The 252,575-nt window shown below is 45.5% G+C and overlaps 13 protein-coding genes, 1 long non-coding RNA gene and 1 pseudogene across 17 annotated transcripts; 8 read left to right on the forward strand and 7 right to left on the reverse strand.

The window, feature by feature from the left end:
• The first annotated feature begins 24,106 nt into the window (after window positions 1–24,106).
• TOMM40 (translocase of outer mitochondrial membrane 40) lies at window positions 24,107–41,633 on the forward strand. The gene is made up of 10 exons (XM_039352231.1): window positions 24,107–24,263; window positions 28,111–28,311; window positions 30,380–30,447; window positions 31,532–31,624; window positions 33,615–33,716; window positions 36,616–36,721; window positions 36,890–37,012; window positions 38,812–38,888; window positions 38,991–39,093; window positions 40,404–41,633. The coding sequence occupies exons 2-10, from the start codon at window positions 28,119–28,121 to the stop codon at window positions 40,541–40,543; spliced, it is 1,005 nt and encodes a 334-aa protein (XP_039208165.1). The 5' UTR covers window positions 24,107–24,263; window positions 28,111–28,118; the 3' UTR covers window positions 40,544–41,633.
• A 29,113-nt stretch (window positions 41,634–70,746) lies between these two features.
• Window positions 70,747–76,312, forward strand: APOE (apolipoprotein E). Its single transcript, XM_039352232.1, has 4 exons — window positions 70,747–70,847; window positions 71,650–71,707; window positions 74,349–74,499; window positions 75,195–76,312. The coding sequence occupies exons 2-4, from the start codon at window positions 71,665–71,667 to the stop codon at window positions 75,820–75,822; spliced, it is 822 nt and encodes a 273-aa protein (XP_039208166.1). The 5' UTR covers window positions 70,747–70,847; window positions 71,650–71,664; the 3' UTR covers window positions 75,823–76,312.
• A 10,806-nt stretch (window positions 76,313–87,118) lies between these two features.
• On the forward strand, window positions 87,119–93,547 carry LOC120312032 (apolipoprotein C-I-like). Its single transcript, XM_039352233.1, has 4 exons — window positions 87,119–87,265; window positions 89,085–89,153; window positions 90,180–90,330; window positions 93,259–93,547. The coding sequence occupies exons 2-4, from the start codon at window positions 89,096–89,098 to the stop codon at window positions 93,332–93,334; spliced, it is 285 nt and encodes a 94-aa protein (XP_039208167.1). The 5' UTR covers window positions 87,119–87,265; window positions 89,085–89,095; the 3' UTR covers window positions 93,335–93,547.
• A 2,785-nt stretch (window positions 93,548–96,332) lies between these two features.
• Window positions 96,333–100,693, forward strand: LOC120312033 (apolipoprotein C-II-like). Of its 3 annotated transcripts, none has more exons than XM_039352235.1 (4): window positions 96,333–96,450; window positions 97,724–97,792; window positions 98,659–98,815; window positions 100,442–100,693. In XM_039352235.1, the coding sequence occupies exons 1-4, from the start codon at window positions 96,432–96,434 to the stop codon at window positions 100,524–100,526; spliced, it is 330 nt and encodes a 109-aa protein (XP_039208169.1). In that variant the 5' UTR covers window positions 96,333–96,431; the 3' UTR covers window positions 100,527–100,693. The 3 variants fall into 3 exon arrangements, with proteins under 3 accessions (XP_039208169.1, XP_039208171.1, XP_039208168.1); XM_039352237.1 differs by lacking the exon at window positions 96,333–96,450 and adding an exon at window positions 96,457–96,583; XM_039352234.1 differs by lacking the exon at window positions 96,333–96,450 and adding an exon at window positions 96,606–96,651.
• A 2,156-nt stretch (window positions 100,694–102,849) lies between these two features.
• On the reverse strand, window positions 102,850–105,673 carry LOC120312051 (C-X-C chemokine receptor type 3-2-like). The gene is made up of 2 exons (XM_039352254.1): window positions 104,896–105,673; window positions 102,850–104,049 (listed from the first exon to the last, which is right to left on the reverse strand). Exons 1-2 carry the CDS (start codon window positions 104,959–104,961, stop codon window positions 103,024–103,026), a joined length of 1,092 nt encoding a protein of 363 aa, XP_039208188.1. The 5' UTR covers window positions 104,962–105,673; the 3' UTR covers window positions 102,850–103,023.
• A 370-nt stretch (window positions 105,674–106,043) lies between these two features.
• Window positions 106,044–119,148, reverse strand: CXCR3 (C-X-C motif chemokine receptor 3). The gene is made up of 2 exons (XM_039352238.1): window positions 118,876–119,148; window positions 106,044–108,676 (listed from the first exon to the last, which is right to left on the reverse strand). Exons 1-2 carry the CDS (start codon window positions 118,876–118,878, stop codon window positions 107,588–107,590), a joined length of 1,092 nt encoding a protein of 363 aa, XP_039208172.1. The 5' UTR covers window positions 118,879–119,148; the 3' UTR covers window positions 106,044–107,587.
• Window positions 119,149–124,130: 4,982 nt separating this feature from the next.
• Window positions 124,131–127,351, forward strand: BLOC1S3 (biogenesis of lysosomal organelles complex 1 subunit 3). Of its 2 annotated transcripts, none has more exons than XM_039352240.1 (2): window positions 124,131–124,207; window positions 126,195–127,351. In XM_039352240.1, the coding sequence occupies exon 2, from the start codon at window positions 126,206–126,208 to the stop codon at window positions 126,785–126,787; it is 582 nt and encodes a 193-aa protein (XP_039208174.1). In that variant the 5' UTR covers window positions 124,131–124,207; window positions 126,195–126,205; the 3' UTR covers window positions 126,788–127,351. The 2 variants fall into 2 exon arrangements, with proteins under 2 accessions (XP_039208174.1, XP_039208173.1); XM_039352239.1 differs by lacking the exon at window positions 124,131–124,207 and adding an exon at window positions 124,467–124,915.
• A 2,070-nt stretch (window positions 127,352–129,421) lies between these two features.
• Window positions 129,422–141,980, reverse strand: LOC120312036 (galectin-9-like). The gene is made up of 9 exons (XM_039352241.1): window positions 141,838–141,980; window positions 139,048–139,136; window positions 137,676–137,871; window positions 135,610–135,729; window positions 135,054–135,104; window positions 133,722–133,751; window positions 131,565–131,653; window positions 130,644–130,809; window positions 129,422–129,757 (listed from the first exon to the last, which is right to left on the reverse strand). The coding sequence occupies exons 1-9, from the start codon at window positions 141,865–141,867 to the stop codon at window positions 129,614–129,616; spliced, it is 915 nt and encodes a 304-aa protein (XP_039208175.1). The 5' UTR covers window positions 141,868–141,980; the 3' UTR covers window positions 129,422–129,613.
• Window positions 139,252–140,116, reverse strand: LOC120312037 (annotated as a pseudogene).
• Window positions 141,981–146,053: 4,073 nt separating the features above from the next.
• On the reverse strand, window positions 146,054–150,901 carry LOC120312039. The gene is made up of 3 exons (XR_005557777.1): window positions 150,337–150,901; window positions 148,430–148,586; window positions 146,054–146,693 (listed from the first exon to the last, which is right to left on the reverse strand). It is a non-coding gene; the product is annotated as an uncharacterized LOC120312039 (long non-coding RNA).
• Window positions 150,902–150,932: 31 nt separating this feature from the next.
• On the forward strand, window positions 150,933–166,438 carry NKPD1 (NTPase KAP family P-loop domain containing 1). The gene is made up of 4 exons (XM_039352242.1): window positions 150,933–151,813; window positions 156,639–156,789; window positions 161,678–161,809; window positions 162,569–166,438. Exons 2-4 carry the CDS (start codon window positions 156,690–156,692, stop codon window positions 164,221–164,223), a joined length of 1,887 nt encoding a protein of 628 aa, XP_039208176.1. The 5' UTR covers window positions 150,933–151,813; window positions 156,639–156,689; the 3' UTR covers window positions 164,224–166,438.
• Window positions 166,439–169,713: 3,275 nt separating this feature from the next.
• On the forward strand, window positions 169,714–175,198 carry LOC120312046 (NTPase KAP family P-loop domain-containing protein 1-like). Its single transcript, XM_039352250.1, has 3 exons — window positions 169,714–169,831; window positions 172,510–172,641; window positions 173,559–175,198. The coding sequence occupies exons 1-3, from the start codon at window positions 169,714–169,716 to the stop codon at window positions 175,169–175,171; spliced, it is 1,863 nt and encodes a 620-aa protein (XP_039208184.1). The 3' UTR covers window positions 175,172–175,198.
• Window positions 175,199–182,784: 7,586 nt separating this feature from the next.
• On the forward strand, window positions 182,785–190,446 carry LOC120312047 (NTPase KAP family P-loop domain-containing protein 1-like). Its single transcript, XM_039352251.1, has 3 exons — window positions 182,785–182,902; window positions 187,890–188,021; window positions 188,582–190,446. Exons 1-3 carry the CDS (start codon window positions 182,785–182,787, stop codon window positions 190,216–190,218), a joined length of 1,887 nt encoding a protein of 628 aa, XP_039208185.1. The 3' UTR covers window positions 190,219–190,446.
• A 6,702-nt stretch (window positions 190,447–197,148) lies between these two features.
• PPP1R37 (protein phosphatase 1 regulatory subunit 37) lies at window positions 197,149–241,940 on the reverse strand. Its single transcript, XM_039352244.1, has 13 exons — window positions 239,822–241,940; window positions 218,900–218,997; window positions 217,467–217,512; window positions 215,398–215,498; window positions 214,162–214,281; window positions 212,064–212,214; window positions 207,507–207,662; window positions 205,796–205,908; window positions 204,316–204,457; window positions 204,058–204,224; window positions 202,377–203,352; window positions 200,918–201,008; window positions 197,149–200,278 (listed from the first exon to the last, which is right to left on the reverse strand). Exons 1-12 carry the CDS (start codon window positions 240,570–240,572, stop codon window positions 200,926–200,928), a joined length of 2,904 nt encoding a protein of 967 aa, XP_039208178.1. The 5' UTR covers window positions 240,573–241,940; the 3' UTR covers window positions 197,149–200,278; window positions 200,918–200,925.
• A 2,552-nt stretch (window positions 241,941–244,492) lies between these two features.
• Window positions 244,493–250,990, reverse strand: LOC120312041 (bone morphogenetic protein 2-like). The gene is made up of 3 exons (XM_039352245.1): window positions 248,307–250,990; window positions 246,828–247,162; window positions 244,493–245,464 (listed from the first exon to the last, which is right to left on the reverse strand). The coding sequence occupies exons 2-3, from the start codon at window positions 247,153–247,155 to the stop codon at window positions 244,584–244,586; spliced, it is 1,209 nt and encodes a 402-aa protein (XP_039208179.1). The 5' UTR covers window positions 247,156–247,162; window positions 248,307–250,990; the 3' UTR covers window positions 244,493–244,583.
• Window positions 250,991–252,575: the final 1,585 nt, after the last annotated feature.

The raw sequence follows: 252,575 nt of genomic DNA on the forward strand, positions 1-252,575 counted from the left end.
CACTGCTCTAAAAGGTTCGCCATCACTGGCCTATATAATATAACTGGTAAAGTGGATGTGTCTTTTGCAGCCTCGCCCTATTAATCCTGGCCAGTGGCCTTTTCAACACCCTCACCATGAAAGGAGTTGTGGGTTTGCCTCCTTTACTCAGCCTGTTCTGCGACTCGGTGGCAGCTTTGGGAATTGCTGTTTTTTTCCTTCCTTTCCTAATTTTCTCCAACTTTCATGTTAAACCAGGATGATGACTTGCCTGTGATTATAATCCACGGTGTCTGGGGTATAGCTAGGACGGTGCCAAAACTGGCAACCAGTCTCCTCCTTGTGGCACAGCAAAAGGGCTCTTTCTGCTCTGCATTTGAGGGGAACAAAGGAAGAAAAACGGAAAGGTTGCACTATAAAGATGGGCCTTCCGGTCCTCGATTTGCGATCGCAAGGCAGCCCAAAATTTCTGTCATTAAGCGAGGCATTTGCTAAGTGATTTTTGCCCCGTTTTACGACACTGCTTGCCACCGTTGCTAAGTTGCTAAGCTGCCGTTGTTAAGGGAGTAACACAGTTGTTAAGTGAATCTGGCTTCACCATGGACTTTGCTTGTCCGAAGATCGCAAAAGGAAAATCCCGTGACCCCGGGGGACGCTGCGACCGTCGTAAAGGTGAAACGATTGTCGAGCGGCCCAATTTTGATCGGGTCACCGTGGGAACTCTGCGACGGTCGTCAGTGTGAGAAATGGACATAAGTCACATTTTCCGGTGCCATTGTACCTTTGAGCAGTTGCTAAGTGAATGACCGTAAGTTGAGGACTACCAGTAGCCTGAACTTATGACCACAAGGGAGCCCAAAATTTCTGTTGGTTAAGCGAGACATTTGTTAAGTGCGTTTTGCCCCATTTTACGACCTTGCTTGCCACAGTCGCTAAGTGACTCAATAGATTAGTAGCCCGGTTGTTAACTGAATCCAGCTTCCCCCCATGGACTTTGCTTGTCAAAAGGGGAATCACGTGACCTTGGGACCCATCAATGATCGTAAGCACGAAGCAGTGGCCAAACGTCTGAATTTTGCTCCCACGATTATGGGGCTGCCACAAAGCTTGTAACTCTGAAAAACGGCCTCAAGTCTCCTTTTTTTTTGTTCCAGTGCTGTTATACCTTTGAACTGTTGTAAAGCGAGGACTCTCTGTACTGTTCTGTCACTAGCTCTCTCCACACCTTCCTGTCCTGGACAACTGTTCTTTGTTCTTCTGCTTTGCAGCCTCGCCTCCCCCGTGATTCAAAGAAATAATCTGCAGCTTGGTTCTTTACATCCCTGTTTATTTATTTCTCAAGTTTTATCAGCCGCCCCGGTCAGCCAAACTTTGGGTGGTGCCACAAAAACTTGAGATGGGAACGTGAGAATTCTCCCGCAAGGTTTTGGACGGCTTGCAGTTTAGGAGGGGGAAAAAAAAACCTTTTTAGATTCTCGGTGGATTATTTTGCATCTGATCTCGATCCAGTTTGTCTTAAATATCCGTTTTAAGCCATTTGCCACCCAGGAAAAAAAGCTCCGTAAAATTTAGCATAATTGCCTGCCAACGAAATGCATCCATCTTATGAAGGGTTTGGCTAATGTGATATGCGTGTGGTCAAGCTGCTGTTTCTTGGCCAGCTGTTTGACGACTCTTTTCACATCAGGGGCCCATCTAAGCCTTGCTGTGAATGGTGAATAGTGAATCCCTCCACAGATTTTGGATGTGCTGTTGAAATCCACAACCAATGGTTTTCACCCTTCGGCCCATCCAGGCTGTGGTCTGGGAAGGCCTGCTTAACAGCTGTTCCTACTTAAACAGCCATGAAAATGGTCTAGAGTGCTAAATTTTGGAGAGGGGTTGAAACAAGGTCAAGGCCTGACTCTATACCCTTCTGCTACGCAAATTCAAATATTTGCATCTTAAAAAACTCTATGAAAGGGATCTAGAATTTACAATATTTAGAACAGATCGATGGAAAACCCCTATAACTCTTCATCGTGAAAAAAGTTGCAGTTGTTTAGTGGGCATTACTAACTTTGACTCCAATTCATGTGGCCAGCAAAAGGTCTTACGCTTTTCCACAAGCAGTATCAAATCACAAATTGACTCTGGATATAGCCCAAAAAATCAAAAAGAAAGATTTAAGAAAGGAATTACTTGTGATGTCATTAATAAATTGGTGAATAACTGACATGAAAATATAAGACAGGTCTCGGCCTCTTTCTCCATAAACACTTCACAAACATTTACTTATTAAGATCTTATTAAGATGATATCCATAATGTCCTCATAAATTGCTTGGTCTGCTGGTGCATAATCATAATTAACCCTAGATCAGGGATATCCAACTTTGGCAAGACCTGTAGAGTCTTAACTTCCAGAACAGCCAGCAGATCTTAAAATTGCCCTAGACTGAAAAAAACACAACATGCTAGGCCAAAAATTGATTAATTGATTTGTGGATTCACGTCTTCTGTCAACCCAACGCACGACTAGTTCATGGAGTTGTGTGGATGCAAACAACTGAGTTGATTAAAACCACTCAGATCCAGCCACGCGTGGATAATATAACTGATCTTGGTTTACATAGTCTTTGAACCCTGTGAAAAATAAGAAAGACGTATCAGTGAAGGGAAATACCTGTGTCCCTAGAACAGTGGTTCTCAACCTTTTTAATGCCGCGACCCCCCAACCGGTCGTAAGTCAAGGACTACTCAACTGGTGCAGCACTGTTTGCAGAATGGGACTTTTGGCGGGCTCAGCAGGGCAGAGACAGCCTGGACAATTCCTATTGGCTTTTGAAAGCCAATAGAATTAGAGTTTATTCAAGAGTCTATTCTATTGGCTTTCAAAAGCCAATAGAGTAAAAGGGAGTAGCACAGCTAAGGAAAAGGGGGAAAAAATGGCGGACTGCATTGTTTGGCGACTCCCGTGAAATGGTCGTTCGACCCCAAATGGGGTCCCGACCCACAGATTGAGAACCACTGCCCTAGAAGATAATTCGGTGAAAATAGATTGTGCTGGCTGCAGTCGGAGTAGGAGACCCCACACAGAAGGAAGTTATGAGGTCCTTGGTCGTTTTCTGGCAGACGTTTCATGACCCAACTAGCTAACATCATCAGTGCTAGAAGGGAGTGAGGTGGCAGGAGGAGGAGGAGTCTGTGAAGTCACCCACTGTGATTTATAAAGCTTGGTGCATCATTTAGTAGTGTGTGGAAACCCGAACCAGTGAATAAATCTGATCAACCAACAGTAACTTAGTGTGAAACGTAAACCCAGCCAATTATTATTGTTATTTTTAAATTCCACGATTTTCGCAAGCAAAATTTGAGTTGGTTATGTCTCTGGAGGAAAAGTTGAAATCTTAGGGACGTGCCCTCTCGCCAGCAGCAGAATTTACCCACCAGGAAACTGACAAGCCAGATTCGTGGCTGGCTCAGCATGCAAATACCATAGATGAGTAATAAATACTTGCAGCTAGCGGTGTTTCATTGGGTATCATGTGGTGACCATTTACAAGAAATCAGCCTCTTCCTTCAAAACAGGGCACAGTTCTTGGAATCTTAAAAACCAAACCAGGAGGGCGTTTATAATTAGCCCGGTGTCATTGCAAAGCTGGCAACAGGTTAATGTTGGAGATTTTGCAAACACAGCCTTTCTAGGAATCTCGTCCCTTAGTCCAGCTTGGGGCAAAAAAAAACTCCTGATGTTTACGTGGATTTCTGACATGGGCAGAGCAAAGCCAGGATGACAATTTTAGGGTGGTGCTCTTAAGATGAGTCATTGCTGTAAGCGTGCAGTCCTTTGTCGTCCACCACCGCAGAAAGGACCACAATTTCCTCAGATTGTTTCCCAATGCCTTTTGCATTGTTTCAAATTCTTAATTTTGAGGCCTACACGGCCGGCTGTGCTGAAAGAATTGAGGGCTGCGGTCAAGGTTTTTATCCGTTTTCTGGACGTGGAAGTTAAATTGCAAGCTTCCCAACGTTCCCAAAATATTTATCTGTTGGACTTTCACCTCCCGTGTCCCCCTCCCATCCAGTAATTGTCTTAAAGAGATGTATTTACATAACCAGAGTGGTTTGGACAAAGTGCACAAACTCAGCCGTTGTGGTCTGTAGATTAAGACTGTAGATTAAGGCTTAAAGCCATGTTTTTCAACCTTGGCAAGTTTAAGGCTTGCACAATTCTGAGAGTTGAAGTCCCCCTGCCTCAAACGTGAACCAGGTTGAGAGAAACACTGGTTTAAAAGCATATCTTATTTATTTATTTTTATTTTTTTAACCAACAACACAAAACAAAACAAAGCAAAACATAACACACATACACACACAATATATACTTCTCTCTTTTTTTTAACAGCAATTGCGTAACGGTAATCTTCTATTATTTACATTTCCCCCCTTATTCTTCTTTAGAATATTTGTCCTTATAGCCCCGTTATTTCTTATTTACATTTTTCTTCCTTCATGTTCTACTTCTTACTAAGAATAATTCATATTATTATTATACATTATAATACACATATTTTCACTTTTGACCTTTCCATATTTATTCTCCTCTATTATTTCTAGTCTCCAACAAGACATACCACTTGTTCCATGTTATATAATACTCTGTGTCTTCCTTTTCTTTTATCTCTTTTGTTAATTTGTCCATCTCAGCACAGTCCAGGATTTTTCTTATTACTTCTTCCTCTGATGGTATATTCTCATTTTTCCAGCACTGTGCATATGTTAAAAGCATATCTTAGCTGCCCGGTGAACGAAAACCTTTTTGAAGAGTAGCCTAAACATTATGCTAAGGAATTGGCTGTCGTAAACGTCTCCCAGCAGAACTAAGAAGAAATGTCTTGACACTTAAAACAATTCACCAGTGGAAGGACTTGCCTCCAGAAGTTGTGGGTGCTCCATTACTGGAGGTTTTTAAGAAGAGATTGGACAGCCATTTGTCTGGAATGGGATAGGGCAGTGATGGCGAACCTTTTAGAGACTGAGTGCCCAAAAACTGCCCCCCCCACCCCCGTCCCTGCTCCGCCCTGCCTACTGGGCCACCCACCACCTCCACGGCCCGCCATAGATCACCCAGGCAGCTCAGCAGCGCCATGGCGGCCATGCCCTCCGCCCGTGCCCCGCAGCATTATCTGCGCGCAATGGGGCGCAAGGGTGGAGTCCTGTCCCCGCTGCCCAGCTACCATGTCCTTGGCTCCGCTGCTTTGTGTGGGTCATGCCCAGGGGCAACTCTCTGGGGGGGTTGCTGGTAAGGAGGGGGCCATGGGAGGAGGCAGGGCTGGGGACACGGTGCATGTGCCCACAGAGAGGGCTCCGAGTGCCACCTCTGGCACCCATGCCATAGGTTTGCCACCACAGGTATAGAGTCTCCTGCTTGAGCAAGGGGTTGGATAGATGACCTCCAAGGTCCCTCCAACTCTTGTTATTCAGAAATTCTGCAAAGCATGGCATTTTCCTTTGGTTCTCCCCTTCAGCTTAAAACCCCAGTGGTTATATGTACCAGCATATTTCGGGGGAAATTTGGAAGGGGAAAAAAAAACAAGATAGCACAAAGTTAATTTTTAATCCTGTCCTTTGCAAACGTAGTCTCTGTTGATGCGGGGTTTAGGAAGGTAAGATTGCAAGGTGAAACTGTTGGGATTAAAAAAATAAATAAATCCTGATTTTACAAAAAAAAAAATCCCAAAAGTTTCACCTTGCAATCCACCTTCTTAAATTAAAAAAAAAAAAAAACCATCCTAGCCCTGAAAATTTTGGAGACAGCTGAACTGGTGAGAACCAGCAGCCTTAACATGTATGTTGGTTTTTCTCTGAAAGGTGACGAATAGGCCAAGCAGGATATTTTTCCTCTCTTGCCTAGTGACAGTCAACTTATTTTTGTCCCTGCGCTGTTTCCAAAGAGCTCGGATCAAGATCTCCCGATCCCATTATGAGTTGAGTGCTTCTTTCTGATTATTTTCCCAAGCCGCATTCAGGTTAAAAGGGATTCTCTCGGCATGACAAAACCAGGAATGAAGTATGCATCCGCTTTCCTTTTTCTCTCTCTCTCTCTCTCTCCCTCCCCTGCTTGTGGCTTAGCTATTGAAGGGGATAATACAGCCCTTCCGAGAAAATTCTGCACCCAGTAACAACCCCCCCCAAAAAAGCCACATTAAACAATGCAAAGCCTGTAACGTTTTGGATCACCCCATCTATCAGGGGTTGGAAATATTTCTCCTATCGGCTTTGCCGGGGTAAGGAGCAGACAGGATTGTCCTTTGCAACAGCAACAAAGTAAAATAAAATAAAAATACTCTCTGAGATTTGCAAGGGGGGGGGAAGCCCAATGGGGACTTTTCAAGTTGGCTCTTCTGCTTTCAATTCAGTTCTTGGGTTCAATTGTTGCCCTTTACTCCAGGGGTGGCCACATCAGCTCATTATTTCCACACACACACACCCCACCAGGCCGAAAGTACAACCCGTTTCTTTCCCTCTTTTGTCTAGTTTCATGTAAACACGGCAAAGACATTCCCGAGGGAGGGGCTGAAACTCTGGAAGAAAAGGCATCTGGGAGCCGTTTTATTTGGCAAAGAGTAATTCTCCCGAAGGAGGGTTGGCATCCTTGGGGTTTGGCATGAATTAGGTGTGTGTGTGTGTGTGTGTGTGTGTGTGTGTGTTAGATGAGGAACAAGGTGCAGCGTTTGCCCCTTCCCTAACCTGATCCCTTCCCATGCTTTAGGCCAGGGGTAGGCAACCTTGGCTCTTTTATGACTCGTGGACTTCAACTCCCAGAATTCCTGAGCCAGCCATGCTGAGGGGAAAGGGAGAGGTTTCCAAGCTGAGCCATGCTGGCTCAGGAATTCTGGGAGTTGAAGTCCACGAGTCATGAGGGGGCCATAGTTCCCCCATGCTGGCTCTGGAATTCTGGGAGTTGAAGTTCGCAAGTCATGAGGGGGCCATAGTTTCCCCTTGCTGGCTCAGGAATTCTGGGAGTTGAAGTCCACGAGTCATAAAAGAGCCAAGGTTGCCTACCCCTGCTTTAGGATGTCACTCTCATCAGTCTCTCAAAGAGCAACCTTAGGGGTGGGGGTGATCTGGGAGGAAGGGAGCCAGTTTGTCTAGCGAAGGCACAAGGTGAGAAACTGGGAGACTGTGAGTTCTAGTCCCGCCAGGCATGAAAGCCAGCTGGTGACCTTGGGCCAATCCTCAAGAGACAGTGAGTTGGAGTCTCGGCTTAGTCATGAAAGCCAGCTGGATGACTTTGGGCCGATTACTAGGAGACTGTGAGTTCTAGTTCTGCCTTAGGCATGAAAGCCAGTTAGGTGAGCTTGGTCGAATCACTAGGAGACAATGAGTTCTAGTCTCACCTTAGTCATGAAAGCCAGCTGGGTGACCTTGGCACAATCACCAGGAGACAGTGAGTTCTAGTCTTGCCTTAGTCATGAAAGCCAGCTGGGTGACTTTGGACCGATTACTAGGACACTGTGAGTTCTAGTTCTGCCTTAGCCATGAAAGCCAGTTGGGTGACCTTGGCGCAATCACCAGGAGACAGTGAGTTCTAGTCTTGCCTTAGTCATGAAAGCCAGCTGGGTGACTTTGGACTGATTACTAGGAGACTGTGAGTTCTAGTTCTGCCTTAGCCATGAAAGCCAGTTGGGTGACCATGGGCCAGTCACTCGGAGATTGTGAGTTCTAGTTCTGCCTTAGCTACGAAAGCCAGCTGGGTGACCTTCTCCCAATCACCAGGAGACGGTGAGTTCTAGTTCTTTCTTAGCCAGCTGGGTGACATTGAGCCAACCCCCCCCTCCTCTCTCTCATCCTGCACCACCCCACAGGATGGTTGTTGTGGACAAAGTAGAAGACACTTTGAGCACGTTCAGCACCTTGAGTTGTTTGTAAAACATAAGGAAGGCAGGATACAAATCAAGAAAACGAAAGAATTTGGCAGGTGCCACGTTGGGAGCACTGCCAGACATCTGGGGGTGGGGGGCATGCAGCAAAACAGTAAACTAAAGCATGCACATTCTCTCCCCCTCCCCTTTCCCGTTAGTGCCCAGTTTGGGGCGTGGGTGGGCGTCTGCATAACTTTCCAGCACACGCATGTTGTCATCCTTGGAGAATTTGAGCTGGCTGCCTCTCGGAAATGGACCTGGCATTCTCATTTTTCTTTCTTTTCTTCTGCCCACCTCCCAAACGCCCCCACCCACCCCCATCTCTTCCCAGATCCGTCAGGTTTCACCACCAAGTTTCACTCCCTTCGTTCCCCTTCCCTTCCCTTCCCTCCCACCCCACCCCACCCCTCTGACTCACCCATCTGTTGGCTTCTCCATGCCCCGAGTCCCTCCTGACTCTACCTCCCCAAAGCGTGTTTCATAGGAGCCACCTGACAAGAGTGGATTATCCAGGCAGATAAAGTGGATTACCAGCTCCGGTCTGGCCTGTTTAGCCACGGCGGCTTTTCTTCTGCAGCCAGAGGCTTCGGCTCACCAACGGCTCCACTGGGCAAGGACCCGGTTTGCCAAACGCTCGGCCACGGGGAGGCAAAGAGGAGAACGGAGTAGCCCTCCGGATGGGCTGCCAACGCTGGCAGACGGGAGAGGGCCCCCAGTGTATTTTGATTTTACGCCTGTAAAATAAGGCGTGACTGATTTAATGACCCCCCTGGCTTAGGGTGGAAGTTTTGTTCTCAGTGTCATTAAGTCGAGGTCAAACTATAGCAGGTAGGCAACCTTAGCCCTTTTATGACTGGTGGACTTCAACTCCCAGAATTCCTCAGCCAGGCACGCTGGCTGAGGAATTCTGGGAGTTGAAGTCCACAAGTCATGAAGGGGCCATAGTTCCCCCATGTTGGCTGAGGGATTCTGGGAGTTGAAGTCCGCAAGTCATGAAGGGGCCATAGTGCCCCCATGTTGGCTGAGGAATTCTGGGAGTTGAAGTCCACAAATCATGAAGGGACCATAGTTCCCCCCATGCTGGCTCAGGAATCCTGGGAGTATTTATTTCATTTTATTAAAAGTATCTTATATATAAGAATGTAAAAAGAATGTATGTTAACATCTGATAAATATCACGGTATATATATGGGGGAGAGTTTGGAAAAATTAAAAAAAAAAGAAAAGAAATTAAAGCCAGCTGGGTGACCATGAGCCAATCACTAGGAAACTGTGAGTTCTAGTTCTGCCTTAGATATGAAAGCCAGTTAGGTGACCTTGGGCCAATCGCTAGGAGACTGTGAGTTCTGGTTCTGCCTTAGTTATGAAAGCCAGCTGGATGATCATGAGCCAATCATCAGGAGACTGTGAGTTCTAATTCTGCCTTAACTATGAAAGCCAGCTGGGTGACCATGAGCCAATCGCTAGAAGAGTGTGAGTTCTAGTTCTGCCTTAGATATGAACACCAGCTGGGTGACCTTGGGCCAATCACTAGGAGACTGTGAGTTCTAGTTCTGCCTTAGTTATGAAAGCCAGCTGGGTGACCATGAGTCAATCACTAGGAGACTGTGAGTTCTAGTTCTGCCTTAGTTATGAAAACCAGCTGGGTGACCTTGGGCCAATCGCTAGGAGACTGTGAGTTCTAGTCCCGCCCTAAGCATGAAAGAAGTGTCATTCCAGGCAGATGTTGCCTCCTGGCATTTGGTGGCCCCTTTGCCACTGACCAGCTCATCTCTCTCTTCCCCCAGGTTGGTCCGGGAAGCTAAACCCCCAGCATTCCTCAGCCTGACCTTGCTTCTTCCTGCAGGCCCCGAGCATATCAGTCAAGTCTGACGCATGAGCTCACGTCCTCCCAGATGGCCTTTGAGCTGGCTGAGTCACCTGCACCAGCCTTGCCCTTTCATCCCTCCTCCCTCCCTCCCTCCCTCCCTCTCTCCTTCCCTTCCCTTTCTTCCTTTCCTCTGCCCAGCCGGATGGACGCCATGCTAGGTGGGGCAGGTGAAAATGGATGATGATAGAGCAAGGAAGGGAGGAGAAATGACATCACCACCGCTGCAGGTGTGCACCCACATATCCTTTGGGACCAGTTTGCTGGGGAGAACCAACTGGGAGAGATGCTGAAAGGTTTTGCTTTGCTGCGTGACCGGCTGGGGAATTCTGGGAGGTGGAAATCCACCCATCTTCCAAGTTGGTGGAATTCTGGGAGTTGAAGTCCACACATGTTGAAAAACCCCAGCGTAGAGCTATTTTTAGTGCTCAGCTCGGTGTCCAGTGCCGTCTTCGTCTACTTTTACTCAGGCTTGGGGGAGAACGCTCCATCTCCAGCCCCTTTGACACCCCACTTATTTCACATACACCCCATAGCATCCTCCAAAATGCCCCCCCCATACTTAACTCATAACCTAGAAATTCTCATTTGCTCCGGCTCACCCAGAGCGCCCTTCCTATCTGAGTTGGCTTCATAGGACACCAAGCACTGATGTCTCATAAAAGCTATGATTTTTTTCCCCCATTTTATTGTATTTCATGGATTAAATTTAGCTGACCATGCCGTCTCATGAGAGCATCACCACCCAAAACGATGTAGATGAAATCACGTGAGCATGTTGCAATGGTCGTAAGTGTGAGAAACGATCGTTTTTTCCACTGCCCTTGTAACTTTGAACGGTCACTAAGAGAATCGTGGCAGGGCGAGGACCACCTGTGACAGGGACTGGGTGTTTACCTGGCCTAGATAGATGTGCTATATGAAGACATCATAGGTGGATCAGTGAAGCCCCTCAACCTGTAGGCCAGGGGTGGGCAACCTTGGGTCTTTTATGACTGTGGACTTCAACTCCCAGAATTCCTGAGCCAGCCATGCTGAGGGGAAAGGGAGAGGTTTCCAAGCTGAGCCATGCTGGCTCAGGAATTCTGGAAGTTGAAGTCCACCAGTCATAAGGGGGGCAAAGTTTCCCTCATGCTGGCTCAGGAATTCTGGGAGTTGAAGTCCACCAGTCATAAAAGAACCCAGGTTGCCCACCCCTGCCCTAGGCCACTTTATGACTGGTGAACATCAACTCCCAGAATTTCTGAGCCAGCCATGCTGAGGGGAAAGGGAGAGGTTTCCAAGCTCAGCCATGCTGGCTCAGGAATTCTGGGAGTTGAAGTCCACAAATCATAAAGCAGCCTAGGCCTAGGCCAGAGGTAGGCCACCTTGGCTCTTTTATGACTGGTGGACTTCAACTCCCAGAATTCCTGAGCCAGCCATGCTGAGGGGAAAGGGAGAGGTTTCCAAGCTGAGCCATGCTGGCTCAGGAATTCTGGGAATTGAAGTCCACAAGTCATGAGGGGGCCATAGTTCCCCCATGCTGGCTCAGGAATTCTGGGAGTTGAAGTTCGCAAGTCATGAGGGGACCATAGTTCCCCCATGCTGGCTCAGGAATTCTGGGAGTTGAAGTCCATGAGTCATAAAAGAGCCAATCAAGGTTGCCTACCCCTGCTGTAGGGCAATTCCTCCGATCTTGCAGCTTCCTAGTCCAGTGGCCAGCCTGGAAAAAGAGAGGCTAATGATCCTTCTCTACCAAGGGAAGCAATTATCTCTCCTCCTGCCTTCCCACGGACGCTCACCTTCCCCCTTTCTCTCCTTGCTCTTGCCTTCTCCTCCGGATTCGGTATTCCTAACTGGCCCAGCTTCTTGGCAACCGAATTCAAAAGAATTCCACCGGAAACCTTCCTCTCTGATCTAAAAATGAGAATTCTGAGCTGCTGCAGAAGAGGCTGGTAGCCGCCACTTGCTCCCAGCTCCTCCATGCATAATGCATGGGGCTGTGTGTAATTATGGCTTTTCCCTGGAGAGCTGTAAGGGGGGGACGAGAAATGTGGGGGGGGATGAACATGCCAAGCTGGCAGCCATCGGATGGCTCAAGAAAGGCTGGGTTTCAGCTTCTAGGTGTGCCAGGTGAGTGTTTCTGAAACTGTTTGCACGCCAAAGGGGTTGTTGGGGTGGACCTTAGGAGAAAGAGGGAGTCCTGACACCGTCCTTCCCCTTCATTTGTTCTCTGGTGCCTGGATGAGTGACAGGAAGTGGGACATGGAAGAGTAATCGTTCTGTTAGTTAGCGCTTAGGGTTGTTTCATGGCTATTCGTTCCTGCACCTGGCTGAGTGGTTAAGGCACCAGGTTGAAAGCGGGAGAGGGTGAGTCCTAGTCCCGCCTTGGGCATGAAGCTGGCTGGGTGACTTTGGGCCGATGAGCAGGCGACAGTGAGTTCTAGTCCCGCCTTAGCCATGAAAGCCGACTGGGTGACTTTGGGCCAATCACCAGGCGACAGTAAGTTCTAGTCCCGCCTTAGCCATGAAAGCCGGCTGGGTGACTTTGGGCCAATCATCAGGAGACAGTGAGTTCTAGTTCCACTTAGGCATGAAAGCCGGCTGGGTGACTTTGGGCCAATCACCAGGCGACTGTGAGCTCTAGTCCCACCTTAGCCATGAAAGCTGGCTGGGTGACTTTGGGCCAATCATCAGGAGATGGTGAGTTCTAGTCCCGCCTTGGGCATGAAGCTGGCTGGGTGACTTTGGGCCAATGACCAGGAGATGGTGAGTTCTAGTTTCACCTGAGTGACTTTGGGCCAATCATCAGGAGACAGTGAGTTCTAGTTCCACTTAGGCATGAAAGCCGGCTGGGTGACTTTGGGCCAATCACCAGGCGACGGTGAGCTCTAGTCCCGCCTTAGCCATGAAAGCCAGCTAGGTGATTTTGAGCCAATCACACTCTCTCTCAGTCTAACCCATCTTGGGGAAAATAAGAGGAGGAAGCTATGTCAGATAGGTTCACCTCCTTGAGTTATTTGTAAAAATAATAAAGGTAGGAGGCAGATCATAAATAAAGCAAACAACATCCTGTTCTATAGGTATTGCTCACTGTACATGAAGCTCTTATGAAAAGCACAGGTGGGCCGTTCAGGCAAGGTCCTTCCTCCAACGTAGTGCCTTATTTCAGAGTATATCTGTGGATTGGAACTATTTCTAAAATCGTTCCTTTTAAGACAGAGAAGGATCGAGGTCCTTATTGCAAATGCTAAGAATGGGGAAAGTTAAGTTGATTTTATGGAAGGCAGCTTTCTCCAAGCTGGGTCCCTCCAGATGCAGTCCAGTGGTGAGGGTTGCATGTCCGGAGGTGAACAAATCGGACCCGGCTGTTTTTTCTAGGCTAGGCTGGCAAGCTGCAGATCTTGGCGAGGAAGAAGCAGCCCCTAGGGCAGTGGTTCTCTACCTGTGGGTCGCGACACCATTTGGGGTCGAACGACCATTTCACGGGGGTCGCCAAACAACGCAGTCCGCCATTTTTCCCCCCCTTTTCCTTAGCTGTGCTACTCCCTTTTATTCTATTGGCTTTTGAAAGCCAATAGAATAGACTCTCTTGAATAGAATCTAATCCTATTGGCTTTCAAAAGCCCATAGGAATTGCCCAGGCTGTCTCTGCCCTGCTGAGCCCGCCAAAAGTCCCATTCTGCAAACGGTGCTGCACCAATTGAGTAGTCCTCGACTTACAACCGGTTGAGTACTCCTCAACTCATGACCGGTTGAGTAGTCCTCGACTTACGACCGGTTGGGGGTCGCGGCATTAAAAAGGTTGAGAACCACTGCCCTAGGGTGTGGCAGAGAGATCAAAAGGTGAAATCCTTCTCAGGGTTGCATCTTTACCCACTTCCTGCTTAGAAATGAAAACTCAAAGAAAAGCTGATCATTATAATTTGCGTTCCTTCCGTTTTTGTATATGCCTCTACTGTGTGTAAGACTGTACATTCCATCCCTGCCCTTCTTAGAAAAAGGCAGAAAACTAAACGTGAAACCCCATTTTCTCATGCCTGGGGAGCCGATCTGTGCTATCTGAGTATGCCTCCGTTGCTGATGTGTACCTTAAGGACTAGAAACTTTATTTCAATAAAGAAAAAAAAAAGCAAGTTTAGGATTTGGGTTTTTTTTTTTTTAATTGCATGTTAACCTCTATGTCCAGCACCAACTCTTGACTCGTGCATGGTATGGTTGCTTAGAAACTAGGAAACTGATTACCCCTGAATACCCAGAGTGCCTTTGGCTGTCTTATCCCAGAATGGTATCCGTATTGACTTAGAGAATTCCCATCCTCACTGCCAGCCCTGGTCACCCAGATGTTCCCAAGGCCCAACAGCTGAAGATGTGAGAGGATGCAGGCAATAAAAATGTACCTCCCTGCTTTGTCCGCTCTCTTCTGCAAAGTCGTGAATAATAGACAATTTGATATATATTCCAGACAGGTTCCACCAGCACTCCGCTGCTTAACCAAGCTGAATGGTTGCCAGGCAGAGCTGAAGCGCCATCTAGTGGCTGAAAGTGTAAAAGGCAAGCCAGATCACAGGGTTTCTCAACCTTGGGCCACTTTAAAAGAGGGGTGGGCTTCAACTCCCAACATTCCCCAGCCAGCTTCAGCCTAGCTCTGCTGGCTGGGGAATTCTAGGTGTTGAAGTCCACCCCTCTGAAAGTGGCCCAAGGTTGAGAAACACTAGCTTAAATTATAGTGTCACTGGAGGTTTTTAAGAAGAGATTGGGTGGTCATTTGCCTGAAATAGTATAGAGCAGTGATGGCGAACCTTTTAGAGCAGGGGTTCTCAACCTTGGCAATTTTAAGACTTGTGGACTTCAACTCCCAGAATTTCTCATTCTGGCTGAGGAATTCTAGGAGTTAAAGTCCACAAGTCTTAAAGTTGCCAAAGTTGAGAACCCCTGTTTTAGAGACTGAGTGCCCAAACTGCAACCCAAAACCCACTTATGCATCGTCGAATGCCAGGTGAGTGTGGCCCATTGGCTGGGTGTGACCAATTGGGTGGGCGTGGCCCATTGGGTGGGCGTGGCTGCAGTGGTAAAGCAGACTGGGTGGGACTAAAAAGTTCAATCAATCAATTCCAACTTTGCAAGATCTTTTTTTTCCCGCGAGAAGTTGAAATTGACTGAACTTTTTTTTTTTTTTTTTGCACATGGCGGCAGAGGCCTAAAGCGAAAAGGTTTTATAAAACCCAGCTGAAGGCCTAGGACTGGGGCGACAGCGCGCGTGCCCACAGAGAGGGCTCTGAGTGCCGCCTTTGGCACCTGTGCCATAGGTTCGCCACCACTGGTATAGAGCAGGGGTAGGCAACCTTGGTTCTTTTATGACTTGCGGACTTCAACTCCCAGAATTCCTGAGCCAGCATGGCTCAGTATGGAAACCTCTCCATTTCCCCTCAGCATGGCTGGCTCAGGAATTCTGGGAGTTGAAGTCCACCAGTCATAAAAGAGCCAAGGTTGCCTACCCCGGTATAGAGCAGGGGGTTGGAGTAGAACAGGGGTCCCCAACCCACGGTCCGTGGACCAGTACCGGGCTGCAGCATACCAGCAACCGAGCCACACAAACAAGCAAAGCCCCATCCATGGGATGCAGGCAGCACACAAAACCACGCCCCCTCTGGTCCGTGGAAAAACCTCTGTCCACAGAACTGGTCCCTAGTGCCCAAAAGATTGGGGACCTCTGGACTAGAAGATCTTTAAGGCCCCTTCCAACTCTTGTTATTCTGAGATGCCAGAGGATCTGAGATTACACAACATCTTTAGCTATGAATCAAACACGCTTTGTTAGGGCTGAACCCAGCCCCAGTGAAGAAACGGCAGGAAATATTTTGCATGACAGTTGAATAGTTGAAGGAAAGAATTAGCTAATTAAATTAAGAGAAGACTCCCAGTTTAATTGATTCTGGCCGAGACAACACATAAGCAATCCAGAGCAAGATGTGAAACCCTTGGAACACGTATAATAAAAAGTCCAGGATTCTGGGAAACTGAGGCAGACTCGATTTAACAGACAGCAAAGGTGGGACAATGTGAATCCCCCGGGGGTGGGGGGGAGCCATTCTGACAGGGAGGCCCCACGACCAAGGCGGTTTGTATAGGGACCAACATTAGAACAGCACTGAAACAAAACGAGCTGCGATCATTTTTCACACGGCTCTCGCAGCATCTCAATAGTCACGTGATTAAAATTCGCCCGCTTGGCGACTGACTCATATTTATGACGGTTGGAGTGTCGCTAGGTCACGTGATCCCCTTTCAACAGGCAAAGTCAGCCTGTATCGTGCAGTGTCGAGGTCCCAGGCTCCCTGTTGTGGGAATGTTGGATTAGCTTCGAGCAGAATTTGGTGGTCTTACTAAGCTTATGTTTTCATTCCCTTCTCCAGAGAAGCCCAACAGGGTCGGCGCAGCCACGACTGGGGGCATTATTGGAGGGCTCATAGCCACCATCGTGGCCTTGGCGGTGATCGCCACCGGCATCCTGATCTGCCGACAGCAGCAAAAGAACCGGATGGATCCCGAGGAGGACGAGTAAGTGGGCCGGTTGGCTCTGGGAAGGCAGGCAGAAAAGGGGGTAGTGGGGGGTCGGGGGAGAGGACACCCCACCCACCCAGAACAGTGCAGGAACAGGCCTCATTCAGTCAAGATGGCACTGCTTTGAGTATAAAGTCAGGGGACTTTGGCAACTTTACGAGCTGTGGACTTCAACTCCCAGAATTCCTGAGCCAGCCGTGCTGGCTCAGGAATTCTGGGGGTTGAAGTCCACAGCTCGTAAAGTTGCCAGTTGCCCATCCTTGGTATAAACCATGGAGCTGTGTGGCGTGAGTGGGTGGGGCTTCAGCTGTAAGCAGGAGGGGGGGGGCAGAAGGAGGCGGAGCAAATCTTGTGCCCTTCAATCAAGAGCCAGATTGAAAGTGTGGAACCATGGCCTCCTTTATGACTTGTGGACTTCAACTCCCAGAATGCCTGAGCCAGCAGGGGTCACTCAAGAATTCTGGGAGTTGAAGTCTACCAGTCACCAAGGAGGCCATCGTTTCCCACTTCTGCCTAGAACAGTGGTTCTCAACCTGTGGGTCGGGACCCCATTTGGGGTCGAACGACCATTTCACGGGGGTCGCCAAACAATGCAGTCCGCCATTTTTTTCCCCCTTTTCCTTAGCTGTGCGACTCCCTTTTATTCTATTGGCTTTTGAAAGCCAATAGAATAGACTCTCTTGAATAGAGTCTAATTCTATTGGCTTTCAAAAGCCAATAGGAATTGTCCAGGCTGTCTCTGCCCTGCTGAGCCCGCCAAAAGTCCCATTCTGCAAACGGTGCTGCACCAGTTGAGTAGTCCTCGACTTATGACCTGTTGAGTAGTCCTCGACTTACGACCGGTTGGGGGTCACGGCATTAAAAAGGTTGAGAACCACTGGCCTAGAATGAATCTGCTAGGATCGAATAAGTAGGGGGAGATCTGGGATTCCCCAGTTCTCACATCCCTTCTTTTTTCTCAATTAAAGACAGAGCCATCTCTGAATAATCTAGTGTGCTGAAGGCAGTTTAAACTGTCACCAAGGAGACCCTGTTTCTCGGTCACAAAAGCCCCCTGGGTGAGCCAGGCACGCTCTCCTCTCCTCTCATCCTACCTCACAAGGTTGTTGTGAAGAAAAACAGGAGGAAAGACCCCACTGAAGCTCCTGAACGAAAGGCAGAACACACACACACACAAAATCTAAAACACAAATGGATGACGGTGAGGCTGCCCAGATATTGCTTCTCCTGCTGATACCTCCATGCTTTCTGGAAGTATGGTGGTGTTGGAATCTGACAACATCTGGGCAGCCTCGGCGCCCACACACACACACACAGGTGTGTGAAACCAAACACTCCAATCTCAACCCCACCGTTTCGGTTGGCACCGTGCATAAATGCAAAACAGATTGCTAAACGTCTTTGCTTCTTGCTTTGCCTGCAGTTTGGAAGGACCCCCAGCGTACAAGCCGCCCCCTCCTTGCCAACTGTCAGAAGAAACAGAGTCAGTAAGTATCAAACTCTGCTCCCGGGAGGGTCTGCAGGCATCGGCTTTCAGAAGAACAATGGGAAGGGACCTTGGAGGTCATCCAGTCCACCCCCCACCCCCCTGCTCAGGCAGGAAACCCTATCCCATTTCAGACAAATGGCTGTCCAGTCTCTTCTTAAAAACTTCCAGTGTTGGAGCATTCACAACTTCTGGAGGCAGGTGGTTCCACTGGTTAATTGTTCTAACTGTCAGGAAATTCCTCCTTAGTTCCAGGTTGCTTCTCTCCTTGGTTATCCGTTGCTTCTTGTCCTGCCTTCGGGCGCTTTGGAGAACAGCTTGACCCCTCTCTTCTTTGGGGCAGCCCTTCAAATACTGGAACACTGCTGCCATGTCCCCCCCCCCCACCAGTCCTTTTTTCCAGACTAGCCAAACCCAATTCCTGCAACCGTGTCTAAAACCGTGTTTTAGACTCCTGGGGCCAAAGAGTTGGGAAATGCTGCATTAAAGGGAAGCGCAGACTGAACAAAATCCTACTTGGGAAGAGGACACCGGGGGGGGGGGGGAGAGGCAGAATCTTCTGCAGACTCCGACTCTCCATGGCAAACCGGGATCCTGGCAGCGTAGGCCCCAGCCTGTCTTCACCACCTTGCTGGTTTATTCCAGGTTGCTAATCCCTCTGGGGCTGAAAGTCTCCCGTTCAAAGCTCCGTACTACGAACCCAACGCCACAGACGAGCTCTTTGGAGGGGTCAGTACCGCCACAAAAGAGGTGAGGGGGAACTGCTGGAGAAATCTTTCCGAAACAGGTTTAATGCGGACAATTCGATAAGAGAATCTTTACATCGCACGCTATATAAACACGGCCCTCCCAAATTTCATCGTGCGCATCAGAAATCAGACCTCAAAGTGTGGCGGTCAAGGGATGCGCCTGTAAGAATTTGGAGACTCCTGGCCGTCTTTCTTTCCTTCAGTGACGCATGTTTCTAGTCCTTATGACCGGGGGAAAGAAGATATATCTCTCTATCAAGTATGTAGAGCAGTGATTCTCAACCTGTGGGTCGGGACCCCATTTGGGGTCAAACGACCATTTCACGGGGGTCGCCAAACAAGGCTGTCTGCCATTTTGTTCCCCCTTTTCTTTGGCCACGCCCCTGGCACCCGGTAATGTATAAGTGGTTGGGGGTCACCACAACATGGAGAACTGTATTATGGGGTCGCGGCATTAGAAAGGTTGAGAACCACTGATGTAGAGGATGGGGGAGGCAGTTTCTGTGTTTTCCCTCTGTAGATATGATACAATTGGTCTCACAAATGTTACAACCTTAATTAGTCACATCTTTAACTCAGGATAATTTTGCCTTCTGCAGTTTGGGCCTGGCCACTGGCTGGGTTCACACAACACACTATAATTGGATATCTTGTGGTTCAGCAGTGGTGACACCTCTGCCATTGTCTTAGGACAGTGGTTCTCAACCTTTTTAATGCCGCGACCCCCAACCGGTCGTAAGTCGAGGACTACTCAACCGGTCGTAAGTCGAGGACTACTCAACTGGTGCAGCACCGTTTACAGAATGGGACTTTTGGCGGGCTCAGCAGAGCAGAGACAGCCTGGACAATTCCTGTTGGCTTTTGAAAGCCAATAGAATTAGACTCTATTCAAGAGAGTCTATTCTATTGGCTTTCTAAAGCCAATAGAAGAAAAGGGAGGAGCACAGCTAAGGAAAAGGAGGGGAAAATGGCGGACTGCGTTGTTTGGCGACCCCCGTGAAATGGTCGTTCGACCCCAAATGGGGTCCCGACCCACAGGTTGAGAACCGCTGTCTTAGGAGGTTGTGTGAACCAGGCCAAGTACAGTCAGGTTGGACATAGGGTCTTCTGGGAGTTGGGGAAGGTGCTGGCCTGGAAACCAGGTGCCGGTGAGTTCTAGTCCCACCTTAGGCCTGAAAGCCAGCTGTGGGTGACTTTGGGCCAATCACCAGGAGACGATGAAGTCTAGTCCTTCTTTAGGAATGAAAACCAACCGGGTGTTTTTGGGACAATCACCAGGAGGCTGTGAGTTCTAGCTCTGTCTTACCCATCAAAGCTGGCTAGGGGGACAGTCCCTCTGCCTCAGCCCAACCACCTCACAGGGCTGTTATTGTGAGGGGGGGAAAGGAGAAGGAAAAAAGGGGTGTTTGGTATTTCCGTCGCCTTGAGTTACTTATAAAATCATAAAGGTGAGATTCAAAAAAAAAAATCTTAAGAAATAAATAAATGTAAGGTCAGGTAATATTGTGTGAACGCAGCCTCTGCGCACTTCAGCTTCGGAGCGCTACCAAAAGCAAGCCTGCTCTGCAGCCCGTCGTTAGCGGGACTGCATTAAAGTCCCAGTTAATGAATGCCTCCCCCCCCTCTCTCTGTGCCCATACTCTGCCCCTTCCGCAGGAGATGCCACGATACCACGAACTCCCGACGCTGGAGGAACGAGAGACGGCAGGCGAGGCAGGCCCTAGTCTGGAAGATGAATATTTGGACCAGATCAACCCCATTTACGACGCTCTGTCTTTTGCGGCTACGGAAGACGAGGAGGCTTTGGCGTCCCTCCCCACCGATAAGGCCTTTGTGATGTCCAGAGCTATGTATGTCTAAACCTACAGGCTAAACTCACAATCACAGTCCAAAAAAAAAAAAAGGGATGCTGCTAAAACGATATCCTGGAGAGAAGCTGCTTCTTTTCAATCATAGGTACACAGCTCCATTTCCTGGACCTTTCACAAGTGCCTTAGGTGGCCAAGACCACATCTTGCTCAAAGGGTCTCACCACTTTGTGCCTTCCACTTCAATCCAGCCAAAACCCAGTATTTCTTCCTCAGCCATCGGCTTTCCAGTCGTTTGCCAAATCTGCGCTCTTGACTTCTTGGACTTTCAGCTCCAGATCTTTCTTCAGAGGGCTTCAATGCCAAGATCTAGTAGATCTTCCAACCGGCCTGTGCTGCTTCTGAAGCCACAAGGGTATTGCCCTCCGGGGAATGTAATTGAATGCTTGTGAATCTGTTTACAGTGAAGTGGAAGCTCTCTCCCTCTCTCTCTCCCTCTCTCCCTCTCTTCCTGTGTCTCTCTCTGTCTCTCTTCCTCTTCCTCTCTCTCTCTCTTCCTCTCTCTCTCCCTCTCTCTCTCTTCCTCTGTGTCTCTCTGTCTCTCTTCCTCTCTCTCTCTCCCTCTGTCTGTCTCTCTTCCTCTCTTTCTCTTCCTATCTCTCTTCCTCTCTCTCTCTCTTTCCCTCTCTCTTCCTCTCTTTCTCTTCCTCTCCCTCTCTCTCTTCCTCTCTCTCTCTTCCTCTGTGTCTCTCTGTCTCTCTTCCTCTCTTTCTCTTCCTCTCCCTCTCTCTCTTCCTCTCTCTCTCTTCCTCTCTCTCTCTCTGTCTCTCTCTCTCACACCTTCACCTCCATGTGGGTCTCCCCTCTTCCCCAGAATTTATCTCCTACCGTGATGCTTGAGGCAATCTTGTTGAAAGATTCACGTCAGCCAGTCTAAATTATTTTTGGACTGTGATGCTCTGATATAGTTGAGAGCAAAGCATATTTAAAACTTGCAGTGATGCTATGGGCATGATGTTTTTTTTTGCCCTCCATCTGTGTAAAAGATGGCTCAATTGAACCTAACTCTTCAACCCTTCAAAAAATATTTTTTTAAAAAAAAAATCATATGCAGAAAGCCCATCTAGGGCCAGGTACAAAGATTGGGCTAAAATTCGCCTTTCCAGCTTCAAACTAACTAGGGAAACAGATGCCTTGATGGCATTCTGAAATGAATCATGCAGAAATTGTTTTATAAGACCCCTTATTAACCCTGTCCCCAATTCCTCTGCATTGCACGGAGAGGTTTGGCTTGTGAATAGGCTAAAGGCACGAGAAAACTCTGCTTACCTCAAAGATGCAGCTTTGAAAAAGGAGGCACCAGCATATACACTCCCCAGATCTTTGGGAATTAACCAGGTAGTAAAGTTGCCTGTATATTGCACAAACACTCCCCCAAAATCATGGGATTTTGTACTCGGACACTTGTGAGTTGGGGACTCTGGCTTGGATGCTCCCTCACTGCAGTTCCCTATCCAGAGGGGAGCCTTCCAAATTTCTAAACGAAGAGCTTTGCTCTTGGAGGAGTAAAATTGGTGTGCCAAATTGCTCCTGCCTTTGTTCTTTTCTTTTCTTAGCATTCTGACACAGGCTCCGATTGTTACTTGAATTGTGATTTTGTGATCTTGGTTCTGTTCCGTTTAGGGTCCATTAGTACCCTAATACTTTTGGGCTCTTGACCTGAAAATGTGAAAGGTTTTTTCCCCCCCCCCCATTGCTGTTCTTCACTTGGGTGTTTTCAAAACTACGTTGTTACTTAAACGAATTGATTTAGCATTCCAAGGCAAAGTCTTCTTACGCTCTGCCACTGCTGCTGTTTTTTTTTTCCAGATGCGGGTACCAATTGGCACTGGGATTTTTTTTTTAATTGTGTTTATGATTATGTTGTCATAGCTGTTCCTCACCTATCCTGCTAACAAGACCTGAATCTGAGTCAACAGGAGGGCACAATTGTCGCACACAAGCACACTATGCCTTCCCCCCCCCCCTGCTATCTTTTATGTGCCTCGATCTGACACACCTGAGGGGTTTAATTTCAGCAGGGACACAGAGGGAAAATTTTATACTCTGGATGGATGTTTGTTTAAAAAAATTAATAAATTTTTCTAAATCTATGTGGCTGCCACAGTGTGTTCTGTCGATGGGGAAAGGCAACACAATGACCACTTGTTAGGTTTGTAAGTCTTTCCAAACTTCATGCCTTCCAGATCTGGGATCCCAATTCCACAATGCTCATTGTATTTGTAATCTGATACTTTAGGAGGATTTAGGAAAAACCTCAGAGAAAGAATAGCAGAATAAATGCGAATATGTTCTAAGCTTGGGGAAATTATTATATTGCAAACCCACAAATGCAAGAAACAATGTCAGAAGTAGGTGCATATTTTGGAACAGGAACTCATGTGCACAATAACAGAATAAAAGAGTTGGAAGGGACCTTGGAGGTCATCTAGTCCAACCCTCTGCTCAGGCCGGAGGCCCTATAGCATTTCAGACAAATGGTTGCCCACTCTCTTCTTAAAAGTTGTTCCACTGGTTAATTGTTCTGTCAGAAAATTTCTCCTTAGTTCTAGGTTGCTTCTCTCCTTGATTAGTTTCCATACGTTGTTTCTTGTCCTGCCTTCCGGCACTTTGGAGAATAGCTTGACTCCCTCTTCTTTGGGGCAGCCCCTCAAATACTGAAACACTGCTGTCATGTCGCCCCTAGTCCTTCCTTTCACTAGACTAGAGACAAACCCAGTTTGCAAGAAAACGTGGCTGGTCGATCTTCCAACACTTTGCAAAGGAGAGGCTTCAAATTTTTGCATCTTCTTGCAAGCCCATTTTGGTTCCTATGGCCCAAGGAACCAGAATATCACATTTCAGCTTTTAAGAGTGCAACCTTTCCTGTCCAGATGCTTTCCCAGCATGCTGGGACAGCTAGTTCTAAAGATCAGGTTGGTTGAGAGTGATGGGAGTTGTAGTCCTCCTAGAGAAGACCAGCATGAGGATGGCTTGAGAGTGATGGCTTTACCCCCAGGATAGGGTGCACTAGATAAGATTTTCCCCTCTCCCAAAGGGGGGGGGCTTAGAAACCATCATTTTCTGGGGTGCAGTGAAAATAGCGTGGAAGGACCCCGTGAAAGTCCCATGCTGCACGTGTGGTTGCAAATCTGAGAGCTGCTGCAATCAAATTGACGGGAGAGAAATTATTCCCTAAAGAAAAGCATATTTAGCCTGGATACTCCTCCAAAGGACTCCCTGGAGGAGCCTAGAAACAGTCTAATTGGGTTTCCATGGAAACCGTTGGGGGCGGGGCCGGAAGGGTGATCAACCCACCTCTCTATGGTTTCCGCGGGCGCCTCTAGACCAGAAACTCAGTGTTGGCCGCGCTGCATCTCGGGATAGCCACCTGACCTTGCGCCCGCTCTTCACCGCTGACCTTGTTTCTTCAGCCCCGCCCTCTTTCCGAGGCGAAGCTCCGAATGGCGCCCCAAATTCCCCTCCGTGTGTGAAGCGACCAATGAAAACGCAGCCCAGGGGCCTCCAGGAAGAAAACGGCGCGACCAATCCTCGGAGCGGAACCAGATTTATTCCACCACCTGCCCAATCGAGACAGCCTCGCGGCGCGTGACGCCCCAACAGGCAGCCAATAGGAAGCCCGCGTCGGGGGAAAGGAAACGGTGGGACATCGGAGAGGCCTAACCTCCATGAGGGCTGCATGGTCCCGGGAAAGGGGCGCGGCTGGACGGGAGGCCAGCCAGTAGCGTCGATTCCAGGCTGGGCAGGGGCGGGGCTGGGAGCCTCCCGGGCCAATGGCGGCGCCAGAGGGGCGGCGCCTGAGAGCAAGCGTGTTCGGGTGTCTCCCGGCTCCAGCCCTCGTTGCCGCTGCTCCCGCCGCCGCCGCGTGAGTGGGGAAGCACCGGGAGGGAGGGAGGGAGGGAGGCCCGGGCGGGCGAGCCTGCGGGGAGGGCCCGGCCTGGACGGGGGAGGGCGGAGGACCGGGGACGGTCGGGCGGGGGGCCGAGGAGCCCGCAGGACCGGGCGGAGCGGCGGGCGGAGGAAGCCAAAATGAGCCCCGGGGCCGGGAAGGGAGCAGGAAGCGCCTCGGGCAGCAGGGAGGAGCCGACCGAGCCGGGCGGGAAAGCCTTGGTTCCTCCTGCTTGAGCCCGCCCCGCAGCCGGGGGTCAGCAACTGGCGGCCTCTGCGCAGAATCCGGCCGGGAAATCCGCTCTTCTCCTTTTGGCCCACCGAGCCTGGGCATCGCCTCCCTCCGCCTGGTCCGTGGAGCCCTTCGCTCGCCCAGGCGGAGGCTGCTCTTCCCCGCCGCCCTTTGCGCAATCCGTGGGAGCGGAGCAGGAAATCTGCTTTTTTAAAAAGCTTTTGAAGGAATAGAATAGAATATAGACCCTTTCTTCGGCCCAGGGCGAGGATGAGGCCCACAAGGAGTTGGTCTCCGGGGCAGAAGCCCCCAATATGCATGCAAAGCAAAGGAGGGATCGTCAATCAGAATAGAGCTGGGGGGGGGACCTCGGAGGTCTTCTAGTCCAGCCCCCTGCTCAGACAGGACACCCTAGACCATTTCAGTCAATCAGGATAGAGCTGGAGGGGACCTCGGAGGTCTTCTAGTCCAGCCCCCTGCTCAGACAGGACACCCTAGACCATTTCAGTCAATCAGGATAAGAGCTGGAAGGGACCTCGGAGGTCTTCTAGTCCAGCCCCCTGCTCAGACAGGACACCCTAGACCATTTCAGTCAATCAGGAGAGAGCTGGAGGGGACCTCGGAGGTCTTCTAGTCCAGCCCCCTGCTCAGTCAGCAGACCCGCCTAGACCATTTCAGTCAATCAGGATAGAGCTGGAGGGGACCTCGGAGGTCTTCTAGTCCAGCCCCCTGCTCAGTCAGCAGACCCTAGACCATTTCAGTCAATCAGGATAGAGCTGGAGGGGACCTCGGAGGTCTTCTAGTCCAGCCCCCTGCTCAGTCAGCAGACCCTAGACCATTTCAGTCAATCAGGATAGAGCTGGAAGGGACCTCGGAGGTCTTCTAGTCCAGCCCCCTGCTCAAGCAGGAGACTAACCAGTGATGGCGAACCTTTTAGAGACCAAGTGCCCAAACCGCAACCCAAAACCCACTTATTTATCGCAAAGTGCCAGAGTCACATCAGCATTGTGGTGCCTTCATGGGGGGGGGCAAGGAGTCACCTCTGAGCGCCGCCTCTGGCACGCAAAAACCGGGGATGCAAAAATGGGCCACCGTGCTGCAAGGCGCTGCACCACGCAAGAATGGGGCAGGGCTAGTGAGTATCATGCAGGCACCTCTACTCCAGCTTGCTAGTCAGCCACTTCGCCTCCTTTGTGCTGGGTGGGGCTCCTGCTCCGGGCGACAGTGGTGGCCCGATGCACCCGCTGCTGGTGAGGGTGGCGAGTGTGCCAACAGAGAAGGCTCTGAGTGCCACCTCTGGCACACGTGCTATAGGTTCGCCACCACTGCCCTAGACCATTTCAGCCAGAATAGAGCTGGAAGGGACCTTGGAGGTCTTCTAGTCCAGCCCCCTGCTCAGGCAGGACACTCTAAACCAGTGGTTCTCAACCTGTGGGTCGGGACCCCATTTGGGGTCGAACGACCATTTCACGGGGGTCGCCAAACAACGCAGTCCACCATTTCCCCCCCCCCCTTTTCCTTAGCTGTGCTACTCCCTTTTATTCTATTGGCTTTTGAAAGCCAATAGAATAGACTCTCTTGAATAGAGTCTAATTCTATTGGCTTTCAAAAGCCAATAGGAATTGTCCAGGCTGTCTCTGCCCTGCTGAGCCCGCCAAAAGTCCCATTCTGCAAACGGTGCTGCACCAGTTGAGTAGTCCTCGACTTACGACCGGTTGAGTAGTCCTCGACTTATGACCGGTTGGTGTCGCGGCATTAAAATGGTTGAGAACCACTGCCCTAGACCCTTTCAGACAGGTGCTTGTTCAATCTCTTCTTAAAAACCTCCAGTGATGGAGCAACTAACCTATCCTGTTTTGAGTTTGTGATCCTTCATGCCAGAGATGCTGTTTGTTCCTTCATCTTTATTTCTGGGTAAATGTGTGTGTGTGCGCGCGCATGCGTGCGTGCATGTGCGTGCAGAGTGATATCAATTAATCAAAGTGCTTGGACTCTGTGAAAAAGCTGCAAATTACTGACTAGCAGCCGAACTGCAATAAAGGGCAAGACCCAAACTGGGAGCCTAATCGTAATTTACAGAATAGCAGAGTTGGAAGGGACCTTGGAGGTCATCTAGTCCAATCCCTATATTATTTCAGACGGATGTCTGTCCAGTCTTGTCTTAAAAACCTCCAGTGATGAAGCACCCACCACTTCTGAAGGCAACGCCCTTCCACTGCTTAATTGTCCTAACGGTTAGGACATTAATTCTTTAATTCCAGGTTGCTTCTCTCCTACCCACAGAAACAAAGTTGAAAGAACAAGCAGCCTCCCTGGCATGAAGGATCTCAAACTCATAAGAAGATAAGTTAGGTGACTGACAGCCCTGTCTGAATTGGCAGCCCCGTTTCTTCTGAATGTTCAGTAGAAGCAACCCCCCCCCCTTTTTTTTTTTTTTTTGCTGGGTTGATGCAAAATTGGGAATAGTGCAGCATCCTGTCTCTTAGTCCAGGACTTTTCAACCAGTGGTACGGGTACCACCCTTGGTACATTGGCACCTGGCAGGTGGTATACGATCATCCTAGAAAAGTGGTAGTGGGGGGGGGGAATGAGCTGAACTGATGGCAGCACCGCACAAGGCTGAGCGAGAGATGGTTGGAGCTGCAGGGCTGTCAGGGCTCAGCGGAAGCACCACGATCAGTGCCGCTTTCCAGCTGATCGGCATTTCTGGGCTGTCAGGGCTCAGTGGAAGCGCCAGGATCAGCGCCAGGCTCCAGCTGGAGCTCAGTGCTGATCCTGGTGCTTCTGCTGAGCCCTGAAGAAGCACCAATCAGCTGGAAAGCAGCACTGATCCTGGCGCTCCTGCTGAGCCCAGAAGAAGCGCCGATCAGCTGGATTGTTGCAGCATCTCCATGGTCTTGTGATTTACATTCAGATGCTTGGCAACTGATTCATATTTATGACGGTCACAGTGTCCCAGGGTCATGTGAAGTGGCCAAAACCTGCTGCAACCACCCAGCAGACGGGGGGGAATAAAAACCAAACACCCCCCACCCCACCCCCACTGCCAATCCTCAACAGAAATGGTCACAACAATGAAAACCTCGGACAGGAGGAAGAGCGCTGCCGGGCGGGCAGGCAGGTGTCTTGCTCGGCTGTGGCTCGGGGGGCACTTTTTTCAGTGCCATTGTAACTTCAAACAGTCACTAAGCGAACTGTTGTAAGTCGAGGACTACCTGTACTTTATCACTTTTTTCCTTTTTTTTTTTTTGTTTGATCATCAAGTTTTTGACACCTTGCTAGGTGACTGGTGGTCCTCGGATGTTGCCGTATCCTAAAAGTGGTACAATGGGTGAAAAGGTTGAAAAGCCCTGTCTTAGTAGAAAGACAGGAGCGTTGCAATTTGCTTTGCACGCAAGAGTGAAGGAAGGGACGGTCTTGAAATGCTTTCTGTTCGCCAGCCAGTCTGTGCTCCGTTGTTTTGCACGAAGCGTTTGAGCCGAAAAAGGACTGCCGTTTGAGACCCTCCCATTGTTGTGGAAGGCGCGAAGTGGCACTTCTGAAGGCTTGAACCCTCTGCCGTGTAATAAGCAGCTCTTTTCCTGCTGTCTAGTTTGCACCATGGGCAACGTCCTGGCTGCCAGCTCTCCGGTACCCCCTCCGACAGTGCCAGGCTTAGTAGCGGTGCCACCGGGTTTCTCCATGCCTCCTGTCACCGGACTGCCCCCCCCTGTGCAAGATCGCAGCGCAGAAGAAAAATGCGACCAGCTTCCTAACCCTGGCACTTTTGAGGAATGTCATCGTAAATGCAAAGGTAAGTTGCATTCCTGCCTCGTGCAGTGCGACCGCTGCATCAACGTCCCAAAGGTGCTTTTTTCTTCAGGAGGCAACTGGACTTTCTTATTTTTCTTTGAAGACATTTTATTTCTCATCCAAGAAGCTTCTTCAGCTCTGACTGGATAGTGAGGAATGGAAGGATTTTATATTCCTTGCAGACAGCTGGTCATTTGCATCCTTTTAGAGAGTCGTTGAGGCCACTTGGAGGTTTGTCTGTGTCCTCAAGGTCACTCTTTGGAAGACAGCAAAGTTCCCATTTTGGACAGAGAGGACAGAGGGTCAAAGAGGCTGTTTGTGTCAAAGTTGAACAGCCCTCTTTCAAGAAAGGGGGAGGGATCCGACACCATTTATCTCCAGTCTATAACACAGTCCTTTCAGAAGCCTTCACACCCATTTGCACTACTCAGGTGACACACCTGAGGACACACACACACACCTCCAGGTGGCCTCAACAACTCTTTAAAGCAGTGATGGTGAACCTTTTAGAGACTGAGTGCCCAAAAACTGCCCCGCCCCCAGCCTGCCCCCGCTTCACCCTCCCACCCCCGCCCTGCTCCACCCTCACCCTGCCCGCTCTCAGGGGCCATCCACGGCTTGCCGCAGATCACCCAGGTGGCCCTGCAGCGCCATGGTGGCCACGCCCTCCTCCTGCACCCCACAGCATCAACTGCCCAGCTGTCATGTGTTTGGCTGCGCTGCTCTGCCCGGGCGGCACCCGGGGGTGACTCTCCTCTGGGGGGGGCTGCTGATGAGAAAGGGGCTGAGGGGGGAGGCAGGGCTGGGGCGATGGCATGTGTGCCCACAGAGAGGGCTCCGAGTGCCGCCTCTGGCACCCGTGCCATAGATTCGCCACCACTGCTTTGAAGTATGCAAATATCTAGCTGTCTGCAAGGAATATAAATCCTTCCGTTCCCCACCATCCAGTCAGAGCTGAAGAAGCTTCTTGGATGAGAAGCCAGAAAAATAAGAAAGTCCAGTTGTCTCCAGTTGGGACAATCGTGATCTGGAGGACTGAGAATCTCCGTAGACCGACTGTATCAGCCACAACCTCGCTTACTTCATCCAGATGTATGGATCTCTACTCCCAGAGTTCTCGGCAGTGGCAACCGTGATTAAGAAGTAGGGGAGTTGATGTCCACACATCTGAAGAGCAGAAGGTTGATCTGCTTTGTGAAGTTCTTAACACTTCTTACAAAGCTGGAGAAGAAAACCACAGTCTTTTGAGGTCACCCAGGTGAGGAAACGGATACTCCGAGGACTACTGGACCCTGCTTGATTGTTAATAGAATTTAAGAACAGAGTGTTGAAAGGTTCCAGATTTTCAGCTGGAATCTCAGCCAACTTAAGAGGGGTGGACTCCAACTCCCAGACTCCTGCCTGCCTTAGGAACAGAAATTCTGGTTCCAGTTGTTGTTGTAAGTTGAGGACTATCTCTATATAGTGTAGGGCAGGGGAAGGCAACCTTGGCTCTTTTATGACTCGAGGACTTCAACTCCCAGAATTCCTGAGCCAGCCGTGCTGAGGGCAAAGGGAGAGGTTTCCACGCTGGCTCAGGAATTCTGGGAGTTGAAGTCCACAAGTCATGAAGGGGCCAGTTTTCCCCATGCTGACTCGGGAATTCTGGGAGTTGAAGTCCACGAGTCATAAAAGAGCCAAGTTTGAAGACCCCTGGTTTAAATATTTAAATGCTTTTTCCTCACGGTCACGTGATCAAAATTCAGGCATTTGGGCAGGGGTAGGCCACCTTGGCTCTTTTATGACTCATGGACTTCAACTCCCAGAATTCCTGAGCCAGCCACGCTGAGGGGAAAGGGAGAGGTTTCCAAGCTGAGCCATGCTGGCTCAGGAATTCTGGGAGTTGAAGTCCACCAGTCATAAAAGAGCCAAGGTAGCCTACCCCTGGTGTAGGCAATTCATCAATTCTCCAGTTTCCACTAATCCTCCTTTTCTCTGGTTTTAACCAATACCTGGTTTTGTGGAAGGAAAGGGGCTCAGCAGGAGACACCACTGACAGCAGTCTCCCTCTTCATTCCTTTCCGTTGCAGAATTGTTTCCGATCCAAATGGAGGGGGTGAAATTAACAGTAAACAAAGGTCTCAGCAACCATTTTCAGGTAAGAGTGACTGGGCCGCTTCGCTGGCTTGGCAAGTCAGCTCTAGAGTGGGCCAGCTGTAGCCCTCCAGATGCTCAGTTCTGCCGCCCAGCAATCCAATGGCTTGGCAGATGTTGCAAAGATCTGGAGGGGCGTGGATCCCATGCTTGGAGGAAAGACTAAATTATTTCCATTATATTCATTCGGCTTTTTTAATGGCTTGCTTTCCTTGACAATTGTCTGCCGGCAATCGACAATCCCAACAAAAATGCCGCATTCTTAATTGTCATCAAAATTCCCTGCTTCCTCCTCAGTACTTCCCTTCCATCCAGGCTTTTGGCCTTCAGTTCATTAATCAGTAACTTTTATTCCATGAACGGCCAGCAAAATTCAAAAGAACAAAAACAGAGCGAGGCAAATAAAGGTTAATATATTAACCGCCGGTTGGTATATTCATTCATTCAGCGCCAGCTGGTATATTATTTTTACCTCTTATCAGCTCTATAGCCAGCACGAGCAGGGGAGGGGGATGATAGGCTTTGTAGTCCACCTCTGGAGGGCCATGCATTGCCCGTTTCTGCTTTCAGGGTTCCACTTTTTCACTGCACAACGGGGAATAACGTGCAGGTGGGCTCCTGTGCACGTTTTACTGGAAAACCAGTGAGTTTAGGGTGGCTTACTCTGAAGTAAGTATTCCCACGTCACCAGTGAGTTCAAAATAGAGGTGAGGGTCTATTCAGTCTCAGATGGCAGACACTCCCTGTCTCTCCCCCCCCCCCCTATTTTAACTTATTTTACACTTCACCGCTTTTTTGGGGATACAAGTCACAAAGGAATGGGCCAGCTCTGATGTAGACACTGCTACGTCTCTGTGGTGACGCTGATGGAGCGAGTCTCATTTTTCCAGTATGTTTCTCCAGGGTCTTCTATGCTGCTCCTTTTGGGTGCCTTAGCTTAGTTCACAAGCACGCTTAGTTTTCAAGGATCTTGCTGTGTGATCACCTGGTGGTGTTTCTTTCTCGCCTTGGCTAGTGCATGTCTGCCTGGACACCTGCTTCTAGATGTCCTTTTCTGACCTGAAGATTCGCCCTGTTTCTTTCTTCAGGTCAACCATACAGTGGCGCTCAGCACAGTCGGCGATTCCAATTACCACTTTGGGGCTACGTATGTCGGGACAAAGCAGCTAAGCCCCACAGAGGTAGGTTTATACAGTACCTACAGCAGTGGCCAAAATTGTGGAAACCTTTTGGGAAAAAGTGTATTTTTGAGGCTGGATGGCTAATAACACCACTTTTTTTTTGGAGTAGTACCATAAAGGTATATATCAATGGAAAGATAATTTAATCAAGAACGTAATGCAACAAAGTTTGTTCAATTATCTGTACTGTATTCTATGAAAAGTTATAGTCAAATAACCAGAAAAAGGAAGCACAACTTGCTTAGGTTGAGATCAGGTAGCTTTCCTTTATCTGATTGTAGCCAATAAGCATGAGTGTTTAGAGAGCCAATCGGGTGTCATCTTGTTTTGGCCATGAGCCAATCAGATCACGGTAGGATTCAGTTATTGATGTCCTGTATTGAAGCTGAGAGCAAGACATTTGTCAGTGCGTTATGGGATGGCTATCAAGTTGGTTAGGTTTTTTGATGTTCTTTCATTGAGTGAGCTTGTAAAACGTAATAAAATTAAAGTCATGGTGCAAAGAGTTGACTGGTTGCCCAGAAAGCGATGTAAAATAGTATTATTAAGTGAACAAGGCTACAGTTATAAAGAAATTAGAAGTAAAATGGGTGGAAACTTAACCAAAGGTGGCATTTCTGCTGTACACTTTTCCCAAAAGGTTTCCACAATTTTGGTCACTACTGTAATCAGGATGGGACTTATGCTGCTTAGATACCTCTTGAATAGTATCTTAGTTGGATGTCTGTTTCCCCTTGTGCTAAGATCTCTCTTTTTTTCCAGTGTGAGCTGTTCATTTGTGGTTTTAGAACACTGTTTCTCAACCATGGACACTTTAAGAGGGGTAGACTTCAACTGGCTGGGGAATTCTGGGAGTTAAAGTCCACACCTCTTAAAGTGGTCATGGTTGAGAAATACTGCTAGGGGGCTAGGTGGGTCATTAGCCAAACAACAAACAGCCTTAGCAGACCCTGCACTGAGTATCTGGTTGAGCTAGATGACCTCTGAGTTCCCTTCTGACAGTCTGTGAAACTTTAGAGCAGTGGTTCTCAACCTTTTTAATGCCGCGACCCCCAACCAGTCGTAAGTCGAGGACTACTCAACCGGTCGTAAGTCAAGGACTACTCAACTGGTGCAGCACCGTTTGCAGAATGGGACTTTTGGCGTGCTCAGCAGGGCAGAGACAGCCTGGACAATTCCTATTGGCTTTTGAAAGCCAATAGAATTAGACTCTATTCAAGAGAGTCTATTCTATTGGCTTTCAAAAGCCAATAGAATAAAAGGGAGTAACACAGCTAAGGAAAAGGGGGAAAAAATGGCAGACTGCATTGTTTGGCGACCCCCGTGAAATGGTCGTTTGACCCCAAATGGGGTCCCGACCCACAGGTTGAGAACCGCTGCTTTAGAGGCAGTATCAGATTGTATGGCAATCTTCCACAGATCCTTTTTACATAAAAGAGCACGCAGGTAAAGTACAAATGGTAAAATACAGAGACAGCCTGGAAGAGGCTTCATAGGTCACGGAGGTGATCATTTCCCAATATATTATTACTTAATGAAATTATAAAACAAATGCGTAACTCATGTGCTTTTGAGGCACAGGTTGTCCTTGACTTGCAGCCACAGTTGGGATCAGACCTTTCATTGCTAAGCGAGCCGGTCGTTCAGCGAATCGCATGGTTTTTAAGCGAAACCAGCTTCCCCCATGGACTTTGCTTGCTTGTGGCGGGCAGGCTGGGAAGCTCCCAAACGGCGATCATGTGACAAGACACGCCATTTGCCAGCCGCCTGAATTTTGGTCCCGCGACTGTGGGAATGCTTGTGTTGGTTGTGAGTCCCTTTTTTTTCCGTGCTATTGTAACGTCAAACAGTTGGTTGCAAGTTGAGAACTATCTACAGATGCTTTCGGATTACAAAAAAATATCAATATAAGATGGGGACCTTGAGGACTAGAAGACTGCTGAGGTCCTTTCTAATTCTACTGTTCAAATACGCTGCTTCTTTCTCTCAGGCCTTCCCAGTGCTGGTCGGTGACATGGACAACAGCGGCAGCCTTAATGCACAGATTATCCACCAGCTCACAAATAAAATTCGGTCAAAGGTGGCTTTTCAGGTATGTGTCTTTGAGGCTGACACCAGTTCCCCCCCCCTCCCCTGACAGTTAGAACAATTAACCAGTGGAACAACCTGTCTCCAGAAGTTGTGAATGCTCCAACATTGGACTTTTTAAAGAAGAGACTGGATACCCATTTGTCTGAAATGGAATATGTTCTCCTGCCTGAGCAGGGGGTTAGACTAGAAGACCTCCAAGGTCCCTTCCAACTATTCTATTCTAATTCTAATTCTATTCTATTCTTCTACTCCATTCCATTATTCTATTCTATTTTCTATTCTATTCTTCAATCCATTATATTCTATTCTTCAATTCATTATTCTATTCTATTCTATATTCTATTCTGTTTTCTATTCTATTTTCTTTTCTTTTCTATTCTATTCTATTCTATTCCTCCATTCCATTATTCTATTCCATTCCATTCCATCCTATTCTTATTCTATTCTATTCTTCCATTCCATTATTCTATTCTATTCTATTCTATTCTATTCTATTCTATTCTATTCTTCAATCCATTATATTCTATTCTTCAACCCACTATTCTATTCTATATTCTATTCTGTTTTGTATTCTATTTTCTATTCTATTTTCTATTCTGTTCTGTTCTATTCCTATTCCTATTCTATTCTATTCTATTCTTCAATCCATTATTCTATTCCATTCCATTCCATTCCACTATTCTATTCCACTTCATTCCCTGTAAAATTTAGCCACAGTTGTTTCTTCCAGATATGCTGACTTAACATTGAATCTGTCCCTTCTAAGTCACAGGGAGTGGATTGTGTATTGCTTTGAGTTGTAGACAGGTGCCACCTTCCATTTCCAAAACACTTTTGGGAATAGCAGTGTACATTTGTAATTGTGTCTAAATATTTATTGGAAGATATCTAATTGGCGCCCCCTGCTGGTCAATTCTGAGTGTCTTCCAAATAAGGATGTTTAACGTTTATCCGGAGTTGGTGTGTCAGTACTTGATATTTGCCTTGTCTTTGCCTTTGATTACATGGTTGCATTTTGATGGCACTTTTAAAAAAATCTCTAGCTGTTTGCCATTTTGAATATTCCCCTGAATGCAAAGCTAGCTGTGAAGCCTACTAAATTTATTCATTTGCACGTTTGAGCTAAATATGTTAGAATTTTTTTCTGAAGCCGCAAACGTTTTTCCTCTGCATGCTTCTTGAATTGGAGACGGGTGGGGTAGCAGTTTTATGGCAGGGCTTCAGCCCAGGCTGAATTATATGCTTCTGTCAGGTGGATTCTCCTTCCTTAACAATGGGGTGCCACCTTTTGGTACAGGGGACCCCCTTTGCTAGATCCCCAGTTGCAACAAGCTTAAAAACAAGTATTAAAATGTGAGCCTCTTGGTGCTCTCTGAGCTGGGTTGTTTTCTTGCAGACGTTTCATTACCCAGCTAGCTAACATCATAAGTGCTAGAAGGGAGGAGGGGGAGGAGGAAGACTGGGGTCCTTGGTGTTCTCTGAGTTTGGTGGTTTTCTTGCAGACGTTTCATTACCCAGCTAGCTAACATCATCAGTACTAGAAGGGAATGGCGCTTGCGAAGGAGGAAGAAAGGGGGGGGTTGTTGGGTCCTTGGTGCTCTCTGAGCTTGGTTGTTTTCTTGCAGACATTTCATGGCCCAACTAGTTAACATCATCAGTGCTAGGAGGGAATGGTGTTTTTCCTCTGTTTATATACTAGTGGTTTGCCCTGTGGGGGAAGTTTTCTTGGTGTTTCCTTGGTTCCTCCGTTGTCTACTCTTTGATTGTTTGAGTTAGTCATTCCTTGATTGGATTATTGTTTACTGCTTGACGGTTGGCTTAGTATTAACCTTGGTATTAATCTCTGCTTATCTGGGTGTTGATTGCTGGCCAGGAGGTGTTGTGGTCTTTTTGCTTCCTTTGGGGCTTTTTTTTGATGGTTTCTTTTGAATGGTATGTAAATGTTGTTTACAAAAGACCGACAGTCACGCCGTAAACAATACCCCAATCGAAGAACTACCAAACTTCCTCTCCCTTCTAGAAATTATAATGTTACCTAGTTGGGTCATGAAACGTCTGCAAGAAAGCAGCGAAGCTCAGAGAGCGCCAGGGACCCCAACATCCTCCTCCGCCTTGTCCTCTTCCTTTAAAAACCCCACTCCCCTCTAGCACTGATGCTACAACTTAGTTTGGCCAAGAAACATCTGCAAGAAAACAACCAAGTTCAGAAAACGTCAAGGATCCCGTTGTCGTGGTCACATCATCGTCTTCCTCCACTCCACAAACCCCCCTCCCTTCTAGCACTGATGATGTTACCTAGTTGGGTCATGAAAGGTCTGCAAGAAAATACCAAGCTCAGAGAGTATTAAGGAGCCCACAGTTCTCCTCCTCTTTGCAAACCCCCCTCCCTTCTAGCACTGATGATGTTCCCTAGTTGGGTCATGAAAGGTCTGCAAGAAAACCGCCAAGCTCAGAGAGCACCAAGGACCCCACCATCCTCCTCCTCCCGTTCTTCCTGTGCAAACCCACTCCCTTCTAGCATTGATGATGTTACCTAGCTGGGTCATGAAACGTCTGCAAGAAGACCACCCAGCTCAGAGAGCAGCAAGGACCCCACAGTTGTCCTCCTCCCATCCTCCTCCTCCTCCTCCCTTTTAGCACTGATGATGTTACCTAGCTGGGTCATGAAACATCTGCAAGGAAACCACCCAGCTCAGAGAGCAGCAAGGACCCCACAGTTCTCCTCCTCCTCCCTTCTAGCACTGATGATGTTACCTAGCTGGGTCATGAAACGTCTGCAGGAAAACCACTCAGCTCAAAGAGCAGCCAGGACCCCACCGCTCAACCCCAAAGCTACGAATATTCTCTGCAAATATTCGAAGGCGGACGAGTCCTCGCTTACCCTCTCCTTTGTCTTCCAGACGCAGCAAGCCAAGTTTGTGAACTGGCAAGTGGACGGCGAATACCGGGGCACAGATTTCACCGCGGCCGCCACGCTAGGGAACCCCGATATCGTAGTAGGCTCAGGTGAGCAAACTCCATCCTCGGTTCTTCCTCTTGTCATTCCAGAAGCCTCTTTGTTCAGCCTGGACTCTGGCTTAATCCCTGGCCTTTCCTGGCAGGGCTGCCCAGTGGGGAGGCTGGGGGTTTCCACATAAACGGTGCTAAACAGCCCCCCCCATCTGCATTCCACAGGGATCCTAGTGGCACATTATCTGCAGAGCATCACGCCATGCCTGGCGCTGGGCGGGGAACTGGTGTACCATCGGCGAGCAGGGGAAGAGGGAACCGTCATATCTCTCGCTGGGAAGTACACAGGTAATCCTCAGCATCCTTTGGTGTTTATTATTATTATTATTATTATTATTATTATTATTAACTGCTTCCATCCTGCAACGATATCTATAATATCATCAAACATCCACATCTGCCTATCCCAGGTCCTGGGTAAGGAACTCGATAGGTAGACAAAATGCCAAATCCAGTCTGAACATCTGGCTGACTGTGCGATGATCCATAATAATAATAAAATTGGAAGGGACCTTGGAGGTCAACCGCCTGCTCAGGCAGGAAACCCTACACCATGCTGAGGGGAAAGGGAGAGATTTCCATGCTTGCTCAGGAATTCTGGGAGTTGAAGTCCACCAGTCATAAAAGAGCCAAGGTTGCCTACCCCTAGTCTAGAGCATTTCGGACAAATGGCTGTCCGGTCTCAAAAACTTCCAGTGTTGGAGCCTCGCCGGTTCTGGAGGCAGGTTGTTCCACTGGTGAATTGTTCTCACTGTCAGGAAGTTTCTCCTTAGTTCTAGATTGCTTCTCTCTTTGGTTAGTTTCCATCCGTTGCTTCTTGTCCTGCCTTCAGATGCTTTGGAGAACAGCTTGACTCCCTCTTCTTTGGGGCAGCCCCACAAAGGGACCCGTTTGAAGGGACCCGGCCATTTGGGAACTTTGGGGGTTCAGTCAAGCCTGGATACATTTGTGGTTTAATGGCAAAGTAGAACTTGGAAGATGGATTAATGTCTGTGAGAGTCTAGGACAGGGATCCCCAACCCCGTGGGCCAGTGGTTCTCCACCTGTGGGTCGGGACCCCATTTGGGGTCGAACGACCATTTCACGGGGGTCGCCAAACAACGCAGTCAGCCATTTTTTTCCCCTTTTCCTTAGCTGTGCTACTCCCTTTTATTCTATTGGCTTTTGAAAGCCAATAGAATAGACTCTCTTGAATAGAGTCTAATTCTATTGGCTTTCAAAAGCCAATAGGAATTCTCCAGGTTGTCTCTGCCCTGCTGAGCCCGCCAAAAGTCCCATTCTGCAAACGGTGCTGCACGAGTTGAGTAGTCCTCGACTTACGACCGGTTGGGGGTCGCGGCATTAAAAAGGTTGAGAACCACTGCCCTGGGCCATAGACCAGCACTTGTCCGCAGCATGGCAGCAACCCTGCACAAACAAGCAAAGCCCCATCCACGAGATGCAGGCAGCACACAACAAACCACACAACCTCCAGTCCACAGAAAAACCTCTCCGCGGAACCGGTCCCTGGTGCCCAAAAGGTTGGGTACCTCTGCCAACTGGCCACGGAATTCAATTCAACTCTGCATTAACCATTTCAGTTATTTTTATTATTGCCAAAATTATTGTAACTTGTATTTCTGAATGGACTTTATTTTATTGTCGGCCATGGTTCCGCTCAAATTAATTCAACTTTTATGTCCCGCGGCGAAGTGGTTCTGGTGAGTTGGCCACAGTGAGTTGTCCCATTCTGCAAGGAGGGGTCAGATGGGTGGGGGGGTAAGCATAGGCCTTCTTAGCCAAAGGAACCCCCCTCCCCAATTGACTCTAGGCCAGCTTAGTCTCCCTAAGAGGGTTGATGTTCCAGGGAGCAATCTGTACCCCACTCTGAGCTCTGAACAAAAGTAGGATAGAAACGTCATGTGTCAATAAGATCACACAATACTTCACCTAATGAACAAAAAAATGCATGGTTCCCTATTGTGGTCGTAAGCCGAGAACTACCTGTGGTGGTGATGCCACTCAGCCTGGGGCAGGGTTCTGCATGGGGGCTCAAGGCAGATCTTGGTCCCCCAAGGAAGACCGTCTCCCTTTTCCATCCTCCACAGCACCAAACTGGATTGCGACGCTGACAATAGGACAGGCTGGCGCACACGCCACGTATTACCACAAGGCCAGCGACCAGGTGAGTTGCCTTTGGGAGACGACACGGTGGGGCAGGGCTGCAGTGGGGCCCAGGTGCCATGGGGCCTGCCTCTCATGCCTTCTCTCTGGTCTGGCTCTCCAGTTGCAGGTGGGGGTGGAATTCGAAGCCAGCACCCGCATGCAAGACACCAGCGCAACCTTTGGATACCAGCTGGATCTCCCCAAAGCCAACCTCCTTTTCAAAGGTATGGCGCTCTTGAGTTTATTTCTTGGGGGTGGGCTAAGGGGGTCGTTTCTTCAGTAAAGCGAAACAAAACGATGCCTGCAGGCGGTCCTCGACTTAACGACAGTTCGTTTAGTGACTTTCAAAGTTACGACGGCCCAGTCCTCGCATTTAGGACTGTTGCGGTTCACACGGTCACAATCTGGGCGTTGGCAACCGGCTCACCTTTGCAACAGTTGCAGCATCCAACGGTCACCTGGCTGGCCCGTTCCGACCTTTAAAGTTGGGCTCAGACGAGAGCAGAGTCAGCGGGGTGGGTGGCGCTGCCTTCATTTCCTGGCTGCGCGATTCGCTTAACGGCACCGACTTAACAACGCCTGGCTAAAAAAAAGGTCGTAAAATCAGAAGCCGACTCATTTAACAGCCCCACAGAAAGTCTACTCCCAGTTGTGGACGTAAGGTTGAAGCCTACCTGTGCTGGGTTGGGCCCTAATAGGGAGTGCTCAAATTTGGACAAGTGGATCAATCGATTTATCTCTTTTTGTCTGTCCATCTCTGTCTGTCTCTTATCTATCTGCCTATCCATTTATGCCTCCATCCATCTATATCTATCTATCCATGCATCTATGTCTGTCTGTCTAGCTATCTAATCCATCTATATACCTACCCGTCTATCTATCTCTTTCTTTCTGTCTGCCTATCTATCTAGCTATCTATGCATCCATTTATCCATTTATCTCTTTCTGTCTATCCATCTGTCTGTCTCCTGTTTACCTGACTATATACCCATCTCTGTGTCTGTCTGTCTCTCTATTTCTGTCTGTCTGTCTCTGTCTACCTACCTACCTATCTAATTATGCATCCATCTATCCATTTATCTCTTTCTGTCTATCCATCTGTCTCCTGTTTACCTGACTATATATCCATCTCTCTGTCTCTGTCTACCTACCTACCTATCTAATTATGCATCCATCTACCCATTTATCTCTGTCTATCCATCTCTGTCTGTCTCCTGTTTACCTGACTATATATCCATCTGTCTGTCTGTCTATCTATCTATCTGTCTATCTATCTATCTCTCTCTCTGTTTTTCTGTCTTATCCATCTATCTCTGTCAGCCTGCCTATCTACCTATTCATCCATCCATCTATCCATTTATCAATTTATGTATTTATCCCTCTGTCTGCCTATCTAATCTAGTCTCCCTATCTCCTGCCTTTATTATTATATAATTATACACTTATTGCAATTATTTCTGTAATTATTTATTTATTCCTTTTGCGAGGGGCCGTCTCCCCGCATTTTTTGACTCTGATTCCCCTCCCTCCCCAGGCTCCATTGACAGCAACTGGATCGTGGGGGCCGCCTTGGAAAAGAAGCTGATCCCGTTGCCCCTGACGCTCGCCATGGGCGCCTTCCTCAATCACCGCAAGAACAAATTCCAGTGCGGCTTCGGCCTCACCATCGGTTAAGCTTCCCCTCTCCTCCTTCCTTCTCCTCCTCCTCCACCTCCTTCTCCTCACCACCTTCAGTGCAGTTCATGGCCCCGTTTTCCTCCTTGTCTGGCCCTCGGTGACCCAGGGGTCGTCTGGGGGTGGAGAGCAGGAAGGGGGCCTTCTGCCTCCCAGCCACAAGGAGCAGCTGGTGGTGGACCTGTAGGTTGGGGACGCCAGACCTTTGGCCCAAAATACGGTTCACGAGATCCACGGGGCACTGCTTCGCTGCCTCCTGCCACCAGGGGGCACTCTAGCCTTGGGAACGGGGAAAGGCTTCCTTTTTCCAGAGATTGGGGCTGCCAGAGGTCTGGAATTGAGGGAGCTTGCCCCCCCCCCACTCTCCCACCCATCACCCCCCCCTTTGCCCCCCATTTCCTTCCATTTTTCCCTCCATCCGGGAAGGAGAGAGCCAACTTTGACGGTTTTCCAAAGAGAAAAAAATCCATAGGACCTGCCTTTAGGGGGGGCGGGGAAAAAGCCTCTCTTCTCGTAACGCAGGAGCTACCCTCGTCTTTGTTTATTGGGGAGATTTATTTTTATTTTTATTTTTTTTTCGTTTGGTTTGGGTTTGCCCAAAAGGCACAACGGCAATCGTGGTTTTCTCGGGCCCGTTTCGGGGGCCTCCAGTTGCACCCGCCCTTCCCCTCCTTGCCGCCTCTGCCCTCAAGTTGGGCGGGAAGCTCTCTCTGCATTGGCTGGATGTACGAAAACAGTGTTTCTCTGATCTCCCCCCCTGGCTCCCCCCAATGCAGACACCCCTCTTCAATGGAAGCCGCCTGTCCTGTGCATGAAAAAGCTTCATCAGAGCGAGAGAGACACACACAGAGAGAGCTGCCTTGCTTGCTATCACTCCGGGGTCATACAGAATTTGTGGGGGAATATCTGCACTGCCCTTCCCTCCTGCCACCAGAGACTGTGTGTAAATCATGTTTATAAGTTATGGGAGGGGAGGGGGGGCAAAAAAAAGGATCTTTTACAAATGGAAAACGAAGCAACCTCAACAGAGGAGTCGCCTTCCTCTGCAAAGTTCAGAATATCTGGTTTCAATAAAACCCATCTACAAATGCTTCCCGTCTGGGCTTTCCCCTCGTTTTGATTTTCGGGGACCCTCGGTGGCAGTTGAGGGGCTGAAGGAGGTCATCCAGGGCACGGTTGTCCCCCCCCCCCAAAGGTGCTTTTTCCAAAGGCCACTGGGCTTTTTTTGGTTTTTGGTTTTTCCTTGAAGACTTCTCGCTTCTCATCCCAAGAAGCTTCTTCCGTTCTGGCCGAGTTTCTGACTGACCTGACGTCTTCCGTCAGAACGGAAGAAGCTTCTTGGGATGAGAAGCGAAATGTCTTCAAGGAAAAAACAAGTCCAGTTGCTTTTGGGGGAAAAAGCACCTTTGGGCTAAGGCAGGGGTAGGCAACTTTGCCTCTTTTATGACTGGCAGACTTTAACTCCCAGAATTCCTGAGCCAGCATGGCTCAGCTTGGAAACCTCTCCCTTTCCCCTCAGCATGGCTGGCTCAGGAATTCTGGGAGTTGAAGTCCACGAGTCATAAAAGCCAAGGTGGCCTACCCCTGGCCTAGGCCTGTATTTCTCAACCTTGGCCACTCGGAGATGGGTGGACTTCAACTCCCAGAATTCCTGAGCCAGCAGGGCTCAGTTTGGAAACCTCCCTTTCCCCTCAGCATGGCTGGCTCAGGAATTCTGGGAATTGAAATCCAGGAACCATGAAAGGGCCAAGGTTGCCTACCCCTGGGCTAAGGAGAAGGGTTTGGATGAAAGAAGACCCCAAGTCCTATGCTATGCCCCCTCCCAAAAGTCCCTATTCAGATTTGGCTGAGAGAACAGTAGGAAGGGAGAAGCAAGATTGTGGGTTATGGGCCAACCTTAGGTTGACTTGTATTCCTATCCCACTGAAAACAGATCCTGGTTTAATTTCTGGCTTAGATTGTGTCAATGGTTAGGAGGAAACAGTCAGTTGAAACTGGATTAGAAAGGCTATTTTTCAAGCAGGTCATCTGTCTGTGTTCCAAAGGTGATAATCTATGATTTCATTGATGGACTCATGAAGTAATATGACTCTTCCACTCCAATTTTCAAAACGTTTGGTCCTCAACTTCAAAGGTACAATGTGAAACCTGAGAGGGAAGCCAGGCAGGTGATAAGCTAAGTAAACGAAGTCAACTTGGTCCAGAAGACAAAACGGTCAAAATCCCAGTTGCTCGGAATTCTTGTATGGTCAATGTACAATGTCTATGTACACATCAGGGTCTACGTTCGACAAAGCCTGCAAAGACAGGGTTGGCTTCAGTCCTTGAGGCCACAACACCGCAAAAACGTGTTGTATGAGGGCGAGTTAATCTGATTGATTGATGGGTCAGGCGTCCCGAAAACGGGACTAATTATATTACTAACCAGTGGATTGGAGTAACCACCTGGTAAAGCATCTCTAGAGAGAAGCAACCTCAATTGTGAGAACAATTCATCAGTGGAACAACTTGCCTCCAGAAGTTGTGGGTGCTCCAACACTGGAGGTTTTTAAGAAGAGATTGGACTGAAATGGTATATGGGGTTTCCTGCTTGAGCAGGCAGTCGGACTAGAACAAGGCTTTTCAACCAGTGGTACGGTACCACCTGTGGTACATTGGCATCTGGCAGGTGGTACGCGACCATCCTAGAAAAGTGGTAGCAGGGGAGGGGAATGAGCTGAACCGGTGGCAGCACCGCACAAGCCTGAGCAAGAGACGGCTGGAGCTGCAGGGCTGTCAGGGCTCAGCGGAAGCGCCAGGATCATTTCTGCTTTCCAGCTGATCGGGGCTGTCAGGGCTCAGTGGAAGCGCCAGGCTCCAGCTGGAGCTCGGCGCTGATCCTGGTGCTTCTGCTGAGCTCAGAAGAAGCACCGATCAGCTGGAATGTTGCAGCATCTCCAAGGTCTTGTGATTTACATTCAGATGCTTGGCAACTGATTCATATTTATGACGGTCACAGTGTCCCAGGGTCATGGGAAGTGACCAAAACCTGCTGCAACCACCCAGCAGACGGGGGGAATAAAAACCAAACACCCCCCCACCCCACCCCCACTGCCAATCCTCAACAGAAATGCTCACAACAATGAAAACCTCAGACAGGAGGAAGAGTGCCACCGGGTGGGCAGGCAGGTGTCTTGCTTGGCTGTGGCTTGGGGGGCACTTTTTTCAGTGCCATTGTAACTTCGAACAGTCATTAAGCAAACTGTTGTAAGATGAGGACTACCTGTACTTTATCACTTTTTTCCTTTTTTTTTTGGTCAAGTTTTTGACACCTTGCTAGGCAACTGGTGGTCCTCGGATGTTGCCATATCCTAAAAGTGGTACAATGGGTGAAAAGGTTGAAAAGCCCTGGTCTAGATGACCTCTGAGGTCCCTCCCGACACGGTTATTCTGTTAGAGCACATTTCTAGATCAGTCCAAAGGTCACTAAGCAAAACTTGTAAGTTGAGGACTACCTGTCCCTAAACTGGATTTAGCAAGGTCTGGGTGGCACCGATACACCTTTTATAGGCAGTCCTTGGCTTAACCACCATTTGGGGTTTTTTTTGCCTCTCTGAGGGAGTTTCACCATGGAGTACGCTGGTTGTGTGGATGCATCAGACTTGACCCCATTGTTGCGGGGTGGTGAGGACAGTCTCCATCAAGGTTAAAAACAATTCAGGTCCTTAGGTTGCGTATTCTCTAGGAGAGTGTTCTTCAATCCTGGCCATTTTAAGATGGATGGACTTCATCAGTGCTAGGAGAGAATGGGGTTTGCTTCTATCCTAGTGTATAAAATGAGGGCACACCCCTTTCCCTTCCGGCACTGATGACATTACCTAGTTGGGTCATGAAAGGTCTGCAAGAAAATAAGCTCAGAGAGTACCAAGGACTGCACAGTCCTCCTCCTTCTCCTCCTTTCCACCAACCCCTCTCCCTTCTAGCACTGATGATGTTACCTAGTTGGGTCATGAAATGTCTCCAAGGAAACCACCAAGCTCAGAGAACACCAAGGACCCCACAGTCGTCCTCCTCCTCCTCTCTGCAAACCCCACTCCCTTCTAGCAGTTGATGGTGTTGCCTAGTTGGGTCATGAAAAATCTGTCGGATCACAATCAAGCTCAGAAAGAACCAAGGACCCCACAGTCCTCCTTGTCGTCGTCCTTTCTCCTCCTCTTCCTCCTCCTCCTTCTCCTTTCCACCAACCCCTCTCCCTTCTAGCACCGATGATGTTGGCTAGTTGGGTCATGAAATGTCTCCAAGGAAACCACCATGCTCAGAGAACACCCAGGACCCCCACAAGGCAGCCCTGAGCTACAGAGATTCTCTTCCACCAGTAGCATAAGATGTGCAGTCTTAGAGGGGTTTTTAAAAAACTGAAACAAAACTCTTTCGATATCGAAGGCTTCGTGTGGCTGTTTTTTCCGAGAATTAATGACGGTATGTGTGTTTATACATCTCGGGTTACGAAACCACGATCTGGCGAGCAAGAGGTAGGGAAATGGCTCGAAAGAAAGGTGGTTGTCCCACGACTCTGGAGCCCAGGTTAATAAATTACAGCGCAGGACGGTCACCTCGCCCTACAATCCATAAATAGATCCTGGATTCTCGGGCAGGCAGTTCTTTCTCCCATTCTTTACAAGAACCCGGGCTGATCCCACCATGAAATCTATTGCAATTTTCCTTACCTTGGCCTTCCTCACAGGTAAGTCTTCTCAGGTGCCGTCTCATCTCTTACCTGCAGTCGGAGGAGGAGAACCAGGTTAGTTTATGGTAGCCCAAGATCACATTATTGTGATCCACCTTGCTCAATCCTACAGATCAACCCTTGAAATCCTGTTCCAGCTCTTAAATCTTAAACTCCAATTCTGTTTTAAAAAAACCTCATAGAGACGTGCCACTATTTTTCCAGGCGCTGGGTTCGGGAAAACCTGGCACCTGTTGTATTTCAGCCTGCTACCTTGGATACCAAAGATTGGGCTAGAGGTTCATCCAGGGCTGTAATTGGTATAGTTTTTTTTATTTACATCGTCAAACTGGGCTTACTCCCTTGAGTCGGTAAAGAATGGATCCACCTGCGATTGTTTAATAATATAGCGTCTGAACTGAAGGAGCCAGTTCTGAGGATCTGTAAAGTAAACTTTGTTTGGATAATTTGGTCAGCGGAGGAGAAAAGAAAGGAGAGAAGCAACCTAGAACAAAGGAGAAACTTCCTGACAGTGAGAACAATTAACCAGTGGAACAACCCGCCTCCAGAAGCGGTGAATGCTCCAACACTGGAAGTTTTTAAGGAAAGATTGGACAGCCATTTGTCTGAAATGGTATAGGGTTTCCTGCCTGAGCAGGGGGTGGACTAGATGACCTCCAAGGTCCCTTCCAACTTTATTATTGTTGTTGTTGTTATTATTATTATTATTATTATTATTATTATTATTATTATTATCGATCATTGCACAGTCAGCCAGATGTTCAGACTGGATTTGGCATTTTGTCTACCTATCGAGTCCTTACCCAGGACCTGGGATAGGCAGATGTGGATGTTTGATGGTATTACAGATATCGTCGCAGGATGGAAGCAGTTCCTACTAAGGCCGCCTTTTGCAACTGACTAATAGCGAATTTGTCAATGCCAATTGTGTTCAAGTGGTGCTCCAGTTGTTTTGGGATTGCACCCAAGGAGCCTATGACTATTGGTACTACCCTTGCTTGCTTTTGCCACAGTCTTTCTATTTCTATTTCTATTTGTAGGTTATCTTCTCCAGTTCTTTCTTTTCTATTCTGCTATCTCCAGGCATCATCATCATCATCATCATCATTATTATTGTTGTTGTTGTTGTTGTTGTTATTACTTAGCTACATTTGCTTGCAAGGCGTCTTGGAAGGAAAAGAAATCTGGCTGTTTTTATTTCACTTATGGCGGGTTGGGTTCAATTAGTAATAGGATGTTTTCCAAGTGTTCGTAGAACATTTCTCAGCTTTGTTCTACCAACACAGGCAGTCCTTGACTTATGCACACCATTGGGATCAAGACAGTTATTAAGTGAATTGAGTCACACCTGACTTTATGGCTTTTGTTTGCCATGGTCGCTAAGCAATTCACTGCAGTTTAGTGGATCAGGTGGACGTTAAGCGAAGCTGGCTTCCCCCAGTAATGATGCATGTCAGAAACCAGCTGGGAAGGTCAGAAAGGGTGGTCACATGACTCCGGGACAGTACAACTGGTATAAGTACATGCCAGTTGCCAAATGCCTGAATTTTGACCACGTGACGAGACGCCAAAATGGTTGCAAGCGTGAAAAAGGGCCGTAAGTCATTTTTTCCCCAGTCCTGTTGTAACTTATCATGGTCACTAAATGGTGAACCACCAGTTCTCTGTGTGGATGCCGCTTCCGGAAGTCCGTTCTGGGCCTGAGCAACAAAAAATTAGCTACCGGTTCTGCTGAAGTGGTGCAAACTGCCTGAATCCCACCACAGGAAGGAAGGAAGGAAGGAAGGAAGGAAGGAAGGAAGGAAGGAAGGAAGGAAGGAAGGAAGGAAGGAAGGAGTGGTGGGATTCAAATAGGTGAATAACCGGTTCTCTGCGTGGATGCCACTTCCGGAAGTCTGTTCTGGGCCGGGGCAACAAAAAAATTAGCTACCAGTTCTGCCGAAGTGGTGGGAACTGGCTGAATCCCACCACAGGAAGGAAGGAGGGAAAGAGGGAAGAAGTGGTGGCTAATTTTTTGTTGCCCAGGCCCAGAATGGACTTCCGGAAGCGGCATCCACGCAGAGAATCGGTTGTTCACCTATTTGAATCCCACCACTCCTTCCTTCCTTCCTTCCTTCCTTCCTTCCTTCCTTCCTTCCTTCCTTCCTTCCTTCCTTCCTTCCTTCCTTCCTTCCTTCCTTCCTTCCTTCCTGTGGTGGGATTCAGCAGTTCACCCACTTCGGCAGAACCGGTAGCTAATTTTTGGTTGCCCAGGCCCAGAATGGACTTCCGGAAGCGGCATCCATGCAGAGAATCGGTTGTTCACCTATTTGAATCCCACCACTCCTTCCTTCCTTCCTTCCTTCCTTCCTTCCTTCCTTCCTTCCTTCCTTCCTTCCTTCCTTCCTTCCTTCCTTCCTTCCTTCCTTCCTTCCTTCCTGTGGTGGGATTCAGCAGTTCACCCACTTCGGCAGAACCGGTAGCTAATTTTTGGTTGCCCAGGCCCAGAATGGACTTCCAGAAGCGGCATCCACGCAGAGAACCGGTTGTTCACTTATTTGAATCCCACCACTGGCTCTGTTGTGGTTGTAAGTCAAGGATCGTCTGCATAGGTTACTTTCAGACAGTCAAAAGGGCTCTCTTTTTTGACCTCATCCATGCTTTCGTTTCCACCCTAGGTTTTCAAGCAGCTGTTCTCAGCGATGAGCCTCCAGCCCAAACAACCCCGGAGCCGACAGTTCTGGAGCAGCTGCAAGACCACTTTGGGAAAATTTCCACCCAGCTCACCGATAACGTCCACGAAGGCCTGAGCGTGGTGAAGTGAGTCAGCAAACATCTGCCCCGGGATGGTGCAAGAGTTTCCCTCTTATCTGTCCCCCTCTGGGTGTCACAGGTTGTTCTGACCCAGAGTGAATTTGGCATCGCTGGAAAGCTGCGATGACCTTGATAACAATATAATTAGCTTCCAAAGGGGGAGGGGGGCTTTGATCCACCCCCTTCTCCTGTCTCATGACCCTCCCATTCACGTTTGGAAAGTTTGGGAGTCCACCAAATCAAATGTAAAAAAGATGTTGAGACTCTAGAAAGAGGGCAGAGAAGAGCAACAAAGAGGATTGGAGGACTGGAGGCTAAAACGTATAAGGAACGGTTGCTGGAATTGGGTATGTCTAGTCTAATGAAGAGAAGGACGAGGGGGGACAGGATAGCAGTATTCCAATATCTCAGGGGCTGCCCCAAAGAAGAGGGAGTCAAGCTATTCTCCAAGGCGCCTGAAGGCAGGACAAGAAGCAACGGGTGGAAACTGATCAAGGAGAGAAGCAACCCAGAACTAAGGAGAAACTGACAGTTAGAACAATTAACCAGTAGAACAACCTGCCTCCAGAAGCTCCAACACTGGAAGTTTTTAAGAAGAGACTGGACAGCCCTTTGTCTGAAATGATATAGTGTTTTCTGCCTGAGCAGGGGGTTGGACTAGATGACCTCCAAGGTCCCTTCCAAATTACGGCCCTGAAAAAAGGGACTTAGAACCATTTTTCACACTTGACCGTTGCAGCATCCCCTACCGTCACATGATCAAAATTCAGACGTTTGGCAACCGACTCTAATTTATGATGGTCATAGCATCCTCGGGTGTGTGTGTGTGTGTGTGTGTGTGTGTGTGTGTGTGATGCGATCCCCCTTTGGCAGCTTTTGACAAGCAAAGTCAAGGGGGAACCCGATTCGCTTAAAACCCTGTTACTCACTTAACGACTGTTAGCAATTTTATTTATTTATTTATTTATTTATTAACAAAATTTATATTCTGTCCAATCCCTAGGGACTCAGGGCGGCATACAAAATTAAAACAACAAGTATAACAATTAAAAAATGAATACATTCACACAGCATGTCCCAATCGAATCCCGCCCCCCCCCCCCGGGGACATCAACCCCAGGCCTGCTGGAACAGGAGAGTTTTAATAGCTTTCTTGAAGGCTGGCAAGGTGGGAGTAGTTCGAATCTCTGGAGGAAGTTGATTCCACCACGTCGGAGCCACCACAGAAAAGGCCCTTCCCCGAGGGCCTGCCAGCCGACATTGTCTGGCCGACGGGACCTGAAGGAGGCCCAATCTGTGGGACCTCACTGGTCTCTGGGAACTATGCGGCAGTATGCGGTCCTGTAAGTAACCTGGTCCTAAGCCATGAAGGGCTTTAAAGGTGACAACCAACACCTTGAATTGTGTCCGGAGACCCACAGGAAGCCAGTGCAGCTCGCGGAGGATAAGTGACACGTGCATGTATTCCCTTGACAAATGTGGCAAGAAAAGTCGTAAAACGGGGCAAAACTCATTTCACCGCTGTCTCGCTTAGCGACAAAAATTTTGGGTTCAGTTGTGGCCGTAGGTCAAGGACTTCCCGCACAATGGGAAACTTGAGATGGAAGCCAGCCAAGGTAAGAAGCTAAATAAATAAAATCAGCTTGGCCCAAAAGACAAAAGGGTCAAAATCCCAGATGCCCGGAGTTATTATATGTCAGTTATTGTACAATGCCTCTGTACACATCGGTGTCTACTTTCAACAAAGCCTGCAAGACTTGGTTGGCTTCAGTCCGTGAGGCTACAACACGGCAAACATGTGCTGTCTGAAGGCCAGTTAGTCTGGTTAAAACAGGCGAAGAACGGTTGCAGGAACTGGGTATGTCTAGTTTAATGAAAAGAAGGAGTAGGGGAGACATGATAGCAGTGTTGGAAGGGATCTTGGAGGTCTTCTAGTCCAACCCCCTGCACAAGCGACAGACCCTATACAATTTCAGAGAGGTGGCTGTCCAGTCTCTTCTTAAAAACCTCGAGTGTTGGAGCATGCACAACTTCTGAAGGGAAGTCCTTTATGATTAATTGTTCTCACTGCCAGGAAATTTCTCCTTAGTTCCAGGTTGAAAAAAGAACAACTATAAAATTTATGATCGTAGAGAATTTTAGATCTTGATCAGGATGGCGTAATCAACTCAAGATAATAATAATAATAATAAAGTTGGAAGGGACCTTGGAAGTCATCTAGTCCAACCCCTGCTCAGACAGGAAATCCTATACCATATCAGTCAAATGGCTGTTCAGTCTCTTCTTAAAAACTTCCAGTGTTCGAGCATTCACCGCTTCTGGAGGCAGGTGGTTCCACTGGTTAATTGTTCTCACTGTCAGGAAGTTTCTCCTTAGTTCTAGGTTGCTTCTCTCTTTGGTTAGTATCCATCCGTTGCGTCTTATCCTGCCTTCAGGGGCTTTGGAGAAGAGCTTGACTCCCTCTTTTTTGGGGCAGCCCCTAAGATATTGGAACACTGCTATCATGTCCCCCCTCATCCTTCTCTTCATTAGACTAGACATACCCAATTCCAGCAACTGTTCCTTATATGTTTTACCCTCCAGTCCCCTGATCATCTTTGTTGCTCTTCTCTGAACTCTTTCTAGAGTCCCAACCTCTTTTTCATATCGTGGCGGCCAAAACTGGATAACTTACGACCATAATGGACCATAAGTCCATTATGACTTATGACCATAATGGACTGCCTACCTAAAGTGGTACTAACACTTCATGTGATCTTGAAGGGACATTGAGATACTCTCCAGACCAGTGGCCCCCAACCTATAAGCCACAGCCAGCTACTGGGCCGTGGCCTACTGGCCACTGGGCCGCAGGACAAGCTGGTCAGTGCGCACACACGCACCCACTCGCATTAGCACCCACAGACCTGTTTGTATACGTGTGTGGTGCTAGCGGCGGCAGCTAGCTCCTGTGTACCTGTGCAAATGGGGCCATTAGTACGCATGCGGGTTACACAGCCCATTTGTGCATATGTGCGGGGCTGGCGGCAGTGGCTAGTGCCTGCATGCCCTCACAAACAGGGCTGCTAGTCCCTGTGTGGGTGCATGCCGCCCTGTTTCCAACACATGTGCACACAAATCTATCTATCTATCTATCTATCTATCTATCTATCTATCTATCTATCTATCATCTATCTGCCTTCCTCTCCACAGAGGACGTGCCTCTGAAGTTTTGGCCTACGCCCAGGAGGTGGGCAAGAAATACACGCCGACCAAGATACCCAACCGCAAATTCCAATATTTGTTCAAGGATGCCCAACAGTACGGCCAGTCCGTCTACAATCAGGGCAGGGAGCTGGTGAAGGAGCAATACAACAAAGCGGTGGAGATGGTTGAGGAGATGAAGAAGCACCCAGCTGTGACGACCCTGAATGAGGAGGTGATAACGCCTTTCGTTGGCAAAGCCCAGAAAGCTTACAACTGGGCAGCTGACCAAAGCTTTGCCAGCCTTTACAATCTGATACAGAAGAGGATGAGCTTCTGAAGTTTCTCATGGATGCCCACAGCTCCCCGAGAACATGGGCGAAGGGCACGGTCAACTTAGAACCGAGTAGGAGGCTTGGGGGAAGTACCTTGGCACGGCTCTGCTGATCAGGGCCTGCACCTCATTGTAACCATTATCCACTTCCTGGAACAATAAACACAGCGTTGCATGAACAGGACTGGTCTCGGTGTCCTCTTTGTTGTGTGAAGTTCCATTGCCCCTGAATTCCTGCAAATGGCACGTTCTTCAAGTTGAGGGTCACTGTGTCGAAGCAGTACAATGCTCTGGCAAGGGGCATTTTGATAACGTTTGTCAGTCTACGGCAGCGGTCTCCAAACTTGGCAACTTTAAGATGGGTGGACTTCAACTCCCAGAATCCCTCAGCCAGGTGGCTGAGGATTTCTGGGAGCTGAAGTCTACCTGCCTTAAAGTTGCCAAGTTAGGAGATCCCAGGTCTATGGAGCTCACAGCTGGTGAGTCATTGCCTTTCCGAGCTAAGAAATATCAACTAATCTGTGTTTTATTGCTGATGTGGCAAGATCATTAGTACTGACTAGCAATAGTTGGACCCAGTGGAGAAAAAACACACTAGAGAGAATTGGGGAGTTAGGAATGGATTTCCCCAAGGAAATATTCTTTCAGGCTGGAATGATACAAAACACCAAAGACACGGAATTATTCAGAAAGTCATATGTTGTACAGTTAGCTTACTGTACGCTCTTTTCAGGGCTGAGTGACCCAACAGAGGTGCATAAAAACCTGCTGGTTTGAAGGTACAATGGACTCTGAGCTTGTGAAGGCTCCAAAGAAGATAAACTAAGTCTTTTCCATGCCTCCCTTCTGTCAATCATTAATACAGGGTGATGTGGACGGCTTTCGTTACCATCTCCTCGTTAGGAGGTTCATGGCCACATTGCCCCAAATGGCCAACTCAGTTGACACCGGAGGCAACGGCGCAGCAGTTTGCCAAATCTTGTGACGTAGGCATTCATTGGCAACGATCCTTGGCTGTTCTGGGAAAGGACAGTGAATGGTTCCAACGCCCCCCAGCGTAGAATGATGAACACCTCTATATCTGTCTATCTGTCTATCATCTATCATTTATCTATCTATCCATCCATCCACTCATTCATTTATCTGTCATTTATGTATCTATTCATCTATCCATCCATCTATCCATCCATCTATCCATCCACTCATTCATCTGTCTGTCTATATCTATCTATCTATCTATCTATCTATCTATCTATCTATCTATCATCTATCTATCATCTACCTTCCCTATCTATCTATCTATCTATCTAATCTATCATCTATCATCATCTATCATTTATGTATATCTATCCATCCACTCAACCAAATATCTATCTATCTATCTATCTATCTATCTATCTATCTATCTATCTATCTATCTATCTATCTATCTATCTATCTATCTATCTAATCTATCATCATCTGTAATTTATGTATATTTATCCATCCACTCAACCAAATATCTATCTATCTATCTATCTATCTATCTATCTATCTATCTATCTATCTATCTATCTAATCTATCATCTGTAATTTATGTATATCTATCCATCCACTCAACCAAATATCTATCTATCTATCTATCTATCTATCTATCTATCTATCTATCTATCTATCTATCTATCTATCTATCTATCTATCTTTATACATTTATATCCAAAGACAAAAAACTTCTGCAAAAACTACATATAACAGTCCGAAGAAGAGAAAAGTTAGCCTATGTATTATATGGAAAACACTTGGAGGCAAAATATAGAAAACAGAGGAAAAAGTTAGAGCAATCTTTTCCAAGCTGGTGTCCTCCAGAAGCAGAGGTTTGGGGAGTTGTGGTCCTAACACATCTGGGAGGAGGCAGCAGGGGGAGGAAACCCTGGTCTGTGGTCTAATGTTGCTCCAGTTTGTTTAGGTGTCTCCTTCACTACTCAGTAACAGCTGTTGTCATCATGGGATAAGGAACATGACTTTTGTAAGCAAAGCACCAAGTTTGTCATCTCTGGAAATAATTCCTTTACCGTATGGCCTGAAAAAGTGGGAAATTACAAGCAGCCCTCATCAAAATGATCATACGTGCACATTTTATTATCTCCTGACTTCTCAGTCGAAATCAATCAAGATGCTGCTTGTAGACTCATAAAAATCATCCTCTTTGGGAGCCCACCACTTAAATTCCATGTATTTTTTAAGGGAATCAAGAATTGGAACGATGTACGCCTGCAACTGCTGGCTGATTCCCTCCGCGCCTTCCTTCACCTTCTCGTGGACGTGGTTGGCAGCTGGTTCTAAGGAAGCCTTGAATTCTTGCAATTCGTTCTGGAGGGTTTGGACTAACTCCGCCAACTCTTTGCTCAGCTTTTCCACTCGCGTCTTTAGCCTCTCGCTTAGCCTGGGGTTGAGTCCCTCAACTCGGGTGCTGAGGGCCTGGCGCAGGGCCTCGGAGTAGGGCCCCACCTTCTCCAGGACCATGTTGGCAAAGGGAGCCACGATGGAGTACAGGGAATCGGCCACCTTGTCTGTGACGGGGGTCACGTGCTTCTTGAAGTCATTTAAGGTATTGATGCCTTTCTCCACCAAGCCCATGGACATCGCAATGGCCAGATGATAGCTTCACAGGACACCGGGAGGCAATTTAGACTCCAAGTAGTTCAAGCGCTCGCGGATTGTTAAGGAGGCGTTGTGAAGCCGGTCTCTGCAAGAAAGGGGAAAGGAAGAAATATAACTATCCAGTGGTTTTTTTTGTAAAAAAAAAAAAAAAAGTGCCGGAACTCACACACGTTATACAACCCGCCTTGCCTATCCTGCAAGGTTCCATCCCAAAAAAGTGCCAGAACTCCGTTCTGGGCGTTCTATGATAAAAAAAAGCCCTGTATCCATCTATCTCCATCCCTATCTATCTATCTCTCTATCTATCTATCTCTATCTTTCTATCTATCTATATTTCTATCTCTATCTATTTTATATATATATATATATATATATATATATATATATATATATATATATATAGAGAGAGAGAGAGAGAGAGAGAGAGAGAGAGAGAGAGAGAGAGAGATGGAGAGAGAGATATAAATAAACAAAGATAGACATAATGTGGATGGTGGGTGGTTGACAGCTAGATGATAGAGATATGTGATAGATAGATATAGAGATAATGTGGATGGATTGATGGAAAGATAAAATGATAGATAATGTGGATGATAGAGATAGATGATGGATGATAGATAGATAGATAGATAGATAGATAGATAGATAGATAGATAGATAGATAGACAGACAGATAGACAGACAGATAGATAGGATAGATAGATAATATGGATAGATGGATGGAAGATGATAAATGATAAGTAGATAGATGATAGAGATAGATAATTAGATGATAGATGGATAGATAGACAGATAGATAGATAGATAGAGGATAGATAGATAGAGGAAATAAACAAGGAAGGAAGAAAGGAAGAAAGAAAGAAAGAAAGAAAGAAAGAAAGAAAGAAAGAAAGAAAGAAAGAAAGAAAGAAAGAAAGGAAATAGGACCAAAAGGAAGGAGCTTTCATTATACCTTTGTCAGAGAAAAAGTCAGCAGCAAGCTGCAACAGCCCTACCCATAGCCAATAGTTGGCAATTGCCAGCAGAAAACCAGATGCTGGCCTGTTTTTTGCTGCCAAGCAAGGAATAAGATATGCTTTCCCTTATGTCTCTCCCTCCCCCCCCCCCCAAATAGTATGGTACCATCGGCTTTCTTACAGCACTAATTGGCTAAGCTCCAGGCTTTGGATATAGTCAATTTTTTCATCCACAATCCCGGTGATATTCTGCAGGTATTCTAGGAGCTCACGGTTTAATTTAGCCAGGTGAGGATACGGCTCATCTCGGAGAACATAAGCTTGGGATCCTGTGTGAGAAAAAAATAATAATGAATTAATGAATCAAATGAATGGAGAATTAATGAATGTAGTCTTGTTTCTATTGCAAAACAGTAGGGGGCTTGGGAGCAGGTATTACGCCTCTGTCGGATTTATGTTTGTTGAAATGAAATTGATTAATTAATTGAGAGGGTGTATATATTTCAATAAATTTAATTTTAAACATTGTTGAAATATAGACACAACCTCATTAGACTTTATGCCAGAGTTTCTCAACCTTGGCAACTTTCAGATCTGTGGACTTCAACTCCCAGAATTCCCCAGCCAGCCCTACTTCGGATAGTTCAACAGTGTTATTATTCTTAATTTTTTTAATCCCTGTTCCTACTGTGATTGGATTTTTACAACAAACCGACTGCCATCTACAACACAGCACAGAACAACTGAAAATAAAAGAGGACTTTTGATAGATATAGCAATATCTGGCGATAGTCAAATCAAAGAAGAAGAGTGGGAAGAAATGATAACCTACGGATATCTACCGTAATTATCAAAATGGGCAGATTATTTGTAATGTCTTCAAAGTCATCCCTACAGCTCTGGGTGCATTAGAGGGACGAAGAGAGATTAAACCCACTTTTGCAAGCATGAAACTTTTCAGCTATATTAATTGCGTGAACTCCTAAGGCAGTGATGGCGAACCTTTTAGAGACCGAGTGCCCAAACTGCAACCCAAAACCCACTTATGCATCGTCAGGTGCCAGGTGGGTGTGGCCCATTGGGTGGGCATGGCTGCAGTGATAACGGCAGATTGGGTGGGACTAAAAAGTTCAATCAATCAATTCCAACTTTGCAAGATCTTTTTTTTCCCCCACGAGAAGTTGAAATTGATTGAACCTTTTTTTTTATTTTGCACACGGCGGCGGAGGCCTAAAGCGAAAAGGTTTTATAAAACCCAGCTGAAGGCCTAGGACTGGGGCGACGGCGCGCGTGCCCACAGAAAGGGCTCTGAGTGCCGCCTCTGGCACCCGTGCCATAGGTTCACCACCACTGTCCTAAGGGGAGATCCAGGAAAGGAGATTGTCAACCCCACCAAAAGAAGTTTCAGCCTTTCGGCCTCAGCCAGATCCTCCACTCACCTGAAAAGATGACAAAAGCCAGAATGAAGAACTTCATGGTGGCTCCTGGAACTTCTTGAGAACCTACCAAGAGGAAAGCAGATATTGTATGAGTAGCAGGAGCGCCAAGAGGGGGGGGCTTAAATGAACGCTTCCATCTCTGCTTCCTGTCATTCATTAACAAGGCAAGGATTTGGGTGTCTCTGGATGAGGGAGACTTTACTTAGAACAATTGGAATACAAAAGAGGATGCAGCAAACAAGAAGAATTTTTGATAAGGAGCCTAAGGAGGACATCAAAGAAGCTGGATTTCAATGTCTCCGATCTATCTCCACCGAGCGATAACCTTGGAGGTATCAAGCATCAGCCTTGTGAGTCAATCTTTGCACATACCAACATGGGTTATAGCAGTGGTTCTTAACCTGGGCAATATTGCCCCCCAGGGGGCGATTTCATTTTTCAGGGGGGCGAAGGAATGAAAAGGGGGCGATATGGGGGCGATGGAGCGAGAAGTTTTGGGGACACTTTTGAGACTTTTTCGTACAGTGAATCGCTGTATATCTGTCGTACAAAAACATCAGATCGCTCGTTATTAGTGGACTGAATTGTGTTTTTAAATGTTCCTCCAGCTCGCTTCAGTACAGAACGCCGTACATATGTGAAGACGCATCGCTTATCTTCATGCGCGTTGCGCAGCAGCCTCTGCCCATACAGTGGCGCGCCATTGGCCAGAATATGGGAGATACGGGGAAAAAACTGGAAATAAATGATTTGCATCGATATGTCCTGATGACAATTTTAAAGAAAACAAAAAAAGTGTTTTCATAAATCAAAGAATTATTTCCTAGGTTGTGTTTGAGAGGTTATGTTGGGGGAGGGGGGCGATGACAACTTCCTCATTTGGCTCAAGGGGGTGATTTGTTCAAAAAGGTTGAGAACCACTGGGTTATAGGATTCCTTAACTCTGGAACTCCATTCCACCAAACACGTCTTCCACACAGCTTCACCACCACTGATCTTCTGACAGCCACCAGTGCTGACCAAGCCGCCCCCCCATTACAAAACGGCCACTCTGTTCAACAGACAGGGATGGGGAAATTGGTGTGTGATCTAATGGCACAAGAGAGACCCATTTGTATCACAGTTAAACCCCGTGGTCACGTGATCAAAATTCGGACCCTTGGCAAGGGGTTCATATTTATGACGGTTGCAGTATTCCGGGGTCTTTTGAACACTGTTTGAGACCTTCCAAAAAGCAAAGGGGAAGCCAGCTTAATTTAACAGTTGCAGTGGTTCACTTAACAACTGTGGCAAGAAAGGTCGTAAAATGGGACAAAACTCACTTAACAAATGTCTAACTCAACAGCAGAAATGTTTGGGCTCAACGGTGAAGGCAAGTGGAGGACTTACCTGCGTTGAAAACAGGAGAACTTCTAAAAATTGTTTAAATAAATTGAATGTTAATCTAAGCTATCCGCCATTAGAGGGCGCTAAAGATCGAGTTCATCCTTCCTCTGGGGAGGAAAGCTATAGCAAATCTAGACAGCATATTAAAAAGCAGAGACATCACCCTGCCAACAAAAGTGCGCATAGTCAAGGCCATGGTTTTCCCAGTTGCAATGTATGGCTGTGAAAGTTGGACCATAAGAAAGGCTGAGCGCCAAAGAATGGAGGCCTTTGAACTATGGTGCTGGAGAAGACTCCTGCGAGTCCCTTGGACTGCAAGGCGTTCAAACTGGTCAGTCCTAGAAAAGATCAACCCCGACTGCTCTTTAGAAGGCTGGATCCTGAAGTTGAAACTCAAGTACTTTGGCCACCTAATGAGAAGGAAGGACTCACTGGAGAAGGCCTAATGCTGGGAAAGATGGAGGGCAAGAGAAGAAGGGGACGACAGAGAAGGAGGTGGCTGGATGGAGTCACTGAAGCAGTAAGTGTGAACTTAAATGGACTCCAGAAGATGGTAGAGGACAGGAAGACCTGGAGGAACATTGTCCATGGGGTCGCGATGGGTCGGACACGACTTCGCAATTAACAACAACAACAACAACATCCTTCCTCAATATACCATATGCCTACCATTTTCTTATTAGTCTTCTATACCAGGGCTTTTCAACCTTTTCACCCATTGTACCACTTTTAGGATATGGCAACATCCAAGTACCACCAGCAAGGTGTGAAAAACTTTATGAGCCCCCCCAAAAAAGTGAATCAGTTGCCAAGCATTTGAATGTAAATCACAAGACCCTGGAGATGTTGCAACATTCCAGCTGATCGGCGCGTCTTCTGAGCTTAGCAGAAGTGCCAGGATCAGTGCTGCTTTTCAGCTGATTGGTGCTTCTTCAGGGCTCAGCAGAAACGCCAGGATCAGTGCTGAGCTCCAGCTGGAAAGCAGCACTGATCCTGGCGCTTCCACTGAGCCCTGACAGCCCTGCAGCTCCAGCCATCTTTCGCTCAGGCTTGTGCGGTGCTGCTACCGGTTCAGCTCATTCCCCTTTCCCACTACCACTTTTCTAGGATGGTCGCGTATCACCTGCCAGGTGCCAATGTACCACAGGTGGTACCCGTACCACTGGTTGAAAAGCCCTGTTCTATACACATTTTATTTCTATTTATTTCAAAAATATTTAAACCCCCCCCAAACCCCAAAGTGGTTGTGACTGCATGGAATAAAAGTGGGTCAACTCTATATCTATGTTTCTCAACCTCTGGCCATTTTAAGATTTGTGAACTCCAACTCCCAGAATTCCTCAGCCAGGATGCTGATGGGCGGAATTTTGGGAATTAAGTCCGCGCGTCTTCAAATGATTGCAGTTGAGAAAAACTGGATTATATGCTGCGAGAGTTAATTCCATACTGCCTGGATGGACCCAGTTCAGTCCAAGGAAAGAGATATGGAAGCTGCTTTGGAAACTTCAGATGGCATTTGAAATAGTCTCATTGTCGGGGTGAAAAAATGAAGATGGTAGCTGAGTAGCACAACTAAAGTCACATACTGGCTAGGGAATTCTGGGAGTTGAAGTCCATGCATGCTGGCTGGAGAATTCTGGGAGCTGAAGTCCAAGCATCTTAAAGTTGCCAAGACTGGAAAACCTTGCTGTTGAATGAAAAATCTTCATCAGGGTCCAGTCCAAGCCGGGAATAAACAACATGGCAACTGCTTTAGAAAGAAGGTTGCAGTTTATTGAAGAGGAGAGCCAGACAGAAAGATGGCTCTGGAAGGAAAAAAAAAGAGAGAGAGAGAGCCCACATGTAGTAGGAAGTGGGTTTTTATACCTTCTTGCGCTTTTGTTTGGAGTTGTTTCCTGTTCCTGTTTGAGGCTTTGTATTTCCTGTTTCATGTACTTTGATCTGAATCTGAATGTGCCCCTTTAGAATCTGTGGATTAATCCTATTAGGTCCTGTCCTAGAGTTTGGGTGGGATATGTAGATTTTAGGTGTCTTTGTTTTCCTAAGCTTCTAACTGGAGGGCTGTAATCTTCCTGAATGGATTATCACATCTGCATTTCTACAGATGGTTTCTGCTTGGGGGAGGGAAACTTGGGGCTATTAAGAAAAACTGGGCATGCTTTTCTGCCTCTTTAAGATCCTTTGAGGAAATATAATATTCTGCCCTTTTAATATTTCCTTTTCTGGGGTGGGGGGGCTGACTTCCCACATTGCCATAAGCAAAACTGCATGCAATTGCCCAAAACTGCACTAAGCTACATGGATGGCAGAGATTTAGATATTAAATACAATGGAACCCCCCCCCCCCAAAATAGAAAATTCACAATTTTTTAAAACAAAACAATTGTAAATGTATGAAATCTTTGACATCTTTCTAAACACCTCAAACATTTTGCACTGATCTTCCAGTTCTGCTTTTGAAGATCCCTGATCACCCATCACCACCCTCTCAGCTGAAAATGAGCAACAAAACTTATTCACAATGGCAATACAACAGTCACCACAACGCAAAATAATCTGGTTTTTGCTTAGTCAAATATTCTGGTTTCCCCCCTACCACGTCTTCTTTTAGTCCTGTTGCAAGGCAGAGACTACCTAACACTATTGTCTTGTTTCTTTCTGTGGTTTCTTCTCTGTCTGGCAGGAAGTTTCACCATCTATTCTAGAAAGATCTACCAGCTGTCAGCTGATAACTAAAAATCTGTTCAGAACAGCTATGAATCACTCCTTCTATTGACTTGTTTACCAGGAGTCTTATCTTGATTAGAATTTTGATTTTATAAGGCTTTTTTGTTATAGAAAACATAGGTGCTGCACCAGCAATCTGGGGACTCATCCAGAAATGAGATTGCCAAATAAAACAATGGATAAGCTACTGAGTAATTCTGTTCCACAGGCCAAGGTTTGTGTGTTTGGACACTTATAGAGCAAAACAAATCTTAAATCCTGGGGATTTTTTAGAACAGGCCTGTTTTTTCAACCTAACAACCTTAAGATGTCTGGGCTTCAACTCCCAGAATTCCGCAGTCAGCATGGAAATTTGGGGAGCTGAAGTCCACACTTAGAATAGAATACAGCTGGAAGGGACCTTGGAGGTCTTCTAGTCCAGCCCCCTGCTTCCATTAGACCTTATGCCGATGTGTTTCTCAATCTCGGCCTCTTTAAGCCGTGTGGATGTCAACTCCCAGAATTCTCCAGCCAGCATTGTTTTAGATCAGGGGTAGGCAATCTTGGCCCTTTTATGACTCGTGGACTTCAGCTCCCAGAATTCCTGAGCCAGCATGGCTCAGCATGGAAACCTCTCCCTTTCCCCTCAGCATGGCTGGCTCAGGAATTCTGGGAGTTGAAATCCACGAGTCATAAAAAGAGCCAAGGTTGCCTACCCCTGGCCTAGGCCTGTATTTCTCAACCTTGGCCACTCGGAGATGGGTGGACTTCAACTCCCAGAATTCCTGAGCCAGTATGGCTCAGCATAGAAACCTCTCCCTTTCTCCTCAGCATGGCTGACTCGGGAATTCTGGGAGTTGAAGTCCACGAGTTATAAAAGAGCCAAGCTTGCCTATCCCTGGCCTAGGCCTGTATGTCTCAACCTTGGCCACTCGGAGATGGGTGGACTTCAACTCCCAGAATTCCCGAGCCAGCATGGGGGAACTATGGCCCCTTCATGACTCGTGGATTTCAACTCCCAGAATTCCTGAGCCAGCACGGCTCAGCATGGAAACCTCTCCCTTTCCCCTCAGCATGGCTGGCTCAGGAATTCTGGGAGTTGAAGTCCACGAGTCATAAAAGAGATAAGGTTGCTGTTTTAGACAGCTCACCAAAGTTATTATTCTTAATATTATTATCCCCATGGCTACTACGATTAGATTTTCACATACAAATCAACTATCATCCAGAACACGACACACTCGGTAGAACTATAAATGAAAAGAGTAGTTTTCGTAGATGTAGCAAAATCAGGGTAATAGCAAAAGCAAAGAGGAAGAATTGGAAGAAATGATAAAATACAGGTATCAACTGTAACTCTGTCCAGCAGGCCAGGTTTGTGTGCCTGGGCATTTATGCAGCAAAGCAACTCTTAAGAAAGCTTGCAGATTATTTAGAATAGGCCAGTATTTTTAACCTTGGTCACTTTAAGATATGTGGACTACAACTCCCAGAATTCCCCAGTCAGCCATGCTGGCTAGGGAATTCTGGCAGTTGAAGTCCAAACATCTACAAGCTGCCAAGAGTTTAAGAACATTGGGGTGAAGCATAGGTAACTTGTATTAAAAAATCATATCCTTCTTGTAAAACCCTACAAAATGCATCTATAATGCTTTCTGTTCACATGGAGAACTTGGTCCCAGTCCTGCCTGATCTATTGTGGATTTTCCTCTTTCAGTCCAGTTTTTCTAATCCTGCAATCTCTTTCTGTCCAGCATTACTCAACAGATCTGATTCTGCGGCTGGTCATTGCTTTCATTTTCTCAACCCCTCCTTCCTTCCTTTCACTTTTGACATACATAAAGATTGCTGTTATCGGCTTATTAAGCCACCTTGGAAAGCAAAGGCCTCCAGTTAAACTTGTAATAACCCCTGTGGTTAACGTGGACGGTCACAAGTCCCCGATGGTTCTGCTTTCCAAATTTAGCAATGGCAGTGCGCCCCAGACCTGTTGGGTTGAAAAGAGGAACAGGATTAGATGTGAAAAGTCAGATTTTGTTGTCTTAGTCTGTCTTGGTGTGTTGTTTATATTGGTTTGAAGAAAAAAGAAAGAAAGAAAGAAAGAAAGAAAGAAAGAAAGAAAGAAAGAAAGAAAGAAAGAAAGAAAGAAAGAAAATAGACAGTCAGAAAGGAAGGAAAAGGATAAAATAGTGATAGAAGAAAGAAAGAAAGAAAGAAAGAAAGAAAGAAAGAGTGAAATAGAGACAGACAAAAAAAGAAAAAGAAAGAAAAAATGAAATGAGACAGAAAAAAAGAAAGAGAAAGAATGAAAGTAAAATAGAGTCAAAAGAAAGACAGAGAAAGAAAATGAAAGCCAGAAGGAAAGACAAGAAAGAGTAATATAGTGACAGACTAAAGAAAGAAAGAGAATGAAATAGAGACAGACAAAAAAAGAAAAAAAAGAAATGAAATGAGACAGAAAGAAAGAATGAAAGAAAGTAAAATAGAGACAGTCGAAAGAAAGAAAGAAAAGAAAGAAACCATTTGTCTGAAATGGTGTAGGGTTTCCTGCCTGAGCAGGGGTTGGACTCGATGACCTCCAAGGTCCCTTCCAACTTTATTCTTATTATTAGAAAGAAAGAAAGAAAGAAAGAAAGAAAGAAAGAAAGAAAGAAAGAAAGAAAGAAAGAAAGAAAGAGGGAGGGAGGGAAAATGTTTCCTCTCAGCAAGCTAGAATGCACAGCAGACGCCAAGGCTGAGTCTCAATGGGGGCCTCTCTCTCTCTCTCCCTCCCTCTCTCCCCCCCCCTCTCTCTCACACACACACACTTCTGTAGACCACAGGCCCTCTGGAAGCTTTGAGTATACTTCCCCCCCCCAAAAAAAACCCCTCCAAAAGTCAATCACCAAATTCTCATTTGGAAGCTAATCAGCACCATACAGAGAATCATAGACTCCTGGGGCTGGAAGGGACCTTGAGGGTCTTCTAATCCAGCCCCCTGCCCAAGGCAGGAGCCTGTATACCATCTTGGACAAACGGTGGCGCAATGGTTTCTTGAAAACCTCCAGCGATGGAGCAGCCACCGATCCTGGAGGCAAGCATGTACCTCACGTACATTCAAGTCCTTCTAAAACAGGGGTTCTCAACCTTGGCAACTTTAAGACTTGTGGACTTCAACTCCCAGAATTCCTCAGCCAGCTTTGGAATTCTGAGAGTTGAAGTCCACAAGTCTTAAAGCTGCCAAGGTTGAGAACCCCTGTTCTAAAATATCTCCCAACTTCACACTTTGCTTCGAAATGACCTTAGAACAGGGGTCCCCAAACACCCGATCTGTGGACCGGTACCGAGTTGCAACAGGCCAGCAACCGGTCCGCACAAACAAGCAAAGCCCCATCTGCAGGATGCAGGCAGCACACAAAACACGCACCCTCCGGTCCATGGAAAAACCTCTCTCCATGGAATTGGTCCCTGATGCCCAAAAGGTTGGGGACCTCTGCCTTAGAGCATCCACAACCAGGGCCCCCTCGGCAGGGAGTGAGGGATGTAGGACTCCAAGACCCCCCTCCAGAAGGAGTCGAGAAATGGAGGGGGCGTTCTGAAAGTCCGTACATCATAAAAACTACACTCATTGCTGTGAATGATCTCTTGGTTTGACTTCGAGTCCCCGGTTTCTGTTTTGGGTGAGTAGATATGGAGCGAAAATCCCTTCTGACTCATCCTGTAACCCCCAGCGAGTCGCCGGGTCCTTCTGATGTCCTATAAATGAAACGCCTAACACAATCTTGCCTTGTTCTCCTTCCAGTAACTCTCCCCCCCATCTGGGAGTTTTCCGACCCCCCCAGGTTCAAAGTCCTTTTTGTTCAGCAGGGGAAAAAAAGGATTTTTTTTTCCCTTTTTTCATCTCTGGTTATCTTTTGTCTCCTTTGACTTGCATTCCAGCGGATCGGCTCCATTGCCAAATCAGTTCTGCTTTGGGAAAAAGCACAAAACACGATTCTTTTTTTAGGGGGAATTTTTGGGGGGAGAAGGGATTATAGATGTGAGAGGCAGGCAGGACCAAGAAGGTTTGTCTGAAGTGGGGAGCAATTCTGGAAGAAATGGATGGAAGGAGATGAATTAGGAAGAGAAGTCTCAGATCTGCATTTATGCATCACAGATCCCTGAAACGGCAGCTCTCAACCCTGCTAATTAGGGTTTGGGGCAGTTTTTGTCAAGCTTGGCCACTTTAAGATAGGTGGACTTCAACTCCCAGAATTCCTTAGCCAGCCGTATCAAAGCACGCTGGTTGGGTAATGCTGGGAGTTCAAATTCACACACCTTAAAGTGGCCGAGGTTGAGAAACACTGCTGTAGAGCAAGGCGGAGGTAATCTTGGCAAAGAAATGGAGAATTCTGGGAGTTGAAATCCACACCTTAAACTTGCCAAGATTGGGCGCTCCGACCCTGAAGGTTTTTAAGGAGATTGGGTGATCATTCGTTTAGGTTTCCTGCCTGAGTAAGGGGCTGGACTAGATGACCCCCCCAAGGTCCCTTCCAGCTCTATCCTGAGTAAGAAACACTGTGCCATCGGTTCAGTGAGGATCCTGTTCCAACTCTGCCCTTCCTCACCATCAGCCAAGTTCTCGCTTGAACGGGATCCAAAGCAATTTGCACAACTCCAGTGTCACCAGCTGTAGCTGGCAGCTTCAGAGTTATTATCGCAGCCCCGTTGCCAAGCTTGGCTCAAGCAAGCAGGCCGGGCAAGGGAATTCTGGGAGTTGAAGTCCACCCATTTTAAATCAGGCTGGTTTATCTTTCAAGCACAGTCCTGGGAAAGGATGCAGCTACTTTAATGAGTCAGAGAAAGAGAGGCTGAATTGGTGCTTCTGGACAACCCATGGTTTCCCAGCAGGGCTGAATCCGAAGACCTGCACAGTCATATTTGTCAGGGGTGTAGCTCTGATTGCATGGTTGTATACACTAGGGCAGGGGTAGGCAACCCTGGCTCTTTTATGACTCGTGGACTTCAACTCCCAGAATTCCTGAGGCAGCCGCGCTGAGGGGAAAGGGAGAGGTTTCCAAGCTGAGCCATGCTGGCTCAGGAATTCTGGGAGTTGAAGTCCACGAGTCATGAGGGGGCCATTGTTCCCCCATGCTGGCTCAGGAATTCTGGGAGTTGAAGTCCACAAGTCATGAGGGGGCCATTGTTCCCCCATGCTGGCTCAGGAATTCTGGGAGTTGAAGTCCACGAGTCATAAAAGAGCCAAGGTTGCCTACCCCTGGTATACATACAGACACACATTTCTGAACAAGATCAATTTTGACCTGAGGATCTACCCAGTACAACTCCATCAACCACCCTATGCGTTACATGGCTTACATGACCAATTGCAAATTCGAACCCGGGTCTCCCCAGGGTTGCTCCAACCCCTTCCCTACCGCCCCACATCTTTAATAATGACCCCGTCCTTCTCTACAGGGTTCAAGCTGTTCCTACAACAACTTTTGAAGAGGCACAACTCCTTCACGCATACACACCCATGTTCTTGGGCCACATGTTTTGAACCCCGGACCTGAAAATTGCTGAATGAGAATTGAAACTGGCGAGATAGCTGCCCTCTCTGGATTTCCTTAGCCTGGCATTTTCCAGTTGTAACCACTGCAAATTTGTGGACTCTGCAGCCTTTTCTTGAGATAACAAAAAGTGCCACGTTAGAGCCGGGCAATTGATCATGGTTTATGATGCCTTGAAAGCAGCTCTTAGCTGGAGTTTTCTATTCCTCAGCCAAATTTCTTGAAAACTCCAAGGCAGAAACATCCTATATCAATGCAATTGATAAAGGAAAATAATGCATCTATAAACTTTTGACCTGCACTGATCCTGTCTTCAGCCAGAACGGCCCCAGATCTTAGCTCATTATAAAGGAACTGGTTTGTTTTGTTTTGTTTTGATTTATCTTAGTCCAGGTCAAAAAACATTAGCTTTCCAAGACGTGGAGAATTCTGAATGTATTAGCCAACGCAGCCATTTCTCCAAGGCACAAATCAGGGATTACTCGGAAGTAAACGTTTCATATTTGATGTTCAGGTTGTCTCCAACTTACGACCACAGTTGACCCCAAAATTTCCAGTGCTAAGCGAGATCGCTGTTAAGTGGGGCTCGCCCCATTTTACGACCTTTCTTGCCGCAGTTGTTCAGCGAATCACTGCACTTGTTAAGTTAGCCACACGGTTGTTAAGTGAATCTGGCTTCCCCCATTGATTTGGCTTGTCAGAAGTTCGCAAAAGAGGAATCACATGACCCCGGGGGCAGTGTAACCGTCATAAGGACGAGTCAGTTGCCAAGCCTCTGGGTTTTGATCACGTGACCAGGGAGAGGCTGCAACGGTCCTAAGTTTGAAAAACGGTCGTAAGTCGCTTTTTTCAGGGTTGTTGGAACTTCTGCGGTGATTCGCTTAGCGACTGTGGCAAGAAAGGTCGTAAAACGGGGCAAAACCCGCTTAACAACCGTCCTGCTTTGCAAGATTGGAAAATTGGACTCGGTTGTGTTCATTAAGTCGAGGACTACATGTAATCTTTTGCAGCCTTTCCGGGTGCTTTTCCAAAGTCTTGGAACTATATTTCCCAGGCTGCCTGGGAATTCTGGGGGTTGGAGACCAGCTAAGAAGACTAACCTAAAGGGTACAATTGCATAACCATTTTTTTAAAAAAGGCAGATATGTTATCCTTGTGCTTGGAGGGGAAAGAAAAAAGATGATTTGCTTGGTTTCTCCTTTCCAAAATATTTGCCATTACTTTTTTCAACTCATCCTGGAAGGAGAGGGTTGATTACCCAGGCTTGCGTGGAAGTTTGTAAAACATCAACCCACAAAACAATGATTAAATGCAAGACATGGGAAGCTTCTGTCCTAACAAAGAACTAACTTTGTAGCTGGAGGCAATTCTCAGCCAGAGATGGCCCAACGCCGGCCGGTTTGCTTACCTTCCCTGAAAAATAAACCTCCCAGCTATTTTTTTTTTTCCCCAGATGTCACCCTCAACCTCTGATTAAATCATCCTGAACTTTGGTCGCTGTGTTAAGCCCGGTTACTTTAGGGCAAAGTTTGAAATGAGAAGCAAATTGTTTTCGGAAAAATCAAGGACCGCAAACAATCCCGTCCTTAGGGAGAACATTTTTTAAAACGCCTTCCTGTGATCCCGAATTAATTGCCACCCATGGATGAATGAAACTTGTTTTAATTAGCTGGACAGCCGTGGCTTTGCCAGCATTGGAAAGTCAGCTGTGAACCTTTGCCTTGAAATCTCTGAGTTGTTTTTATTTTATTGAAAAGCTTTGTGGTGGCCTCTCATTTCAAAACAGAATTCCGGGCAGCTCTTTTCGTTTTCGCTCACTTATAGACAATCCCCTATAACTTTTTTTTTTAATGGCCTAAAGAAAATGTCATATTATTATATCTGGCAGCCTTGGACACTCCAGCAAATGAGGGCTGGAAAGAAAAAACAAAAAGTTGGTCAACAAAAACTAGTTACCAAAATTTGCAGGCAGTTGCTATAGTCCTGGTTTAATCAACTAGTACTCGACTTACAGCTATAATTGAGCACAAAATTTCCATGGCTAAAGCAAGACAGTTGTTAAGTGAGCCTGCCCCATTTTACGACCTTTCCTGCAGCTGTTAAGTTGGTAACACCGTTGTTAATTGAATCGGCTTCCTCCATTGGCTTTGCTTGCCAGACGGTCGTAAAAGGGGATCACGTGGCTCCGGGAACGCTGCGACCGTCGTAAATACGAGTCAGTTGCCACGCATCCGAATTTTAATCACGTGACCCTGGGGATGCTGCAACGGCCGTTAAGTGTGAAAAAGGCTCCTCAGTCACTTTTTTCAGTGCTGTTGCAACTTTGAACGGTCACTAAAGGAATTGTTGTAAATTGAGGACTACCTGAAGCCCCTTGATGGGCACCAGGTGTTTACCTCCATTTTATGGAAGCAAATATCCCCCTTTGTGCGGATTGGCACAAGAGCAGAGGCGGCTGTTTGGTGGTCAGCTGACAGCCTTGAACGATGGAGCTAATCGATGTTACAGGTAGTCCTCAATTTAGTTCCTTTAGTGACTGTTCAGAGTTATAACGGCATTGAAACAAAGGGACCTATGAGCAATCCTCACACTTAACAACCATCACAGCATCCCCAGGCTTACATGTTCAGAATTCAGGCATGTAGCAACCAGGATGTATTTACGATGGTCGCAGCGTCCAATCGTCCCGTGATGCGTCCTGCAGAATTTGAAAATTCCTGCATAGCTAGGAAGATCTCGGTGCCGACCCTACAATTAGCTAAAGTGCTGAGCTTGTTACCTCATATGAAATAAAGGTTGTGTTTGTGTGTCCGTGTGTGTGTGTGTGCGCGCGTGCAACAGTCAAGCACAGCTGGATGTAAAACAACAACTGCCTCAGCTAAATCAGTGCCCCCTCCCTCTCTTACATGATAACCCAATTAGGAATTTTGGTGGGTTTTTTTGCCGCTTCGGTGAAAGGAGCTCATCAGATGCCTTGGGGGGGGGGGGAACTGTGTGCTAATTGTGTTGGGTTTTTGCAAACCAAAGTAGTGTGTTAACTTGGCAGCCTGCCTGAAGGGATCTTAGAAAATCCCTGCTATGGGCAGTGAGTCAGAGTCACAAACACTGAAAGGCAGTGATCCTCGAGATTCTGCTTTGGTTGACCCCCCCCCCCCGAGAGATTCTGCTTTGGGTGACACACACACACCCGTTCAAGAGTAACATTTGACCAACTCAAAGTCTAATCTGTCTTCTTGGGCAATTTGGCCAAGTAGAATCATGTCCCCCCCCCTTTCTTTTTCAGATTTAAAACTTAAAAAAACACACGTACACAATCACATTCGTGTTCTATACGACGGTTTTCCAAACTTTGAGCTGTGTGGACTTCAACTCCCAGAATTCTCTAGCCAGCAAGCTTTCAGATGTGTGGACTTGCTGGCTGGGGAATTCTGGGAGTTGAAGTCTACACATCTGAAAGCATGCTGGCTGGGGAATTCTGGGAGTACTAGAACTCACAAGCTCCTGGCGATTGGCCCAAAGTCACCCAGCTGGCTTTCATGTCTAAGTGGGTACTAGAACTCACAGTCTCCTGGTGATTGGCCCCAAATCACCCAATCTTGTTTTGGTAATTAGTTGAGACTAGAACTCACTATCTCCAGTGACTGGTTTTCATGTCTAAGTGGGTACTAGAACTCACAGTCACCTGGTGATTGGCCCCAAATCACCCAACCTTCTTTTGTTCATTAATTGGGACTAGAACTCACTATCTCCCGGTGACTGGCTTTCATGCCTAAGGCGGGACCTGTCTCCTGGTGGTTGGCCCCAAGTCACCCAGCTGGATTTCATAGCTAAGGTGGGACTAGAAATCCCAGTCTCCCAGTTTTTAGCCTGGTGCCTTTACCACCAGACCAAGCTGACTCTCAATTTTGTTGGCTCGTTTTTAGTCAGGCGTTGGGCAGTGTACCAGTTGAACAACTACGTATAATAAATAAATAAATACAGGTGAACAAAATAACAACCTGGCACACCCAACATCACAGGTAGGAGAAGAAGAATAGATGCCCAGATATGTCTGTCTCCCGACATCTCCTTTCCCAGCTGTGCCAGGAGCTTTGTGCCAAAGAAACTGCCTCTTTTTCCAGCTGTGCCAAGAGCTTTGTGCGCACAGAACCGGCCTCTTTTTCCAGCTGTGCCAAGAGCTTTGTGTGCACCGAAACTGCCTCCTTTTCCAGATGTGCCAAGAGCTTTGTGCGCATAGAACCGGCCTCTTTTTCCAGCTGTGCCAAGAGCTTTGTGTGCACCGAAACTGCCTCCTTTTCCAGATGTGCCAATGAGTTGTTATTTCTCTCCCTGTTTGTATGTTCTGGAGATGTTAGGGTTAAGCCTGCGTGTTCAAGTGGTGATGGAGATTAAACTTTGGCCCCAATGCCACCATGGCAAGCTTTTTTTTTTTTTTGCTCTTCCAGCTGCTGACTCTGCCAGGGCCGCCCCTTGTCTCCACCCCCACCCCCCCACCCCCCCAGGCTGAGCTGGGTATTTAAAAGTCTGCTGAGGAGCCGGGCTGACAGGACAAACTTCCCAGAGTCGGCAGAAAGGGAGACGAAAGATCAAGAAAACTCATCAGCGACTCGGTGGGTTCTTGTTTTGGATCTTTTTTCTTTTCTTTTCAAAAAGTTTCCTTGATTTTTCTATTATTGCATTTGATTAGTGCTTAATGAACATGGTGTGGTCTGGGTTAATTTGTTTGATTAATAACACATCCTTAGTCTCTACCCCTTTTTTCCAGCCAGAGATAAAATAAATTCCACGTTTGAAAATATCCTGTATCTTCTTTCTCTTTGATCCTCAATGTTAAGCCTGTCCATTTTGGCACAGCCCAATATCTTCTGGATTATCTCTTCGCCTAGTGGCGTTTCTTCCTTCTTCCAGTGCTGAGCAAATAACAATCCTTGCTGCTGTTAGTACATGCAATGTTAAATATGCACTTTGCTTATCATTTTTTTTCTGGTATTATATCTAATAAGAAAAGATCAGGTTTAAAAGTCTACAGGTAGATGCAACAATTGGTTTTGGATCTTTGCAACGTTTTCATCGGGGATGGTGGCCAGTTGCTAGCTGGGTTAGTAACAGGGGAAATCATGGAGATGGTGGGTCTGCTGGTGACAGCAATGCCAAAAACTTGCAACAGGTTGAGATTTCAAGGTGTTGCTTGGACGTTGAACTGGCAACGGGAATTTAACAGTGCAGTCATTTCCTTTCTGGGTTATAATAGAATAAGGTAGAATAATAGAATAAAAGGAATACTGCTGAGCTGTAACTGATCCTGGGTCGGGGGGGTCTTAGGGTCCTGGGGGTGTGTGAAAAAAATCTCTCATTTCCCCTAAATTCACCTCCTAACCTGATGTGCCTCTCTCTCTTTTTTCCACCCCAAAGGATCAACTGATCACCATGAAGCTCTTTGCTCTCCTTTTCACCGTGGGGCTCTTGAGTGGTAAGTAACCAAACTGGGATGTGCAATTCTACGAAACAGGGAAAACCAAGGGGGGTGGGGTGGGGGTAGAAAAATCAGTAAGCAGTCTGCTTATCAACCCTGTTTTGGTTCTCTTGAACATCGCTGGCATGTAGACGATGCCTCTCCTTCACAGAGGTGGAGCTTCCATGTACAGTGGCAATGTACCTCTGAATTCTCTACTGGGAGGGAGGCGACATTGTAGCCAGTGGTAAGCAAGGAATAAAACTTAGGGTCTCTGGGCAGACTGGGACGCCAGAAAGATGGACTGGCTGAACTCTTGGTTTGATCCAGAGAGACTGAGGTTTCCATAATACGTTAGATGAGCACTGATGATGTTACCTAATTGGGTCATGAAACGTCTGCAAGAAATCAGCCAAGCTCAGAGAGCACCAAGGACCCTATAGTCCTCTTCCTCCTCTCCTCCTTCTCCTCCTCCTGCTCCTCCTCCATGCCGCAAGCCCACTCCTTTCTTACACTGATGATGTTACCTAGTTGGGTCATGAAATGTCTGCAAGAAAACAGGCAAGCTCAGAGAACACCAAGGACCCTCTTTTCAATCTTGAGCTACAAATATTCTCCTTTAATGGGGCTGAGTAGATTGTGGGAAGGCAATGAATGAGTGAATTGCATATAGCAGGACATCCTTTTTAATTAAGGATGGCGTTTAGGTAGTCCTTGACTTACATCCCTTCGTTCAAGTTACATCACTGAAAAAAAAAATGACGTACAGGAGTCCTCGTACTTAGGCTGTAGCCGCATCCCTGCAGTCACGCGATCGAACTTCGAACCCTTGGCAACTGGCGTGTACTTACGACAGTTGCAGCATCCCAGGGTCACGTGATCACCACTTGTGACCTCCCCAGCTGGCTTCCGACAAGCCAAGTTAATGGGGGGAAACAGGATTTGAGTCATGCCTGAACCCAGCCCTGCCTAAATGTGGCTTAAGAACGAACGATTTCATCAAAGCTGAGTAAATTACACAGAACTGCATTAGTCTCCGTTCCAGTCTGTTTCCTGTTTCCCGTCTAGCCTCTGGGACTCCCTGCCACAATACAGCGCTCTGAGAGGTGAGGGCATTCTGCATAAGGACAGGAGGCCACTGTAATTAACCACAGTCTTGCGGAAAACGAAAGGACTCTTACGAATTCCAGAGGGTTTCAGCAGAGAGATTTATTGCGCAGGTTCAGAAGCCATAGCCACAAGCAATTCTGAACCCCGAGGGCAGGTTCAGACTTCAGTTTTATACTTTCCTTTTCTCAGGAACAAAGGAATACACATTGAAATACACATTGTAATGCATTAGGTCCATTTCTCACGGGTATACAATGGAGGGTTTGCTACATACATTGTATCCAAGTGCAATGCGCATTAGGTTAGTCACATACTACTAACACAGCACTATTCCAGTAATTATGCAGACATATCATTATTCTAATGATTGTTCATTATTCCACATTAACAGGGGAAGAAAAGAAGGAAGGTTTTTTTGTCTTTCTTGCGGTTTGCCTGCTGATGTCGTCTAACCTGGATGGCTCAGTATATTTTGACTTTTATTCTACCTTGCAGATAAAGGAGCAGGGGCGGTGGAAAGAGATAAAAAAATAAGAAAAGGTTTGAAAAGGCCAACATGCTGGGGGGGGGAGGTCATTGATTTAGGAGGAAGAGAATTTCAGCCAAAGAGATTATCAGTTCCAATAAACGAGAATATTTGTAGCTTATTGGTTGAAATGAGGGCTCCTTGATGATCTCTGAGCTTGGCTGTTTCAATGCAGATGTTTCTTTACCCAACTAGGTAACATCATCAGTGCTAGGACTAGCTGGGCATTATGGGACCTGAAGTCCAGCGTATCTGGAAGGAATCAGCTCAGGGAAGGATTGGTGTAGGGTTTCCTGCCTGAGCAGGGGGTTGGACTAGATGACCTCCAAGGTCCCTTCCAACTTTACTACTACTATTATTATTATTATCTATGGCAACTGATAATCTGAGGGGTCCTTGGTGGTATCTGATCTTGGCTGTTTTCTTGCAAATGTTTCATTGCCCAAGTAGGTAACATCATCAGTGCTAGAAGAGAATGGGGTTTAGGGGGAGGAGGAGGACTGTGGGGTCTTTCCTGCGCTCTCAGCCTGGAGGTTTTCTTGCAGATGTTTCATTACCCGACTAGGTAACATCATCAGTGGTGGGACTAGCCCTCACGATGTTCCCTCATTGGGCTCACGAAACATCTGCAAGAAAACAGCCAAGCTCAGAGACCACCAAGGACCCCTCAAGTTATCAGTTGCTATAGATGCAATGAGTAACGCGAGCCTTCCTTCCCTGTGCTGATTCTTTTCAGAGGTGGTAGAGGTCAGGTCCCATAATGCCCAGCTAATGTGGCCATGATGACTACGGGATTATGGGACCTGGTCCAGTGCATTCTAGAGGGCACCAGTTCAGGGAAGATAGTGGCATTTGTTGACAATCGTAGTCGGACTACCAACAACACCTACTCAAGAACCTACTTTGAAGGGACGGATGCTTTCCAAGGGTGCTTTCCGATTGGCGGGTCCTGAGTTCGAAAGGTTCCCCCCTCGAGACCTCTGGGCTTAGTTTTTTTTTTTCCCCTTTCTCATTTGCATGCAGCCTCCTGGGCCAACCCCTTCTTTCAAGATGAGCCAAAATCCAAATGGGAGGAAACGATGGACGTCTTTTGGGATTACGTCATCAAGGCTGGGAACATGGCCGATGATGTCACTGCCCAGATCAGGAGCTCACAGCTGAGCAGGGAACTGGAGTGAGTGTTTTTCATTTCTTTTTAATCCCGCCTTTCTTGTTTTTATAAATAACTCAAGGCAGCCAACGAAATTAATAATTCTTCCTCTGCCTAATTTTCCCCACAACAGCCCTGGGAGGTGGGTTGGGCTGAGAGGGAAGGACTAGGCCAGGGGTAGGCAATCTTGGCTCTTTTATGACTCATGGACTTCAACTCCCAGAATTCCTGAGCCAGCCACGCTGAGGGGAAAGCGAGAGGTTTCCATGCTGAGCCATGCTGGCTCAGGAATTCTGGGAGTTGAAGTCCAGGAGTCATAAAAGAGCCAAGGTTGCCTACCCCTGGACTAGACCAAAGTCACCCAACTGGCTTTTATACCTAAGGCAGGACTAGAACTCACCAACTCCTGGTGATTGGCCCAAAGTTCCCCAGACAGCTTGCATGTTTAAGGTGGGACTAGAACTCACCAACTCCTGGTGATTGGCCCAAAGTCACCCAGCCGGCTTCCACGCCTAGGGTGGCACTAGAACTCATGGTCTCCTAATGATTGGCCCTTCCAGCCAGCTTTCATACTTAAGGCAGAACTAGAATTCCCTGTCTCCTAGTTTCTAGCCTGGTTCTTCACCATTAGGCCAAACTGGCTCTCCTAGACCAAACATGGATGCCTCTCTGAATATGATGGACACGAGAAAGTGACAATGGCTTCTCTGTCTCCTTAGTGGCCTTATCACCGACACCATCGCTGAGGTAGATCTTTACACCGATGATCTGCGTTCCAAGTTTGGACCCTATACTCAAGAACTTCAGGAGCGCCTGAAGACCGAAGTGTCCACCCTCACCGGGAAGTTGAGAAACGACATGGAGGAGACCAAGAACAAGCTGATACAATATTGCCGCGATACCCGCTTGATGGTGGACCACAACGTGGACAACGTGAGGTCCCAGTTCAACCTGTTGGTGCGCAAGCTCAAGAAACGCCTCACCAAGGACGCTGAGGAACTGCGCCAGAAGCTGGGCACCTATGCCGGAGAGCTGCGAACCAACACCGACGAGAAAGTCAGCGCCATCCGTCAGAACCTGGAGCCCTACCTGTCCAGCATCCAGGAAAAGGGGCAGCAGAGGATCCAGGCCCTGAAACAAGCCATCGGCGAGCAAGGCCAGATGGTCCACCAGCAGCTCCGCAGCCGCGTTCAAGAGCTCCAGAACCAGTTGCAGGAGAAACTCGAGGAGGTGAAAAGCAGCTTTAACCAGGCCGTGGAGAAACTCCGCCAGCTGGTCAACCCCATTTTGGAGGACATGAGCATCCAGGCCGAGACCGGGATGGAGGAGATCAACCAGGAGCCGTGAGATGCAGTTGTCCTGCACCATCAGCAAAGCTCCTGCTTCGTCTCCTTGGAAACCGAGGGGAATCTCAAAGCTTTTGAGGTCTCTTGGTTGAGATGCCTCCTGGCAGGCCAGCCATGTATTAACCGAACCTTCCCAACTGGCTGAGAGCTCTCCAGATGTGTGACATGACGCCCTCCAGAATTGGGCTTGCAAGCCCACACATCTGGAGAGTGTCAGATGGGGGGGGGGAAGACTGCACTAACCTCATGCCGCTTTGCACAAGGCCCATCGTCCCCTGAACGAGAGAGTCTGCCATTCAGCCCTCTTAACCTTCTCTCCCCTTTGCAGTCTTGTATTATTAACCCAAGTCCTGTGTTGCACTTGTGAATTCTTCCTAGATTCCCCCATTCCCCTTCCCATGGTAATATCCCGCATTCCAGATGTTTCAGCACCATTCCTCAGCTTTACTGGTGTTTTGATCTGTAACAATAAAATGTACTTTGGATATGAATTTCTCCTGGTCACGGGCCGTTCTTTCTTCCTGGGATGGTATAGACCTCTCTTGTGGAAAACGAAAGGACTCTTACGAATTCCAGAGGGTTTTAGCAGAGAGATTTATTGCGCAGGTTCAGAAGCAATAGCAATAAGCAATTCTGAACCCCGAGGGCCGGGTTCAGACTTCATTTTTATACTTTCCTTTTTTTTCCCTCAGGAACAAAGGAATACACATTGAAATACACATTGTAATACATTAGGTTTGTTTCTCACATATACAATGGAGAGTTTGCTACATACATTCTATCCAAGTGCAATGCGCATTAGGTTAGTCACATACTACTAACACAGCACTATTCCTGTAATTATGCAGACACATCATTATTCTAATGATTGTTCATTATTCCACATTACCTCAAACTAGAGACATTTTTGCAGAGGGGAAATAAATATTTAGCAGTAGGATATTTATATATATATATATATCTTTAAGCATTCTTTCCATCTTTACAACCTGTAGCAAAAACTTTGGCTGGAAAACTGCAAGGGCTGCAGAGTCAGACAAGAATGAATGGAAGAATTACAGACACACAAAGTGATATTTAAAGAAAGGGGGCGGGGGAAGGAAAGAAAAAAGTGAAGAGAGATAGAAAAAGAAAAGTCTGAGAGAAAACGTCCAAAAGAAATAAAAAGGGCATATAAAGAAACAATTTCTGATCTTTACAGCAGTTGCAAGCAAGCATATACTCACCCATCCCTCTTTAAAAATTTAAAATATCCTTCGCTTCTTCACATGTTCAACTCTTTTTGATCAGCATCTTCATAAATCACCAGATCAAAATAACCTGCTATTGTAATGTTTTGCCCTGCTAACAGATACCCCAGAAGAAGTATTTTATAGGCAAAAGTTTTTGGAGATAAAACCACAAAACCTTTATCTATATTGCCTTATTGAAGGGTGATGCTAGTCCAGTTACATTGATCTTACTTTTTAAAAAAGTTTGGTCTTCATTTAAAAAAGAGAGAATGTAGCAATTATGTTCTGACCCAATTTTGTGTATACCACACACATCTGGAACAGAGTGTTTTAAAAAAAAACACCTACAAAAAGCTCATTGTGTTGATTTCTTTGGGCTAACTCTTTTTGATTTAGTTCCGAATGATGAGCCACAGAAAATAAAATAAGGGCTACTTGCCAAGCACGTCTTTAGTCATCCAAAATGTGATTTTATTTTATCTTCTGAGTGGGTTTGGCAAAACCAGCCTTTCAACGGCTCAGCACAAATTTCCCAAGGAGATTTATTTCACTTTTCAGACAAATTTCTCAACATTGCTAGGGAACAGGACATCAAACCTGTTTTAAACTGATATAAAATTGCAAAATAGGTGTGTTTTAAGGGAGGAACGGGCACAAGCCAGATTGTTAAAAATAGGTTGGTGGAAAAAAGGAGGTTTCCTTTAGATTTTTTCTTTTTTGCTGTTTTAATTTACATATTTGACTGGAGAAAGAGCGATCCATTGGGGACGGGCGTATCGAAACAAGATGCAAATGATAGTTGCCGTTGTGTAATGGAAGACCTGTTTCTGTTTAGCAGCCTTGCACACATGACACACCTAAAAAAGGAACAGGGCTTTGATTGGTTTCATCTTGATTTGTTCAACCCTCCCTAGGTGAGTAGGTACAAGAGTAACAGCATCTGGTATGTTTTATTATCACTTTAATTAATGTCTCTTGAATAACCAAATAGGTGCAGAATCAAATCAGTTCAGAGTTGGAAAGAAGTGACTGGGTTAAGCCCTGTGGTGGTTTACTTGCTTGGGCATCAGAATGTCGTCAAAACCCAGCCTCTGTGATTTGTAAATCATGGTTTATGGCTTAAAAAGTCATCAAGCCAGCCCATTATGGCTGCTTCAACTGATCCTGACTTCATGCTACGTGTGCATCCAACTGAACAGAAAGGAAGGGCTTTCTCGCAAAGAGAGGCAGGGATGGCAAAGAGATACAAAAAAAAATGTCCTTCCAGAGTTTTTCAGATGTGTGGACTTCAATACCAGGAATTCCTCAGCCAGCTAAAATCCACAGATGCTGGCTAAGGAATTCTGCGGGTTGAAGTCCACAGACGAGAGCTAAGAAATTCTGGGAGTTGAAGTCCACAGATGCTGGTTAGGGAATTCTGGGGGTTGAAGTCCACAGACACTAGCTAGGGAATTCTGGGGGTTGAAGTCCACAGATGAGAGCTAAGAAATTCTGGGAGTTGAAATCCACAGATGCTGGCTAGGGAATTCTGGGGGTTGAAGTCCACAGACACTAGCTAGGGAATTCTGGGGGTTGAAGTCCACAGATGAGAGCTACGGAATTCTGGGGGTTGAAGTCCACAGACGCTAACTAGAGAATTCTGGGGGTTGAAGTCCACAGATGCTAGCTAGGAAATTCTGGGAGTTGAAGTCCACAGATGAGAGCTACGGAATTCTGGGGGTTGAAGTCCACAGACGCTAACTAGAGAATTCTGGGGGTTGAAGTCCACAGATGAGAGCTAAGGAATTCTGGAAGTTGGTCCGCAGATTCTGGTTGTGGAATGCCAAGAGCTGAAGACCAGAGATGCTGGCTAGAGAATTCTGGGAGTTGAAGTTCACACATTTTAAAGTTGCCGAGGTTAAGAAATATCACTCTAAACAGAAGGAGGAAAGAGAGAGGGGGAAAAAAAGAAAGAAATCTTCAACATCCTGTCTGCCAGTTCAAATTGGTGTATTTTTCCATCTTATTCCATGGATGAGCCAAGGTTGTGTGGATCCTTGTTCAAGTCCAGGCAAAACCTTTCTTGCACTCTTCCTTTCTTTTCCCACAAGATGTCTAGCTGGCTACAACTGTCTTCTCACTTTCAGCAACCACAACGCTGAGCAACCTTGAAACATTCTCCACACCCAGAGGAGTGTTTGATCCAAGCACTGAGCCAGGATGCAGCCTCAAAAGAGCAGCCCCCATTTAGTAGCTTTCAGCGCTTATTGGACTACGATTCCCAACAACAAACAAACAAACTAATGGACATGATGGCTTAGCGTGTCTCCTGAACCAGATCGAGGGCTGAGTTCGCAGCCGAAAAAGTGATTCTAACTTTGGCTTAGCCTGTCACACAGACTCGCTCCAAAAGTTTTACGATTTGTGCCTTAGCATGTTCAGTGACTCTAATCATAGTTTATCTGGTGAAGAGTGGTTCAGCCAACTGTACTGAGGTGGTGGAAGAGATCTGGAAGGAATGCAGGACCCAATCCCACAAAAGCAATAATTCCTTTTAAAAAAAAACACTGCAGAAACAGCTGAGACAACACCTACTCTATTTGCAAAACAACTCTATCTTTGTTTTGGATTTGACTCCAGTACACATGATTTCTTTGTGGAGGTGGCTGGAAAACGTTTTGGGAGTTGGCCCACAGGATGGAAACAAGATCAAACAAGACGCAGAATAAACAGTTCACATGAATGTCGTATACAATTTCACGAAAGGAAGAGAACCGCATTTCAAATGCTAATTTAGCCAATGTTGCTTTGTAACTCATACACAAACCCAAACCTTTAATACAGTGGTTCTCAACCTTTTTAATGCCGCGACCCCCCCAACCGGTTGTAAGTTGAGGACTACTCAACCGGTCGTAAGTCGAGGACTACTCAACTGATGCAGCACCGTTTGCAAAATGGGACTTTTGGCGGGCTCAGCAGGGCAGAGACAGCCTGGACAATTCCTATTGGCTTTTGAAAGCCAATAGAATTAGACTCTATTCAAGAGAGTCTATTCGATTGGCTTTCAAAAGCCAATAGAATAAAAGGGAGTCGCACAGCTAAGGAAAAGGGGAAAAAAATGGCGGACTGCGTTGTTTGGCGACCCCCGTGAAATGGTCGTTCAAACCCAAATGGGGTCCCGACCCACAGGTGGAGAACCACTGGTTTAATAGCCTTCAAAAGTGACCCTGAAGTTTTGTGGTGCACTTTGCCAATTAAAAACTGGGGATTCAGAGAGAAGACAAAAAGGCAAATCTTGAACAAAACAATGTCGGAAATCCATTGTCCAGATAGTCCCCTATTTACAACTACTTGTTTAGTAACCATTCGAAGTTGAAAAAAATAACTTATGACTGTTTTTCACGCCATCGTTGCAGTATCCCCACGATCACATGATCAAAATTTGGACACTTGCTAATTATCTCATAGTTATGACGTTTGCTGCGTCCTGGGCTCATGAGATTTCTTTCTGGGACCTTTTGACAAGCAAATTTGATGGGGAAGCCAGATTGATTTAACAGCCATGCTGCTAACTTAACAACTGCAGTGATTCATTTAACAACGGTGGCAAGAAAAGTCGTAAAATGGGGCAAAACTTAACTGTCTCACTTAGCAGTGGAAATAAGCTGGTTGTAAGCTGAGAACTATCCGGCCCTAAAACAGCTGACATTACAAAAATCCATGTTTAAGCTGAAATGCTTAAATCTGGACAAAGGAACCACTTAAACGAGAATATCGGCTTTAAACCATCAAGCAGAGCCTGAGGGATTTGCAGAAACAAAAGGCTGAGAGCAACATGAGTGGAACTCAAGTGGGCAAGGACTGGAAATTAGTATATTGCTTGTTACTATCCACTGATGTCAACATTTATTGATTGTGTAGATCAGCATGTCTCAATGTTGGCAACTTTAAGATAGGTGGACTTCAACTCCCAGAATCCCCCAGTCAGCCTTGCTGGTTGTGGAATTCTGGGAGTTGAAGTCCACAAGTCTTAAGGTGGCCAAAGCTGGACCCCCTTGTTCTAAGCCAAGGAGTAGGGCTCTGGTGGAGCTGAGTGCAGAGTCCTAGGAAAGTGTGAGTATTCTCACAGGGCAAAACAAACACTCTTGTGTTGTTGGCTCTTGAGTTGGGACTTTGTTCCCAGAGCAAAGGGGGGGGGGGTCCCTCAGAGATGGACTGAGCATTTTCTGTGCCAGCTGAGCTGCAGGTCTTTTCTAAGGCTGCTCCGTTGCCGGAAAGTGGCTGATAGGGCCTTTTCTGAGGAGTTTTGTTTTGCAGATTTTTCTTTTTCTTTTATGATGGGTGATTCAGCTTGTTCTGCAGGGTGAGCAGAGTGGGAGGAATGGGACAAAAAGTTTCACAACAGAAACAGACAGCTGTGGAGCCAGACTGGGCTGGGTGAGGTGGATGGATAGTGTAGACAGAGAAAAAATAATAATTGGAGACAACTAGGAAGAAATCTGATAATCTGTTTAATGATATGTAGTTTACTCATCTGTTTTACCTATGTACTGTTGTTCTTTCTTTATCTATCTATCATCTATCTATCTATCTGTCTGTCTATCTGTCTGTCTCTCTATCTATCTATCATTTATGTATATCTATCCATCCACTCAACCATCTATCTATCTATCTATCTATCTGTCTGTCTGTCTGTCTGTCTGTCTGTCTCTGTCTGTCTATCTGTCTGTCTGTCTGTCTCTGTGTCTGACTGTCTATCTATCTATCTATCTATCTATCTATCTATCTATCTATCTATCTATCTATCTATCATTTATGTATATCTATCCATCCACTCAACTGTCTATCTATCTATCTATCTATCTATCTATCTATCTATCTATCTATCTATCTATCTATCTATCTATCTATCTATCTATCATTTCAGGAGTCTCCAAACTTGGCAATTTGTAGACTTCAACACCCATAATTCTGAGGAATTCTGGGAGTTGAAGTCCACAAGTCTTAAAGTTACCAAATCTGGTGGACCCCTGATCCATCTATTAAGAAAATTTATATGGCTTCTCAGCTCACTCACAGGCAGCTTACAAAAAGAAAACCCCAATAGAGAAACTAATAAAACTCCACTCTCTCTGGTGACAACCGTTAAATGACAAACTGAATGGGCTCCATTTCAGTCTGGGATCCCCAGGCCCGTTGGCAGAACCACCTCTTCAGGGCTTCTTGAAAGTGGCCTTGTGGAGCTAAGACTGAATGCGTTTCAGCATCGATGGCCACCACAAAATTGTACATTGGCTCCCGGCCGGCCTGGGCCAAGGCCAAGGCAGCGGGGGCCGTTCCCTCACTGTTTCCAGGATGGCTTCGTGGGCCACATGAAACCACTTCGCGGGCCACATCCAGCCCCTGGGCCTTGTGTTTGACATGTCTGGACTAGGGCATGGATGACTATGAGCAGAGATTGTTATCAATAAATGCAAATGTTTCGCATTCATGGACTTCCCAAGAGGTGAAGGGAGAACCCAAATAAATCAGATGGAGGAGATTGCAGGATGGAGACAGTGTATTTTTCCTGGCTAAATTTTATAAGTTTCTACTGGAAGGGGATGAAGCACGAAACCCAGCCTAGACGGGACTGCAGTTTAGTTTAGCAAAGACTTTTAGTGCTTTATAACGTGCGCTTAAGCCTAAAATCTTAAACCCTATTTCTCCCACATTTCTTTTACTGTGGAAAATTTCTTGGTTTTCTTTCAAGAGAAAGAAAGTTTCCACAGATGGAGGGAGGGAGGAAGGAAGGAAGGAAAGAAAGAGGGAGGGAAGGAAAGAAAAAAAGAAAGAAAGAAAGAAAGAAAGAAAGAAAGAAAGAAAGAAAGAAAGAAAGAAGGAAGGAAGGAAGGAAGGGAAGGAAGGAAGGAGGAAAGGAAGGAAGGAAGGAAGGAAGGAAGGAAGAAGAAAGAAAGGAAGGAAGGAAGGAAGAAGGAAAGGAAGGAAGGAAGGAAGGAAGGAAGGAAGAAGAAAGAAAGAAGGAAGGAAGGAAGGAAGGAAGGAAGGAAGGAGGAAAGGAAGGAAGGAAGGAAGGAAGGAAGGAAGAAGAAAGAAAGGAAGGAAGGAAGAAGGAAAGGAAGGAAGGAAGGAAGGAAGAAGAAAGAAAGAAAGAAAGAAAGAAAGAAAGAAAGAAAGAAAGAAAGAAAGAAAGAAAGAAAGATCCACAACACAAAGAGTTGTGGGAGGAAAAAGCGGAATTTCTCAGGGAGAACAAAGGATTTCTTAACCCAGCCTGTTTATCTGGCAGCCCTTCAGATAAAATAAATCCTGCAGGATCCCTCCAGCGATGAGGTTACCAGCGTTCAACCTCAGCCAGTGGAAAGGAGAAATAAAGTAGGCCGAGATCTCGGCACAAATCCTTTGCAATGAACGCAAATAAACTCCCTTGAACACCTCCTTTCCCAACGTGTGTGTGTGTGTGTGTGTGTGTGTGTGTGTGTGTGTGTGCGAGTGTATGTCTGTGTGTCTGTGTGGCCGGGGCACAATCCGAGGAGAAAAGGCGCATTGTGGGATCGGACAGTTTGTTCCCGTGGAGTTTCGTGTGCAGGAAACTCAAGGCCTGCCATTCAATGTGCAGTCCTTGCACAACACCTGTGAAAAAAATGGGGCATGAGCGATTCCCACGTGGGGCCAACATTCACAGTTTCCCAGGAACAGCCAATGCCTTTCCTCGGCTGCAACAAATCAGAGGAAGCTCCCGATTCTAATTCTGCACCCTGGAGCCCACACGACAAGGTCCTTCGCCCCAAGCAAGTACAGTTAGTCTCAACTTACAACAATCCCTTTAGCGACCATTCAAAGTTACAACGGCACTGGAAAAAAGGGATTTACGTCCGTTTTTCACGCTTAACGACCGTTGCAACGTCCCCCAGGGACACGTGATCAAAATTCAAAGGCTTGGCCACCGCTTCATATTTGTGATGGTTGCAGCAGCTCGGTGTCATGTGACCCCAAGTCAGTGGGGATTCACTTAAGAAAGGTTGTAAACTGGGACTGCCCCTGCTTAATGATGGGGCTGGCCCTTCAGAGCTGAAGAGCTCTCTTCAATAGCTAGGCCAGGGGTAGGCCACCTTGGCTCTTTTATGACTGGTGGACTTCAACTCCCAGAATTCCTGAGCCAGCCATGCTGAGGGGAAAGGGAGAGGTTTCCATGCTGAGCCATGCTGGCTCAGGAATTCTGGGAGTTGAAGTCCACGAGACATGAGGGGGCCATAGTTCCCCCATGGTGGCTCAGGAATTCTGGGAGTTGAAGTCCACCAGTCATAAAAGAGCCAAGGTTGCCTACCCCTGAGCTAGGCTTATAGTCAATGCTCACATTTTAGGGTGCTACGAATTTCTTGGGTGGAGCTCTAAGTCTGCTCGAACTACAGCACCCATCACTCACTCCAGAATACTCCAATGACCTTGGAATAAGAGTCCGGCTCTTTTTCTATGGCTTCTTGACTTTTTGGATCCCTCTGCAGATCGCCTAAAGTCTAATAAGTGAGGGGGTCTCCAATCTTGGCAACTTTATGACTTGTGGACTTCGACTCCCAGAATTCCTCAGCCAGCCATGCATGGCTGGCTGAGGAATTCTGGGAGTCGAAGTCCACAAGTCGTAAAGTTGATAAGGTTGGAGACCCCTGTAATAAGTCATTATTATTATTACTCTTCTGAATGAGTCGAGTCCCATGGATTGTGCTTATTATACAATCCAAAACAAGGACCTCAGGAGGAAAGGGAGAAGCTGAAAGAGGAGCAGGAATCCATCTTAGGCTGGAAACTTTTTAAACATGCTGAGTTCTCATGACAGCAGGAACCAAAACCGGTTGGTACAAGTGTGGAAACACTGGAAGAGCTGTCCCATCTTTGGCAACTCTCATCCAACCTGATGGGATACTTCAACATATGGAATTGAATAGTTTCTCCTCATTAAGCAGAGTCCTTACCTTCTGCAATCAGATTTTCCTTTCCCGGAAAATCATGGGGGTGGCGAGATCCTTTTCTCCTCCTTCTCTCTTTTCTCTTATCCCTTTTTTCTCTGTTCTCTTTTCCCTTTTGTTTTCTTGTTCTCGTTCTCCTTCTGCTCCTTCACCTTCTCCCTTCCCCCTTTCCCTTCTCTTTCCTTCCTTTCTTCCTTCCTTTTCTCTTTTCTTCCTTCCTTCTCTTTTCTCCCATCCTTTCTTCCTTTTCTCTTTTCTCCCTCCCTCTTTTCCTTCCTTCCTCCCTCCCTCCCTTCCTTCCTTTCCTCCCTTCCTTTTCTCTTTTCTTCCTTCCTTTTCTCTTTTCTTCCTTCCTTCCTTTTCTCTTTTCTCTTTCCTTCCTTCCTTCTCTCTTCTCTCCTTTCTTTCTTTCCTTCCTTCCCTTCTTTCCTTCCTTTTCTCCCTCCCTCCCTCCCTTTTTATCTTTTCTCCTTCCCTCCCTTCCGTCCTTTCCTTCCTTCCTTTTCTCTTTTCTCCCTCCCTCCCTTTTTCCTTCCTTCCTTCCTTCCTTCCTTCCTTCCTTCCTTCCTTCTTTCTTTCTTTCTTCCTTCTTTCCTTTTCTCTTTTCTTCCTTCCTTCTCTTTTCTCCTGTCTTTTCTTCATTTTCTCTTTTCTCCCTCCCTCCCTTCCTTCCTTTCCTTCCTTCCTTTTCTCTTTTCTTCCTTCCTTTTCTCTTTTCTTCCTTCCTTTTCTCTTTTCTCTTTCCTTCCTTCCTTCTCTCTTTTCTCCTTTCTTTCCTTCCCTTCTTTCCTTCCTTTTCTCCCTCCCTCCCTTTTATCTTTTCTCCCTCCCTCCCTCCCTTCCTTCTTTCCTTTCTTCCTTCCTTCCTTTTCTCTTTTCTCCCTCCCTCCCTTTTTCCTTCCTTCTTTCTTTCTTTCTTTCTTTCTTTCTTTCTTTCTTTCTTTCTTTCTTTCTTTCTTTTTCTCTTAGCTCCATTCCTTCCTTCCTACTTTCCTTCCTTCCTATTTCTGAACCTTGGCCAACCTTTGAGATGGGAGGACATCAACTCCCAGAATTCCCCAGCCAACCAATTCTGGGAGTTGAAGTCCATCTTAAAGAGGCCAGGTTTGAAAAAACACTACTTTATAAGTGTATCCAATGGGAAAATGTTCCACTCTATCAAACAGAGAGGTTTTTCATTGCTCCACTAAGGCCCCCTTTCAAAAAAAGAGAGAAGCTGGTGATACAAAGTTTTGAAATCAGGGTTTTTGGCGGTCAAAATGCCTCTTGAACCCCTTCCAAGATACTCAGCATGCAGAAGCTCGCAGCTTTTACTCGATGCTAACAATAGCTTCGTACTTTACTTTCTCCCAGTTCCCACTTCCCGGTTCTTGGCATAGTTAAGTGGGCTCAGGGATGCATTGCTAATGAATCAGTGCGTCTGTCTTTCCAACGTTCTGTGGAAACCCTTGATAATGAACTAAATGGTATTAAACAAAAAGGAAAACTCAAAGCAAAACAGCCCTGTGTATGCTTATGTTTGGGGGCCATGAGAGAACACAAAAGCATCTGCTTGTTTTAATATATCAAAAGTAAAAAAAATCTGCTTGCTTTTCTAGACATTTAAAAATCACCAACTGGCTGGTATATCTAAGTGGGATGTTAAGATGTTTTATATATTTTTTTTATAATTTATAATTTTTCTTATCATTCAAATTATTCTGTTTGGACATTTAGACCCTGCTTTCAGCTGGATCTGACCCACCAAAATATAAAAATAAGGTATCTCTTTCTTATGATTCACAGTCTATTTTTTTTATTTCTAACAACGGTCAAACTTTCCTATCCCATCGCTTAAAAATCTTTGAAAGGTGGGTGACTTTTACTGACAGATCAAGTGGGAATTTTCACCTTCTCCCTGCTGGAAAGTTGGTCCAGCTGCAAACAACTGGGGAAGTATTATTTCTCCTTTCCTGTTTTTATTCCTTCTTCCTTCCCTCCCCCCCCCCCGCTTCTTTTCCTGCATCAGACAGTCGTCCAAGGAGAAGTTGGATGGCACACATGAAAGAGAGGGGGGGAAAAAAAACAGAATCCAACTCTGCATGAAGTTTCATTTCCTGCAGAAATGAAGCAATCTAATTTGCAAGGAGGAGATTAAAAAGCATCAGCTCAGGTTTTTATCCTTGTGCCGGGGGCTGATGACGGAGGCTGGAGGCAGGTTTATAGGGAGCAAAAACCGGATGGTCCTGCAGAATCCACCCAGGAATAGTGTCTCCACTCACAGCTACAAGTAAGTAAAGAGCAACAAAATGGATTGGGAAGACTTAAAACCAACTTTGGTTAATATATATAGAGAGAAGAATGTTCCCATCAAATCATTCAGCTCAAAAAAAACCCCTTGATTTCTTTTTCATTTTAAAATAACTAGACGTTTCTGGCTTATTAATGCAAAACAAAAATTGGCATGGGGCATTTATGGAAAATATGTTATGGAGGTGACCGTGATTAGTAGATTCCCTCTACGAAGGATGAAGGCTTTTGTTTTTTGACAGTAGCAGTGTCGGTTGCTCAGAAATGTAAAAACAGATTTTCCAATTTTGCTGTGTTTTGTCTTGGGGAAATTTTTCTCTTGGGTTTGACAGCTGGGATTTCTTGCGTTGTCAATTTTTTTTAAATTAGTGAAATAGAACAACCCCCTCTTCTAAAATGCAATGAATTTGAATATTAAAACTCAATTTTAAATTAAATAGAAAATTTAACTCTTCTGTATATATATATATATATATATATATATATATATATCTTCAGCAAAATACTTTTGTTAACAAATTAGATTTAAATTAAAATTTAATTTAAATCTAATTTGTTATCAAAATATGTTCTGCTGATGAGGTAAAAATCTACAGAAACGTGATTAAAGTGATTTTCCTTTTGAAGAGACTGAATTATATCTCCCAAAATATGAATAGGGAACTGGTTCAATCCTTTAATGTATTACTTAATCTGGACCATCTGGATCATCTGTGGCTCCATCGTCTTGTTTTGACGAGACAAAGCCATTTTCAAAATCAATAAAGAATACCATTTATTTTTTTATTCTATGTATTTATCATATTTAAGAACTGCCCATTATCCTTTGTAGAGGGAATCTACTATTTACTATAGTAAAACAATTAAAAACAAGAGTAAGATTATCAAAATTAAAAAAAAAAACATTTCTGGAACCCAAAGAAGAGGGGGTCAGCTTATTCTCCAAAGCGCCTGAAGGCAGGACAAGAAGCAACGGATGGAAACTAATCAAGGAGAGAAGCAACCTGGAATTAAGGAGAAATTTCCTAAAAATGAGGACAATTAACCAGCGGAACAGCTTGCCTCCAGAAGTTGTGAATGCTTCAACACTGGAGGTTTTTCAAGACGAAAAGCTGTGTTAGAAGATTGTTCGCCATATATAGCAGACATATCTGGTGTGGGACTTTCAGATGTTTGGGACTGAAAGTTCCCAGAATGATTTTGGTTGCAAACCTAAAATGAAATTGCAGCCATTAATTGATCTGTCTAATAAGAGGAGCATATGAACCTTGGGAATGTTATTTTCTTCCTGTCCATCAATTCTTCTCTTTCTTCTCTTCTCTTCTCTTCTCTTCTCTTCTCTTCTCTTCTCTTCTCTTCTCTTCTCTTCTCTTCCCTTATTCTATTCTATTCTATTCTATTCTATTCTATTCTATTCTATTCTACTCTACTCTACTCTATTCCATTCCATTCCATTCTATTCTTTTATTCTATTCTATATTCTATTCTATTCTATTCTATTCTATTCTAGTCTACTCTACTCTATTCCATTCTATTCCATTCTATTCTTTTATTCTATTCTATATTCTATTCTATTCTATTCTATTCTATTCTATTCTATTCTATTCTATTCTATTCCCATATTCTATTCTATTCCCATATCCTATCCTATCCTATCCTATCCTATTCCCATATTCTATTCTATTCTATTCTATTCTATTCTATTCTATTCTATTCTATTCTATTCTATTCTATTCTATTCCATTCTATTCTATTCTATTCCATTCTATTCTATTTTTAGTTTATTTTTTTCTCCACAGGAGGTGCAACCATGAAACTGGTCTTGGCTGTTGCAGTCCTCCTGATAACTTTGTCTGCAGTAGTGACAGGTAAGACCTGGGGGAGGAGAGGATTGCTTTCACTGGGGGGAGTAAAAAAAGCCCCCCCTCCCGAGTGATGGATTACTGGCAAGGAACTCTGGGGGATGTAGTCCAACACTTCTGGAAGTCTGATATTAAACCCCGGGTGGGGGCCATTGGATAGTACGTTAGTTTCCTTGCAAGATGCTAGTTCTTTTAATATTTCCCTGATATTTTTTTTCCTCTCTCACTGGGAAATGTGACAGATCCAGAATTCTTGCGAAGAGAGAGCCTAGAACAGGATATTGTATTTCTCCAAGCCTCCCTTTCTTCTCCTTTTTTTCTTAAGTTTCTATAGGTTTTTTTAAAAAAAATCTTTGTAAACTTATTTTCAATTATATATATTTAGCTCGACTTACAATAATTTGTTTAGCAACTGTTGTTGGTTACAATGGCACTGAAATATGGATAGAGATAGATAGATAGATAGATAGATAGATAGATAGATAGATAGATAGATATAGATATAGATATATAGATATATAGATATAGATACAGATAGTCAGACAGGCAGGCAGATGATAGATTATAGAGAGATAGAGAGATAGATAGAGTAGATAAGTAGATATAGATATAGATTGATAGACAGGCAGATGATAGATGATAGATAGATTAGATAGATAGATAGATGATAGACAGACAGATATATAGATAAATAACATACATGATGCAAAAAAATGTGTGCACGCCAACCCAAAATATCCACTGTTCTATGTTCTGAGTGTATTGAACCCTGTGTCAATTTCTCAACACATAGCTGGATTCACACAACATGCCAGACTAGGCTAAACACAATTGGGTAGTTTGCAACCCAGTGTTTTGTGAGGCATCAAGTATGGTTCCAACATGTTCTGTGAACCAGGTTATCCCATTAAGCCCTATCATGGTTTATTTGTTTGGGCATAGTGCCTGTTATATGAACTCAGCATTAAGTGTGGGTTTAGTGTTGAGTGTAAGGAAGTAACATGCTTCTGTTTTCAATGTATTAATCCCAAGACCCCAATGAAGACGGTGGGAAAGAACCCACCGTGGCCCAAAAGTTTGAAAAGTTCCAGAAGGAAGTCCAGACTTTTGTTGACAACCTTGGTGAGAAGACCAAAGCGGCTCTTCATGAATTCCACAACAGTGAATTCAGCAACAAAACCAGGTGAATGTTTTTAGCTCACATTCTTCCAACTGTGACTATTAGGAGGGAAGTAGGATGGGGGGAGGGAGCTTGGGTCAGCCATCTTGGCTGAGAATTCAAAGAGTTGAAGAAGAAGAAGGATTCTCCAGAAGAACCCAACATCTGGAGAACATCATCCAAAAGAAGCCCATCTTAATATTTAGCATGAAATTTCTCCTTTGTAAATCTGGAGATAGTTCCCCAGAGCGTATTTTTACTGTTTCCATGTCCTGGTCTTTTATAATTCAATTTTGCAAGTTTTTCTGCAGTTGTCCTCACTTCTGCCAATTTTGAAACTCTGAAACCCTGGAGCCACCCAATTCTTATCCTCTACTAATTAATCCTTGATCTGTTCCTGCTTCTGCCAGCTATAAATATTGCACTCCCGTCCCATAATAGAAATAAAATTAATAATTAAATGCTTCCTTCCCGTCCATATTGTTAAGGAAGCCACAATGGCCTCCCAAGGGTTACCACATCTTTGTGCAAACAGCGTGAATTATGCCTCGTGGACCAATCCAGCCATGATGCATAGGAAAAGCAGTAGGTGATTTCCACCCATTAGCATAACGAGGTCATGAAGCATGTGACATCCTCTGAGCCTCCCTGCCCAATTTGCAAGAACCCATGACTTACACGTTGGTGTAGATGCCCAATTTGTTGAAAAAAAAATTCCAAGCAATTGATATGGTGGGAAGTTTCCTGTCTGCGAAGCCACCATTCCTTCGTGGAACGGGACATTCTCTGTAATCTCAGTGAGGAAACTCTTTCCATAGTTTGTATAACCATTAATTGGGGGAAATGAAGGGGCCGGTTTTAAATGCATTTATTCTTCCTTTTGATTTAGTATGGCTGTCCAAACAGTTAAGACAACCACAAAATGCCACTGTCTATAGCAGTGGTTCTCAACCTTTCTAATGCCGCGACCCCATAATACAGTTCCCCATGTTGTGGTGACCCCCAACCACTTATACATCACCGGGTGCCAGGGGCAGGGCCAAAGAAAAGGGGGAAAAAATGGAGGATAGCCTTGTTTGGCGACCCCCGTGAAATGGTCGTTCGACCCCAAATGGGGTCCCGACCCACAGGTGGAGAACCACTGGTCTATAGCAATCCATGATCAGCTTAAGGACCTCTGGGTTGAAAGGACAGTATAGTCCTCAACTTACAAGCTTATAATTGGCTAGGATTAAAAATTTCCCTGGGGTTTTGCTTTCCGGAACCGAAGCTTGTTTCTTCCATTAACCAGAAAGTGACAGATCTTTCAGGCACTGAAAGCGGAAAAGGGAATCAGGCACCAAGACTAGCAAAAAAAAAAATCAGAGGAGCCTGGCAGATGCAGCAGCCACCACTAGATGGCGCCACAGAGCAGCTGAGACAGTTCCATTGAGAAGTTCCTATGGGGAAGAAGAAACCCAGAAAGGTTTTATTTTATTTTATTTTATTATTTTATTTTATTTTATTTTAATTTTATTTTATTTTATTATTTTATTATTTTATTTTTATTTTATTTTATTTTATTTTATTATTTTATTTTATTTTTATTTTATTTTATTTTATTATTTTATTTTATTTTATTATTTTATTTTATTTTATTTTTATTTTATTATTTTATTTTATCATTTTATTTTATTATTTTATTTATTTTATTTCATTATTTTATTTTATTTTTATTATTTATTTATTTATTTCTATCTCTGTCTCTCCTTTTCTCTTTCTTTTTTTTCTTTTTTCTTTCTTACATCTGTCTCTCCTTCCTTTTCTTTCTTTCTTTCTTTCTTTCTTTCTATTTGTCTCTCCCTCCTTTTCTTTCTTTTTTTCTTTCTCTCTATCTGGCTCTCCTTTCTTTCTTTCTTTCTTTCTTTCTTTCTTTCTTTCTTTCTTTCTTTCTTTCTTTCTTTCTTTCTTTCTTTCTTTCTCTCTCTCTCTCTCTCTCTCTCTGAGTTTAGTTGTTTTTTTTTGCAGATGTTTCATTTACCCAAACTAGGAAACATCATCGGTGCTAGTCTCCTCTGTTGCCTCTTTGCCCTCTGGAATCCAGCCCCTCCCTGCTGGGAATCCAGGCTGCATTCCACCACACACTGACAATCCTGCCCCTGGCAGGGGGTTGGACTAGAAGACCTCCACGATCCCTTCCAACCCTATGATTCTACGAGAGCCCCTTAGGTGCCCATGGCCTTCTAAATGCCTGTCAATGAATGTCAACCAGCTTTTGGCAAGCGGCCTGATCATCCGGGAGTTTTGCTGGAGGCTCAGCAAAACAGCCAAACAGGTTCCTAAATTAGCATGTCTGTGATTTGGAAAAACTCCCCCAGATGTGTGTCTTAAGCAATATGGACTGTCCATGAATGAGTGTGAAGCTGGAAACCTTGAAGTCCAAGATGCAAAGTAGTTCTGGAAGCAGCAGGCGCAGGGGCAGAACGGGACAATGGAAAGAGCCATGTTTGATAATAGACAGGTAGTCCTTGACTTATAACAATTCATTCAGAGACCGTTGGAAGTTACAACGGCATTGAAAAAAAGTGACTTGTGACCCTTTTTCACAGTTACAACCATTGCAGCATCCCTAGGGTCGTGTGATCAAAATTCGGACGCTTGGCAACTGACTCATACTTATGACCGTTGCTGTGTGTCCAGGGGTCACGTAATCCTCTCTTGGGACCTTCTGACCAGCAAAGTCAATGGAGAAGCCCAATTCACAGTTACTAGCAGTGTTTCGCTTAACAACGGAGGCAAGAAAAGTTGTAAAACGGGGCAAAATTCACTTCCCACTGGGCAGTGGAGAGCTGTGATGTCTGTTATCTGATTGGTTCCCTCAGCAGCCTTTCTTGACCAGGGTCTCCCAAGGTCTTTCCCACATTACAAGAGTTTGGAAGCCAGACCACTGACCATTTCTTTTGTCCCTGATAGGAACTGGCTTTCCAAGACATTCCAGAAGCTGAAGAACAAGTTTGAACCCTTGACCTCCCAAGATGGATCGGACTGAATGGGCCTCCATTCCTTGTGTCCATCAGTGATAGAGAAGATGCTCATACTGGTAGAATCCCAACTGTAAAGAAAACAAAAACAAAAAAAAAACATCTTGAAAGAGGTGGTCCAGAAGCTCCCACCTTTATTTCCTGCTTTCTTTGTCTGCAGCTGTGCGTTTTTACTTCCCATCCATTGTTAGACGTAAATAAAGAGACCAACTTAAGTAGGAGAGAGGGTGTTTTCAATCATTTGTTCCTAAAATTTTATCAATGACTCTCAGGATGGCACAATTAGCATTTTAACCTTTACTCTCTTTACATTTTCAAGTCCCCCCTCCCTGCAATGACCATCTAGGTCAGGGATCTTCAACCTTGGCAACTTTAAGACTTGTGGACTTCAACACCCAGAATTCCTGAGCATGGCTGGCTGAGGAATTCTGGGAGTTGAAGTCCACAAGTTTTAAAGTTGCTGAAGTTGAGGACCCCTGGTATAGAGTGTTCTCTAATCCATTATGGCAACTTTACGACCTCAGGACTTCAACTCCCAGAATTCCTGAGCTGAGAAATTCTGGGAGTCAAAGTCCACAAGTCTTAAAGTTGCCAAGTTGAACAACTGTGACAAGAAAGATCGCAAAATGGGCCAAAACTCAATTCACGACTGTCTCGCTTAGCAACAGAAATGTTGAGCTCCATTGTTGTCATAAGTTGAGGACTGCCTGTAATCTGGAATGTGAACATTTTTGCCCTGGGCTTAGGCTCCTCAACCTTTCCAGGGAGATCTGGGGTCCTACCGCTGATTCCAAGCCTACTTTCTTTCCGAAAATGGAACGGCACCTGGGGCTTTCCGTAACAATTCAAAGAAGTGTTCTTGCTTCAGAAGACATTTCTGAAGGCCTCCTTCGGGTATCATTTGGTTGATCAGTGACCAAGAGCAAATATTGCTTAAGATCTACGCAAACTGTCCTTGTCTCTCTCACTTCTGTCTACTCATCAGGCTGGAGCCTTGAGTAAACACTCCTTTGGACCCGCGGTTGCTACGAAGCTTTGCCGTTGGGGACTATTCCAAAAACGAGGTCCTTCTGAGCTCGGGAGAAATCAGGAAAACATGGAAGAGGCCGGGAAGAAATGGTGTCTACACTACAGTATTAAAGATACTCCTCGACTTATAAGCACAGCTGGAAGCGGGAATTCCATAAATCATTGCGCTCATAAGCCTAGGCCAGGGGTAGGCAACCTTGGCTCTTTTATGACTCGTGGACTTCAACTCCCAGAATTCCTGAGCCAGCATGGGGGAACCATGGCCCCTTCATGACTGGTGGACTTCAACTCCCAGAATTCCTCAGCCAGCATAGCTCAGCATGGAAACCTCTCCCTTTCCCCTCAGCATGGCTGACTCAGGAATTCTGGGAGTTGAAGTCCACGAGTCATAAAAGAGTCAAGGTTGCCTACCCCTGGCCTAGGCTATTACAATATTTAATATTACAACAACAATAATAATGTTCTTTGCGATTACAAAGAAGTGTTAAAAGAGACCATTTCTTCCTGACTTCCATGTTTGCCCGATCTCTCCCGAGTTCATAAGGACCTCCTCTTTGGAAAGTCCCCAACAGCCTCAACTTAGGACCACAACTTACAACCACAATTGGTTGTCCTCAACCTACAACACACAATTGGGACCAGAATTCCAGTCATCAATCATTGCGGTCATAAGTTGAGTCTCCACATCACCAGGCCATCTTTTTATAGCCGTTGTTAAGCAAATCTCACAGTCGTAAGACACAAATGGCCAAATTTTTTTTGCTATTAAACAATTGGTCCTTAGTCCAGGACTATCTATACTGTACATCAGAGTGTCCTCAGGAGGGGAGGGGGTCAAAAAAAATCAAGATGGGAGCTTCAATTACATATAAAAATCCTGTCCCTTTTTTAAGAGTTTCCAATTTTGGGGCCCCTGACTCTCTTTGAGTAGCAATCATAATTAGTTGAGTCTTATTATTTTAACTGCTCTTTCGTTGAGTTTTATTTTGAAGTATATGCTGCCCATATAAAAATTATAATATATAGTCAAAACAAGTTGGTAAATAAAAAAAATAAAATGTGGGACTTGACAGGACATATCCCATACAGGTGACATGGAAGGTAGAACGTTCTAGGTCTTAGTGAATAACGCTGAATAACAGAATAACAGCTGGAAGGGATCTGGGAGATCTTCTAGTCCAACCCCCTGCTCAAGCAGGAAACCCTACACCATTTCAGACAAATGGGTGTCCAGTGTCGCCTTAAAAACCTCCAGTGATGGAGAACCCACAACTTCTGGAGACAAGTCATTCCATTAATTAATAGTTCTCACTGTCAGGAAGTTTCTCCTTAGTTCTAGGTTGGTTTTCTCCTTGATTAGTTTCCATCCCATTGCTTCTTGTCCTGCCTCATCATGGTGAATGCTCATCTAGAAGGTAGAAGGTGGTAGAAGAACTACCTAGAGCAGGGATAGGCCATTTTGGCTCTTTTGTGACTGGTGGACTTCAACTCCCAGAATTCCTGAGCCAGCCATGCTGAGGGGAAAGGGAGAGGTTTCCAAGCTGAGCCATGCTGGCTCAGGAATTCTGGGAGTTGAAGTCCACCCATCTCTGAGTGGCCAAGGTTGAGAAATACAGGCCTAGCCCAGGGGTAGGCAACCTTGGCTCTTTTATTACTCGTGGACTTCAACTCCCAGAATTCCTCAGCCAGCATGGCTCAGCTTGGAAACTCCCCCTTTCTCCTCAGCGTGGCTGGCTCAGGAATTCTGGGAGTTGAAGTCCACCAATTATAAAAGAGCCAAGGTTGCCTACCCATGACCTAGATCTTCTGGGATAGATCTAGACAAGATCTATCTAGGTGGTCTCTAAATGTCAACCGCTTGATGGCAGGCAACCAATCCAATCAAAGGGACTCGTGCCGCTCCTGATGGGTGGCAGTTCCAAAGATGATTTCCCCCCCACCCCGACGAGATCCTTTAATTAGAATTGATAGCCTTCCAGATCCCTTCATCACGCTTCAAAGATCACTGCTAAGTTTCATTTTCCCATGCCATAACAGTCTGATCTTGTTTGCTTAGACTTTGAACAGGAAAGAGGGATGTGCAGTTTGAGAGAAGGTGGGTAATCATTTTGGATGGGACTTAGTTTTTTTTTTTAATTTTAGCAAGACTGCAAACACATATAAATGTCCTGCTTTTCATACAAGCTCCATCTGGATCTGATCTCCTCGCTGTAGCTGGATAAGAGAACGTGAGTGTGATGGAACATCTAAGCGGTTAACTCGGGGATGGTGCAAGAGCCAGTAAAATTGGACTACGGTATTTGGGTGTAGAAACGAGGAATATGATTTGGAGATTCTTTGCCTTATAGTCCTAATTTCTGTGTAATAGACAAACCAGGTGTGGTAGAGATAGTCCCGGGATCCAGCAGGCCCTTTTACTCCAACAGACTAGCATCAAGGTTAGGTGAGCAGACATTAGGAATTAGTCTCTCATCCCAGATGTCACTTTATAGAGACCCTGCTGATTCTAAACCTGGGTGGGTTTTTCCTCCCCTAAAGATCAGAAAGCTATTGTCCTGTTTTCTTTTTTTAATTTTTGTATGTCTGAAAATGCATTTACAAGGGCGAACTGGAAAGAACCACCTTTTGACCATCCTCTGGAATATTCGTAGCTCGGGGTTGAATTGTGGAGTCCTTGGTGCTCTCTGAGCTTGGTTATTTAATTGTCTTGTCTTGCAAGCAGAGGAATCCACTTAACAACGGTGGCAATAAGGTCGTGAAATGGGGGAAAACTCACTTAATAATTGTCTTGCTTAGCCACAGAAAGTTTGGGCTCAACTCTGGCAGTTAAAAACAGCAAATAAGAAGAAAAAAGGAGGAGAGATTAAACCTAGTTTACAATCATGTGGTTGATTAACTAGAACGCTTCACTTCTTTCTGTCTTTGCAAACCACTTTGGTGGAGCTTGCTTGAGAATTAGGTCTGTGGGGTGAATCTCAGTCAATGTACTTCATGGATTATAATAATAATAAAGTTGGAAAGGACCCTGGAGGTCATCTAATCCAACCCCCTGCTCAGGCAGGAAACCATTTCAGACAAATGGCTGTCCAGTCTCTTCTTAAAAAACTCCAGTGTTGGAGCATTCACCGCTTCTGGAAGCAGGCTGTTCCACTGGTTAATTGTTCTAACTGTCAGGAAGTTTCTCTTTAGTTCTAGGTTGCTTCTCTCCTTGATTAGTGGGTGTTTGGTACCCTCTCAGATCTTTGGCTTTTTTTACAAGCGCCACCAATAAATTTACCCACTGAACAGAGATCAACTACGTGGAAAGAGGCATTTGAGCTCTCTCAATGTTTGTTTACCTTGGCCAATTTTTCTCACCCAAATCTTAGGCACAGCTCTTGCAAAAATGAATCTGAAATTGACGGTTGCTTCCATCCTGCTGCTACTCCTCTGCTCAGGTTAGTTTTTAATCCAACTTCTTTTGTCTTAGAATATTTTTATTTTAGTTTTGTTTGTCGCACAACAGTTAGCCAGATGTTTGGGCCAGATGTGGCATTTTTGCCTGCCGATCAAGTCCTTCCCAAAGACCTGTGATAGGCAGATGTTGTCGTCTGATGGCGTTACAAATATCGTCACAGGATGGAAGCTGTTGCAAGTCAAGCTGCATTTTGCAATTGACTGAAGGGGAGTCTGTCAATGCCGATGGGGGTTCAAGTGGTGCTCCGGCTGTTTTGGGATTGCAGGGCCCCTGCTCCTACTTATTTTACGATTTCATTGGATTTTGTTTTTCTTTATTTTATTTTATTTTTTTTAAATTTTATTTTGCTCTCAAAGGTGGGAATTGCAACTAGGGCAGTGGTTCTCAACCTTTTTAATGCCGCGACCCCCCCCCAACCAGTCGTAAGTCGAGGACTACTCAACCGGTCGTAAGTCGAGGACTACTCAACTGGTGCAGCACCATTTGCAGAATGGGACTTTGGGCGGGCTCAGCAGGGCAGAGACAGCCTGGACAATTCCTATTGGCTTTGGAAAGCCAATAGAATTAGACTCTATTCAAGAGAGTCTATTCTATTGGCTTTCAAAAGCCAATAGAATCAAAGGGAGTAGCCCAGCTAAGGAAAAGGGGGAAAAAAATGGCGGACTGCGTTGTTTGGCGACCCCCGTGAAATGGTCGTTCGACCCCAAATGGGGTCCCGACCCACAGGTTGAGAACCGCTGAACTAGGGGGTGTGGAGAAGAAACCCAAGCCAACCTCTTGTCAATGAAACCCGAAGCAATCCAATCTTCGTCCACATTCAGCTCTCTTTGATTTTTTTTTTTGCAGAGGTTCTCAGCTACAGTGTGCAGAAGAGGAATGCTGAGGATAAAACCGTGCTCAGCCAAATTCAGGATGCGGCACGGGGGTATTACGATTACATCTCTGATGTGACTAATTCCTGGGTAGAAAAAGTCAAATCCTATGACATCAGCCAGCGACTTTGGTAAAGAAATGACAGGGGATGATGGGTGATGGTTTTTTCCCCACAAGGGCCTAATATAACTTTCCGATCAATGATAACGTCATGTTTATTGATTTTATTTGATTTTTATCCTGCCCTTATTATGTTATAACTAGCTCGAGGTGCTGAGCATTCTTAATACTCTATCCTATTTCCCCTCAACAACCCTGCGAGGATGGGCTGGGCGGAGAGGGAGTAACTGCCCAAAGTCTCCCAGCTGGCTTTCCTGCCTAAGGCGGGACTAGAAGTCATAGTCTCTTGATTATTGGTCCAAAGTCACCCAACTGGCTTTTATGGCTAAGGCGGAACTAGAACTTACAGTCTCCTGGCGATTGGCTCAAAATCACTCAGCCACCTGGCTTTTGTGCCAAAGGTGGGACTAGAACTCACCGTCTCCTGGTTTCTAGTCTGGTACCTTAAACACTAGACCAGGGTAGGCAACCTTGGCTTTTTTATGACTGGTGGACTTCAACTCCCAGAATTCCTGAGCCAGCATGGCTCAGCTTGGAAACCCCTCCCTTTCCCCTCAGCATGGCTGGCTCAGGAATTAAAGAGCTAAGGTTGCCTACCCCTGCACTAGACTAAACGGGCTCTTAATATACCTTCTTTTCTAAATAATAAAATTTCACAATTTTGCTTTTGAAAGTGAATGAGTGCAAAAGGTCATCTGTGATAGACTACCACCAATCTGGCTGGAATTTCTGTTTTAGAATTTTTTTTTAATTGTACTTTTATTATTTTTATAAATCACTCAAAGTAGCAAACAGAACTAATAACATTCTGGAAGATGGAAACATAACACATTTTGGCCTTGTTCCTTGAAAATAATTACATAGTTTATGTATTAAATCCCTAAGACTGATTCAAGACCCATTTTATCTTCTGTATTCAATAATTACCTTTGGGGTGGGGGGTAAAATTAAAATTATGATCCAAAGATTTCAAGGGGTTGCAACTTGCTTGCTTCCATTCCTTTAGTAACTGTTCGAAGTTATAAAGGTGCTAAAAAAAGTGACTTATGACCGTTTTTGACATCTACGACCATTGCAGCCTTCCCAGGGTCATGTGATCAAAATTCAGGCACTTGGCAACTGGCATGTACTTACGACAGTTGTGGTGTCCTGGGGTCACGTGATCCCCTTTTGTGACGTTCCCCACTGGCTTCCAACAAGCAAAGTCAATGGGGGGAAACCATTTACTTAATGACCTACACCAGGGGTAGGCAAGCTTGGCTCTTTTATGACTCGTGGACTTCAACTCCCAGAATTCCCGAGTCAGCCATGCTGAGGAGAAAGGGAGAGGTTTCTATGCTGAGCCATGCTGGCTCAGGAATTCTGGGAGTTGAAGTCCACGAGTCATAAAAGAGCCAAGGTTGCCTACCCCTGACCTACACGATTCTCTTAACAACTACAGTGATTCACTTAACAACCGTGGCCAAAGTGGTCATAAAATGGGGCACAACTCGCTTAACTGCTGCCTTGCTCTAGCCACAGAAATTGTGGGCTACATTTTGGTTGTAAGTCGAGGATCAGCTGTCGTGAGGAGAAATCTTTTGTCCTTGTGAAGGGGCCGATGATCTGAAAGGTGTCCTCTCCCCTTTATTTCCAGGAGCAACTATAAAAACCTCGTCGAAACTGTGAACACCTATCAAAGCATCCTCACTGATCAAGTTGAACATTGGTGGCAGGACTAAGGAGCCCTGCCGTGTAACCCTCCCTGCACCGTGTCCCAAAATCTTTGTGCCTCAGTTTCCCCAGCAAGTCCCGGTCCGGCTTTCCATATTTTTTTGGGGGGGGTGTACAAGCGATGTCCTTCTGTTTAGCATGTGAATAAAGTTCCTTTCCTAGTAAGGCCTCCGCACAATTCTCTGATTCCTTCTTGGGGATGGATTTCTTTGTGGAGATGCAAGGAAACGACAATGACAACGACAACAAAAATAGAACAAAAAGAAGAGATGGGACTGAAATGGTATGGGGTCTCCTGCTTGTGCAGGGGGCTGGACTAGAAGACCTCCAAGGTCCCTCTCTGAATCTGTAAGGGTCTCCTACTTGAGAAGATCTCCACGGTCACTTCCATCTCTGTTATTCTGACCACCTGCAACCCTTTTTATGAACCGACAGATGCTTCGGCTTCTTCAGTGAGATCCGAGTACCCTATTTTGAAAGTTCAGAAAAGGAGATTGCTTTCAACAGCCATCTAAACCCCATCTAAAAGCCCTCGGGTTAAAACCGAACCACAGGGGGGGAAAAAAATGATCTTCTGAGCAACGGTGGAAGTGCCAGATGAAGTAATTCCCCTCAGCATGAAGCAAGAGGCGAAGTGTGATGTTTTGAAACCACTTTCTATGCCAGATCCTTCCCATTTTGGGGAAAGAGCATAAGGGTTTTATTTTGATTTTTTTTCTTCCCCTAATACTTCTGTGTTCCCCTTCATCACTTCTTGGTAGGGTGTGGAAGGAAGGCAAACAAAAGAGGTTAGAAAGCGTGTTTCTCAATCTTGGCAACTTTAAGTTGGGTGGACTTCAACTCCCAGAATTCCCCAGCCAGCTTGGCTGGCTGAGGAATTCTGGGAATTGAAGTCCACTCCTCTTTAATTTGATTAAATGAAGTTGTTCACATTTGCTATTCATTCAACACCTTTTCTTCCAGCCTTACTAGCCTCTGTTAGAATAAATTAATCCTTCAGATGATATTCATTTTTACGGTCGATATTCTTCCAAGCCAAGGAAGATTGACATTCTTCCATATTCGAATGTCAACCGTTATCTTTTTCCAGATCTGTAAAGAATTCGGTTTGAATAAACCTTTATTGTTTTTCCTCAAGCAAATCTCCAGCTACTTAATTCATTGACTAAGCTCTGCTGTTACTCGCACCTGACTGGCAATAAAATGGCAGGCAAGATTTCACTTCAGAATGTAATTTATTCATTCCTTCGTTTATCTCCTGTCTTTATTATTTTTACAAATCACTCAAGGCAGCAAACACCTCCAACACACTTTCCTCTTCCTCTTTTCCTCACAACAACGACCCTATGAGGTGGGTTGGACTGAGAGAGAGTGATTGACTCAAAGTCAGACAGCCGGCTTTCATGCCTAAGGCAGGACTAGAACTCACCATCTCGTGGTGATTGGCCCAAAGTCAGACTTAGCCTTTCCTACCTAAGGCGGGACTAGAACTCATTGTCTCCTGGTGATTGGCCCAAAGCCACTCAGCTGGATTTCATTGCTAAGACAGGACTCGAACTCATAACCTTCCGATTTCCAGCCTGATGCCTTAAACCACTAAGCCAAATTGGCTAATTGTATACATTTCTGACAGTTGAGAGATAAAGGGGAAACCAACATGTAAAATTCCCCTTTGAAGGCCGGTCTTGGCAAAACAACAACTCCAAGACGTAATTCTTGTAAATCTGAAGCAACGAGGTTTGGGATTTTGTAATTATTATTTTCAAAGCTGTTGCATATCTAAAACCCTTCCGCTCTGGGGTAAGAAGGACCTTTTTTCAACTCAACAATTGCTACAATACAGATAGTCTTCCACTTACGGCCACCATTGAGCCCACTGTCGCTAAGTGAGATGACTGTTAAGTGAATTTTGCCCCCTTTTACGACCTTTCTCACCGCGTTTGTTAAGTGAATCACTGCAGTTGTTAAGTAAGAGTGAATCTGGATTCCCCATTGATTTTGCTTATCAGAAGGTCACAAAAAGGAGATCACATGACCCCGGCACACTGCAACCGTCGTAAATATGAATCAGTTGCCAAGTCTCTCAGTTTTTTTTTTTGTTTCATATATCTAAGTTTTTTATTAATTTTCCAATATTGCATTTACATATTTGAAAAGTAGCATGGCAGTTGAGCATCTTAATTCCATTACATTTAAATATCATCAGAACAAATCTCAAAGTATTACAACAACAAATTCCCTCTCTTTCCCCCATAAGAGCTACTATCATATTCAGATCAATACAGTTCTTATTCTATCAATCAAACAATTTTGATTGCGTGACCACGGGGATGCTGCAACGGCCGTGTGAAAAACAGTCATAAGTTACTTTTTTCAGCACCGTTATAACTTTGAACAGTCACTAAATGAGCTGTCGAAAGTCGGGGACCACCTGTATCTGGTGGGCAATGGTGTGGAGAAGACTTCGTGAAGGGTTCCCGGCACGTGGGGTGGACCACCCGCAGCTCACATCATGATCGAATAATCCAAGCCATGATCGGTGCTCCAGTCAGTAACTTGGCTAATGTCCTCACTGTCCGAATGGCGCCTGGCTTCGCTTCTCCTACAGAAGATTCTGGAAAATTCCCTCTGGAACTTCACCCCTCCAAAAGCGTAGACCAAGGGATTGAGGCAGCAGTGGGTGAGGGCTAAACTCCTGGTGATCAAGAGTCCGGAATCCAACACCTTCTCCCACTCACAGTGCCGCTTCAAATGGCCCAGACGTTGAAAGATGTCCACCAGCATCAAGCAATGAAAAGGGCACCAACAGGCGATGAAGGTGATCCAGATGACCAGCAGGAGACGGAGAGGCAAATGCTTGCTCAGAAGTCCAGCCTGGTGCAGCTTGGTGAAAATCTGACTGTAGCAGTAGACCATTGCTTGGACAGGCCACCAAAAACCCAGAAGGAAGAAGATGGCTTGTAGCCCCAGTTTCCAGGAGTTGGCATCCTGGACCTCAAAGCCCAGCTGGCAGACGAGAGTCATGGCTTCCGGAACATAGCTGACTGTCCGGAAGTGGAGATCCACAATGGCGAACGCGATGCCCATGCCCCAGAAAGAGGCCGAAGTGAGGTAGATGTGAGAACGCTTCAAGAAGAAGTGTGGTGACGTCCCCCGGACCACCACGAAGTAGCGCTCAATGCTGATGTAGGTCAGGAGAAGGATGTTGGTGACCACGTTCATGGTGGAGAGCCCCTCGGTCAGCTTGCAGAGGAATTCTCCAAAGGTCCAGCCGTGGATAAATTGGGCAGCTTCGAAAGGGAGGGTTAAGACCAGAAGGAAATCGGCCACCGCCAGCTGGAAGAGGTAGTGGTCAGCAAAGCGCCAGGACCGGCGATTTTGGCCCAAGATAGCCAGCACCAAGCTGTTGCCCAGCAGCCCCACCACGAACACCACGGAGAAGAACACGGGCACAAAATAGCGAGCGAAGGCGCTCACTTCGGTGGGAAGGCACGGCTGGGCGTTGGGGTTGATCTCGGGCAACGTGCCCAGCTGGGAAGGAGGGAAGGAAGGAAAAAGAGAAAAATTTGGGAAAAAATCTCAGGACATCCCAGATATACAGCCTTACACTCAGGCGCCCACCTCTGCCTCCTTAGGAATTGCGGGTGGTTGGTGGTGTTGTCCAATGGTACTGCTTTTTCTGCTGGCTGGATTGCTAGTGACTAACAGGAGGAGTAAACGAGGAGGGAAGAAGCTGATGGAACGGAGTGGAAAATTATCTGGATCCAATCTTATGGGGAAGGGAGGGGAGGGGAAAGGGGAGGAAGGAAAAAGGGAGGGAGGGAGGGAGGGAGGGAGGGAGGGAGGGAGGGAGGGAGGGAGGGAGGGAAAAGAAAATATCCCATAATATTTAATGCAATGCTGATAATGTGAGAGCAGGACTTTTTTTCCCCTTTCATTCGTTTATTCTTTCATCCTTTTCTCCACCCTTCACTGCTTTCCTTTCTTTTTCTTTCTTTCCTTCTTTCTTTCTTTTTGTCTTTCCTTTCTCTTTTCTTTTTTTCTTCTTGCTCTTTTTCTCTTCCTTCCCTTTTCTTCTCTCTTCTGCTCCTCCTTCTCTTCCCCCCCCTCCTCCTCTTCCTGCGCAATTTCTCTGTTCTCTCCCTTCCCAGTCTCAAGCCATGTTCTGTGAAAACCCCACAGAATCCAAAGCTCCCTCCTCCCTTTAAGGATTGGGTCCTGGTTGTTATCGGCTGGAAGCAAAAGCCGGTGGGGGAAGCCTTTGTGTGCAATCAAACAGGGAGGTCACTTGCACACACAAACAGGATTGGCTCAAGGTATTTTGCTGACCAAAGCAGTAGTAGATAAGACAGCTCCCTCGCTGCATTATACACGCACCAGGCTTGGTCTGGCAGGCCTGGATACTCCTGTCCTGCCTGTGAAGTAGTAGTAGAAGCTGGACATGGTGGATCATGCAACCCTCTCCACGCTCTCGGCAAACCTCCCAGCACCAAATGTCCAACGGGCCAATCCAGTTGGGTTGAGCTTGCAAGTCTACTTTTCAAAGGACAGGCTCAGCTAATCCGCTGGCTACTCAACAGGCTAGCATTTTTTTCCCCTCCACCTGGACCACTTCAAGATAGGTGGACTTCAACTCCCAGAATTCCCCAGCCAGCTAGGCTGGCTGGGGAATTCTGGGAGGTGAAGCCCACACAGCTGAAAGTAGCCAAGGTTAAGAAACACTGGACCAGAGACAGAGAACTGACCTACCTCATAATAGTCCTCATCGTCGTAATTGGTGGATTGATTTAGTTCCATTGTTGCATCCAAAGGTTATCCTTGACTATCCTTCTGTGCTGCCGTTTCCCCAGGGTGGACTCAATAATGTGGGGAAGTCACCAGATCTTCTGGTGGGGAAAAGGAAACCCTCACGTTATGAAAGGTTTCCCAATGGGGAAGTTTAACTGCAACGAGGGCTGGTTGCTTGTTTTTCTTCTCAGCCGCTTTGGCCAAGGAGCAGTTGGAGAATCGTGGCCCCAAACCCATTTCTGAAATTCAATATACCCCCAAGGTCAGGAGTGGGCAACTATGGCCTCTTTATGACCAGTGGACTTCAACTCCCAGAATTCATGGGCCCTTTACAATCTGTGGACATCAACTCCCAGAATTCATAGCCCTTTACCACCTATGGATTTCAACTCCCAGAAGCCATAGCCCCTTTATGACCAGTGGACTTCAACTCCCAGAATTCATGGCCCCTTTACAACCTGTGGACTTCAACTCCCAGAATTCATGGCTCCTTTACAACCTGTGGACTTCAACTCCCAGAATTCATGGCCCCTTTACCACCTATGGACTTCAACTCCCAGAATTCATGGCCCCTTTACCAACTGTGGACTTCAACTCCCAGAATTCATGGCCCCTTTACCACCTATGGACTAACTCCCAGAATTCATGGCTCCTTTACAACCTGTGGACTTCAACTCCCAGAATTCATAGTCCCCTTCTGACCTGTGGGCTTCAATTCACAGGAGGAGGAAGAGGAGGAGAGGAAGAGGAGGAGACTAGGAAAAAGTAACACAATAAAATAAAGAATGCAGAGATCCCAGGTACAGAAAAACACCGAAAACGCTAGACTCACAATTAGTCAGCCTGAACATTTCATTAAAAACACTCTCATCTCATTCAGCATTTATATTTTTTAATTTTAGAATGTTGAATACATATAGAGTTAAGCTCCTTTTTTTTTTTTTTTTGGATATCCTCTCTCCAGTATTAGACATCCAGAAGAATTGAGCAAAAACAACGAGATGATTTTCTTCTCTCATCTGTCCTTATTGGTGTATATTCGGTTCAAAGACTCGCTCAAAACTCTTCTCATTTTACCAGATTTAGATGGAAAACATAATCTTCAGCTATCCGTTTCAGAAGGGCAGTCAAGAGTTTATGATAAGAAAACAAGGACACAACACGAGTCAACACAATGCAACAGCAGATGCCATGAACGAACAACTTGGAGGTTTTGACACGAGCCTTGACACCTTGTGGTTTCTGGCATGGGAAGTTTTCGACCCCAATTTTCAACCTCAGAACGCTGCTCTCTTTGATTAGGAGAAGAAACTGAAAACATGAACAGATAACCTCAAAACCATATTGAGCCACCAGTTTCTTGAGTCAGACATGGAAGCGATAATGTTCAAAAACCGTCAGGATTGCCGGGACCCCCCCTCCTTATCCGAAGAACAATTTTTTCAGAAAGTCTGAATGAAACTTCATTCACAGGGGAATTTCGATGCTCGGTCTTGATGCTAGACACACAGGCAGTCCTCAGCTTCGAATAACAGAATAAGAGAGCTGGAAGGGACCTTGGAGGTCATCTAGTCCAACCTCCTGCTTAAGCAGGAGACCCTATACCACTTCAGACAAATGGCTGTCCAATCTCTTCTTAAAAACCACCTGACTGTTGGGATCAGAATGTCCATTGGTAAACAAAGCGATTGTTAAATGACTCGTACCTGATTTTACCAGTTTTATTTTGCCATGGCTATTAAGCGAATCATGCAGTTCAATGGATCACACGGTCATTAAGCGAAACCAGCTTCCCCCCCCCTCCCGCCATTGGCTTTGCATGTCAGGAGCCAGCTGAGAAGGTCACAAATGGTGATCACACATGACCCCAGAGCAGGAATTTTAATCACATTGACACAATGGTCATAACTGTGAGGACCAGTCATAAATCACTTTTCTCAGTGCTGTTGCAATTTCGAACGGTCGCAAAACAAAGAGTTGTTAAGACGAGGACTAGCTGTACCGACGGAGTGCCATGTTCCCTCTGTTTACAGAGCAGCAAGAGGAGAATTCTGGGATAGCAATGGCGTCCATTCCCCACCATCCAAACAAGGAAAGTTCAGTCAGAACTGAAGAAGTTTCTGATATGGGAAGCGAAACATCTTCAAGGAAAAACAACGAAAGTCCAGTCAGAGCTGAAGAAGTTTCTTGGATGGAAAGTGAAATATCTTCAAAGAAAAACCAGTTGCCTCGTGAAAAAGGCACCTTTGGAACAATGGCGTCCTTACGGCCCCAGATCATTCTAGAAAGCCGCATAGGAGCAATCTGTGCTTTCGGACCAACTTGAATCTCTCTGCTGGCTGAAGGACCTGGAATGCTTCTTCAGGAAGTTCTGATTGATGCAGCCGAATCTCCTCAGCACGGTCAGGAGCTTGTTCCGGAACTTGACGCCGACAAAGGCGTAGAGCAGCGGGTTGAGGCAACAGTGGAAGAAGCCTAAGCTGGTGGTGACGGTATCGGCAATGTCCAAGCTCTCATCCCTCTGGCAATCCTTCTGCAGGAGGTCCAGCTGGAGCAAGGTGTTGAGGAACTGCACCAAATGATAGGGCGACCAGCAGAGGAAAAAGGCCACCACCACCACCAAGATAACCTTGAGGGCCTTGTGTTTTTGGAACCCTCTGGAACGCAAGAGGGTGAGGATGATGTGGACGTAGCAGTAGATCATGGCCATCAGAGGGAGCAAGAAAGCGACCAGTTGGTTGATGATAATCAGGGCGATTCTCCACCTCTTGCTACTATGAGGTGGGAAGGAGAGGACGCAGGAAGTAACGTTCAGACGGCTGTCAAACTCGGCCGTCAGGTAAATGAAGTCGGGCACGGTCAGCAGGAAGCAGACGAGCCACACCAGCAAGGTGGTGTAGACGATCAGGAAGCGCTTGTTCCTGTTGTACATCCGTATGACGTAGACGATGGAGAGGTACCGCTCAAAGCTGATGCAGATGAGGAAGAGGATGCTGGCGTAGAAGTTGATCTTCAGGATGCTGCCGATGACCTTGCAAAGGAAGTCCTTGAAGATCCAGCCCAGCACGGCCTGGGCAGCCCAGAAAGGGAGCGTGAACACCAGAAGAATATCCGCGATGGCCAGGTTGAAGATGAAAATGTCGGTCCCCAGTAAGGAGACTTTGTCCAGGAGCAAGACAGCGATGACCATCATGTTGCCTCCGAGACCCAGCAAGAAAATTAGGGTGTAGAAGGAAGGCAGAAACTGCATGGAAAAGTTCTGATATGGGTTCAGATCGCACGGCTGGGCTAAGCAACAGTCGTAGGAATAACTGTCATTGTAGTCGTCCATCTCTCCACTGTAATTGAAGTACATGATGAGATCTTCCGTCTAAAAGGAGGAAACACGGCAGAGGATTACTTTATTTTATTGTTCAATTTTATAGTTTTTATTTTAACTCTTTTTGCTGGCGGCCTGAGGCTGGAGGCTCAAAAACGCTGTGATAAGGATATAGGCAGGCCTTGACTTACGACCACAAGAATAGAATAGAATAGAATAGAATAGAATAGAATAGAATAGAATAGAATAGAATAGAATAGAAAATAGAATAGAATAGAAAATAGAATAGAATAGAATAGAAAATAGAATAGAAAATAGAATAGAATAGAATAGAAAATAGAATAGAAAATAGAATAGAATAGAAAATAGAATAAAATAGAATAGAAAATAGAATAGAATAGAAAATAGAATAGAATAGAATAGAATAGAATAGAATAGAATAGAATAGAATAGAATAGAATAGAATAGAACAGAACAGAACAGAAAATAGAATAGAAAATGAAATAGAATAGAATAGAATAGAATAGAATGGAATGGAATTGGAATAATTAGAATTAAAATTATTCAAATTAGAATTAGAATAGAACAGAACAGAACAGAATAACAGAGTTGGAAGGGACCTTGGAGGTCATCTAGTCCAACCCCCTGCTCAGGGAGGAGACCCTATATCATTTCAGCCAAATGGTTGTCCACTCTCTTCTTAAAAACTTCCGAGTGTTACAGCATTCACAATTTCACAATTAAGTCAAAATTTTCTGTTGCTAAGTGAGACAGTTACTGAAGGAGTTTTGCCCCATTTTACGACCTTTTTGCCCCAGTTGTTAAGAGAATCATTGCAATAGTTCAGTTAGTTGAGTGAATCTGGCTTCCCCATTGACTTTGCTTGTCGGAAGGGCACAAAAGGAAACCACGTGACCCCAGGGTGCTACCACCGTCATAAATATGAATCAGTTGCCAAGCGTCCAAATTCTGATCATGGGAACGTGGACTCCATTAGTATTACGGAGTAATATTCTTAGTATAGCTACATTAGCATAATGGCTTAGTATAACATTCCTAATCTACCAGTATAATCATCTTAATCTACAACAGTGTTTCTCAAATTGGAGGACTTTTAAGATGTGTGCACTTCAACTCCCAGAATTCCCCAGCCCACAAGAGGAATGCGCTGACTGGCTGGGGAATTCTGGGAGTTGTAGTCCACGCATTTTAAAGTCTCCAAGTCTGAGAAACACTACACGACATACAATCCTCTCTACTCCATCGCTGATCAGCTGAAGGCTGCTGGTACCACCTCAATGGTGCAAACCAGGCTTGTGTTTGTGGGGAGATTGTCGTTGTCTTTTTGCCTTTGCTGCCTGCCCCCCACACCCAACTCTGAGACAAAAAAACTTTTCTTTCAGTGCCCATGATAGAAATAAATTTGTTGATGTGCAGATTCGTTTCCCCAATAGAGCAGGCTATCATCAAGAGAAATTTCCAGTTGAGGTTGGGTTGAGTATCAGGGACGAAATTCTCAAATCTTTGAAGAAAGCCACAGAGTTTCGCTCTAAAAGAAGCCGCAACTTGAGGGCAAAGGAAGAAACCCACCAGGCATGTGAGAGAAAACACAATTCCCCTCAGCACTCTCTCAGTTGCACAGACACTTTCTGTTCCTGAAAGGGACGTTTGCTTTTATTTTAATTTCTCAATTTATGAGCAGAGCGTTTTTTCGGATTTTGTTGAAGGATATGAGATTTAATATCAAGGCACATGGCAACTGAGCTAGTTTTATTCTCCCAGAGAGCAGACTTAAAAAGGAGAAACAAAGAGAAGATCAACCAAAAGGATTAGGAGGCTGGAGGCTAAAACATATGAAGAACAGTTACAGGAATTGGGTATGTCTCGTCCAGAGGTCTGCAACTTTGACAAGTTTAAGACTGGTGGACTTCAGCTCCCAGAATTCCTGAGGAATTCTGGGAGCTGAAGTCCACAAGTCTTAAAGTTGTCAAGGTTGCAGATCCCTGGTCTAGTCTAATGAAAAGGACTAGTGGGGGTGACATGACAGCCGTGTTCCAATATTTGAGGGGCTCCTACAAAGATGAGGGGATCAAACTGTTTTCAAAAGCATCAAAATGCAAGATGAGGAACAATGGATGGAAACTAACCATGGAGAGAAGCAACCTAGAACTGAGAAGACATTTCCTAATGGTAAGAGCAATCCACCAATGGAACAACTTGCTTTCAGAACTTGTGGGTGCTCCATCACCGCAGGCTTTCAAAAAGAGATTGGACAATCATTTATCTGAAATGGTATAGGGTCTCCTGGTTGGGCAGGGGGTTGGACTAGAAGACCTCCAAGGTCCCTTCCAACTCTATTGTTGTTCTATGTACTAAGATTCCTTGGCCTTTACACTTTTGCTACATGCATCCTCTAGTAACAGAGTAGACAGAACCCAAAACCCCAAAAAACTTTGCTTTCTGAATCAGATTTTAGGTTGGAAGCCGTGTTTCTCAACCTCAGCAACTTTTAAGATGGGTGGACTTCAACTCCCAAAATTCTCCAGCCACCGTGCATGGACTGGTGGATTGTGGGAGATGAAGTCCAGGCTTCTTAAAGTGGCCGAGTTTGAAAAACACTGTTGTGAAGAGTCTCTTTTGAGACCAAGCTACACTTCTAGGAATGATATGGATACAAAGACGTAGGTTTTTCTGGGTAGTCTCTTATCCAAATAAAGGCAGGTCCGTAGTTGCTTAGCTTTCTCTGCAAGAACGGCCAAGATTTGCTGGATATCCTCTATTGCTCTGGGGATGGAAATTTTGAAGTTTTTTTTTATGAGATGTAAACATCTTATATGTAGCTCTCCTTCACTGAAGCACCTTTTCGCATGTATCATAATGCATATTAAAAAGGAGAAGCCTTTTTGGTCACACAGGGTGGCTGCCATTTTGACGTGTTGACTCAATATAGCTGGAAAAATTAAATATTTTCTGGATTCGCAGAAAATATTGATTCCTCAGTTGTTGGCTACACCTCTCTTCTTACGCCTAGTGAGATGGGTAAAAAAAGAGATGGAGCTTCAATTATGCAGTTGCAGCCCCCAACTTGACTTTTTCTGCCTGTGTGGACCCTCCTGGAGCAGGTGCCAGGTGCTGGAGGAGGAGGAGGAGGAGGAGGAGGAGGAGGAGGAGGAGGAGGAGGAGGAGGAGAAGAAGAAGAAGAAGAAGAAGAAGAAGAAGAAGAAGAAGAAGAAGAAGAAGAAGAAGAAGAAGAAGAAGAAGAAGAAGAAGAAGAAGAAGAAGAAGAAGAAGAAGAAGAAGAAGAAGAAGAAGAAGAAGAAGAAGAAGATGTCACCATTTTGAAGTTCATTTCTACACCTCTCTACTATTTCTGGAAAAGGTTCGCAGGTTTATTTTTTATTCTTCGAAGTTGCCACATTACACCAGACCTGCGAAAGAGGGGTTTTTGCGTGACGAATGTGCCTAGACAAGACTGGAGATTAGGAGCGGCTTTTCAGAGAATTTGCAGATGGTGCTATAGATGCTCGTGCTCTGCCAGGTACTGTCTAGCCACGAGGGGAAAGTTCTGGATTTGCAGACGTTATTGCCATGCACAGAATTTCTGTCTTTCTCATTCAGCTACGGTTTCCTCTCAGATCCACCCTGGGGCTCATTTGTTCCATTGATTTGGACATTTTGAATTGTAGTTTTGACCGTCATCAATGTCTGGAAACCTATAGCAAACCCTTGCAATGACTAAAAGTCAGAGGAGACGTTTTTTAATACCTGTAAACCCACACGCCCTTTCAAGGGTCTTGCAAATTCTTTTAAACAGCTTTACCTTTTGTTTGTCTTGCTCTTTTTATTTAATCTCTCTCTCTCTTTTTAATGGCATCTTTTTTCCCCTCTGTCCCTCCGCTTCACTTTTTATTCCAATGGCATTTCCTTTTGAAACAGTCTTTTAATATTATTTTTATTACAGTGCAGTAGCAGGAGAGCCATTTCTTAAGGCTGCTCGGATGCCGTCTGATTTCACAAACAAAGCGAAACGATTTTTACAAACAAAACAACCAATGAAATAAAACTAACCCCAACTTCCCTCCATTTCTGGAGTTAAGAACGAGTGTGCTTCTAAACACCGAATGATGTCTCATCATCCCCTAATCTAGCTGTCGATATGCTGTCATTCAGAAGGTAAATTGATTCAGAAATTCTGGCTGGGAAAACGTAGCAGTTGGATTTCCAAAATCTTGGTCCAATCCAGCAGCCAGATTTATTTTAGAAGCTGAATTAATGCGGTCTTTTCCGGGAATTGATCAATGCATGGGAAAAAAAATGTCTCTACATGCAGAGAATCTGAGGCCCAATACCTCATGGGGGATTAGGGGTAAATTAATTTAGTTCTGAGTCTTTGCATTTTCAAGGCAACATTGAACTAAAAGCTAGCGTTCTATATTTTTAATTGCACACCCACCAGAGTTGCTTTATGCGTGAGATGCCAGGTTTCTAAATCTGATAATAAAATATTTTGTATTACAATCTGCCAGAATTTTAAACATGGAAACTTATCCAAGACAGCTATATGCAAAATACATCTATTTATCTGAAAATATATGAACACACATTCTATTACAGAAGTGTGCGCTCATTAGGCAAAACTGCCTTCCCTCCCAAGCACAGAGCCTTTTCTGTGCAAGAAAATACTTTCAAATTTTAGAATAGAACAGAACAGAATAACAGAGTTGGAAGGGACTCTGGAGGTCATCTAGTCCAACCCCCTGCTCAGGCAGGAAACCCTATTCCATTTCAGACAAGTGGCTGTCTCTTCTTAAAGACCCACAACTTCTGGAGGCAGGTTGTTCCACTGATGAATTGTTCTAAATGTCAGGAAATTTCTTGTTAATTCTAGGTTGCTTCTTTCTTTGATTAGTTTCCATCTGTTGTATTTTAGTGTACAGTTTTTTCTTTTCTTTTCAAATAGCTTTACAACTACAATTAATTGCTGGTATGAATGAGAAAACTAAGGCTGACAGCTCCATCCCTCCCCATCACACTCTCTACTTCCCCCTGCAGATAAAATAAAGGATGCAAAATGTATACAGGTAAACCTCGACTTCACAAGAGTTCATTTAGTGACCGTTCTAAGTCACAACGGCACTGAAAAAAGTGACCATTTTTCACACTTATGACCGCTGCTGTATCCCCAGGGTCATGTGATCAAAATTCAGATGTTTGACAACTGACTTGTATTTATGACGGCTGCAACATCCCGCAGTCATGCGACCCCCTTTTGACAAGCAAAGTCAATGGGGAAGCCAGATTCACTTAACAACCTTGTTACTAACTGAGCAATTGTGGCAGGACAGGTTGTAAAATGGGACAACGTTCACTTGACATCTGTCTCGCTTAGCAACAGAACTTTGGGGTTCAACTGTGGTCGTAAATTGAGGACTACCTGTACATGTTTTAAAGGGCATTTAATCTGTGTTAATCTACGGCAGGGGTAGGCAACCTTGGCTCTTTTATGACTGGTGGACTTCAGCTCCCAGAATTCCTGAGCCAGAATGGCTCAGCTTGGAAACCTCTCCCTTTCCCCTCAGCATGGCTGGCTCAGGAATTCTGGGAGTTGAAGTCCTCCCATCGTCAAGTGGCCAAGGATGAGAAACACTAAGTCTAGACCAGGGGTAGACAACCTTGGCTCTTTTATGACTCGTGGACTTCAACTCCCAGAATTCCTGAGCCAGCGTGGCTCAGCATGGAAACCTCTCCCTGTCCCCTCAGCATGGCTGGCTCAGGAATTCTGGGAGTTGGAGTCCACACATCTTAAAGTTGCTAAGGTGGAGAAACAATGGACTAGGCCAGGGATAGGCAACCTTGGCTCTTTTATGACTTGTGGACTTCAACTCCCAGAATTCCTGAGCCAGCATGCTCAGCATGGAAACCTCTCCCTTTCCCTTCAGCATGGCTGGCTCAGGAATTCTGGGAGGTGAAGTCCACGAGTCATAAAAGAGCCAAGGTTGCCTACCCCTGATTTACGGTATACAAAAATCAAAAAGAAATCTGGTAGAAATCTTTACCGTGCAGTTAAAAAAAAAAACATTGAAAAGGCATCAATTTTCCCAATCTGCAGCTCAAAGCATAGCATTGTTAGAAACAACAACGAAATGTTTATTATAATACTTTAGCAACAAAATGTTTATTACAATGTTATTTGGGAAAAAACACACACACAAAAAAACCAAAATTCAACCAAAGTCTGATAGCACCTTTCTCAGTGACTAACACATTTCAAGTTCTGTGAAATGCAGCGGGCTTTATCGGAGGCAACAGAGCAGCTCGTAAAAGCTTGTGCGTTTTAATAAAACGTATTTGTCAACAGAAAAATTCTATTGCAGCCTTGCTGGGGCATTGCAAACGGGCCGTCGTTTTCAGACCAGCAATAATCTATAATCTCTAAGCAAAGCCAAGTCAGCTTAACGTTTAAGGAAAGCAGATAGGTTAGATCTCTGTTATCTCGACTTTTCTACGGGAAGAAGGATTTCTGGATATAAAGATAAGCTCCCCCCCCTTTCTCCCTGAAACCTAACCCAAGATAATTATGGCTTCAAAAATAAAAAGTAAAAAATAAAATCTGCCTGTCTACATCCAGGCACTCAGATAAAAGACCAGGGTTTCATGCTTGTGGTTTATTATATAGGGGCAGCTTTTGACTGATCAGATTTTGCATCTCTTTTCAAAAAAAAAGAAAAAAGAGAAAGATAAAAGTTCCAGAGGAGCAATGGGAGAAGAATAGATTTAATCTGTTAGTACAGGGTTTCTCAATCCCAGCAATCTTAAAATGTGTAAATATAGTTATCTGGGTAGCCCTGTTGCAATCCAAAATACAGGGGTAGCCAGCCTGTCTGATATTTTGTTTTATTATTCTCTTTCTTTAGCTATGTTTGCAGCTGGGATGATGCAATGTTGTAGTTCTCTCTCTGACCCATAAATCTCGCAGTTATTCACACTGCTTGTGTTTCTCAACCTGGGCCACATTTAAGATAAGTGGACTTCAACTCCCAGAATTCCCCAGCTAGTGTGCAACATTATCCCCACCCCCATCCCAAAGTCGGTCAAAATTATAGGATGGGCAGTCTCCAAATTTAATAAATAAAATGCAAACATCTCCATTTTGCTCAGTGTGTTCAACGTGAGTCTTGATGAACACGTGAAGTATTAATACCACTTTATAAGGCCTTGGTAAGGCCATACTTGGAATCCTGCATCCAGTTTTGGTCACCACGATGTAAAAAAAGAGATTGAGACTCTAGAAAGAGTTCAGAGAAGAGCAACAAAGATGATTGGGGGACTGGAGGCTAAAGCATATAAGGAACGGTTGCTGAAATTGGGTATGTCTAGTTTAATGAAAAGAAGGACGAGGGGGGACATGATAGCAGTCTTCCAATATCTCAGGGGCTGCCCCAAAGAAGAGGGAGTCAAGCTCTTCTCCAAAGCACCTGAAGGCAGGACAAGAAGCAATGGATGGAAACTGACCAAGGAGAGAAGCAACCTAGAACTAAGGAGAAACTTCCTGACAGTTAGAACAAATAATCAGTGTAACAACCTGCCTCCAGAAGCGGTGAATGCTCCAAAACTGGAAGCTTTTAAGAAGAGACTGGACAGTCATTTGGTATAGGTTTCCTACCTGAGCAGGGGGTTGGACTAGATGATCTCCAAGGTCCCTTCCAACATCATCATCATCATCATTATTACTATTATCATCATCACCTTGAGTTGATACGCCATCCTGATCAAGATCTAAAATTCTCTATGATCATAAATTTTATAGTTGTTCTTTTTTTAATCATTAATAAGGTTAAATCTCTATGGAGATTCTCAATCATCCATGGTTGTCCCAAAGGTGCTTTTTCAAAGGTAACTGGACTTGTTTTTTTTTCCCCTTGAAGATGTTTCGCTTCTCATCCAAGAAGCATCTTCAGTTCATCAAAACTTGGATGAGAAGCAAAATGTCTTTTTCTTCCTCAAGGAGAAAACGCAGTCCAGTTGCCTTTTGAAAGAGCACCTGTGAAACATTAACACGGTTTTAGCTACTTATTCATTGTTTTAGCTAGGTTGCATGCCGCCCAGAGTCGTTGGTTTTGTGAAATGGGTGCCCTACAGTATATAAATTGGACAAATAAATAAATAAAAGCGGCAGCCTGTTCTGTATTTTGTCTCAGGAATTTCTGCAAAAGATATCTCCTGAGATTTTCCTGGGTTTTTATTTTTTTTTTCCAAGAGTGGGCATCAGATTTTCATTTTTAATGTGCATTTTTCTGTATACATAACTCCGTTCCCCCCCCCCCAGGGTCCTTTAATTCCTTAATTCACGCTAAGGTTGGGGTGACTGGATGGAGCTGAGCATTTAGAAAGAGTACAAAGAGAAACAAAGATGATTAAGGGGCTGGAGGCTAAAGCATATAAGGAATGGCTGCTGGAATTGGGTATGTCTAGTTTAATGAAGGACAAGGGGGGGGACATGATAGCAGGATTCCAATATCTCAGGGGCTGCCCCAAAGAAGAGGGAGTCAAGCTCTTCTCCAAAGCGCCTGAAGGCAGGATAAGGAGCAACAGATGGAAACTGATCAAGGAGAGAAGCAACCTGGAACTAAGGAGAAACTTCCTGACAGAACAATTAACCAGTGGAACAACCTGCCTCCAGAAGCGGTGAAAGCTCCAACACTGGAAGTTTTTAAGAAGAGACTGGACAGCCATCTGTCCGAAATGGTGTAGGGTTTCCTGCCTGAGCAGGGAGTTGGACTAGATGACCTCCAAGGTCTCTTCCAACTTTACTACTATTATTATTTACTGACCCGATGCCCTTCCTGACATCTACGTGGAGTTTGCAGCAGATTTTTTTTTTCTTTGCACCCCAGGAGAGAGAAAAACCATCTGCCCGCTGAACTCCCACCCTTCCAAGTGGCAGGCGAATGCCTTCACCGCTACCGCACCGCTCGCCACGGTATGTACAGAAAAATAACAATAAAGTTTGTCTCGTCTTAATCTTATTATTGGGAGTGATCATAATAGAGTTTCTGATTGGTTATTCTTAGAAAGATGGGAAAGTTAAATGAAAAGGGAAGCAAATGCTAATCAAGCTTATTTAACAGACTGAAAACGTATCACAGAGATCTTCCAAGAAAAGGGGAAATATCGTATCAGTCCCCAACATAATTCTTCTGCTGCAGAATTATTTATTATTATATATAGTTTATTACCTGAATATTTTCTTCTGCCTTATCCATTCAATTAGTATTGTATTCTGTGTTTAGGATGCTCCAGAATAACAGAGAGTCAGTTAGTTATCTGAAATGGTATAGATTCTCCTGTTTTGGCAGTGGGCTGGACTAGAAGACCTCAAAGCTCCCTTCCAGCAATATTCTATTCTATATTAATCCCCCCCACAAGCAGGAGATCCTATACCATACCAGACATTTCTTCTTAAAAACCTCCAGTGTTGGAGCATTCACAGCTTCTGGAGGCAAGGAGTTCCACTGATTAATTGTTCTCACCATTATTTCTCCTGAGTTCTAGGTTGCTTCTCTCCTTGATTAGTTTCCATCCATTGCTCCTTTCATAAATACGTAACAATAATAGCCCGATTGTGACCCACCACTATAGTTTGGAGGTAATGACTCTCTAAAATCTAAGTCTAATCTACACTGCATTTATCTTTAAAGGTACAGGAAAAAAAAATCAGATAAATCTGTGACTATTTTCCTCAAGTTGCATCCGTACACTTCGATTGATTAAGCAAATTGATATACCCATAAACTAAAACTAAATTTGTACTTTATTGTAAACTAATAGATTATAGTTTGTTTAAACTAAAACTAAATTTATTTCATTCGCCCTTCTTCCTTAGGACCAATTACATCTACTTGCATTTGATGGCACAAAAGTCCAAAGAAAAGAATTCCAGGCAAAGTATTCATCATTCCGTTAAACAGAAAAGAATACTTTAGAATATTAATATTCAAGCAATTGTTGTTGTTGTTGTTGTTATTATTATTATTATTGCATCTGAAGGTATTCGGATTTCCCCCCCCCCCAACTTCATCAATTTTAGATCTGTAAGTCCCGTTGCCCATCACAGCTCACAATACTGGATCACTCTCTGATCTTCCAACATCTATATACAGGAATTCATTTTGCAAGCACATTTTAAAATTCCATTCCGCAGTGCAAAATTTCCAAATGTTGACCACGCACGTGGTGGTATCTTAACTCACCATGAATGAAGATGCTCTGAAACCGGGCAAAAGAGAGAAGAAGGCCGTCTGAACAGGAAGTCAAACAGGTGCGTTGATTTTATCTCTGCAGAAGAGAACTTCCCGCCGACAGGTTTGAGGTAGCATGACATGGTTTGAATATTAAAGATCTAAGACACATCGCTCGGGCCAAGGATATTTGTGGGGCCACAAAGCCCTTCTGGAGCCCCCAGTTCCTCTAGGATGGCACTGATGAACTTCAGCCTTGCATTTGCCAGAAATTCCAAACAGGAAACAGATGAAAACTCTAAACTCTCTGAAACGGATGGAAAATGTCCTCCTTGCAACTCAGTTCTGCCTGCATTGTATTATTTTCCAACCTCTACTATTGAGACGCTTCCTCTTTTGAAGGTATGGCGACAATAACGTCCTGGTTTTCCCCCACCCCAAACTTCTTGGGTCTGATTACCCAAATCGAGCAGAATATCCATTTAAAGTGGCCGACACAGCAAGGAAAACGACTACATCTTGTTTTTTCTCAAATTCCTCAATCATCCACAGACTTCTCCTTTGGAAGCCCCTCTGCCTTTCTCATCGCCGGCTTTGGGAAACTCCAGCCAAAGGCCACCTTAGAAAATCAGTCAAGCCACCCTTGCATCAAAATGTCAAAAAGTCTCCAGCCAGCTTTGGACCGTCCAATACCCCAAGAAGACAAAGAATAAGGAGATGGGAAGAACCATTTGCCCACATGACTTGTCTTTCGGCAGTTGTGAGAACCCAACAGTTTTCTTTCGAGAAATCCCATCATTTACCATCAACGGGCAGAATCCATGATGTAAAAACAAGAGAGAAACTCAACATTTTTTTTCACTTTGCATAGTGGTGCTCAGAATGTCATAATGGAACTGCTTCTATCCCTTAAGATGGGGAGAGGAGGGGGAGCAGGGGTGGGGGGCAACTATGGCAATTTTATGACCTGTGGACTTCAGCTCCCAGAATTCCTGAGTCAGCTATGCTCACCCCTGCCTTAAGATGAACTTCGTACATGTATTAAGATGAACTTCATACTTCATGAGCCTTTCAGAAAACATCAGTGGTCAGATCTAACCCTACATACAGCTACAACCACAATAGTAGAGCAGTGTAATTTGTATGGGGCTAAGTTTAAAGACCGATAGGATAGTATTGTGAGTTCAAAGTGCAGAATAACAACAGAATGAGTTGGAAGGGACCTTGGAGGTCATCTAGTCCAACCCCCTGCTCAAGCAGGAGACCCTATTCCATTTCAGACAAATGGCTGTCCAGTCTCTTCTTAAAAACCTCCACAGTGTTGAAGCATCCACAACTTTTGGAGGCAGGCTGTTCCTCTGGTTAATTGTTCTCACTGTCAGGAAATTTCTCCTGAGTTTTATGTTGCTTCTCTCCTTGATTAGTTTCTATCCATTGCTCTTTTCATAAATACATAACAATAATAGTCCAATTGTAACCCGCCACTAAAGTTTGGAGGGAATGAAACTTGAAAATCTAAGACTAATCTACACTGGATTTATCTCTAAAGGTACCAGAAAAATGTCAGGCAAATCTCTATTTTCCTCAAGTTCCATCCATACAGTTTGTTTGATTGATTAAGCAAATGTATATACCCATAAACTAAAACTAAATTTATAGTTCATTATCAGCTAACAGCTTATAGTTTGATTAAACTAAAACTAAATCTAATAATTGTTCCAGCAGGAAATTTCTCCTTAGTTCTAGGTTTTTACTCTCCTTGATTGTTTTCCATCCATTGTTTCTCGTCCTGCCTTCACATGATTTGGAGAATAGATTAACCCCCTCTTCTTTGTGGTGGCCCCTCAAATATTGGAACTCTGCAGCAGCAATAGCAATAGCACTTAGACTTATATACCGCTTCACAGAGCTTTACAGCCCTCTCTAAGCGATTTACAGACTCAGCATATTGCCCCCAACAATTTGGGTTCTCTGCTATCATGTCACCCCTAGTCCTTCTTTTCATTAAACTAGACCAGGGGTAGGCAACTTTGGCTCTTTTATGACTGGTGGACTTCAACTCCCAGAATTCCTGAGCCAGCCATGCTGAGGGGAAAGGGAGAGGTTTCCATGCTGAGCCGTGCTGGCTTAGGAATTCTGGGAGTTGAAGTCCACAAGTCATAAAAGAGCCAAGGTTGCCTACCCCTGTCCTAGGCCTGTATTTCTCAACCTTGGCTCTTTTATGACTGGTGGACTTCAACTCCCAGAATTCCTGAGCCAGCCATGCTGAGGGGAAAGGGAGAGGTTTCCAAGCTGAGCCGTGCTGGCTGAGGAATTCTGGGAATTGAAGTCCACGAGTCATGAAAGAGCCAAGGTTGCCTACCCCTGAACTAGACAGACCCAATTCCTGCAACCGTTCTTTGTATGTTTTAGCCTCCAGTCCCCTGATCATCTTTTTTGCTCTTCTCTGTAGTCTTTCTAAAGTCTCAACATCTTTTTTATATCGCGGTGACCAAAAAGTGTGGTCTTACCAAGGCATTATAAAGTGGCCCATGTTGGCTAGTGGATGTTGCCACAGCAATATGACACCAGTGTAGTTGGTCCTCCTATTTCAGTTATCAGCAAGTATGTGGGTACATTTCAAAGTGTTAGTTTTAATCCATAAATTCTAACAAGGCTTGGTTCTGATTTACCTTCAAAACTATCTCTGAATAGAGTAAATTTGAAAATGCAAGATTAGGCTAATATTGACTATCATGGCTGTAATTTGAAAATGAACCAAGCACCTATGCAGAAAGGACAAAAGCCAGGAATTGCATTAATTTGCAAATTAATGGCTGAAAAATTAAGTTGTTGAGTCAAAAAATAGTCATTAAAAATGGCATCAGATGACAGACAGAAGGGGCTGGGTGCCTAATCCCTAATCTGACATTTCTCAATCTGGGCAACTTTTAAGGTATGTGGACTTCCCAGAATTCCCCAGCCACCATTCCTGGACTTCAACTCCCAGAATTCCCCTGCCAGCGTGTGAACTTCAACTCCCAGAATTCTCCAGACAGCATGTGCAGACTTCAACTCCCAGAATTCCCCTGCCAGCATGTGAACTTCAACTCCCAGAATTCTCCAGACAGCATGTGCAGACTTCAACTCCCAGAATTCCCCTGCCAGCATGTGAACTTCAACTCCCAGAATTCTCCAGACAGCATGTGCAGACTCCAACTCCCAGAATTCCCCTGCCAGCATGTGTGAACTTCAACTCCCAGAATTCCCCAGCCAGTGTGTGAACTACCAGGATTCCCCACCCAGCATGTGTAAACTGCCTGAATTCTCTGGACAGCATGCATGGACTTCAACTCCCAGGATTCTCCATCCTGCATTGCTTGCTGGGGAATTCTGGGAGTTGCTGAGATTGAGAGACGCAGATATGCTGTGTTTGCAAGTGTTTTGCTCTCTTTCCTCTCCGGTTCTAACCACGGTTTCTTAGCACCTGCTGACGCCCTCCTACTACAGCTCGACCTACTCCCGACCACTTCAGAGAAAATACAGGAAGCAGAGTAACACACGGTGGTTTCGTTTTTGCACCTTTTTCAGCACGCTAAGGATAGCGAGTTTTTCATTCTTCCTTCTTCTCTTGCGGTTCCTGATTCTGCACCACACTCTTCACTTGCTGTGTAAACAGGGGGAAGCTGTGTGGTTGAGAAAAGAGCTGGCAGGACGTGGGTTTGCATGAAAAGTCTTCATCAACAGTTCTTCTTCCTATACCGGCATCAATAGCCACTGGCTATTAAAGAGGCTACTGCCCATGGCCATCTTCAACCTTAAACCGGCCTTTCTCACCCTTAGCAACTTTAAGACTTCAGTTCCCAGAATTCCCAAGCCAGAGTGTTTTTAAGCTGGGGTGGATATCCACTTTTAAAGAGAGGCTTGCTGTTGATGCCAGCTGAGCACTGCTATGCCAGGCAGTGAAGGGCTGCCAGAAATGCCCATTTTCGCCAAATATTGAGGCTTTTTCCTTGCTTTAAAAAAAATGGAGGAGAAAAGACATTCCTCTTGAAAGTGGAGGGAACTGTTCTGCTGTATCCAGAGCAGGCCTCTCCTCAAAAGATCTCAGCGTTTCTCAAGTTTTGCAACTTTTTAAGACGGGTGGACTTCAAATCCCAGAATTCTGGGAGAGGCCAAATCCACCTAGCTCAGGGGTAGGCAACCTTGGCTCTTTTATGACTGGTGGACTTCAACTCCCAGAATTCCTGAGCCAGCCATGCTGAGGGGAAATGGAGAGGTTTCCAAGCTGAGCCATGCTGGCTCAGGAATTCTGGGAGTTGAAGTCCACAAGTCATAAAAGAGCCAAGGTTGCCTACCCCTGGCCTAGGCCTGTATTTCTCAACCTTGGCTCTTTTATGACTGCTGGACTTCAACTCCCAGAATTCCTGAGCCACCCATGCTGAGGGGAAATGGAGAGGTTTCCAAGGTGAGTCACACTGGCTCAGGAATTCTGGGAGTTGAAGTCCACCAGTCGTAAAAGAGCCAAGGTTGCCTACCTCTGAGTCCTAGCTTAAAAAGACAACTGTTGGGAATTCTGGGGGTCAAAGTCCACCCATTTTAATACACGCCAGCTGGGGAATTCTAGGGCTCCCAAACCCATCCATCTTAAAACACATTGACTGGGGAATTCTGGGAGTTGAAATCCACCCATCATACACAGCCCAGCGGGAGAATTTTGAGGCTGCCCTTCCAGCTCCTCCCTCCCTCCAAACTTTTAGAAGGTCAGAGGTATTAAAGCTGCCAAGACTGGAAGCCCCTGATCTAGAACACAGCAAAAAGCTGAGTGCGGAATTCTGGGGGTTGAAGTCCACCCAACTGAAAGAGCATGCTAGCTGGGGAATTCTGGGAGTCCAAATCCACCCGTCTTAACACACACCCAGCTGGCTGCACTTCCAGCTCCTCCCTCCCTCCAGATTCTCATCTATGTCAAAACTTGAAGGTTTTTTTTTTTAACGTATTTGCAATTTTGCATTGCTAGCCTCGGAGCGCCACACGCGGCGCCTGCGCACTCGGAAAGGCTCAGCAGCCACGGGACTAGACGAGGGGGGGGAGAGGGGATGGGCCTGTCCTTGGGTGGTAGTGGGGGACGAAGACCCCAGCCTCCATCGCTGGGGCCCAGAGAGCCCCCTCCCCAGGCGGACACCTCGACGCACGCAGACCCCTTTCCCTCCCCAGCGCCTTTCTCTACGCGCAACCCCCGGTTCCCTCTCCAAGCGCATGCGCAGCAGAGATGAACCCCCGCGGGCATGGGTGGGTGGGCGAATGATCACGTGATCTGTCAGGTGATCCGCCAAGAGGAAGCGGCTGTTTCCTGGTTGGAAAGGTGAGTGTCTGGATTGCTGGGTGGGTAATGGTAACAGTAGCAACAGCAGTAACAGTAGCAACTGGAATCCTTTACAGCAATCCCAGCCTAGGCGGGGGGTGGGGTCCAACCTGGCCAACTTTTAAGACTTGGGGGGGCTTCCAACTTCCAGAATCCCCCAGCCAACTCCTTCAACCTCTCCTTCCCGCAGGGGATTCTGGGACTTGCAATCCAACAGGTCTTAAAGTGGCCAAGTTAAGTTAAACTTACAAAGAAGAGCGGCGGGGGGGGGGTGTCAGTTTGTTTTCCAAAGCACCCGAAGGCAAGACAAGAAACAATGCATGGGAAGTAACCAAGGAGAGAAAGCGACTTGGAATTAAGGAGAAATTTCCTGAACGTGAGAATAATTCACCAGTGGGACCGCTTGCCACCAGAAGTTGTGGGTGCTCCAATCCTGGGGGCTTTTAAGAAGAGATTGGACAGTCACTTGTCTGGCATGGTGTATGGTCTCCTGCTTGAGCAGCGGGTTGGACTAGATGACCTCCAAGGTCCCTTCCATCATCATCATCATAACCTCTGAGGTCCCTTCCAGCTCTATTCTGATTGATTGACTGCCAAGGTTGGACATCCCTGACCTAGACTCTTTTGCATGTACACTTGGGAATGGACTCCCTTTGCACACAACGGGGACCCATCCACCCCCTGCAGGAGAGGACATGGAGAAGTCAGGTGGGTCCTTAGCCGAGCCCAGAATTCCCAGCCGCTGTTCCCCTCCCCATTTGTTGAGAAACAATTTCTGAGATTCAAGGTTTCAATGTGGGGTCCTTGGTGCTCTCATAACTTGTTTTTTTTTTCTTGTAGACGTTTTGTGACCCAACTAGGGAATATCATCAGTGTTTGAAGGGAGTGGGGTTTGCGGAGTGGAGGAGGAAAAGCGGAGGAGGGCTGTGGGGTCCTTGCTGCTCTCTCAGCTTGGTGGTTTGTTTGCAGATGTCTCATGATCCGACCGGGTAACGTCATGTCATGCTAAGCCAGGGATAGGCAACCTTGGCTCTTTTATGACTCGTGGACTTCAACTCCCAGAATTCCTGAGCCAGCATAGCTCAGCATGGAAACCTCTCCCTTTCTCCTCAGCATGGCAGGCTCAGGAATTCTGGGAGTTGAAGTCCACAAGTCATAAAAGAGCCAAGCTTGCCCACCCCTGGCCTGGGCCTGTATTTCTCAACCTTGGCAACTTTAAGACTCGTGGACTTCAACTCCCAGAATTCCTGAGCCAGCAGGGCTCAGCTTGGAAACCTCTCCCTTTCTCCTCAGCATGGCTGGCTCAGGAATTCTGGGACTTGACGTCCACAAGTCATAAAAGAGCCAAGGTTGCCTACCCCTGCGCTAAGCCACATCCCAACAAAAGGGATATCCTCAATTTATGACCACAATTGAGCTTAAAATTTCTGTCGCTAAGTGAGACATTGAAGTGAGTTTTTGCCCCATTTTACGACCTTTACCACGGTTGTTAAGAGAATCACTGCAGATGATAACTCTGTAACCTGGTTGTTAAGTTAATCTGGCTTCTCCACTGAGGTTGCAAAAGGAGATCAAATGACCTGGGACAGGTCAACGGTCATAAATAGGAGTCAGTTTCCAAGTCTCTAAATTTTGATCCCATGATCATGGGGAGGCAACAAAGGTGGTAATGGTGCAAAGTGGTCCATGGTTTTTTCAGTGACGTTGCAACTTTGAATGGTCATTAAATGAACTGGTAAGTCGAGGACTACTTGTTCCGTTCTGCACGGACCCGGTCACTATCCTCACAAACAGGGTCCTCATCCCCTGAATCTGCTAGATCCGCGTAGTAGTTTGCTAACACTCATGAACTAATCACGTCTCAAGATCTCCAGGGATTAATCCACTGCAGATATGTTCTATCTGAGGCGTGTATTCCAGAACAGAAAGAGTCTTCCTAGAGGCCTGCCTCTCCAATGCTCAACTCTGCTTCCTTTCCTCTTATAAGGTGATCCAGAAATGATCTCTCCGGGGTACAAAACCGTCATCCAGGGTGAAGCCTCAGAAACCGACTCGGAGGAAGAAATCAATTGTTCCGCCTCCCATCAAGCGGCTTTCGGCAGCCCTTCGGGAGTGCAAGTCGCTGGGGAAGCCTCTGAAACAGACGAGGAAAACGAAGCCCAAAGTCCTGCTGGATCGAAAACCGAGGCTAAATTGATCGCGGCAGATTTGCCTCCTCTGATCGTTTACAAGAACGAAGATTCGGAGTCTCCCACGGCCGTGGAGGAGAAGCCCGCCCTCCACATCAAACACCGGGGCCGATACAGCACCCTGTTGCAGCAGAAGCTGGTGGAGAGCAACGCCCGCTTATACTACGACATCAACGCCACCATCAAGCAAGTCTACCAAACCGCCATCAAGGAGATTGGAGCCATTACTGGACAGCTGAGCAATTCCCAAAATGGCATCATCAACGCTTCACACAACATCCGGCTGGTTCTGGAGGACCTGCGGGCCGTGGCGGACAAGATAGACATTATTAACAGCTGCAGTTTGTTACCTGATATCCAGATAGAGCTGCCTTCTTCAGCACACACTTGACACGCAGACTGCTTCCTGAACACGGCTGTTCAAGGGGGTGAGCTTAGAGGGGATCCTGGTTGTAAGAACTCAGCAGAAAACTGAAATAGGCTGAACTATTTGTCCAGGAAAAAGAAATCTTTGCTTTCTCTTTGCTACTTAAATCACAGTAGGTCCTCTATCGCGCTAAAACACACTAAACACGCTAAAACTGCTTTCACTGTTTTTGGGGAAAGAAGGATGATCCCATTTCAAGAGAGTCGTCTTCTCCTGGCTAATGTTTCCCATAATATCTTAAAAAAATGTAGACTTGGTTGCACAAGGTTGGAGGCACTTAAGGAGCGTGTAAATGTAGAATCGTATCAGATTCGTGGGAGTTTGTCCGAAGATGCTCAGCTGCCTTCATCTATCTATGCACTTAGCTTATTCATTTCGAGGGAATGTATGATTTGAGCAGGACTAAGGAAAATGAAATAATAACTGATTTAATTTCACAGGAGGGATGTAAATCAAGGGAGTGGTGATCTACTATAAATCAATTGTAGCTGATAGTGATTAAAACACAGCAAGGTCAGTGTTTGTGGAGATGGTGTCCTGTTTGTGAGCTATCAACTCTTGGTGACCTCGTAGCTAGACCTTCTCCCATTCTCCATAGGTGATCTTTCCGTTCAGATCTTCACACGGTGCCCCTATTTCTGCTGTCACTCTTTAAATTTAGGGACCTGAATGCTCTTCTATAGGGTTGCTATTGCCAAGAGTGAAGTAGAATGAATTCTGAAAATCTGCACTGCTGGTTCATAAAAACCGAATCCACAGGCCCTGTTTGAAGGTTTTGCTTCGCCCCCTTGTTGATCTAGAACAGGGGTAGGCAACCTTGGCTCTTTTATGACTCGTGGACTTCAACTCCCAGAATTCCTGAGCCAGCATGGGGGAACTATGGCCCCCTTTATGACTTGTGGACTTCAACTCCCAGAATTCCTAAGCCAGCATGGGGGAACTATGGCCCCTTCATGACTCGTGGACTTCAACTCCCAGAATTCCTGAGCCAGCATGGGGGAACTATGGCCCCCTCATGACTTGGGGACTTCAACTCCCAGAATTCCTGAGCCAGCATGGCTCAGCTTGGAAACCTCTCCCTTTCCCCTCAGCATGGCTGGCTCAGGAATTCTGGGAGTTGAAGTCCACAAGTCATAAAAGAGCCCAGGTTGCCTACCCCTGATCTAGAAGCATTGATTGATTGATTGATTTTTAATAAATTGATTCTTTTCAAGGTATAAAATACAAAAGAAAATGAAAATAGTGTGAAGGGGGGAAGAAAAAAGGAAGAGAAAGAAACAAAGGGGAAAGGGAGGGGGAAGAAAAACATTGACTTGCAACTCTTTTTAGTGCAAAAAAATAGATTTTCTGCAGGATGATACATCTCAAACTTGATTCTTCAGTTCTTCCAAGTAATTCATGGGAGGGGGATGAATTGATCCCCCTCTAGTAGGAACTCTACCACTATAATGGAGTCCTTGTACTGTGCTGGTCATCTGCTCTTCCTTTCCACCATTCCCAGCCTCAAAGCTTTCTCCAGAGAAGGGTAACTGAGCAAGAACTGATAATAATAATATTAATAATAATAATAAAAAGTTGGAAGGGACCTTTGAGGCCAACCCCCTCATGGTGTAGGCCAACCCCCTACACCATTTTGGACAAATGGCTGTCCAGTCTCTTAAAAACTTCTAGTGTTGGAGCATTCACTGCTTCCAGAGGCAGGTTGTTCCACTGGTTAATTGTTCTAACTGTCAAGAAGTTTCTCCTTAGTTCCAGGTTGCTCCTCTCCTTGATTAGTTTCCATCTGTTGCTTCTTGTCCTGCCTTCAGGGGCTTTGGAGAACAGCTTGACTCCCTCTTCTTTGGGGCGGCCCCTAAGATATTGGAACACTGCTATCCTGTTCCCCCTCATCCTTCTCTTTGTTAAACTAGACCTACCCAATTCCAGCAGCCGTTCCTTATATATTTTAGCCTCCAGTCCTCTAATCATCTTTGTTGCTCTTCTCTGTACTCTTTCTAGAGTCTCAGCATCTTTTTTACATCGTGGTAAAACCCACTAATTCTTCATGTCTTTGCCTTCTGCTGCTTTATAGGTCTTTTCGTTATGTCTGGTTGGGGAAAAAAAAAAAAGCTTTGACCCAAACAGCACAGCGGACAGGTAGTCCTTGACTTACCACATTTCATTTAGCGACCGTTCAAAATGACGACAATGACAAAAGGGACTTATGACCAGTTTTCCTAGTTAACGACTTTTGCAGCGTCCCCATGATCACGTGCTCCATGTTCAGCTGCTTGGCGACTGGCCCCTATTTATGACCGTCGCTGCGTCCCAAGGTCACGTGATCCCCTTTTGCGACCACCTGACAAAGTGAAGGGGGAAGCCAGATTTGCTTAACGACCGGGTTTTTAACTTTATCAATTTCAGGGATTCAGTAGCAAGAAAGGTGGTTAAAAACGGGGCAAAATCCACTTAACGTCTGTCTCGCTTAGCAAGGGAGAATTTTGGACTTGACTGGGGCTGTTAAGTCGAGGACTATCTGTAGCGCGGAAATTACCCATTGGTTGTGATTCCTGTCTCTTTGCACCTGGGGAGGCCGACATCAAATAATCCACACCTCTCTATGGGGACCACATACTCCAGGCTTCTTTTAATTGATGGGGGAGGGATTTTATTTTGCAAGCATGATGGAAACCTGAGCAGGCACATTGGTCTGGAAGAGGGACATGGGAACGGCAACCTGGGGGATCTTGCTCTCTCTCTCTCCACCAAAACCCAGAGCCGAAACAGGACACGACAGTTCACAGAGGGTGATCAGTACTGCACGCAGGAAAGCTTCACGTCTCCGGCTATTTCCAGTTGATCCACTTGAGAGGCAGGGATCCGATGATAGTATTCAAATTTCAGCTGCCCGTTCACCATCACCTCGTAGCAGTTCTGCAGATAGATGATCTCCAGCTAACGGTCAAAGAAAGCAGGAGACATTTTTATTCTGTTTTTTTTTTTTAATTAATCCACTCATTTGCAAGAAGAGTAGAGTAGCTGGCTTTCATGCCTAAGGTGGGACTAGAACATACCGTCACCTGGGGATTGGCCCAAAATTACCCAGCTGGCTTTCATGCCTAAGATGGGACTAGAATTCACCAGCACCTGGTAATTGGCCCAAAGTTAACCAACTGGCTTTCATGCCTAAGGTGGGACTAGAACTTACCGTCACCTGGGGATTGGCCCAAAATTACCCAGGTGGCTTTCATGCCTAAGATGGGACTAGAATTCACCAGCACCTGGTAATTGGCCCAAAGTTAACCAACTGGCTTTCATGCCTAAGGTGGGACTAGAATTCACCAGCACCTGGTGATTGGTCCAAAGTTGCCCAGCTGGCTTTCATGCCTAAGGAGGGACTAGAATTCACCAGCACCTGGTGATTGGTCCAAAGTTAACTAGCTGGCTTTCATGCCTAAGGTGGGACTAGAATTCACCAGTACCTGGTGATTGGCCCAAAATTAACCAGCTGGCTTTCATGCCTAAGGAGGGACTAGAATTCACCAGCACCTGGTGATTGGTCCAAAGTTAACTAGCTGGCTTTCATGCCTAAGGTGGGACTATAATTCACCAGTACCTGGTGATTGGCCCAAAGTTAACCAACTGGCTTTCATGCCTAAGGAGGGACTAGAATTCACCATCACCTGGTGATTGGCCCAAAGTTGCCCAGCTGGCTTTCATGCCTAAGGAGGGACTAGAATTCCCGATCTCCCATTTTCTTGAAAGTAACCTTGATATAGGTTTTCTGGCCGACCCTGAAATGGCACAAAGCGAATTCTTATCCCAAGGATACTGGTCTTACCTGAAAGGTCTGTCCAAGGCAGAATGGCAGGAAGGCAATATTTCTCTCTTCGCTTCCCCAATAGCCGTTGATGAACGAATTCCGGACCAGGGCTCCCTCTTTGAACCGGGGGTTGACGTGCAGGGCGATGTTGCCCATCAGGATGTTTTTCAGGTTCACGTGAAATCTGGATCCAAGGAAAGCACGTTGGTTACTTCAAGGGACACGCTAAATTGCCCTTGGAAGAAACCCAGGAATCGGAACTGCAAACCCCTTTGCTAAAAATACATCAAATGAATGTGGATGGGTGGTCTTTCCGTCCAGGATCTTCAATTCAGATGTCACTAAACTTTTGATTTCTAGCTAATTTAGCCCCAGGAGGGGCAATTTGGTTTCTTTTTGGGGGGGGGGGTCTTTAAGTTGGTGTAGTTGCCTTTGAAGGACTTCCCCCCCCCTGTAGGCTTTCTAAAAATTGCGGCACAGATTTCTAATATTTTGAGGCAGGGAACATGAGAAAGACTTCAGCAACAGCTGTGTAAGTGGCTAAACACAGAATATTTAGTAAGAAATTGGGAAACAAAAACCAGACAATAACCAAGGTCTTTTTAGAAAGAAGAGAAAATCTTTAAAGGGTTCTTTCCCCCTCTTAATGACCCCGTAATCCCTTGCATCAAGGTGGAGTCGGGGCGACTAAATGGAGTTGAGCATTTACCAGCTGGATGCCCTTCCTGACACCTACGTGGTGTTCACAGCAGATCTTTTCTCATTGCGCCCAGAGAGAGAAATATCTGCTGCTACTTCGATCCTCACACCCTCCTGATGGTGAGGTGGGAGTTCCACCTCTGGACCACCACACCGCTCAAAATCTTGGAAGGTATAAAGGCAGGCTATATTGCGAGTATTATTATCCCCCCCCCGTTCTTTTCCCTCAGGTGCACATACCTGTCTGCTGAATAAGGAATGGTCCCTATAATTGTGATCTTGCAGGAGGGAAAGAAACGCCCCAGAAGAGATCCACAAAATGGGGTGGTCTACAAAAGATCAGGATAAAAAGAAGAGAAGAATTAAGAAAAAGAAGAACGTTCCTAAGATGCGAGTTTCAATCCTGATGATGGACTGGCCTTAAAGAATGGTTTAAAAAAAGTCAAGATGACTGCGCTGCCGCGGCTTGCCATCTTGATTTCTTTGATCATATATGGCAGACACCCATCTGACGATTTGGGGGCATGTTCAGTAATCGTCTTGGTCTTTGCCTCCTTATCCAGGGTCAATAATAATAATAATGTTGGAAGGGATCTTGGAGGTCATCTAGTCCAACCCCCTGCTCAGGCAGGAAACCCTATCCCATTTCGGACAAATGGCTGTCCAGTCTCTTCTTAAAAACTTCCAGTGTTGGCGCATTCACCGCTTCTGGAGGCAGGTTGTTCCACTGGTTAATTGTTCTCACTGTCAGGAAGTTTCTCTTTAGTTCCAGGTTGCTTCTCTCCTTGGTGAGTTTCCCTCCATTGCTTCTTGTCCTGCCTTCAGGCGCTTTCCAACTCTGCTTACTTTTCCAAGGTCTGCCAAGATTGGCTGTTTAAGAGAAAGGAGCTTAATATGGGCAATAGCAATTGGGGCAAGACATTCCATCTCTAAGTAGTAAGGTTGTAAAGCACAACTGCATCATTTAATGACCACAGTGCCTGTAGTCCTGGTTGCCATTATTAACCAAATCCTGCCGGTTCCCGACAGCCAAAGTCATTGGAGAAGCTGGGATAAAATCCCAAGTCTCAGACTGGCAGGCAATAAGTGGCCGTGGCCAGGTGTGAGAAGGGGTAAAAGGCTGTGACGGGGTGCATGACAGGAGCAGGGTGGATCAAGGATGGTGTGCCGGGGTGCAAGGGAAAAGGAGAACAAATGAGGAGGATTTATCCCAGAGACCTGACAAGCTTTCCCACTGGCTTCCCCATTGACCTTCTGGGGAAGCCAGGAGGGAAGGTTGCAAATGGTGATTGTGTGTTCATGGGAAATTCTAACCGGTCGTAAATGCAAGACGATTGCCAAGGGTCCAGATCGCAATCACATGACCGCTGGGGTTCCGGGGCAGTGGGATCCCCAATGACCAGGCATAGTCACGGTTCATTCAGCATTGTCGTAACTCAGAACAGTCGCTAATGAATGGTCATAGGTTGAGGACCATCTGTAGACACTGAAGCTGAGACTATCCAAGGACTACGAAAACCAAGATGGAGATGACCTGATAGCATTTTCTATTTTTCCATGGAGTTGAGCTAGATACATTCCATTTTGGAACTGGTGGTCCAGTCTGGCATTGTCCCCTTCCTTTGTCTAGAGGCAGTAGTAGTACTTAGTTTAATTTTGAAAAGCTAAGTAGGGTCAAACTGAGTTAACAATTAGACTTAGACGGGAGATTATCAGAAGTATAGGCTAGCTAGCAGTTTCAAAAGTACCCAGAAGAGGGCAGTGTTGACTCACTTTGCACTGTAGCCAAGACCAATACATGGATATGTCCATAAAGTCAGTAACAGCCAAGCAAGCCTCACTCATAGGAGGCCTACTAAAAATGAGACTTCAAGGTCACTTTGGAGTACTAAAACTTTCACTTTGCAATCTCCAGGTTCTCAGCAAGTCCATGATAAAGGACTTGCTTAGTTGAGTCCTGAACATGATTACTCATTTTTCCTTTGCTTCCATCTCCATTCGACTCCCCTTGAATTCCACCTGATCTGTCTGTCCACTTCCTTTTGGTTCTTGTGCTTAAACTCTCATGTTCTTATACCAGCTTTTTTCGTAAAGGACCAATAAAATCCAACAGTTGATCATCTCTTGACCAGCTATCCCCATCTCCAAGAGAAGTTAAATTCCAGATGGCTCTTGAAGAAACGTTCAAAGACATTCCATGCAACCAAAGTCCTCCGATCTACTGACTCACTAGACCTTGCAGTAGATGGAAGAACTTGGATTGCAGGGAAGGTCTTTGAATGTTCCTTCAAGAATCATCTGGAATCGGCAGGGGGCTTGCAAAGGTCATTGCAAAGGGAAATCAAGACCAACCCATTTGCTGGGGAATGTCCTAAAAAGAGGAAACAGGTCACATACCGGATTGTACACCGTCATTCCACCGACGTTCTGAGAAAGGAAAGGAAAGGAAAGGACACTTGTTATGGAGATCTAGATAGACTAAGTTGGAGCTAAAAGATCCAGAATTCTCATCAAGGGTGTCCAGCAAGGATGCCCTAGTTCTCAACAAAAGAGGACATTCTCTCCTTGTCTAGAACCATTCATTCATGGTTGAGGCTGGTCCATCAGGGAACTACTCATAATGGTCCAAAGGCTTAAGCCAGTAGTGGCGAACCTATGGCACATGTGCCAGAGGCGGCGCTCAGAGCCCTCTCTGTGGGCACGAGCGCTATGCCCCAGAGATGGCAACCATCCCTCTTCAACCAGCCGCCCACTAACTCGCTGAGGTCCCATGTGGCTGGATGCATCCCAGCACCCATGCGCTCGCTGGCCTCTGTGTGCGGGGGCCAATGGTGTCAGGCAGCAGCCCTGGCCCCTGCCTCACCTTGCCCTGTGACAATGGCACCCCTGCCCTGCCTCGCCTTGCCCCGCCTCACCCCGCAGGACGAGCCTCCTGCCCACAGCCCCACCTGCCAGAGACTCCCTGGATCTCCCCCAACCCTGCCCGGCCCCCACAGGCGTCCCTCCCCATGAGCAAAATCGAGGTGACCATGCCCAGCTTGGCCACACCCACCCAGTCTGCCATGACCACCACAGCCACGCCCACCCAGTGGGCCACACCCACCTGGCACCCGGCGATAAATAAGTGGATTTTGGGTTGCAGTTTGGGCACTCGGTCTCTAAAAGGTTCGCCATCACTGGCTTAAGCAAAGGTGTAAAATACTCAATATATAGACCAGGTAGGCTTTGCTTAATGTTGGTAATGAGACAAGCAACTCTGTCACTAAGCAATGCAGTCTTAAAGTGTGGCATCACATGCTAGCTTACAAGGGCAGTTGTGGCACTTCTGTTTGATGTCATTAAGCAAATCGCATGCTGTCATTAAGCACAAAAGACACTGGAATGTCTTTGTGATTTCCTGCCAGCTTCCCCAGTGACTTTGCCAGCAGTGAAGGTCACAAATGGGGATCACATGACTGTAGGATGCTGTGGCCGTCATAATCGTGAGCTGGTTGCCGAGCACCCCAACCATGATCATGATGGGACTCTACAACGGTTTGCAACTATGATTCACCCATGGTGAATCTCCTCCTCCAGCGCCATTGTAACTTTGAATGGCCACCGCACAAGTGGATGTTAAACGAGGACTGCCTGTATTAATAACCAAGACTGGAAAATTCACAGCCTCAATCTTTTTTTTTCTTTTTTGCAAATGGAACACAAGTAAATAAACACTCAAATGTTACTTACATTCATAGGTGGGTTGGGATTGTAAGGTGGAGGTGCATAAGGAGGTGGAACCTGAAATGCAGAAGGAGCAGCGGTAAGTATGGATCCATGATTGATCCCAAATTCAAGATTGGACAACCTGAGTTAGCAGCATTTTTCCTAATAAGGAAGGACTTTCATTGCCAAGCAAATAATTTTTGGAGGCAGCCCGTGCTTTCCAAACAGAAGATTTATTGTGGGAAAAGGCAGCTGTTTTGACTGTGAGCTTTTCAAAGTGGAAAATGATGGTCCAACTGAAATCAACTCGATGATGTTGTGGACTTCAGCTCCCAGAATTCACCCAGGCAATAAAAACCTCTGTACTGATAGAAGATAATATTTACAGCTCATATTTGAACTGTGGGGTTCTTGGTGCTCTCTGAACTTGGTGGTTTTCTTGCAGATGTCTCATGACCATACTAGGCAACATCATCAGTGCACCAATGCAAACATTTCTTGTTTCCCACAAATGAAGTTACAAAAAAATCCATGCTGGCAAATTGAACTTGGGGGGTTAGATGCTAGTGGCAGTACTCACCAATCCGCCTGTGAAATTGATGCAACTCAAGGAGACATCCCCTTTGATCTGCAAAGTCTGGACCAGATGCACGGGAAGGCGGTGTCGGTAATCTATGAACTGGCTGCTATTGACGGAAACCTAAAGAAGGAAAAAGAACAGAATGAGAAGTGAAATTTTGTGTGTGTGTATGTGTAGAAAGAAACAAACATAGAACGTCTTGATGGGTATTTCTCAGCCATGGAACTTTAGGAAATGTGGACTTCAACTCCCAGAATTCACCCAGCCTGCAGGCTGACTGGATAATTTGGGGAGTTGAGGTCTACACAGCTTCAAGTTGCATGGAATTTGGGGAGCTGAAGCCCACACGTCTTAAAACATGCTGGCTGGTGAGAGAAGCAACCTAGAACTAAGGAGAAACTTCCTGACAGTGAGAACAATTAATCAGTGGAACAGCTTGCCTCCAGAAGCAGTAAATGCTCCAACACTGGAAGTTTTTAAGAAGAGACTGGACAGCCATTTGTCCGAAATGGTTTAGGGTTTCCTGCCTGAGCAGGGGGTTGGACTAGATGACCTCCAAGGTCCCTTCCAACTTTACTATTATTACTATTACTAAAGTCGCTGAGGTTAAGAAACAATGGTCTAGAGTCTAGAGACTCTCTAGAGCCACAGGTCTTCTCTGTGTGACCATTGCAACTTCCTCTCCTAAACATCTGTCTGTTGAGAAGAGCAAAGGGGAAGAGATGAGACTTCAGGTCAGGCATATAAAAAAAAAAAAATTATTTGGAAGCATCCAGAATGCAATTGGTAATAATTCTGCACTAGGGGGGAAGCAAAAATGAATTGATGCACCACCACTAGGGGACAGCAAGGAAAAATCACGACATCGCCTTTTCATATTTGATTTATTAATTAAACAGGACCAAAAATAAAAAAGAAATTGAAATGGGAAGCAAAATAAAAAAAATTGAGATGTCAAAAGGTTGATTTAAGTCCCAGAGTTTTTTATTTACAGCTATACCCCACTCACAATTTGGGGCTCAATTTTAAAAGGAGAGCAGAGAGGGGTGGATTAAATTCAATCTGGTCTAAATTTACCCTTTCCCAATTTAAGGAGCTTCCTCCACAGTGGGCACAATCCCAGATGCCTTTTCAAACCAGGCGCTCTGATGCACTAAACTATAACTCCCATCAGCTGTCCCAGGGCAGCCATCTAACTGTGACCCTAGCCATACTGGTACCCGCCTTCCTGCTGCTTTGAAGACAGCCATCCCTGCATAAACCATGGTCTACAAACCAGAAGTTATGTATTCACACAACATCCTAAGCCAAGAACAAATCACCTGATGGTTTGGCTACAAGGGCAACAGTGAAAAAATTGATGCCACCTGGGGGATATCAAAGGAAGAGAATATTCGTAGCTCAGGGTTGAAATGGGGGTCCTTGGCGCTCTCTGCGCTTAGTGGTTTTTTTTTGCAGAACTTTCCATACCCAATTACAGTAGGTAAGATCATCAATGCTAGAAGGGAGGGGGGATTGTGGAATAGAGGAGGAGGAAGAAGAGGAAGAAGAAGAACAAGAAGAAGAAGAAGAGGAGGAAGAAGAAGAAGAAGAAGAGGAAGAGGAAGAGGAAGAGGAGGAGAAGAAGAAGAAGAAGAAGAAGAAGAAGAAGAAGAAGAAGAAGAAGAAGAAGAAGAAGAAGAAGAAGAAGAAGAAGAAGAAGAAGAAGAAGAAGAAGGGTGGAGGAGGAGGTGGAGGAGGTGGAAGAGGAGGACGACTGTGGGCTCCTTGGTGATCTTTGAGCATGGTAGTTTTCTTGAAGTTGTTTTATTATCCAACTAGGTAACATCATCAGTGCTAGAACAGAGTGGGGTTTGGGAGGAGGAGGAGGAGGAGGAGGAGGAGGAGGAGGAGGAGGAGGAAGAAACTACAATTGTGGGGATCCTGGTACTCTGTGAGCTGAATTTCATTAACATTGTTGGCATGGCCTACCTGGTAATGAAATATCTGCAAGAAAGCTCAGAGAACGCTAAGGACCCTATGAATGTCCAGAGGTCCACAAGAGAGCCTTCTGCTCTTGGCCTTACTTGGTAACCACAGCTCCTGATGTTGATGATCACTTCAAAAGAGACCCCTGGCTGGAAGAGCATTTTGGAAGTCCGTTCCTCAGGTCCCCAGCAGCCTTTTTCTTGCGTGTTGCAGACAATGACATTGCCCTCATCAAATCGTGGGTTGAAATGGAAGGCGATATCTCCATTCGCGCAGACCAGGTTCACGGAGAATCTGGAACACCAAAGGCCCTGTGGCTGAATATATGCCCTTCAAGCTCCACTTTTGACTTCTAAAATGATCTACAGCAGGGGCATTACAGTAATCCAACAGGGGCATCCAACCGTGGCAACTTTAATGCTGGCTGGGGAATTCTGGGAATTGAAGTCTACAGGCCTTAAAGTTGCCAAGGTTGGAAAACCTTGATCTAGATCTGATCTAGAATATAGGAAAACAGCTGGCTGGGGAATTCTGGGAATCAAAGTCTATTCATTTTAAAACAGGCTGGCTGGGAGTTGAAGTCCACCCAACTTAAAGCACGCTGGCTGGGGAATTCTGGGAGTTGAAGTCCACCCAACTTAAAGCACGCTGGCTGGAAAATTCTGGGAGTTGAAGTCCACCCAACTTAAAGCACGCTGGCTGGGGAATTCTGGGAGTTGAAGTCCCCAGTCTTAATAATGTGGAATAATGAACAATCATTAGAATAATGATGTGTCTGCATAATTACTGGAATAGTGCTGTGTTAGTAGTATGTGACTAACCTAATGCGCATTGCACTTGGATAGAATGTATGTAGCAAACCCTCCATTGTATACCCGCGAGAAATGGACCTAATGCATTACAATGTGTATTTCAATGTGTATTCCTTTGTTCCTGAGGGGAAAAAAAGGAAAGTATAAAACTGAAGTCTGAACCCGGCCCTCGGGGTTCAGAATTGCTTATTGCTATGGCTTCTGAACCTGCGCAATAAATCTCTCTGCTAAAACCCTCTGGAATTCGTAAGAGTCCTTTCGTTTTCCACAAGATTAAAGTTGCCAAGGTTAGACATATCTGCCTTAGCTGAGTCTGCAGGAGGCAGGGGTTGGATCTAATAACCTTGCAGGTCAGCAGGATTCTATGATAAGAAACAAAATGCTGGATTCAAATGGACTTTGAGCTGCTCCAGCGAGGTTGTGCATGTGATGTTAACGCTTTCTCTGGGCAACATCGAAACCTCTGGTTCCAAAGCCACTCGGCCCTTGGACTTCAGTCCCTCCTTCCTTACAAGCAGGGACCGTGCAAGCATAAAATGAACGAAACGAAACGCCCTGCAGTGCAGCCAGCCGGGAGAAAGAATAATAGGCTTCAAAGCAGGAGGTGAAACTGGAATAAAAGGAATCGAGATTTAACCGCAATCAAGATTTAACAAACCTTTTTGCAGAGAACAAGACGCAACCTTGAACCACAATCATTTTTCCTTCGCTGAGACCTCCAAAAATAGAGCTGCAAAAGGGAACACACTGCGGGATAAAGAGGAGAGGGGAAAAAAAAATCACCTGTGTCGGAATTCAAATATACTCGGATCTGTGCCCTAAGCCCATTGATCGGTGGTCCTTGACTTACAACTAGAATTTCCAACTCAAATGTATTTTATTTGTTTATTTCTTGCATTTGACGTATTCTCCGATGACATCTTTGGCCTGAGATTTTTTGCCATTTTCTTTAACAACCACACAACTGCAACCCACAACTTTATGAGGTTTTCCTTCTGTGTCGACCTTGCAAGTTTCTTGTTATCATCAACCTTTATTAGATTGATCTGATGTTCAGCCCAAAGAGCTTCAACCAGCTTGACATACTTAGGTTCGTCACAGTTGGATGCAAGAACACAAAGATGGGCTTGACGTTTGTCCAAGGCTTTGGCAGCTTCACGAATTCCACGAGCTAATCCATCACGGATAAGTGCAGTTTTCAACACTTCTTGAAGGGCGGTGTTGACATCCATTATGCCTCCGCCAGTTATGGTTGGTGGTAATGCTCCCCACCAGGAGTTCCTTACAACTTCCACAAGTCGCCGGTCGACTAGAATTTCCATTGCTAAGCAAGACGGTTGTTAAGTAAATCATGTGGTCGTTAAATGAATCCAGCTTCCCCTACTCACCTACTGACTTTATCTGTGGGAGGTTGCAAAGGGCAACCGTCATAAGTACATGCCAGTTGCCAAGTACCTGAATTTTGATCTCGTGACCACCGGGGGGCTGTGAGGGACATCCGTGCCGTTGTAACTTTGAACGGTTGCTAAATGAATTGTAAGTTGTAAGTGGAGGACTCTCTGTACTGCAGCCTCAGTCTCTCTGGCTATGGATATTATCACCCCCTTGAGAACCTTCAGATCTTCCACCTTGATGTTCAAATTCCCCATCAATTTTGGGAGAGCATCTCTAAGACTTTACGTCTAGGAAGCCTACACAATGAAATTAAAAATAATAGCAGAAACTGGAGTCCACCCTCCAGACCAAGTCATAGTACGGGTCGTCCTCGACTTTCAACGGTTCATTTAGTGACTGTTCCAAGTTACAACGGCACTGAAAAAAGTGACTTATGACCATTTTTCACACTTACAACCGTCACAGCATCCCCAGGGTCACATGATCAAAAATTCAGTCGCTTGGCAACTGACTCACAGTTATGACGGTCGCAATATCCTGGGGTCATGTGATCCCTTTTTGCAACTTCTGAGAAGTAAAGTCCACGGGGAAGTCAGATTCACTTAATAACCGTGTGACTGACTTAACAACTAAAGTGATTCACTTTACAACGGTGGCAGAAAAGGTCAACCCTCCCTTAAGAACTGTCTCACTTAGCAACGGACATTTTGGATTGCAGGGTAGTCATAAGTTGAGAACTATCTGTAGTTTGCTTGCTTGGGCAAAGCTCAACCGGGGCGGTGGAGAGGGGACTTAGTCTTAACACGAGCTAGGGAATTCTGGGAAATGAAGTCCACCCATCTTCCAGCAACCCCGCTTGAGCAACATGGGTTGGCCACCTTGGAGACTAACAGGTTTCAGCTGGAATGTGTTTTTGTGGGTCAGAATCGACTTCAGACACCCACTTTCTCCTACGTGGTTGATAGCAAGAAAGCAGGAAATAGCAAAGGGCTTAGAGTAAACCACTCCTAACCGCTTCCCTTGACTTTAAAAAAAGCTACTTTATTCTCCTAAGTTTAGTCTTCATGAACATGGTCTCCGATTCAAGAATGAGGACCCTCCGGATACTTGGAAATAAAATCAGGCTCACAAAAACATTTCTGTCCAGATGCCTTTTCCAAGGACCCTTTTCTGACGGACAGACGGGGTGTGTCTCCAAATGTTTGTCCAGCCAAGGACAGACCAGGTTCAATTCTGCTTAGCCTGAGGCAAAACAGGGTCAATCTGTTGCTACCATTTGCAGGAAACACTTGTAAGAGCTTAGCTTGCCTTCACAGGAAAGACCCCATTGGAACAACTTCCTTCCTTCCTTCCTTTCTCTTTCTCTTTTTCTTTCTTTCTTTTCCTCCCCTCATTTCTTTCTCTTTCTCCTCCCTTCTCTTTTGTTCTTTTTCCTCCCTCCCTCCCTTCCTCTCTTTCTTTCTTCTTTCTTCCTTCCTTCCTTTCTTTCTTTCTTTCTCTTCTTTCTGTCTTTCTTTCCCTCCCCTCTTTTCTTTCTCCTCCCTTCTCTTTCGTTCTTTCTCTTTTCTTCTTTTTCCTCCCTCCCTCCTTCCCTTTCTTTCTTTCTTTCTTTCTCTTTTTTCTATTTCTTTCTTTTTTTCTCCCATTTCTTTCTTCTTTCTTTCTCTTTTGTTCTTTCTCTTTTCTTCTTTTTCCTCCCTCCCTCATTCTTTCTTTCTTTCTTTCTTTCTTTCTTCTTTTTCCTTTTTTCCTTCTCCCTGACTTTCAGACTGAAGGCTGACCAACAGCTGAGGACAATGAAACGTCTCCCATCCTTGACCTCCAGCCTTAGCAATTTGTTTATTCGTATTGATCCTTGTTGAGAGATGGTGCAAGTAAGTGCTGGATGAGCTGCACGTTCTCTCTCTCCTTCTCACAGGCGACCAACCTGAGTCTCAGTGTCTCTAAGTCTCTGCTCTGCATTGCCCATCACCATACATTGGGGGGCAGGGGAAATCTCCCCCCCCCCACACCCAAAAGAAAAATTCCCTGTGGAAATTCTCTCCCTACTCACCGGATTTAAGATGGGCTGTTGCAAAGCCATTTTGGGGTTTGCTGGAGTTGGTGGATTAAAGATGGCTTGCTTCTTATGCCCTCTGGGTAAAAGCAGAACTTTCGAAAAGGTGCCAGGAAATTAAGTTTAATTTCCTTTGAAAGGGGCGTGGTTTGCAACCGCTTGTACTTTACCCTGTAAGTCAACAATCAAAACTTTATAAAAGGGTGTTTCTTAAATCTTGGGATTCAAGGTCGGTATTTCCCCACCACTTCCAATACATATGAGCCCCAATGTCATGTTGCTAAGTGAGACATTTGCATGAGTTTTGTTTGCCCCGTTGTACAATCTCTCTTGCCCCAGTTGTTAAAGTCAATCACTGCAGTTGTTAAAGTTTGTCACATGTTTGTTCAGTGACGCTGGCTTCCCCATTGACTTTGCTTGTCCAAAGGTTGCAAAAGGTGATCATGACTGTTCCTCTTAGGCGTTTTTCTGCTACCCTTTGGACAGGACTTAATTCTAGGAAAGATTGAGGGCAATAGAAGAAGGGGACGACAGAGAAGGAGGTGGCTGGATGGAGTCACTGAAGCAGTAGGCGTGAGCTTAAATGGACTCCAGAAGATGGTAGAGGACAGGAAGGTCTGGAGGAACGTTGTCCATGGGGTCGCGATGGGTCGAACACGACTTTGCAATTAACAACAACCAAAATACCCAAAGGGAACCACCCACAAAAACAGCATCTACACATTCATTAAGTCACCTCAACTCAAGGAAGACTTTATCTGTTTTTTTTCCCATCTTTCCATCTCGCAGAGGGAGAGTCCCATCGCTTAATTATCCAAAGGCCTTTCTCCCAGCTTTATTTATCCACTTGCTTTATATTTATTGACTCATAAAAGTTGAGTATATGATTGATGTTTTCCCGATTGACTCATATATAATAACGTCTTCCCGAAAGAGAACAATAGCAAATATCAGCAATTTCTGCTGATTAGTCCATTAATTACAGGGGAAGGAGGTGGCTATGGCTGTCACAGCATGGTTCCTTGGGGAAAAAAATCAGATTTTTTTTTAATTAAGTTCTCAACCGGATCCTATTCAGCTTAGCTCTTCAAAGTCAACCGCAAAGAAATGTCCATGAAATTGCTAGAAATAAGATACCAGAAGAATATTCAGTCTGTGGGAAGTCACACCCCCCCCCTGAGAAGGAAATATTAAAGAGGTAGAAAAGCATGCCCAGTTTTTCTTAATAGCCCTAAGTCTCCCTCCCCCAAGCAAAACCAGCTCTGTAGAAATGCAGATGTAATAATCCATTCAGGAAGGTTGGAGCCCTCCAGCTAGAAGCTTAGGAAGACAAAGACACCTAAAATCTACATACTCCACCCAAATTCTAGGACAGGACCTAATAGGATTAACCCATAGATGCCAAAGGGACACACTCAGACTCAGCTCAAAGTACATGACACAGGAAATACAAAGCCTCAAACAGGAACAGGAAACAAGTCCAAACAAAAGGCTGCAGAGGGTATAAAAACCCACTCCCTACATATGCTCTCTCTCTTTTCTTCCAGAGCCATTTTCCTATCTGGCTCTCCTCTTCAATAAACTGCAACCTTCTGTGAGAAGTAAATCTTCATCCTGGTTCATCCAAGCCGGGAATAAATAAGCAATATGGAGACTGCTTTGGGAAGAAGGTTACAGTTTATTGAAGAAGCAGAAACATGGTCCTTGCAGGAAGGAGCAGAGGAGAGGAAAGAGATTGAGCACATGGGCAGTAGGTTTTTTTATACCCTCTCTAGCCTTGTTTGGAATAGTTTCCTGTTCCTGTGGCATGAACCTTGAGGCTGTTTCTGAGTGTTTGTCTAGGCCTTGATATCTGTGGTTTAATCCTATTATCATATCCTGCTTCCCAGGTGATGGGACTAATGACTCCTAGAGTTTGGGTGGGGTATGCAGATCTTCTCTTTGTCTTCTTGATTGCTCTGGCTCCAACTTTCTGATGGTTTTACATCTGCGTTTGTATGGGCCTAGCTCTTGCTTGGGGCAGAGAGATAGATTTGGGGCCAGGTTTGGTTTTAAAAAAAGTCCTTTTGAAAAATATATTTTTTCTACCATTTTAATATTTCCTTCTCTGGGCTAACTTCCCTCACTTCTTTCTAAAGCAGTCACCATGTTGTTTATTCCCGGCTTGGACTGAACCATGATGAAGATTTTTCCTTCAACAAGTCTTTCCAGATTAGTGTTTTCTCAACGTGGACTATTATACGATGGGTGGACTTCAACTCCCAGAATTCCCCAGCCAGCCATCATCTTCTAAATACAACAATCAATTAAGTCCCAGAGACACCCTGAACAAATGGGGCTATCCGGTTGCTTCTGCTCTTTGTGATTGTAGTGATATGCAGACAACCACACATAAGTATATCTGCCCTTTGTTTCCTGATCAGTGTACACTTGAGGATCTCCTGGAAGTGTGATGGAACACAATTAATATTTCTAATTTCTGGGCAAGATTTCCCCAAAAGTTGCTTTTTCAAGAAGCAACTGGACTTTCTGATTTTTCTTTGAAGATGTTTCGCTTCTCATCCAAGAAGCTTCTTCAGTTCTGACTCGACTGAAGTCAGAACTGAAGAAATGGAAGAGAAACGTCTTCAAGGAAAAACAAGGAAAGTCCAGTCAGAACTGAAGAAGCTTCTTGGATGAGAAGGAAAACATCGTCAAGCAAAAGCAACAAAAGTCCAGTCAGAACTGAAGAAGCTTCTTGAGTGAGAAGTGAAATGTCTTCAAAGAAAAACACGTTTCGGACACCCATAACCTGGCTGACTGAGAATCTCCATAGACCACAAGATCTCTTCGATTTGTATTTTAATCTTGTATTTTATATTTTAAACATTACGTCATATAGCCTGCCTTATTTTCATTGTGGTGCCTCTGATACGAATAAAACAAACAAACAAGTGAATCGTGCAGTTGTTAAATGAATCCAGCTTTCACCCTTTGACTTTGCTTGTCAAAAGCTGGATGGGAAGGTCACAACGACTGTCGCAATTCATGCCAGTTGCCAGCACTCAAATTTTGATCACGTGACCTTGGGGATGCTGCAACAGTGAAAACAAGTCGTAAATCCCTTTTTTATAACTTCAAAGTAAGCAAAGCGCTCCCTGTATAACAATACTCAAATTGATCACAGCAACTTAAGAGTCCAACTTAAGCAATTTAAATGCGACTAAAGCTGGTCAGTCCAGCAAAATCTGACATTTCATTTGTGTGACTTTATCCAGGCATTGTAATTGAAAGAAGCATCAAAACGGGCGTGCCTGGTTGGTTTGCTTTATTTTAATGCCTATCCTATTTAGAAAGGGTGAAGCTTATGCTAATTGGGCATTGTTCTTAACTTAATTGCCTTAATGATTTTGTCTCAGTTAAGACGGAGCCAAATGAGACACTTATAAATACTTCAAATTTTATAGTTGATTTATAGTTGTTTTTGTTTTTGTTTTGGTAACTGCTACTAAGGACAATTGGGTGCAGCGAGTTTAAAACCAAGGAGTTTAATATTGAAACAACGTCTTCACACTAGTCTCTTCTGTACGTGTCCAGACTACAGAACTCATCATCCCCAGCCAACACAGTTAATGGTGATCCTGAGTTCCTAGCCTTTGCTTCTGAGCCTTCTTTTCCAACATCCAATTCATATGTAAGTAAAACCTATTTTGGAAAGAAAAGTGGTTCACAGATTCCTTCTCACCTCCCATGACCAAAAAGCTGATTTTTCTTAAAAAGAAATATTAGAAATGCAAAACTAAAAATCAGGAGAAATTAGATACGCTCCAGGATCTCAGCCATCCTCATATGAACAAAAATAAGACATTAGCCATTTTTACAATTTGTTATGCTTGGAATGCTCTTCCAGGACACCTAAGGGATGCTTTCAAAATGCTTTAAAACAAACAAACAAACAAAAAAGCTTATGTTTCCAGTACAGGCAGTCCTCGACTTATGACTGAAGAAGCTTCTTGAATGAGAAGCGAAAGGTCTTCAAGGAAAAACTACAAAAGTCCAGTCAGAACTGAGGAAGCTTCCTGGATGAGAAGCAAAAGGTCTTCAAGGAAAAACTACGAAAGTCCAGTCAGAACTGAGGAAGCTTCCTGGATGAGAAGCGAAAGGTCTTCAAGGAAAAACAATGAAAGTTCAGTCAGAACTGAAGAAGCTTCTTGGATGAGAAGCGAAAGGTCTTCAAGGAAAAACAATGAAAATCCAGTTACTTTTGGAAAAAGCACCTTTGGGACAACCATGACCTGGATGACTGAATCTCCAAAAACATGGTTGTTAAGTGAATCATTGCAGCCATTAAGTGACTCTCTATTGATTTTACTTGCCAGAAACGGACTGAGAAGGTCACAAATGGAAATCAGGTGAGCTGAAAAAAGGGATTGCTGAAATGTGAATTTTGATCCCATGACCATGGGGCTGCTGCGACAGTTATAAGCCCGAGGACTGGTTGTAAGTCTTTTTTTTTTTCAGTGCTGGTGTGACTTTGAACGGCCGCCAAGCAAATGTTTGTAAATCAAGGGCTACTTCTCCCGGCACAGCTGAATCTTTTGCAGAATCGTGTCTCCGTTTTGCGATTACCCCGAATAACCAGCAAACCATTTTGCTGCAATCATTCTGTCACCAAACTGTTGCAGACAGAGCCAGGATGTGAGGTGGTTTGAGAGAAGCATGCATTAAATCACGGTCTTTCTGATCCTATGAAGCCTTTGTGCAGTTTGGGCCAACTGAGGGATTCCATTTTCTGACTTCCTGCGTGAAGGTACATCCTGGCCACGCAAACACAGTGCAGGAAACTACAGTGCTTTTCCAACAGCCCAGCACACCTGTGTGGTTTGAAGAAAAGCGGAAGGTAACCGACAGACGAGAAACACCCTCCCTGGACTTAATAGCAATCTAAAAAATAAAACATCCTCAAGAATCATCCCGTAATTACTCCTAGACGCTCCCCACTTTCTTCATCTACTTCTGAGCATTGTGGTTTAATTTATTAGAAGGCTTTTATGGCACGAGGGAGCTGTGGGGTGTTTGGGACTCTTGGGGTGCAAGCTAAGAGTCCCTTTGATTGAATCACCCCAAAATAGGGAGGTCACATTGCGACGTTTCCTTTGGTGTATCCTTAAACCAGATGGGTGGATACCTAGCCAGTCCAATTTGGGGCAGATGGAGACTTCCTGTTATACCACTATTACACTCTTCAACAAAAAATTAGATTTAACAGGGATAGGCAACCTTGGCTCTTTTATGACTCGTGGACTTCAACTCCCAGAATTCCTGAGCCAGCCGTGCTGAGGGGAAAGGGAGAGGTTTCCAACCTGAGCCATGCTGGCTCAGGAATTCTGGGTGTTGAAGTCCACGAGTCATAAAAGAGCCAAGGTTGCCTGCCTAGGCCTAGGCCGCTTTATGACTTATGGACTTCAACTCCCAGAATTCCTGAGCCAGCCGTGCTGAGGGGAAAGGGAGAGGTTTCCAACCTGAGCCATGCTGGCTCAGGAATTCTGGGTGTTGAAGTCCACGAGTCATAAAAGAGCCAAGGTTGCCTGCCTAGGCCTAGGCCGCTTTATGATTCGTGGACTTCAACTCCCAGAATTCCTGAGCCAGCATGGCTCAGGTTGGAAACCTCTCCATTTCTCCTCAGCGTGGCTGGCTCAGGAATTCTGGGAGTTGAAGTCCACCAGTCATAAAAGAGCCAAGGCGGCCTACCCCTGACCTAGAATATGGCTATACGCGTACAAACAATGAAACGTACATCCAAAATGGCAATGTAGAACGAAACGTGAACACAAACGTACAATTGGTCCTCGGCTTACAACCACAACTGAGCCCAACGTTTCTGTTGATAAACGAGACAGCTCTTAAGTGAATTTTGCCCCCTTTTACGACCTTTCTGGCCCCCGTTCAGTGGACCCCTGCAGTTGTTAAGTGAGTAGCACAGTTGATAAGAGAATTGGGCTTCCCCCGTTGACTTGGCTTGCCTTCTGGTCACAAAAGGAGATCGCGTGACCCCCCCCCCCGGGACACTGCAACCATCATAAATACGAGTCAGTTGCCCAGTGGCTGAATTATGATCACGTGACCATGGAGATACTGCAACGGTTGTAAATGTGAAAAACAGTCACAAGTTACTTTTTTCCAGTGCCGTTGCAACTTTGAACGGCCACTAAATGAACTGTTGTAAGTCGAGGATCGCCTGTATTGGCCAAGCTGAAATGGAGGAAATACAGAAGAAAGCTGAGAAACTGTCTGGACCTTGACAGTTCATCTTATCTAAACGGCTGAGCCAACTGAAGACAGATCAAAACTGTACCGCAGCTCACTCTGTTGGGAAGCGCCGCTAGAGGACATATGGTCTGATTCGAAGTTCTGACCTCTGACCCCCCCCACCCCACCCCCACGGTCATGTGACCACCTTTTGACCGCTCAGTAACCAGCTGGCCTTTACCGCTTTTGCAGTAAGTCCTGCGGTTACGTGACTATGATTTACAAGGTTTTTGCTGCGAATTTATGTACATATATATATAAAAAAATCATAAAATAAATAAGTGCCCGTGCCGTAACTCACGTGGAGAAGAAGGAAAGGGGTGTTTAATTTCCTTTCTCTTAGCATCTACCGCTATTCCTGGTCCGGCTTGATTTTCTGCTTCATACGGCTAATAATTATTTTGATTGGAGAAGGTCCCACGTTTTGTGCTGCTCCAAGGTTTAGTCACAGCATTCCTCTGCCATTCACAAAATCAAAGAAAGGAGAGGGGGGTGGGGGGGGGGCAGGGAAGCCATGGGAGGGATTAAAAGAAAGGGATAATTGAGGACTTCCACAGGAGCCCTAAAGTCGACAGGTGAGGGAGTTGCAGGCTGAGCTTCATTGATGTGCAGCCAGGTTGCAGCAGCCAAGCCCACACTGGACACCGAGGGAGCAGAGCATGATCCCGTGGAAGCAAACAGGAAGGTAAACACGCGAGCCGTGGTGGTGCAGCGGTTAGAAGAGGACTAGTGTGTTGCATTTCAGCCTTCCTGGAGACCCATGGAGGTTAGAGGAGGGTGCCCTTCCCCCATCAGGTTTACGTAGAGTATGTTGCATATTGGAGGTGGCTACCGTCTGAGAGCTGTATGCCACAAAATCTCATTTAAAGTATGCTCCTTAGGGTAGATTTAGTGAAATTATTCTATTCTATTCTATTCTATTCTATTCTATTCTATTCTATTCTATTCTATTCTATTCTACTCTATTCCATTCCATTATTCTATTCTACTCTATTCTTCTACTCCATTCCATTATTCTATTCTGTTCTGTTCTGTTCTGTTCTATTCTTCTACTTCATTCTATTCTATTCTATTCTATTCTATTCTATTCTATTCTATTCTATTCTATTCTATTCCATTCCATTCCATTCCATTCATTCTTCTACTTCATTCCATTATTCTATTCTATACTCTACTCTACTCTACTCTATCCTTCTACTCCATTCCATTATTCTATTCTGTTCTGTTCTATTCCATTCCATTCATCTGTTCCAAGCTTTTGTGGTCTTTCACAATGCAGACCCTTCCCCAGCTCCCCCACTTACATGCCCAGCACCTTTCAAGACCCAATGTGAAATTGAAAAAAGGTGGAGTTGGGAAGCTTCCTTGTTTACAGCTGCAACACCACCATCACACAGAGGATAGAAACTGGTTTGGCTATGGATTCCATGGCCAAAAAATAAAAATAAAAAAATAAAAATGGGGTTGCTAACTCCTTGGGAAGAAGGAGCCCAAGTTATTGCTGGAAATTACTTCTCCGTGCCCCCAGCAGTGCTTTTTCATGGCAGGGAGATTACCGTGAAAGCTGACCCCAACCAAAGCACAGAAAAAACTGTGAAGAGACCTGACCAATTTTTGGATCACCAAGAATTGGACACAAATGAATGGATAAACATCATCACCACCAACATCCTGAAGGCAGGACAAGAAGCAACGGATGGAAACTAACCAAAGAGAGAAGCAACCTAGAACTAAGGAGAAACTTCCTGACAGTGAGAACAATTAACCAGTGGAACAACCTGCCTCCAGAAGCGGTGAATGCTCCAACACTGGAGGTTTTTAAGAAGAGATGGACAGCTATTTGTCCAAAATGGGATACGGTTTCCTGCCTGAGCAGGGGGTTGGACTAGATGACCTCCAAGGTCCCTTCCAACTTTATTATTATTATTATTAAGAAGCACCAGATGGAAACTGATCAAGGAGAGAAGCAACCTAGAACTAAGGAGAAACTTCCCAACAGTGAGAACAATTAACCAGTGGAACAGCCTGCCTCCAGAAGCGGTGAATGCTCCAACACAGGAAGTTTTTAAGAAGAGACTGGACAGCCATTTGTCTGAAATGGGATAGGGTTTCCTGCCTGAGCAGGGGGTTGGACTAGATGACCTCCAAGGTCCCTTCCAACATTATTATTATTATCATCACCACCACCAGGAGGTGGCAGAAACCTACCTTAAAAATATGGCCGATTGCAAATCCTCCACCATCCTCCTTTGGAAGAAAACCTCAGTTGAAGCTGGCTGAGTCTTCCTTGAATGGGTGCCTATTTTCTCGGGAAACAATGGATTCGATCTGTACCAGAATCCCATATTGATTCATTAAGGAAGTCCCACGGCTTTCAACGGGATCCAGATTTGGGATGTGACATGTTGGAAGAGAGGAAAGCCAGGTCAGGTGCTTGGCCAACCTGTCAGAACCTACATTCCCCAAAGAAGGTGGCATCGGAGTCAAGAGTGGGCACAGGAAGGACAAAGGTCCATTTGACGTCACATCACTCGAGAGGGATCCAGCTAAATAAATGTGATTAATTCCATTGGGTACTTTATCGCTTGCTGGGTTAAAAAACTGCAGCTCCCTGAGAGAGTCTGGACTTCTGGTGGTGGACTTCTGGGGTCTTCAGGGTTCGCCAGCCTTGCCAACCTGAAGATGGAAGGACTTCAGCTCCCAGAATTTCCCAGCCAGCCTGGCTAAACTGGAGACATCTAGGAGTTGAAGTCCACCCGTTCTCAAGCTACCAAGAAACATGACTTTAAGATCGTGGTGTCAAAAGGCAAGGCTGAAGGTTACAAGTGCGGGTTGAGACTGATACAGGTGGTCCTCAAGTTACAACAGTTCATTTAGTAACCGTTCAAAGTTGCAACAGCACTGAAAAAAGTGACTTAGGAGCGTTTCTCACACTTACGACCGTTGTAGCCTCTGCAGGGGCACGTGGTCAATTCTAGGACGCTTGGCAAACGGCTCATATTTACGAGGATCCCGGGGTCACGTGATCCTTTTTGGCAACCTCTTGACAAGAAAAGTCAGTGGGGGAAACCCACAACTTAACCCCATTACTCACTTAACATCTGGCCCATAGAATCAGCGAGAGTCTGACGTGACTGAATGGGTAACGTCACCCTCAATCCTTGAGTGATTAATGCCGGCATTCTCAGCTCCAAGGTGTTCCTATATCTTGTTCAATCTTTTTGGCACAACCTGGACTATCCAAAGCTAAATGGGAAGAAATGAACTTGAACATCAAGGAAAGGAAGAAAAAAAAAGACACCCACATTCAAAATAATTCCAGGTTAGGTTTGCTTCCTGCAGTCTGGCCCGCGTGCTTCTCCTGTGTCGAGGTGGAGGTGTGAATGGCGAAAGCCGCCTGCATCCCTCCTTTCTGCCTTTCGCAATCTGGGCCCAAAAACAGGTTGAGGGAGATTTAAGAAGCTGCTGCAATCTTTGTCCTGGAAAGTCCTCTGGAGGAGGAACGCATCCAGGATGTTCTGCAGGCAAGGAGAGGAATCTTGAGGACCGGTGCCTTGCCAAGACCTGTAAAAACCCTCCAGCTCATCCAATTTGACACTTTGGGTACCCGTAGGGTAGAGAAGAAAGGAGGTGTTTAGAGCTTGAGGACTTGGCTGTCTTCTCCAAGCAACTTATGTGATCTGGGGTGAGTATCTTTCACGTTGAAGGCGCTGATGGAGAAATGGGTCAGACCTCAGACAGGGCAAGGGGCTTGTGCTGACTGGAGGAAAGGAAGAGATTGCTAAAATGACAGGGTCTCTCTCCTGACCCGCAATTCTCCCCCCGGAAGGATACTGAAGTGGGGGTTGGTGTTTGGGATGACTAAGCTCCCAATATTCTTATTTCTTCCTCCTCACCTGTTACAAAAAAGCTGGTACAAACACGCCGCAGGACCCAAGAACTTTCTCCAACCTGTGGGTGTGCTGGACCTCAGCTCCCATAATTCCCAGCCACGGGGCTTCTGACCCTCTTGGCACCAGCCTATTTAGACCTTCTCTTCTATCTCTCTTGGATGTTAACTGATGAAACAGGGGAGAAAAGTGCTGTATAATTTTTTTTGTTAACAACATCCCTATCAGGTTAATTCAATGAGTCGCCCAAGGCTGTTCCTTCACGTACAGGGGAGTCCTCGGCTTACGACAGTCTGTTTAGTGATCGCTCAAAGTTACAATGGCACTGAAGAAAGTGTGACCTTTTATGTCCGGTATTCACACTTACAACCATGGCAGCATCCCTAGGATCGAAACTCAGACGCTTGCCAATCGACTCACAGTTATGACGGGCGCAGTGTCCCGGGGTCACGTGATCCCCATGACAATTACAACCGTGTTACTAAATGAACAACTGCAGTGATTCACTTAACAACTGTGGCAAGCAAGGTTGTAAAATGGCTCAAAACTCACTTAACCTCTGTCTCACTTAGCAGCAGATCATAGTGGTCGCAAGTCAAGGATTACTTGTGTTAGTAGATGAAAAATGTCAAAGTAGAATCTTTGTAGAGGGGATATTTATAGTCTGTTTCGTTCTTGGAAAGCCAGGCTTAATCATACATAAAAACGAGCTGAAGATGGTCAATATTTAGCCATCATCCAAGAATGGGAATCTCGGGACAACGATCACAAACTTTCCAACTTTTGAAAGGAAACCGTCTGCAAGAATGTATTTATTTATTTACTTATTGTCCTCCAAAACAGCCGAGCTTGTATGGACGTGAAAGATCAGCTTAGGAAACACTCATATTAAAAGGAAAGATATGGGTGTCGTTCCTTTGCTATTACTATCACAAGTAAGGAATTTTGAAATATGGGAAAGAATAAGCTGATAGAAAGTTGATTCACACATTTTGCTAGAATGTGAAACTCTTAGATTTGGCTTGGAGGAGAATATCTGTAGCTCAAGGTTGAGTTGAGGGTTCTTGGGGCCTTCTGAGCTTAGTTGCTTCCTTGCAGACGTTTCATGCCCCAAACTAGGTGACATTAACCCTAAGTAACCAACTAGAGTTTTATGACCACAGCCCTTGTGAGAGAGAAACGTCACGAATTGGGCAAAGCCACTTAGTTGTGTGGTTTGTGCCATAAACTATGAGTAAGAGATCTGAAGGCTTAGTCAACAGGGTTCATAGCATCAAAGAAGGAAGCCAAAATTGAAATTATCAAGATGTATGCCAAGCAACTACAAAGCCACATTGTTCTGGGAGAGAGAGAGAGAGAGAGAGAGAGGAGAGAGAGAGAGACGCAAAGTAGGAAATCAAAAATAGCCAAGGCATTGAACCAACTCCCTTTTGGGGCTATTTATAGTGAGATACCTTCCCTCCTTTAGAACAGGTGAAGAGACAGGAACAGAGCTGGCTCTGAAAAACATATTCTGCTCATCACCTCCTAATCCAGTGGTTCTCAACCATTTTAATGCCGCGACCCCCAACCGGTCGTAAGTCGAGGACTACTCAGCTGGTGCAGCACCATTTGCAGAATGGGACTTTGGGCGGGCTCAGCAGGGCAGAGACAGCCTGGACAATTCCTATTGGCTTTGGAAAGCCAATAGAATTAGACTCTATTCAAGGGAGTCTATTCTATTGGCTTTCAAAAGCCAATAGAATAAAAGGGAGGAGCACAGCTAAGGAAAAGGGAGAAAAAAATGGCGGACTGCGTTGTTTGGCGACCCCCGTGAAATGGTCGTTCGACCCCAAATGGGGTCCCGACCCACAGGTTGAGAACCGCTGTCCTAATCCCTTTGCAAAAAATATCCATTCAGCATTCAACATTTCCCCAGGTTAAAAGTGGAAGGATGGAGTAGCTTCCCGTTGGATCTCTGCTTCTTCTGCAGCTGCCGGGGGTGTCAGGGGGTTGGTTAAAGAAAGAAAATACAGATGTAGCAGCTTTGGCAGTGGTTGGCAACCCCTGGCGAAGGTTCAAAGGCTCTGTGGGGCCTGTCTGAAAAACAGAGATCCCTGGTAGTCAAGCATTCAAAGGTACCCGGGTTGCTATGCTTTTACAGGTAGTCCTCGACTTACAACAGTTCCTTTAGTGACCGTTCATAGTTACAACGGCGCTGAAAAAAGCAAGGCATGACGGTTGTTCACAGTTACGACCCTTGCAGCGTCCTCATGAGTCACTTGATCAAAACCCCCATGCTTGGCAACTGGCATGTACTTATGACGGTCGCAGTGTCCCAGGGTCAAGTGATCCCCTTGGGCGACCTTTGGACAAGCAAAGGCATTGGGGAAGCCGGATTCACTTAACAACGGGGTTCCTAACAACTGCAGTGATTTATTTAACGACCGTGGCAAGAAAAATCGCAAAGGGGGGGCACAACTCAACTTAACCAATGTTTCACTTCGGCACAGCCGTTTTGGGGCTCAGCTGGGCTCGTAACGCAAAGGACTCAACCGTGCTGTGTGGTTGATTTGTAAATCCAGCTGTTTTCGAGGCTGGAGGAGGAAGAGGTAATACAGGAAATGCCTCTTTTAATCAATCCCTGGAAGATCTGATCACGGTTTGGTTGGGATCACACGGTGAGCCTTCTCCAACGCCACCCCTGCAGGCTTAGTCACTGAGCTGCGTTTGAGGTCATCCCTTGAAGATTTTGTTTACCTGGCACTGTAGACTGGCAATTAGATCTTCACCCACTGACATCACGAGAGCTAGGCCTGCCTATTGCCCTCATTTTACAACAGATGCTCTCCTCCTCCGAGTAGCACATGAGCGAAGGTAGAGAATTTCTGGATCAGATTGATAGGGCTTCAAGCTAACCTTCTTGATTTAATCTCCTTAACTAATTGGGAGGAATATCTTGCAGCAATGTTTCTCAACCTGGCCTAATTTAAGCTGGGTGGACATCAACTCCCAGAATTCCCCAGCCAGCATGCTTCTCTTCTCTACCCCCCCCCCCAGGGCACTGCAGAAGCATTTGGAGCAAAAGAAAAGCTGAAGAAAGCAAACAAACTAAGCAAAATCTCTTGCGGGGTTTTATGCAGTGTATTTCTTGGAAGAAAAGGGAAATATTAAATACTGGTGTTCTGCAGATGTTCAGTGAAAAAACATCATGGGTGGCCTATTGCCAACACTGCATTTGCAAATTGGGTGACCCACCCCCTGGGATTTGTAAAGTAGAGTTCAAAGATTAATACTCTTAATCTGTTTGCATAATAACCTTAATCTAGATCAGTGTTTTTGGGCACTTGGAGATGCGTGGACTTGAGCTTGCATAAATCGCCAGCCATGTTCTTTCAGATGGGTGGACTTCAGCTTCCAACAATTCCCCAGCCAGCAAGCACAAAGATGTGTGGGCTTCCAGAATGATCCAGCTACTCATAGAAGTTGAAGTCCACACACCTTAAAACAACCACGGTTGAGAAAAACTGTTTTACGATCTCCCCAATTGCTCTTATTTCAACCCCCGAAATACAGTGGAACTCTTTTCCGTCTAAATATTCATAGATTGTTCACGGTTTGGTCACTTATTCCAATATGGATGGACAGACAGAAACAGAGAGAGAATAATTATATTTTCACCAAGATGGATTTAAACATCGGTGAAGGAATGTCTGGGACTTAAATGTCTGCTGCTATTCTATGCCACTGATAATAATCTTCATCTTAAAGAGAGATTATTTGCAGAAGAATTTGAGTCACCGGGAGATAATTAGTCCTTTTTGGCATGGAGTTAACAACCATAGTAAAGAGATCATAACATTGAGCACATCCCGCTTAGCAGCCACCTTGTTTAGGAATGGAAATTCTGGCCCCAGTCAAGGAATCCTGGTGTAAGCAAACTTTTTCTGTCACTGGAAGAGAAAGCCACTAAAGAACAGAAAAGGGGGAAAAAAATCAAATCTGTTTTTTGCTGAAACATCATCAGAGTTAACCCTATTTCCCATAGTTCAATATCCAGGCCACACACCCTGCATACAATCCCTTCTAAAGTCTTTCTATCTGCAGTGGCTGAACTATTTCGTCCTCCCTATTAGCATCCTTGGGATGCCAAACCTGGTTTAAAACTGGTTTCTGATATGGTCAGTGGAATCTGGAGCTTCAAGAAACAAAATTATACCTCTCTTTCTCTGTGTGTGTCTCTCTCTTTTCACTCAGTGGACTTGGTTTTTCTAACCTAAAACCTTTGGGCTTTTATTTTATTGGACTTTTGTTTCCAACTTAAAGAGAAGTTGGGGCCAGCCGTGAAGGTCAGTGGAATCTGGAGCTTCAAGAACCAAAATTACACCTCTCTCTCTCTCTTTCTCTCTCTCTCTCTCTCTCTCTCTTTCTCTCTCTCCCTCTCTCTCTCCTCAATGGACTCAGTTTTCCTAACCTAAAACCTGGAAACAAGAAAAAGGCAGAGAGAGAAAAACCCTGCTACAGTGCATCTATCCCAGATGTGGCTTGATATCTATATTCTGTTCATTCATTCTCATTAGAAGCTTACCTGTCCCGGGTAACCAGGTCGAATCACCTGTCTGCTTTATCTCCTTTTGGCAGGCTGCAATCTGCCTGGGAAGTCCAGTTGATGGTCCAGCAACTCCAGAGCTGATGAGTTACTATGATGAGGAAGTCGCCAGGCTGCACCATGCCGAGTGCCTCTGCTCTAGCCGGGAGACTGGCTTTAGCCATGCCGAATGCCACGATGAAGGTAAGCTCGGCATCTAATTCACAGCCGCTGGATTTGGGCAAATGGAAGGCAGCAAGGATTTCAGCCCACTTCTTCCCAAAATCAAATTTTGTGCAGCTAGTCCTTGACTTACAATCAATTCGTTTAGCAACCGTTCGAAGGTACAAGGGCATGGCAAAAAGTGAATTATGAACAGTCCTCACACTTACAACCATCACAGCATGGGGCTCATGGTGACCCCGATCAAAATTTGGGCATTGGGCAATGGGCACCTATATCCAACGGTTGCAGTCTCTTGACATCACATTTTTGCCATGTGTGACCTTCCCAGCCAGCTTCCAACAGACACAGTCAATGGAGGGGGGGGGAGCCGGATCCACTTAAGGACCGTGAACAACTGCAGTGATTTGTTAACAACTGTGGCAAAAAAGGTCATAAAATCAGGTGTGCCTCACTTATCAATTGGCTTGCTTAGCAACAGAAATTCTGGTCCCAGCTGTGATCGTAACTCGAGGGCTACCTGTACATTAAACCTTGATTTAAGGGGCGGTCAAAAAAGCATGCCTAGGTCACAAATGTCCATCCCATGACCTCATTGCAAGTTTCGTAAATACACATGCCAGTTGCCAAGCTTTTGATCACGTGATTCTGGGGATGCTGCAACGGTCATAAAGGTGAGGACCAGCTGTAAGTTTTTTCAATGCCGTTGTCAATTGGAATGGTCGCTAAAAGAATGGAGGTACACTGAGGCCTGCTTGACCGATAGTTTTTTTCATCAGCCCTTTGAAACAGACTTGTGTTTGTTTGTTGCAAAAGTTAGACCTATTACCTCAACTTTTCTTAAGAATGCTTTTAATCTTAAGGGGAGGTAACAGTTCTAACATCTGCAACAGTTCCTGTACGTGGGGAGGTAATTAACGTCTGCTTTTAAAATCAGATTGCATACACAGTAGTTATTTTCTTTATTAGCATAATATATGTTAAATGCTTTCTCTTCCGTTCTTCATTATGCCTTCCCTTGCCGGCTTTGCAAGCAACTAGTTTAGTGACTCTTAAATTGCTATGTTTTGTTCCCTGATGTAGATCTTTCAGAAAGAATGAATTTGGGGCCAAATAATCAGCTCCACATTATTTCCTCCTTAGTTATTAAATAACGCTTCACAGATTTTTGCATCACTTTCGGTTATTGCAATATGAGATGGTCTAGGTTCTCCTGCTTGAGCAGGAGGTTGGACTAGAAGACCTCCAAGGTCTCTATTCTATTCTATTCTATTCTATTCTATTCTATTCTGTTCTGTTCTGTTCTGTTCTGTTCTTATTCTGTTCTGTTCTATTCTAGTCCAGTCCAGTCTATTATTCTATTCTATTCTATTCTATTCTATTCTATTCTATTCCAGTCCAGTCCAGTCCAGTCCAGTCCATTATTCTATTCTATTCTATTCTATTCTATTCTATTCTATTCTATTCTATTCTGTTCTGTTCTGTTCTGTTCTGTTCTATTCTATTCTAGTCCAGTCCAGTCCAGTCTATTATTCTATTCTATTCTATTCTATTCTATTCTATTCTATTCTAATATCTAAGCCAGGCATGGCAACCTGTGGTCTGCGGTCCTGGACACCAAGTGATGCATCTCCACCTGACAGTAAAAAATATTTTTTTAAAAAATAAAGTCTGTTATTTATATACATTAACTACATTTGATTTTTTGTGTGTGGCCCAAGACAATTCCTCTTCACTCAATGCAACCCAAAGAAACCAAAAGGTCGGAGAACCATGATCTAAACTCTAGATGATAACCATTTTGACTTCCTCAACAATTCCCCGAAACATTTTTGGAGTCGGTTTCTTTAAGATCACAGGAATTTAATTTTCTTGGGAGGGGAAAAAAAAAAGCGATCCCAGGGAGAATATTTTTAAAAAGCAAAGATCACGGTATGCCTTGCATTCGTTTTTTTTAAATCTTCGATGGCATTTTTGGTGGTGGCACAGTGGCTCAGCAGCTAAGATGGTTTGAGGCCCAAGGTTTGAGACCTGAGTGCCGTGAGACGGGGCGAGCTCCGTTTCTTGCTCCAGCTCCTACCTAGCAGTTTGAAAGCATTCAAATGCAAGCAGATAAATAAGTACCACTTCAGTGGGAAGTAACCGCGTTCTGTGACATCATGCTGGTCACATGATTGCAGAAATTGTCTTCGGACAACTCTGTCTCAATGGCCTTGAAAAGGAGATGAGCAGCACCCCCTATAGTGGGCATCAACTAGCAAAGTAAAATCCGAAGTGGTACCTGTTTATTTACTCACATTTGCATGCATCTCCTGCAAGTTTGGCGGGAGCTGGAGCAAGGACTCACCCCGTCGCATGACGCTCAGGTCTCAAACCTCAGGCCTCAAACTATCTTAACTGCTGAGTCAGCACGCCACGGCAAAAAAAAAAAAAAATGCTATATAAGATTTAGAAAGCCAAAACACAAGCCATGCCATTAGTTTTGCTTTTATGGCCTTTCAAAAAAAACAAACAAACATTTATTTTCAGTAGGAAAAAAGGGAATTTAAGGTCACGAACTTCTTAAGGGTTCACGTCATCACAAATTTGGTTCATTAGTTCGGAATCTAATGAAATGGAATTGCTGGCCCCAGAGGAGGAATTCCTAGATTTCACTTAACGACTGCCACATAAAAGTTGTAAAATCAAGTCGAGCGTGTGGTAACCGACTTTACAACCGTCATTACAGCTCACAACTTTATTTGCAAAGGAACTGTGAATCTCGTCCTGAATTAACCCTGCGTCAATTTTAATGAGACACACTTTTTAACTGGGTGAGAAGAAATCTGTGCTGAGTCAAGTCTTTAACAGTTTAGGGAGTTTCCCTTCCTTTTATGTTTCCATTGCTGGATGATTTCAAAATATAAACCAGAGTTTATAGCTGACCTACCACCATTGCTATAATCCCTGAATAGGTGTATAAGTTCAGCGGGGCGAGGTTATCCCCACTTGAGATAAACTTTCAGGCTGCAGGTCTAGTGTGGGTTTCTGAGACACACCCATTTCTACACAAACGTTCCTTGTGAATGGAAAACTAGCTGCTAAGGAAGTGGTGCTCTTCACAAAGCTACATTTCTGCAGGCAAGGAGGGAAAACTTGGCAGGGTCAAATCCACTGTTCAAAGCAAGCACCGCTTGGGTAGATGGTTCAGACATTGCTCTCCTAGGTGAGAATATCTCCTAGGCCAGGGGCAGGCAACCCTAGCTCTTTTATGACTCGTGGACTTCAACTCCCAGAATTCCTGAGCCAGCCATGCTGAGGAGAAAGGGAGAGGTATCCATGCTGAGCCATGCTGGCTCAGGAATTCTGGGAGTTGAAGTCCACGAGTCATAAAGCGGCCTAGGCCAGAGGTAGGCAACCTTTTATGACTCGTGGACTTCAACTCCCAGAATTCCTAAGCCAGCATGAGGGAACTTTGGTCCCTTCATGACTCATGGACTTCAACTCCCAGAATTCCTGAGCCAGCATGGCTCAGCATAGAAACCTCTCCCTTTCCCCTCAGCACGGCTGGCTCAGGATTTCTGGGAGTTGAAGTCCACGAGTCATAAAAGAGCCAAGGTTCCCCACCCCTGGCCTAGGCCTGTATTTCTCAACCTTGGCCACTCGGAGATGGGTGGACTTCAACTCCCAGAATTCCTGAGCCAGCATGGCTCAGCATAGAAACCTCTCTCTTTCCCCTCAGCACGGCTGGCTCAGGAATTCTGGGAGTTGAAGTCCACAAGTCATAAAAGAGCCAAGGTTGCCTACCCCTGGCCTAGGCTATAAACTGAGAAGATTTCACTACCAACACAGAAGAAATTCAGAATGTAAGCAGAAGCTAACAAAAAAAAATATGTGTTGAGCTGAATCACTATCCGATTTATCTACAAACAGTACTGTTGTTTATAAGTACACAACATAAAATGGGCAGAGGTTGGCTCTTCACAACTGCCATCTTGACTTTTTTGACCATACACCTGCCATGATAAAACAGCAAGGCTAGACCCCTTACGACCTCAAAACTATGTTTTCTGCAAGGCAGAAACCCCCTTCAAGGACACTGATAAAAGTTGCGTTTCCATCCCGAAAATGCACCAGAAATAAACCTTTAGGCATCTTAAAGCCTAAAATAGGATGATTAACACTCAGCTCCTTCCAGAATGGAGAAAAGCACCTGAGGGGGGAAAAAAACCAGTGAAGAAATCTCAGCTCTGCTCTGAGGCATTTACAATAGGATGAGTTACACCAGCTAATTATCCTAATTACTCTTTTTTTCTGACAGATCTTTGGGGTACAAAAGGCCTGTCAGGGATAATTTTTCCATAGTGATGCTTTAGACTAGTAGTGTTCCTCAGCCTTGGCAACGTTAAGATGCGTGGACTTCAACTCCCAGAATTCCCCAGGTATGCATGATGGGAACAGAAATCCACGCCTCTTAAAGAATGCTAGCTGAGGAATTCTGGGAGTTGAAGTCCACACTTCATCAGTTTGCCGAGGTTGGCAAAGACTGCTTCCGGTTGCTAGGCAAGGTGGTTGTTAAGGTGATTGCTGAGGCATCCGCGCCCGATTTTACAAGCATTTTTGCCACGATTGTTAAGCAAATCACTGCCGTTGTTAAGTGAATTGTGCGGTCGTTAAGTGAATCTGGCTTCCCCCCATTGACTTCGTTTATCAGACGTCGGCTGGGAAAGCCACAAATGGTGATCAGATGACCCTGGGAGGCTTCCATCTTCATAAATTCATGCCAGTTGCCCAGGGCCTGAATTTTGATCACATGACCATGGGGATGTGTTGACAGTCATAAGCGCGAGAACTTTTCTCGGTGCTATCCTGAGTGACATTAATATGTGGTTATTTTCCATTCCCTTTTTTTTTCTTTTCCATTCCTCAGATCTGCTGACCGAGGATGACATTTATTGCTGCTCTTTATCGAAGACATTGTGCCATACCTCCACCCCAGTCACCGTGGGTTTTTATTCCCCATGCGGAACACGGATTCACTCCTTACTGGACCAGATTGCAGGTCAGTCCCATGCTGAGGGAATCAATGGAGAAGAATCTCAGTAGACCCATCCTCAGTAGAAAGGTCCTTTAACTATGGGTCTCTGGGGAGAGAGGAAGTGACCTTACAGAAGTCAGCACGCCATCACACAATTATGAAGGGAAGGAGGAGGAGGAGGAGGAGGAGGAGGAGGGAGGAGGAGGGGAGGAGGAAGTGGAGGAGGAGGACTGTGGAGTCTTTGGTGGTGTTTGAGCTTATTGATTTTCTTGCCGATGTTTCATGACCCCCCTAGGAACATCATCAGATGATGTTCCCTAATTGTGTAATGAAATGTCTACTCTGTAGTTCAGTGGTTCTCAAGCTGTGGGTCGGGACCCCATTTGGGGTCGAACGACCATTTCACGGGGGTCGCCAAACAACGCAGTCTGCCATTTTTTTCCCCCTTTTCCTTAGCTCTGCTACTCCCTTTTATTCTATTGGCTTTTGAAAGCCAATAGAATAGACTCTCTTGAATAGAGTCTAATTCTATTGGCTTTCAAAAGCCAATAGGAATTATCCAGGCGGTCTCTGCCCTGCTGAGCCCGCCAAAAGTCCCATTCTGCAAACGGTGCTGCACCAGTTGAGTAGTCCTCGACTTACGACCGGTTGGGGGTCGCAGCATTAAAAAGGTTGAGAACCACTGCTGTAGTTCAACCCTGAACTACAGAGTATTCTATAGATAGGAGGTCTTTGAGAACTTGGCAGATCTTCTGTTGACCCCTTCTGAACTGACTTTGGCAGGATGCATGCTCAAAGAATCCATCCGAAGGGAAGAAGAAGAATACAGGAGGACCCACCAGAGATCCCGAGTCCCCGAAGGAATAAACTACCTGACTCTACTGTGGTACATCGTCTTCTACCAACCGGTCATCACCGAGGTACACCTCCGAAGAAAAACCATCGAGTTCCTTTTCATAAGATTCAGCGCCTGGGAATATGCAGGCAGTGACAAATTGTGGGCTGGATTGGTCACCACCCTGTGTGACCATATCCGCCACCAATTTGGTCCTCTTCCCCTGAGTTTCTACCAAGTGGTAGGAAGCCGTCCACAATTCGCCTCAGGATTCACCCAAACAGAATGGAGGCTTAAAAGGAAAACATGCTGCGCCGCAGGAGGACTGGTGGTGGTGTTGCTAGCTGGCGCAGGCCTGGCTACTACCGCCCTCCTTGTGCCAGGGATAAGGGATGGCACAACCTTAAAGGTCCTTGGTAGCACCATTGCTGCCATTTCAGGCTCAGGGTTCGTCATAGCCATCAGTCCTGTCATCAAGCACTTGATCCTCAGCCAGAAGAAGAAGATCGAGAGCATGACCAGCGATGAGAAGTTCACCAGCCACTTGGGTTTCATGAGTGCAGTGAAGAGAGAGATTGAGGTCCTCACCAGCTTTGTCTACTACATGGAGATCTTTGAGCGTCGGCGTTTGAGGATTGTCTTTGAGATCACATGTTTGGATATGTGCTACCCCGAACGTGTGGTTGGAGTGTTGAACGCCATCAACACGCTCCTTTCCGATAGGAATGCCCCCTTCATCTTCATCCTGGTGGTTGACCCCTGTGTCATCGTTTCTTGCTTGGAGCAGGCTAGCACCATGAAGGGAATGGCGGACAATGGCTACCTGTACCTCAACCGCACAGTGACCCTTCCATTCTCCATCCCAGAAATTGGCATCAAATCCAAGATGCGATGTTTGCATGAGGCCTTCCAGACTCGGGAAGATCTGATGTACGGCATCATTACAAGGAACGTGGAGTTGGGAGTGACAAAGTCCAAAGGGAATGTTGAAGCATTGGTGAACATGGAAGCAGAGGTTCAAGAAGACCAACAACAGATCGATGCACTGGCAGTGCAATACATCCATGAAGCTTTTCACTGCTTGCATAACGAACAAGATTGTCTCTACCATTATGTCCCAGATAGCATTATCCAGATGAGGAGGATTGTCAACACCATCCCCATTACAATCAGGTTGATGACTCAACAGCATCTGCTGAGGCACAATATCTGTGCCCGGGCAGTCGCCAGTTGGGTGGTGTTGGCCGACCAATGGCCGTGTCGCTTGAGTTGGATCCTCCAATGCATGGAAGACAAGCTGCAGTGCCAACCACCCAACAATTATGAGAAGGAATTGATGTGGGACGTCTTTGTGGAGACCTGTCCTGAGCTTTACTCCAAGCACAAAGAACTCAAGAATATCATGGCCTTGGATGGCGACCCTGAACTTTTTGAGAAATTCTTGTCCGGTGATTTTCCCTTCACCGTACAAGAAGGGAAGAAATTATTGAAGTATACTGTAAACTTAGATCATTCCATAAGGTATCATATGGGACAGCTACAGGCTCTGGCTACTCTGGAGAACTACAGCAAAGGTGGAGCAAATTCAGAGAAGAGGGCTTAGAGATCATGGATTCCATGTGCACTTCCTGGAAATCCTGGGGTGAAAGAAATTTAGCACGAGTTTCATTCGCTGGGAAGATGGGAACAAGAAAGACAGAAAGCTTACAGATCAGCGGGGGCAACTATGGCTCCTGTACCACCTGTGGACTTCAACTCCCAGAATTCCTGAGCCACTTGACTCAAGATTTCTGGGAGTTGAAGTCCATAGGTTGTAAATGTCTATGGGGATTCGTGGTTGTCTCTAAGGTGCTTTTCCAAAAGGCAGCTGCCCTTTCTTGTTTTATTCCTTTGAAAAGGTCTTACTTCTCATCTAAGACGCTTCCTCAGTTCTACATGAATAATTGAAGAAGCTTCTTGGGTGAGAAAAAAATGTTTTCAAGGAAAAAAATTGTAAAAGTTGGAAAAGTTTTGGTTGTAGGTCCTAGAGGGGCCATAGTTGCCCACCCCTGGTATAGATAGTCCTTGACTTACAACCATTCCTTTAAACACTGTGGGAAGTCACAACAGCAGTGAAAAAGTGATTTACAACCCCATCCTCCCATTTATGATTGTCGCAACATGGTCATGTGATCAAAACTCAGGCGGATGGCAACTGGCACGTACTTATGGCGGTTGCAGCATCCCAGGGTCATCTGACCGCTTTTGAGAAGTCAGTGGAGGAAGCTGGATTTGCTTCATCTCTACATGATTCACTTTAAAACCATGGCAGAAAAGTTTCAGAATTGGGTTTAACTGGGAAAGTCTGGTCCTAACTGTGGCTGTAAGTTGAGATCTATCTGTATACACAACTGTCAGATTAAGTATTATATTTGTGAGCCGACAGGATTGTCCAAAGGTTACAAAATGTATTTTGATTATATTTTTGATATTTTATGGGTGAAAAAAAAATATGCATCACAATATTGCAAAAATACCAAACCTGCTGAACAATAGTATCAATTCACAACTGATCAGATGTTGAGTTCCGGGACTGGGGAAAACCTCAACTTAATGTAAACCTACCTCACAAGGTGGTTGTTCTGGGAAAAAAATGGGGAGACATCTCCCTCCTTTGTCTTGAGCGTCGAGAGAACCCGGACTATCAATCAGCTACAAAATAAATAATAATTTACATAGGCTGCAGAAAGTGTGGGTTTTATGGAGAACCCTCAGTTTTTAAATTGGGAGGCGATCCTGTGTATGTATGTAATTAAGAAATATTATGAGTACTTTTTATCGATGTGGAAGACTTCGGATCGTAGAAGTTGGTGTAAGTTCTAAGTCCTCAGCTTACAACCACTCATTTAGTGACCATTTGAAATTACAACTTCACACAAGTTTTCACACTTGCTACCATTGCAGCATTCCCATGGTATTGTGATCCAAATTCAGATGCTTGTACCTATGATGGTTGCAGTGTCATTGAATTTGGTACTCAACACATTTTGATGCAAAAATTCTGTCCCGATACTCATTGTTTATTTTGTCCTCAACGCACAAACTAGAACTTGTCAGTGTCGGCTGCCTTGTGACTCACTACAATATTCCTTTTGGGGAAATTTGTTTGGTACTCATCGTTTTTTGGTAATTATCGCACTCCCCAAAACCAATTAGCAAAGATTTAGGTGCCACTCTAAATCTTTGCTTGTATGGAAAGGAAAGCACACCACCCAGTGGTGCACCAAAGAACTTTTCCTCTTGTGCCAGTGCTGAGCATTAGGCTATCAGGATGTAGGTTGGCTCACCACATCGGACTACGTGATAAAGTAGTTGGTTTAGTTTTTTTTGTTGGGTGAACCAACCATTATGGTTTGTTATCGTCAACCACAGCTGAACAAACCACAGTTTTGCACTGTGTGAATCAGGTTTATAGTTTGATCTACAAACCAGGTCTTTGTAATCCTGATGCCTCTCACTGAAAGAGTTCTTCACAAATTTTCAAGAACATTTCACATGGCCTCCAAGATTTATGAGGACGTTGAACACGAGGGGTCCTTGGTGCTCTCTGAACTCGGCTGTTTTCTTGTAGCTGTTTCATTACCCAGATTAGGTAACATCATCAGTCGCTAGCACTGATTAGGTTACATAGTTTGTTTAATGAAATGTCTGCAAGAAGACAAGCAAATTCAGAGAACATCAAGGACCCCACAGTTCAACCCTGAACTTCAACTATTCTACCGGTACATTTAACACGGTCTCCAGAACACTCCTGTGACCGGGATGTCCAATCACCTGGATTTTGGCCCGCTGGATCCCCTTCTGCCAACCCACATCCACCATGTCAAAATGCCTGCTCATCCTGAGTGAGCACCAGTCAGTCTTTGTGGCTACGTGCATGGATAGAGAGCTCCATTTGGAGGGATGACCCGTGACACCACATCCACCTGAAGGTCTACAGCAGTGTTTCTCAACCTTGACAATTTTAAGGCATGTGGACTTCAACTCCCAGAATTCCACAGCCAGCATTGCTGGCTGTGGAATTCTGGGAGTTGAAGTCCACATGCCTTAAAATTGTCAAGGTTGAGAAACACTGGTCTACAGCTTCTCACCACCTCTGGAGATCTCTTCCTAGCTTCCAACTAAAGGACCATTGAAGAGAAGAGAGAGCATGTGGGAGAGTGCACCAGCCTTGATGTGCTGGCTTCACTGGTGGGGGGCGAGGGGTGTCATATTGGGGGGAAGGTTAGGGTTAGGGTTTTAAACCAACATTATTGATATTATTAGGAAAATGTAACAAAAATGTTGATTAAATTAGATAACTTTTATTGTCATTTTTTTCCCTGTGGGCTCAATGGCACACAGTAAAAATGAGATTTAGTTGCTCCCTCTCAAAGTGTACACATACATAACACACATCGAAAACATACTATATGCAACGTATGTATAGACCTACACCCTTACATATAAGTAACATATAAATATTAATCCCTGTCCATCTTGAATACCTAACGGAAGGAGGAAACTTTAGAGTTTACAAGGTTAATATTTGTATGGCACAAAACTGTGACTGAATCCAGATGTTCTGCTTCGGATACCACGGAGCCCCCTCCTCCCTGAAGATAACAAAGAAAACTTCTGGGAGTTGAAGTCCTCATGCCTTAAAATTGTCAAGTTTGGGAAACACTGTTCTACTGTATTTGTGAGGAATAAAAATTCCTCCAAGGGTGTTGGAAAACAAAAGAAGTTTTATTAAAGCTTTTGCAAAAGCTGGTGGAACTCTTGGTAATGGCAAATCTCAGAGTCCACACCTGAATCAACGTTTGCATAGGTTTTTATACCCTGTCCTGTGCATCACGCCACATCCTTCCAAAGTGAGCCCAGTTGATAGGCCCAACCGGTTACATGCTTTCCCGACTGCCTAGCAATCATTACAATTACCAAATCCTCCAATTATTAGATCAAAAAGCACCCTTTTGTTCCTCTTATCTTCCCTCCCTTTTCTGTGGCTTGATTTATAACACCTTGCTAACTAAGGGTATAGCCTTATCTACAAGGTGAACTGTTACCCAAACTGGATAATTTCAATTATAAAAGATTTATGTCTTCCTTGTTTATCTATAAGAGTGCCTACTTTTCATCTAAAAGTTATGTGTGCAACAGAGTTCATGCTTTGGTTAAACATGGCTGCATTTTGGTTCATAGTTATACTTTAAAATACTAACTCTAGGCAGTTTTTATAAAGAATAAACCTGGATAATATGTTATTCATAAGCTACATGCTATTCTACAATAGTGTGCACTATTCTTAAAGTATGCTTTAAGTCAGAATATAGAGTTTCTCTCTATTTCTCCAGCTTACCACATCTCCTTTCCTAAAACTACCTTGGCTAAGTGCCTCTATATGCCTATTCCTTTAGCAGAAATGGAAAATTACAACATGTACATTTCTTGTGAACTCACAAAGAGAAGAAGCATTGGATGGTGTAATATTGGGCCTAGATTGAAAAAGTTAATATGTACCACTGAATTACTAATGGACCCAGACAACACGTTGCTTATTAAGTACTTACGATTGTAAAACTAGAAAATTAATAAAATATGTATTTAAAAAAACACCCATTTTACAGCCTCCAAAATCGACCTTACTTTCATCTCCCTGAAATACGGGGTGTCTTTTTTTCTGCATAAACATCCTTGATTGATCACTTTTGGTCAGGTGTTCACATCTGGAATACCTGGCCACACTTGGAATACTGCATCCAGTTTTGGTCACCACGATGTAAAAAAGATGCTGAGACTCTAGAAAGAGTACAGAGAAGAGCAACAAAGATGATCAGGGGACTGGAGGCTAAAACATATAAGGAACGGTTGCTGGAATTGGGGATGTCTAGTTCAGAGATAGGCAACCTTGGCTCTTTTATGACTGGTGGACTTCAACTCCCAGAATTCCTGAGCCAGCCATGCTGAGGGGAAAGGGAGAGGTTTCCAAGCTGAGCCAGGCTGGCTTAGGAATTCTGGGAGTTGAAGTCCACGAGTCATAAAAGAGCCAAGGTTGCCTACCCCTGGTCTAGTTTAACGAAGAGAAGGACGAGGGGGGACATGATAGCAGTATTCCAGTATCTCAGGGGTTGCCATAATGAAGAGGGAATCAAGCTATTTTCCAAAGCACCTGAAGGCAGGACAAGAAGCAACGGATGGAAACTAATCAAGGAGAGAAGCAACCTAGAACTACAGAGAAACTTCCTGACAGTGAGGACAATTAATCAGTGGAACAGCCTGCCTCCAGAAGCAGTAAATGCTCCAACACTAGAAGCATTTGGGTTGTAATTCAAGGACTCCTGGTGGTAAGCAAACTTTTTCTGTCACTGGAAGAGAATGCCACGTAAGAACAGAAAAGGGGAAAAAAGGGAAATTTAGTTTTTCGTTAGAACATCATCAGAATTATGCTCACAGCCCATGGCTCGATGTCCAGGCCACACCCCCTACATCTGATCTTCTTTCTCAATACAGTGGCTGAAATATTTTCTCATCCCAATTAGCAACCTATCAGAAACAAATGAGGTTCTCATTTTCAACACCTTTGGGCTTTTATTTTGTTGGTCTTTTTTCTCCAACTTACAGAGAATTGGAGGCCAGCTGTGAAGGTCAGTAGAATCTGGAGCTTCAAGAACCAAAACTACACCTCTCCTCTCTTCTTTCTTTCTTTCTTTCTTTCTTTCTTTCTTTCTTTCTTTCTTTCTTTCTTTCTTTCTTTCTTTCTCTTTCTTTCTTTCTTTCTTTCTTTCTTTCTTTCTTTCCTCTCTCTCTCTCTCTCTCTTTCTCTCTCTTTTCACTTAATGGACTGTTTTTCTAACCTAAAACCTGGAAACAAGAAAAAGGCAGAGAGAGAAAAACCCTACTACAATGCATCTATCCCAGATGTGGCTTGATATCTATATTCTGTTCATCCATTCTCATTAGAAGCTTACCTGTCCCAGATAACCAGGTTGAATCACCTGTCTGCCTTATCGCCTTTTGGCAGGCTCCAGCTTGCCTGGGAAGTCCAGTTGATGGTCCAGCAATTCCAGAGCTGATGAGTTACTCTGACGAGGAAGCTGCTCAGCTGCTCCATGCGGAGGAGTACCACGAAGCGGGGAGCCTGTTCTCAAGAAAGGATTCCCACTTTAGCCACGATGGACGTTGTGATGAAGGTAAGCTCGGCATCTAATTCACAACCGCTGGATTTGGACAAATGGAAGGTAGCAAGGATTTCATCCCACTTCTTCCAAAAATCAAATTTAGTACAGGTACAACCATTCATTTAGCAACTGTTTGAAGTTACAACAGTACTTTAAAAAGTCATTTATGAAGATGTTGAGACTCTAGAAAGTGTACAGAGAAGAGCAACAAAGATGATTAGGGGACTGGAGGCTAAAACATAAGGAACGGTTGCTGGAATTGGGTATGTCTAGTTTAACGAAGAGAAGGACGAGGGGTGACATGATAGCATGGTTCTGATAGGCAAAGTTAATGGGGAGCAGGGGGGGATCTGGATTCATTTAACAACCATGTGATTCACCTAACAACCGATTGGTGTAACAAACAGGCCAAAAAGGTCATAAAAGCAGATGGGACTCAATTAACAACTGCCTTGCTTAGCAACACAAATTCTGGTCCCAGTTGTGAATGTAAGTTGAAGACTACCTGTACATTAAACCTCAATTTAAGCGGCCATCCTAAAAGCGTGCCCACATGCCCAGGTGGCAAATGACCATCCCATCATCTCAGGATGTTGCAACCATCGCAAATACATGCCAAGCACCCGAATTTTGATCACGTGACCTTGGTGATGCGGCAACAGTTGTAAGTACGAGGACTTTAGTGACGCTGTAACTTTGAACAGTCACTAAAGGAATGGTTGTGAGGACTACCTGCCCAGTAGCCTTTTCATCAGCCCTTTGAAAGAGACGTGTTTTCGTTTGTTGCAAACATTAGAACCATTACGCAAACTTTTCTTAGGAATTCTTTTAATCTTCAGGGAAAGTTAGGTAACAATTCTAATGTCTGCAACGGTTCCTGTGTGTGGAGGGTAATTAATGTATGTTTTCAAAACAGGATTAACAGAAGTTGTTTTCTTCATTAGCATAATATCTTAAATGCTTTCTTTCCTTTTTTCATTAGGTCTTCTCTTACCAGCTTTGCAAGCAGCCATTTTAGAGAGTCTTAAATTGTTATGTTTTGTTTCCTGGCATGGTTCTTTTAGAATGCACGAAATTGGGAGCAAATAATCAGCTCACATCGTTGTCTAATTGTTAAATAACGCTTGGCAAATTTTTTCATTACTTTAGATTATTGCAATATGAAAACCAGGCATGTCCAACCCGAAGCCCACAGCCACATGTAGTCCTGGACAGCTAGTAATATGGTCCCACATGATAATAAAAATATTAACAAATTAAGTTTGTTATTTATATACGTTACCTATATTTGATATTTTGTATGTGGCCCAAGACAATTCCTCTTCACTCAGTGCAGAGCAGACAAGCCCAAAGATTGGTCAGTCATGATCTAAACTCCAGATTATGACCAATTCGATTTCCTCAACAATTCCATGTCATTTTTGGAGTCAATTTCTTTAAAACATCACAGGCATTTAATTTTCTTGTGAGAAAAAAAAAACCATCTGGGGAGAACATTTTTTTAAAAGCAAAGATAATGCTATGGCTTATATTTGGCATTTTAAGTCTCCTATTGTGGTTTTTTTTTTATAAAGCTCACTTATTTTCAGTGAATTTAAAGTCACTTTGTTACTGCATCCTTCTTAGAGTTCAAGTCATCACAGATTTGGTTCATTAGTTCAGAATCTGATGAAATGAAAATGCTGGCACAAAACAGGGAACCCATAGGTTCCACTTAATGACCACCCAATGGTCCTCAATTTACAACCATCATGTAGCCTGGCAATTAAGGTCATAAGTGATAATAGTTGTATTTGCAAAGGAATTGTGAATGTCATCCTGCATAAATGGCAAATAAATTTGATAAATAAATCACAGGATGGTTAACGCTCAGTTCCATCCAGAAAGCAGAAAAGCACCTGGGGGTGGGGGGGAAACACTGAAGCAATCTCAGCTCTGCTCTGAGGCATTTACAATAGGATGAGTTACACAAGCTAATTATCCTCATTACTCTTTTTTTCTGACAGATCTTTGGGGTACAAAAGGCCTGTCAGGAATGGTTTTTCCACAGTGATGCTTTAGGCTAGTGGTATTTGTTTCAACCTTAGCAAGTTTAACATGTCTGGATTTCAGCTCCCAGAATTCCCCAGCTACCCATGCTGGGAATGGAAGTCTATCCATTTTAAAGAATGCTGGGATTCTGGGAGTTGAAGTCCACGCTTCATAAATTTGCTGAGGTGAAGAAACACTACTTTAGGCAAGTAGAGATTCCAGGTGGGCCTCAGTTTATAACCACAACTGGGGCCGGAATTCCGTTGCCAAGCAAGACACCTGTTAAGTGAAAGGCACCCGATTTTTCAAGTGTTTTTGCTGTGGTCCGTAAGTGAATCATTGCAGTTATTAAGTGAATCATGTGGTCGTTAAACAAATCAAGCTCTCCCCCCCTTGACCATGTTAGTCAGAAGTCAACTTAGGAAGGTCGCAAATGGCGATAACAAGACCCCAGGATGCTTCAACTGTCCTAAGTACATGCCCGTTGATAAGTGCCTGAATTCTGATCTCATCATCATCGGGATGCTATGACGGTCGTAAAAGCAGGAACCTAGTCACTTGTTTCAGGGCTATGCCAACAGCCAGCTAGGGACACTGGTGTGTGGATCCTCTGGTTATTTTCCATTCCTTTCTTTTTTTTTTCCTTTTCCACTCCTCAGATCACCAGAGCGGGGAAGATGTTTATTTCTACTCTTTAAAGAAGATATTGTGCCAAACCCCAACCCCAGTCACTGTGGGCTTCTGTTCATCATACAAAATACGCCTTCATGCCCTACTGGACAAGATTAAAGGTCAGTCCCACCCTGAGAGAATCAATGGGGAAGAATTTCAGTAGACCCGTCCTCAGTAGAAGGGGTCTTCCCAGTGGTGGGATTCAACCAGTTTGCACCAGTTCACCAGAACCGGTAGCTAAATTTTGTTGAGTTTGGAGAACCAGCTGAATACACACTGCTTCCGGAAGTCCAGTCTAGGCCTCGGAGACCTGGAGGAGGCTTCCCAGGCCTAGAACGGCGCATCGGAAGTGCACGGATGCCACTTCCGGAAGTCCGTTCTAGGCCTCGGAGGCCTGGAGGAGGCCTCCCAGTCCTAGAACGGCGCATCGGAAGTGCACGGATGCCACTTCCGGAAGTCCGTTCTAGGCCTCGGAGGCCTGGAGGAGGCTTCCCAGGCCTAGAATGGCCCGCTGGCAGTGCATGGATGCCACTTCCGGAAGTCCGTTCTAGGCCTTGCAGGCCCAGGCCTGCATCCAATAAGAGAATCGGTTGTTTGGGTATTTGAATCCCACCACTGGTACTTCCTCTATCCATGGGTCTCTGGGGAGAGAGGAAGTAACCTTATAGGAGTCAGCACGCCATCGCAAAACTGGTATCATTGGCGTCAGAAAGTAACATCATCAGTGCTAGAAGGAGTTGGGGTTTATAGAGGGGAGCAGGAGAAGGTGGAAAAGAGGAGGAGGAGGAGGAGGTGGAGGTGGAGGTGGAGGAGGACTGTTAGGTCCTTGGTGCTCTCTCAGATTGGTACTTTCTTGCAGATGTTTTATTACCCAGGTAACATCATCTGATGATGTAACTTACAAAACATTTGCAAGAAGAGAGCACCATGGAGTCCACATTTCAATCCTCAGCTACAAAGATTCTCTTCTATAGATAGGAGGTCTTTGAGAACTTGGCAGGTCTTCCGTTGACCCCTTCTGAACTGATTTTTCCAGAAAGTATATTTGAAGAATCCATCAAAAAGGAAGAAAAAGAATTCAGCAGGACTCGTGAGAGGTCCCGAGTCCCCAAAGGAATAAACTACCTGATCCTCCTCTGGTACATCATCTTCTACCAACCAGTCATCACTGAGAAGCACCGCAAAAGAAAAAACGTCAACTTCCTCTTCATACAATTCAGCGCCTGGGAGTATGCATGCAGCAACCAGTTGTGGGCTGGGTTGATCGCCACCCTGTGTGACAATATCCGCAAGCACTTCGGTCCTCTTCCTCTGAGTTTGTACCAAGTGGTAGGAAGCGCTCCAGAATTAGACTTACAAGCCACCCAAAAAGAATGGAGACATAAAAAGAAAACGTGCTGCATGGCAGTAGGACTCCTGCTGATTGTTTTGCTAACTGTCATAGACATGGCTACTGTCGTCTTCTTTGTGCCAGGGATAAGGGATGGCACGTTCTTGAAGTACCTTGGTAGCAGCATTGCTGCCATTTTGGGCTCAGGGTTCATCATAACCATCAGTCCTGTCATCAAGAACTTGATCATCAGCCAGAAGAAGAAGATCGAGAGCATGACCAGCAATGAGAAGTTCACCAAACATTTGGGTTTCAGGAGTGCAATGAAGAGAGAGATTGAGGTCCTCACCAACTTTATACACTACATGGAGATCTTTGAGTGTCGGCCCTTGAAGATTGTCTTTGAGATCACATCTTTAGATATATGCTACCCTGAACAGGTGGTCGGGGTGTTGAATGCCATCCACACGCTCCTTTCCAATAAGGATTCTCCCTTCATCTTCATCCTGGTGGTCGATCCCTGCATCATCGTTTCTTGCTTGGAGCAGGCTAGCAGCATGAAGGGAATGGCGGACAACGGCTACCTGTACCTCAACCGCATAATGACCCTTCCGTTCTCCATACCGGAAATCGCCATCGAGTCCAAGAGGCAGAGTTTGCAGAAGACCCTGGAGAGTCTGGAAGTTCTGATCACTACAAGGAACCTGGAAGTGAGCAAAGATTTAGAGAGCCAAAAGCAGATCGATGCCCTGGCATCCCAATACATCCGTGAAGCTTTCCAATGCTTGCAAGATGAAAAGGATTGTCTCTACCGTTATGTCCCAGATAACATTGTCCAGATGTGGAGGATTGGCAACGCCATCATTCTTATGATCAGGTTGATGACACAACAGGGCCTGCTGAAGAACAACCGCTGTGCCCAGAATGTGGCCAGTTGGGTGGTGTTGGCCAACCAGTGGCCGTGTCGCTTGAGTTGGATCCTCCAATGCGTTGAAGACAAGTTGCAATGCATTGAAGACAAGTTGCACAGCGATTATGAGAAGAAGTTGATGTGGGACATCTTTGTGGAGATTTGTCCTGAGCTGTTGTCCAAGCAAAAAGAACTCAAGAATATCATGGCCTTGGATGACAACCCTGAACTTTTTGAAAGATTCTTGTCCGCTGATTTTCGCTTCACCGTACAAGAAGGGCATAAATACCTGAAATATACTGTGAATTTAGACCATTCCTTAAAATTTAAGATGGGACAGCTGCGGGCTCTAGGTACTCTGGAGAAGAACTACAGCAAAGATGGAGCAAATTCAGAGAAGAGGGCTTAGGGATCATGGATTCCATGTGCACTTCCTGGAAATCCTGGAGTGAAAGAAATTTAGCAGGGTTTCATTCACTGGGAGGATGGGAGCAAGAAAGACAGAAAGCTTACAGATCAGCGGGGGCAACTATGGCTCCTGTACCACCTCTGGACTTCAACTCCCAGAATTCCTGAGCCAAAAGGCAGCTGGCCTTTCTTTATATATATAAATAATTAGTTTTTATAGGATTAGGAATAAGGTAGGGTTGAAGTTGGGGTTGGGGTTAGGATTTTTTAAAATAACATTCTTAATATTTAGGAAACAGCATATTGTCTGGGTAAATGTATTTAAAAAGAAAAAAAACAATGAGTAGTAACTAATTATCATAACAATATGTTAATTAATCGCTTGGTAGTCTTCTTACTAGTATATATTCAATGTTACATATCACATTCCTATCTCTCTAACTCGTTTTTCTAGCCATTGATAAAAGTTATCCCATGTTCTAAAATACACTGAGTCTTCTTTCTCTTTTATCTTTAAAGTCTATCTATCCATTTCTGCACCCTCTAAAAGTTTCTTAATTAATTCTTCTTCAATTGGTAAATTTTCATTTTTCCAATGTTGGGCAAATACAATTCTTGCTGCAGTTAGTACATGTAAAATTAAATATATACAATCTTTATCATAATTTGCTCCTATTATTCCTAATAAAAATAATTCTGGCTTAAAGTCTATTTGTTTTTTAGTCATTTTTTCCAACCATAAATATATTTTGGACCAACATCTTTTAGCTTTAGGGCATGTTCACCAGATATATGGTAATAAGTACCTGGTTTTTGTTTGCATTTCCAACACTTGTTTGAAGTACTTTTAAACATTTTTGCTAATCTCACTGATGTTAAATGCCATCTGTAAAACATTTTATATAAGTTTTCTTTATATATGCCACTGCTTTCGTTAATTTAGCATTTCTTTCTTTTGCCGGTTTTCTAATTCTATATTATGTCCAAAGTTCTTTTCCCAACTATGGCTCCTGTACTACCTGTGATCCCCTTTTGCAACATTCTGAGGACCAAAGTCAATGGGGAAGACAGATTCAGGAGCTGAAGTCCACGTCTTAATAATAATAATAATAATAATAATAATAATAATAATAATAATACTATCAAACAAGGAAAAATAATGAAAACTGAAGGAATCAAGATGCCCCACGAAAATAACATTAAGAGTCTGGATGAGGAAGAGTACTACAAATACTTGGTTATCCTTCAAGCTGACAACATCAAGCACACTGAAGTCAAGAAAAAGATTAGAGGTGAATACATCAAGAGAGTGAAGAAGATCTTAAAATCCAAACTCAATGGAGGAAATACCATAAAGGCAATCAACACCTGGGCAATCCCAGTCATTAGGTACACAGCTGGAATAGTGGACTGGACTCAAGCAGAACTAAAAGCAATGGATAGGCAGACCAGAAAAATAATGACAATGAATCATGCCCTTCATCCACGCAGTGACATTGATAGACTTTATCTACCAAGGCAAATAGGTGGGCGTGGAATGCTACAAGTACATCAGATGGTTGAAGAAGAAAAAATGGCTTTGGAAGAATATCTGAAGAACAATGATGAAGATGCACTGAAATTAGTATATCAGGAAGGCTTACTAACTACTGGAGAGACCAAACTGGCCTACAAGAAAGACCAAATGAAGAACAGAATAGAGGCATGGGAAGACAAAGCACTACATGGCCAATACATGAAAAAAATAGCTGGGAAAGCAGATAATAATAAAACCTGGCAATGGCTAAGAGCAGGAAAATTGAAGAAAGAGACCGAGGGACTAATTCTGGCTGCACAAGACCAAGCCTTAAGGACAAATGCATACAAAGTCAAAATTGAGAAGACAGCAACAGACAGTAAGTGCCGCCTATGCAAAGAAGCTGAAGAAACAGTGGACCACTTGGTAAGCTGTTGCAAGAAGATTGCACAAACTGATTACAAGCAGCGGCATGACAAAGTAGCAACAATGGTGCATTGGAAGATCTGCAAAAAATATCATTTGCCTGTAAGCAAAAACTGGTGGGATCATAAAATAGAGAAAGTCATAGAAAATGATAAAATTAAACTGCTCTGGGACTTCAGAATTCAAACAGACAAGCACCTGCAACATAATACCCCAGACTTAACTTGACAAAATGCCAAATCCAGTCTGAACATCTGGCTGACTGTGCAATGATCAATAATAATAATAATAATAATAATAATAATAATAATAATAATAATAATAATAATAATAATAATCGTGGTTGTGGGGCTTGTGTACTCTGAGGAAGATGAGAGCTATGCCAGAGGTTCAACCATACTGGACAGGTCTCATCAGAGGAGTCAGACAAAGAGTGTCTCTCCCATAAAAAATATGGTGAGACGTAAATTTCAGAATGCCATACCGGCTCGGACGTCGCCCGGGTTAACAAGGTCCGCACTAGATATTGGAGTTCCTGGATATCTGGTGAAAAATGGGTTACAGGACTCAGGACTGTTGGCTGAGCAACCAGGGCCAGCAGCTGCAGAACTACTGGAAGAAAAGGTGTTTACCCGTCGCAGATACACAGTGATGGAAAACAAAGAAATAATGATCTGTTACTACAGATCAAGTCCAACAAGACGAGGATATCTAAAACGAATGCACCAATTCTGGAAAGAACAACATCCAGAATCAGAAATAACAGAACAGAGACTAGCAGATCAACGCCGATTTATAACACGAAATAAAGTATTTACAGAAACAGAATTGGACGAACTGCAAAGGTTTACCCAGGGCAAAGAAATCAAAGCCTTACAAGAAGTAATTCAGAATGTAGAGGCAAACCAGGGGGAGTTGGCAGTGAAAGAATCCAGTAGAGATATACAACTGTTCTCATTTGGAAACCAGGCACCTCTTCCTCAGGAAGAACAAAACCCTCTAACTAAAGAAATAAAAGAATTGAAACAAAGAATAACTGAGCATCTAGAACAGCACAAAAACAACAGAATAAGGCTGCCTGCATTGAAGCTTGTTCCAAAGAAACAGCTAGCACAAGCATTAAAAGATGCAAATACTGCAATAGCAAGTATAAGCACCAATTCACTGCAAGAAACAAACCAATTAATGTACAGCACAGCTGCAGTTATAACAGAATACCTGGGATGTAAAATCAACAAAAAAGAAAAACAAACAAACAGTGCACCACAAAAATGGAAGGTTAGACTAGAAAATAAGATCAGCAAGTTAAGATCACATGCAAGCAAGCTAGAACAGATGAAAGAAAAGAAGCTGAAGAACAAGAAGACCAAAGAATACCTAATCAAGAAATACCACTTAGAAACAAGGAAGATCAAGGAAGCACTGGAAATAATAAAGCAACAAATAACAGCTATAGCCAGGAAAATCAGTAGATATGAAGCTCGAATTGCAAACTATAGGCAGAACCTCCAATTTCAATCCAATCAGAAACGTTTCTACCAATCCATCAATGGAGAAACTGCAAGGAATCAGTCAGTACCTGACAAGGAAGAAACAGTGCAGTTCTGGAAGCAGATATGGGATAACCCAAAGAAATACAACAAGGATGCGGCTTGGTTAAAAGAGGTGGATGCAAATAAAACAGAAGTTGAAATGAAAGAACTAGTAATAACAACAAAAATGGTAGAAAAAAGAGCAAAGAAAATCAAAAATTGGTCAGCACCAGGTGAAGATGAACTGCATGGGTTTTGGTTGAAACATCTAACTGTTATACACCCACTCATTGCCAAGCAATTCAACAATATACTACAAGGAGGAGAAATTGAAAAGTGGCTAACAACTGGGAAAACCTACCTAATAATGAAAAATCCAACAAGAGGGGCAACACCAGGTAACTACAGGCCAATTACCTGCTTACCAACAACTTTCAAATTACTAACTGGTGTGGTAGCTGATGCAGTACAACAGCATCTAGTTGAAAACAATCTCTTTCCACCTGAGCAGAAAGGAAACCGCCCCAATAGCAGAGGAACAAAAGATCAACTCCTAATAGACAAAATGATCTTGGAAAACTGCAAGAGAAGGAAGACCAACCTGAATGTGGCATGGATTGACTACAAAAAGGCATTTGACTCTCTGCCACATGATTGGATAATCAAGTGCCTAGAAATAACAGGAGTCAGTAGAAACATCAGAAAATTTGTGCAAAGATCGATGGCACAATGGAAGACACAGTTGCAGATCAATGGTGAAAAGCTGGGAGAGGTTAATATCAAGAGAGGAATATTTCAAGGAGATTCATTATCACCATTACTATTTGTTATTGCACTGTTTCCTCTGTCAACAATACTGAATAACTCAGGACATGGCTATCAAACATCAAAAACATCTGCTAGACTATCCCACCTCCTTTATATGGATGATCTGAAGCTGTATGGAAAAACATCATCTGAAATAGAATCGCTGCTCAACACTGTCCGTATATATAGCCAAGATATTGTAATGGAGTTTGGCTTGGACAAATGTGCCACACTTACTATCAAACAAGGAAAAATAGTGAAAACTGAAGGAATCAAGATGCCCCACGAAAATAACATTAAGAGTCTGGATGAGGAAGAGTACTACAAATACTTGGGTATCCTTCAAGCTGACAACATCAAGCACACTGAAGTCAAGAAAAAGATTAGAGGTGAATACATCAAGAGAGTGAAGAAGATCTTAAAGTCCAAACTCAATGGAGGAAATACCATAAAGGCAATCAACACCTGGGCAATCCCAGTCATTAGGTACACAGCTGGAATAGTGGACTGGACTCAAGCAGAACTAAAAGCAATGGATAGGCAGACCAGAAAAATAATGACAATGAATCATGCCCTTCATCCACGCAGTGACATTGATAGACTTTATCTACCAAGGCAAATAGGTGGGCGTGGAATGCTACAAGTACATCAGATGGTTGAAGAAGAAAAAATGGCTTTGGAAGAATATCTGAAGAACAATGATGAAGATGCACTGAAATTAGTATATCAGGAAGGCTTACTAACTACTGGAGAGACCAAACTGGCCTACAAGAAAGACCAAATGAAGAACAGAATAGAGGCATGGGAAGACAAAGCACTACATGGCCAATACATGAAAAAAATAGCTGGGAAAGCAGATAATAATAAAACCTGGCAATGGCTAAGAGCAGGAAAATTGAAGAAAGAGACCGAGGGACTAATTCTGGCTGCACAAGACCAAGCCTTAAGGACAAATGCATACAAAGTCAAAATTGAGAAGACAGCAACAGACAGTAAGTGCCGCCTATGCAAAGAAGCTGAAGAAACAGTGGACCACTTGGTAAGCTGTTGCAAGAAGATTGCACAGACTGATTACAAGCAGCGGCATGACAAAGTAGCAACAATGGTGCATTGGAAGATCTGCAAAAAATATCATTTGCCTGTAAGCAAAAACTGGTGGGATCATAAAATAGAGAAAGTCATAGAAAATGATAAAATTAAACTGCTCTGGGACTTCAGAATTCAAACAGACAAGCACCTGCAACATAACACCCCAGACTTAACAATTGTCGATAAGAAAGACAAAAAAGTCTGGATAGTGGACGTGGCAGTGCCTGGAGATAGCAGAATAGAAGAGAAAGAACTGGAGAAGATAACAAAATACAAAGACCTACAAATAGAAATAGAAAGACTGTGGCAAAAGCAAGCAAGGGTAGTACCAATAGTCATAGGCTCCTTGGGTGCAATCCCAAAACAACTGGAGCACCACTTGAACACCATTGGCATTGACAAATTCGCTATTAGTCAATTGCAAAAGGCGGCCTTATTAGGAACTGCTTCCATCCTGCGACGATACTGTAATACCATCAAACATCCACATCTGCCTATCCCAGGTCCTGGGTAAGGACTCGATAGGTAGACAAAATGCCAAATCCAGTCTGAACATCTGGCTGACTGTGCGATGATCGATAATAATAAAAAAGTTGGAAGGGACCTTGGAGGTCATCAAGTCCAACCCCCTGCTCAGGCAGGTAACCCTATACCAGTGGTGGAGAACCTATGGCATGGATGCCAGAGGCGGCACTCAGAGCCCTCTCTGTGGGCACGTGCACTGTCGCCCCAGTCCTAGGCCTTCAGCTGGGTTTTATAAAACCTTTTCGTTTTAGGCCTCCGCTGCCATGTGCAAGAAAAAAAGGTTCAATCAATCATTCAATTTCAATTTCTCTCAGGGGAAAAAAAAGTTCTTGCAAAGTTGGAATTGATTGATTGAACTTTTTAGTCCCACCCAGTCTGCCGTTACCACCGCAGCCACACCCACCCAATCGGCCACACCCACCCAATGGGCCACACCCAACCGGCACCCAACGATGCATAAGTGGGTTTTGGGTTGCAGTTTGGGTATTTGGTCTCTAAAAGGTTCGCCATCACTGCCCTATACCATTTCTTAAAGGGTTAAGTTTTGCAATCTCCAAAATCGGCTTTACTTTCAGCCCCCTGAAATATAGTGGGTCTTTTTTTCTGCATAAACATTCTTAGATTGATCACTTTTGATCAGGTATTCACATCTGGATTAGGGTACCTGCTTGTGGCCTGACCATTAGTAATCCTTCTAACAAACCACCTGGTTTTGACCGGACTTGCTCTGTCTGGTCAAAATTAAATAGAATTAGGGGTGAATTCTGGAAGACGGGCCTCTGTCCTGCATCAGAGGGGATGGACAGATTCCCCTTGTTGCGATTCTGGTGCTGATATGCAAACTATTAAACATGTTGCGTGAGTTTGCACCATGATGTGCATTCTCAGGGACCCTAGAAGATCTGCACGAAGTGACGCCAGGGGCCATCGCCTGGATAGCTGACCTGGACATCCAGTTATGAGACGCCTGCCAAAACCCCCGTAGAAATTGTGTATATCATTACGTGGATTGTGTGTATAGCAAACTTTTTCTGTCACTGGAAGAGAATGCCACGTAAGAACAGAAAAGGGGAAAAAAGGGAAATTTGGTATTTCATTAGAACATCATCAGAATTAAGCTCACAGCCCATGGCTCGATGTCCAGGCCACACCCCCTGCATCTGATCCTCTTTCTCAATACAGTGGCGGAAATATTTTCTCATCCCAATTAGCAACCTATCAGAAACAAATGAGGTTCTCATTTGCCAAACCTTTGGGCTTTTATTTTGTTGGTCTTTTTTCTCCAACTTAAAGAGAATTGGAGGCCAGCTGTGAAGGTCAGTAGAATCTGGAGCTTCAGGAACCAAAACTACACCTCTCCTCTCTTCTTTCTTTCTTTCTTTCTTTCTTTCTTTCTTTCTTTCTTTCTTTCTTTCTTGCTTTCTTTCTTTTTCTTTCTTTCTCTCTCTCTCTCTCTCTCTCTCTCTCTCTCTTTTCACTTAATGGACTCAGTTTTTCTAACCTAAAACCTGGAAACAAGAAAAAGGCAGAGAGAGAAAAACCCTACTACAATGCATCTATCCCAGATGTGGCTTGATATCTATATTCTGTTCATTCATTCTCATTAGAAGCTTACCTGTCCCAGGTAACCAGGTTGAATCACCTGTCTGCCTTATCGTCTTTTGGCAGGCTCCAGCTTGCCTGGGAAGTCCAGTTGATGGTCCAGCAACTCCAGAGCTGATGAGTTACTCTGACGAGGAAGCTGCTCAGCAGCTCCATGCAGAGGAGTACCACGAAGCGGGGAGCCTGTTCTCAACAAAGGATTCCCACTTTAGCCACGATGGACGTTGTGATGAAGGTAAGCTCGGCATCTAATTCACAACCTCTGGATTTGGACAAATGGAAGGTAGCAAGGATTTCATCCCACTTCTTCCAAAAATCAAATTTAGTACAGACATTCCTTGACTTACAGCCATTAGTTTAGCAACCGTTTGAAGTTACAACGGTACTTTAAAAAGTAATTTATGAAGATGTTGAGACTCTAGAACAGTGGTTCTCAACCTTTCTAATACCGTGACCCCATAATACAGTTCCCCATGTTGTGGTGACCCCCAAGTGGGTGTGGCCATCAATAAGAGGGAGTAGAACAGCTAGGGAAAAGGGAAAAAATGGCGGACAGCGTGGTTTGGCGACCCCCGTGAAATGGTCATTCGACCCCAAATGGGGTCCCGACCCACAGGTTGAGAACCACTGCTCTAGAAAGAGTTCTGAGAAGAGCAACAACGATGATTAGGGGACTGGAGGCTAAAACATATGAAGAGCGGTTGCTGGAACTGGGTATGTCTAGTTTAATAAAGAGAAGGACGAAGGAAATGGGGGGGGGGTCAAGCTATTCTCCAAAGTGCCTCAAGGCAGGACAAGAAGCAGCGGATGGACACTAATCAAGGAGAGAAGCAACCTGGAACTAAGGAAAAACTTCCTGATTGTGAGAACAATTAACCAGTGAAAGGATTTGCCTTCAGAAATCATAGGGACTCCATCACTGGGGGTATTTAAAAAAGAGATTGGACAACCATTTGTCTGTATAGGGTTTCCTGCCTGAGCAGGGGATTGGACTAGAAGACCTCCAATATCCCCTTCCAACATTATTATTATTATTATTATTATTATTGTTGTTGTTGTTGTTGTTGTTGTTGTTAGTAATCATCACACAATCAGCCAGATATTCAGACTGGATTTGGCATTTTTGTCTACCTATCGAATCCTTACCAAGGACCTGGGATAGGCAGATGTGGATGTTTGAATTGATGGTATTACAGATCTTGTCACAGGATGGAAGCAGTTCCTAGTAAGGCTGCCTTTTGCAATTGACTGATAGCGAATTTGTCAATGCTGAAGTGGTGCTCCAGTTGTTCTGGGATTGCACCCGAGATGCCTATTACTATTGGTACCACCCTTGCTTGCCTTTGCCTCTATTTCCATCTGTAGGTCTTTGTATTTTGTTATCTTCTCCAGTTATTGTTATTGTCATTGTTGTTATTGTTGTGGTTGTTGTTATTGGTCCCTCACACTTATCACTAATACAGCATTTGTGCAGTGACCTCATAGAATTTGGGCTCTTGGCAACCAGCATATGTTTCCAATGGCTGCAATCTTCTGGTGTCCCGTGATCATCATTTGCGACCATCCCAGCTGACTTCTGATAGGCAAAGTCAATGGGGAGGGGGGGGGGAAAGCTGGATTCACTTAATGACCATGTGATTCACCTAACAACCGATTGGTGTAACAAAAGGGCCAAAAAGGTCATAAAAGCAGATGGGACTCATTTAACAACTGCCTTGCTTAGCAACACAAATTCTGGTCCCAGTTGTGAATGTGAATGTACCTGTACATTAAACCTCAATTTAAGCGGCCATCCTAAAAGCTTGCCCACATGCCCAGGTGGCAAATGACCATCCCATGACCTCAGGATGCTGCAACCATCGCAAATACACACCAGTTGCCAAGCATCCGAATTTTGATCACGTGACTTTGGTGATGCTGCAACGGTTGTAAGTACGAGGACTTTAGTGCCGCTGTAACTTTGAACAGTCACTAAAGGAATGGTTGTGAGGACTACCTGCCCAGTAGCCTTTTCATCAGCCCTTTGAAAGAGACGTGTTTTCGTTTGTTGCAAACGTTAGAACCATTACGCAAACTTTTCTTAGGAATTCTTTTAATCTTCAGGGAAAGTTAGGTAACAATTCTAACATCTGCAACGGTTCCTGTGTGTGGAGGGTAATTAATGTACGTTTTCAAAACAGGATTAACAGAAGTTGTTTTCTTCATTAGCATAATATCTTAAATGCTTTCTTTCCTTTCTTCATTAAGTCTTCTCTTACCAGCTTTGCAAGCAGCCATTTTAGAGACTCTTAAATTGCTATGTTTTGTTTCCTGGCATGGTTCTTTTAGAATGCATGAAATTGGGACCAAATAATCAGCTCACCTTATTGTCTAAGTGTTAAATAACGCTTTGCAATTTTTTTCATTACTTTAGGTTATTGTAATACGTAAACTAGGCATATCCAAACCGCAGCCCGCAGCCCTGGACAGCTAGTAATATGGCCCCACATGATAATAAAAATATTAAAAAATCAAGTCTGTTATTTATATACATTACCTATATTTGATATTTTGTATGTGGCCCAAGGCAATTTCTCTTCACTCTGTGCAGTCCAGACAAGCCCAAAGTTTGGTCAACCATAATCTAAACTCCAGATTACAACCAATTCGATTTCCTCAACAATTCCCTGTCATTTTTGGAGTCAATTTCTTTAAAATCACAGGCATTTAATTTTTGTGAGAGGAAAAAAAAAAACACCTGGAGAGAACATTTTTTAAAAGCAAAGATAATGGTATGGCTTACATTTGGCTTTTTAAGTCTCCTATCGTCTTGTTGGTTTTTTAGTGAATTTTTTTTTCAGTGAATTTAAAGTCACTTTGTTATTGCATCCTTCTTAGAGTTCAAGTCATCACAAATTTGGTTCATTAGTTCAGAATCTGATGAAATGAAAACGCTGGCATAAAACAGGGAACCCATAGGTTCCGCTTAACGTCCAGCCAAATGTCCTCAATTTACAACTGTAATGCAGCCTGGCAATTAAGGTCATAAGTGATGATAGTTGTATTTGGAAAGGAATTGTGTCATCCTGAATTAACCTTGAGTCCAACTCACTTTTATGAGACACACTTTTTAACTGGGTGAAAAAATCGGTATTGAGTCAAGTTGTTAATGATTTAGGGACTTTTATGTCTCCACCACTGATTAGATATATAGATGATTTCCAAATATAAACCAAAACACAAAGTTGTCTTAGTGTCATCATTATAATCCCTAATTAGGTTTATTAATTCATCAGGGCGAATTTATCCCCACTTGAGATTAAATTTCAGGCTGCAGGTCGGGTGTGAGTTTTCTGACACACACCCGCCTCCACACAAACATTCCCTGCAAGTGGAAAACTAGCTGCTAAAGAAGGGGTGTTCCTCATGAAGCTACATTTCTGCACGCGAGGAAAGGAAATATGAAAAGGAATAATTTGGGCAGTCCATATGACAAGGGAACACTATTCCAAAAAGCACAGCTTGTGTAGATAGTTCAAAAATTGCTCCTAAGCAGTGGTGGGATTCAAATATGTGAACAACCAGTTGTCTGCGTGGATGCCGCTTCTGGAAGTCCATTCTGGACCTGGGCAACAAAAAATTAGTTACCAGTTCTGCCAAAGTGGTGCGAACTGCCTGAATCCTACGGAAGGAAGGAAGGAAGGAAGGAAGGAAGGAAGGAAGGAAGGAAGGAAGGAAGGAAGGAAGGAAGGAAGGAAGGAAGGAAGGAAGGAAGGAAGGAAGGAAGTGGTGGGATTCAAATATGTCAACATCCGGTTCTCTGTGTGGATGCCACTTCTGGAAGTCCGTTCTGGGCCTGGCCCACAAAAAATTAGCTACCAAGTCTGCCGAACTGGTGCAAACTGGCTGAATCCCACCACTGCTCCCATGTGTAAAAATATAAGCTACGTGGTAAATCCAGATTTTATTAACTAAGAAGTTACAGTAACCAAAAGATTTTATTGAACTGAGTCACAATGAAATCGATCTATACACACAGACACCACCGTTTAGTATCCTTTAAAAAAACCTGGGCAGAGGTTCATTCCTCACAGGCACCTTCTTGACTTTTTTTGATCATACCGCTGTCATAATAAAACAGAGCAAAACTAGACACATTTCAACCTCAAACCACATTTTCTGCAGTCCAGAAACCACCTTCCAAGTCACTGATAAAATTTTGTTTTCCATCCAGAAAAATGCACCAAAAATAAACGCAGTAAAAGTCTTGGTCTGTTTTAACTTGTGTAAGTTTAATCCATTTTCATAGTTATAATTGTCGAATGTTTGTGTGTTTTTATATTGTTGTAAGCTGCCCAAAGTGGCCTTCAACCACAAAATGGATGGAAAATAAATTTGATAAATAAATCGTAGGATGGTTAACGCTCAGCTCCTTCCAGAAAGCAGAAAAGCACCTGGGGGTGGGGTGGGGGAACACTGAAGCAGTCTCAGCTCTACTCTGAGGCATTTACAATAGGATGAGTTACACAAGCTAATTATCCTAATTATTCTCAAATTTTTTTTTCTGGCAGATCTTTGGGGAACAAAAGGCCTGTCAGGGATGGGTTTTTTCCTTGCGATCCTTTACGCTAGTAGCATTTTTTTTTCAACCTCAGCAACTTTAAGATGTATGGACTTCAGCTCCCAGAATTCCCCAGCTACCCATGCAGGGAGTGGAAGTCCACCCACCTTAAAGAATGCTGGCTGTGGAATTCTGGGAGTTGAAGTCCACACTTCATAAATTCGCTGAGGTGAAGAAACACTACTTTAGGCAAGAAGGGATTCCAGGTGGGCCTCAGAATACGACGACAATTGAGACCGATTGCTAAGCAAGGCAGTTAAGTGAGTTGCACTTGATTTTACAAGTGTTTCTGCAGTGGTTTTTAAGCGATTCATTGCAGTCATTAAGTGAATTGTGCGGTCGTTAAGTGAATCCGGCTTCGCCCATTGACTGTGTTTGTCAGAAGCTGGCTGGGAAGGTCATGAATGGCAATCACATGACTCTGGGATGCTGCGACCTTCATAAATACTCGCCCGTTGACAAGTGCCTAAATTATAATCACACGATCATGAGGATGCCATGACGGTGATAAATGTAGGAACTGGTCATAAGTCGCTTTTTTCAGGGCTATAGTAACTAAGTGAGAGTAAGATGTGGACCCTCTGGTTATTCTCCATTCCTTTTTTTTTCCCCCACTCCTCAGATCATCTGAGCGAGGATGAGATTTATTGCTCCTGTTTATTGAAGACATTGTGCCATACCCCCACCCCAGTCACTGTGGGCTTCTATTCATCGCACAAAGCACGCGTTCACACCCTACTGGATCAAATTGCAGGTCAGTCCCACCCTGAGAGAATCAATGGGGAAGAATCTCAGTAGACCTGTCCTCAGTAGAAGGCTCCATCCTCTATCCATGGGTCTCTGGGAAGAGAGGAAGTAACCTTACAGGAGTCAGCACGCCATCACAAAACTGGTATCATTGGTGTCAGAAAGTTACATCATCAGTGCTTGAAGGGATTGGAGTTTATAGAGGAGAGGAGGGGAAGGGGGAAAAGAGGAGGAGGAGGAGGAGGAGGAGGAGGAGGAGGAGGAGGAGGAGGAGGAGGAGGAGGAGGAGGAGGAGGAGGAGGAGGAAGACAACGACGACGACAGTGGAGTCCTTGGTGCTCTTTGAGTTTGGTGGGTTTTCTTGCAGATGTTTTACTACCCAGATAACATCATCTGATGATGTTACTTAATTGGGTTATGAAACATGTGCAAGAAAACCACCAAGCTAAGAGAGCACCACGGAACCTACATTTCAATCCTCAGCTACAAAGATTCTCTTCTATAGATAGGAGGTCTTTGAGAACTTGGCAGGTCTTCTGTTGACCTCTTCTGAACTGATTTTTGCAGAAAGCATGCTCGAAGAATCCATCCGAAGAAAAAAAGAAGAATTCGGCAGGACTCACCAGAAATCCCGAGTCCCTGAAGGAATAAATTACCTGATTCTTCTGTGGTACATCGTCTTCTGCCAACCAGTCATCACCGAGGAGCATCTCCGAAGAAAAACCATCGAGTTTCTCATCATAAATTTCAGCGCCTGGGAGTATGCCTGCAGCAATCAGTTATGGGCTGGGTTGGTCAGCATCTTGTGTGACCATATCCGCAACCACTTCGGCCCTCTTCCCCTGAGTTTGTACCACGTGGTCGGAAGCAGTCCACAATCTGACTCAGGATTCATCCATGAGTGGAGGCTTAAAAGGAAAACATGCTGCATTGCAGGAGGACTCATGGTAAGTATTTTGCTAGTCGGCGCAAGCCTGGTTACTACCGCCCTCTTTATGCCAGGGATAAGGGATGGCACAATCTTGAAGTACCTTGGTAGCAGCATTGCTGCCATTTTGGGCTCAGGGTTCATCATAACCATCAGTCCTGTCATCAAGAACTTGATCATCAGCCAGAAGAAGAAGATCGAGAGCATGACCAGCGATGAGAAGTTCACCAGCCATCTGGGTTTCAGGAGTGCAGTGAAGAAAGAGATTGAGGTCCTCACCAACTTTGTCTACTACATGGAAATATTTGAGCGTCGGCATTTGAAGATTGTCTTTAATATTACATGTTTAGATATATGCTACCCTGAACAGGTGGTTGGGGTGTTGAACGCCATCAACACACTTCTTTCCGATACGAATGCCTCCTTCATCTTCATCCTGGTGGTTGACCCCTGCGTCATCGTTTCTTGCTTGGAGAAGGCTAGCAGTATGAAGAAAATGGCGGACAATGGCTACCTGTACCTCAACCGCACAGTGACCCTTCCATTCTCCATCCCGGAAATCGCCATCAAATCCAAGAAACGTTGTTTGCAGGAGATCTTCCAGATTCGGAAAGATCTCATGAACGGCATCAGCAGAAGTAAGATGGACTTGGGACACGATGAAGCACTGGTGGACATGGAAGCGGTGGTTAAAGACAACCAACACCGGATCGATGCACTGGCATCCCAGTACATCCATGAAGCTTTCCAATGCTTACAAAATGAACAGGATCGTCTCTACCATTATGTCCCAGATAGCATTATCCAGATGAGGAGGATCATCAATACCCTCCCCATTACAGTCAGATTGATGACTCAACAGAGCCTGCTGAAGAACAACCTCTGTCCACGAAAAGTGGCTGCTTGGGTGGTGTTGGCCAACCAATGGCCATGTCGCTTGAGTTGGATCCTCCAATGCATGGAAGACAAATTGCAGTATCAACCGCCCAAAGATTATGAGAAGAAGTTGATGTGGGATGTCTTCATGGAGACCTGTCCTGAGCTTTACTCCAAGCACAAGGAACTACAGAACATCATGGCCTTGGATGGTGACCCAAAACTTTTTGAGAGATTCTTGTCTGGTGATTTTCCCTTCACTGTACAAGAAGGGAAGAAATTGTTGAAGTATACTGTCAACTTAGATCATTCCATAAGATGTATGATGGGAGAACTGCAGGATCTGGCAATTCTGGAGAACTACAGCAAAGGTGGAGCAAATTCAGAGAAGAGGGCTTAGGGATCATGGATTCCATGTGCGCTTCCTGGAAATCCTGGGGTGAAAGAAATTTAGCAGGGTTTCATTCGCTGGGAAGATGGGAGCAAGAAAGACAGAAAGCTTACAGATCAGCGGGGGCAACTATGGCTCCTGTACCACCTGTGGACTTCAACTCCCAGAATTCCTGAGCCACTTGGCCAGTTTATTCACTATATATATATATGTTTTCTGAGGTTTTCGCGGGTGTTTGTATGTAGGTCTTTGGTTGTTCGGGTTTTCTCCCACGTAAAATTGGAAGTGTCTTGGCGACGTTTCGACGAAGTCCCATTCGTCATCTTCAGGCTGGCTGAAAACATCAGCCTGAAGATGACGAATGGGACTTCGTCGAAACGTCGCCAAGACACTTCCAATTTTACGCGGGAGAAAACCCGAACAACCAAAGACCTACATACATACATACATACATACATACATACATACATACATATATGGTACAAATAAAATAGGAACACCAGGAGAGTATAAATATAAAAATATACTTTACTAAAAGCTGCCAAGCTTTCGTTTGGAAACTCCAAACATCATCATGATGTTTGGAGTTTCCAAACGAAAGCTTGGCAGCTTTTAGTAAAGTATATTTTTATATTTATACTCTCCTGGTGTTCGTATTTTATTTGTACCATAGACATGCCCAGGAGTCGTATTTTTATGCAAATTTTCCAGCATATATATATATATATATATATATATATATATATATATATATATATACATACATACATACGTAGGTCTTTGGTGCTTGCTGCTCGAAGCACGAAGCTGAAAACACCAGCCTGAAGATGACGAATGGGACTTCGTCGAAACGTCGCCAAGACACTTCCAATTTTACGCGGGAGAAAACCCGAACAACCAAAGACCTACATACAAACACCCGCGAAAACCTCAGAAAACATATATATATATACATACATATATACACACACACACACACACACACACACACACACACACACACACACACATATATATATATATAGGGTTGAGGTTGAGGTTAGGATTTTTAAAAATAACATTCTTAATATTTAGCAAACAGCATGTTGTCTGGGGACATGTAATTAAAAAGAAAAAAATGAGTAATAACTAATTATCATAACAATGTTAATTAATCGTTCGATAGTCTTCTTACTAGTATATAATCAATATTATATATCACATTCCTATCTCTCTAGCTCATTTTTCTAGCCATTGATAAAAGTTATCCCATGTTCTAAAATGCACTGAGTCTTTTTTCTCTTTTATTGTTAAAGTCTATCTATCCATTTCTGCACAATCTAAAAGTTTCTTAATTAATTCTTCTTCAGTTGGTAAATTTTCATTTTTCCAATGTTGGGCAAATACAATTCTTGCTGTAGTTAGTACATGTAAAATTAAACATATACATTCTTTATCATAATTTGCTCCTATTATTCCTAATAAAAGTAATTCTGGCTTAAAGTCTATTTGTTTTTTAGTCATTTTCTCCAACCATAAATATATTTTGGACCAACATCTTTTAGCTTTAGGGCATGTCCACCAGATATGGTAATAAGTACCTGGTTTTTGTTTGCATTTCCAACACTTGTTTGAAGTACTTTTAAACATTTTTGCTAATCTCACTGGTGTTAAATGCCATCTGTAAAACATTTTATATATATTTTCTTTATATATGCCACTGCTTTCGTTAATTTGGACTTTCTTTCCCAATCTTTTGCCAATTTTCTAATTCTATATTATGTCCAAAGTTCTTTTCCCAACTATGGCTCCTGTATTACCTCTGGACTTCAACTCCCAGAATTCCTGAGCCACTTGGCTCAAGAATTCTGGGAATTGAAGTCCATAAGTTGTAAATGTCTATGGAGATTCAAAATCATCCAGGTGCTTTTCCAAAAGGCAACTGGACTTTCTTGTTATTTCCTTTGAAAAGCTTTTGCTTCTCATCCAAGAAGCTTCTTCAGTTCCACATGAATAACTGAAGAAGCTTCTTGGATGAGAAATGAAAAGTTTTCAAAGGAAAAAAAAATCACAAACTTGCTTAATTCTGATCTTTATTGTGGTGGTAAAATGAGGGCTACCTGCACACACTGCTCTTAGATTGAGTATTATATTTATTACCTAACAGGATGTCCAAGGGTAAAAAATGTATTTTGATTATATTTTTGATATTTTATGAGCCAAAAATGTGTATTGAGATATTACAAAAATTAAAAAAAAAACCTTCTGAACAGTAATACCAATTCACAATTGATCAGATGTTGTGCTTTTGGGACGGGGGAAAACCTCAACTCAAGCCTACCTCACAAGGTTGTTGTTGTTGTGGGGACAAAAGTGGAGACCTGACCCTTCTTTGTCTTGGGCATTGAGAGAACCTAGGCTGTCAATCAGCTACGTAATAAATAATAACTTACATAGGCTGCTGAATTGGTGTTTTCTTGCAGAATTCTCATTTTTTTAAACCCAGAGGTGATCCTGTGTGTATATATAATTTAAACAAATACTATTTATTCCTCGATTTACAACCGTTCATTTAGTGACTGTTTGAACTGACAACAGCAACTGACTCATATTTATGACGACTGCGGTGATCCCCTTTTGCAACCTGCCGAAAAGCCAAGTCAAATGGGGAAGCCAGATTCACTTAACAACTGTGTGTTACTAACTTTACGACTGCAGTGACTCGCTTAACAACTGAGGCAAGAAAGGTCGCAAAATGGGGCAAAATCCACCTAACAACGGTGTTGCTTAGCCATGGAAATTTGGGGCTCAGCTATGGATCGTAAGTTGAGGACCACTTGTGCGTTGCAGATTGCTCAACCAATCCAGGAGGCATCCAGATGTTTTGGGGACTGAAGTCATGGGCAAGACGGTGCTGGCCTCTGTTCTGTGTAGAGATGCATGTTGTGGATGTGTGTGTGTGTGTGTGTGTGTGTGTGTGTATGTGTGTCTAGCTTGGCTTTGCCTTTGTAACAAGGTGTGATCTTCTCCACAGCTCCCCTCCCTTCTGTGCTCTCTTAATTCTTACACACTAGTATTCCAAAAGTTTACTTCGAAGAGTAGCCTAAATAAACTGACTTCCGGAAAGTAGGAATGAGGAACACTGACTTTGATGGTGGATTATCTTTAAAAGCTGCCAGTTATTGTGATCTGCACACACAAGAAGTGAATCCTTTCTTGTATAGCAAGGCAATCCCGCCATCCAGCGGCCCACCAAAGAATTTCTCCTTTTCATTCACATAGGCGCCATTATACGGAGAGAGAACGTAATCGGTTTAGTTTTTCCTCGGGTGAACCAACCACTGTGGGTTCTTACAGTAAACCACAGCTGAACAAACCACAGCTTTGCACTGTGTGAATCAGGTTAATCCCTTGTTCCACAAACCAGCTCTTTTGTGTAACTGAAGCCTCTCACCGAAGCAACACTGAAGGAGATGCAAGCAACTTGTTTTTAGGAGAAACATTTTTAAGTTTTTGGGGTGAACCCAGATCCCTCACTATTTCTTTTCTGGAAGAATATGCCAATGCTACTTGATGAAACCCACTTTTAAGGTTAGTGACCTGTGAATCCACAATGTTTGCTTTCACACATATTAGTTAGAATCACTTATTTTTTTCTTCCTACAGTGCAGGGCCTTTTTTTTTTTTCAACTAGCTTTTATGTCTAAAGCGGGATTAGAACTCCGTCTTCTGGTGATTGGCCCAAAGTCACCCAGCTGGCTTTCATGCCAAAGGCAGGACTAGAACTCACCGTCTCCTGGTGATTGGCCCAAAGTCACCCAGCCGGCTTTCATGCCAAAGGCGGGACTAGAACTCACCGTCTCCTGGTGATTGGCCCAAAGTCACCCAGCCGGCTTTCATGCCCAAGGCGGGACTAGAACTCACCGTCTCCTGGTGATTGGCCCAAAGTCACCCAGCCGGTTTTCATGTCTAAGGTGGCACTAGAACTCCTTGTCTCCTGGTTTCTAGCTTGTTGCCTTCAATACTAGAGCACTGTTTCTCAACCTTGGCCACTTCAAGATGTGAGGACTTCAACTCCCAGCTATGCCAGCTGGGGAATTGTGGGAGTTGAAGTCCACACCTCTTCAAGCTGCCCGGATTGAGAAACAGTGCTCTAGGCTTAATGGGGTTGGCCAGCTGTGGCTTTGTATGTTCTGTGAACGCTGTCATTTGAATGAACTCTTCAAACCACGATTTGGTAAACACTCAAGCAGGAAGCTGAGCAAACTCGGCCATTCTCGGTCATGTCTAGTTTAACGAAGAGAAGGACGAGGGGGGACATGATAGCATGTTCCAATATCTCAGGGGCTGCCCCAAAGAAGAGGGAGTCAAGCTACTTTCCAAAGCGCCTGAAGGCAGGACAAGAAGCAACGGATGGGAACTAATCAAGGAGAGAAGCAACCTAGAACTAAGGAGAAACTTCCTGACAGTGAGAACAATTAACCAGTGGAACAACCTGCCTCCAGAAGCGGTGAATGCTCCAACACTGGAAGTTTTTAAGAAGAGACTGGACAGCCATTTGTCTGAAATGGTGTAGGGTTTCCTGCCTGAGCAGGGGGTTGGACTAGATGACCTCCAAGGTCCCTTCCAACTTTACTACTAACTACTACTACTATTACTATTACTACTACTACTACTACTACTACTACTACTACTACTAAGTTGCTTCCACTTATAGCAAATGTCTGAATTCAAAATTCTCTTATTTTTCCTGTTAAAAGTTGTTTTCCCTTCTTCCGACAGGGAAGAAAGCTAAGCTTAAGGATGGGCCCTATTCATAATGAAAAACTTGCATTTCTTTGACCTTTTTTCTTATGTCTGCAAACTTGGTTTTCATTTAATCCTATACTACTAACCAAAGGCAAACCTTGTACCTCTCTTTGCGTTCCAAAGTTGTTGGGATGCAGAGATGAGGCCTGGGAAGTCAGGGAAATTTTGAAAAGGCAAACCTCGGGCAATAATCAAGTGCAAAGTTGGAAATGCAAAGTTTTCCTCAGGAAAGTTTATTTCAACCAGGCATGAGAGCAATAAATCCATTAAGTGCACAAACACAAAATTATAGCGTTTTTTTTTTAATTATAAAAAGTACAAGACCAAAGAGGATTTTTTTTCCCCTTCTCTAAATCCTCAGAAAGAAAAGAATTAACTTATTTTATCTTAGCTATTTGTCACCTCTCCTCAACGGCCGAAGAGCCAAGAAATATTCCAGTACATTCTGGAATATGTGTGAAGACAGCAGCATGGAGATGTTTTGGTCTCTGCAAACCGACTCCGTTAAGAACCACAAACCAAGACAAAAATGTATACAGGTAGTCCTCAGCTTACGACCACAATGGGGCCCAGAGTTTATGCTGCCAAGTGAGAAATTTGTTAAGTGAGTTTTGCCCCATTTTATGTCTTTTCCTGCCACGGTTGTTAAGTGAATCACTGCAGTTGCTAAATTAGTCACCCAGTTGTTAAGTGAATCTGGCTTCCTGACTGACTTTGCTGGTCAGGTTGCAAAAGAGGATCACGTGACCCCAGGACACAGCAACGGTCGTAAGTATGCATTCGGTTGTCAAGCATCCGAATGTAAATCACGTGACCATGGGGACTGCAACAGTCCTAACTGTGAAACGTGGTCGAGTCACTTTTTTCAATGCCGTTGTAAGTTTGAACAGTCACTAAATGAATTGTTGTAAGTCAAGGACTACTTGCAGCATTATATACAGGTAGTCCTTAGTGACTGGCCTTTTTACACTGTTCAAAATTACGATGATGGCCTCTGAACAGGTGCTTTATGGGTGGTAATGTACTCCTGGCTACTGTAAAATGTCAGCCCCTCCACAATGTTGTCATTAACTAAACAAGGAGAGAAGCCAACCTAGAACTAAGGAGAAACTTCCTGACAGCTAGAACAATTAACCAGTGGAACAACCTGCCTCCAGAAGCGGTGAATGCTCCAACATTGGAAGTTTTTAAGAAGAGACTGGACAGACATTTGTCTGAAATGGGATAGGGTTTCCTGCCTGAGCAGGGGGTTGGACTAGATGACCTCCAAGGTACCTTCCCACTTTTAATTATTATTATTATATTATTATTATTATTATTATTTCGGGCACTTGACAACTGGCTTGCCTTTATGACCATTTACAGCATCCCGCGGTCATGTGGCCACAATTTGCAATTTTTTAAATTTTATTTTATTTTGCAGATTGCACAAAACACTCCTTCAGGAGAATGAATTTGCTTAATGACCGTGCCATTTGCTTAACAACTGCGGAAAATGTAAAGAAAAAAAGGGGGGAGGGAAATCACCCACCCATCCACTCATGCAGGGGCCTCAACTTACAACTGGATTTCTGTGGTGCAAGCTGTAGTCGTAAGACGAGGACTGCTTTAAGCGAACTCCAGCCAAGCGCCCTCCCTTTCTCTTTTCTCCTTTGCTTCCTTCCCCATCGCCAAAAGGGCTGCTACAAAGATTTGGGGGGTAGGGGGAGACAAGGATTGGCATTCTTAATTAACTCTAGATCAGGGGAGGGGAACGATGGCCCTTTTTATGATTTGTGGACTTCCAACTCCCAGAATTCCTGAGCTGGCCATTGCTTCACGGCTTCTGGACTTCAACTCCCAGAATTCCTCCCGGCCAGCTGGGAGGCAGCCATGCTAGGAATTCTGGGAGTTGAAGTCCTCAAGTTATGAAGGCCTCATTGTTGCCCTCCTCTGCTCTAGATGGTTGCCAAAACCCCCAGCCCACAATTTTAAAAAAACAAGCAGAAGGACCAGGCTAATGAATCCTAGCCTCCCCCCCCCTTTAAAAAAAAAACAGGAAATCAGGCTACCTGGTCTACTTGGGCCAAATGAGGCAGAAAACCAGAGGCCATGCCATTGGAACGACTCCTCCCTACGCCCGATTGGAAGACACGGAAAGGAGGCGCGTGATGAATGCAGCTTTTCATTTAATAGAAGACAGCTTCCATAAAAATAAAACGACAACACACGCACCCACACACCCGACAGGAATGACAAAAGAATAACCAAAAGGAGAGGGGGAAAAAAAAACCCCACAAAAATCAAACTGATGCCATGGAAAGGGAGGAGTAAATGGAGGGTTAATGCAGCCAGAACTTTATTGATAGGGATTTTTATTTGTTTTTTTTTGGGGGGGAAGAGGGGGCTGCATTAACCCTTCCTTTACAGGGAAGTGGTAGGATTGTGCCTGTGTATGTGTGTGTGTGTGTGTGTGAGAGAGAGGGTGAGGAGATGTCGTGGTCAAGAGGAAGACAGGCAGACGGAAAAATTGCCTCTCCGGCCCAACCCCCGTAGCAAAAAGTGCCATTTTTCATGCTCCCTGATCAAGATTTCATTGCACTTAAGAAAACAAACAAACAAACACGGATTTTTTTTTTTAAAGGAAGTCAAAAGTTTTTTTCGTTTTTTTTAAAAGTCCTGCACCGATTCCATTAGTTAGCTTTCCCTCTACTTCTGCAAGGAAGGACACGTCCTCCAGTCAGTTTTGTACAAAAAAAGGGAAAAAAAGGGGAAACCAAAAAAAAAAAAAGGGGGGGGGAGAAACCCAGGTATTTTGAGCAGAGCAAACAGAGGAAAACATTCCTTTTCTGCTTCATCGAATGAGTATCGTAAATTAAAAAATAATAATTGCCAGTTTTGCTTTGATGGCTGTTAAGGGCTAAGTCATCCCTTGGTTGTTGTTTTTTTTTTTTGAAGGGGGGGGCTGATGATGAAAAATTTGCTTCCTAATCTTTTTCTTTCAGGTGAGCTGTTTGGATGGAGATTTATTTATAAGAGTCGGTTTGGGAATGTTTTCCACAGATTTTTGGGGGGAGGACATTTAAATCTCCAAGATTTAACGGGGACATTTAACACGGTCTCCAGAACACTCCTGTGACCGTGATGTCCAACGACCTAGACTTTGGCTCGCTGGATCCCCTTCTGCCAATCCACATCCACCATGCCAAAATGCCTGCTCATCCTGGCTGAGCACCAGTCAGTCTTTGTGGCTCCATGCATGGATAGAGAGCTCCATTCGGGGGGATGACCCGTGACACCACATCCACCTGAAGGTCTGCAGCTTCTCACCACCTCTGGAGATCTTTCTCTTCCTAGCTTCCAACCAAGGGACCATTGAGGAGAGGGCACGTGTGAGCGGGCACCAGCCTTGGGTGTGCTGGCTTCGCTGGGTGTGTGTGTGTGTGTCATATTGGGGGGGAGGGGTTCTTCGAAAAGGCCTTCCCTGAGAAATTGTCCAGCCTCCCCCACAACACTGTCTGCAGAGGAGGTGTCCACACGTGGCCACTTGGAAGACGCGTGGACTTCCACTCCCCAGAATTCCCCAGCCAGCTATGCTCGGAATGGAAGTCCACAGGTCTTCAAAGTCACCAAAGTTGGATACTCCTGGTCTACAGCCATCCACGTCTTCGCCTCCTTTCCGGCTGAGATGTCGGAGCACCCCAAACCAGGACATGCAGCAAAGTTCTGCTTCCCGGCACAAGTGGGAGGGGAAGAGTCCCACTTCACCTGGTTTGCCCCCCCGTCTCTAGCGTCCCCCCTACCCCCTTTTCTGGCCGAATGTTAAGAAAAGCCTGGCTCGGCTGGGATGGACTCCGCCGTTGCTCTGGGGGAGAAAGACAGGAGCAATTCTGGGACTCTGTAAGGCCCAGGCGAGGTGCAGCTAACTTTTCCATCCCCTCCTGCACCCGTAAGGAGAATGTGGAAAGGTCTGCGACATGAAGAGACGGGGTATATCCGGGGGGGGGGGGAGAATTGGGGAGGGTTGTGAAACTACCCCGAACCCAGCAGCATTCATGAAAAGGCTCTCGTGTCAAGTTTCGTCACGCGGGAGCCACGTGTTCTTTTGCGACACGTGCCTCTTTGCAAACTCTTTTGACACAATCCGCGGAAGAGCTTGCTAAGCCGCTGTGCCCACGTTCAGCGTTCACACGGATGGGAAAGAAAGACCCTGAAGGTGGATTCTTTTGACAATCAATTGAAGAAGCCGCTTCGGGTGGCAGGGGCAGCTTTCACATTTGCGGGCAGCGAAGGGAGAGGAATTGCCCCCCCCCCCAAAATGCACGACACGTTCTGGGCTGATGGCAAACGCTCCGCGTGGAAACCAAGAACGGCCTTCTTCTCTGTCTTCTTTTTCTGACCAGGATGCCGCTTCGAAGCGAGAGACTTCCCGCACCACGATAAATAGACACCAAACAAACAGGGAGACACGACAAAAGGAAGGAAAGAAGATGTGAACGCCCGTGTGTGTGTGTGTGTGTGTGTGTGTGTAGATAAAGAGATAAGAGAGGAATTAAAAATAAATAGTAGTCTGGGCTGCGAAATAAAACAGCCCGCATCATCCTGCTTAGGTGAGAAAAGTCTGTGTCCTTTTTTTTTTTCCCCCAGCATGGGGGGCACTACAACACGACAAATTCGCCACCTTGACTCAGCACTGTCACAATACTCGCCTTGGCCTGTCGCTGACCGAGCCTGGTCACATCTGCGCTGTAGGAGAAGCCAAAATGCAGGATTGTTTCGGTCTTGTTTTTGTTTTTTTTTCCTTGGTTGGTTTAAAAGTTTAAAACAGATGTCGCTAGTCCGGGACATCATCCAGAGCCGACAAATTTAATCTGGCTTGCGGGGGTTCTTCAAGAAAGGAAAGTGAGGATGGAGGGGGGGGGGTAAATTGCAAGTGCCCTTGGCTAGTGTTCCAGAAGGAGAGACGGAGGCCGTCCCGTTATCCACAGTTCATCCTGGGACTTGAGTACAAAAGCTTTTCTCCAGATCGAGGTCTCCCTCTTGCCGGTTTCCTGGATCGGTCCCACGAGACAGCGGGGGGTCTCTTCTCAGAGGAAGACGTCAAGAATGCCAAAAAAGGGGGGTGGGCAGGGGAGAGAGAGAAGGGGGAGGGGGCTGCATCTGGAAACAAAGCTCTTTGGGAAGGGACAAGGCATTCGGTTGTCCCCGGTGTTTTAGTGTCCACTTTGGGATCCCACGGTGGAGGCAGGGAGTAAAGTTACGGCTTCCATAAAGCAACCGCCTGCTCAGCAACTGCTCAGAACTGAAAGAGGAGGAGGAGGAGGGAGGAGGAGGAGGAGGAGGAGAAGAAGAAGAAACAGAAGCAGAAGAAGCAGAAGAAGCAGAAGCAGAAGAAGAAGAAGAAGAAGAAGAAGAAGAAGAAGAAGAAGAAGAAGAAGAAGAAGAAGAAGAAGAAGAAGAAGAGGAAGAGGAGGAGGAGGAGGAGGAGGAGGAGGAGGAGAAGAAGAAAAGGAGGAGGAGGAGGAGAAGAAGAAGAAACAGAAGCAGAAGAAGCAGAAGCAGAAGCAGAAGCAGAAGCAGAAGCAGAAGAAGAAGAAGAAGAAGAAGAAGAAGAAGAAGAAGAAGAAGAAGAGGAAGAAGAAGAAGAAGAAGAAGAAGAAGAAGAAGAAGAAGTAGTTAGAGCATCAGTATTTTAAGATCCTTGGTGCTGTTTGAGCTGGATGGTTTTCCTGCAGACGTTTCATCACCCAACTAGGTAACGTCATCAGGGACAGAAGGCAGGGAGGGACCTAGTTGGGTCATGATGAAATGTTTGCCAGGAAACAACTACACAAATCTAATAAACTCAATCAATCTGTGGCCAAACAACTCTGCCTTTAAAGCACACCTTCATTATCCTTAACTCTCCTTTGCACATGGTGGGGGGGGGGCTGTCCCTTACCTAAAGTGTCACATTGATTCCTGCCCCATCTCTAGGCTTGCTTCCAAGAGTAACTCCTCCAGCTCCTTCTCGTTTTTGGAACAGTTCAGCTCTGAAAAACAGAAATGGACAACTGGAAGGTCGCGCAGCCATTATCAGGCTGAGCGTAAGATCAGGGCTGAACCACCATCCTGCAGCCCTCTGAAGACCAGCGGCCAGCAAACCATCATCTCTGACACGATGGAAGGAGACTATTATCCCATCCATGGGAAAGAACCGTATTTGCTGAGGTTAAATTCTGGAACTCCTTTTTTTCTCTTAACGACCCTGTAATCCAGTGGTTCTCAACCTTTTTAATGCCGCGACCCCCAACTGGTCGTAAGTCGAGAACTACTCAACCGGTCGTAAGTCGAGGACTACTCAACGGGTGCAGCACTGTTTGCAGAAAGGGACTTTTGGCGGGCTCAGCAGGGCAGAGACAGCCTGGACAATTCCTATTGGCTTTAGAAAGCCAATAGAATTAGACTCTATTCAAGAGAGTCTATTCTATTGGCTTTCAAAAGCCAATAGAATAAAAGGGAGTAGCACAGCTAAGGAAAAGGGGGAAAAAAATGGCAGACTGTGTTGTTTGGCAATCCCCATGAAATGGTCGTTCAACCCCAAATGGGGTCCCGACCCACAGGTTGAGAACCACTGCTGTAATCCCTCTCAGCAGAGTGGAGTCGGAGTGACTGAACGGAGCTTGAGCGTTTACTGGCTGGATGCCCTTCCTGACGCCTACACAGAGTTCGGAGCAGACGATAACTCATCATACCCACAGAGAGAAATATCTGCATCAAACTCACAGCCTCCTGATTGCGAGGCGAGAGCTGCACCTCTTAGGCCACCGCGCCACTCTAAAACCTTGGAACTTTTAATACCACTTAAATCAGGGGTGCCCAACCTCGGTGACTTTGTAGACCTATGGGCCTCAACTCCCAGAATTCCCCAGCTAGGCATGCTGGCTGAGGAATTCTGGGAGTCGAAGTCCACAGGCCTTAAAGTTGCTAAGTTTGGACACCCCTGATTTAAAGGCTTTGATCTAGCCCAGGGGTAGGCAACCTTGGCTCTTTTATGACTCATGGACTTCAACTCCCAGAATTCCTGAGCCAACATGGCACAGCTTGGAAACCTCTCCCTTTCCCCTCAGCGCAGCTGGCTCAGGAATTCTGGGAGTTGAAGTCCATGCGTCATAAAAGAGTCAAGATGGCCTACCCCTGGGCTAGCCTCAACTGTTTTTTGTTTTTTTTTTTGTCCTTGCTCCTCCTGCTTTTTCGGGAGCGTATCTCCAGCACTGAACATCAACCCTTGCCTTCATCCCCAAGGAGGGGAGCCCCCTCCCCCCTTGCTGAGCCTCACCCTTCAGGACAATAAATCAAATGCAGACTGCGGCCAGGCCCTTTCATTCTACTGTTATATACATCTTTTGTTGTTTTCTTACCATGCTCCACCGCACAGCTGGCTCTTTTCCCATCGTATCCTAAAGGTGTGTCTGGCAGCATGTGAAGAAACTCCGTCTTGAGTCCGTTCGGAAGCAGAGTGAGGTGGACACTGTCCTCGTAGGACCCAGGGTTCATTTTTTCGGTGCCCAAATGGGAACTCGGCGTGGGGGGCGGACTTTCCAAGCTGGCTGGGGGCCCAGCCACCGTTTCACCGGTCTCTGCTTTGGAGCCTTCAGTCTTTACGGGCAGAGCATCCGCCTGCCTCGAGGGAGGTGCAGACAGAGCTGGGGGGCCTGCCTTCTGCGGGGCTCCCCTCGCCTCCGGCAAGCTCTCCACCCGGGTCACCACGAAGATTTTATGGCCTCGCCCAGGACTGGAAACCGATATCCGTTTCTCCTTCCCAGGAGAAGGGACCTGCAGTGGCGCACTGCTTGCAGTTCCTATTCGAGGTTCACATTTTATGATGTCTTCGGCAGTGTCCGAGGGGGAGGTCTTGTCTTCGGCTCCACGGGGGACCCTGTCCTTCTCGAGGGAACCCACCCCGGGAACGCCCTCGGTGTGGCCAGGCTTGCTGTGTTGTTCCGACGGAAAGAAAGTCTTTGCTTGTGAGGTCTCTTTCTCCTCTTCCTCCTCCTCTTCCGTGTCCGAGTCAGACTCGCCGAGCTGGCTGCTGTCATCGGGCCCCGTCTCCTCCGCCGCTCCGTTCTCGCGGGACCTCAGGGCTTCGGCACCGTCTTCCACTTCCTCCAGGCTGGACACCACGTCCCCGTTCCGCCCACCGTCTTCCGCTGCCTGCTGCTGCTGCTGTTCCTCCTCGTCCTCCAGAGGTCCTGTGACGGTGATCTCAGGCATGGAGGCCGACTGCTGGAGTTTCTGCTCCTTCTCTTCCTTCTCTTTGGCCAGGACGAAGTTGCGCTTGCAGCCGTTCTGGATCTCGGTCAGGAGGGCTTTCTGCGTCTCGAGAAAACTCTTCACCTGTTAAGAGGAGGGAGGCAGAACAAGGCGGATGGGCACAGTTTTAGAGCAATTTTAGATCAACTGAGGAGGCTTCAAGGTATGAGCTTTCTTTCCTTCGCGCCTGCTTCTCAGTCCAATCGGCCTGGGTCCAGATGTGGTGCGGGTGGCAAACTCCACCCCCATCATCCAGCCAGCTTTCATTCCTAAAGCAGGGCTAGAACTCCCTGTCTCCCGGTGATTGGTCTAAAGTCACCCAGCAGCTGTCCTAGCTAAGGCAGGACGAGAATGACTGCCTCCTGGTGATTGGTCCATAGTCCCCCAGCTGGCTTTCATGGCTAAGGTGGGACTAGAACTCCCTGTCTCCTGGTGATTGGTCCAAAATCACCCAGCTGGCTTTCATGGCTAAGGTGGGATTAGAAGTCCCAGTCTCCTGGTGATTCGTCCAAAGTCACCCAGCTGGCTTTCACGACTAAGGTGGGACTAGAACTCCCAGTCTCCTGGTGATTGGCCCAAAGTCACCCAGCCGGCTTTTATGCCTAATGTGGAACTAGAACTCCCAGTCTCCTGGTGATTGGCCCAAAATCACCCAGCAGCTTTCATGCCTAAGGCGGGTCTTGAACTCACGGTCTCTTGCTTTCTGACACTGTGCCTTAAAAACTAGAGCCAGCTTTAGGGAATTTGGGGAGGGCCCATATTGGGAGTTGGCTTCCCACCCTGACTTACCGATTCCTTTTTGGGCTCCCGGTCAAGGTCCAGCCTGAGCAAAGAATGATTGACCTTCAGCGCCAAGGACAAAGCCATCAGTCCCCCTGTCTTGATCTCGTTTTCTCGCAGGTCCAGCCGAAGCAGACGGGGACTCTCCGCGATGAACTCCGCCACAGCCACAGCACCTGCACACCAAGAGAGGTCAGGCAGGCCTCGCAACCCCAGTTTGGGAGGGCTTCTGCTGCCCTGCTGGGGAAAGCTGCCAAGTCGGCTTACCTTCGCAGGTCAGCTTGGTTGAAGCCAAGCCCAGCCGTAACACTGAGCGGTTACTGATGAGCCCGTTCTTCAGGTTGCGGACACCCTCGTTGCCAATCGGGTTGTGTCCCAAATTCAGGGTCTCAAGACTCTGGGTGTGAGGCTGAAGACGTAAGCAGGGCAGATGGTGGGTTATGAATCACTGCATCTTCCTTCCTCCCTCCCTTCTCTGACACTTTCCTTCCTTCCTTCCTTCCTTCCTTCCTTCCTTCCTTCCTTCCTTCCTTCCTTCCTTCCTCCCTCCCTCATTTCTTCCTCCCTCTGTCCTTTCTTCCTTCCCTCCCTCCCTCCCTCTCTTCCCTGACCCTCCCTCCCTCCCTGTCCTTCCTTCCTCCTCCCTGACCCTTCCTTCCTCCCTGTCCTTTCTTCTTTCCTCCCTCCCTTCCTTCTTCCCTCCGTCTTTCCTCCCTCCCTCCTTCCTTCCCTGACCCTTTTTTCCTTCCTTCCTTCCTTCCTTCCTTTCCTCCCTCCCTCCCTCCCCTGACCCTTCCTTCCTCCCTGTCCTTTCTTCTTTCCTCCCTCCCTCCCTTCTTCCCTCCGCCTTTCCTCCCTCCCTCCCTCCCCTGACCCTTCCTTCCTCCCTGTCCTTTCTTCTTTCCTCCCTCCCTCCCTTCTTCCCTCCGTCTTTCCTCCCTCCCTCCCTCCTTCCTTCCCTGACCCTTCCTTCCTTCCTTCCTTCCTTCCCTGACCCTTCCTTCCTTCCTCGCTCTTCCTCCTTCCCTCCCTTCTCTTTAGCCAAATTACATCCATAAACAGAAAAAAAAAAAGTTAAGAGTTGTTGGGCAGCTAAGACAGTCTAAGAGTCACAGTCTACTCTGATTCCTTGGAGGCCGATCCATTGAGCTGGCAGCCACAGATCTAGCAAGCGTCTCAATCCGTGAGTCAGGGAAGCAACGAGGCAGTGAAGCAGCAGGACCCGGCGCTGGTGGACTCAGAATCAGAATGGGACAACTCGCCACGGCCAACTCAGCCGCAGGACAACTCAATTTAATTATTTAAAATAATTTTTAAAAGCTGTTTTAATTTTTGCTATTCACATTTCATTGCGTCCCGCCTGTGGCCCCCTTTCTTTAATGATTCTATTCCAGTATTTCTTGGATATTCGTGTAACTCTTGTCTCGCGGCGAATTGTCCACAACAAGTTGGCTGTCGTAGACCCGGCTCAGATCCTGCCAGGACCCCCTCTTGCCTTTTCTAAAATCAAACCTGAAACACTGCAAGGCCTTCTGCCCAAATCTACACCCTACAATCTCCAGGTAAAAGGATCTGGGGGGGGGGAGGAGAGAATGTCTTCGGAAGACAGTTTCCCAGCCACCATCTTACGTGGGCAGATCGATGCTCTGCCTTGCTTTAAAAAACAGTTCTACGTCGGGTTCTCCGTCGCCTCCAGGTTTCAAATTGGAGACTCTTCCCCGAAATACGGCAAGAGTTTTGGACTCACCAGGGTCATCCCCATATAGGCCATGCCGGTGTGAGTCAGCTGATTATTCCACAGCACGAGGGTGACCAGGCCTTTCAGCTGTTCTTTCAGCCCTTCACAGATATAGGCCAGTCCTGGGAAGCACAAGACAAGCAGATGAGAAAGGGAAGTGGGTTTTTTTCTGTTTTTTTTTTTTTTAAATAGCACATGGTTAACACAGAAGTTCGGCATGTTCTGTATTTTTAGCTTAAGGGAATAAAGACATCCGTTTGTTCTTTCTGGAAACTTTGGATTAGCTTCTTCTTGGGGTTACAGCTGTCTTGAGATGTCTGCATCTGCTTTAAATAATTTATTTAGTTTCTGGTTATGTTTGCTTGAAAAGAGGAAACGCTGAAAAATGAGCTTCTTGCATCCGAGGTATCTTAACGCTTTTGAATTTTAATTTTAATTTCTTGAGTTCCTCAAAGAAATTGCACGTTTTTAGGAGCCCACAAAAAAGAACCTTATTTAAAAATCAATCACCAGCTGACAGCCCAAATTCTCCCAAGTCTGCAAGCTGGGCTGATTCAAAAATAGAATGCTGTACGAATTTATTGCAATAAATAAAGTGCATTAAAATCAGGGCCCGGCTGATACCTGTCGAGTTGATGAGATTTATTTAAAAGTTCAAAGAGACACAATGAACCCGTAAGTAAGATGCTCATATTTTCTGAATGAAAGTCTTATTTTTACTCTCGGGACATTTCTATGTATCCTTTGACCAGCGAGGCCAAAATAAATTCTGCAGAAGTCAATCAGATGTACAAAAGCTTATTAGTTCATTTGCAGAGATGTCTTCAAGCCACAGCATCTGAATTTTTCTTGGCTTGGAATCTGAGAACAGGCAGTCCTCAAATTACGATCATAATGGAGCTTGCATGACCTACTCAGTATGATGGCCTGTTTTGCAGTGGTTAGTTATGGGTGCAGTTTCACCCCCCAAATGGAAGTAAATAGTGGTTGCAAAACCATTGTAAAATCTAATTGTGCGGCTGCAGGATGCTGCAAACATAAATGCACCCAAGTTGCCAAATACCCAAAGTTGATGAGTTTGGGATGTGTGTGTGTATGGGGGGGGGGGGGCTGGGAGAGACAGTCAGTCCTAGCTCCAAATTCAGGTCATGTATCTCCCCAGCAGATCCATCATAGCTCCAGTCACTAAGCCAGTGGTTCTCAACCTATGGGTCGCAACCCCATCTGGGGTCGAACGACCATTTCACGGGGGTCGCCAAACAACGCAGTCCGCCATTTTTTCCCCCTTTTCCTTAGCTGTGCTCCTCCCTTTTATTCTATTGGCTTTTGAAAGCCAATAGAATAGACTCTCTTGAATAGAGTCTAATTCTATTGGCTTTCAAAAGCCAATAGGAATTGTCCAGGCTGTCTCTGCCTGCTGAGCCCGCCAAAAGTCCCATTCTGCAAACGGTGCTGCACCAGTTGAGTAGTCCTTGACTTACGACCGGTTGAGTAGTCCTCGACTTACAACCGGTTGGGGGTCGCGGCATTAAAAAGGTTGAGAACTACTGCACTAAACGATCTATTTTAAGTCAAGGGCTACCTGGAACCTTACAGCTGAGAATGAATTTGCAATTTCTTCCTTCCCTTCCCTTCCCATTCCCCTTCCCTTCCTCCTTACTTTCCTTCCTTCCTTCCCTCCCTCCCAAAATGAGGATGCTTGAGGCAGGAGTTCCCCTACCTGAATCCAGGATGTGGTTGTTCCTGAGGTCCAGGATCTGTATGTAACAGTTGAACTTCAACAGGTTGCCGAGCTGAGCCGAGTCTTGGAGGCTGTTGAGTTTATTATCCGCCAGGTAAAGTTCCCGCAGGTTCATGTTCATTTTCAGAGCCGTCGCTAACAAAGAGAAAAATAAAACAATGAGCAAGCGAGAACTTGGGCGGAAGAACAAAACGTCCAGTCCCCTGTGGCTGTCATTTTGCAAGGATGCAAACATGAGAGTTGGCTGCAACGAGGCCATGGTGTAAATCCCATCCCGATGTTCAAAGTGAAGAGATGGGGTTTTTCACCATGACACAAGCCGAGGGACACCCTGCAGCCAAGGCTGTGTTGAAGAGGCCTTTCTTTTCACAACTTCTTTTACCTAACGTTCTTTTAAGCTGTGAAAATAAAAAAGCCCTATGGATTAAGCTGGAGGCCCAGTTAGTCTAAGATTTTGTTTTGCACAGTGATCAAGGGATGCTTCACCTGAAGTGTTAATGCCACTTTACAAGGCCTTGGTAAGGCCACACTTGGAATGCTGCATCCAGTTTTGGTCACCACGGTGTAAAAAAGATGTTGAGACTCCAGAAAGAGTGCAGAGAAGAGCAACGAAGATGATTAGGGGACTGGAGGATAAAACATACAAAGGATGGTGGCAGGAATTGGGTATGTCTAGTGAAAAGAAGGATGTGGGGTGACAGGATAGCAGTCTTCCAATATTTGAGGGGCTGCCATAAAGAAGAGGGGGTCAACCTATTCTCCAAAGCATCTGGAGGCAGAACAGGACAAGCCTCCCGTCACTGGAAGCTTCTTAAAAGCCTCCAGTGAGGGATCACCCACAACTTCTGGAGGCAGGTTGTTCCATCGGTTAATTGTTCTCACTGCCAGGAAATTTCCCCTTAGTTCCAGGTTGCTTCTCTCCTTGATTAGTGCCCATCCATCATTTCTTGTCCTGCCTTCTAGAACTCTGGAAAATGGGTCGACCCCCCTCTTCTTTGGGGCAGCTCCTCAGATATTGGAACACTATCATGTCCTCCCTAATCCTTTTCATTAAATAAACCCAATTCCCGCAACTGATGCCTACCCAATTTTTCTAATAAGGGTGGGAACTCATCAATTGGTCATAAAAAGTAGCCATAGAGGTGGAACAAAGCACACTCCTAGCTGGGCCATATATTATTATTATGGATCATCGCACAGTCAGCCAGATGTTCAGACTGGATTTGGCATTTTGTCTACCTATCGAGTCCTTACCCAGGACCTGGGATAGGCAGATGTGGATGTTTGATGGTATTACAGATACCGTCGCAGGATGGAAGCAGTTCCTAGTAAGGCCGCCTTTTGCAATTGACTAATAGCGAATTTGTCAGTGCCAATGGTGTTCAAGTGGTGCTCCAGTTGTTTTGGGATTGCACCCAAGGAGCCTATCACTATTGGTACTACCCTTGCTTGCTTTTGCCACAGTCTTTCTATTTCTATTTGTAGGTCTTTGTATTTTGTTATCTTCTCCAGTTCTTTCTCGTCTATTCTGCTGTCTCCAGGCACTGCCACGTCCACTATCCAGACTTTTTTGTCTTTCTTATCGACAATTGTTATGTCTGGGGTGTTATGTTGCAGGTGCTTGTCTGTTTGAATTCTGAAGTCCCAGAGCAATTTAATTTTATCATTTTCTATGACTTTCTCTATTTTATGATCCCACCAGTTTTTGCTTACAGGCAAATGATATTTTTTGCAGATGATGATGATGATGATGATTATTTCTCCTTCTTCTTCTTCTTCTCCTCCTCCTCCTCCTCCTCCTCCTCATTATTTATTTATTTATTTATTTTCAAATATTTATATGCCGCCCAATCCCAAAGGACTCAGGGCGGCGTACAAAGTTAAAACAATGATAAAACAATAAAATAAAGCAGTCATACCACGAGTCCGATCATATCCCGCCCCCCCGGGGACATCAGCCCCAGGCCTGCCGGAACAGGAGGGTTTTAACGGCCTTCTTAAAGGCCGGCAGGGTGGGAGTAGTTCGAACCTCGGGGGGAAGTTGATTCCACCAGGTCGGAGCCACCACAGAAAAGGCCCTTCCCTGAGGGCCCGCCAGCTGACATTGTCTGGCCGACGGGACCTGAAGGAGGCCCAATCTATGGGACCTCACCGGTCTCTGGGAGCTGTGCGGCAGAATGCGGTCCTGTAAGTAACCTGGCCCTATGCCATGAAGGGCTTTGAAGGTGATAACCAACACCTTGAATTGCGTCCGGAGACCCACAGGAAGCCAGTGCAGCTCGCGGAGGATAGGTGACACGTGGGCGTACCTTGGCGCGCCCACAATCGCTCTCGCGGCTGTGTTCTGAACCAACTGCAGCCTCCGAACGCTCTTCAAGGGTAGCCCCTTCTTCTTCCTCTTCTCCTCCTCTCCTCCTCCTCCTCCTCCTCCTCCAGAGGTTTGGAATGGAAAAACAACCAAGTCAACTAATGCTGGCTATCGTTGCCAGGACCAAAGAGGATAGTCTTTCAGCCTTCATTTATTATTGCTGCAGGTCTGCATGTTAAAAGTCCGCCAGGCTGGTTCCAATACATTATTCACGCTCTTCATCTTTATTTGCAAGAATGTCCATTGTCTCTCCTAAACTCTAGAAGCAGCCTTAGAAGATAAAATATCACAGTGGAATCGGCCAAGGGGGCCTCACTTGGGGGGGGGGGAGGAATCAAGATAACAATGAGTTGATAGAGAATGTGGGGAAGAGGTGAGGGGAACCATTTCATTTGGCTTGTACGCACTTTTGAAATACTGCCTGACATTTAAAGGAAAATAATTGTAGCTCTGGGTGCTACAGGAGAGTGCGGTTTGTGGAATGGAAGAGAAGGAGAAAGGGAAGAGGAGGAGGAGAAGGACTGTTGAGGTCCTTGGTACTGTACTCTCTGAGTTTGGTGGTTTCCTTGCAGACTTTTCATGATCCAAACTAGGTAAAATTATCAGTGCTACAAGGGGAGGAGGAAGGAGGAGAAGGAGGAGAAGGAGGAGGAGGAGGAGGAGGAGGAGGAGGAGGAGAAGAAGAAGAAGAAGAAGAAGAAGAGGAGGAGGAGGAGAAAGAGAAGGAGTAGGAGTAGGAGAAGGAAAAGAAAAAGAAAAAGAAAAAGAAAAAGAAGAGAAGGAGGAGGAGGAGGAAGAGGAGGAGGAGGAGAGAAGGAGAAGAAGGAGGAGGAGGAGGAGAAAGAGAAGAAAAAGAAAAAGAAGAGGAGGAGGAGGAGGAGGAAGAGGAGGAGGAGAGAAGGAGAAGAAGGAGGAGGAGGAGGAGAAAGAGAAGAAAAAGAAAAAGAAGAGGAGGAGGAGGAGGAGGAAGAGAAGGAGGAGGAGGAGGAGAAGGAGAAGAAGGAGGAGGAGGAGGAGGGGAAAGAGAAGGAGGAGAAGAGGAGGAGAAGGAGAAGGAGAAGGAGAAGAAGAAGAAGAACTGTTGGGTCAGTGCTCTCTGAGTTTGGTGGTTCCCTTGCAGACTTTTCATGATCCAAACTAGGTAAAATTATCAGTGCTACAAGGGGAGGAGGAAGGAGGAGAAGGAGGAGGAGGAGGAGGAGGAGAAGAAGAAGAAGAAGAAGAAGAAGAAGAAGAAGAAGAAGAAGAAGAAGAAGAAGAAGAAGAAGAGAAGAGAAGAAGAAGAGAAGAAGAAGAAGAAGAGAAGAGAAGAGAAGAAGGAGGAGGAGGAGGAGGAGGAGGAGGAGGAGGAGGAGAGGAGGAATAGGAGAAGGAGAAGGAAAAGAAAAAGAAAAAGAAAAAGAAAAAGAAAAAGAAGAAGAGAAGGAGGAGGAAGAGGAGGAGGAGGAGGAGGAGGAGGAGAGAAGGAGAAGAAGGAGGAGGAGGAGAAAGAGAAGAAAAAGAAAAAGAAGAGGAGGAGGAGGAAGAAGAGGAGAAGGAGGAGGAGAAGGAGAAGAAGGAGGAGGAGGAGGGGAAAGAGAAGGAGAAGGAGAAGAAGGAGAAGAAGAAGAAGAAGAAGAAGAAGAAGAAGAAGAAGAAGAAGAAGAAGAAGAAGAAGAAGAAGAAGAAGAAGAAGAAAGAAGAAGAAGAAGAAGAAGAAGAAGAAGAAGAAGAAGAAGAAGAAGAAGAAGAAGAAGAAGAAGAAGAAGAAGAAGAAGAAGAAGAAGAAGAAGAAGAAGAAGGAGGAGGAGGACTGTTGGGTCAGTGCTCTCTGAGTTTGGTGGTTTCCTTGCAGACATTTCATGACCCAACTAGGTAACATCATCAATGCTACCTTCACAGACTTTACAAAGAGCAAACCCTACCTACATCCTTCTAGCGCTGATGATGTTACCTAGTTTGGGTCACCAAATGTCTGCAGGAAAACCACCAAGCTCCGAGAGCACCAGGGACCCCTCAGTCCTGACATTTGTTTTTCACATGACCACAACTGCTCTCTGTGCCTAAGATGTTAACTTACTCACAAGAAGCAACTGGATCTCTTTAACAGGGGATTCGGAACAACTGCAGCACGGGGTGGGGGCAAAGGGGTGCAAAACGCTAACAAAAGAACAGTCCAAGCTACTCACCCAGTAGCATGAGGGGACGGCCCGACAGGCTAGCGTTCTCCAGGTGCAAGACAACCAGGCTGTTGCTGATGCGCAAGGCGCGGGCCACAAATGGGGCCGAGTGATCCAGAAGAGGCGTGTTGCGGGCATCCACGTACTGGAGGCAGTTTGTCTGGGGGAGAAAGAAAACAGCAAAGGGTCAAGCCCAAAAGACCAGATCCACGTGAAAGTCCAAATAGCCTGTGCATGGGAATCTTCTCAACTAAAGCTTAGCACCTGCTTGCAGCTAGATCTGGGCTGATGGAATTCACAGGAAGTTGGACTTAGCTCGCTTGTGAGCCGTGTGCTGCAGCTGCCAAAAAGGCCAACACAGGGCTAGGCTGCATTAACAGAGGGATAGAATCAAGATCACGTGAAGTGTTAATACCACTTTACAAGGCCTTGGTAAGGCCACACTTGGAATACTGCATCCAGTTTTGGTCACCACGATGCAAAAAAGATGCCGAGACTCTAGAAAGAGTACAGAGAAGAGCAACAAAGATGATCAGGGGACTGGAGGCTAAAACATATAAGGAACGGTTGATGGAATTGGGTATGTCTAGTTTAATGACGAGAAGGATGAGGGGGGACATGATAGCAGTATTCCAATATCTCAGGGGCTGCCCCAAAGAAGACGGAGACAAGCTATTTTCCAAAGCACCCGAAGAAGGCAGGACAAGAAGCAATGGGTGGAAACTGATCAAGGAGAGAAGCAACCTAGAACTAAGGAGAAACTTCCTGACAGTGAGAACAATTAACCAGTGGAACAACCTGCCTCCAGAAACGGTGAATGCTTCAACACAGGAAGTTTGTAAGAAGAGACTGGACAGCCATTTGTCTGAAATGGTATAGGGTTTCCTGCCTGAGCAGGGGATTGGACTAGATGACCTCCAAGGTCCTTTCCAACTTGATTATGATTATTATGATTATTAGGCTGATCCCTCTTTTAACTCTGCCCCCAGCTCTGCCACTCCTCCACCTCCACAAAGTCGGATACAGATAGACGTAAGTCCATCCCTAGGATTTGCCTCCAATTCAGGAGAAAAGATAGGAATGGCATTTCCATTACAGGGAGTCCTCGACTTACAGTGACTGTCCGAAGTTACGACAGAACTGGGAAAAAAGTGATTTATGACCATTTTTCACGCTTAACGACCGTTGCAGCTTCCCCACGGTCACAGGAAGAAAATTCAGACGCTTGGCAACTGATTCACATTTACGACGGACGCCCTGTCCCAGGGTCACACGATTCCCCCCTCTGGCGACCTTCTGACAAGCGGGAAGCCAGAGTCACTTAACAACCGGGTTAATTAACTGAACAGCTGCAGGGATTCATTCAGCGACGCTGGCAAGAAAGGTCGTAAAACGGGGCAAACTTCACAACAAATCTCTCAACTTAGCCACAGAAATGTTGGGCTGAATTGCGGTCGTTTAAGTCAGTGGTTCTTAACCTGGGCGATATTGCCCCCCAGGGGGCGATTTCATTTTTCAGGGGGGCGAAGGAATGAAAAGGGGCGATGTGGGGGCGATGGAGCGAGAAGTTTTGGGGACACTTTTGAGAGTTTTTCGTACAGTGAATCGCTGTATATCTGTCGTACAAAAACATCAGATCGCTCGCTCTTAGTGGATTGAATTGTGTTTTCAAATGTTCCTCCAGCTAGCTTCAGTACAGAACGCCGTACATATGTGAAGACGCATCGCTTATCTTCGTGCGCGTTGCGCAGCAGCCTCTGCCCATACAGTGGCGCGCCATTGGCCAGAATATGGGAGATACGGGAAAAAGACTGGAAATAAATTATTTGCATCGCTATGTCCTGATGACAATGTTAAAGAAAACAAATCAAGGGTTTGCATAAATCGAAGAATTATTTCCTAGGTTGTAATTGAGAGGTTATGTTGGGGGAGGGGGGCGATGACAACTTCCTCATTGGCTCAAGGGGGCGATTCATTCAAAAAGGTTAAGAACCACTGGTTTAAGTCAAGGACCGCCTGTCTGTTGGTTATTTCGACCTCTCTTGTCCTTCCCCGTGCCTGCCTATGACTTTTCCAAAATGAAGCTTAGGAGACCTTCGGCACAAACCTTCCTCATCATGTGTGCAGCTGCCTGCCAGCCCCGGGTGCCGATGTGTTTGTTAAAGGAGATGTTGAGGTGCGTAGCAGATTCGTAGTACTCAATCATATCGAACAGTGCCGATGCACCCTAGCGAACAAGAGAGGGAGGAGGGAAAAAAAAAAAAAACACAGCAACAGCCTGAGCAGAGGGTAGCATCCCAAACCATCACCTTGCCTGCATCCCAGGCACCGGTGCCGAATTAGCAAAGTTAGCAAAGTTCATTTAATTTCGTTTCCATTTACGAAGACATTACCTCCTGCAGTTTAAAAGCAAGATGCCTCTTTCCAGACATTCTTTTTTCTTCTTCTTCTTTCTCTTGAAGACATTTCGCTTCTCATCCGAGAACTGAGGAAGCTTCTTGGAGGAGAAGCGAAATGTCTGCAAGGGAAAACAACAACAACAACAAAGGAAGTCCAGTTGCCTCTTGAAAAAATACCTTTGGGACAACCAGGACCTAGATCAGTGGTGGCGAACCTATATGGCACGGGTGCCAGAGGCGGCACTCAGAGCCCTCTCTGTGGGCACGCGCGCCGTCGGCCCAGTCCTAGGCCTTCAGCTGAGTTTTATAAAACCTTTTCGCTTTAGGCCTCCACCGCCATGTGCAAAAAAAAAAAAAAGGTTCAATCAATCAGTCAATTTCAACTTCTCGCGGAAAAAAAAAGTTCTTGCAAAGTTGGAATTGATTGATTGAACTTTTTAGTCCCACCCAGTCTGCCATTACCACTGCAGCCATGCCCACCCAATTGGCCACACCCACCCAATTGGCCACACCCACCCAATTGGCCATGCCCACCCAATGGGCCACACCCAGCCAATGGGCCACATCCACCCGGCACTCGACAATGCGTAAGTGGGTTTGGGGTTGCAGTTTGGGCACTCGGTCTCTAAAAGGTTCGCCATCACTGCCCTAGATGATGGAGACCCTCCACAGACGTCTTTCCAGACAGTCAATTCGAACTGGATTATGAATTTGTACACAAAAGCAACGGGGGCCCTTTGTCGACAGCAAGCCCAACTTGGTTTAATAAGGCTTGCTTGGAGTCTACACAAGGCTGTGGTCCTCAAGAGAGAAAGCGTACCTTTTCGATTCCTGAGACGGTCACTTTGGAATGAGGGGGGGAGGGGAAGGTACGGCATTCTGCTCCCCCAGGAGACAAGAGAGGAATATTTAAAAAAACAAAAAAATCTTTCTAGGTTACATACATCTTCATCGAGGCTGGTTTGCTCCAAATCCACAATTTTGAATTGGAGGCGCTTAAAAATCTCCTCCAGAGCTTCACAAGCCTTGTAGTCTAATTTTTCACCTGTAAAACAAGAGAAAACAAACAGTATGTAAAGGTTTAAAAGGGGAGGGAGGGGATTTATGACCAGCCAGTTGGAAAGAATTAAAGGAAGAGACATTTTAGATCAGTGTTTCTCAACCTTGACAATTTTATGGCATGTGGACTTCAACTCCCAGAATTCCACAGCCAGCATTGCTGGCTGTGGAATTCTGGGAGTTGAAATCCACATGCCTTAAAATTGTCAAGGTTGAGAAACACTGTTTTAGACACTCTTGGGATTCAATGCACCAAACGTCTCCCTGCTCAGGAAAGGGGGGGTGAGCTGCCCAGGGCAAGGCTACCTCAAATCAAGAATCAAGTTGGTATACCTAGCTGTCAGACCCATAGATATATATATTATGGCTGTGAATGGCTGAATCGCTAACTGGGGGAAAAGCTGCACAGATCGCAGTAGTTGGGAGGCTTAAAATGAGGGTAAGATCAACGAGGCCTGGAAAAGCAGGGGGCTGGACTAGAAGATCTCCAAGGTCCCTTCTAACTCTGACATTCTATTCTATTCTATTCTATTCTGTTCTGTTCTATTCTGTTCTATTCCCTATTCTATTCTATTCTCTATTCTATTCTCTTCTATTCCCTATTCTATTCTATTCTCTATTCTATTCTCTATTCTATTCTATTCTCTTCTATTCTATTGCCTATTATATTCTATTCTCTATTTTATTCTCTATTCTATTCTATTCTCTATTCTCTTCTCTCCTCTTCTATTCCCTATTTTATTCTCTATTCTATTCTCTTCTCTATTCTCTTCTCTATTCTATTCCCTATTCTATTCTATTCTATTCTCTATTCTATTCCCTGTTCTGTTCTGTTCTATTCCCTATTCTATTCTATCCTATCCTATCCTATCCTATTCCCTGTTCTGTTCTATTCTATTCCGTTCTGTTCCATTCTATTCTATTCCCATATTCTATTCTATTCTATTCTATTCTATTCTATTCTATTCTATTCTATTCTATTCTATTCTATTCTATTCTATTCATCAAACGGGGCACAACACAAAATGGTCTTGCTTAGCAACGGAAAATCCGGGCTTTCTTTGCCCCCTTTCAAACTCCTGATAACAATGATGAAGTGCCCATTCACAAAGCACCATGAATTGGAAAAAAAAACTGCGCTCATGATGCAAATTTCGCCCAGGTCAGGAAGGATGCTCAGAGCAGTGGCTGTTTAACCCAGACAGGGCTGCTCTTTCTTCTCTCGGCTGTCAAGTGTGACCCATTCGTTTTCCATTCAGATGACGTCTACACTCTCACACACACCTGGAGCCCTGACAAATTTATGGCCCTGCCCCCCCCTCTCTGGGAACAGGCATTTTCTTTTGAAACGAAGCTTCTGTTTAGCAGCCCTGCACAGGAAAACCACCTTGCAGCCAAGAGGCTGTCATCCTTGTGCAAACACAATGTTTACCCAGGGCTTTAAAGGGGACTGCTTAGTTATGAAATATAAACCAGGGGAGGGAACTGGGGGGGTGGGGGGAGAGGAAAGTTCACTGCAGGTGAATCCAAAGAGGGTCGTGCGTCATTCTGGCTTATTGTGGAAAAGATGATACAGGTGTTCATCAGCCACCTGTCAAATCTGGTTGCACTATTGGGTGCATTGGTGATTTTCCCCCACCCCACCCCAAGCTTGATTCACTTTGCAAATCTACAACTGGAGAAAGATGAACCGCAGAAGTGTCCGTGGCAAGCCGGTGATAAACCTGAGCCAGTTTTAGAACGTCGGATGACACACGGCAAAGGATAGTGACAAATTTGCACGTGGCAGTCGGCAAAAATGGCCCCAGGGTCTGTGACATCCATTCTGCCCGCCTTTGCAAAAAGGGGGGCTGTTTTCAAATGCAGATAACTGGAACCAATTCTTGAACGGGAAGAGGGTAAGGTGTGACCGTGTCGGCAAACAGCTCTGCTGACGAAAGGCTGGAAGACATACCTTTTAGATCCAGGCAATCTATCCGAGGGGTTAGATCTTTAAATTCCTGCAACAGAAGAATAGCAAATTATGATTTATGGCAAGGGTGGGAGAGAAGCACGGGAGTGTGCCAGGGCCCTGCGGGTGTCTTATAACTTTGGATAGTAAGATGGGAAGCACAGATAAATGTAATAAAAAAATAAATAAATAAATCATAAGCAAAAAGTCCAAATCTCCCTCAGACCTTCTTCAGAAGCCAAGTCAATTTGCTTCGGCTCTACGATTTTCTTCCTGGCCATGGTTCTCAAGATGGAACCCCTAAAATTCAAAATCCAACGATGGATGCTAAAGAGAATTTTGCAACTTTGCTTGAGATCAGAGGCAATCTCCTTTCTCCTTTTCCTTGGATGGAGAGATGCTATGAGAAATTGAGAGTAGCCTCTATGAATAGAAGATCTGGATTCAAGTCTCTCCAGGAAGGACTGGGAAAAGATCTTGCCTGAAAAGCTTGGGAAGGCTGTGGAGCTAGTTCTTGACTTACAACTGTTCATTTAGGGACCGTTCAAAGTTACAAGGGCATTGAAAAAAAAAATGACTTTACGACCGTTTTTCACACTTTAGGATCATTGCAGCTTCCCCGTGGTCACGTGGTCAAAATTGGCAACAGAGTCATAGTTATGACGTTAGCAATGTCCTGGGCGCCTGTGATCACCTTTTGGTGACCTTTCTGACAAGCCGAGTCAACGGGAAAGCCAGATTCACTTAACAACCGTGTTACTAGCTTAATAACTGCAGTGATCTGTTTAACAACGATGACAAGGTCGTAAAATGGGGGCAAAAGTCGCTTAACAATAGTCTCACTTAGCAATGTAAATTTTGAGCTCAATTGGGGTTGTAAGTCAAGGACTGCCTGTATGAACAGCACCTAGGTCAGGGATAGGCAACCTTGGCTCTTTTATGACTCGTGGACTTCAACTCCCAGAATTCCTGAGCCAGCCATGCTGAGGGGAAAGGGAGAGGTTTCCAAGCTGAGCTATACTGGCTCAGGAATTCTGGGAGTTGAAGTCCATGAGTCCTAAAAGAGCCAAGGTTGCCCACTCCTGTCCTAACCTGATCCCTCAGGACAGGGTGGGAACTATGGCAACTTTATGACCTGTGGACTTCAACTCCCAGAATTCCTGAGCCAGCCATGCTGAGGGGAAAGGGACAGGTTTCCAAGCTGAGCCATGCCGGCTCAGGAATTCTGGGAGTTGAAGTCCACCAGTCATAAAAGAGCCAAGGTTGCCTACCCCTGGCCTAGGTAGACCAAGGGCGTGCCTCAGCACAAAATGGTTTCCTACGGCTGCCAAAAATAAAGCCCAAAGACGGATATAACCACCTCCACCTCCTCCTCCTCCTCCCACAGCCAGATCTAATCAATCAAGGCAGGGATACCTTTAAGAACAAGCACCCACCTGGACCTGCTTCAGTAGTTTGGGTATCTGTTTGCAATTTAACTTTTGACAAGCTTGCTTGTAGGCGGTGAGAACTTCTTCCACAGTCACATTCTGGGCTGAAAAGGGAGTGAGAAAGAGAGGGAGGTAGAGGAGCTGCCAGTGACGAAAGGCCCCCCTTGCTTGGGCACCAGGAGCTTCAGAAGCACGTGTGCACACACACACACACACACACAAAGAAGAACCTCAGAAGTGGACAGTACCTGGAGATAAGAAGCCGAAGGGTGCGGGGAGGAGTAAGGGTTTTTGGGAGCAGCCAGTAGCTCAGCCTTGCTCGTTTATTTATTTGCTAGATTTTTATCCTCCCTTTGTCAGTAATTCAAGGTGATGAACATACTTAATGCTTCCTCCTCCTCCTATTTCCCCCCCCAACAACAACAACAACAACCCATTGAGGTGAGCTGGGCTGAGAGAGGGAGGGACTGGTCCAAGGTCACCCAGCTGGCTTTCATGCCTAAGGTGGGACTAGAACTCACCGTCTCCTGGTGATGGGGCCAAAGTCACCCAGCTGACCTTTATGCCTAAAGCGGGACTAGAACTCTTGCAATCTCCTGCTTTGTAGGTCAGCACTTTTAACCATTAGGCTAAACTTGTCTTTTTTTGTGAATGTGATGCTCCCACACGATGTTCAACAGATTCCTTCACCCCCCATTCTCTCTCTCTCTCTCCTCTCCCTCTTTTTCTCTCTCCCTCTTTCCTCTCTCCCCCTCTCCCTCCCCCCTTTCTCTTTCCCTCTTTCCCCCCTTTCCTCTCCCGCGCTCTCTCTCTTTCATTGCCCCCTTTCTCTTTTCTCTCCCTCTCTCTCCCTTTCTCTCTCCTCTCCCCATCTCTCTTTCCTCTCCCCCCTCTCCCCTTCCCTCCCTCTCTCCTCTCCCCTTCTCTTTCCTCTCCCTCTTTCTCTCCCTTTCCTCTCCCTTTTCTTTCCTCTCCCTCTCTCCCTTTCTCTCTTTCCTCTCCCCTTCTCTCCCTCTCCTTCCCTCTCCCTCTTTCCACTCCCCTTTCTCTTTCCTCTCCCTCTCCCTCTCTCTCTCTCTCTCTTTCCTCTCCCCCCCTCTCTCTCTTCTTCCTCCTCTTTCCAAGAGGAAGCCCTCTTTGGGCTATTAGTTATTAAGGAAAAAGAGACTGGCATTCCTTCAAAGGTCCCTCCAGACTGTTTTCTGCAAGATTGTGCAGCTGTGGGTGGTTTGTGATTAACTGGGAAGCCTGGCACCAGCATGTAAACTGATAAGAGCCATTAAGCACAAATATTTACTCAAAGAAAACAGCCAAGCCAACCTGAACAGCTTCAGGAGCTGCCAAAGAGACCGTCACAAAATGTTGGGGTCAGGCCTGAGGTAGGCAGGCAGGCAGGCAGGCCCCTAATTACAAGGTTAGAATCTAACCTTGATTACTGAAGCAGAGAGATGACCATCCCCCCACCCCCACCCAATCCTAACCCGTGCCTGGCTCCGTCATTCAGAAAAGGATAACTCCACCATTAACACCATCCCTGGCCACAGAAGACATTTGCAAGGGGTTGTAGCTGCCGTGCATTTCGGTTTTAAGGGTATTTGTCAGCAAGCCGAGCATTCCAAGTCCAAGGACTCTTTTGTTTAGCTTTCTTTAAATAATAATAATAATAATAACAACAACAACAAGAAGAAGATTGCACAAACTGATTACAAGCAGCGGCATGACAAAGTAGCAACAATGGTGCATTGGAAGATCTGCAAAAAATATCATTTGCCTGTAAGCAAAAACTGGTGGGATCATAAAATAGAGAAAATCATAGAAAATGATAAAATTAAACTGCTCTGGGACTTCACAATTCAAACAGACAAGCACCTGCAACGTAACACCCCAGACTTAACAATTGTCGATAAGAAAGACAAAAAAGTCTGGATAGTGGACGTGGCAGTGCCTGGAGACAGCAGAATAGACGAGAAAGAACTGGAGAAGATAACAAAATACAAAGACCTACAAATAGAAATAGAAAGACTGTGGCAAAAGCAAGCAAGGGTAGTACCAATAGTCATAGGCTCCTTGGGTGCAATCCCAAAACAACTGGAGCACCACTTGAACACCATTGGCATTGACAAATTCGCTATTAGTCAATTGCAAAAGGCAGCCTTATTAGGAACTGCTGTGTAATACCATCAAACATCCACATCTGCCTATCCCAGGTCCTGGGTAAGGACTCGATAGGTAGACAAAATGCCAAATCCAATCTGAATATCTGGCTGACTGTGCGATGATCGATAATAATAATAATAATAATAATAATAATAATAATAATAATTTCAGAATCCTGAATTTGGGGGGCAAGCATCTGCAAACCTGCTCAATTAACTCTAGTTTTGCAGTTCATTGTTTGCTTCAGGGAGCTCTCCTAAATGGAGGGTACATTTTAAGGTCAATTCCCCAAGCCATTTTTTACATTCAAATGGGAAAGGGTGGACTAGCAAGACACCAGGGTTAAGAAGGAGGTCATCCACATGACCTGAAGGGCAAACTGTCTCCTAGAAAGGGGCGGTGGTGTCTCCAAACATGGCAACCTTAAGCATGGCTAGCTGAGGAATTCTGGGAGTTGAAGTCTTAAAGCTGCCAAGTTTGGACACACACACACACACACACAGAGTTCTAGAAGGAAGAAACTGGGTTTCAGAAAACGCCAGATCTATATAGGTGGCCCATCCCATGGCTGACCCTTCCACCAAGGTAAACTCTAGGTCAGTGGTGGCGAACCTATGGCACGGGTACCAGACGTGGCACTCAGAGCCCTCTCTGTGGGCACGCGCGCCGTCGCCCCAGTCCTAGGCCTTCAGCTGGGTTTTATAAAACCTTTTCGCTTTAGGCCTCCGCTGCTATGTGCAAAAAAAAAAAAAAAAGTTCAATCAATCAGTCAATTTCAACTTCTGTGGGAAAAAAAAGTTCTTGCAAAGTTTGAATTGATTGATTGAACTTTTTAGTCCCACCCAGTCTGCCGTTACCACCGCAGCCACGCCCACCCAATGGGCCACACCCACCCAATAGGCCACACCTACCCAGCACCCGACGATGCGTAAGTGGATTTGGGGTTGCAGTTTGGGCACTCGGTCTCTAAAAGGTTCGCCATCCCTGCTCTAGCTCAAGGACAGGCAACCTTGGCTCTTTTATGACTCGTGGACTTCAGCTGGCTCAGGAATTCTGGGAGTTGAAGTCCACGAGTCATGAAGGGGCCAAAGTTTCCCCCATGCTGGCTCAGGAATTCTGGGAGTTGAAGTCCACGAGTCATCAAAGAGCCAAGGTTGCCTGCCCCTGCTCTAGGTGTTAATTCTCAACTAGCTTCCAATCTGCTGAGAGAAAGATGGGTGGGGGACTTTCGTAGCGTTATTGCTGAACTTGGTAGCGAGTGAAGCTTCCCAAATTAATAACACAAGAGGTGCAAATGACAGCAGATTCATACATCAGACAGACTTCTCCAGTTTAATGCAGAGCCATTGGGGTAGGAGTGCCCGGAGGCCAAAAAGAGGAAGGGGAGAAAGAATCGGGGCTTAAGCATTTGTGCCTGGAAGGAAAAAAATTGGTTTAAGTGCAGCTATCCACTGAAGTGGGAAGATATACTGCAGGAGTCTTCAAACGTGGCCCTTTTATGACTCGTGGACTTCAACTCCCAGAATTCCTCAGCCAGCATGCCTGGCTGAGGAATTCTGGGAGTTGAAGTCCACGAGTCATAAAAGGGCCACGTTTGAAGACCCCCTGATGTACTGTATTTACAACTCTTTCTCCTTGGACACTACAATGCAGTAGCTTAATATTTACAGGCTTGTTTGGTGACCGTCCAAAGTCACGACGGCACTGGAAAAAAAGTGACTTACACTTATCGGTCCTCACACTTACGACCGTCCCAGAATCCCCCCAGTTACATGATCACAATTTAAGTACTTGGCAACCAGCAAGTCTTTTGGACAACGGAGGTGTCCCAGGGTGACCTGACCGACATTGGCGATCTTCCCAGCCGGCTTCCGACAAGCTACGTCAACGAGCAAAAGCTGGATTTGCTTTACGACCGTCTGAGTTACTTAACAACCGCGGTGATTGGCTTCACAAGCGTGGCCAAAAAAGGCCGTAAAATCGGCCACACCTCATTTAACAACTGCCTTGGTTAGAAATGGAAATTCTGTTATTGTTAAGTGGAGGATCACCAGCCTTTCAGTCTCATGATTATTTAGTATTTTTAGGTTCCTGAGAATTACCCTAAAACAAGATTTAATCATCCTAATTAAGCTCTCAAAATAGTGTGGTCTTTGAACAGACTTTCCGTATAGCTGACATGAAACACACCTACAATTAAACCAAGAGCACGGCATACTTTTAAAACCACTGGCTTAGATTTATGCAGAATAATAATAATAATAATGCACAGTTGATTTGTCTTAATATTTTCTTAGCAGAAAAGAGAATTTTCTCTTGTTTACACACACCAGCCCAAGTAATTCCCCATCAATGTACCAGGAAGTATTTTTCTTTATGACTGTATGTACTTTGGTTTATATATGTATAATCTAACCTTTCTCCTGGCCCAAGAGCTATAATATATATAATGCGTGGATGGTTGTCATCTTATAGTCCATGAAAGCCATTTGTTCCAACCCCAGTTGTGGGAACCCAGACATAGTGGTTGTGTAAGCCACGGCTTATGATTTTGCCTTGTTTAAACCAAGCCGTAACTGTTTGTAAATCATGTTTTCTTACAGAAGTATACAAAAGTTGTGGGTTTGGATGAGACAGCTGGCTTTGCATGACATTCTCTAGAAATGATGGGGCCAGCAGTTCGATCCTGACTGGCTCAAAGTTGGACTTAGCCTTCCATCCTTCCAAGATCAGTAAAAATGAGGACCCAGATTGTTGGGGCAACAGGCTGACTCTGTAAACAGCTTAGAGAGGGTGGTAAAGCACTGTGAAGCGGTATATAAGTCTAAGTGCTATTGCTGTTCCTTCCCTCCGTCCTTCCCTCCCTCCCTTTTCTTCCTTCCTTCCTTCCTCTCTCCCTGTTCTTGTCCTTCCTTCCTTCCTTTCCTCCCAGTGGTTCAAATGCATATTGCAGGCTAACTCTGCCCACTGCCTGGAGTTCAATCCTGACCGGCTCCAGGTTGACTCAGCCTTCTATCCTTCCGAGGTCGGTAAAAATGAGAACCGAGATTGTTGGGAGCAACATGCTGACTCTGTAACCGCTTAGAGAGGGCGGTAAAGGACCGTGAAGCAGTATATAAGTCTAAGGCCTAATGCTATTCATGGGGAAAAGGTATCATATGAATTGGATCCTATTCCCGGATGAGATGCTGGGCGCGGGCGCAAAAGGCAGGTCCGTTTACTGTACCTTCCTGTACCTGGCGCACAGCCCAGATCAGGTTAGCCACACAAAGCTTCTATTCAGGTGCAGGGCAAAATAAGACACAGTTCTACACACACACACACACACACACACACACACACACACACACACACACACACACGGATGTCAAAGCTTGCAATATTTCCTTTTATGTCTGAAGGTAATGAATTGGCAAAAGCTTCCAGGATAGGCTCTTGGCCTTAAGAGCAGGAATGTTGAAGAGACTAAAGAGAGGTAGAAGAAATCGAAGGCTGCCAGACAAGGCGGAGAGGTGTGCCCTGCCTTGGGGAAAAACAAAATAAGAATAAGAAAAGCTGCCTTGGAGGCTTTCTTGTTTAAAAAGACAAACGTGGAAAATACAACAAAAATCCAAATTCTTTCTCTATGTAGGTTGTCCTCAACGTACGACCGGAATCGAGGCTAGAATTTCCACTGGTTTTCTTTTCATTATATATGATATTTTGTTCAAGGCAAGGTTAAAATACAAAATAGCAAACTTCCCCCCTCCCCAAAATAAAATAAAATCCAAAAAGAATTTCCACCGTTAAGCCAGGCGCTTAAGTGAGTTGCACCTGGTTTTATGACCTTTTCGCCACGACTTTTGAATGAATCGTGGGTCATTAAGCGGATCAAGCGTTCCCCCCCACACTGACTTCGCATGGCTAGCTGGGGAATTCTGGGAATTGAAGTCCACAAGTCTCAAAGTTGCCAGGTTTGGAGATTCCTGGCGCAGGGGATGATTGAGATGGATGATATATTCTGCAGATCCCAGCATTAGGGTTCAAAATGGCAACCACTTTGCTAAAACGGCCCTTTCAGGAAACAGCCGTCCCATGGTGTTTTTATTTTATTCTTATTTAGTTCCTTCTGACGGAGGGGCGGCTGTACATTTTTGCTTCATAAAGCGGTAAAATCGGATCAAAGTAGGGATGCAAATAAGTAACTATAAACCGCAGCATTATAACAGGTACTGTGTGTTGCATAATATGGTATTTATTATACAAATTTATATGGTGGCCCAACTCACACACGGTGGATTTTATTAAATTGACTCCCCGACTCCCAAATGTTCTTGCAAGGAAAAAAAAATAGCATGGAAATACAGGTAGTCCTCGACTTACAACAGTTCATTTAGTGACCATTCAAAGTTATGACGGCACCCAAAAAATGGGCATGGCTATTTTTCGCACATCCATCGCAGCCTCCCTACAGTCCATATGATCAAAATTCAGATGCTTGGCCACCGACTCAGACTTATAACGGTTGCAGCGTCCCAGGGTTATGTGATCCCCTTTGGTGACCTTTTGACAAGCAAAGTCAAGGGGGGGGAGACAGTTTCACTTAACAACTGCAGTGATTCGCTTAACGACGGTGGCAAGGAAGGTCATAAAATGGGGCAAAATTCACTTGACAAATTCACTTAACTAAGGAGAAACTTCCTGACAGAACAATTAACCAGTGGAACCACCTGTCTCCAGAAGCGGTGGGTGCTCCGACACTGGAAGTTTTTAAGGAGAGACTGGACAGCCGTTGTCTGAAATCGTATAGGGTTTCCTGCCTGAGCAGGGGGTTGAACTAGATGACCTCCAAGGTCCTTTCCAACTTTATTATTATTACTACATAAATAAGTGGAACCACCTGTCTCCAGAAGCTGTGAATGCTCCAACACTGGAAGTTTTCAAGAAGAGACTGGACAGCCATTTGTCTGAAATGGGATAGGGTTTCCTGCCTGAGCAGGGGGTTGGACTAGATGACCTCCAAGGTCCCTTCCAACTTTATTATTATTATTATTATTATTATTCATGTTCATGGATTTGGCATTTTGTCTACCTATCGAGTCCTTACCCAGGACCTGGGATAGGCAGAAGTAGATGTTTGATGGTATTAGGTATATTTACTGTTTTGCAATTGACTAATAGCAAATTTGTCAATGCCAATGGTGTAAGTTATATACCTATGACTTATACCCTATTTATTTCTGTAGGTATTATCTGTTATTACTTCCACTATCCAGACTTTTTTGTCTTTCTTATCGACAATTGTTAAGTCTGGGGTGTTATGTTGCAGGTGCAATTCTGAAAGAGCAGTTTAATTTTATCATTTTCTATGACTTTCTCTAGGTTTTTGCTTACAGGCAAATTGTGGTTGCTACTTTGTAAGCTGCTTGTAATCAGGTGCAATCTAACAGCTGTGGTATCTTCAGCTTCTTTGCATAGGGGCAACTGTCTGTTCTGGAGATGGCAAGGCTTGGTCTTGTGCAGCCAGAATTAGTCCCTCGGTCTCTTTCTTCAATTTTCCTGCTCTTAGCCATTGCCACTTTCCCAGCTATTTTTTTCATGTATAGGCCATGTAGTGCTTTGTCTTCCCATGCCTCTATTCTGTTCTTCATTTGGTCTTTCTTGTAGGCCAGGTCTCTCCAGTAAGTAAGCCTTCCTGAATAATTTCAGTGCATCTTCATCATTGTTCTTCAGATATTCTTCCAAAGCTTTTTTCTTCTTCAACCATCTGATGTACTTGTAGCATTCCACGCCCACCTATTTGCCTTGTAGATAAAGTCTATCAATGTCACTGCGTGGATGAAGGGCATGATTCATTGTCATTATTTTCTGGTCTGCCTATCCATTGCTTTTAGTTCTGCTTGAGTCCAGTCCACTATTCCAGCTGTGTACCTAATGACTGGGATTGCCCAGGTGTTGATTGCCTTTATGGTATTTCCTCCATTGAGTTTGGACTTTAAGATCTTCTTCACTCTCTTGATGTATTCACTATTATTATTATTATTATTATTATTATTATTATTATTATTATTATTATTATTATTATTTACTGTTATTATTTACTGTTATTATATACTGTTATTATTTACTGTTATTATTGTTATTATTATTATGTTTCACTTAGCAACAGAAATGTTAGGCTCAATTGTGGCCGTAAGTTAAGGACTACCTGTGGTATCTTTCTTTGGGGAACTCTTTCTGGAGAGGCAAGAAAATCTTGAAACTAATAAAAAGTTCCAGCAAGAAAGAAAAAAATGCAAATACCACTTTATCTTCTTAAGTCAGGAAACTTAGTTTGCTGTACAGTATTTACCCACAGATTTGGGTCTCAAGATTTTGACTTGGGCAAAAAAGAAACAAATAATAATAATAAAAAAACCATGTTCCTGCCCAAAGCCAACAGGTTTTCCATCTGGGATTTCAGCCAAGAGCCAGAACTTAGTCAAAGTTTACCCTTTCTCAGCCTCTGAGAAAATAAACTATGTTTTCATACTCCTAATCCGGGTTTCTTTCACCTACAATCAATACTGCCAGGGTACTAGTGGATTAAAAGTGGGATTGGTCAAATCACTGAACCAATCAAATATTGCAATCCTAAAATCCCACGCCCTTGAGGCAAATCAAACTATAGAGAGCCAGTTTGGTTTAGTGGTTAAGGCTCCAGGCTGGAAACCGGGAGACTGTGAGTTCTAGTCCTGCCTTGGGCATGAAAGCTGACTGGGTGACTTTGGGTCAGTCATCCAAGACTGGGAGTTCTAGTCCAGCTGGGTGACTTTGGGCCAATCATCAGAAGACTGTGAGTTCTAGTCCCACCTTGGGCATGAAAGCTGACTGGGTGACTTTAGGCCAATCGTCAACGACTATGAGTTCTAGTCCCGCCTTGGGCATGAAAGCTGACTGGGTGACTTTGGGCCAATCACCAGAAGACTGGGAGTTCTAGTCCCGCCTTGGGCATGAAAGCTGACTGGGTGACTTTAGGCCAATCGTCAACGACTGTGAGTTCTAGTCCCGCCTTGGGCATGAAAGCTGACTGGGTGACTTTGGGCCAATCACCAGAAGACTGGGAGTTCTAGTCCCGCCTTGGGCATGAAGCTGACTGGGTGACTTTAGGCCAATCGTCAACAACTGTGAGTTCTAGTCCCGCCTTGGGCATGAAAGCTGGCTGGCTGACTTTGGGCCAATCACTCTTTCCCAGCCCAACCAACCTAACAGGGTTGTTGTTGTTGTTGTGGGAAAAACAGGAGAAGGAAAGAGGATTAAGTACGTGTACCACCTTGTGTTATTTATAAAAATAATAAAGGCAGGATAAAACCAACCTAAATTTAAAAAAAAAACTTTTTAAAAAACTCATTTCCTCAACTTTAAGACTCTCAACCCGTCACTCCGTAATGCCATTTGCAATTTATGGAAGCACCGGACTAGCTACAGCATTTCAGAGGCGGAAGACTTCCAGCAACTTTTTAAACCAGCCGCCTCTCCTGGGCTTACGCATGCATGCACAGACAGACACCTGCTGAAAACCTCAGCGTCCCCAGGCTCCCCGGGTCTTTGAGTTGAGCAAGTTGGGAACCGTTTGCTTACATAAGGCTTCCCAGGAAAACGTTAATTGTTGTGAGCAGACATGACTCAGCTGCGGTTGCAAAGGCCCCACTGGAAAGAGCAGCCCTTCGGCCCCAGCCAGAGGGAGGGGGGAAAGCCACAACATTATACACACCAGAACAGACAGTGCACAATTACCCGGCAGAAGCAGGCTTCAGATAATAACGGAGTGTACGTGTGTGTGTGGAAGGAGGAAAGCGGTGGCTTCCAAAATAACCCTGCTGTTTCTCCAGAAATGCTAGCTAGCTGGCTGGCGACAGAGGTCGGACCCAACTTTTGATTCCTCAAGGCAAGGGGCCTGTTTGCCTGCTTTTTAGAACCAAACGGCAGCCTCCACTTTCTGGAGATTTGCCACTAGGTGCAGGGAAGAAGAACAGAGATCAGGAGAATCCACATACGAACCGGCTTTTCCCCCTGGCCACACACTGGCCTCGCTTAGCAGGTGAGAAGACCTGCACGGGCTGAGCTTCGGTCTACTCGATCCTCCCCAAGGCCCCAGAAGCTTCTGGGTTTGTCTAAAAGGTTGCATTTCTCTGCCGGGATGATAATATCCACCTAGCCCAGGTCACAGTCCACAGCAGTCCTTCTCAACTTGGCCAACTTTAAGACCTGTGGACCTCAACTCCCAGAATTCCCTAGCCAGCATTCCTACCTGGCTGGGGAATTCTGGGAGTTGAAGTCTACCTGTCTTAAAGCTGCATGGTTGAGAATGACTGGCCTACTGTGATCTGGTTAAAGGTGGGCTAAATCCTTTCCTTCCTTCCTTCCTTCCTTCCTTCCTTCCTTCCTTCCTTCCTTCCTTCCTTCCTTCCTTCCTTCCTCTCTCTCCCTTCCCTTCTTCATCCCTCCCTCCCTCCCTCCCTTCTCCCTCCCTTCCCTGCTTCCTTCCTCTCTCCTTCCTTCCTTCCTTCCTCTCCCTCTCTTCCCTTCTTCCTCCCTCCCTCGCTTCCTTCTTCTCCCTCCCTTCCTCTCTCTCCTTCCTTCCTTCCTTCCTTCCTTCCTTCCTTCCTTCCTTCCTTCCTTCCTTCCTCTCTTCCCTTCTTCCTCCCTCCCTTCCTTCCTTCCTTCTTCTCCCTCCCTTCCCTTCTTCCTTCCTCTCCCTTCCTTACGTCCTTCCCTCCCTCCTGTGGCAATTCCTGAATTGTGGCTGGAGCAGAGGAGGGCCGTTTTGTATGTATGTGACCATCGTGGTTGAAATGAGGCAAGATTGATGCTGTGAATTGTGCCAACTTAAAACCATTCATTTAGTGACCGTTTTACAATAGCACTGAAAAAAGTGACTGACAACCGTTTTCCACAGGTACAACGGTTGCAGCATCTTCACAGGCACCTGGTCAAAATTCGGACGCTTGTATTCATGACGGTCGCAGGATCCCAGGAGGGGCTGTCAAGTGATCCCCTTGGGCGACCTTCTGACGGGCCAAGTCAATAGAGAAGTCAGTAACCATGTTACTAACTTATCAATTGATTCACTTCACAGCCGAGGGAAGCAAGGTCGTAAAATTGGGCCCAACCCATTTCACCAATGTCTCACTTAGCGACAGAAATTCTGGGCTCAATTGCGGTCATAAGTTGAGGACTGCCTGCACCTGATTTCAAAGAAACCATGATAAAACTTAATGCAGGGTATAAACGTGGCCATTAACTTTCTCTCTGCTGCCGTTTTCTGGGGGTGGGCAAGGCAATCCCCAGAAAGCCCCAAAATCCATTTAGGGCAGTGGTTCTCAACCTGTGGGTCGGGACCCCATTTGGGGTCGAACGACCATTTCACGGGGGTCGCTAAACAATGCAGTCCGCCATTTTTCCCCCCCTTTTCCTTAGCTGTGCTACTCCCTTTTATTCTCTTGGCTTTTGAAAGCCAATAGAATAGACTCTCTTGAATAGAATCTAATTCTATTGGCTTTCAAAAGCCAATAGGAATTGTCCAGGCTGTCTCTGCCCTGCTGAGCCCGCCAAAAGTCCCAGTCTGCAAACGGTGCTGCACCAGTTGAGTAGTCCTTGACTTACGACCGGTTGAAGGTCACCGCATTAAAAAGGTTGAGAACCACTGATTTAGGGGGTTTAAAAGCTGAAGGCGGCCTTGTCAGAAAGGCGAACCTGAGACGGGGGGGGGGGGGGAGAAGGAGGCGGGTGGTGTGGCTGGTTTTCAGCAGCAGTAGCAAAGTCCAGATTTAATACAGAAGCTGGCATACGATAGCCGCCGCCTCTATCAACTCATCCGATATGCCCAACGTCAATTTAGTCAAACGTGGCAGACACTAGCACAGGAGCTGAGCCTTCAAGATGGGGAACTATTTAACAACTGTCAAGGGAGAAGCCAGAGTCACTTAACAACCCTGTTACTAACTTAACAACTTGAGCCATTCGCTTAACACCTCTGGCAAGCAAGGTCCTTAAAACGGGGCAAAATTCACTAAGCAAAATTCAGCAACAAAAATTTAGGGCCCTACTGTGGTTCTAAGTCAGGGGTAGGCCGCCTTGGCTCTTTTATGACGCGTGGACCTCAATTCCCAGAATTCCTGAGCCAGCATGGCTCACCTTTCCCCTCAGCATGGCTGGCTGAGGAATTCTGGGAGTTGAAGTCCACAAGTCATAAAAGAGCCAAGGTTGCCTACCCCTGGCCTAGACTTAGTGTTTCTCATCCTTGGCCACTTGACGATGGGAGGACTTCAACTCCCAGAATTCCTGAGCCAGCCATGCTGAGGGGAAAGGGAGAGGTTTCCAAGCTGAGCCAAGCTGGCTCAGGAATTCTGGGAGTTGAAGTCCACAAGTCATAAAAGAGCCAAGGTTGCCTACCCTTGGTCTAAGTCAAGGATCACCTGTAACAGGAGCTCACCCCTGTCATATTGTGCTCGGGACTCGAACCCTGAAAAGCCGACCAGTTGAGCCATCGCACAGGCACAGACACGCACACACACACACACCCTGAACCATATTGGGAAGGAAACCCTGTGCCTTGTCTCGCCTGTTGCCGATGCAGCCGATGCAGGGCCCGGGCTGCCTGGCAGGAGAACGAATCTGACTCATGAGTTTCTGGACAGGCCAGCCAAAGACCTCAGAAGGAAAGCATTCGATTCCTCTCGTGTCGTCCACCATTTGCATCGTGTGCCAGGAACAGTCAAGCCCTCCGGCTGCACTGGAACAACAACGGGTGTGGCAGAGAGAACAGGAATTTTTTTTTTCCCCTTTCCCCTTATCATTGCAGACAGCTTGAGAACAGCTTTGCTTGATTCTCAAGCTGCAGCTCAACTTCTATAAGGTAGTTTGCAAACAAAAGAAAACAAAACACACACAAAAAAGCCCCAGCCTCTTGATCCAGAATTCCACCTGGCTGGCATCTGCTCCTTTCTTTCATAATTCCTCAGGGGAAAGAAAGGTAGAATCCGAGATCTTGCTATTTTTTTTCCCAAGGTTACAATAACATCGTGAAGATAAACAAACATGCTGTTCCCTATACCAGGGGTAGGCAACCTTGGCTCTTTTATGACTGGTGGACTTCAACTCCCAGAATTCCTGAGCCAGCATGGCTCAGCATGGAAACCTCTCCCTTTCTCCTCAGCGTGGCTGGCTCAGGAATTCTGGGAGTTGAAGTCCATCCACGAGTCATAAAAGAGCCAAGGTTCCCCACCCCTGGCCTAGGCCTGTATTTTTCAACCTTGGCCACTCAGAGATGGGTGGACTTCAACTCCCAGAATTCCTGAGCCAGCATGGGGGAACTATGGCCCTCTCATGACTCATGGGCTTCAACTCCCAGAATTCCTGAGCCAGCATGGGGGAACTATGGCCCCCTCATGACTCGTGGACTTCAACTCCCAGAATTCCTGAGCCAACATGGAAACCTCTTTCCCCTCAGCATGGCTGGCTCAGGAATTCTGGGAGTTGAAGTCCACCAGTCATAAAAGAACCAAGGTTGCCTACTCCTGCCCTATACTGTATGTAAAGCAGGGGTTCCCCCCCCCAACAGTGGCAACTTTAAGATGGGTGGACTTCAATTCCCAGAATTCCCCAGCCTTTACGGCTGGCCCTGGGGAATTCTGGGCGTCGAGAAACACTGGCATATATCATTCTGAGAGCTTAAAGAGCTTTCTTGGAATATAACTCAGGTGTGAACGACGAATCCCCGGCTGGATTGCCGTTTGAAGAGGCGTGGGCTTCAACTCCCAAGAATTCCCCACCCTCTACGGCTTGGCTGGGGACTGCTGGGAGTTGAGGTCCAGCCATCTTCAAGTGGTCAAAGCTGAAAACCGCCGAGGTTCAAAGCATTTCAGGACAATCCCATTTATCCTATTTATAGGTGAGAGGTGCAAAGAAGCTCAAGGAGGCTTGTTGTGAATCTATGGCGGAAGCCACATCCACCGCTCAACCGCAATGTGCATTTCGGAGGGAATGCAGCAGGACTCCTGGGCCGAGGAAAAACCCATTTGCAAAAGGAATTGCAACCAGACAGACCTACTTCCACTGGGTTGCTTACCCAGAGGGGCTTAAAGTCAGTCTTTTGTCAATTAAAAAAGAAAAACCAGCAAGCACTCGAGTTAGCCATGTGATTCATCCTCAAAGGTTCTCTCTAGTACAGTGTTTCTCAGCCTTGACAATTTTAAGGCATGTGGACTTCAACTCCCAGAATTCCACAGCCAGCAATGCTCTAGTAGCCCCAGCCATCTGGTCTCTAGGGCAGTGATGGCAAACCTTTTAGAGACCAAGTGCCCAAACCCACCCACCCGTCCCCATTCTGCCGTGCCCGCTGGACCACCCACCACCTCCACGGCTTGCCACAGTTCACCCAGGCAGCCCAGCAGCTCCATGGTGGCCAAGCCCTCCGCCCGCGCCCTGCATCATCATCTGCATGTGATGGGGTGCAAGGGTGGAGTCTTGTCCCCACTGCCTGGCTACCATGTCCTTGGCTGCGCAGCATTGCCTGGGCCGTGCCCGGGGGCGACTCTCCTCCAGAGGGCTGCTGGTGAGGAGGGGGACGTAGGAGGAGGCGGGGCTGGGGCGACGGTGCGTGTGCCCACAGAGAGGACTCCGAGTGCCGCCTCTGGCACGCGTGCCATAAGTTCGCCAACACTGGTCTAGGATTCTTCTTCAACCATGTCTGAAGCCCCTTCCAGTTCCTTTTTAAGTCTGCCTCTCCTTATTACCAGCTGGGCATCTTCCACAGGACTGGATCCGCAGGTAACACTACACTTTTTAAACCAGTGGTTCTCCACCTGTGGGTCGGGACCCCATCTGGGGTCGAACGACCATTTCACGGGGGTCGCCAAACAACGCAGTCCGCCATTTTTTCCCCCCTTTTCCTTAGCTGTGCTACTCCCTTTTATTCTATTGGCTTTTGAAAGCGAATAGAATAGACTCTCTTGAATAGAGTCTAATTCTATTGGCTTTCAAAAGCCAATAGGAATTGTCCAGGCTGTCTCTGCCCTGCTGAGCCCGCCGAAAGTCCCATTCTGCAAACGGTGCTGCACCAGTTGAGTAGTCCCCGACTTACAACCGGTTGAGGAGTCCTCGACTTACGACCGGTTGGGGGGGGGTCAAGGTATTAAAAAGGTTGAGAACCACTGTTTTAAACAGTCTTGGCCAGAGAATCCCAGTTATCTCTTCTGCCTCCAGGAGAGAAGGCGGTTTCGACATGTTCCTAACTCAGTTATTTTAGGCTTATCAACAGCCCTGGAGCTGGTCTCCTGGGTTAAATAAGAATCCCTTCGGGGGAGAACAGATAACCTTCTATAAATAGGAAGATAAACAGTGCTTTGTCTCTGCTCCAGGTCTCTATTTTTGGGAAGTATTGTTGATTTGTTACGTAATTTATTTCACAGAAGCCTGTGTGTTTTGCGAAACCTTGGCTTGTTTGTTTTTCAAAACACAGGTGTTCATTATTGGGATGGTTTGTTTTTTCTGCACATCAGCTGTTTCTCAAATATGGAATATTGGAAGGCAAGTGGCATGCTGGCTGGGGAAATCTGGGAGCTGAAGTCTGCTAGTTTTAAAGTTGACCAAGTCAGAGAAGCCTGGCATACAGCGCTTCTGCCACTTCGAGAAGGTTAGTTCAAGGCATGCCCATGACATAAAAGACAGCTGTAGAAGCTCCAGACACTGAAGGATTTCGATGCGCAAACAGCCAGACGTGCATATAAAAGGGTCTGATCGGATTCCATCTACTGACTTCAATAAAATTAGAGCAGGGGTAGGCAGGGGAGGGTCTGATCAGATTCCATCTACTGACTTCAATAAACCTAGATCAGGGGTTGGCAACCTTGGCTCTTTTACGACTGGTGGACTTCAACTCCCAGAATTCCTGAGCCAGCCATGCTGAGGGGAAAGGCAGAGGTTGCCATGCTGGCTCAGGAATTCTGGGAGTTGAAGTCCACCAGTCATAAAAGAGCCAAGGATGCCTACCCCTGAGCTAGATGTTAACCGATCTCATGGTGCTTTGAACGCAGGTGCCTCTGACAAGTACCAACTACAAAAATTGTATAGTAATGTGGTTTCATCTAAATAAGCCATGGCAGGAACTACATCTACTATGCCTGGTTCAGAAAGCTCTGGATTTGCAGTGCAAATAATCCCTACCAGCATCAGGCAGATATACTTGGTGATAGAGATGAAAAGGTGGGCGGGCAGAGTTAAGGAGGAGGAGAAGAGAAGCAAAGGGAATAGAGGGGAGGAGAAGAGAAAGGAAAAAAGGAGGAGGAGGAGGAGGAGGAATATTCTGAATCTGCTTCTCCAACCCAACCCTCTTTGGTCTTAGCCATCTATAGCAGTGGTTCTCAACCTGTGGGTCGGGACCCCATTTGGGGTCGAACGACCACTTCACGCAGTGCGACATTTTTTTCCCCCTTTTCCTTAGCTGTGCTACTCCCTTTTATTCTATTGGCTTTTGAAAGCCAATAGAATAGACTCTCTTGAATAGAGTCTAATTCTATTGGCTTTCAAAAGCCAATAGGAATTGTCCAGGCTGTCTCTGCCCTGCTGAGCCCGCCAAAAGTCCCAGTCTGCAAACGGTGCTGCACCAGCTGAGTAGTCCTCGACTTACGACCGGTTGGGGTCGCGGCATTAAAAAGGTTGAGAACCACTGGTCTATAGGTTAAAGAAGGCAACACTAAGGTGCTTATAGGATTATTAGTCAGCAGATAGGAGAAAAAATGTCTGCATTTTCAAAAACCTGTGGTGTACGTGCATTCAACAAGGAAGTTCCTGGTGTTGACAAGCGTCAATGGATTCAAACTAGCTTTCTACATGTCCCTTTGTTTTTCAAGACCAAGAATTCAGTGAGCCTGACCAAAAATATTTCACTACTGTACTCCAAATTGCCTCCAGACGCTAATGCTGTAATTAAAGGAGCCTAAGCACCAGCACAGGAAATCCTCAAAATATCACACAGAAGCACAGAAAAGTCAACATTATCCTTACACATACATAAGATTAGAGCTAAAAGAACTCCAGAGGCTTAAAAAAAAAAAAAGAACATCTTGTGATTTTTGACAGAGATCAAGTGCTTACAATATAAATGTGACGTTCCAAGGGAAAGTACATTACTGTCCTACACACACACACACACACACACACACCCTGCACACAGTTCTGTAACATTCACATTCAAGGACCTGAACCAAAACAACGACGACGACAAAATGCTATCCTTTTCTAAAACTCATTTAGGCAGCCTGACTTTCTGAAACAAAACCCGGGTTTTTTTGCAACATTACACTTCCAAAATAGTTAATAATGCACCATCCCAACTATTGGCGTATCAGTTTTGTTTAGGACCCAATGAAAATGGGAAAAAAATGGAAAATATTGCTAGTTATGATAGAGTATGCCTCATCGTTAGGAGTGGAAAATTTTTACCACCAGGACATTTGTATCAACCAGCAGTCTACCACTTTTCCGCTTCTATTCCACATGCTTGTGAAAAGAGTGTTCACTCCTGGGACATTTTAGGCAAAAAATGAAATAAAATAAAATCCAGAAGACAATGGCAAACTGCTTCTGTAGGGTCTTCCTAGAAAAACTATGTGGATAAACCCAAGAGGTTACCAAGAATTAAACATATCACAAAGGACGCTCTCTATCTTTTAAGAAAAGATATATACGTATTCTAATTATCTCAATAAAAACAAACAGTTTAATGGAGCTTTCTATAGTACAGGTAGTCTTCGACTCACAACCACAGTTGAGCCCAAAATTTCTGTCGTTAAGCGAGACAGTTGTTAAGTGAGTTTTGCCCCATTTTACAACCTTTCTTGCTTCAGCTGTTAAGTGAATCACCGCAGTAGTTAAATTAGCAACACAGTTGTTAAGTGAGCCTGACTTCCCCACTGAGTTTGCTTCATCACGTGACCCTATGACACTGCCACCATCATAAATAGGAGTCAGGTGCCTAGCATTTGAATTTTAACCACGTGACCATGGGCATGCTGACCGGCCGTGTGAAAAATGGTCATAAGTCACTTTTTTCAGCGCTGTTGTAATTTTGGTCACTAAATGAACTGTTGTAAGTCAAGGACTACCTGTGGAAATTATAAAAAAAGATAGGCAAAAAGAATAATGACCACTGAAACATCACCAGAACATGTGACTACACCAGGGGTAGGCAACCTTGGCTCTTTTATGACTCGTGGACTTCAGCTCCCAGAATTCCTGAGTGGAAATCTCTCCCTTTCCCCTCAGCATGGCTGGCTCAGGAATTCTGGGGATTGAAGTCCACGAGTCATAAAAGAGCCAGGGTTGCCTACCCCTGGATTACACTGTCCAACCGTATCATATTTCCCTAAGCCACAGAGTCACTGTTCCCACTCTTACATCATTCATGTGCAATTCCTTTGCTAAATAAGGACATCAGTAACCATAGACCAGTGATGGCAAACCTTTGAGAGACCGAGTGCCCAAACTGCAACCCAAAACCCACTTATGTATCATCGAGTGCCGGGTGGGTGTGGCCCATTGGCTGGGTGTGACCAATTGGCTGGGCGTGGCCAATTGGCTGGGCATGGCTGCAGTGGTAACGGCAGACTGGGTGGGATTAAAAAGTTCAATCAATCAATTCCAACTTTGCAAGAACCATGAGAAGTTGAAATTGACTGATTGAACCTTTTTTTTTTTTTTTTGCACGCAGCGGCGGAGGCCTAAAGCCAAAAGGTTTTATAAAACCCAGCTGAAGGCCTAGGACTGGGGCGATGGCACACGTGCCCACAGAGAGGGCTCTGCGTGCCACCTCTGGCACCCGTGCCATAGGTTCGCCACCACTGCCATAGACTAAGTTATTGAAAGATTATACATAGACACACGTATACACACCAAACTGGAACCTATTAAAACATTAATGCAGCATTATTTTTATTATTATAATCTCAAAGATCTGAATTCGTGACAATCAAGACGTTCTGCGGTTGAGTTTGCCATAACCATTCACGTTATGGATTTTTACGATACAACCAAACACTCAGGATGTTATTTACATTAACACAAAGGGAAAGTAGCCTCCAAAGCCTGGAAGTAACAACAAAATTTCTCCAGTCCTTTTGTCAGGAAGCCTTTCTCAAAAATGAATAATTTAATGGCTAAAAATGTGCATTTATTGATATTTTAGAAAACCAGATAATTAGGATGTTTAAAAACAAGAAACCTCTTCATTTAGTGCCTGGGAAGTTTTATTTTTCCTTGTCATGTGTTACATAAAACATACAGCACTTCTTTATTGGCTGGGAAGTAATGTAAAATTAATATTGCCAATATTTGGGGTTTTTAATTTTTTTAAAAAATGTCCACTTTTACCGTGGCCTGATTCAGGTGAGCTAAATAAATAAATAAATAAATAAATATATATATATATATATATATATATATATATATATATATATATATATATATATATATATAAAAAACAGATGTCAGCAACCTTATTACCTTCTCTGAAAACCTGAACAATCCTGAACTGACACTTTTGGGAAAACTCATGATCCTGTCACTGTAGCACAGTGGTTCTCAACCTTTTTAATGCCGCGACCCCCAACCGGTTATACGTCGAGGACTACTCAACCGGTCGTAAGTCGAGGACTACTCAACTGGTGCAGCACCGTTTGCAGAATGGGACTTTTGGTGGGCTCAGCAGGGTACAGACAGCCTGGACAATTCCTATTGGCTTTCGAAAGCCAATAGAATTAGACTCTATTCAAAAGAGTCTATTCTATTGGCTTTCAAAAGCCAACAGAATAAAAGGGAGTAGCACAGCTAAGGAAAAGGGGAAAAAAATGGCGGACTGCGTTGTTTGGCGACCCCCGTGAAATGGTCGTTCGACCCCAAATGGGGTCCCAACCCACAGGTTGAGAACCACGGCTGTAGCAGCTACAATTTTTAGTGTATGGAGATGTGCCAATTTGCCTCCTCCTTTTATGACTTACTCAATAAATGACTGTTTTCTAGTAATTGGCTGCTTTTTTAATTAACTGCTGTACAGTTAAGTCAGCTTTTAGTATTTTGTTATGTATCCTCTTAAATAGGATTTTTGTACTCTGCAACGGTAGTCCTGATTAGTCATGGGGTTTGAAGCCTTTTCAGCAGAAAAGTGCCCAATAAAATCAAATGCAAATAATGATTTACTGTTAGTGGAGTGCAAAGGTCTCTCTCTCTCTCAATTGCCTCCAATTCAGGATACTTCATGAGAATGATTTGAATGAAACATTCTGCAAAATCCTAACGACTGCAAAAGGAGCAAAGCACCTAATCTCTATTTAAGGTAACTGCCTTAGATTTGAAGTCATTTGAGCTGTGGTGCCAGAGAAGGCCTCCTGCTTATTCCTTGGACAGCAGGGGTGACTAACAAGCGTGGCACTAAAAGGCAAAAAATCACAAAACTGCGTCTCACTTATTTTGGCCATGTTCCCGAGGGGGGTGGGGTGGGGGGAGGGCAGGAAGCAATGACATTTGGAAGAGTTGAAGGGAAAAGGGAACCAGGCTGCCAGAGAACACAGTGGCTGGACACCATGAAAGATGATACCAGCCAGAGCACAGAACAACTCAAAGCAGTGCAAGATCAGAAGATGTGGAGAGACCTGGCCCTCAGAATCGCCAAGAGTCAGACTTGACCGAACGGATAATCATCATCAGTATAATCCAGCCCCAGGAAAAGGTTACTGGGAACAAGAGATCTTTGCTTACCATGCCGCCAAGGATCTTTAGGCTCCACGGCACCAGACACGATGTCTTCATCTGAAGGAAAAGTCACATGCTTTGCCCCGGGCTTCGGCTTCCCCTCATCCACTGGTGGTGAACCCTGATTTAATAGGTCATCTGCTGGTGTGTCCCCACTTGCTGCTTCCAAGCTTAAACAGCAGTTCTGAGAAGAGGACTCAGCTTTGTCAGGCAAATGCTTATTTTGCTCGGAAGCAGACCGTTCCTTGTCCCTAAGGCCTTCTTGAGCAGTCGTCCCAAGAGGTTCTGCAACCAAAGAGGTGTGGTTGCCGTCAGCCGCTTCGTTGACCAATGACCGTTCCTGCTGATGGTTCAAAGTCTCCAACGGTTTCAAGTCCTCCTCTGCCCCATCACAACTCTCCTTTAAAGGGTCCTCCTTTAAAGAACACGCAGTACAACGCTCTACAGTATCTCTGACACAAAGATGATCCTGCTGGGAGGGAAGACTCTCTGTACTGTTGGAACAAAACTCCTTAGTGTCTTGAAAGGTCTTCTTGCCATCTTGGCTATTGCTCAGTTGGGAAGCAGCCCAGGGGTCAGAGCCCCCCAAAAGTGTCCCCTCTTCCTTCTGCACAGCAGGAGCGGGCAGGAGCAGCAGCACACGGTCCCCCTCAACAGCTTTGCCTTGTTGCTGCACAGGTGAAACCTGCACACACTCCATAGCCAAGCAGGTGAGATGGGTGTCTGACAAAGAGGGAGCTCCTTCTTCCCTTCTCATGAGTCCTTTGGAGTCATTACTCAGGAACAGAACTCACCTTTTTTCCTTCCTATCTTTTTGCTACCCACCCCTTCAGGAAAGGGGGGGGGAAGAAGCTCTCACGTTTTCCAGGCCTTCTCCTTATAAGCAGTAATGAAGAGAGGCTGAGGTCTTGTTGAACTAAAGGAAGCTGCTACATGAAGCATGAGTGAAGATTAAAAGAAACTGGGGACAGGGGAGGAGGGTAAAGAGAAAGATTGCAAGGGTAAAGTAAGACCCTCCTTTGAGATTAGAAGGAAGTGCCTGTTAGGAAAGACACAGCATCTAGGGAACAATCTGGATTGGGGAGAGGGATGAATTATGGGGAGCTGAGGATAATTAATGGGTCCCAGCAATCCCCTTCTAAAAGAAAACCATTCGGTTTCGTTGCCCTTCCCAGGAGAAAAGGACCAGGTAGGGCGTGCATAAGCCGGAAATGCATCGGACTAAATAACCGGACGATAAAACACGTCTCACAGCAGCTCTCCCACAGAGCAAAAGGAAAGTTTACACAAGCGCCAACCGCAAGGCCCACAAAATAAATAAGCCGCAGCTGACAGAAGTCCAATAAAAGCACCACGAGGGTCCGCTCTTGGTGCAGAAAAGATTTAAAAATAATAATAATAATGGGGTGGGTGGGAAGAGATACTTTTTGCAGAAGCATGCACGTGCAATTTGACTCCTGCAAGGAAAAGCTGGAGGGAATTATTCTCCCCCCCCCAGGTATGGAGTCAGTTTTTGGGCGAGAGGAAGAGAGAAATATATATTTTAAAAAAGGGTTACCGTCCCCTGGGTGGGGAGGGGGAGAAGGAAGGGAGGTCTCTGGGGAGGCGCAGAGAAGGAACCTCTCCAGGTATAAGCAAGCAGGAGCTCCGGGAGCAGCCAGGCGAAGGAAGGAGCGCTTCCTATTCGGGCTTTCCTCCCAGGCGCGGAGCCTCGGGAACCCCTTCCCCACTTCCTTCGGGACGAGGCGGGCGGCGGCAGGAGAGAGGCCGCCGGGTTGAAATACGCACCCGGAGGAGCAGCGGAGCGCCGGGACTCGGGGGAGGCAGGAGGGCGGGCAAGCGGGAGGCCAAAGCCGCTCACGAGGTAGGGAACGGCGGAGGAGCAGCCGCTGCGCGAGGCGACTAAGGCCCGCCGCCGCCTCAGCCAGGTGCGGACGCGAAAGAAGCCGCCTCTCCCCGCTGCCGCCGCCGCCGCCGCCGCCGCCAGGACTAAGTGCGCTTGCGGCCTGCGCATCGGCCGACGCACTTTCGACACCGCGTTAGCCGGGTGGCTCGGCTTTCGTTCCCGCTCGTCTCCTCTAAGCCAGCTGCGGTCCTAGGATCCCGAGTCACGTAGTCGGACTCCCACGCCCGGCTTCCCCGAGGAGGGTCCCACGCTTATTTTATTTCCCCCCCCCCGAGTTTGGCGAATCAGCGAGTAGGTTTTGCGAGCTAGCGCGCGGACCTATCTCCCCCTCCCGCCGCCGCTGCTGCTGGCTGGCCTCCCGCGCTCGCCCCCTCCCCTCCCGACTCCAGGAGTGAAAGCGCCTGGTTTGGGTTTCGGTTCCGCACTTTCGCTTTTTCCGCAGGGCGTCTGAGGAAAGACAGCCCCGTCGAATCCCACCGCGGGTGGCTCTAGAGTGAAAGCGAATTTTAAAAACGTAACATTCAAAAAGAAAGTACGGGGGTGGGGGAAAACCGAAAGAGGATCCCGAATGTGCCGATAGGGGAAGCGGACTGAACCAAACAAAAAACACCGCCTGACTCTGACGAAAAGCTCACGCTCTCTCACCTCACTCTCCCAAGGCTACGCAGGGAGGGGGAGATAAATAAATAAATGACGCATGCGCCTTGCTCGTCCCCCAGCTCCTTGGTCCAAAGTCATAGATTTGGCAGTCCTCCTCTGGCCAGAGAGGACAAAGGAAGAGCTTAGTATTTCCGGGCAAAGGGGTCACGTCGCTCTCTTCACTGTTAGGACTTCGCTTTGTGGCGCTTCAGGACGGGCGAATTTGGAGCGGTTATGAGGAGATAGTTCCAGCCAGGCCTGTGCAAGTGAGTTCACGTTAATTAAGGGATTTTTTAAACCGGGAATGCTACTTTTCTGGGCAAGGGGAGGTTGTTAGGGTCCCCAACCAGGCGCCCTCCATAACCCCCCCTTCCCCCGGGCCGACATTAGCCTGCCTTGCCCTGCTGGGCCTTTAATCCCGTCCAGCTCAACATCAACGTAGTTGATTTTCAGCTCCAAGTCTGCTATAAAGGCCAAAAAAGAAACCAAGCCAGGATTAAAAATCATTGTTAGCCCAGAAAAGCTCTTTTTTAAAAACCAGGGTTTCTTAGATAGGAAATTGGGAGTCTTGGTTTGTTTTGTGCCTTCCCCCCCACAAAAACCAAGGGATGTTAGTTTTGTGTTAATCTGGAAAGCTTGCCTTCCACGAATCATGGTTAACATGATGGCTTATTGCCACATGAGAAGTAGCTTCCATCTGGATAGGCAGGTTGAATGAACCACACCTGGCTGGGTTCACACCATTTGCTCCATTATGAACTAGAATGTAGCTTGTTTGGTTTAAGACCGGGGTCTTCATTCTTGGCCCTTTTATGACTTGTGGGACTTCAGCTCCCAGAATTCCTCAGCCAGCGTGCCTGGCTGAGGAATTCTGGGAATTGAAATCCACAAGTCATAAAAGGGCCAAGTTTGAAGACCCCTGGATTAACAGGATGTCTAAGAGCTGTTATTTTTTTCACTGGGTTAGATAGCAGGTGGTTTTGTGTTAAAATGTTGTTACTGTTTCTCAGCTGTCATTAAGACATCTCTGGTTGGTAACGCGTTGCCCAGGAATGGTGGGTTTCCTCAAATTTCCTACACTGGCAAGATGGGCCTGATGTTAGGAGGATTCAAGAAAACTCTTTGTGTTAGATTTCATTTCCTTTCTGACCAGAGAGTAGTAAACCCACCACTCTGTGCCACCTTCTAAGGCCCCATGGGATTGCAGCCAAAATGATCTTTTGATGGGTAAGAAGCTGCATGCAATTGGAGGATTAGATTGTTCTGCCTGTTAAGGAATTTCCATACCAAATATTTGCCTTCGTAATTCTGATTAACACAACATTAACATTTTGACTGGAGAAACTCTCTAAAGCTATGAAACAGATGCAAGTACAGAAAACAAGATGCTATTGAATGAACGTTCCATGGGTATCTGTTAATCTCTCTCTTTAGTTATGTGCATTTGCTGTTTGTTCCAGCATGTCTGTCTGGTTTTAATTTGGCCTGGGGTCTATTACTGTGGTAGGCTTGATACATAATTTCATTTATTATTCATCTAATGGCTGTCAGGTCTACAAGAATATCTAGAGATTCAATAATAACTGAGCCGTGGTGGGCAGGGGTTAGAATGTAGTATTGCAGGCTAACTCTGCCAACTGCCAGAAGTTTGATCCTGAGGGGCTCAAGGTTGACTCAACTTTCCATCCTTATGAGGTCAGTAAAATAAGGACCCAGATTGCTGGGGGCAATATGTTGACTCTGTAAACTAAAGCACTATGAAGGTTTATATAAGTCTTAAGTATTATTGCTATTGCTAATGAGGGGTAGATAATTTCATGCATCCCAGCTGTTTTGAGCTGTAATTTCCATAATCCCTGCTAGATGGAAGTGACAAGTGTTACCTTCAAGATGGTGGTTGACCTATTGTTGCCTTAAAAGATAGCAGGCAAAAAAGAATTATTACTCATTCATGAGATTAATCCCAACTGCCTTGCTGTTTTCAACAGTGGCCTGCAGAGTGTGGCTCCTCTGGGAAGATCCCATTGTAGCAGCCTAGAGCTGTTGCTGATCTTTGGAAATAAATTAATTCTGCAAGGGAAGATTTTATCTAGCTCCTGTCTGTGGTGATGTTGTACTGACCATTCTGATCCTTTTGCAATACAGACCGGACTTTATTGTCCGTCGCCTTTACTGAGAGCCTCCCTTAAAGTTTTAGTAGTGAGAAAAGACAATTCTTTGCTTCTACCGGCACCCGCATCCGTCCACTACCATGTCTTGATAGCTCTTGAGGACCACCATGTCATGCTGGTCTAGGTAAAGCATAGCGATGGGGCTGAGCTCTGTGGGGACGCAGCAGGCCTTGGGCACTTTGGAGTTCACCGAGTTCAGGATGGTCTGCACCACAGCGTGGCTGGAGGAGTTCATGTGGTCGGCCAGTGGAAAGCGGCAGTCCCCGGAGCAGTAGAAAGCGTGGTAGCCACTGGGAGCAATGATCCAGTCATTCCATCCCACCGCCTTGAAGTCCACAAACAGGCGGTGCCTCCTGCACCGTGTGCCGGTTTTAGTCTTTGGCCTCAGGCTCTTGTGCTTCCTCGCGGAGGGTGGGACTTTAGCCGCTCCTCTGCCTCGAATAGGGCGGCTTCTGGTTTGCCTTTTTCTGTGGCTCAGAGGTTGCCCTCTTTGGTCATGGCTATAGGTGACCAGCAAAGGCCTTTTGAGAGCCCACTCAGCCTCCTCCTGGCCGGAAGAGCGTCTTGCCCGAAGGGAAACCGGTGGGTGCGGAAGATGGAGGCTGCTGTTGGAAGGCTGCACCTCAACGAAGAACCCGAGGTTACGCTCCTTCTGTTCTCTTGCTTTCTGGAAAGCAGCCGTCACGTCAAAACTCACCCATTTGGGCTGGCCGGGAGCCACCCATTTGCACGCGAGGAGTCGGCTCTTGTTTGGGGACACAGGCGGGGGATCCACGGCATGATAAACGTTGATGTGGGAGCCGTGGCTTTCCTCAGGGGAGTGAAAGAGACGCAACTCAAGGGCAGTCAGTTCCTCCTCCGACGGCAGCGCGGTGAGGTTGAACAGGAAGTAGAACGAATTTCCTGCACCTTCGGAGACAGGCGCCGAATCCTCTAAATGCGGGGGAAAAAAATGAGGAAAAGTAGGATGGGCAACTCGAATAAAATAACTGCTTTGCTGAAGTTAACAGGAAGTCTCTTGCCCTGTTGCTTATTTCCTTCTCCGGCCAACCAGGTGCGTCTTGGAAGCTTACAAGTGTGACCTTTCTTGTCATTTCTAAGATAGGTCACGCTCAGGTAATCCTCAGTTTACGACCGCAGTGGAGCTCAACATTTCCTTTGCTAAGCAAGACAGTTAAGTGAGTTGTGCCTCATTTTACAACAGGGGTATCAAACTCAATTTCACTGAGGGCCGCATCAGCATTGCGGTTGCCCTGGGGGGGGGGGTGGCCAGAGTGGGTGCGGCCTACTGGGTGGGCATGGATGGAGTGGGTGTGGCCTAATGGGTGGGCGTGGTCAGTTCTACATTATTCGCGTCAAGGGGGCCTGGGCAGGAATGGGACAGATCTGAGCTGAGGAATATTTTAGCTGCTACAATTGGCAGTCAACCAATCTTTTGGGAGACCGTTGCTTTCCTTGCTCCATAGATGGCACCAGAAGCCAAATGAATGGCTTTTAGTCCAGTTCTCACCTCAGCAGTTAAAGCACAAGGCCCCGTTTTCAAGAACATAACAACAACAAAATTACAGCTGCGACTTCCACAGAACTGTTGGGGACGCTAAATGTCTGTGGAGATTCTCAGTCATCCAGGTCGTGGTTGCTCCAATTTTCCTGTCGGGGAAGCGTTTCTAGGGGTCAACCTTGGCAACTTTAAGACTTGTGGACTTCAACTCCCAGAATTCTTCAGCCAGCAAAGCTGGCTGAGGAATTCTGGGAGTTGAAGTCCACAAGTCTTAAAGTTGCCAAGGTTGAGAACCCCTGGTTTACGCATTTGGCTGATTGATCTTTCTAATTTTGGATCCTGATGTTTGGTGGGTCTGCCATGGAATATTTAAAAGAGTTAAAAGAAGTCAGGCTGAGGGTTGGCCTAGCTTGGCATTATCTGCTTGACCAGCTGCAGATTCTCAGGAAGAAAGAGAAGGTTTCACCCTGCCTCTTAAAGCCTTTAGTTTGGAGATTTTCTGGTGATTCACCCCAGGGATCTTTGGCAGGCAAATCTGGACTTGATCCATTGAGCTAAGTCCACCCCACTTTAGCAGCCCCATCAGCCTGGGATGTTTGTGGCTTCTTGCCCGCTCTTTTCACCCTCAGCTCTTTTTAAAGAAAGTTGTATATAAAGAAACTTTTATAAAGTTTTATAATGTGTCGATTCCTGCCAACACCTTAATCTTTGGTCCACAGTTCCCAGAGAGACCCAGACTTTCTCCCCTTTCCTCCCTTAGCCCTGTTAAGATGGGGAATTGAGGAAGAGTCTCACCAACGTGATGGAAGGTGCGCACGGTGTTGGCTGTTGCTGCTCGTGCTTCCAGGAAGGGTGGCTCGCTGTCCTTGGGAGAGGCCAGAGGCTGCCTCAAGCAGAACTGGTATAAATCCAGCAGGTACTGGGGGACCCGTAGTTTGGGCTTCGGGTCTGGGCGCCTTTGCAAACCCAGCCGTTTTAACAGAACGGTTTGGAAGCTTTGGACTGAAAGGCGCTCCGGATCGCGTTTGCCCGTTGGCTCAGCGGTGCCTGGTGATGCCATCTGAAGACAGAAGGCCAGAGGGACGAGGAAGATCACCCAACTAGGCAAGTTACCAGAAACCATTGTGAAACTGGAGGAGACGTTGGGGCAGGTGAGGGAGGAGAGAGAGAGAATTATTGGTAAATATGTAAAATAACCTTTATTGTCACTTTTTTTCTGTGAACACACTGGCACACAAAAAATGAAATTCTGATAGCCACTCTCAAAAGAAAATATATAGAATTCTTTATCGGCCACGTGTGATTTTTGTTTATATCTCACAATGTAGATATAAACAGCAAGTAATAGGTCACATAAATATATATGTATGACCTACCATGTTACTTGCTGTTTATATGTACACTGAGCTCGTGCGTGTGTGTGTATACACACACATACATATACCTGTGCTTGCTCTCTATGTATATACACACAAACACATATACCTGTGCTTGCTCTGTCTCTATATATACACATACACACATATACCCCTAACACAGCTGGCAAAAGTGAGACAGAGCCTGTGGCCTAGAGGTTAATACTGCTGCCTAACATGCAGACAGCCCAGGTTCGAATCTCAGAAGGGTATGTCTGGTTGAAAAGAGCTAAAGAGTTCGAAATAGCTATTCCAGTTCTCCCTTAATTCTTTGCTAGCAATCCAAATTTTAGAAATGTATATGATGTCACAGTTGCGACTGCTGCCTGTGGATGGCTCTAGTTTGAGCTGATACAAGGCAAAAGATTTCTCTCTCCCATATTTGGGTCAACAGGGTGTAACATACAGCATGATAGATAGATAGATAGATAGATAGATAGATAGATAGATAGATAGATAGATAGATAGATAGATAGATAAACATACAGCATTCTAGATAGATAGATAGATAGATAGATAGATAGATACACACATACACACACACACACACACGTACCTGTGCTTGCTCGCTCTCTCTATACACACACACACCACGGTCCATTCTGAATACATAGCAGGAGTCAGATTCATCTAACAATCATGTTACTAATTTAACACTTGCAGTGATTTGCTTAACAACTGTGGCAATGAAACGTCGTAAAATGGATCAAAACTCAGTTGGCAACCGTCTCGCTTAGCAACGGACATTTTGGGTTCAATTACTACTCCCAAATACCAGCTATAACTAAAGAAGCAGCATGGTGTTTGTAGTCCTGCTTTCTTTCTACCTCCCACCCACCTCCCCTGGAGGAGGACTTACTTGCAAAAGTTGAGGTTCTCGGCCAGAATCCATCTTCCTTCCTCCGCTTAATGGCCTTTCCTTTGCCCGCTTGTTCTTCAAGCTTTTCCCGGCTCTTCTGGATCACCCATGGCGGGAAGCCATCTCGGAGACCCCCCTGGGCAGAGCGTTGGCGTTCTCCGTCCACCTTCCTGCCTCGTCCTCTTCGAATGAGAGGAACCAGCTCCCGGCTCGCTTTCAGATTGTCTGGGCTGTGCCGGTCTCCCTGCTCTCAGGATGTGATGTCAGCCAGGCGAGCGGCCGGAGCCAGAACAAACAAGTTGTTGAAAGTTGTTGCTTTTTTGCTCTCCGAAGCAGCCCCAGAGTGGCTCTTTGGCTCTGCTGGAGAAGCCGTATGTGCCATCTCTTGGGCCCAGATAGGGAAGAAGGGGCATTTTTTTAACGCCATCTTGGTAGTTGCCGAGATAGCATCGAGCACAGAACGGGGGGCTGCCTCTTCCCACAATCCCCCTTGGCCAACTTCAGCCTTTCAGGAAGCCTTGCTACACTGGGCTGCATGCAGATGTCATCGTGTGAACATGCCAGGCCTTGAACGCTAGCTGCCACGGCCTGGATTGTGACCCCCAAAAAATGAGTCTGATGGGGAAACATGGTTTTCTTGCAATTGTCTCATTATCCAACTGGGTTACATCACCGGTGCGATCTTTACAGGATTTACAGAGAGCAAATCCTACCTCCTTCTAGCACTGCTGATGTTACCTAGTATGGCAGTGAAACGTCCACAGTCATCGTCCTTGTATTCCACTACCCAAATCCCACTCTCTCCTTGCACTGATGATGTTACCTAGTTTGGTAATGAAACGTCTGCAAGGAAACCACCAAGCTGAGAGAGCGCCAAGGACCCCACAGTCCTCCTCCTTGTATTCCACTACCCAAATCCCACTCTCGCCTTGCACTGATGATGTTACCTAGTTTGGTAATGAAACGTCTGCAAGAAAAGCACCACACTCAGAGAGCGCCAAGGACCCCACAGTCCTCCTCCTTGTATTCCACTACCCAAATCCCACTCTCGCCTTGCACTGATGATGTTACCTAGTTTGGTAATGAAACGTCTGCAAGAAAAGCACCACACTCAGAGAGCACCAGGGACCTCACTGTACGGCTTTTGTCCCATAAACCGAGCAGCTTTTTCACAGGCCTCTGTCTCTGGGTGGGTCTTGCCGCTAGCCCTGCGGAGCATCTCCAAATCAACGCCGCCTTTTCTGTCGAGACCCGCGACTTGTTTCTTTTCACGTCTGCCCTCCCAGCAGATTCCCTTGGCAGGTCACATTCCAACAGAAGCCCACGTTGCAAAGCCAACCTTGCCAAAAAAAATAACACACACCTGGCCCGATGCCCAGGAGTGCAGCAGGTCTGAGCCGCGGGTCCTTATCAGGGATGGTTGGAAAGGGCTTCCAGAGGACAGGATTTCCTCTCCTGCCAGACAACACACTCGGAGAACGAGCGGTCTGTGGAAAGAGGGCACAAACAGAAACAGGCGCTTGGAACAAACACACCAGGCAGGAATGTGGTCTGACCAGGGATGGAGAAGGGGGGGGGTCGTCTCTCCCAAGACTTAAACTTGAAGCTTTTCATTCCAGAAACCTGGCTGTGTCTTGAAGCAAAAGCTGGAAAATATTTTGCTCGGGCACACGTGATACTCCTGGTCCTCGTGCTGGAGTCCAGCCAGGCCTGCCGCCGTTGTTCCAGAGGGTCATCGGCGTGGAGGGAGGTCACTATAGCTCAGTGGTTCTCCACCTGTGGGTCGGGACCCCATTTGGGGTCGAACGACCATTTCACGGGGGTCGCCAAACAAGGCTGTCCGCCATTTTTTCCCCCTTTTCTTTGGCCACGCCCCTGGCACCCGGTGATGTATAAGTGGTTGGGGGTCACCACAACATGGGCAACTGTATTATGGGGTCGCGGCATTAGAAAGGTTGAGAACCACTGCTATAGCTCAACTGCCCCTCGAGGCTGAATTATGCACCAGGAGAGTCTCACTTTTTTTTGCTCATTTTCTGCCCCTGAAAACCAAGCATTCTAATTATCCTTTAGCCAACATTTCTCGGGGCCCTTTAGAGCAGTGGTTCTCAACGTTTGTGTGACGGCGACCCCCGTCACACAAACGTTCTGCGCATGCGCGGCGCCGCCCCGAGGGGAGAAAATGACAGATCGCCGCCTTTGGCGACCCCCGAAAAATGGTCGATCGACCCCAAATGGGGTCGCGACCCATAGGTTGAGAACCGCTGCTTTAGAGGCTTCTTCAATACATCAGGCCACCGTGAAGCTGCCCATGAAACATTTACAGCAAGTTTGGCGAGTTTTTTAAGATCTGTGGACTTCAATTCCCAGAATTCCCCAGCCAGTCCACAAGTCTTAAAAATGGCCAAGTTTGGAAAAAAAAACAAACCCCATCACGACAGCAACAAGAATAGCCTACTGCTATGGCTGTAATTGTGAAGTCCAATCTGATGCATTGGGATTGTCACTCTGAATAAGAGGTTATCCTGATTTATTCGGAGAAGTTTGCTTAGATATCTTTTCCCTGAATTGCTTTAAAAGCACAGCCAGTTCTTGCTGGCTCAGGAATTCTGGGGGTTGAAGTCCACAAGTCATAAAAGAGCCAAGGTTGCCTGCCCCTGGCCTAAGTAAAAGAATTGTTTTTGCTGGTTTTCAGAACTGAATCTCCACAGATGTTTGATGGCAAGCCAGGTCCTTTTTGAAACGAGAGACTTCCCGAATTGACTAGAGCAGAGTGGGGCCGTTTTGTACGTACGGGACCATCGTGGTTGAAAAGAGGCAAGATTGGCGCGGTGAATTGTACCAATCTATACAGGTAGTCCTCAACTTACAACTTAGTAACCATTCAAAGTTTCAATGGCGCTGGGAAAAATGGACTTATGACCGTTTTTCACACTTAACAACTGTTGCAGCATCTCCATGGCCATGTGATTTACATTTGGATGCTCGGCAACTGCACATATGTCGCCGTGTCCCGGGATCACGTGATCCCCTTTGGCGAGCTTCTGACAAGCAAAGTCAGTGGGAGAAGCCAGATTCTCTTAACAACTGTGTTGCTAACTTAACAACTTCAGTGATTCACTTAACTGTGGCAAGAAAGTTCGTAAAATGAGGCCAAACTCAAGAATTGTCTTGCTTAGCAACAGAAATTTTGAGTTCAATTGTGGTCATAAGTCGAGGACTACCTGTTATCAAGCTCTCTGCTGCTTAAAGTAGAGACTTGGTTTCTGCAGGCTCCCTTTGATGGCTGAATTGTTGTGTCTCGGCAATGACGGTCTTGCAATCCAAATTCTGTGGTAGGTGGAGGAGGTTGGAGAAGACTGCTCTGGTCAAACATTAAAGGCCGGGCTAGGGGAAGGCTTATATAAAAGATCAAAACTATATGTGAGCCCTCATGGCGCAGTGATTAGAATGCAGGATTGCAGGCTAACTCTGCCCGCTGCCAGCTGTTCGATCCTGACTGGCTCAAGGTTGGACACAGCCTTCCATCCTTCCGAGGTCGGTCAAATGAGGACCCAGATTGTTGGGGAGCAACGTGCTGGCCCTGTAAACCACTTAGACAGGGCTGTCAAGCACTATGAAGCGGTATATAAGTCTAAGTGCTATTGCTAGCCTTGCTTTTTCCCGCCCGTTTGCCCTCTTGCGTTGTCCTTGGCCGCTTCTGGCTTTATCCCGCTTAACTGTGGAAAACATCCTCCTTGCCGATGACCTGGGCTTGGCTGCCTGCCGGAGGGGATGTTGGCACAGCAAGGAAGCGTCAACCTGGTGCCGCCACCATCCAGAGTTGGAAAATAGGCTGTCCTTGTGCAGCTGCACTTCCTGTTTACAAGGCTGTTAAGCCTCAGTTAACTCTGTGGTGTCCAGCAGATTGCAGAGGATGAGCTGGACTGATAGGTAGGTAGGTTGGTGGGTAGATAGAGACAGACAGACAGACAGATAGATGATAGATATAGAAAGTAGATATAGATGAGAGATGATATAGAAAGAAGATAGATGATAGATATGATAGAGATAGAAAGTAGATGATAGAGATGATAGATGATATAGTAGATAGATGATAGATATAGAAGATAGATGATATATATTAGATAGATAGATAGATAGATAGATAGATAGATAGATAGATAGATAGATAGATAGATAGATAGATAGATAACCACCTTTGAATGGTGCAGGAGTATGAAAGGATTTCCAGAAAAAGAAAAAAAAATTGCACGCTACAGGATTCGG

This window comes from Crotalus tigris, unplaced genomic scaffold (assembly GCF_016545835.1).
Source record: "Crotalus tigris isolate CLP2741 ecotype Arizona unplaced genomic scaffold, ASM1654583v1 scf7180000018413.2111637, whole genome shotgun sequence".
NCBI classification, from domain to species: domain Eukaryota; kingdom Metazoa; phylum Chordata; class Lepidosauria; order Squamata; family Viperidae; genus Crotalus; species Crotalus tigris.

What these genes read in the sequence shown, in the direction of transcription:
- TOMM40 (XM_039352231.1), top strand. Translation starts at nt 28,119, where the DNA reads ATGGGCAACGTCCTGGCTGCCAGCTCTCCGGTACCCCCTCCGACAGTG. An exon ending in ACCACAAGGCCAGCGACCAG is followed by an intron (nt 38,889 to 38,990) that starts GTGAGTTGCCTT and finishes CTGGCTCTCCAG; the next exon opens with TTGCAGGTGGGGGTGGAATT. An exon ending in AGCCAACCTCCTTTTCAAAG is followed by an intron (nt 39,094 to 40,403) that starts GTATGGCGCTCT and finishes CTCCCTCCCCAG; the next exon opens with GCTCCATTGACAGCAACTGG.
- APOE (XM_039352232.1), top strand. Translation starts at nt 71,665, where the DNA reads ATGAAGCTCTTTGCTCTCCTTTTCACCGTGGGGCTCTTGAGTG. An exon ending in CACCGTGGGGCTCTTGAGTG is followed by an intron (nt 71,708 to 74,348) that starts GTAAGTAACCAA and finishes ATTTGCATGCAG; the next exon opens with CCTCCTGGGCCAACCCCTTC. An exon ending in CAGCTGAGCAGGGAACTGGA is followed by an intron (nt 74,500 to 75,194) that starts GTGAGTGTTTTT and finishes CTGTCTCCTTAG; the next exon opens with TGGCCTTATCACCGACACCA.
- LOC120312032 (XM_039352233.1), top strand. Translation starts at nt 89,096, where the DNA reads ATGAAACTGGTCTTGGCTGTTGCAGTCCTCCTGATAACTTTGTCTGCA. An exon ending in TTTGTCTGCAGTAGTGACAG is followed by an intron (nt 89,154 to 90,179) that starts GTAAGACCTGGG and finishes ATTAATCCCAAG; the next exon opens with ACCCCAATGAAGACGGTGGG. An exon ending in GAATTCAGCAACAAAACCAG is followed by an intron (nt 90,331 to 93,258) that starts GTGAATGTTTTT and finishes TGTCCCTGATAG; the next exon opens with GAACTGGCTTTCCAAGACAT.
- LOC120312033 (XM_039352234.1), top strand. Translation starts at nt 96,621, where the DNA reads ATGGTGCAAGAGCCAGTAAAATTGGACTACG. An exon ending in GCCAGTAAAATTGGACTACG is followed by an intron (nt 96,652 to 97,723) that starts GTATTTGGGTGT and finishes CCCAAATCTTAG; the next exon opens with GCACAGCTCTTGCAAAAATG. An exon ending in GACATCAGCCAGCGACTTTG is followed by an intron (nt 98,816 to 100,441) that starts GTAAAGAAATGA and finishes CTTTATTTCCAG; the next exon opens with GAGCAACTATAAAAACCTCG.
- LOC120312051 (XM_039352254.1), bottom strand. Translation starts at nt 104,961, where the DNA reads ATGTCCAGCTTCTACTACTACTTCACAGGCAGGACAGGAGTATCCAGG. An exon ending in GGCCTGCCAGACCAAGCCTG is followed by an intron (nt 104,050 to 104,895) that starts GTGCGTGTATAA and finishes CCTCCTTCCCAG; the next exon opens with CTGGGCACGTTGCCCGAGAT.
- LOC120312036 (XM_039352241.1), bottom strand. Translation starts at nt 141,867, where the DNA reads ATGGCTTTGCAACAGCCCATCTTAAATCCG. An exon ending in TCAGGAGCTGTGGTTACCAA is followed by an intron (nt 135,730 to 137,675) that starts GTAAGGCCAAGA and finishes TTCCTTCTTTAG; the next exon opens with GTTTCCGTCAATAGCAGCCA. An exon ending in ATCCCAACCCACCTATGAAT is followed by an intron (nt 133,752 to 135,053) that starts GTAAGTAACATT and finishes TTCCTTTCTCAG; the next exon opens with AACGTCGGTGGAATGACGGT.
- NKPD1 (XM_039352242.1), top strand. Translation starts at nt 156,690, where the DNA reads ATGAGTTACTATGATGAGGAAGTCGCCAGGCTGCACCATGCCGAGTGC. An exon ending in TGCCGAATGCCACGATGAAG is followed by an intron (nt 156,790 to 161,677) that starts GTAAGCTCGGCA and finishes TCCATTCCTCAG; the next exon opens with ATCTGCTGACCGAGGATGAC. An exon ending in CTTACTGGACCAGATTGCAG is followed by an intron (nt 161,810 to 162,568) that starts GTCAGTCCCATG and finishes TGACTTTGGCAG; the next exon opens with GATGCATGCTCAAAGAATCC.
- LOC120312046 (XM_039352250.1), top strand. Translation starts at nt 169,714, where the DNA reads ATGAGTTACTCTGACGAGGAAGCTGCTCAGCTGCTCCATGCGGAGGAG. An exon ending in CGATGGACGTTGTGATGAAG is followed by an intron (nt 169,832 to 172,509) that starts GTAAGCTCGGCA and finishes TCCACTCCTCAG; the next exon opens with ATCACCAGAGCGGGGAAGAT. An exon ending in CCTACTGGACAAGATTAAAG is followed by an intron (nt 172,642 to 173,558) that starts GTCAGTCCCACC and finishes TGATTTTTCCAG; the next exon opens with AAAGTATATTTGAAGAATCC.
- LOC120312047 (XM_039352251.1), top strand. Translation starts at nt 182,785, where the DNA reads ATGAGTTACTCTGACGAGGAAGCTGCTCAGCAGCTCCATGCAGAGGAG. An exon ending in CGATGGACGTTGTGATGAAG is followed by an intron (nt 182,903 to 187,889) that starts GTAAGCTCGGCA and finishes CCCACTCCTCAG; the next exon opens with ATCATCTGAGCGAGGATGAG. An exon ending in CCTACTGGATCAAATTGCAG is followed by an intron (nt 188,022 to 188,581) that starts GTCAGTCCCACC and finishes TGATTTTTGCAG; the next exon opens with AAAGCATGCTCGAAGAATCC.
- PPP1R37 (XM_039352244.1), bottom strand. Translation starts at nt 240,572, where the DNA reads ATGAGAAGGGAAGAAGGAGCTCCCTCTTTGTCAGACACCCATCTCACC. An exon ending in AACTACTGAAGCAGGTCCAG is followed by an intron (nt 217,513 to 218,899) that starts GTGGGTGCTTGT and finishes CTTCTGTTGCAG; the next exon opens with GAATTTAAAGATCTAACCCC. An exon ending in AACCAAGCTGACCTGCGAAG is followed by an intron (nt 204,225 to 204,315) that starts GTAAGCCGACTT and finishes CTTGGTGTGCAG; the next exon opens with GTGCTGTGGCTGTGGCGGAG.
- LOC120312041 (XM_039352245.1), bottom strand. Translation starts at nt 247,155, where the DNA reads ATGGTTTCTGGTAACTTGCCTAGTTGGGTGATCTTCCTCGTCCCTCTG. An exon ending in GCGCACCTTCCATCACGTTG is followed by an intron (nt 245,465 to 246,827) that starts GTGAGACTCTTC and finishes CCCCGCATTTAG; the next exon opens with AGGATTCGGCGCCTGTCTCC.